General features: G+C 36.4%; 8 protein-coding genes across 14 annotated transcripts; 6 read left to right on the top strand and 2 right to left on the bottom strand.

Moving 5' to 3' along the window:
* Positions 1–7,854: 7,854 nt before the first annotated feature.
* Positions 7,855–32,002, top strand: LOC149075074 (alpha-soluble NSF attachment protein-like). Of its 2 annotated transcripts, none has more exons than XM_089245630.1 (10): positions 7,855–8,086; positions 10,439–10,518; positions 12,010–12,126; positions 14,636–14,682; positions 17,421–17,498; positions 21,503–21,558; positions 23,072–23,156; positions 25,555–25,659; positions 28,411–28,479; positions 31,585–32,002. In XM_089245630.1, exons 1-10 carry the CDS (start codon positions 7,995–7,997, stop codon positions 31,732–31,734), a joined length of 879 nt encoding a protein of 292 aa, XP_089101756.1. In that variant the 5' UTR covers positions 7,855–7,994; the 3' UTR covers positions 31,735–32,002. The 2 variants fall into 2 exon arrangements, with proteins under 2 accessions (XP_089101756.1, XP_089101757.1); XM_089245631.1 differs by having other exon boundaries at positions 7,873–8,106.
* A 6,800-nt stretch (positions 32,003–38,802) lies between these two features.
* LOC149075073 (golgin subfamily A member 5-like) lies at positions 38,803–66,631 on the bottom strand. Of its 2 annotated transcripts, XM_089245628.1 has the most exons (14): positions 66,546–66,631; positions 63,766–64,290; positions 61,883–62,044; positions 61,334–61,553; positions 60,784–60,907; positions 58,718–58,814; positions 54,068–54,174; positions 52,942–53,259; positions 51,567–51,665; positions 48,190–48,339; positions 46,093–46,168; positions 43,876–43,972; positions 42,445–42,508; positions 38,803–39,146 (listed from the first exon to the last, which is right to left on the bottom strand). In XM_089245628.1, the coding sequence occupies exons 2-14, from the start codon at positions 64,262–64,264 to the stop codon at positions 39,063–39,065; spliced, it is 2,097 nt and encodes a 698-aa protein (XP_089101754.1). In that variant the 5' UTR covers positions 64,265–64,290; positions 66,546–66,631; the 3' UTR covers positions 38,803–39,062. The 2 variants fall into 2 exon arrangements, with proteins under 2 accessions (XP_089101754.1, XP_089101755.1); XM_089245629.1 differs by lacking the exon at positions 61,883–62,044 and having other exon boundaries at positions 38,804–39,146; positions 66,546–66,622.
* Positions 66,632–76,408: 9,777 nt separating this feature from the next.
* On the top strand, positions 76,409–136,613 carry emb (exportin-1 emb). 4 transcript variants are annotated; one of them, XM_089245625.1, is made up of 29 exons: positions 76,409–76,558; positions 84,695–84,779; positions 85,772–85,896; positions 90,088–90,262; positions 92,306–92,412; positions 92,535–92,650; positions 96,670–96,784; positions 99,107–99,226; positions 99,656–99,710; positions 100,355–100,428; positions 101,437–101,595; positions 101,701–101,904; positions 104,989–105,127; positions 105,267–105,370; positions 106,267–106,344; positions 110,782–110,938; positions 113,102–113,181; positions 115,201–115,284; positions 115,381–115,515; positions 117,234–117,338; positions 117,477–117,662; positions 117,766–117,891; positions 118,061–118,132; positions 118,498–118,573; positions 121,187–121,279; positions 121,412–121,546; positions 121,650–121,818; positions 129,495–129,591; positions 135,965–136,613. In XM_089245625.1, exons 2-29 carry the CDS (start codon positions 84,722–84,724, stop codon positions 136,109–136,111), a joined length of 3,291 nt encoding a protein of 1,096 aa, XP_089101751.1. In that variant the 5' UTR covers positions 76,409–76,558; positions 84,695–84,721; the 3' UTR covers positions 136,112–136,613. The 4 variants fall into 4 exon arrangements, with proteins under 4 accessions (XP_089101751.1, XP_089101753.1, XP_089101750.1 ...); XM_089245627.1 differs by having other exon boundaries at positions 76,435–76,558; positions 85,775–85,896; XM_089245624.1 differs by having other exon boundaries at positions 76,471–76,880.
* An 11,867-nt stretch (positions 136,614–148,480) lies between these two features.
* On the bottom strand, positions 148,481–156,067 carry cni (protein cornichon). The gene is made up of 5 exons (XM_089245622.1): positions 155,973–156,067; positions 154,462–154,530; positions 151,300–151,412; positions 149,029–149,172; positions 148,481–148,847 (listed from the first exon to the last, which is right to left on the bottom strand). Exons 1-5 carry the CDS (start codon positions 156,051–156,053, stop codon positions 148,817–148,819), a joined length of 438 nt encoding a protein of 145 aa, XP_089101748.1. The 5' UTR covers positions 156,054–156,067; the 3' UTR covers positions 148,481–148,816.
* Positions 156,068–163,547: 7,480 nt separating this feature from the next.
* On the top strand, positions 163,548–172,661 carry LOC149075070 (putative methyltransferase DDB_G0268948). The gene is made up of 8 exons (XM_089246008.1): positions 163,548–163,616; positions 163,975–164,076; positions 165,596–165,724; positions 167,881–168,044; positions 168,305–168,521; positions 169,859–169,956; positions 170,091–170,231; positions 172,452–172,661. Exons 1-8 carry the CDS (start codon positions 163,548–163,550, stop codon positions 172,549–172,551), a joined length of 1,020 nt encoding a protein of 339 aa, XP_089102134.1. The 3' UTR covers positions 172,552–172,661.
* Positions 172,662–179,176: 6,515 nt separating this feature from the next.
* Positions 179,177–189,788, top strand: LOC149075069 (putative methyltransferase DDB_G0268948). Its single transcript, XM_089245621.1, has 7 exons — positions 179,177–179,346; positions 181,057–181,178; positions 181,936–182,099; positions 182,898–183,114; positions 184,408–184,505; positions 184,640–184,777; positions 189,580–189,788. The coding sequence occupies exons 2-7, from the start codon at positions 181,068–181,070 to the stop codon at positions 189,677–189,679; spliced, it is 828 nt and encodes a 275-aa protein (XP_089101747.1). The 5' UTR covers positions 179,177–179,346; positions 181,057–181,067; the 3' UTR covers positions 189,680–189,788.
* A 2,350-nt stretch (positions 189,789–192,138) lies between these two features.
* LOC149075068 (putative methyltransferase DDB_G0268948) lies at positions 192,139–207,458 on the top strand. 2 transcript variants are annotated; one of them, XM_089245619.1, is made up of 7 exons: positions 192,139–192,270; positions 194,798–194,922; positions 197,863–198,026; positions 198,415–198,631; positions 199,226–199,323; positions 201,677–201,817; positions 207,263–207,458. In XM_089245619.1, exons 2-7 carry the CDS (start codon positions 194,812–194,814, stop codon positions 207,360–207,362), a joined length of 831 nt encoding a protein of 276 aa, XP_089101745.1. In that variant the 5' UTR covers positions 192,139–192,270; positions 194,798–194,811; the 3' UTR covers positions 207,363–207,458. The 2 variants fall into 2 exon arrangements, with proteins under 2 accessions (XP_089101745.1, XP_089101746.1); XM_089245620.1 differs by lacking the exon at positions 192,139–192,270 and adding an exon at positions 192,435–192,545.
* A 5,802-nt stretch (positions 207,459–213,260) lies between these two features.
* On the top strand, positions 213,261–234,517 carry LOC149075067 (uncharacterized). Its single transcript, XM_089245745.1, has 7 exons — positions 213,261–213,445; positions 217,069–217,213; positions 226,213–226,422; positions 227,888–228,154; positions 229,425–229,541; positions 231,271–231,678; positions 233,939–234,517. Exons 1-7 carry the CDS (start codon positions 213,398–213,400, stop codon positions 234,034–234,036), a joined length of 1,293 nt encoding a protein of 430 aa, XP_089101871.1. The 5' UTR covers positions 213,261–213,397; the 3' UTR covers positions 234,037–234,517.
* The last annotated feature ends 9,276 nt before the right edge of the window (positions 234,518–243,793 follow it).

Below are 243,793 nucleotides of genomic sequence, written 5' to 3'. Positions count from 1 at the left end.
AAAACTTTAATGAAAAATTATGTATGTATATATTTTTTAAACACGCGGGTTTTCGTTGCAAAGTCGAACCTTATCAATGCCATGGTTTGCATTGATGTATTTTAATAGTATTTGTTGTATTATAGGTTATTTATAGTATTGACCAAGGCCCCCAACTTGGGGGGGGGGGGACCAAACGAGTCTGGTGCCGCAAATTTCAACCTATAACCTCTGCTTGGACATTACAAAGGACGCCAGAATGCGTGCTTGCCCTCGGCTGACCAAGCATCTAGTTGCGGCCGTGTTTGTGATTGCGCTAAAAGCAATAAATAATAGATTTTAACGTCGTTTAACAACCGGAAAACGATGTTTGTAAACCATATAGGCAGCAGGGTCAGAGCCGTGGGTGCTCCAGCACCAATATAAGTTTGTAAAGTGGGTCTGAGCACCCCCCCCCCACCAGAATTCATTGAGAAATTAAAGTGTTCTACATCAAATTCAAGACGATCACCCACAGGTTAGAAACACTTCTAACATCTTTGTGCATGTAGAGCATTTATAATTAAAGTTGTGATGTTTTAGGACGTCTACACAGCCTTAACTACCCATCAAAAAATTATGATAAACTTTAGGGAACGTGCCTCGATGCCCCCCCCCCCCAAGTACCGAAAATCTCCACATGAGAGTTACCGTGCACTTAAGAGTTTTACCAGCAAACGGGGGCAACTACCCCGGGCGGAAGTTTTAGGTGGGGACAAAGAACACCGTTACACCGTATGTACGGCGTTGCCAGCAAAGCACATTCTGGGTAGTTCTGGAGAACTCAACGTCATATTCTTTTTATTGAAGAAACAGGAATGGCAATGGTTCTGCTGGAGATGTGTTTAGATATCTTGCCATTTTGCTTGAGTAATTTGGTCACATGCTTGCAAACATTAGCAAACGGGCCGCAACTACAAACGAAAATTTAATCTTTCGCCCGGGGCCAGTATGCGTTTTGGCGCCCCCTCCTACATTATTTTGAACTGGAAAAATCGTAAACTTGGGACTCTTCCTGGTCCAGTGCCCGGGGCATCAAAACATCCTGTCCTTCTGCAGTTGCGGCCGTGGAAATAAAGTTTGCATTAAAGAAAACCCCTGTAGTGGTGAATATCAAAACTGATCTATTTCCTTTTTAAATGTCTTCCATTCTCTTTTAAGTGTCCCATCCCTTCATTAAGCGTTTCCCAATTTTTTTTTTGTGCATTTCTTGTAGTGTAGTTAACGCTTTACACAGTCCGGAACACACTAACTTTGTAAAGTTGCCTTGCACTCTTCAAGGACGTCATAACGCATGGGCCTGATATATGAGCAGAGGTGTATTTACGGGAGGGAGGTAATAACTGGGCTATAGCCCAGGTTGGTAAGTCATAGATAACAATTCCCTGTCCCCCGCCCCCCCCCCTCCAAAATATAAAAAGTGTATTTTGTTTTTTTATTATTTTTATGTCATAAAAAATCGAAGTGATAAATTGCAATTTCACAACACTAATTTTATTATTCAACCTTTTCAGGAGTGCGTTCCACTTCATGCGTTTGGAAACGTGTTACTGGCCGCTTGAGTTTCCTGGAAATGTGCCGCGAGTCACTCGAGTGGCCTGAAAGTGTGCGGTGGGCCACTTGAGTCACCTGTAAATGTGGCGCGGGCCACTTAAGTGAAGGTGTGCAGCGAATCGCTTGATTGATCTAGAAATACATCACGGGCAATTTAAGTGATCTGGAAATGTGACAAGAGCCAATATGGAAATTGGCTTGGGGGTCACTTAGGTGGTCTGGATATATGTCGTTGGCAGCTTAAATGATCTAGAAACGTGCCGCGAGCTGCCGAAGTAATCTGGAAATGTGCCGAGGGCCACTTAAGTGATTTGATAATGATTGAATTCGTGGGCTACTTGATAGCCTACAACGGTCCGAAGACGACTATCCCCTCGTGAACAGTTCGTGCGCTGGATGCTTGACGTCATCACAAATTCTAATTCTCAATTTCCAGCCACTATTTTATTTACTCATGAGGCCAGCTTTACGCGAGAAGGCATTGTCAACACACATAATACACACATGATGGCGATGGATAATCCCCATGCCAGTGTTCTGTGGAAATCTCAACAGAGTTTTAGTGTCAACGTGTGGACAGGAATCCTCGGTGATTATCTCTTGGGGCCGTACTTGCTGAATGGAGCAACGTACCTTGTTTTTTTTGCAACACGTCCTGCCGGAATTGTTGCAAATTTTCCCGCCGCAGTGCAGCGAGGCATATGGTTCATGCATGATAGTGCCCTCTGCACATTTTTCCCGCGAGGTGCGTAATCACCTCGATGTCACATATCCAAGGAGGTGATAGATAGATAGAACCCAAGGGCGTAGCGGGAGGGGGTCTGGTCCCCCCCCCCGAAATGTGAGAAAATTACCGAAAAAAGGGAAAAAGATGGCCAAATCCATTGTTCTGTCACTTTGCCCCCCCCCCTCCCGAACGAAATTTCTGGCTACGTGAAGAAGCCCCTGATAGAACCGATCACAAGGAGGTGGATTGGACTCGCGGGACCCGTTGTTTGGCCTCCACGTTCGCCAGATCTCAATCCGTATGACTTTTTCCTATGGGGGTCACCTTAAATCACTCGTTTATGCGACGCCTGTCTGCGACCAACACTTTCGGAACTGCTGCTCTAAGGTGATGCCATTCTTTGTTAATTTTTTCTCCTGGCATTATGCTGTCCCCTTTTTGAGCATTGTTAACCAAATAACAGAAATTTGTTTTTCCAGAATCTGCAACTGAAGTTTCAAATCTAAAAGGTAGGTCATAGGGTCGAGAGCAATGTTTTTACGTGTGATATTAAGTCAAGAAAACTATTTTATTCTTTTTCATTGTAAAAAATTTCTAGTACTGTCTGACTGTGTTTAGATAGCTTACGACCTTCATCACAAAAAGAGAGGATTCATTCCTTAGTAAGGAAAAACGGGGGAATAAGGAAAAAAAACCTCTTCCAGGATTCTTTGTAGAGCAGGGGTCTTCAACCCAAGACCCGTGGCCAAATGTGGTGCTTCGAGCTTTTTCCTGTAGCCCACTGATCATTTTTAGAAAATAACTGTTTTACATAGAAAAATAAATAAATGAGAAAAAAAAACCATTTAGAAAGCTCTGCACTACTGCTGTATTTACAACTGTGAGATACTTTCGATTCAATACACTGTGAGATTCAATAGTAATGATTTGATACATTAAAATGGCCGTCATAACAAATTCGGGGGACCCTGAGCCAAAATAGTTTTTGAGACCTATGATTTCATATATTTCAATGACAAAATTCGGCATTCAAACAAATTCATTCATGAAAAAATAGTTACAGAATTCTGAAAGAAACAATTACTACAAGAACTACTGATAGAAATGATTTCAGAATTGTTAAGAGTAATTTCAAAATAGTTGAAAGCAATAATTCATGAAAAAATTAAGAATTTTTGAAAGAAATGATTTCATAGATAATGAAATGGAAAAAATAATTTCAGAATTATTTGCACTAATTTCAAATTTAATAAAAGAAATAATTTGTTAAAATAATTAATAAAGGAAGTTATCTGTGTGTGTGAATATGAATAAAAATTCAAATTTAATAAAATTTGAAATTCAGAGTAAGTGAGTTCAATGAATTTATAGAATCCTTTTTTTGACAGTTTGACTTGAGGGTCCATGGGCTTTGTGAAATTTTTAATTTAGCCCCCCCCCCCCCAATGTCTAAGGTTGAAGACCCCTGTATTGGAGGATGTTTTTTTCTTCTTTTCCCCCTACGGAAGAATGAACATGATCTTTTCGTGATGAAGGTCACGAGTACTCTTGGCTTAACAAATCTCAAGCACATGGTGGTTTATTTCTCAGGCACATCGCTCAAAAAAACTATCCCAACATGTGATGAAGTAATCAATACTCATCGGATAACACAAGGCGACTAGTGCCTACTTGAATGAAAAAATAGACCAGTTTCTATTCCAGTTACTAACTAAATCTGTGTGAATGGCCATTAACGTTTGCATACATTTTACATCACAAAATTTTATGTTTTCATTACACTACTTTTAACATGGGGTAGGTAGGAAATCATTATATAGGACCAAGGAAACAGATATTTTATGGATATTATGCTGAGGTGAACTTGGAAAGAAAAGTCATCTGGTCTCTGCAGGGACTCGAACCCACGCCCTATTGCAAACCGGGCAAGCATCATGCTATCATCTAACACGATTCTGCCTTATTTCATGCACTGCAGCATGAAGCACTGAAGTAGAGGCTGAAGTTAAGAGAGGCTACTAATGCCTCTACTTCAGTGCCTCACACTACAGTGTGTGAAATAAGGAAGGCAGAGTTGTCTCCAGTAGTGCAGATGGTAGCATGCTTGCAATATGGTCTAAGTTTAAATCCTGGCAGAGACCAGATGGGGCTTTTGTTTCTGAGTTCACCTCAGCATAATATCAGGAAAATATCTGTTCCTTGATACATTGGGCCAAGGAAAAAAAACCTCCGTCCACTATGTAGTGCAGTTTTTCTTTGAGCAAAAACCCATGCTTAGCTGGTGTCTAAGTATTTTTCTAGCACCACTATATATAGTTCTTTCCCCACACATGAATGAATAAAGCTTGAGAAAGACATTGGCATGAAAGCAGTTATTCATTTCACCTTTATTCAGTTCATTTATCATGTGCCTTTGTGTGTATACAGTTAAACATAGATTTTTACATGTTACGGAGATTACGAGTTTTACTTCCCCCATAAATTAGATAACACAGCTGTGATACATGATTATCATCAATATAAACGAATGCAAATGTATATACAGTCTTATAGCTGGATAATCAAAAACTAACAAAAACAGCTGTAAAAAGGGCTTTTTTTTTACACCAATACATTATGGAAACAAACCCTTTCCGAATATTATGCCGAAGTGAGTGGAAAGAAAAGTCACCTGGTCTACACCGGGAATTGAACCCAAAAAATTCTCATTTCCTTGGCGGTTTTCTTCCCAATCAGCCATTTTCTTTTTTTGTGTCGGCTATTATATTATTCCTTCTACTTCTGGGTCTTAATTTTTGCTATTAGTTGTGGTTTGAAGGTGACATCACCTTTGGAAGTTATATCTTGCAATCATGTTTTTATTTGAACCCAAAGAGCTTTTTTTTTTTTTTTTGCCCTGACCAACTGTATTTAAAAGATAGTTTGGGTTTATACAGTAAAACCTTGATATAACGACATTCTGTGGACCAAGGAAAAATTCCATTTTAGAAGGATTATCGAGAGGCAGCAGCTTGACATCGGGGCATAGACATTTCGAAACAAGAACTGAAGAAATATTGTGTAGAGGGATTCATCATTATATCAAGTACCATTGTAACGAAATTTCATAGTATTTATATTTCAGAGAATATTTATTTATATATCAGGAAGGGGGGGGGGGGTGGTTATTTGTGAGTCCTGGTTTTCAATCCTGTATCTGGTATAGGATGTTATATTTTCAACCTCGATTCCCTATTTAATCTGAGAATGTTATTGTTTTTTTTATCATTATTTCTTTGTTTCAATGGCCACAGTATGTCCCTTTTTTGACAAATTTTTTTTTCAGCAAGAAAGACATTTAAAAGCATTACTCATGTTTCGTTCTTGGCAACTTCTCTTTCGGACGTTTTTCTTGCCAAAGCAAAAAATTGCCAACACATCGTCAAAAGCGATTATATTATACCTGTTCCCTGGGTTTTCTTGCAAACTGTGCAAGTGCCCTACCATTTATATAAATGGTTGTATGTATATGATGGTGCACTTAACCAGTTTGCAAGAGGACCTGGCTTCGATTCCCGGCATAGACCAGATAACTTTCTTTTCCTTTTCCGAGTTCACCTCTGCATAAGATCCAAAAAAAGATTTATTTTTCCAAAAGAAAAGTTTTTTTTTACAAGGTATAGATATGGCTCACATCCAATGCACAACATTCAAGTTTTCTTGAGAAAGAGACTACTTTTCAACTATGGGGTTCACGGACTTGTTTTCCATCTTGGCATATAACGCAGATGTTTGCGACATCACTTCTTTTTTTACTTGCGGAGACTGTTTCAAGAGATGCTCCATACTCGCTAACCTCATTTGATCGTAAATCTTCAAGAACTTGAGACCACTCCTCACGGTGCCGCTGGTGTGAAGTGATTTCAGCACCACTTTGACCCTGTTGATTTTCTTCACGAAAGGCAGAGCCGAAGCCAAGTAGTTATAGGCTATACGTCGGGCCCGAACAAGGAATATTCTAGTCGCTGGATTGAACGATAGCACCGATAACCCGACCTGCACGCAGCCTAGGCCATAGTCACCGTGGATCGTCGCTATAGCTTCGGCTATCGACGCTCGTATATTCATGGCATTCATCGGCAAGGTAAGCTTATTTTTATACTGATCCGTCAATATCTCCACTAATATGTAACGATGTTTAACTCGAACCATTTTTCAGTCACTGAGATGGAGGATAAACAAACCGATGTCCAACGGAAAGTTGTTTATTTGTTTATATCTTATCATGTGGAGATGCAGTTTGACTTGAGACTCAATTATTCAGGGTTTCCAGCTACAGAGGCTATTCCCTGTAGAGAGGAGTGCATTGGTAAATGTTTACATGTGAAAAAGACGTGCAGTACCTGGATAGATGAGAGTCCAAAAATTTATAGCAGGAAAAATATAAACACTGAGCTATAAGGAAATTTATTATAAACTCATTTATAACTGAGCTATAAGGGTATTATATTTCTTCTCGATGATGTATTCAGTAATTTGAGAACTTCATCGATGGTTCAAACAGAAAAATAGAAATCGTGCTGCTCTCTGTAATTAAAAAAGCAAACGAAAAATCATTGACTAGTACTATTTTCTAACCCTAGATAGCAGCATATTCTGAATATAGGAAATTTTTATTCTGTCAATAAAGATGGTAGCCCACTTTTGATTCACAGCCAAGTCCGAATGCAATGTTCCTGATATTGCAGATACCAGGGTACTATCTTAGAGGAGAAATAAGGATTAGAGGAGCTTATATTTCTTCTCAATGGCTACTATCGCTGTAATAAACTTTGTCTAAAAAGAGCCAGTTGAAGAAAAAATGCACCATCGGTTGACCACATAACTGATTCCGACCAACCTGTATAATTCCATAGTGTGAAAAGATGTTTCTTTAATGAAGAATTTACTGCCATCTAGTTTTCAAGGGTGACACCAAATGGGGGTTTTGTTTTTGCTTTTTTCATAAATATCAGATAGTTTTGTCATGTAGGAAAGAATAACAGTTAATAAAATATTGTAATAAATAATATAAAATATAAAATAATAGTAAATAAAAGTTATTCTTTCCTCCATGGATAGTACTACTATCATAGTAGCAGCTGTTACGTAATCGGTTTTATTTTTCCGATGACGTTTTCCAGAGGGTCGGGGTAAAGAGGTTTCACAACGATGATGTCGATGCGTGGTCGATTGGTGAAATCAACGAAAATCGCCAATCAGAAAATGAAACATTTCCGTGAATTTTGATGAATATTCATATTTTTATTCAAAAATAGTGCTAATCATCAAAATCGTTTTGTCTAGATTGTCCCGGGGAATATACAGATTATATGGTCACATTACTTGTCGGTGATTTCTTTTAAAATCTATGACGTCATACACGAATCACAAAATTAAAAATAAAACGAATTCACATTAAATTCAAAATAAATTTCTTAAATTGTTACATTTCATTTATCTTTTTCAAATCTTGAGTTCAAATAAAATCAATAAAGAAATTTGTGTATTTATATCCCTCCCCCCCCCGTACATCGGAAGTGCAAAACTACAACTACAATTTCGTCACTAACATTCATTTGCAGCTGTTGATTTTCTATTTCGGGTGTTTCATTTTGTTGAAAGATATAATTTATTAATTTATAATAATTAATCAACTTAATTTATTGTTGTAATTATGGTTGACCACGAAAAGAAAGGCAAGGAACTCATGGGCGAAGCTGAGAAAAGGGTCAAATCTGCTCAAGGATTTTTCAGCAGTTTGTTTGGGTAATGATGTGTTGTTGGAGGTGGTTATTATTATTTATTGCGCAAAAATCAACATAATCAAATAAACATAAAATTTGTTTATTTACTTTAATTGGCTTTTTGAAAATACTTGTTCAATACTTTGATTCTTTTTGAATAGAATTAGACTCTCAATTTTTATTTTTCACAAAACACAATATTTAACTAATCAAGAGGAACTTGCTCACATACAAGTTGTATTCCTGACATAATTGCCAATACATTAAAACCCATCTTAACGGACACCCCTCTTTTACGGCCAAATATTAATTTTCCTGTGTGAGTAATGTATGCATTTCTCAAAATAACCTGATTAACGGTCACCCTTCTTTTACAGACAATTTTTTTTTGTCCTGCCGGTGTCTGTAAAAGAGGGTTTTACTGCAATAAAAAAAAACTTTATCAAGTGCAAGCTAAAGCTCTTATGATGAAGACTGACAAGATAAACGTGACCTCTAATGAGCTGTAATTGTGATATCTGGGGGGGGGGTGGTGGTGGTTTGCAGAGGTTACATATGCTGCAGAAGACTTGCAGTGAGGTCATGCACTCCGCAAAGAGCAGGCAGGCCTATAACACGATACTGACAAAACGTGAAATTTCAAGCATTTCCAACCAGATGGCAGCATGAACACGAAACAGGCGCAACTCACTATATAAATACGTCAGGACCAAGCATACACTTGGAACACATTCCGGCACGTGCCGATTCATTCAAAATTCCGTAGAGGAATGTGTACGAGGTGCATGTTTGGGTAAGTAGTAGAAGTGAGGTCATGGGCCTTGCTGAAAAGACACGTGAGACTAGACATTTATTTGATGTACAGCAGATTTGTTTGTCATGTCGCTGGCTTGCCATATCTTTTGAAAAATAATTATCTATTATAATTCGTGTGATGCGATTTCACTTTTATTTCGTATAGATGGCACTGAAAAATCAAACACTACATATGTACTCAGACTTAAGTACACACACAGTTACACTTCCGGCACAACTCACTAGGTAGTAAATCGCCTGTAGATATTGATAGACCTGAGTTGTGCTCGGTTTGAAAGAAAGAGAAAGCACATAGCGCGTGACCCTTCATTTCCCCCCCCCCCCGAATATAAGTAAAAATGAAGGAGGCTCAAAAAAAATAGAGGCTCTGCAGTGGCCACGTCTGAGGATGATGTGATGCCTAATATCAGCTTTGCATACAAGTGAAAAGCAAAGAAAAATGAATAGATATATACATCCGAAAAAATCAAAGATGAAATAAAAGAGGGGGGAAATTCTAAGGTTATGACAAAGATTTTGAACCATCAACTTTCGTACTGCCAGTTTTATACTCTATCAACTGGGTTAACAGTGGATTCTCTAGCCGGAGTCCTGATTTAAATTATCAAATCTTGTACATCCACTTGTCACTAATCCACATGCACTCTCAGAATGGACAGAGGAGTGGCATTACTTTCGGTTTTGCTGTACACCAAATAAATGTATGGCTCTGTATACATATCCAGCATTCTATGAAATTAAATTAAGCTGTGGTAGAACAGCTATATTATATATAATCTCTTTTGGCGTTTTTTCTTCTTCCTTGGCGAGAAAAACATCTGAAAGCAGGACGAAAACTCGCCATAAGTGAAACTGAGTCATGCTTTTGGATGTCTTTATTGCCAAAGAAAGAAATTGCTGACAAGAATGATAAAACAAAAACAAACAAAACACTATAAAGGATTGAAATTAAAAATAAAACATTTTACATTAAATAAGGGGGTTGAGATTGGAAATGAAGCAACACATAAATTGAACAATAACATGATTTTGGAATGAACACTCCAATAAAAAATAAAAAAATTATATCTCGTTTAATAATATAATCCTCCTGATGTATAAATAAAAATTCTCTGTAATAAAAAATAGAAACCTGAACTCTGTTTTAAATAATATAAACATCAGGGCATGAAAGTCTCTAGGTTTGGTTTATAAAAATATGATTTTTGCGGGACTAAAATTCCATATATTATGGCTAGTATATTCAAAGTAGTAAAATAAAAACTGAAATACTGAAGATACAACCTGAGAGACAATGATATCCAAATTCCGAAATGAAATAATCCAACGAGAAAAAATTAAAGATAACATAGTCCATAGTGGAAAACAGTATGTACTGTACAAGGAAGGAACAAAACCCTACAATGGTTTTATATCATTCAAACATATTTAATTCAGCAAAGCTTTGCAAAGTGGTCTTGAAGTCACTATTGTATTATGTGTCAAGTGTTGAATGCAATTGTATGGCTGTTTTGTTAGTATTTACATCTTTTATTTAAGATATGTTAAATATTTTCAGAAATAGTTCCCGCTTAGAAGATGCTTGTGAATGTTACCGGAGAGCCGCCAATTCTTTCAAAATGGGAAAAAGTTGGAGTGGTAAGATTGTTTTTTTTTGGCCAGATCTTAGCATTCGAATTTGTCAAATTGTCCAAAATCTTGTTTGTTTGTGTAAGTTGATTGTAACAAAAAATAATCTTAATTACAAATTGTTAAATCAAATTATATTTTAAAAATTATAAAAAAAATCATTGTTTGAAATTATTTTTAATTAACTACCTTGCTTATTATATCTGTTTTATTTAATGTCACGTTCAACAGTTAAAAATAATTACTTGATTTGTTTCTTATGGTTAATTTATGGTTGCGATGTCACTTGGAACAGATTGACATCAGCTCTTCCAGGTCCCTATAACTTGGGCAGGTCGGGGTGCTTTAGCTCAGGTCGGTAAGATACTTGCCTTCAGTACCAAAGGATATTTAGAGGTGTGGCGAGTTCTATACCCAATTTGTCCATGTCAAAAACTTTCCTGACCTGGAGGTACAACAGAAATTTCTAGAAAAAGATTTCTACCTCAGAAAGTCTCACACTGAGGGATTAGTGCACCAACCTCTCTGTAAGTATAAAAAATAAGCATAAATGTCAAATGCTGATTTTCGGGATCTGCAATAAATTGTAGGTCCCAGTCTAGTTAGCTTTCTTGTGTGTAGAAAATAACTGTAGGCGACTAAAATGATCAATGACCAGGCAGGTCCCAAAAGAACCTGTAAAAGTAAACTGAGTAAAATTATGCCTTGGGTCATAAGCAGATACAGGCTTTTGAAATAAGTTGGGAGGGGGGGGGGTGCTATCTTGATATCACACAATCTTCAAGTAAAGAAGACTCTGGTTACGCAAATTTCCTTGAACCAATATTAACTCTTTAACGCTCATCTCTTCTCAAAGTGAACTCGTCCAAGTTCTAACTGCTTTATTTCTTTTCACCCTCCTGTGGAACTTTGACTTGTCTTTCCAGTTCCCATCTCTGCTGAGAGCTTTCTTTTTCTGCTGTTCACAAAAGCCTCAAAAACGGTATTTATCAACCTGTGGTCTGCTTACCAGACGTGATCCATAAAGATAAGGTAGATGGTACGCAGACTTGAAAATTAAATTCTGACTAAATGAAAATTTTTCAGTTGCATGTAACCATAGGCGGAGATTGACTTGGAAGTCTGGAGGGGGGGCCACGATGATGATGATGATGTCAGCTCATATATACATATATACATTAGATCAGTCGACTCCACCTTTTATCAGTCGACCCCCCCCCCGTATCTCCGCAATTTAACAAATATTAATGATATTCACATAGGCTCGAGTGATAAATTCAGCCTATGTGCTGTGAATTAGAGATCTATCAAATTACTTTGGAAATTTCAGTTGTCCTTGGGTTCAAAAGGGTTAAGAAATGGTGTTACAAAACCTACTCCCTATCTGAGCTATCTTTGGGTGTCAAAAACAGGACAGGAGTAAATTATTATTCAGTTTTAACATTGCACTGCATTTTTCCAGATCGTTCTCTCAAATACTATATTTTTTTCTCGCTTAAGCTGCTGGAAATGCATATTGTGAAGCTGCAAAATTACATATAAAGACGGGAAGTAATCATGATGCTGCGTCTGCTTATGTAGATGCTGGTAACTGTTACAAGAAAACTGATCATCATGGTAAGTTTGGCTCAATAAATTCATCCTAACTTATCAGTGAATTTAATTTTACAGAATTTTTACTTGTGAATAAAATTATTATTGTCGATTGTATGTAGAGATTTTTTTGTATTTTTTATTATACAGAGATTGTACCTTTATTATACAGAGATGTCGCTGTACTCTAATTTACCTGGGTCCCAGGTTATTTGGAAAATATGGGTCCTTTTTGAGTGAAAGTGGGTCCCTCACGAAAAAATTATCTTGAAAAAAAAGTATGCCCCCCCCCCTAATTCAATTCACTTGTATCTCTGTGAATTTTTTCCAGTATGCCCCAGGTCTTTGATCACCTGCTTATATCTCTTTGTTGAGACAGGGTGACAGGCCATATTCTGGGTAGGAGAAGGAGGTATCTCTACCACTAAACCACACATGTACCTCATCCATATTCCTCTGTGGAACTTCTAATGAATTGGAACATTTGGAATGTGCGTGTCTGTGTTGTGAACCTAATGCAAAGCTTGTTTCTGTGTAATGCTTGTTATAGTGCTGCCGTCTACCACATATTTTTGGAACTATGAGTGAAGTGCAATGTTTGAAGATTTTACTGTTGTAGGCCTGTTGCTCTCTGCGGCGAGACTTTTTAATGGAGAGATTGGCTTGCATTCGCATGAGAAAGACGTGTCTCTGTGAATCAAATAAATAATTCATTTCTAAAAACATGTTCTATCCAAAGGTTCATTTACTTTCATTGTCTACTAGTAGGAAAAACTTGCAAAGAAGCTCATTAGCACTGAGAAATAACGTATGGAATTCCACACATGTAATAAATCTAAAACAAATATAAAGATGATCCCGCTTATAACGTTCCCATTTAGAACATTTTAGTACGACTTATTTTCACAGTCCCAACTCTAAGTAATTCTCATTACGGTTTCCCATTTAAAGTGTCTTCCTGCTTATAACATTTTTATGAGTTTTTTTTAAACCCATGCTCTCCCAAGAAGATCAAAAGTTAAAAATATTTTTGTATTAAATTAAAATATGGAAAAAAAATACATTATACTATATGTTAATTTAAAATTCTTTTTGAGTGCTAGTGACCCACAATTTCTGTGGAAGAAATCCTTATGCCCCTCCAAAAGCTGATTCTGCGCACACACCCATGATTTTCGCTAAGCAAAATGGTGACTACCACATAGCAGCTAGATGACGAAACTGTGAGCATTCAAGGTAGAGTTTTGCAGATTGTTTTTTTTTTATGAACGATCTCAGAAAATGTTTTAAAAATTGAACAGGCGTTCCAAATCATTTAAGATTTTTTCAAAAAATGAGCATTCACAATCTTGTAGGAACAACACAAATTTACGGCATATAGACGCTGTCTTTGAATGGCAGCAGATAGCCGCAAAAGTATCATAATTTCCGATATGTAACCGGAGGGAAGAAAATCTGCAGGGGACTAAAACTCTGCAATTTGAAAATTCTGTGCAGGGCCCTCTCATTCAGGGAAGCAACTAGGTATCTATCTTATTCTTTAACAACCCGTGTGTGTATCGATACAATACAGTATACAAAGTAGTAAAGCCACTTTTTCAACGTTGCGCAATGATGGCACACGGTAAAAAGAAGGGAAAAAAACAAGGGGAGAGAAAGTTGGGTAGGTTTTCCTCTCTATTTTTTTCTGGAAGCTAGGAAAGAATGCATCCTCAGGAACGTGTGAACCAAATTTTTATGCTTCCTTTTCCAAAATTCAGGGTATTTGGTTCATCTCTGATTATATGTGTAAACTTCATGTGGTGTTTGTTACCTGCAAGAACACGAATCATGCGCAACTCTGACAACATAAATATGTTTGATTCACACAATATAATATCACACATTCACACATTCCAGCATGTACCATTTTGTTGGAAATTCTGCAAAAGAATGTGTAACAAGATGCATGTACAGTTAAGTAGTAGCAGTGTTCATTTATTACAGTGGGTATTTGACATGCTTTTCCAAATTCATACAAGTTTGTTACCCAAAAGATAACTAGATGATCCTATTCTTATTGGTGATTTAAGCAGCAGCCTTTTTTTTTAAAGTAGTCGGCTGGAAGTTTGTTTTCTGTGGTTCTCAACTTTGAGGTACTTATGCAAGTCGGTCTTCCCATTAAAAAGTCTCACCACAGAAAGCAACAAGCCTACGATGGTACAAATATCCAGTCACGCACTTCACTTCTGGAATATAGATGATAGCTCTGAAAAATCAGACACAGCACAATGTGCACACTGAGACAGTTAGTTACACACATTCACACTTCCGGCGCAACTCACATGGTAGTTAATTGCCCATGGTGATATACTAGAGTTGTGCCAGGTTTGAAAGAAAATATGTTTTTGTTAACAATTTTTTATTAAAAAATAAAATTTTTTGTAAAAGTGTCATGTTTGTTGACACCTGGACGTCTGGATAACTTTCTGTAATGTGCTATTATTGAATGCAATGAATAATGAAGATTTTTGTTGTGTTTCCCTTTCTGCAGAGGCTATCAATTGTTTCATGAAGGCTGTAGAAATATATACTGATATGGTAAGCAATGTTATGTTTTTCTATTAAATTTGCAAATTTATTTAATTTTTTAGATATGTATCAGATGCGTTCCATAAGAAATGAGTGTAAAATCATAAAAAAATCAAATATAGGTACAGAAAAAAATGATTTGTCCTCATAATATATTCCATTGGATCAGGGGGTAACTAACAGCTGGCCCATGCAGCCCCCAACAAAGTAAAAGTACCTTGTCATAAATTAAATTTGTGATCAATATTTGAGCTAGCAGTCCCGACAGCAGATTTCCTGATTTTACAAACTGCTTTCAAATGACAAAAGTAATTTGAATAATTAATTAATTAAAATAATGTGCGGCTTATACACTGAAGTGGCACCATTGGTATGGTCCATGACATGATGCTGTAGCTGACCATCATGTTGGCCCATGAACAGAAAGAAGTTGGCTACCCCTGCCTCAGATGGTATGCAATAGCCTCATCGTTCAATCCACTTTTGAAAGCAACTAGAGAAAGAAGGCTTTTTCTGGAAGCTGCCCCAGTGATCTCTGCACAGGTGAAATAGTATCAGCACCTTCATTGAATTTTCTGCCTCAGAGTTTCTCCTTCAACGTCAAAAACAGCTAGAAATCGCATGGTGCGAGATCTAGACTGTAAGAATGTTGTGGCATGCAGGCCGCTGTTATTGTGATGTAGCACTGAGATTTCATATCAGTTCACAATGCCTTCTCGTTATGTGTTGCTGTAAGCTGTTCAGAACTGAAACATATGTGAATGTAATATTGAAATCATTCCACATTCCCCCCCCCCTTACCGTCTGAATCTCGTCCTATGCGATTTCTGGCTGTTTTATATTTATAACATTTCTGATGTTGAAGGAGAAACTCCAGGGCAGGGAATTTAATAGAGATGCTGGTATTTTATTTCAATTGTGCAAAGTTCCCCCCGAGGCAGCTTCCGGAAAAAGCCTTCTCCACTTGCTTTGAGTAGATTGCATAATGGGACCATTGCATATTACCTAAGCCAAGGTGGCCAACCCGCACCGCAAGTAGCGCGCCATGATATCAGAAGTAACATGCAAACGCTTTTCAAAAATTGAAGAAATTCTCTTCAACTTTTAAACAATCCTTTTCTTATGAATGATGGTCTCCTAGGCTGCCAAACCTATATTGAGTGATAACATAATTATTATTATGTTAATACAATTACATTGTATATTCACGAATTCTTGGGGTGTCAAGTCCTCTTAAAAAATTTATTAGGGAGGACAAGCACCCAGAGTCCTTCAGGTTCTGGTGTCTATGCCCAACATGGTGTAGGTGAGAAGAACTTCTACCGATATAAGTACATGCACAATCTGTATTATGATAATTAATGACTCAAAGATAAAACGATTTAGAAATCAAAAGAGTGACAAACTAACAGTTTTACGAAAATAAGAGGACAGCCGGACAATGTTTTACAGCAGCGACTCTCAACCTTCTCTGACTCGCGGAGCCCTTTTCAGCGAATAATGTCTATGGCGGAGCCCTGTTAACTCGAGGAGCCCTTTTTAGTACATTATTTACATGACGGTACCCTTTAGGTCTCTTTTTTTTCGTTTGTTTATCAAATTTATTGATTTATTTTATTATTCTCAAGTGGCCGCGGAGCCCCTGGGAAGTGCACACGGACCACTGCTGTTTTACAGGAACAGGGAGAATACTCATGTCCTGTGAAAGCGGATAACAATCTTGATTGTGTCATGGCTTGGGAAAAGGTTGACTGCCCCTAATCTAGAGGAAGATTTTTTTGGAAAAATAATAAATTATTTTTTGTTATATTTCTTGATTTTTTATGATTTTACTTTCAATTCTTATGGAACCTACCTTGTATATTTGACAGCTAATTATACAGGTTGTCTCAAGACTCTATATACAAACTTTGAAGGAAGGTGGGAAACATATGAACCATATTCGAAAGGGAAGTATTGGGCTGACAAAATTTCATTGATCAAAATATGGAGAATAAGGGTCCTAAGTGTGAAACTTTGTTAAAAAAATGTGTGATTATAATATTTAATTATTATAATTATAATTATAATATTTAGTTATAATTATAATATTTAGTTATAATTATAATATTTAGTTATAATTATAATATTTAGTTATAATTATAATATTTAATAATTAAATAATTATCAATGATTGTTAAATTTAAAGGCACGTATAAATTAGCGTGCAGATCATGCACTGAAAGCATTCACAATTGATTGTTCAGTAATTTGTATGGTGATGTGAAAGCTTCTTTAGCTGTTTCAACTGGACCCACCTGGAATCTTTTTTTTTTTCAATGGACACAAAGAAAGGAAAAGAACACAAAGAAAGTTTGTGTACCCACAAACAGATTAGAACTACTGCAGGTAGTCGTACGTTGCAAGATCGGCGTGCTAATGTATAGGCCTATGCGCCTTAATGGCTTAAAAAAAGTGCAAGTAGAATGCTACTGCAAATACCGGTGTAATATGTGAATGTCCCTCAAGTATTATTTAATCACACTTGGAAGTAATTCTGGGAAAATGATGGTTGAACTGTGTACCAGTGCTCCAGGTCAGTCGGTATCTAGAACTTCCTCATAAAACCTGCTGTGTTCTCTAGAGAACATGTATCATTCCACAAACGCTGAGATGGGTGACATTGATTCTACAGAATTATTAAAAGAATCTTTGTTAAATTTTGCATGTCTATATATATTTTTAGAACATCTTTTCTTTTTTTAAAGGGTCGTTTTACAATTGCTGCCAAACACTTGATAAGTACGGCCGAAATATATGAAAATGATTTAGCTGATATAGAGAAGGTATTGTGCACACATTTTAATCCTAATCCTTTTTTATTTTTTACCATGAAATCAAGTTTAAAATACATTTTCCGTGTCCTTTTTTAGTATTTATATATATAATGTATAGTTTAACACAGGCAAACAGCAAGGAAAACTATGAATACTGAAATGTTTGGCACACTATGGGTGTCATCTTCAAAAAATATGCAGTGGGACTTTTGTTTATGACGAGTGATTTTTCAGACGAGCACACAATTTTTAAATAAATTTTGGCCCAATATACGAGGGATGTCTTTCACGATGAGATAGATAGTTCTCTCAAGTACACATAAACAAGACTCCTAGATGACCACTAGTCTACATGAGGCTTTGCATATTTGGGCTTGTCTGTTAAGATTCATGTGATCGCAACTAAAAAGCAGACGGTTCGTTTTTTATCACTGCTGACAAGGCTGTCTTAATGAGTTAAGAGGCCAAGCTCTTTTCTGGGCTCCTTTTCTTTTTATTATTTTAATGAAAGACCAATTTGAAATATATATTATATGCATATGTGTATTAACCCTTCAGCCGCAGGTGGTTTTTTATTTTTTGTATAAAATTTCGGGATATTTTTATTGTCTATCTATATGCAACACGATGACAGCATATTTCACAGAATTTTATTGAATAAGTGAAAGGCAATATTTATACTTCCCAATAGAGAGTTAATTGTCTTAAATAGACTGACATGAAAAATTTGTCTAGAAAATATGGCTATTTTTTTTTATACATTTTTGTGGGGGGTTTTTTTTTTTGTTATCAATTATATTGTTGCTTTTAATTCATTGTTTTTTATTTGTAACATTAATTTTGTCTCCAATTTATTCATCCTTTGCTCTATAACTTAATTTTTGCTGTGCTAAAACTGCTCAGAATCCTATATTTTGCTGCTCCGAAAATTGCTCTAAAATGGACTTCATCTCTTCCCACTCTTGTTATTGGGGGTTTCCATTTCCAAAGCAAAATGTGCCAAAAACTGTAACGTAGATCTCAGAACAATGTCAGGAAGAATTTAATGAAAAGAACCCTTTGTGTAGAAAGTACTATTTTGGAAATTTTTACCACAGAAAATTTTCAGTTAGCCGAGGGCTCGTTGCAGAGCAATGTAAAATATTCTGATTTGGGGTTTCCATTATTTCCTTTGAGGAAGTTTGATTCGATATACAAGTATTTTGGATTGCGAGCATGTTTGTAGAATGAATTATGCTCGTAAACCGAAATTCCACTGTACATAATCATTTGTGGATTTCATTCCACTGTACATAATTTGACTGGTAACTCACTTTGGTTATTCACAGTTTTTCTTGCTGTGTGCCTTTATTGCTGGTTCTTCATTGTTTGGTTTGTTTATTGGTTCTTCATGTAAGCATCAGGTAAAGAATTCCAATTTCTCCATATATGATGATGGATTACACTTTAGCACGAGACATGCTTTTTTTCAGACTGATTTTAAATTAAGATTCCCAATAAAGAGAAATCAAATTCTTTCTTTCCATTAGTATTTTAATTTCCTGTAAATATCCTTAGCTTGATGTTCAGTCCTACCCACTATAGCAAATCTTAGTTTTGCAAACTAGGTATTTAGCCGCTGTGGTGGTCGAGTGGTTATAGTGACGAACTCGCGATGCGAGGATCCGGGTTCGAACCCCACAGTGGTGGTCGGCTGAAGTTGGTTTTCTGAGGATCCCAACTTTAAGGCGCAAATGCGAGCCGATCTCCCCGTTAAAAAGTCTTGCCACAGAGAGCAACAGTCCTACAACGATAAATCATTCAATCATAACACTTCACTCATAGTTATAAAAACTAGTGGCAGATGGCAGTACTACACATAACAAGCATTACAGAGAAACAGCAAAGCTTCATTTCAGGTTTCACTATACATACACGCACATTCCCGCATGTACCGATTCGTTGGGGGGGGTTCCGCGGTTGGGGGGTTCATGTGTGGTGTAGTAGTAGTAGGTAGGGCCTCCAAAAAATGGCTCAGGGATCCATGATGTTCTTAAGTCAGCCACCTCGTTGGGCAATTTGCCTGTTGTGGCGTTGTATTTGTATTTGTTCCCATCCCACAAGATATTCTTCCATTTGATTAGAATATAGCAAACCAAATTTGCTGTGGAAGGGTTTTGCAGTAACTATATATGGAATGATACAATTATTCAATCATTACACTTCAATCATAGGTGGAAAAAACTGGTGGCAGATGGCAGCACTACACAAAACAAGCATTACACAGAAACTAGCTTTGTCAGGTTTCACTAAACGTACACGCACATTCCAACATGTACCAATTCGTTAGATATTCCACAGAGGAATATGGAAAAGGTACATGTATGGTTTAGTAGTGGTAATTATATGAGTCATTCTCACAAAATTAGACAAAATTTAAAAAAATTATCAAAAATAAATGTCAATGAAAATATTCTTAGGAACACTTCTTTACCCTAATAAATTAAATATAGTCATCAATGAAGTTTGTTAAAAATTCAAGGTGAAAAAATTTTAATTTAACCATTTTAAGAAATAGGCAAATCCGATTAGGCATTTTGCCTCTTTCAGTACTTAATTTGATATTAATGCTGGAGAATCGGAACATATTTCCATCTACTTTGGTAGCTCACTATCAACTTGGACAAGCACAGATACTTTTGAACAGGTTTTTTTTTTTGTCAATTGCAATTTTCATTTCCGTTTTTATTTGTTTCTCGCTCTTTTTTTCCGTCAGTGCTATAGAGACAACAGATTTCTAATTTGTCTTTGTTTTGCTAGAGCACGAGTTGCATTCGAAGTATTGCATAGCAAGTCTTTAGGTTAAACATTACTGCAGCTTGATGTTGCAACCAACGAATTGGGATTTTTTCCCCCTTCCCCCTCTTTTAACTTATGATCAAACCTTTTTTCTGGTTACTTAATGGCAGGCGAAAGACATTTTTAAATGTTTTGCAGCACTGATTAAAAACTAAGCATGTGCTTTTTCACAAATAATAGATTTCTCTGAACTGAAACATGTGGTAAAGGGAAAATAATTTTCAGTTGTATATTTCTCACAAAAAAATAACCAGGAGAAGGGCATTTAATAAAAACATTCACCTTTTTTTTCCTGAATAAACCTAATTTGTGAATTAATTAACAATTCTAATTGATTTAAAATGAGATTCAAGTGATGGCTCTATTCTTGTTAACCTTCTCAACACAAAATTTGATAGGTGGCAACTGGTGCTGTAGGACTAGAACCAATGTTTTCCAAATGTCAGGAATGGGGGAAATTTTCATTTGGCTATAAACGATATTTTCATTATATAGATTAAAAAAATATTTTAAATTATAAAACAGATGAAATATGAAAGCATACTGGTTCTAAAAATATATATAGCCGATGCTCGCTGTAACTACCCCCCACATTATAGCAACTATTCCTTACAACGACCGGTAGGATAAGTCCCAAATGTTTTCATAGAAAACTATCATATAAGTTTTACTTTTGATAGAATGACCCTCTGAATATAGCGTTAATTTTCGACAAGACAAAGGTGGTCTTTATATCGAGCATCTACTGTATTATTGAAAAAAAAGAATATACTTTTGTTTTAGGATAGAAAGTTATCATTTTAAAATTTGAAAAATGGGCTTGGGACAGCCAGGAGTAATACAGTTCCTTAACAAATAGAAATTTGTTCAAGCAAATTTTAGAAATCTGTTGGTTAAGAAATTAAAAACAGAGTGGCAACTTTTTTCAGAAACTGAAATATAAATGACGAATGGACTGAAATATAAAAGAAATGGACGAAAAGAAAGAGTTCTGTGCCAAATATATTTTATGTAAACTGCTGAGGACACAATTTAGGCCAATTTCATGAGAATCAACCATGTATATAAAATTGGCTTGTTTCAAAAAGTGGCATTGCATGTTCATGATGTATGATATTTTTCTTATGCCCTAGAATCATACAATGACTTTCAGGAAAATATTTTGACCATTTTAGGCAATATCCTGTTATGAGCAAGCAGCTGATTTCTACAGAGGAGAGGAGTCAACAAGGTAAGCATTTCATTTTAGGTAAAGCCATTTGATTTGTTCAATGAGAAATTCTGAATATACCTTATGGCTTTAAAATAAAAAAAAAGGATTTTTGGTTTATCGTACTGTGAGTAAAGAGATTGTTCCAAATGTGTAATAAAAACAAAAAATTTAAAGGATCAAATAAATCATTTTATTGTCAAAAATTGCAGAAAACTATACAGCTGCTGTGCAGTCATGTGGTTGATTGACTGACTTGTATCACAAGGACTTGGGTTCGAATCCCAACGTCTGTGAATGCAAGCCGATTTCCCCAGTAAAAAGTTTTGCCACAGAGAGTAATAGACCTACAACAGTACAAATATTCAATCATTACACTCCACTTATAATTTGAAGCCTAAAAACTATATGAGGAATGTGTACGAGGTGTGTGTATAGTTAAGTAGTAACAGTAAAAATTCCTGCACAACTGCCCTTGAAAGGAATCAAACCCACGTCCTCTCGCATTAGCCTGCTAAAGCTTTCCTAATAATAGCGGAGAGTGACATCATCTTCAGATAGATACACAGTCAAGACTATTAGGTATGCATGCACACTTTTGGTACAACTCATTTGGTTATTGACTCAATTTCCTATGGCCATATACAGAACTTTGAAAGAAAAGAAAAAAGTAAACTATGCAAGGGAGCGAACAGACATTCAACACAATACTTACATAACATGAAAATTTAAGCAGGGCCATCTTGAAAACAGCATGGGCCTCCAAGCAAAGTGATTTTTCTGAGAACCCTTACCTAACTTGAAATTTCCTACCTACCAATTTACACACTCATTCTCAAATATTTTAACCATATCTCATTTTCATGAGGCCCTATCTGTATTGCAGGTTTCCCCAGGAATGTTTTAAGATGCCTATGAATTCAGGCACTTGTCATTTCCACTTCAAAATATGGAAGACAGGCAACAGCACTGGAATAACGCTAAACAAGCATAACAACTCTAGCATAAATATGTTAGAGCCACACATATTTCCACACATATGTTCTTCTGTATATGAATTTGTTAGAAATATTTATATGAGGTGCATGTGCGGTTATGTATTAGTAATAAACTATAGAAAACATACATTCTCATTATAACATGTATTTGAATGTGATCAATGTTAAAAATAGAGATAAGGGGCTGTTCAAGTATTACGTAAGCAAATTTTTAGCTATTTTTGACCCCCCTCCTCTCCCTTGTCAGCAAAAGTCAGCAAAACGCTGACTCCCCCCCCCCCCCTCTTGTCAGCAAAATTTTGCCATCAGCTCTGCCCCTCTGAATCCTAACTCATATTTTCATAAAGGGTGGTCGATGACGTAAGCATTATCCAAACCCCCCCTCCCCCCTTGTCATAAAAAGTCAGCAAATCAGAACCCCCCCCCCCCCATCGATGATGACGTAATATTTGAATGACCCGTAAGTCGTATAAAATCAGTAATTTTTTGTGATAATTGATAAAAATGATTGATTTCTGTATTTTTTTTTTCCTTAGTTCAGCTAATAAATGTTCCCTTAGCGTTGCAAAATATTGTGCTCAACTCGAGAAGTATGAAAAAGCTATAGATATTTATGAACAGGTATGTTGATATGTAAATAAAAAGTAATTTTTCAGACACGCCTTTTTTTTTTACCCTTAAAGTGGTCTTTAAAATTTCACTGATCAGCATTACAACTGCCATGGGGAATCTAAATTCTCTGTAAAATATTGCACCTGTTTTCAAGAAGACTTTTTTTGGATCTTGTGCAGCTGATAATTCCCCCCCCCCCCCCCCCAACACAGAGAATAATAATAAAAGGAGAGAAATACTCTTTTTCTATTATTTATACTGTACGCACATTCCTATATTATCTCAAAGTAAAAGGAAAATAGTCTCGTCTTCTGTTATCAAACTTTGAATAGAAGCAGACTCCGGCCACTGGCAGTTGATCTAACACAGTGATTCCCAACGTGGGCATAAATGCCCCCTGGGGGCGGTAGAAGCTACGGGTATAACATAGAATCCTATGGGTTGGATTACGTGGGGGGGGGGCAATGGGAGAAAACTTTCGGAAGGAGGGGTCGATGGGACAAAAAAGGTTGGGAAACTGATCTAACAGGTTGAGGGAGATGGAAAGTTTTCCATCTCCTCCATAAAACATGCTTACATGTTTTATGGAGGAGATGTTTTCTTAAGACTATGTGCGCTAGTCATTGCCAAAATGAAAGAGTTTTTAAGATGCAAGATATTTCAGAATCACTGGTGTAGGGTTAATAGCAAAACTTTCTTCAGCCAAAAATTTTATTAAACATTATCATGCAGGAACAGATCAGAAATGGATATGTTACCTCACACAGATGGTACTCAAAATTGTAGAAGTATGCCATAGATTGCTGATGTGTTCTCGCAGTTGATGTGCCTCTGGTAAGCCACAGAATCTAGCGTGCTCTGAGCTGCATATCAATTTCATTTTAAAATTTCCCCCTGATTCATATTATAACTGCCACAGTAGAAATCATTAAACCTTCTGTAAAAGACCACCCCTATTTTAAAAAAGAATATTTTTTTCAATCTTGTGCAAAAGTGAGAGTGCATTCTCCCCACCTCCAACTCCGAGAATAATATTAAAAAACAACAGAGGAAGGGAATCTTTTTATATTATTTATACCGTACACATAATCCTGTACTGTTCTTTAGGGAAAGAAAGAAACCGTCAGTCTCTCTTCTGTTATCAAGCATTGAATAAAAGTTGACTCTGCCTACTGGCAGTTGGTCTGACAGGTTGGTGGGGGGGGATAGAAAACATGGTCTTAGGTGAAGCATTATTACGAATGCGTTTGGGTTCAGTATTGCTGAAATAAGAGAGTTTTAAGGTGAAATATTTCAGAATTCCAGAAATATGAAATACAAGACATTGATATGTTTTCATTGCCACCATAAAGTTTAATAAAAATTTTATGAAACAGCTATGGGGGTTGATATAGTTGTAATTTTATGATTTAAAAACCTTTGTAGAGGCAAAATTTTTCATTAAAATGCAACTCCATAGAGACCAAGTAGTGCCTTGTGTGTTTTCAACATTGCTTGATGTTAGTGCATCATAGCACGCCTAAACATTAAGATTCATTAATGATTATTATTGTTCAGTAAGTGTACATTTTGATTCTCCATGGTGATTATTAGAGCCCGGATTATATGCACTAAAAAAGTGGCAAAATATGCTCTAAAAATATGCAAATATGCACTGAAAAATGCAAAAATATGCACTTAAAATACAAAAATAAGCACTTAAAATACAAAAATAAGCACTTAAAATACAAAAATAAGCACTTAAAATGTCAAAACGTGCACTTAAAATGCCAAAATGTGCACTTAAAATGCCAAAATATACACTGAAAATGCCAAAATATACACTGAAAATCCCAAAATATGCATTAAATACTCCAGAATATGCACTAGAAATCTTGAAAAAGTCAAAAATTCCGAAGTATGTACAAAAAATGAGAAAATGTGCATTAAAAAAATTACCATGCAAAAAAAAGCAGATGCGTTTTTAAAATGCATCTTTTCTACTTTTAGTTCGTTGTAGTTGCTCAATAACGAAAACACCAGTAACAAAAAATTTCGACACTATTTCTAAAAAAAAGTTAACACGACATATCTCTAGAAATAGCCTTACAATAAAACGGGTAATATTCGTAAAATACTTTATAAATATGTATTCATTCACTAAATTTCCCCTGCGGGAAAAAAATCGATATTGTAAAAATATTTATTTGAAAAATATGTTATTTATATGAACGATATTTATTTGAAAAATTATAAAAAAAAATTGAGTGAGTCAAATAAACCTTCAAAATATGCATTTATACTGAAAATTCTTTGATTTTATGCATTTATATGCATTAATGCTGAAAAAGGTCAAAATATGCAAAAGCATATGCACATATGCATTTGCATATAATCCGGGCTCTAGTGATTATGATTTATGTTGCAGATAGCGGCATCATCTCTTGATAATTCCTTACTGAAATACAGCGCCAAGGAATATTTCTTCAGAGCTGGACTTTGTCATCTCTGTGTGGATTTACTGAATGCACAGGTAATTTTCTTCATAAATAAATTTGATATATAAAAATCAACTTTGGAGTTGATTTTTTTAATCTCTCCACAGAAAGAAAGAGCTTTGTTACAGTTAGATAATTTTACTCAATTATTTTAAATACTTTACGTGATTGTTAATCACACTTTTTTTTTAATATTGTGAGAGATTTTCATAAACATTTTAAATACTCATTAATCATGCATTTCTTGGCAACTTACTAAATTTTATTTTATTGCTGTTCTTCGTAATTGAATGATGAGTTTAAACATATTGAAATAGCGGGATTGTGCTTATATATTTAATCTTTAGCATGGGTATTATTATTGGTATGTATCAGGGCTGGACAAATCTCCAAAAATTCATATGCCTGGTCATGCATGTGACTTTAAATAATACAAGCCCGAATTAATCTTAAATTTCACATGCCCACACACACACAATAAATATTACTAAATATTATTTTCAGATTTAATTTTTTCATTGTATAAATTATTTCTCAATGTTAAAAAAGGAGAGCAAAAATAAAGGAATTTATGTAATAGTTATTGGCATAAATCCTCTTTAAAAAATCAAAATGAATAGGCTAAATTTTTAATAAAAATCATCTGAATCTGCCTTATCACTACCGTGACTGTTGATATGATGAAAAGCAGCACAGAGTTTCCCAATCTTATTTGCCTTACCCCCCCTCCCATTAATACATCCCATTAGATACAGCCTCAAATTCATCAATTTTTTGGACAATGGATGCTGATCCTCATAAAATTAATGCGGTCACTAAATGAAAATTTTAGATCAATCTAATATAATTTTTCACAATGTTGGTTCCTGGAAAGAAGTCAGTATGTTAGTTACTGTTTACATAGCTGCCAAGTCTCCCGAATTTTTCGGGAATCTCCCGAAATGTTCTTAAATCTCCCGAATTTTTACGAAAATCACAAAAATCCCTAATTGTCCCTAAAAATTCCCTACTTCATTAAAAAAATCCCCGCTTATGAAAACAATCCCTAAGGAATTTCTTGTGGGGCATGAAGCCTCTTTTTTTCCCCTTTCGAAATGACGTCACACGTCGTAAATGGGGAAATTCCCTTTTTAAGGAAGTTTTACAAACCCTCTGATGGTAACAAGAAAGTTGTTTGTCTTATCGTGCAGGGAAATGGCTTAGCAGCCAATAGTCCTGGATAATAATTGAAGATTATTGTGACGCGTATATGGTCAAAATTTCTTTTGTTGAAGTTACGTACGTGCGATATAACAAAGCATGAATAATGATAAGCAAAAACATATTTAATCAATTTTAAAGATACTTATTCCGATGAATTTCCTTTCATCAAACGTTCCAGAAGAGGGCTGACTTTTCGTTTTTGTACAAGTTGTGTTACGGATATAAACATCGGTCATGGAAAGACTGCCATCATCAGTCGTGAAGTGAAAAAAAAAACATCAAGCAAGTGTCACAAAAAGTCAGTGTTCTTCAAAAATTGATGGTGTTTTCCTTCATCTTCCGATGATTTTGGGGTGGCCAATTTACATATTAGGGCTGGACTTGGGCAGTTACAAGGGATGCAGCAGCACCTGGCTGCAAAATTTTAGGGACTAGAAATAAAATAAAATGCACTGACTAATCCATCACAGCTGCCGAACAAGGGCAAAGCTGGAAACTAAATGATTAGTTAGCAACTCCAGAATAACAATTATTTAAAAAGTATCTAAATAACGCACCCATTTTACATGTGTCATTAATTTCACAGAGCCCCTTCCAGTAAGCTTTCTAGACATGATATGTGTATGCCATAAAACCCCATATTTGACTTATTATGCACCCATAGTTATCGTAATGAGTCGTAAAATGACTGATCCCTCAGAAACGTAAAAATTAGTCTTTTAAAGCTTTTATGTCGAATGTCACTCACAAAGAAGTGACGTTTTAGAAACAATTGCATCACTGCCTACATAGGCACATACAAAATTTTCTTGGGGGGGGGGGGGGTTCAAATTTGTTTCCCTCTGTAAGGTTTTTTTTTACATTATTTTCTACAAAATGACACTGTAATCTCAGCTGGGGGGCCTTATAACCCAAACCCCTCCCTTTGCATACACCAACGACTGACTATAGTCGAAACATAAGATATGTGTTTTAATTTTTTTTCATTTTTTTATGTATCGCATCAAGCATTTGGTTGGAAAAAATACATGCCTAGTAAATATTTTTACATGTCTCTGGCAATAGGTTTGTCCAGTGCTGGTATGCATAGAGAACATTCAGGGTACAAAACAACAATAACTTATTTTTATGTAAATACAGTGAAACCTGCACAAAACGGAATGTCAAAAGACTGAAATAGTATCCTGTTTTAGACTGATTCACATTTTATAGAAGGTGCACATCAAAGCAAAATAGTCATTGAACAGAGTATCTTTTGATTCCATTCAAGACAGGTTTTTGTCTCATACAGTTGTTCGTCTTAGACAGGTTTCACTGTATAATACTATCACTTGGCAAGTTTTGGGTTGTATAAATGAAATATTTCAACATAAAACTACATAGAAACCAATTTTGACCGAAGCCAACCATTGTATAAATATATAAGTTGTGTAACTGAGAGACATATAAACAAGGTTCCTTTGTAGTAGTATTTATTACAGCATAACTGAAGTATTTATTTGAATGAAAGTTTAATTTGCATGATATTGATGATTTATCAGAAAACTGGTACCCTACAACTTAGTTTTCTCTCCCCTTCTTAGCAAGCAGTTGCTCGTTATGAAGAAATGTCACCATCTTTTTCAGACTCTAGAGAATGTCGACTTCTGAAGGCAAGTAATTTTACTTTTTTTTGTCTTAACTCTTCTGTTAATTGCTAATAATTGAAATAAATTCATTGAATTTATTTCTTTAGACATTAGTAAACAATCTTAATTTTCAAAAATCTGTGTAGCTTAAAAAATTGTTTTTATCTAACATGCTCATTTTAAAAAAAAAAAAAAATTTATTTTGCACGTAAGTCGCATGCAAAGCATTCTGTAATAAGTCATTTACTGCTCCTAATTTTCCAAGATCTGTGTATGAAAAATGCCGCAGATAACCAAAACCTTGGTTATCAAAGCTCAATGAAACAATATAATTTTGTGTATATTGAAAAGGGTATCTTGCAATGTAAAGAGGATACGTATAATATAAATCTTTTGCTATATCTGTCAAATTTCCAGAATTTCTGCTGCAGAAAAGTTCTTGTATTTCCCAAATTATTTCAGCCATGATTGAAAAAAATACCTAATTTTGAAGAAAAATGTTCCCCCCCCCCCAAAAAAAAAAAATTTAATGTGCATAAATGTAGCCATTGTGGCAAATCACTAAGAAATGTACGTATTAATTTAGCGAGGAACAGACAAAATTCTGCAGCACCAGTTTACCTAATTGAGGGATGACTCTGACTATATGCCTATAGGCATGAAGTTATTGGAAATATTGGGCCTATTTTTCAAAAATGAACTTCTTATATTATATGCTGGTTAATATTCTGTACAGGGGTCCATGGCATTCTTTTTTTTTTTTTACAGTGTCCATCAGACACTCAGACACAGAAGGTGAACCCCGATCTTAAAGTAGCCCTGGGAGTGAGTGGAAAAAATTATTTTCTCCACCTATGGAAACTGTTGAAAAGGATACATGAGACATTTCTTTTTTCCTCTAGTAGTAATAACTGCTTTGAAAAGAAATTTACTTGTTTGTTCTTCGTGATGTAAGGTTGCCATATTTTGGCGACCTCTAAAGTGCAAGAATCCCCATAATAAGATTACAACCCGGGGTACCATTGGGAAAAATGTTAGATGTTTGTCTTGATGTGTACTGTCACTGCTCTAATTTTGGTAGCAGAGTTTTGGAGCACCCTATAGCATGGGGTGCACAACTTTTTCAGTCCGCAGGCCATATATATATATATCAAAACCCGTTATAGTGAACCATCTGCTTTACCCAATCATCTGCACTAAATGCAATGAACCCAAGGTTCATTATATCCGAATTGGTTGAAACATTGATATTTCTTAGCATTTGATGGTGGTTTTGTTGGAAGCATTCACTGCGATAACACAATGTACTAATAAATTATTCACTTAAATAGAGAGAGATAATTATTATGTAATCAAATATTAATAATTCTCTCTCTATTTTGAAGTAGTAATACTTTTAGTTTTACTTCCCATGGAAAAAAATTGTTATTTTTGATTGGATACATTTCGATTTCAAGTAAAGTTCATCAATTTTCTTATTGATGGTTAGGAAAGAGTCCAAAGTTTTTCTCCACATTTTCAATGGAAAATAAAGGGAATTTGAATATGAAGACAGCAACAGGACATAGAAAGGAGTGGGACGTCAGATGCTTCTAGGTCTGTTCCACTATTTTTCAAGGAGTGGTTTGAAAAGAGTGGGCCTTGTATTGGACCAGTGGACTTCTAGAAATGGTGGATAGAGTCACTATAAGCTGACTTTAATTTTCTCTGCAGTTCACTATAAGTGTTTAAAATAACATTAGTTGGATAGGTGTTCAGTTGGGACCACTCAGACAGTTCACTACAACCGAGAGTTCACTGTAGCAAGGTTCGACTGTATATTCATTTCCAGTCTGACCTTATTTCCCGGAAAAAATATGAGAAATTGGGATCCCAAGTATGAGAAATCAATTTTCAACAAAAATGTTGCTAGAACATTACTCATTACTAAAATCTTAAACTACCAATGGTGAGAAATGAAGTACTATTGTAAATTAAAGTGGATTGAAATGAATGTAATAAAAACCTTTTAACATGCAAACATGCGAGATGAATATTCATGTTTGCAGTCATAATTATTATAATGTAAATTATAAGCAGGAAAAATAATTTTAATCCTTGATTTCAGTAAATAAGAATTTGAGTAAGCTTTTTTAAAAATGTAGGGGAGAAAAAACGTGATATTTTTACAAAAAAAAAAAATCAGGATGGCAAAAATTATGGAAAAGTTCAGGAATGCCCCAAGAAATGCTGGTTATATAGTTCCCCCATCCATCTTACATATTTGTTAAACATGTACTTTTTTGTGAATTGCATTTCAACCAATTGCAACTTGCAGTGGCCCTCTATTTCGATCCATTGCCGATTTTTGGGCCTTAGCTGTGGTTCTCCATTTTTGCCTTCAACAATTTTATAAAGGAAATGTGGTCAGCCTTTCAATACTGATACTTTTCTACTGGAAAACTTTTTGCCAGTCTCTTATGCCAGAACACCTTAGCGTTTGGCCTGCAGACCGGAGGTTGTGCACCCCTGCTCTATGATATGAATATTGTCATTCATACATAGAAGATATAACACTGAGGCGTTTCAGTGTGTTTCTGGGTACTAGCCTGAATAATTACAAATACAAAAGCCACAACAGGCAAAATGCTCAACAAGGTGGCGGAAGAAAAGATGCCCATAAAAAATATGGATTTCAAATATATCTAAGCTACATCAAAAATACAGTAACCCAGTAAAAGCAATAAGAAACCAATAATTATGAAATATAATACACTGCCCATAAAAAATGATCTTCGGGGGTAAGCTATTAAATTCGTTCACAGCCCTATTAGAGCAAAATTCTCTGACACTACAACCCGAAGTTGTCCCTTACTAAATGATACTGGTGTCCCCTTGTCAAAGCAGTTGATTGAAGGAGTATTAATAGCTCATGGTCCATCCCGTTGACAATTTTAAACCCTTCAATCATATCCCCCGACACCTGCACCCTTCCATGTAAACATATTTAAAAAATATATATCAAGTCTCTCTTCATAGGTTAAGTCCTGTGTGCTGTCAAGAACGTTCACGGCTCTTCTCTGTGCCCTCCTTAGAGTGGGGTTAATTAGAGTTTAGATTGACCAATGTGAATTATTTTCTTTTCTGAAGGCTTTGATTGAGAAGTTGGAGGAACAAGATATTGACGGCTTCACAGACGCTGTAACAGAGTATGACACAATATCTCGTCTGGACCAGTGGTACACCACCATTCTACTTCGTATTAAAAAGACTTGCCAAGACATGCCTGATTTGCGTTAGATTTTTAAACTGATTTGTCCTCTGCTGTGGATTCTGTGAGAGAAGGAAAAAAAAAGAATCTTTATATTTTTTTCATATCTGGCTTTATGTTTGTATATACTTGTATATCCATATTTTTTGCCCCCAGTATTTGTATAAAATATATATATTTCTGTAAATAACATCCTACCCGGATGCTGAAAATAAGATGTATTTTGTCATTTTTATATGATAGGCCAAAAGATGAGGAAAGTTTGTCTTTTTCCCCCATTAAATACTTTGTAAGACATTTTGGTAAATATAAGTTGTTTTTTTTTCCAATCTGAATATTTTATTAAACATACTTAATTTGTGCAAATTTTCACAAAATGATCTTCATGGATTTTGTTTCAACATTGTTTTATTATGCAAACAAGAAGCCATACCATAATTCGGACTACTTTACATGTACATGGATTACTTTGCATTTATGCTGGAAAAAGGATTCAATGCTACGCAGCAGCTATTATTCTAATGAATATTTTTCCAAACAGTTTTGATTCTGCCTGACAGGAGACGTTGATGGTCAATTTATGTTGAGTTACTGATGCATCCACTATTTTGGATATATAGGCGAATGTGAGTAATTGAAATTTTAGGCAGAATCCTTGAGTTTCCTATTCAATTTAATGTTAAAATTACCTGTTAAATTTGATCTGTTTTCCTCATATTTTGGATAATTCGAAGTTTGTTCAAATATATCATTTGCAAAATCTATATTTTCTCAGAATTTGTAATTTCTTTCAAACTGAGCACAACTCAGATCTATCGCCATGGGCAATTTACTAACTAGTGAGTTGTGCCAGAAGTGTAAGTGTGCATATCTATTGTTGTGTGTGAATTTTTCAGTGCTTCCATCTATATTTCAGAAGTGAAGTGTGATGATTGAAGCAGAATTTTTACTGCTGGTAGGCTGCCTGTTGCTCTCTGTGGTGAGACTTTTTTAATGGAGAGATCTGCCACATTTGCGCCAGAATTTATAGCTAAATTTTGGTCACCCTTTTAAACTGTTGTTTAACTTATCTTTTCCTGATTATGAAGTACACACAGCCAGCATTAAAATAATTACAATTAACAAAATTTAAACTTGTGGCAATAAGCAATGTTTTCATTACCAGTTCCACACACTAGTCTTTTCATGAGCAGCTGGAGTTTTGCTGCTGCTTCTCATTAGTGACCGCTAAGAGCAGATGACCCTACTCATGAAATACAAAAGTTTGTGTATGTGAATGATAACCTCTACAGTCTATACAGAATGTTTAAAAGCTATAGTGCTAAAACCCCAGTCACTGGTTTCGTAAAATGTGTTAAGTCTTTCTTTCATTATTGTTCATTTATTTTGGAACATTAGTGTGGCTTAGTAACATTTTTCACCATGTCCAAATTAGGTTCATGCGTTTGTTCAAACTTTAACAAAGGAAAAATTATGGATTAAAATGGAAAATAATTACTTACGGATGCAAATAGTGGTGAATAAGTAGAGAATAAATTCACATTTAATATTTTGATGAGTACAAAACAGACTCGGGAAGCAACAGATTTCTTTATTCCAATAATTACAGAAGCTATACAGACATGTTTAAAAAAATGGCTGTTTGAGCTCAAAAATCATGTTTTTCATTCTCTTAATCAACTTTTTTTGCCATGAGATTTTGTGCCATGTTTAAGAACATCCAAAAGAAAACAAACTAAAATTACAAATTTAAAAATTAAATAGTTTTTGTGATTGTTTTACGTTTCACACAGATGCTGTTGCAACAACTAGGAAACTGTCATAGTAAGTGATATAGATCACTCACTACGACACAGTAATCTATACGTTTTTAGAATTTACAGTTGACGCTCATTATAACAATTCCCATGTTCTGGCAATCATTCTATTACAATGGCCAGTAGGATAAGTCCCGAATGTTTTCATATAGAACGCTATCATATACGTTTTACTTTTTATATAATGACCCTCCCAAAATAACATAAATTTTTGATGGGATGAAAGGAGTCATTATATCGAGCGTAGACTTTATTAAGAGTTTTTCACTATTTCTGAAAGCATAGTCTCTTATATGAATGAATTGGATAATTTAAACTTTTTTGCTTTCTCCTTGAGCTTTGAATTAAATAAGTTTGACTGTAGTTTACTAAACATATTTGTGCAATTTCAGCTGAAACTTGTCAAGCACGTCTAGCAAATTTTGTCAAGTTAAATTTTCACTGACAAAATTGCAAATGCAGCAGTAATTCAAATACCAAATTGTTGATGCCAATTGTGTAGATTTACAGAAGTAGTGTTGCTGATAGTATCATCCCACGGTATTAGAAAATTGCTAATGTGGTTCCAATATTTAAAAAGAGAAGTAGAGAAGCCATGTTCAATTATTATTCAGTGAGTTTAAGCACCCTCTTGAAAATTTTGGAAATTATTATCAAAAGGCAGCTGCTGAAGTAGAGGGATGAGAATGTATGGGCAAAAAACCAATCTTCTTTCTACGATCTTGTGATTAAGTTTGGGCAAAAGCAAAATTGTCGATGTGTATTTTGATTTCCTGAAGGCATTTAATAGGGCCTAACATGGTAAACTCTTGAGGCGTTCACATGAGATTGGCATTGGAGGTAATTTGTTGAACTGGACAGAATTGTGGTTGCAATATAGATCACAGTGGGTTATGATCGAGGAATTTTCTGATTGAACATGCGTTGCAAGAGGAGTCCCTTAACCACTATAAGGAAGAACTTGCTAGGTTTGCTAGGGCACGAGAACTCGCGAGTGACATTTTCTCTTTCATTTTTAACTTGAAGTGCACTGATTATCAAGATGTTTTTGCTGGCCCTTCTACTAGCTATACAAGATTGAAAACTCTGACCTTCAGTTTTGAGCGGGAAGCAAAATATTTTGCGGCGTAAGAAAATCTCATGCGATGAGTTCTCCTAGGTTTAGAAAGAGGATGGAATTAACTGCACTTTAGTTTGGATAATCTGCACTTTAAAACAGTTATTTTCCCTTAGTATTCATTTTATAGTGGAATATAGTAAATCCAATGGAGTTTTTGTAACAATTAATTATATATCTATTACTAGTCATTGATTAGTTGTGACAACAAAAGCAAAGTCATTAACTAATGAAAATTTACTATACTGAGTCCAATTTTGATTTTTGTGATTAATTATTGTTAATATTGTTAATAGTTAATTAGTTGACATGAAAGTGAAATTATTAATTGTTAATTAACTAATTAACAACAAAACTAAATCTAACAGAGTATTGTAACAATTGTTATTACTAATCGTTAGAGCCCGGAAGTTCAGGCATTAAAAATGGTCAAAATATGTAGGCGAAAATGCACTAGAAATGCCTGAAATAGGCACTAAAAAAATTTAGTGCCTACATAATTTATGGAAGAAAGAAAATATAACTAAAAATTAGGAGTTAAGGGTCCAAAAACTAGCTGAAAAATTGGTTGCACTTAATCTGTCTTTTTTTTTAATTACAGTTTATAAACTGCATTATTATCCAAGTTAAATTGATTTCAAGCCCAAAATAAAATGTTCATGGACTCTCATGATTGTATTAATTCCAGGGCCACCATTAGTAGATGCGGAGCTCCTTCGAGTTCTGAATTATTCTCACCTGTTTTATTATTTAGAATAATCATTATCATTTCCATAGTTGTAACATATAGCAACTTTGCTCTTTCTTGTAAGAAAATTTATTTATTTTTAAATGTTGCCACATATGCAAGACTCCAAGTTCGGGCGGCTCTATGGTCGCATCTGGTGCATACCCCTTAGGGCAACTCTGGTCAATTTAATCGAATACTAAATTTGAATGTAACATAAATAGAGCCATTTGGTTGGCAACAGTGCATTTATGGTGTAAATAATAAAATCCAAAACATTATGGGGTCCCAGAGCCTTTCCACGCTTTGTGTGAGCCATGATGTCAGCTATACATATACAATGCGGTTTAATGCCTGAGCTTGATATGTTATATAAATCATGTGGAGAAGCAAATTTCTAATTTTTCTCTGCTTTTCTAACATGGGCTGCGTTCATCTGAAACAAAATCATTCGCGTCTAACACCATCGGGTCAAAGCAAAGTTGGCAACACTAAGTTCCCCATCTCTCAGATCACTCATTCGAGTTTAAATAGGGGCTACAAAAGAGGGGGGGGGACGACTTTCTGATAATAATCAATACTACTACTTCACCAAAACCAACTCTGGCCATATCGCTATATTGTAATTTACTGCCATTAGTGAGATGGGTTGGAAGTGAAGGTGCTGTCTATCGGTGGTCGCCTCGAGTTCTTTTAGGTAAAATACCTTATCTATATCCTCCCTTGGGTTCGAACCCGGGACCCTGACAACAACCTTCACGGTGGTAGACGAGCATCTTACCACCATGCCACTCAGGCACAATAATAATCAATACTGGAAAATTTTAAAAAGAACAATTATTTTGTTTTCATTGTTCAAAATATCCAAGTTTTGCAGATTATGGACTCTAAAATTCACTAATACATTTCAAAACTATGTTAAAATAGACATTTATGGCTGGAAAAGTTCAAAAAAGGCATTTTTACAAAAAAGAAGTGAAAATAGGCAAAAAAAAAAAAAGGCATTTATGGCATTTTGCCTGAACTTCCAGGTTCTGCTAATCTTGAATCAGCTATGACACAATAAAAAAAAAAATTGCTGATTAATCGACTAAATTAGCGATAATTATCAATTACATTTAATCCAACAGATTTTTCGTAACAGTTATAATTTTTCTATTCGTCAGTTATTTGTGATATAAGAACGAAATCGTTATTTGATTAATTAACAATGTCCAGGGGTGAGAAATCCTGTGAATCAGTATAAAGATAATCACTAGTGGGAGCTATGGTTGGGGGACAACCCTCTAAACCCCCTGTGATCAGTGGTGCAATAATGGTAGTGCGTGACTTAAAGAACGACACAAAAGAATTGATATTAAAATGTGATAATATTCAATCAATTATTAATGAATTATGATTATTAATTAATGTCAGAAACTAATATGTTCATGTTGGTTAATCAATTTATTAAAAGTGGGCTTTTACTGTTTGGAGTAAATTTTAGTGTTTAATTCATTCATTAGTTAATTATTAAATAATAACTAGCGACTCTTAATTATGTTGTAGTTAAACACATGAATTTTGAAGGGATGGAATGAACTGCACTTTAGTTTGGATGATATCCACTATAATGGATATTTCACACTTTAAATATAAGTGCAAAGAATCTGTAGTATTTCAAAGTATGAGAATGATTATAGTGCAAAGTATTCAAATTCAACACCCCTTGGCCTCATACTTTTTTCACTTTTTATTGATAAATTCAGAGTATCTATGGGACTTTTAGCAAATTTGCTAAAATTACCATGAAGAATAACAGATACCATGAACCTAGTCTGAAATCCAAGCGATAGGGAGTTGCTCCAGATGAACTTGAATATGATCGCAGTATGAGCAAATAAATGGAGCACAAGTTTCAGCATTGACAAGCACATGGTCACCCATTTTAGTTTGAACAATCCCTGTTTCATTTACGAGTTAAATGGTAAAATTATTCTAGATGCAACAGGACCACCGATTTATGAATTCCCATCGACGAGTGGCTTAAGTTTTCTAAACATTCCTCCGCGCGTTTGTGGTAAAAAATTTGAATAGAATGCTCGGTTTCATTCTTAAAAAGGTGACTTCTAGTCATGCTATTTCCTTTTTTTCAGGGTTGTAGTTTTCCCTGGTTTTGAAGACCATACCTACAGAGAGCCACACACACTTGTTGGTACACAGATTGAGCTACGAAGAGAGATGAATTTCTGAATATGTTTACATTGGAAGAACACTGGTCTCGAATGCAATTAAACTTAACTTGTTAAATGGAATAGATAGGATGAATCGGGGTTTATTGACATCCTGTCAATTAAGTGTTTTGACAAGAAAATGTCAGTATCATTTACCAAGGGACCAGGTTGTGGTGTCTCAGGGAATTTTTTTCTAAAATGATTGTTAATAAACAGAATAGCTTAGCCCTAGGAATTGTGAATTTTACCACAATTGATGTTTAAAAAAACGATGTCTACAATAGGATGAGTCAAGAAGCTATTAATATTTAGATAAGATAACCATAATTTTTTATGAGCAGTGTATTTTATCACAATCATTTTTTCTATTTTTTATACTTTAGTGTGTATTAGTTTTTGTGATAATCGCTCTCATTTTGGATTGCTGTATTTTAATTATATTCAACATCCATATTTTTTTATGGGCATTTCTTTTTCAGCCACCTACCTCGTTAGGCATTTTGCCTGTTGTGGCCTTTGTTATAGGTCCACTCATACACAAATGCAAAGTCTCCTGTCAGGCAGAATCGAAACTATTTGGAAATATTCATTAGAATATCCCCTAGGTAATGGAATATCAGTAATTATCTCAAAGAATCGTCAAAGGCATTAATTTACGAGTGCAGAAAAAAAAATCTTGATTTCAAAAATTAAAGTAATGCTCATAAAAATGGGACGACTAAAATTCAAGAATATCCAGTAAAACACTGGTTATATGGTCACCTTATAAACACAAGTTTCTGGCCCACTAACTCAAAAGTTTATGCACCCCCCTAACCTATGCAATACGCCCAAAAAATCCTGTTTCCCCCTTTATTTGTATGACATGTTTTCTTCAATGTAAAATGTTTCACAAACTACAGATCTTTCAAGTCTACGAATCGGCCTCTATGTGAATGGGGGAGAGGTGCTGGTTCACATTCGTACCTTGAAGTTGAAAAATTGCAGATGCTGTTTCACTGCAAGACTTGTTAATACTCAGGTGTTTACAAGATGGCCATTTATCTCTCTCAAGTGATGATGGGACTTGAATTTCAAACACCAGTAGTAAAATACTAGAATATATTAATGTATATCTCCCATACTAGAAACAAGTATAGTAGTTGGAGGAATTTCAATAAAATATCAACTTAAAAAATGTTTTAAGTAAAAGTAATAAAAAAACTGCTTAAAGGAAGAAAAATAAAATTCAATAAAATTTAATAGCTATATATATATATATTTTACAAAATAACTATGAATAATAATTTGAACAATAGCAGTGTGTGTATTATCTCATATCAGATACAAGATAAGATGAGACCATTTTGATTCAATTAAATTCCAGTCAAGCTTCATATTTGATTCTTTATCATGTTTCGGGAATGTATTTCCATTGAATTAACTGAAAATAAGGGATGTAACATGATTTACATATGTATATATATAGATCATACAGTTAATTTTATTGATCGACTTTATATGATGGGCTGTGGATTTCAGGTTCATACGTCAGAAGCACCACCATCACCCAGATATGCAGAATCAGCTGTGGAAGATATATAACGAAAGAATATGAAATACACGTTTCATTATATATGTTTTTGTTTTAAGAAATCATTTTATGTAGATATCTTAGTCATCTGAATTTTATATACAGAGTGATTATAAAAAAAACTATCCCGACATATGGGCCCCTAACTATCATACCATTCACAGAAACTGAATGAAATTTTGGCATAAGGTATTTTGAGGTATGCGCTCAAGAATGATATGGAAAACAACAGTGTCACTCTAACAGTTATGGTTACAGTGAGAAAATTTCGAAAATATCAAATGGCAACACCAAGTTTTTTGTATTGGAATGTGATCTTCATACTGAAAAACACTAAATAGCGTTGGAATGGCACCTGTAGCACGAAAATCCCCAGAGCTAGGCAAGGAAAAAGGACTTTGCTGTGCACCAGAGCATTAATGTTCGTTTCATTCGTCACACCGTTTCTTCGGCTGAGATCCCAGCCTGATTAGTCCTCCACAAGGTCATGTGGAAAATTTGTGAAACACAATAAAATGCTTTATTTTATGCTGCTTCTCTGTCCTTATTGGTTGTCCTCACTTTTAGCCTATCTACCGCCGGTGATTTTCATGCTACAGTTGCCGTTCGAACGCTATTTAAGGTTTTTCACAATGGAGATCACATTCCAATACAAAAAACTTGGTGTTGCCATTTGATATTTTCGAAATTTTCTCACTGTAACCGTAACTGTTAGTGACACTGTTGTTTTCCATATCATTCTTGAGCGCATACCTCAAAATACCTTATGCCAAAATTTCATTCAGTTTCTGTGAATGGTATGATAGTTAGGGGCCCATATGTCGGGATAGTTTTTTTTTATGATCACCCCGTATTTCATAATTATTGTACACTGAAGTGTGCCAGAAAAAATGATATAGACAAGCATTTGCAAATAAAGAAATGTAACTCAGAGACTATATAAAACAGGTAATTATATAGGGGAAGCTGTTAGAATGGTGGGTTATAACCATTTAAGTGACTTTGACCATGGCTTAGTAGCCTTGAGATGAGTCGCATCATTTCCAAAGTACAGATGAAATTTGGATTTTTGTGCACAACCATCGCAAAAATGTACTGTGAATATAAAGCATCTGAAAAACATCAATTTCAGACAAAGATGCGGGTGGAAAAGGACCCCAAGGAACAGGACGACCGACAAGAGTCGTTTCTTGAGATAACCGTGCAACACTGCCTCAAATCACTACAGATTTCACTGTTGGGTCAGCATTTACAATTGTCCCTCCTTGATTGATATTGGCTTTTGGAGCCAAAGGCCCACTCAAGTACCTTTGATGGTTGCTAGGAACAAAACTATTTGCCTCACCTGGGCTCGTCAGCACTGCCATGCACTGTTGACAACTAGAAACACATTGGCTAGTCTGATGAGTCCTATCGGGCTGGTAGATGCGTACGGGTATAGAGAAAACTTCATAAAACCATGGACCCTGCATGTCAACCGGAAACTTTTAAAGCTGATAGAGGCTGTCATGGTATGGGATGTATGTAGTTGGCAAGATAGGAAACCTCGGATAAGCCTACAGACGACTGAAAAGTAACAATACATAAACATCCTTTCCAACATCTTCCTGTATGCATTATGACGGGCTTGGACAATTCCAACAGGACAATGTGCACCACACAAGTTTAGACTTGTTACGAACACTCTTCTGACTCCAGCATCTTCCGTTAGGTCACCTAAATCCCCAGACATGAACATTGAGTGTATATGGGATAACTTTCGATGTGCTGTATAAAATCATCTCACACTGTTATGGAATTATGGTGTGAATTATCTTCATTCAAGATACTGTCACACATGAATGGAGTCCTTGCCATGTTGTGTTACACCAGTTTTGAGTGCTCAAGGGGAACCCTTGCACAAGGTGGGTGTACAAGTTTTTCCAGCATTTCGGTGTATTTTTAAGGCTTGCCATAATGCATTGAAGGAGGAGACTGTACATTAAATGAAACGTGAAATGAAAAGCCTATTTAATGATACCTAAAATATATCATTATAGATGGAATATATTAACAAGTACACCAAGACTAGAGAGTAATATCATTATACATGTGATTATCATTATAAAGTAAGGGGTGTATACAATCTCCTGCCTGGGGGCCAGATTATCACCTTCGTACGGGTTGCCAAGTTGATCTGTAACGTCATTAAGACTACCTAGCAAGTTTACCACATTTTGAACCACAGCATCCGATTTTGTTTATTTTGGCATAGAATCTTGGTTCGCTCACAAATACCGCATGGTGATTGGATATAAGGTATAGAAATCGCCAATTCTGAGCCGATCATTTCTTTTCTGCACAACGATGATACTGGCATGAGCAGGGAATTTTTTACCCCTGAATATTCTGTGGGAAAATGGGTTACTTGCTGACGTCACGAGCAGCGTGCAGAGACCTATCTCTAGGAGATGCTGCCCATTAAAGGGTTCAATCCAGCCAGCTAAAAGTTTTGTAAAAGGAAAATATCAATGCACACAACACATATATCTAACATAACCATATTTCTTAAAAAAAGATACTACTACTAGCATTGTTGAAAATATGGGAAGAAGTACAACATTTTAATAGAAAATTTGGGACTGCCGAAAATACAGGAATGTCCTTTAGAATAAAGGTCACTACATATAGTAAAACCACCCCCTCTTTTTCAGACACCTCCGGGACAAAAATTCTAAAATAGGGATGACCATTAAGAGAGGTTTACTGTATATACAGTGGAAGCTGTTGATGACAGACTCTTAGGACAAAAAGTTTTGTCCGATAATGGGGAATGTTTGTTAATAGATAATAAAATGAAATCAGGTGGCAGCAAATATTAGAAAGCCTATTTAAGAGTACTGGGGCTTACTGTTATCCTATCGGGAAGGGGGTTTCATATTTTCATATGTGGCAATGATTCCAGGACTGCCAAAAAAAGGGCTCTAGATCTTATAGCCATTACAGAATCTTGAGCAACCAATGGCAATGCATCATTCTTACACACATCAGGATGCAATATTTTTTAAGAAATAGATCTGATAGGGAAGGAAGGGGGAGGTGTCTTGATTTATATGAAATCATGTTTGCAGGCTCGAGAGTAACATACAGAGCAGGAGCTTGAAAACAAAAACTGTCATTTTGTTATAAAGGATATTGTTATATATGATTTCTACTGCATATAGGAATACTATAAAAAGCTAATATGCCTATATATACATATAATCTTTATGCACATTTGATCCAACTTTGAAGACATAAGCACCAAACTCACCATGTATATGAATACAAATAATCTTGCAACAGGATATCTACGGAAGAATACTCCCAAGCGAATGCTACATGGGTGAAAGAAAACATAAATTTTAGTTTTTACATGAAACATAAGCTGTGAACAAAAACAACCCACACGAAATAGAACTAGAACAAAAATATTGACTTCTCTGAAAAGTTTGAGCTGATTTGGTAGCTTTATAAATCAATATACAGCAGTAGATGAGTTTCAGAACAGTGTTCAACCTCAGATACATGAAACATTTCACGCAATTCATATGGCCACTAGTCCACAGCATACCAACTCTGGTCATATTGCTAAACAGCAATTTACTACCTACAGTTGGGTTGTAGAAATGAAGCACCATCTATTGCAGAACCGTCCTTAGGAGTGTGCGACAGGTGTGATCGCACCAAGACCGTGTTTTTGGGGAAGCTCCGCACTTACAGTCATAATTTCTTTCATCCATTCTCAAAACCTGCCTGTTCATCTGGAGAGAAATGATTCCAGAATTCTACATCTAGAAAAAAATATAATTCTGGAATTTTTTCTGCATTTTCATCTAGAAAGAAATAACTTGGGAATTATTGCTTTTAAAAATTGTGAATTATCCATCAGAATTTTTATGGGGGCTGAAGTTATTTCTTTCATTCACTCTGAATTCTCATAGGTGCTATGATTATTCCTTTCATTTATGTGTGTGTGTGTGCTGGAACTATTTCATTTATACTGAAATTATTTCCTTCATTTATTTTATGTTAGAATTATTTCTTCCATTTATTCTGAATTTTCATGGGTGCTAGAGAGAGAATTATTTCTGTCAATTATTTCCTCTTATTTTCGATGTATGAATTTGAATGCCCCTCTTCCACAGAATGCCTAAAATCAGGACTAAAGGGAGACAAAATTATTGACGCTTCTAGTCTCACATTAATTTTCACACTGAGTCCCACATTTGCTAAGGATGGTCGCCTCAGGTTTGATAGAGAAAAATAACTTATTATCTATACTCTTCAAGATTTAACCTGCAGACCTGATGGTAGCCTTCGTGGTGGTGGTAGATGAGCATCTTATCACTGCACCACTAAGGCACAATTCATTTAGCCTCTACATAATTTTAGATTTGATAGAAATGTTATGATAAATGTGGTAAATCATAGATTATCTATATTCTAACCACTAATCATCTTGGTAAATTTTCCTAAATTTCATAACTTTTACCAGTGAACCTGGAAACTTCTAGATCTGCGACTATTTGTGTGTCTGTATCACATTTGACATCCTCTCTGTGCAAGTACTTGATGTCGAATGTGATGCAGGTACACATGGGACATTCTGTTTATGTGTGATGTGAATATGATATTGTTTAAACTAGACAAATAAATTTTAACATGCTTCCCACCAATTAAAAAAGAAGCAATGAGAACTTACCTCAAGGCATCGATGCTTCCATAAACTCGCTTTACATTCCTTGTTAAGTTGCTATCAAATGGATTTTCTAGGAAAAGAGTGGCCTTTTGTTTCCGATCTGAATGGAGAAATATGAAATTAATATAAATTTCATAACTTTAAAGTGTAAAAGGAATTACGATATAGACATTTCTATTCCAACCCCTCACAATGCAGAATAATAATTTTAAAAATGCTGGATTTTATTCAGTTTTAAGGAAAAATATCTCATCTCAGAACAATGTGTAGGGGAGAAAAAACGGTACAATATTGGAGATTTTGCAGCCGGGGGGGGGGGGGAAGGGAGATAAGAAATATATGAGAAAAGCAAAATTTTTCCATTTTTATATGACCCATTAGACCAAACAGAACATATAATCATATTTACTTCTGGATTTTTTTTTTTGGATACAGTATCAATCTGTTATTGCTATCAGAAACCCCAGTCAATGTAATCACATTAAGCACCATGTAATGTGCAGTAGAGTCCTGATGCCGCTGTGTCAGTCATGTGGGCATCGTGCTAGACTCTCGTCCTGAGGATCCAGTTCGAATCCCATTGACAGCACAGGATGGCAGCTGCAATTGGTTTTCTGCAGCTTTGAGATGCAAATGCACACAAGCGAGTCTCCCATTTGTAAAAGTCTCTCCACAGAGAGCAGGCAGACCTACTACACGTTACTGACATAACATGAAAATTCAAACATTTCCATCTTTACTTCAGAAAATGGACGACTGATGGCAGCACAAAGGGGTCATTCAAGTATTACGTCAGCATGGGGGGGGGGAAGGTTTGGATTTGCTGACTTTTGATGACGAGGGAGGTTTGAAGGTTGCTTATGTCATCAACCACCCCTTTTTGAAAATATGAAAAATATTCTAAGCTGCTGACGGGGGGAGGGGGGGGGGTCAAAAATGGCTGAAAATCTGCTTACGTAATACTTGAATGGCCTCAAATTAATTGGAAAATTGAACTTACTGGGCTCGGATTTTCGGGACTCTATTGTATATGTTTAAGTCAGTGGCCAGCATTTGAGGTCCCTCTGATTTGCAGAGATGGGACTTCATAATCTGGCTATAACATATCGTCCCCCTCATGCCAGAAACACAAATATGCAACGTCCTTGAAAAAAAAAGAACCTTGGCAATGACCTTTGAATTTTTACTCTATCCATATTACCCTATGGAAGTTGTTTTGTAACATGTGTTTCTCGATGGGGATACACATTTACGTTTCAACCAAAACTTAAAGGTATCAAACCAGCAAAGTAAAATCCCATAGCAAAATAAGGTATTCAACCAGCTGATAAAAAAAGGGAAAATTTGCACATTCATGCTTCTGGCATGCGGGGGATGATATAAATATTATTTTCCTCATATATAAATTGAATCTTAGGTTCTTTAAAAATTCATAGTATATTGTGCATGATCTTATCATAAAACAGTTATATTTTGATTTAATTTAAATGGTTTTAAAATAGTGAAAATGAAGAAATACAGAATATAACCTAATCCAGCAGTTCTGTGCTTCACAGAGCCCCAAGGGCTCCACATGCACTTCCCAGGGGTTCCGCAGCCGCTCAAGAAAAATATAAAAACAGTAAGTTTGACGAACAAATTAAAAATTGGCATACAGAGCTCCGCCATAGAAATTGTGTGGTAGAAAGGACTTCACAGTTTAAAAAGTTGAGAACCGCTGACCTAATCAGATATTAATGAGCATCACACATGATCTGTTTGTCTCAAATAAATATAAATACAAATAGAAGGCTAGAAAAGACAACATGTCCAATGAGGCGGCTGAGAAAAAGATGCCCATAACAAATATGGATGTCATATGTTTCTAAAATACAGCATCCCAATTAAGAATGCAATTATAGAAACTAAACGTTTTTATAATTGCACATGTGAGTCACAACAGCAGCTAATGATATCTGTGTAATTATAATACTTATTTTTAAACGCTTTTCATATGCCATTATTTGGCCCTGTCTTTTTTTTATGAAATCTTTTCTGGTATGAGCAGGTGTCATTTGGGGGGGGGGGTGATGCCACCGGCTTTAGAAATTACACTAGAAGTGACAATGTATATACATGTATATACATTCTTTGCTCCCCCTCCCTGGAAAAAGTTGAAATAACGGCACTGGATATGAGGGTAGAAAGATCATGTTCATCACAAAAAAATGGTTGCATTACCTGATTCTGTGCTGTTCACACCGATCACAGCATGGTGATGCTGCATGCCATAAACCTGGGCTTCTTTGAGTTGTTGCTAAAATAAAAGTAGTTGTAGAAAATGTGACATTAACACATTTTTTTTAATTATTATTTTAAAAAAAGTGCATTATCCAAACAGACAGATTGTACTTGAATATTCACTCTCATAACTTGAATTACTTTGTGCTACCTTTGCCAGGAAAGTAAGATAATGCAAACAAGAACTTGTGTCAATGCTAAGAGTTTTTGGATTGAAATGTTACTCTACTTTCATAAAGTTGCCCAGAGCCATCTGAACAGCATCATAGCACCCCCCCCCCCCCCGGGTAAAACAAATTTTTCGGAGATCTGCCCTCACTATAAATACTTGCATGCATACTTACTCACTACAAAACTTTAACCAGACAAAATTGTCATAAATGCTTCCCAGCATTCGAGGCTACTGAGCCATGCAACCATAAGCCTGGAATGAAATTATTTTTCCGAACCACACCCCCCCCCCCACCTACCACAATTGAAAATAACTGCTTATTCATGAAAATTGTCATGAGGTCCAGTGTCATGCGTTAAAGTTAAAAGTGATGGGGACAAGGCACCAAAATCACTTGTGTGCGCTTAGAGCCTTCATATGGGTTAATCCAGCCACGAGTATAAAGCAACATTATAATTCACCTTAATAATAATAATGAACTGCTATTTCAAAAGGTTTGGTGTAGTGCTGTGGGTCGTAACAGGTTCTTCAAAATGAAAACTTCCGAATAAGAAATTTATTTTTCGCAACATAAAAAATATTAAAACTAAAAGATGCATCAATGCAGCTGAACAGCTACTTATCATTTTACATATATCAAATAGTATAATTTTTACCAAATATTACACGTAAAATAATCAATAGATCAAGTTAATATTTTTAGTGTGGGGGAGATTCAAAAAGAATCTACCAATTTTAACATATTTTTAAAAATTAAAAACAGAACGATGAGTATACAAATACACAAATACAACGCCACAACAGGCAAATTGCCCAATGAGGTGGCTGACTTAAGAACATCATGGATCCCCGAGCCATTTTTTGGAGGCCCTACCTACTACTACTACACCACACATGCACTCCACCCCCCCCCCCCCGCGGAACCCCCCCCCCCAATGAATCGGTACATGCGGGAATGTGCGTGTACGTGTAGTGAAACCTGACGTGAAGTTTTTGTTGTTTCTCTGTAATGCTTGTTATGTGTAGTGCTGCCATCTGCCACTAGTTTTTCTAACTATGAGTGAAGTGTTATGATTGAATGATTTATCGTTGTAGGACTGCTGCTCTCTGTGGCGAGACTTTTTAACGGGGAGATCGGCTCGCATTTGCGCCTTGAAGTTGGGAACCACAGAAAACCAACTTCAGCCGACCACCACTGTGGGGTTCGAATCCGGATCCTCGCATCGCGAGTCCGTCACTATAACCACTCGACCACCACAGCATGTGAATGTACAGGGGAAGTCTTTACATTTTTTATATTATGAACAATTAACAATGCTAGCATGTCATCAGTCATTGTAAATATTGGGAGGGTTTAAAAATATTGGGAAGAAGGAGGGCAGGGATTAAATAATTATTGTGCTGAATACACCAGGTTCTCGCTATAATAGAAAATGCTCCTGTATTGAAAAATAATTTTGTATCATAAAGCAAAGGTTGGCTGTGCCACAACCATGAAAATGTCACAAATATGAAAAATTGTATTACAAATCAACTAAAATTATTCTTTCTACAAAAGGGACCCAAAAATATTCTTGCACTGGGCCCTGTGTTTGGTGGTGCTGACACTAAGTTTGGTTATCCACTCTGCACCATTATGACATGCAAGATAGACATTTCGTTTTAACTTGCGGCTCTGCTGATGACACCCTTTACAGGATTCAAAGGTAAAAGCTGAAAAACATGTGGGTAGTTTGAAATCTCATAATAAAACAGTTCTGCCACATAAATGTTGGAAAATAATTTGATTTTATTTGTGACCAATTACAGATATTAATTTTTAATGGATTTTTTTCCTATTCAAAGATGAAAAAGAATATTTTTACCTCAACTCTTTCAAGCTGCAGAATGAGCGAGTTTTTTTCGGTGCTCAAAGCTTCAACTATTGTCTGCTTCTGGATGAGGTTTTCTGTAAGAGCATGAAGACGAGATTCCAGTTCATCTTGACTGACTGTGCTCAAAGACTTGGCCATCAACTATGTGAAATGAGCAAATTAATTTTTAATTTCTGCATCATTTATACAAAATCTACAATCCATCAAAAGAGTTGTTTTAAATAAACAGTCAATAGATCCTTTTTTTTTGTCTGCCATGTTAGTAAGAATATATGTGAGTGTGATCAGGCCTATATTTGTGAAAAGATCAACCAACCCACCACAGTCCTAGGACAATTGAGAGGAAAAAATAGTCAAACTCTGATTTAACGAATTGAAAGAAAGTGATATTATTTGTTAAAAATCATAAAATTGAGGTCAAATTGATCAGGAGCATAAACACTATTTGAAACTGCGAGTTTTAAAAGCTACTTACTTTGAGGTTGCTATTGCAATGTACCTCTGACAATTGAAAAAAAAAACCTTGAGAATAAACTTGGAATGTATGAAAAATTGCTCAATAGAAGTTTTTTGGTATGTCCCACATTTTTATCAAATTCTGTCCAAATTGTCATTGTTTTCTGTTAATTGAAAAATGTTTTCCTCTTCAGATGACCCATTATTCTTTGCTTATCAAGACAAAGCAAAACTTACTAATATAGTTTAAAGTATGTATAAAAAACACACCCTCAATGATTTACCCCCCTCTCCCACAATGTTTAAGAAAGTGCAAGGCTGCCTTTACCAGATGATGTGGGGCCAGAGGCATCCCAATAATTTCAGGTCTGTTAGTCCCGACCCCCGATTTTATATATTCAGTGAGAGAGAGAAATCTACATACGAAAATTAATACATCATTACAAAATTTTTAGGAAAATGCTGAAAAATAACCGTGCAAAAATATAGACGAAAAAAATAAAAATTGAAGGAAATTTTAAATTAATGAAATAAATAATTCCAAAACCAATTAAGACTAGGACTTGGTGAAAGAAATTGTCTGAGAACTAATGATTGAAACCAAATTAAGAAGAATAATTGATAGAGGTAATTCGAGCTCCCATGAAAATTCGGAATAAATAAAAGAAATAATTCCAGAATTGATGAAAATCTTCAGAATAAATGAAAGAAATAATTTCAGAACTGATGAAAATTCCAAATGAAGGAAACAATTCCAAAATTAGTGGAAATTCAGAATGAAATAAAAATGACAGAATTTTAGAATTATTTCTTTCTATATAAAAATTGAGAATTTTTGTGAAAGAAATTATCATTAGCATAATTGCAGGGCCAGGTGTGACGAAACTTGTTGCACACCCCTAAGGGGGACTGAGGAATCGTGTTTGCTTATGATCACAAGTTTTTAGGATAAAAAATACAAAATTGCAGAAGAAACTTGATTTGCAACAACCATGTTAAGGTACTCTTATAAGACAGATACTTGATTTTACCAAGAAATAGTAAAAAATAAAATACACGTAAAAAAACAAGTAAAGACACTTGATCTTACCAAGAATTAGACACAATTAAAAAAATAAAATACAAGTATAACTCCCAATATATTGTGATCAGGGCCATAAAACTAGAAACAAAAATTTACTCGGTCACCCAGGATATGTATGCATTTTTGTGAGCCTCCATGTATTTTTGAAATTCATTCTACAAACAAAGAATAAACTTGCTACCATTTCTGGTTCAGCAGGGGTAAGGCATCTTTGTACTGTATATTCTAGCACGCAACCCCTGAAAGGGGGTAAAACAGTAGTATATTGCCCAATAGCAAAGACCAGAGCAGTGCTCCTTCTTGGTTTAGTTTGGAATAGGCCTAGCGAGTCATCTATTTGGTTCCATGCATTACTATGTGATTCTGAGTCATCTAGGTATACTCTACCCCCCCCCCAGAAGATTTTAAACATGGTACTGAGAAACCATATACAGGGTGCATAGTAAAATACCTGTACATCCATTTTTCCTACCTTTGACTGCCTCCAAAGAGTGTAAGTCCCATGAAGCAGTGAATTCATCTTGCCCAGTGGGAAATAGTTTATTTACAATTCTGGTTGAGGTTAAAAATCAGGGTTACAACCAAGGAAGGACGAGAGGGTTGGTCATTACCTCTTAGATACAACAGTTACAGTGGAACCTTCCCTATTAGCCACTCCCTGTTAATGCACACCTCCCGTTAACTTCGATTCAGAAACGGCCTATCAGAAAAGTGTACGTATTGGCCAAACTGTGATGTCACTGAAAAGAGTTACAAATCGTTTTTAATAAATATAATTTATATAAATTATATATATTATGTATATCATGTTTATATTATTTTGTCTATATTATTATATAAATTATAATGCAGTAAATGTGACAAGATGGGGGGGGGGGTATGTCCGTCTGGAGCAGCCACAGCTCTGACCATAGTGATTATCTTTATATTGATTCAAGTCAAGCAAGGCATAAATCATATCGCATCATGACTGCAATACCACTTATTTCTTGTGTGAATCAAAAGAAAGACAATCACTATCCCTATGGTCACGGCCCTATGGAGCTTGCCCCCCTTCCAATAGCCCGTCTTGCCACATTCACATTTGGGGGATGATCCCCCTTCCCCAAGCGTTTCCAACTTAAGCTCTCTGTTGTGAAGGCCCTATAAGATGCAGTGAAACCTTGATACAAAACTCTGCGGACCAAGAAAAATATCACTGTAGAGGGACATATTCTATTGAATATTATAGTAGCGAGAGATTTCACTGTATACAAAAAAACTGGCTATTATGTAGAGATGCTTTGTAAGAAAGAAAAGTTCATCTTTGTCTCTAAAGGGTCTTGAATCCACTGCCTCTCATATGCTGGAAAAATGCACTCCAAGGAATGAATATTCTATCTGCTTCTATAGCACAGGGGTAGTGCACTCATCCAGCATACAAGTGGGCATGAATGTAGAGGGAAAAATTAACTTTTCTTCATAAAAATCAGCATCTCTACCTGATCCCTAGTTTTCTGTATATCTTGATCTAGTGTACCATCTTCGAAAGTGAGCTTGAGGATGCGATGACTCTGCGGTTACATTCGCTCAAATGTAACCAATCAACAGGTTGCATTTTTTTAAGTTTTATAAAATAAAACTTTTGTAGTGTAATATTGGCCTAAAGACAAGCTGATAGTCAAATCTTTTGATTACAGGTATCTCTCGCTTTGTGCGATTTTGGAGAAATGAACTGCGAATTTCCTCAAGTTTAAGTTTTTATAACAAACAAGTATTCCTAACATCAATATCACAAAAAAATTGTAAAAATTTCGAAGGAAAAAGATTTAAAATTTAGAGTTCGTACCTGTTTTCGCAGCTTTTCAATTTCCATATCCCGATCTTCAATTCTGTTGTTCAAGCTAGTTTTCGTACGAACAATTTCTTCTTGCAAAAATTTGATCTCCTACAAAATTCAAAATCAAACAAATATAGAAAGTGTGAAGTTACAAAGAATTATTTCCGTTGGTATGAAATGAATTTTAACTCGAGTGGTGATAGCAATAAAATCAAATCATCATTAACAAAGTAATTATGTATTAAAAATCCAAACATTTGCAGATTCACAAACTCTCTCTTGATGAAAATTTCATACAAGTCTAAATAAAGTTATGAATTTCAAAACTTGTTTTTAATGCTTTAAATCTATAACTTTGCTTCAGACTCGAAATGAGGGGGGAAATATAGCGAACACCAGCAAATAATTTTTTTAATGATCGATGTCAATTTTTTTAACACTCATGGTGTCAAAGTCAAGCAGCTGCCATTTTCAAGGTGCAATATAAAAGAGCTTCTGTACCAATGGTGTAATTAATCATATGACATTATTAACCCTCAGCATGCTGGCATCATCCAGGGATGATCAGTATATTAGTGTGCTCAATCATCCTCAGATGATCTGGATTTTTTTTAAATGATGTACAGATAGTGATAGCACATATATATTCTATTTTTTTTATTTTTTTTTATTTCTCTACATTCTAACAGAGTTGCTTGCCTTTTATAGGATGCATGTATATTATTGAGTAGGGGTAAAGTGCCTGCCTGCCACCCAGCACTATTTTGTCTGTGATTGTAGGTTTGAGCCCAGATACTCTGTTAGTATCACACCATTTTTTCACTTGTATTACACAGTGAAACCTATAAAAAACATCAAGAGACTGAAATAATATTCAATTTCAGACAGGTTTCCGTTTTATAAGGTGCACATAGAAGCATAAATGAATGAAGGGACTATTTTTTGATTCCGTCGAGGATAGGTTTCTTTCTCATACTGTGTCTGTCTTAGATAGGTTTCACTGCAATATATGAGAGTTTGCTTGCCATCCATCTTTCACAAAAAAACAACTGAAAAAAATGATTTTTTTTTCATGCAATCATTTTGAGAGCAGCTTTTCTCCAACTATTCCGCTAGCATGAGGGTTAACAAGAGACGGCAATAATTGACACCAAAAATGAAAATAAAGTATTGAATTAAACAACTTGCTACTTGACAGGCGCTCACTCATTTTCTGTTGGGTACAGAAGAGCTTTTCTTTACCCTCGAGGTGTCAAAACAGCTGCCAGTGAAAAATATTTGCTAGGGTGATATTGTTTTTCCTCCCCTTCATCTCGGATGTTAGAAAGTGGAGGATTTAATTTTTTAATTGCAGAAATGGAAGTTTTCAAACAGAATATCATACTTCTTTAAACTGATTGTTCAGGTGCTGAACTTCTTCCTTAAGCATTCGTTCCTGATGAAGTTGTTCTTCGAGATTTCTACAGTGTTCACGAGCAGCATCTGTATCATTCTGGGCCATCTTTTCCAGTTCATGAATTTCATTGCGGTGCATTTCGATGGAATCCATAGCTTTTCTGAGCTCTTCGCGAAGCAAATCTCTCTCTTGCTTGATACCTTCTGTTTCAGCACTTAGGACAGCATAACTTGGTTCGGAGCTTGAAATGCTGTCAGAAGCCGAGTAATGCCCTTCTTTCAAGCTAGTTATGAGTTTCTCCTTTGTCTGAAAACAAAGAATTAATTTTCTAGATAAATGTGCCAGGTTAAATGTGAATATAGAGAAAAATATAAAAGATTGACATTCATATTTATTGGGTTCAAGGCTATTAAAACACCCATATTCAATTATTGGATTGAGATTAAAATGAAATATTTTTACTTCCTCATAATACACATGAATATTCAAAAGGTTATTTAAATAAGAAAAAATTGACTGTAAATGTGATTCCAGCTAAATATGTTGAAAATATACCATCAATTAGCAAAAAATCTAACAATAATAGAATCAAAAAACCTAATTATAATTTGTACTAATTGCTGTATTTTGTACTAATAACATAATTTATTTGTCCCCTGTCAATTACGATAATACTATACCAATTAGAATTTACAATTAAATTACATATTTAATACCAATCTAATTAGTTACAAAAATTTAAATAGACACATATAAATACAGTTGACACTTGCTACAATGACCTCTCCATCGTTCCTAGTGCAGAGGTAAGAAGGCCTGTCTTCCGCAGTGAAGGTTACCGTCAGGGTCTACAGACTCAAAGGAAAACAAGTTCTTTACTCACTGAGCCTGAAGCAACAACCATTTTCTACCCAACTTCATCGATATGAAGTTGCAGTATGGTGATATGACCGTAGTTGGTGTGTGGTAAAGTAGTAGTCATTGTAACGGAACACTCACTATAACGCATGGTCATCATTGCAAACTTTGACCGCACATACATTTCAACAAAATCTAGGTTTCAAATAGCAGTCAAACATTATTCACTTGATAGTAAGAAAACAAAGCCAGTCACCTGAAGTATTCTTTGAGCTCGCTGTTTATAGTCAGCGTACTCTTGCTGAAGGCTCTCCAGATTACGATTGACCGAGTTCAAATGAAATGATGATTCCCTATTACGATCTGAAACAAAGATTTAAAAAAATATTATGATATTTTTTATTTACAGAAACATCAATAAATGTATGTCATATCTTATACAAATCATCTTTCGCCCTAATTTGATTGATGAATGGCTCAATTTTCCTAATCATGTGGCAGAGCCTGCATTGAATAGGTTGTGTTTACTCGGAAAATAACCAACGAATAAGGCAACTGCAAAGAAAATATAAAACCCCCAATGCATTTCGACATGCTATGAGTGTCGGCTTCAGAGGGTAAAAAATATCACACTGACCAAGGATCCCACTTGGATTGATTACAAAATCGTAGCTCTTGGTTGCTCAGTGGGGGAAAAAATTTCTATCAAGTCAAACGTCGTGACCAGAATAAAGCCGAGCGCCTGCGTGTAAGTCTTCTGTAACGTCAGACCTGATTGGTAGTAAACAACAATAAATCAACACCATCCATTGCAGCACCATGGCTTAAGTTCAGGGGCTGCTCTAGCTCACCTGCCACCCATGCAGGGCCCTAACTGGGGGGGGGGGGCAACCGACCCGGGTGGCAAAATTTATGGGGTGGCAGTTTTAGGTGGGAACAAAGAACACCGCTGTAAAATTATAATTTTAAAGGTGTAGGGGCGGCAAAATAATGTTTGCCCTGGGTGGCAAAAATCCCAGTTACGGCCCTGCACCCGGGAGCAACACCTCAAGTGCCACCCCTAAAAGCATCCTTGGTGGAACACTCAAAGGACTTTAGCAAAGGGGGACTCTGGGATAAACCTAATTTTCTACCCGTCCGAAGCTGCACACAATATTTAACTGAAAACGTATTTGACCATATGTCCTGCTTTTTTAGTCCAGAATTATTTTACTGTTCTTAATTATGCTAGATAATTTCTCCACATTCAGCTCCTGTTGATGAACCATCATATTTTTCTTCCTTTTAGGATGAATTTTTTAATTATTCTAATTTTTTTAAGTACCCTTGAACCTTATTAGCGCCAAAATATACAGGCCCACGACTATGCTGGGGTAACCGGGGCCCATAAACGAATGGGGGGCATTACAAAAAAACTTTACACTTATTTTATGTAATCTTTTCAAGGGACAAGAAGATGCCTACCCCAGAGCCCGAGAGGGCGTGCTATGGCCCTGCCAAAATACTTACTCCAAGCTTCTTAAGGCAGAAATTAGGAGTGTGTGTGGGGGTTTCAGGTGCTTCACACCCCGGACAAGTGAGAACCTAAATTCTTTATTTGACCATCCAGAAAAATCACTGTGTGGGGCTGTAGTCCGGGATGATTCTCATCATTGTTTTTTTTCACACTATAAATTTACTATAAAAAACCCCGTGAAAAATCTGGCCTGGGGATGGGGGTGTGTCCCAAAGATCTCAGCCTGGGGAGCCCTGCTGCAAGATGTGGGGGCCTTGACCAAATCAAAATGCTGACTTTTTGGTCGCAAGTGATAGAGTCCATTCCATTCTTGTTTCTGGTATTACAGCCCCAGGTCCTGTCTGTTCCTCCAAGTTTTCTCAACATTTCCGTTGTCAAAGTATGGCTCAATAGAGAGACATTGCATGGTGTCTTTTAATTTTCATTATTCCAGATTTTTAAAAAATTGTGTATCTGAACAAAAGCTTAGGCTGCCGCTACCTCTTACAACCTGCCGCCCAGGTGCACCACTCCCTTTGCACCCTCGCTTAAGCTGCCCCCGCTCAAGTTCATTACAAGCAGGAGTTGTAAAAAAATTCAAATAGACCAATCGCAAGCTTCATTTCACAAGCAGCCAATCAGGGGTGTTACAGAAGACTTACACGCAGGTGCTCAGTTTCATTCTGGTCAGGACGTTTGACTTAGACAAAGGTATATTTTTCTTTCCAATGAACAACAGCGAATTAAGATTTTGTAATCAATGCAAGTGGGATCCTCAGTCAGCTTGATATTTTTTATCCTCTGAAAACGACATGCATAGTATGTCAAAATGCATTAGGAGTGTTGCCTTATTCATTGGTGATTTTCTGAGTATTGTTAGGCAAAGTTTACCTTTGGACTGAACAAATCCCAGGTGCCAAATCACCATGGCATAGGCGGAGATAGACTTAAAAGTCTGGGGGGGGGGCAGATGATGTCAATTCAGATATATGCATATGCATTATATAGATGGGTTGCCCCCCCCCCCCATATCTCCATCCATGCATCATGGCAACTAAGAAATTAGTACTGACACCTAAAACTTTATATGTGTGGTTACTAAATTGAAATCTGAGGACAATACAAAATTTTTGGAATTTATATCAATAATGAAGACTGTAAATATGCCCTAGAAAAGTCGAAAGAATTACTATTTTCACCTGATTTTTTTGTGGAAAAAAATTTTTGGCGCCTAAAAAATTGTTCTGGTGACTAGATCTTTTTGTAATTTGTCAAGCCCTGACCTACTTTTCCAGGTTCTATTTAATTATCTTTTTTTTTTTTTTACAAATAAAAATTAATTAGTCAGATTTTTTCATTTTTTAAGGGTATTAATGTCAAAATGTTAGTTTTGAAACAGATACTAAAAATACATGCTTGCCATATGAGAGCAGAAAATACTCAACAGTGAATTTATCTCAACTATCCATTCAGACAGAAAAAATTAACTACAGTTGACACTCAAAAATCTGGCAACCAGAGGAGTGCTGGATTTTCCAAAATGCTGAATGTTGAATACTTATATACACTGTGTACGTCTAATAGAAAATGAGTAGCTACAATCCTAACAGTAAATGAAATGTTAATGTTCACCAACATTAAAACCTGTGCAGAATTTTAAGTTCACCTGAGGAAAGAAAACAGTGATGCACCAACATAGTAAATTTAAAAATATGCTCTGAAATTCATGCCAGAAATCTGAAGGAACCTGGCAAGATTTTGAATGACAATTGTATAGGCTATTCAAAAATGAAGGTCATGGTATTGTAAAAAACTATATTCGATTAAATTAAGAAAGCACAGTGACTTCAGGTTTTTCAGTCATGTAAATAAGATTTTTCCAACAGTTTATGGACATTGCAGTTTTCACAGAAACAAAATATTTGCAATCTTTGTGTGATAGTGAATAATGACAGAAATGAATGAAATGAGTACAGAAATGAATGAAATGAGTACAGAAATGAATTTTCTCAGCCAATTAATAACTCAGCTTAGCAACCAAATTTCCTAATGCGTAAAGACAAAATTCAAGCAGATCAACCCGATCTGAAATAAACATCATGGGAACAATGTTATAATGTCAAAGAGGGGAGTTGCTATTACTTCATGAATCCTAAAAACTTTTTAACACATGTTTCGGTGTTCTGTAAAAAATGTCATGTTTCTGACCAGTAGACAGCTATTGCCACAAAGCTGGGCTTTAAGAGATCTCGGCATCAGGGTAATTCCAGCGACAGACTCCTGTTGCTCAACTGTTTTCACAGGTTTATGATTAACATTTTTACAGGAATGGGAAACACATGGGAAGAAGCTTTTAGGGGCTACTAAAAAAATAATTTTGACGGATGACATTTTGTACGAACGACGACAAAATTAATCTTTAACTTTGTGAACAGTTTGATGACTGGTTCCAATCAGTCACCAGCATCAAACACCATTTTTCAATTTCAGTGACTTGAAGAAGGGAAGAAATATTAAATTTGAATAATGATAATATCTGTATAATGATACTCTGCCGACGAGAAATAAATATTTTTGTAGAGGGAATTATTATATCAAGAGACAGCACAGCAGTTTAGCACTAGAAAATATATACTTTTATAAACAAGACTTGAAAAAATATCGTTGTAGAGAGATTTATATATAGTATCATTATAGCAAGGTTTCACTGCAGTTCCAAATATGTTGACAATATAAATAATCAAAATTATAAATTCCAACCAATCATCAAGCTTTCATACTATTAAAAAAATTCATTTTATGATTCCATTATAATTCATTTCATAATTAGTATTTTCCATTAAAATTCATGAATAAAAAGGGGAATAACAATGATGATTATATGGTTTGCGATTGATCAAGTTGTATTCTTATGAGGCTTAGTGGAAGTTGGGGGGATTATTGATATGGAAAAAGATCTAAAAAAACCTATATGTAGGGTTGCATAGAAAAATCCTTTTATCCTGGAATAACTCGCGAACCGTTGATCCTAGAAGCATACTTCCAATTGTTAAGTATCAAAAAAATTGCAATAAATCAGTGATTTTCAAACTCAAATATCCAAGTAAATATGCTTAAAAAGATGGAATATTTTTTTGTTGGGCTCATGAGACAGGGAAACAACTTTCTCTGATTGGGTTTTTTTTAGAACAGGGTGACCATATAAAAAGTGAATTTTTTTTATTTTATAACTATACAACCCCTTGCAATATGAATGACATATCTGAGGCCTACACATTATTTGGATATTTTTTTCCCTAATTGAAAGTATGCTTCTAGGATCAACGGTTCTTGATTTATTTTCCAGGATAATTTCAATTATCCTTGATTTACTTTCCTATGCACCCTGTATGTTACTATAAATATACAAACCACTCAGTTCATTTATCTTCTTTTGCATATTTGTGATACTTTCAGCAAGTTGTCTTTTCTCGTCTTCTGATTTACTGATTTGTACCAGATGTTCGTTCTGTAATTGCAAATAATACAAATTTTAGAATTTGTGAAACATTACCATGCACCAAAAGGATTAAAATAAACACTTAATTTTTTGTATTTTAATAAAGCATCAAATACACAGATTTTCACAAATACTGAACTTCATTAGAGATTACACATTTTCCCTTTCTTTCAGTATCTGCAAACTGTAGCCACACATAGGGATACTGATGGGGGCTATTAACACGAAGACCCACATACAACTTTGTTATTTTTATATCCATACGCAGCTTACTACAATTTTATATTCAATATAGGACTTAGATGATAAAAATGTGAATCAAGGATGAATATACGTTTCCACAAGTCTTTGTCCTTTTTGGAAGTTCAGACATTTTCTCAAATTTTTATAAAAGTACTATAATATATCAACCCTGCAAATGATTTGTAACTTTTACAAAATACTATACAAGCTTTGTGCAATACTTGTGTGCATTTTCGTGAGAATAGCATGTATATTCAGGAAGATATAAATGTTTTCTTGGCACTACACATGAGAAATCTTGTGCAGTAATTTAGAATGTGATGATTTATTATTAAATGAGATATGAGAACTTTTAGTAAATAATTCTTCATCTTGCATGCACAGAAAATGTCAATTTAATTTTTTTTATAATTTGGTTGCCAGATATGTAATGCAACTTATATAAAATTCCAGTTGAATGTCAAAAGTTCAGAAAGATATGTGCGATATCGTGAGCTGTAATTTAAGTTACTGGCTGAGAGTACCTGGATGGTAAGAGATTTTCCACGAATTGGTATTTTATTTTGTTATTTGATTATTTCAGAAATAAGCCTACAGCTTTATGCAAATGAGCAAAGACATTTGTTTGTTGCTACATAAGAGAAATATTTGAACATAACACACATGTAGGATGTTAAAATGAAGAAGCTGAACAAAATAATCAAATGACAGCAGTGACATAAATTACAGCTCATGATATCGCTCATATCTTTCTGAAATTTCACAACATTCAACTGGAATTTTTATATAAGTAGCATTATATATCTGGCAATTAAATTATGAAAAAATTAAATTGATATTTTCTGTGCATGAACAATTAAAAATCATTTACTAAAAATGCTCATATCTCATTGAATAATTAATTGCGACATTCTAAATTCCTACACAGGGTATCTCATGTGTAATGCCAATTTCTCTGTAAATTTCATAAAAACTGGTTGGCAACTCTGCATGTCATAAGCAAAAAACATGTGATGAAAATGCAATTTTTATGGAAAACATTTTTACACCTTCATGAATAACTACAACGTGATCCTTACGTATTCCCAAGACATCTGTAAAATCTGCCCAGGGAATTTATTAGTGTTAGTAGACATTCATGGCCGAACCGGGATTTGAACCCAGACCTGCGCAGTCAGAAGCTATTCCTGTCATATTATATGCATGTATATGTCACCATTAGGTGGCATATACATGCTATTCCCATGAAAATGCACACAAGTATTGCAGTATTGCACAAAGCTAGCACAATATTTTGCAAAAGTTACACATCATTTGTAGCTTTTTTATCATATGGGGTTGATCAAAAACCTTTTTTCTTATTCTATTTTTTTTGTTGTTCCCCTAAATGCATCATGACTAAATTTTCACTGAAAATTGTGAGTACAAGCTTAAAGTTCACGTGACCAAAATTTCAAAACAATTTGTTCAGTATTTTTCTAGAAACTTGAGAAAATGTCTAAACTCCAAAGAGGACACAGACTTTTTGAAACAGTGTATATAGAGATTCTTTTAATAGATGAAAAAAGTAATTCGCCTCTGGTAGGACCTGAATAATATCTTTCTTGATTAACCTGTTTATATAATCACATTGGTATAGAATGTAACTAGAACTACTGTTGATTGCTAAATGAAAACTTGATGTAACAGGTAAAGAGGTAACATGCTTTTACATACAAACGCATGAGATTCTGACCTGAGCAAGTCGATATTCTTCCTCAGTTTTGTTCAGTTTTGCTTCAGTGTCAGCTAAAAGGCTTCTAAATTTTTCTATTGCCATGGAATGACTAGAAATTCCATCATTAAAATCTTTCAAAAGCCTGCAATAATACAGAAAATAGTCCATACAAACTATAATTAGGGTTACTCACAATAAGATATATAAATATGAAAGTCACTATATGAATGTTTTCCCATTATGTTCTATGCAATTTAAATGTTTTAAAACAATCGGTAAATACTTCAGCATAAAGTTAAGAGTATCAGAGTCGGCATAAAATCGGCATAAAGTTATTACAAATATTAGAAGTGGGGGCTCAAACCCAATATTCTCCTTTTGACACCTAGTAGGTGTCATGGAGATGGCAGTAAAAATTGAAGAGGGAGGCTCAGGCCCATGGGTCCAATACAATACATCAATGCAGTTTATTCAAACTTTTAATTTTCCCCCACTTCTTTTAGACAACTGAAATAATTTTAATATCCTTACCCAATTCATTAGCTGAACGCATGAAATGACGACTTACCTTATATTTTCTGTCCTCAGTTCTTCCAATATGGCTGTTTTATTTATTATTTCCTGATCTGCCTCTTCAAGGCGTACCTTAAGAACTGCAAGCTGTGAATCTTTGGCATCCAAAGCTGCAAAAAGATCTGCTTCCTTTTCTGTAAGGTCTCGGATATCTCTATCCTCCTGGGAGAAAGAATGACTCCGATACTCAGTCTCATTCATGCTGGTCTTTATTCCTATTCAAAGAATAGAATGATCTGACTGACAAACTACTTGCCAATGAAAAAAAAAGAAAAGAAATCGGAATAAAACACATTTTCAAAATTCCTGGCCACTTTTTTCTCTCCTGTTTAACTGCATATGAGAACATGATCAAACCAGATTCAATTTTTTTTTTCCTACCAAGCTAATCAGTGAATCAAACTCTATTCATATAATCATGCATTATTTTTCCAAAGCGAGTGAGCATTATCTGACATTCTGCAGCTAGAGGTTTCATTCCTGAAAACTAATCTGAAATTTCCTAATAAGCAATAATATTACAATCCATTTTTTTATAATTTACTTGGGCCGATTGGTATCTTCGTAATATTTTCTTGTTTCTGAAAATCTCCCTCTGTTTGCCTGCTGCTGTTACTTTGGGTCTGAACCCCATCTTCAGTGATTTCATCTGAATTCCCATAACTTTCTGACTGTTCTTGCACCACAACCTCTCGATTAGGATCCCCTTTAATAAATAAATACATTAAAAAAACATTATAAGAACTGCTTACAGTTTAATCGAAATAAACAAACAAAACATAATTGTATGAATAATTTTCAGTAATAACCAAAAACTCTTACTATTTCCTCATGAATGAGTGCCAAGATGGGTTTGAATTACAGTATTTCCCCACATTAACTGGCACACCAGAAAACAGCGATGAAGAACAGTGTGTGTGGAATGCCTGCATTTTCTGGCATGCTAGAAAATTCGAGTCACAGATTCTGGAAAAATTCCTAAATATCTGGACACAAGAACCAAACGAGAATCAACTGAATTGACTGATTTGAAGCTTGCGTGCTCTCTGCATTTTGGAATCCTATGTGTTTTGCAAACTACCAACCTTTGCCCCCCCCCCTACCAAAATGTTTAGTGCCCATGTTTTGACTCAGTGGCGGCCTATCAGCAGCATGCCATGGTAACGGGAGTGCCACAGAGAAATTTTTAAAAAAGTAAAGAAATTCTATTCCATTTTTCAATAAAAGAAATCCTTTCAGACTTTTAAACAATCCTTTTCTTACGAATGCTTTTCTTTTGGGTTGCCAAACCTATATATACAGTGAAACCTTGGCTAGCAAATGCCTCGACTAATCGATTTTTTTGTGATTTTTCTGCCTCGACTAACAAATGCAGATTCAGTGAAGAAACATACTTGTTGATATGGATATACATGCTAACATAAAAAAGCTGTGCAGTGAGCTGAATTTTCATTCCAATCATCATCAGAATTACTGTCACTTGAGCCCGATTAACCTCATTATCATCACGGGCGTAATATTACACCCAAACACCAATGGAATAAATTCACATAAGTTCTCTGTGAGTGTTCTTTCCTCTCTCTCTCTCTCTTCACTATCACAAAGCTTTATAGTAACCCTATCTCTACGGAAGTTGCAATTTATTTCCCTCCTTTATCCATATACTAATGGTTAATGGTTTTTTTTTCACATATATATAATGTATCTTTCTACTATACATGTATGGGTGAAAAGAGGACACTTAAAAAAAACTCTTATCTACGTTATCTATTTTATTTTTCCTTTCATACATATATTTTTTTCTTTCCTTTTTTTTTCTTTTCTGACGTGCGGTTAGGTTAGCACAAGTTTACCAGATTTATCGCTGATTAGTCAAATAGAGACAATCCTAATTTTACAAGTACAAGAAGTGTTTAACACATGTCCATCTAGGAACCTTTAATATCGGATATCTTATACGTCCCCCTTGGAATCTTATAAGTTTTAATACAGTCAAATCTTGTTAAGTCAAACTCACTTGATACAAATTTAAAAAATATTACATATTGTAGAACATGTCCAATCGTTGTTTTGTCAGTTCATAAAAAGTTCAGTTACTGTGAAATACTTTCCAATATCATCCCAATCAGGCCCAATTGTATATAGTGTAAATTGCATACAAGTCATAGGCGTGGAGATGAGATTTGACCCCCCCCCCACCCCCAGCGTCAAAAGTGGAGTAGACAGATTTAATGTATATTTATTACAGATCAATGTATATATATGAATTGACATCCTCATCATCATACACCCCCCCCCCTCCAGACTTCCAAGTCTATCTCCGCCTATGATACAACTGATATTTATATATTTATAATTAGAAATATGAGTAAAAACAATGTTAACTTTGATTATGAATTTTTTCCCAATAAAAAAAAATTAACAAACCTGCTAAAGAGCTTTCAGAATGACTATCATCACTACTATTAGAAGTTTGATTAGTACCAATAGTGGAAAGTGAAGGCTGTATGCGTTCATTGCTCTCAGTGGATGAAGGAGAATCACTCATGGCTGGATTTCTCTTCTTTGAGCTTTTCTTCCTAAGCTCTGGTAACACTGGTTCGCTGCTATTCAGATATTCTAGCAGTTTTTCATCATCACTCACTGGTCCTTTCTTTGAACTTGTATAACTAGTGTTTTTCCAAGCTGTTCTCTCAGTGCTGGTCTGTCTTGAAGAAGGCACGTGTGAGAATGAAGTAGACAAACCATAGCCTTTGGAATTTCTAAGAGCTCTGGTATCTGTGGAGTAAGTTGGTGCTTGATTGAAACTAACCGTATGGGAAGGAGAACTGCTCGACTGCTTGTTTTGCAACACAACAGCCGTTGTTTTGTCAACTTTATTCAAGAGATCTTCAGCTTTTCCGGCTATTTCACTCAGCCATGACATAATGAAGACCAAGTTGCAATGAAGACCTACACGTGCAAAATTACCAGATGTATATCGTTATTATATACCAAATAAATATTATTTCATTAACTTTCATTTGAGAATTTCGATCAGGAAATGATTTTTTTAATGTAAGACCAGCATCATGTCATTTTTATTTTCAAGAACCGATAAAAAGTTTTGGGTACTCTTTTGTTGTAACCATACCACTTGGCGCCTTTTTTGTCTTGGTGAATTTTCTTTGAATTTATGCCTCCTGTTTAGTGTAAAATATATTTAACACACAATAAAGAAATATATACACTATAAAGATACTATATTTTCTTTAATGTAATGTCCATAATTTTTTTTTAAACAAGACATGGAATGAAACAAGCCAAAATGCATCAATTTGGTGTCAAAAATGTGATATGGTTATAACGAAAGAGGATCAAAATGAAATGGTACTCTTCTGCTATAACCATAAGAAGACTTGATGCTTTTTGAATATTTGTCTTTTGTTTAATGCTTTATATTTCTTTTGTGCAATATCCATAATTTTTTTTAAACAAGGCATGTGGAATGAAACAAGCCAAAATGTGTCAATTCCATGCCAAAAATGATATGGTTACAATGGAAGAGTTCCCACTTTGAACACCAAATTGGCACATTTTGGCTTGTTTCTTTCCACACACCTTGTTTAAAAAAAATAGGCACTTTACACTAAATAAAATATATTTTCTTTGGTGTCTCATATTTCTTTAGTGTATGTATTTAAATATTTAGCACTACAAAGGAGGCATAAATTCAAAGAAAATTCACCAAGACAAAAAAAGGCGCCAAGTAGTATGGTTATAACAGAAGAGTACATTGTTATTTAACATGCAATAAATATTAACTACCTTTTTCTGAATTTGTTTCTGCTTCATGTTCTTTCTTTTAAAAGAGGAGGGGGGGGGGGGTTGCTGAACAGAAATTTTGTCAAATGATTACTTTTTAATATATATACCTTTGGTAAACAATGGCTAAGTAAGACAGCAGGGAAACGATGGGTGTGTGAGATGGCTAGTAAACGATGGCTGAGTAAGGCAGCTGCAAAACAATGGCTATGTAAGATAATAAGTAAACAATAGCTGAGAAAGCCCCTTAGAAAATGCAAAGCCATCTTGAGAGCATCATGCCCCCCCCCCGAGAAATTTATATTTCTGAGGCCCACCCTATCTGACTAGAAATAACTGCCTACAAATTTGATCTAAAAATTCTTATCCAGATCTCAGTATTTTGAGGTCCCCCCTCTGCACTAGAGTTCTCCGGGCAAAAACCCGGGTGGGCCCATGTGTCAAGACGGCACAGAGGAAATGATGTGTATGTAAGACAGCTAGTAAATGATGGCTGGGAAAGGCTGTTCAAGGTCGCTAGTAAACGATAATTAACTAAGGTCGCTGTCCAATGATAGCTGAGTAAAGAAACTGTCAAATGATGGTTACGGCAAAAAAAAGCCACTGGTGAATTAAGGCATTGGGCAAAGTAATCATGGCTTAATATTGATCAGAGTGAGAGAGCCACAGGGGTCAAAAGTTCAAGAAGCCTTGCCCTAAAGGGCGAGTCTGGGTGCATGGGTCTGGGAAACGATGGGTGTGTGAGATGGCTAGTAAACGATGGCTGAGTAAGGCAGCTGCAAAACAATGGCTATGTAAGATAATAAGTAAACAATAGCTGAGAAAGCCCCTTAGAAAATGCAAAGCCATCTTGAGAGCATCATGGCCCCCCCGGGAAATTTATATTTCTGAGGCCCACCCTATCTGACTAGAAATAACTGCCTACAAATTTGATCTAAAAATTCTTATCCAGATCTCAGTATTTTGAGGTCCCCCCTGCAGATTAACCCCTTTTATTTCCACGTAACATCTCAGATATTAGCCACACATCTTTTTATACCATTCATAAACTTCACTCTAGTTCTTCTATAATAGTTACCCAATACATAGTCACTCACTCACTCTTTCATGGTTAACTTCAAATTGTTGCTTACACTCGCTAATCAATTTTAAGCATAGACGAGCACAACTAAATAAGTTCTTACACAGAGATAATATCGCGCAGAATTTTTTCATTTATTTGCGCGATTAGCTGACAAAATTATTTCTCATCCTTGATCGCAAACATGGATGTTTTACGTTTTCGTATTGACACGAAGTCAATATAATAGTAATCATTATTTTTATTATTCAAATAAATGGATTTATTTCTAAAACTCATTCTTAATCACCATTAGAAAAAACATAAATAAAACCACCCTTACTAGTTTTTAGGCAAGCATTACGTTGCTTATCCTTGAACAGTTGGTTACACTCGCTGCATAAACACAGACTTCTAAATGTTTACTATATTCATCACTATGTCAAAGCCGTTCCGATTAAACCTTCCTTTTTTTTAATGGTGAAATTAAAAAAAATAAGGGCGGAATATATATAAATTTCTGTAATTATTATTTTATGTATCATTAAAATTGAATATCATCTTTGCATTATTCTACAATAACTATATGGGATTAAATTTCATTAAATTGTCATTTATCCAATCAAATTGATCGTTACATACACACCGACCAATCACAATGACTGTTGTGTTTGATGCGCCTTATGATAGATACCCCACTTCAAAGTGTTTTAACTCCAGCGGATCTTTCATTTAAACGGAGCACAACTCCGGTCTGTTGCCATGAACAATTCACCACCGAGTCTGAATGAGTTGCGCTGGAAGTGTGAGTATGTGTTACCAACTGTCTGAGTGCATATCTAGTCATCCTGTGTGTGTGTGTTTTTCAAATTGTGAGCAAATTGAACTTTCGTACCGTTGTAGGCCTGTTTCTCTCTGTGGTAAGGCTTTTTAACGGGAAGACCAGCTCTCATTTTCGCCTCGACGTTGAGAGCCACAGAAAAAAAAAAAAACTTCAGCTGACCATGACTGTGCCGACGGTGTGGTTCGAACAAGGGTCCACGCGATGAGAGTCCGTCATTGTGGTCACACCGGCAGGTCTGGGTTCAAATCCGAGCTGGGATCGATGTGTCCAGCCATATGTAATCAGCTCTAAACTGAAGATTCTTGTGCTCTTCCTAACTATAAAGCATCATCACCACAACCAAACGTAGACGCTGGGCCAGTATCGTCCGTAAGAACACCGGCTTTCGAAGATAACGTGTTGTCGTTGGTTGAATCGGATTCAACGACCAGCAGTCTAGCGATCCCACGAGAAATAAGTAAGTTAACCAGACCAGACCAGCATCAGAATTTTTCCCCCATTCCCAGCTCCAAAGGGCTGATAGTGGGAATAAAGACGGGCCAAGATAGGCCTATGAAGAGTTGAAAAATGTGTAAGTCAGTTAGTGAGTGCATGTAGGTTGAAAAGAAAGAAAAATTTTTTTGTCAATTTCGAGGGTTCTGGTCATGGCTGAAATGAATTAAGCCCAGTAATTTTTCTCCGAAAAAATGCCACCACAAGTCTTCAGGTGTCAGAAGTGAGCTGAAAATAAAGTCAGTTATAGCACAAAAATGGTAGGTGGATCATCATGTAAATTCTATGCAAGTTCCGAGAGGTCCATACATTAACTGCTCGACTGAGCCATTTTCAAAGATTCCCATCTCAAAAGTAACCCATTGTCGTTCAGGTGAAGATTTTTTTTTTTTTTTTTTTTTTTTTTTTTGATATTTTTCAAAGTTTTGATATAAATAAGTTTGCAAAGAGTATAAATAGGTGCCAATAAAAAAAAAAAATAAATAAAAAAAAATAAAAGAATATATAATAGAATATATAGGTGCCAAGATTAACAATATGAGGACCAGATGAATATATAGGGTCCAAAGATTAAATAGGTGCCAAAATACACAAAAAATCAAATAAGAGGAGTGACTTTATATATACACTTTATACAGATGATAATCAGTACCTTAGATTTTCCCATCGAAGATGGAAAATCTGTTTGGGTCTTCTATAAATTTGCCTCCGTGCATTTGATCGAGGCGGAAGAACTTCATCATAATCAACAATATCTTTTATATGTTGAAATTCAGAGTTACTCATTAGCTCAAATTGATTTTTATTGAGTTGTTTTATGTAAGAAAAAATTTTTGGAAGTGACAGGTCTTGGTGAATGTTGTAATTACGAATGAAATAAGGAGCTCTAACAAATCTCCTTAAAATTTTGTTCTGCATTCTTTGCAAGATTCTTATATTGGTTATAGACGCCGGAGCCCACGCCGGGGAAGCATAAAGTAATGTAGGTCTAAGAATCGACTTAAAAAGCAAAATTTTGTTTTTGAGAGATAATTTAGCCTGGGGAAAAGTGATTTTGTTTAATGCTCCCAAAATTTTATTAGCTTTATTACAGGCATATTTGACATGTGGTGTGAAAGTCATTGTCCTGTTAAAGATACAGCCAAGATATTTAACACTCCTTACAGGCCGTAGTGGTCGATCGTCAATGTACAAACGGCGAAGCGGTGGAATTTTTGTACGTTTGGCAAACCAAACAAATTTGCATTTGTCCTGATTGAGAACAATATCATTCTCTTCGCACCAGTCAGTTATTTCATCCACTGTTTCCTGAAGGTTGTTTGCAGCCCTACTGGCCGTTCTTGCATTACACAGGACAACTGCATCATCAGCAAACAACGCCAGGATCCCAACGTCAGGTGCTGGAAAGGTGTTGATGTAAATAAGAAACAGCTGTGGCCCAAGGACACTTCCCTGCGGGACCGAAGCTCTAATATTTTTTTTTGAGGATAATACATCACCATTCCTCACCTGGAAGGTTCTTCTAGTGAGATAATAGTAGAAAAAAATAATAAAGTGAGCAGGAATACCAGAGTCTATCATTTTAGCAAGAAGTGTAGGGTGGTCACACTTATCAAAAGCCTTACTTATATCGAAGAAGGCAGCAGCAACATATTCATAATGGTTGATTGATTCTGTTATAAAGTCGGTGACACGGATTAATTGGGTAACACAAGAGTGTTCCCGCCTGAATCCATGCTGCTCAGGACGGATGATGTTATTGGTTGTCAGTACATTTTCAAATCTATGAGCAATAATTCTTTCAAAGACCTTACTTCCATTAGAAAGTAAACTAATGGGTCTGTAAGAGCCTGGTAGCATGGGATCCAGGCCGTTTTTGTGAATTGCACGAATGATTGAATGTTTCCAAGGGCTTGGAAAATAATTAAGGTTGATAGCTGCATTAAAAATATTAGAGAGAGTAAGAAGCATGTTGTGCGGGAGGTTCTTAAGTGCTAGATTACCAATACCATCGTAGCCCGCAGCTTTTTTTATGTTGAGCTTGTTAATGACGTCGATAACCTCCGTTATGTCAGTGGGTTCAATGTGCTGGGTGTGGTTATGTATATGATAATGTATATATTGCGCTACTCTTCTCCTAAGTGCAACCTGTGTATCATATGACTGAATCTGATTGGGTGTGAATTGTCTTTCAAAGGAAGTGGCAAGTGTATTGGCTATCTCACTGTCAGAAACAATGATACCACTAGGGCTTTGCAACTTATTTATTATGTTAAAACTCTTCGGTTTGCAAAGTTTCCACGCTTATAAGTAAGTTGAAGTCACGTAAAGCCGGGTTTTCCTAGGAGCAGGTTTCCTGTGCCGCGCGCAACGTGATTCGCCCAGCGTGACACGCCGTCCACTCCAGTAAAAAAAAGCAGCATGAGTGTTTTCCTACAGAGCGCAATACGCCTGACGACAGCGCTTCACGTCGTGCGTGATTGGCCGACTGCTTCTGGAGGAGTCAAATACGTCGTGCGCCGCGGTTTTGCCGATATTCTCTTCACTCTTGTGTGTTTTCTTTTCCTTCCCTTCAAACCGGAACATGTAGACGACAGAGTAGCTGATGCCAAAGTCATATACTTTATATAGCCGCCCTGATCTGATGCGCCTCGCTAGGAAAACACAAACGCGTAGCGTGATTATGTAACACGTCTCTGTCGGCGCGAAATAGTCTGATTCGGTTCACGCTGCGCAACAAACCTATTCCTAGGAAAACCCGGCTTAACTGTCTTAAACGTTTTGCACGATGAGTTTTTGCATCAGTATCAGTACACATGGGTGCAAGCACTTTCATCAGAAGATTATCCGCGAAGGAAAGAATTCTGTCAATGGCTGCTTCAACAGCATTCCAATACAAATATACAAATACAAATACAAATACAACGCCACAACAGGCAAATTGCCCAACGAGGTGGCTGACTTAAGAACATCATGGATCCCCGAGCCCCTACCTACTACTGCTACACCACACATGCATCCCCCCCCCGCGGAACCCCCCAATGAATCGATACATGCGGGAATGTGCGTGTACGTGTAGTGCAACCTGACGTAAAGTTTCTTTCTGTGTAATGCTTGTTATGTGTAGTGCTGTCATCTGCCCCCAGTTTTACAAACTATGAGTGAAGTGTTATGGTTGAATGATTTACCGTTGTAGGACTGTTACTCTCTGTGGCGAGATTTTTTAACGGGGAGATCGGCTCGCATTTGCGCCTTGACATCACTTTCCTAAATAGGAATTCTACGGACTGACGAAGCAACATTTACTCGTGAAGGTGTCTTTAACAGCCATATCTGGGATTTTTCATATCCCTATGCAACACGTCCAAAAATGCTCATCAGGTTCGTTGGGGAATTAATGTTTGGTGCGGCATTATAAACAGCAATCTTCTGGGACCATATCTGCTTCCACAACGTCTGATTGCTGAAAACTACCTCGTTTTCTTGAGAGATTGCCTCCCACACTTCCTTGACGACCTTCCCTTTGCTGTCTTGTGAAATCTTCGGCTGCAGCATGATGGGGCACCGGCCCATTACACATCGAATGTCCGCGAGTGGTTGAATCAAGAATACCGAAATCGGTGGATTGGCCGCGGTGGCCTAATACAGTGGCCTGCTAGATCCCCTGACCTAAACCCTTTAGATTTTTTTATGGGGCCATCTTAAAGTGCATGTGTATAGGCATACCCTTGACTCGCAAGAAGACCTCGTAGCCGCCTTGCATGTGGCAGTGACACCGTTCATGCTGGAGCGGGTTCAGCTCTCCATCCCACGCCGTGCTTCTTCATGTATCTCAATGGACGGAGCACATTTTGAGCACTTACTAACGTAAGATGCAATCTTCCTTTTAGCCGCTGTGGTGGTTGAGTGATCATAGTGACGGACTCGCATCACGAGGTCCCTGGTTCAAACCCCACCGTCGCCACAGTGGTGGTCGGCTGTAGTTAGTTTTCTGTGGTTCTCAACTTCGAAGTGCGAATGCGAGCCGATCTCCCGTTAAAAAGTCTCGCAAAATATAGCAACAGACCTAAAACGGTACTAATAATAAATCATTACACTTCACTCACAATTTGAAGTATAGATGACAGCATTGAAACGTCAGACACAACGCTAGATACTCAATCAGACTGTCAGGCACACACACACTCACATTCCTGGCAGAACTCACTCGGTAGTAAATTGGCCATAGCGATAGATCGAAGTTTTGTTCGGTTTGAGAGAAAGAAACTTCCTCTTACCAAACTGACCTTAAAAAATTTTGAGTGATAAAGTTATTCTCCAAAGTTGTTTTTTCGAATAATACTGGCTCTAATAACTACCATAAAACTAAACGTTTGGGAATTAAACGATGTGATTAAAATACCAAAATTTTAGGCCTGAAAATAAAACATTTTCATGTTTCCAAGGGAATTTTAATGGTTTTAGGGTATATTAGGGCGGCTGATTTCAAAACTACAGATGGTTTCGGTACAGTATCAATATTTCAATGTAGTCTGCAGCCACTAATTTCTACGTAGAAATTTTTCTTTCCAATTTTTATTCCCTTTCCTATTTTATTCACCATATTAACACACTTATGTCATTACCAGACATCAGTGATCTTTATGTATTGATATTAAGTTTAATGGGCGCGATAGCCCAGGCCGATAAGATACTCGCCTAAAAGTACCAAAGGATGTTTAGAGGTGTTACGAGTTCGATACCCGGTTCGTTCTCGCCAGAAACTTTCCTGACGCAGGGGTACAACAGAAACGGTGACATAACCACAGAAAAAGATTGCTACCGCAGGGAGTCCCATATCGAGGGGTTAGCGCACCAACGTCTCGGTGAGTATAAAAAAAGGCTGCCGTTCGGAATCGGCAATAAATTTCCCGGTCTAATTAGCCCTCGTATGCAGATATTGACCGTGGTGCGACAAAAATGATCAAATGATGATTGAGTTTATAAATGATTCACACAAACGCACACATAGTACAATTCCAATGTGATTTGCATGCTGGCTTATGGCCTGAGCGGATCGAGAGCTTGGGAGAGGGGGATTTAAAAATAAGATTTTTTATAAATACAAATACAATACAATATGATATAAAAAATAAAAATAAATAAAATGAGCTAGTCACTGTGAATAGGGTGACCATACCTCCTTCATTTTGTTTCGTATTTTCCGGAATAGTCTCGTTATTTCTGTTTTTTTCTCCGTCCCGAACTTAGCATGACGCCACATGGAGAGAAAAAGTGCCAATCGTGAAGGAAGAAGGCCCAACTTGACTTCTAATGGGATTGAATATTTCAGTTCATTTTTAAGAAGTGACAACCCGCTGCTGGCGGAGAAATGCACTTTGGTTCGGTGTTTGGCATTTAACTGACCGTTAGAAAAATGACACGTCACAAAATTTTAAAAGCTTATAACTCAACATTCGTCCGATCGAAAAACGGAAAACACTTTTCTATATTAGTTTTTCACAAGGAATCACGTGTGTAATTATTGGGCGGTTAATAGTTACCATCCTGTGTATATATGTACACAAAACATAAAATAGAATTTACATTTTTTTAAATTAATAAAAAATTAAAATAAAGGAATCATGAAAGCTAAATGAAAAGTAATTCATTTAATTTGAAAAACAACATCAACTGAAAACAAAATAAATTTAATTTGATTTTTTGGATTGAAAAGTGTTTCACACACACACACACAAGTTCTTTCTACTAATGCACAACTTTTAAGTTTGCGCCTATAAAGCAGGAACAAAAAATGGTTTCCGGGGGGATTTCGCTCCCCCACTGACCAAAACCTCAACAAGCCCATAAGTTTATTGGATGCATTTTTCGAGTTTTTGGTAAAGATCTTTTATCAAACTTTTAGTGTGTAAGGGAAATATTTCACCGTTGAGAGAGAGAGAGAAAGTATTATTCATTTTAGGGGTCATTAAAGTATTACTGAGCATCGAGGGGAGGGGTGGGGGTTTCGGATTTGCTGACTTTTGATGAAAAGGGGGGAAGGGGCGTTTGAAGGTTGCTTACGTCATCAACCACCCTTTTTGAAGATATGAATTATTCTAAGCTGCTGACGAAATTTTGCTGACAAAGGGGGCGGGGGGAAGGGGGGGCCAGTGTTTTGCTGACTTTTGCTGACGGGGGGGGGGGGAGATCAAAAATGGCTAAAAATCTTCTTACGTAATACTTGAATGGCCCCTTAGGGCATGTTTTTTCAGGCATTTTTAAATGCATGTTTTTGTTCTTCTAAATGCACATTTTTTAGTTTTGCTGCATACGCATATTTTTCTTTCTCTTAAGTCATATTTTTCATTTTTAGGTCATATTTCTGCATTTTTTTATAATAACGGTTTTTTATATTTCACTATTTACGCATATTTTCCCTTTTTAGGGAACTACAGCATTTTTTTTCATTTTACGTATATTTTTTAAAAATTCCTATATTTTCTGATGCTCTAGTTACCATGCAGTTTTTAAGCTGTCCTTGTTGGTAATGAAAATATTGTATACGTTTGTATTGTATACCCTTTAGTTCATTGCACAATTGTACAATTATTATTATATATGGTAACTGGTTATTCAAATAACAATATTTGAGAAGTTTGAAAAGATTAAGATATTAATTTAGTTTTTTTTTCTGGTAATTAATCTGATTTTACAATTAACACATTTTCTAATTAATGTAAATTAATTAACTTCATTTAATTAAAATAATTAGTGATTATGATATTGGGAACCTCATGTATCATGTAACAAAAAATTTTTAAGAAAAATAATTTTTATATTTTTAAAAGTTATTTCTGTTTATGGTCATGGAAAAGAAAATTTCAAGTCGAAAATCAAGATACAATTTACAAAAATTTCGTATTTGTAAAGTCATAAAAAATTAAATTTCTTTGTAAACAAATTTTAAGAAATGCTATGACATTCATTGAACCATTTAATTTCCTAAAATGTTAATTTCAAAGAAAAATTTGAATAAAAAAATAATATAATTGAAATTTTTTTTAACAAAGAGTTGCGCAAATGAAACGTCAATCAAAAGTAGGTCAATATATGACATTTTTTATTTTGTGCATATTTCGGCATTTTTGAATGCAAATTTTCTGCATTTTTAAATGCATATTTTTACAAATTTTATGAATTTTTTCATTTTTTGGCACTTTTGAATGCATTTTTTTTTTCATTTTTGCGATGTTTTCATTTCTAGTGCCACACATACTAGGACATTATGAGATGGATTTGTTTTCATTTTTCACAAACGTTTTTGATTTCATGGATCTTATTTCGGCATTTTTAAGAGTAGATTTATATTTACAGCGCATATTTCGGCGTTTTTAGTGTATATTTTAGTTTTTAATACATATTTTGTTTTTTTTTAGCGCATATAATACGGGTTCTATGGAAAATAATCTCACTATTTTTCACGGTTTTAGTAGGCGTTCTTTTATGGGAAACATACAGGGTGTCCCAAAAATTTGTATATAGTTTAGAAATTCATAAAAATTGAAAGAATTGATTTATATACTTGAGATGCGGTTTGCATAGAAGTTATTTTCACGAAAGGGGATAGCTTTTTTTTAAAAAAAAAAAATCAACTTTTTGTCGATAGAGGGCGTTACACAAATGTCAAACACTGAAGATATGCAAATCAGTCCTATAAAATGCAGAGTGCGGGATTAACAGCTTATTTCTGAATTTTTCTATTACTGCTGCTTACATAAGTTTTTCATGGGGAAAGTGACATTGGTGGTTAAAGAGCCATTGAAGTATTGTCAGCAGATTTTCAGCCATTTCTGACTTCCTCCCCTCTTCTCCTGATTAAAGTCAGTCGAGGCCCCAGGCGCGAAAGAAAATATTGGAAAATAAAAGATCTGCGGAACATTTAGAGATCATTAAAGTTGCTATATAGAGGACTCATCAATATATTGACATAGGGAGAAGGTTAGTTCTTGTGCCAACAAACTAGGGAAAGATTTTTCTAGTTTTCTACATCGAATAAAATGACATTAATAATATTTCGTATTTTTATAAATGGGGTGGTTGATGACGTAAGCATCATTAAAAACCCCTCGTCGTCAACAATCAGCAAAGCCGAACTCCCTCCCTATCGATGCTGACGTAATACTTGAATGGCCCCTATTAAGACGCCTTAATTAAGGAGTTCTAGCCCCTATAGCACACTTTTAAGGAAGTTATTTTGCCTGAGCTATTGATTACCGGCTGAAGTTTTACGAACGTTTGGCACAGAAGAAATCCCACACCAAAAAAAAAATCCTCTCGGTGAGAATAATTTTGTTTGGTGTGGTCCCTTTTAGTGCACACGAGCTCCAAGGAAAGATTGCGAGATTCGTCGGCTTTGTAATCTAGTGCGTTCACTCGGAAAGTGAAAGAACTTAGGTTCGATTCCCCGCAAAGGCAGTTGAATCTTCTCTTTTTTTCTAATTTTTTTGCAAACCCCATTCAAATGTAAAAATTCCTTCAATTTTTATGAGTTTTTCAACTATTTACGAATTTATGGGACACCCTGTATTTATGGGACACACTGCAAGATTTGCAGTAGCTCTTCATTTCCCGCCATCAGCAATTTTTCAATAAGTATAGTAATAATTGGCACCTTTGTTCATTTGTGCCATAGTTTTTGGCAACAATTGGCAATTTCCGGTATTTTCCAGTATCTGAAATCCTAAATTCCCGTATTTTTCTCGAAAAAATATGGTCAGTTCATATCGGAGTCGAATTTCACCTCCAGAAACTTTTAAGTTTCCAGCGATTGGGAGCGCATCCTGGAATCAGCCAATAAAGTTCCTCGATACATAAATGAAATCTGCGTTATAAATTTTTTTTTGTTTTACTGTGTGTGTGTGTTTTGCTCGGTGGAGCGCTGCGTATGTTTATAAACCTTTTCACTTGTGTTTGTGTGGAAGAACGCTTTCTCACAGCGTGGTTTTTTTTTTTTTTTTTGCAATTCAAATCGAATGAATGTGAGTCGAAAGAATTTTTTTTTTTTTTTCGGTATTCAATGGTTCAATTTTCATCTAAAAAAAACCTAATTTGTTTCCCGAATAACCCTTCGATAGTCTTCGCATTAGCGGGGAATCCTTTGAATAAACCGTCTGCCAAAAAGTGAATCGAACCAGTTCAAACCGGTTAAAGGAAGGCGAAATCATTAGAATTTTAGTGTTTGGCTGCGAGTAGTGTTTGTGGAGTGTTTCTCGTGTTATTTATTGTTTACCGAATTTTATTTGAGGATTTATCTGCTGGGGTCGATCGAACTTACCGTTTAAGAACGTTTCTTGTGCGATAGTAAGTGGATTTTTCTTTCGCTAGAACTTGGTGTTTACGAAACTTCTTTTGTCCTCGTTGGACCTCGTGCGTGTTTTTGTGTTTGTATGTAAACGAAAGCTTGCTGTGTGCGTGTGTGGGCGATAATTCTCAATTATGTATTCAAATAATTTTGATTAATTAGTGTCTTTAGCTGTCATTTAGCGTATTATGTGCATGCCGAATCGATTTTCGATTTATAATTTATTTGTTTTTTTAAAAGAAAAAAAAAAAAAGTTACGTTACTCGATGAACTTGCTTGGAAGTTTACTCAAAACTGGTGACAATAACATTTACGAAATTGTTGAAGTTCTAGCTTAATGTAAATAGCTTCCCGTTTTTTTCTGTGATCGGCGCATTTAACCCGGGAAGACTCCGTCGCTATGAATACGCCAGTGGTTCTCAAACTTTCGTCCTCCGCGGCTCCCTTGCACTAATTTGTATGATCCCTCATATATAGTATGACAAAGAATATTGAATAGGTAAACATTAATATGGACAGCTTACTGTGGCGCTCCTGACAATGGTTGGCGGCGCCCACTCTTAGAACCACTGATCTACAGGAATCTTCAGTAGTTTTTTTTAACCGTCTCTGGCATTATTTAATTCCCTTTTTCATAATCAGGCACAAGGCTGCAGTGTGCCTTCTCAGGCCTCCGGAACAGACTTTTTGGTTTGGTCGCTCTTGAACGGGTTATTATTATGCAAAACAAATAACATTTGTGGGGAGGGGGGTCCCATTTTTTGCTTGGGGGCCCAGGGCAGTGTCCTGCATGCACCAGACTAGTTACTACACCAGATGTCTTGAAATGAATTTATAATGCATATATCCGGAGACCTATACCTCATTAGTTAGAGGGCTTTTATTGAACATCTGAAGAGAAGAGCCGCACAAAAATAAGATCTGGTTGAAATTTTTCTAGAATTTATTGGGTAGGGCCTCAAAAACACCACTTGGCTCGGGAGGCCTATGATGCTCTTAAGACGATGCTGCTTATATGTAGTCGTGTTTGAGGTAGAGGTGAATGCAGTTAATCCAGATTTGCTGGCTACTTTTTTTTTCGGCGTCAAGGCCGTGACTGACTACAGAGAGCGTAGAAAACATAACAAAAGCGAAAACCACAACAATGTTACAAATAAATATTCTAAGAATGAAAAAAAATAAAACCTGGATTCTATTCGAAATAAATCGATATGGGCATAAGTATCTCTGGGTATCCAGACTATTTTAGGAATTCCCTCTTAAATAAACTACAGTTCTTCTAGTCGTAAAAATAAATTTGAGACGACAACGACACATTTAGACAACGGAAAATGAAACGCTATTTCAAATACTGTTAAGCAAAAGGAGACTATTTGAATAGCCTGTATTGCTAGCGCCACCTGGAATGGAAAATCTTAAAAAATCACATTAACTTGGCGACTTTACATCACCCTTGGCGATCTGAATTATACTGCTTTGTCGGTCTGGATTATACTGCATCTGTACCAATGCAATCCAGGAAAAGGGGGACGTGTGGGCTGTACCTAAAATGCAAAAGGATGCCAATTTTGTGGGCCCATGTACGAAACGCTCTGCTGGTAGCCGCAAATTACCGTATATACTCGTGTATACGCCGAGTTTTTTTTTGTGGAAAAATTTTTTCCCAAAGGGGGGGGGGGGATCAGTTTTTGATGAGAAAATATCGACCCCAGCAATCAGTAGTCATTTTTGTAGCAGTGTTCGAGAAACCGGCATTATTGGTATGGGATATGTTCAAACCCCACAGAACTGATAATGTCAAAGCCCAGGCAAAGAAATCGAAAACATCATTGGTTGGTGGTGGCTAATATTGATTGTACAGCCCTTAGATGTGAGCATCAACAAGTCTCTTAAAGACTATTTGAGGAATTTGTGGATCGAATGGATGACTTCCGATGATAAAGAAACTATAAAAAAGTGGTGTCTTGAAAAAACTTGACATTGGTCTCTTGTGCCATGTTTCCACCGAAATTATCATCCGATCCTTCAAAAAGTGTTGCGTTAACAATGCGATGGACGGAACTGAAGATGACATCCTCTTTGAAACTGACAAGGGCGATGATGCCTCACCCCTATGATGATCTGATGGATTACAATGAGCTTGCGGACATAGAAGAAATACATTAAAAACTTTGAATCATTTTCTATTGTAAATTTCCGTAAACTATTCATTTTGAATGAAAATATAAGATTTTTTTTTCTCTGAAATGCACTGATTTTTTTGGGGTTGGCTTATACACGGGTTTTCAATTTATTGCTGTTTTGGTGGTCCTGAAGTGGGGGGTCGGCTTATACACGAGTATATACGGTATGTAACTGGGATTTCATATTTTAATCTGGCCTAAGGTAATAATGATAGCATAGTAGAACCTCACTATAACCCCCCCCCCAAATCAGAATACAGTCTGTCCCCCCCGTATTCGTGGGAGTTAGGTTCCGGGGGTTCACAGTGAATACGGAAATCCACGAATAACCTAAATCATAGGTTTTTTTCTATATATCTCGTTTACTGAACATCATGAGCATGGTGATGCAGAGGTAGAAGGGAATGTAAAAGAGGGTTCAACAATTGTTGGCGATGTTTTCTGGAAGAATATTGTGATTTCTCAAGGAAACAGTTATTTTCTGGATATTATGCTGAGGTGAGCTCGGAAAGAAAAGTCATCATGTCTCCGCCGGGACTCGAACCCAGGCCCTCTTGCATACCGGGCAAGTCCGGCCCCTCCTCGGGCAAGAGGGCCCGGGTTCGAGTCCCGGCGGAGACGTGATGACTTTTCTTTCCGAGCTCACCTCAGCATAACATAGCTGCCAAGTCTCCCGAATTTTTCGGGAATCTCCCGAATTTTATCTTCATCGCTCGATCTCCCGAAAAGTTCTTAAATCTCCCGAATTTTTACGAAAATCACAAAAATCCCTACTTGTCCCTAAAAATTCCCTACTTCATTAAAAAAAATCCCCGCTTATGAAAACAATCCCTAAGGAATTTCTTGTGGGGCATGAATCCTCTTTTTTTTCCTTTTCGAAATGACGTCACACGTCGTAAATGGGGAAATTCCCTTTTTAAGGAAGTTTTACAAACCCTCTGATGGTAACAAGAAAGTTGTTTGTCTTATCGTGCAGGGAAATGGCTTAGCAGCCAATATTCCTGGATAATAATTGAAGATTATGGTGATGCACATGTGGTCAAAATTTCTTTTGTTGAAGTTACGTACGTGCGATATAACAAAGCATGAATACTGATAAGCAAAAACATATTTAATCAATTTTAAAGATACTTATTCCGATGAATTTCCTTTCATCAAACGTTCCAGAAGAGGGTCGATTTTTCGTTTTTGTACAAGTTGTGTTACGGACATAAACATCGGTCATGGAAAGACTGCCATCATCAGTCGTGAAGTGAAAAAAACACATCAAGCAAGTGTCACAAAAAGTCAGTGTTCTTCAAAAATTGACGGTGTTTTCCTTCATCTTCCGATGATTTTGGGGTCATTCGCTCAGAATGTTTGTTCACAGCGTTTCTGATTGAACAGAATATTTATTTTTACATCATTGAAGTTTTGGCCTCCAATTTCACTTGTTTTTTGCGTAGGAATTTTATTCCCAAGGGTTTAACTTCCATGTGTGTAAAATCCCTATTTTAATTTGACTTCAGTTTTTGAGTAGGGATTTTATTCCCTACGCTTTAACTTTTATGTTTGGAAAATCCCTATTTTATTTGAAAAAATCCCTATTGTATTTATTAGGGAGTGGTTTTAGCATAAAATACGGGTGTGCGCGAAAATCTCCCGAATTCTCATTTTCAAAAGTTGGCAGCTATGGCATAATATCCGGAAAATAACTGTTTCCTTGATATCTCTGGCTGAGAAAAAAGCCATCTAAATCTCTCTAAACTGTCCCACCCGGGGGCCATTTCCTGAAGTTAAGAGAGGCTACTAATGCCTCTACTTCAGCGCCTCACGACACAGTGCGTGAAATTAGGAAGGCAGATTCATGTGTCTCCAGTGGTGTAGATGGTAGCATGCTTGCCCGGTATGCAAGAGGGCCTGGGTTCGAGTCCCGGCGGAGACGTGATGACTTTTCTTTCCGAGCTCACCTCAGCATAATATCCGGAAAATAACTGTTTCCTTGATATCTCTGGCTGAGAAAAAAGCCATCTAAATTGTGATTTCTGTTTGCCGTTTCTTCATATCATCAAGTATGTTGGAGTATGGTGACAAGACTTCCTCGACCAATTTTTCTACATGTGAAGAATGTACTATAGAGGGATCTATGCCATGAAAATAGGCTAAACTATTGCTGATTTGAGCTTGCGAAGTCCTTCTGTTATGTTACTTGTGGTGAACTTGGCTTCTACTTCTTATCTTCATCTGGTACCGCTTCAGTTTCAGGACCAGTCAGCTGCATTAATTCCTCCTCGGTAAAAATAACTTTGAATAGCATGTATTCTCTTAGGTACTTCCTGAGTTATGCAACGAAACACAGTTTAAACCAATCCAGGAAAAGTGTTTTCATAGTCCTAGTCTTTTTATTGTTTGTCCAAAATACTGGGAGCTTTGGCTTATCTTTTCCTTCAATGCTCACGGATTCGCAGATTTGAAAATGCACCCATATGCATTTGCGCAAAACAACATAATAAGTCTATCTGTACTTGCTTTAAAACCAGGGAGATCCCTTTTCTTCTTTGGCGATAAATGTTCTTTGCGACATTTTCATTGTGTGATCCGAATCGTTTCTTAAACCTATGAAACAACCTTTACTTGCATAAAATTCTGATGAAATAGACGTTTCATCAGCCCTTTCCTTAGAGAAGAGTAAAATTTTTCACTTTTCTGTTGTAATACTAAAGTCCATTGGAATACATTTTTTTTGTAGCAGTCTTATACTCACAAAAAAACATTATTTTCTGTACGAGAAACACATGGATCCCATAGGCGCTGTAATGTTTTGACTGCCATGGATGCAGCTATAGCTACACTGAAAGAATTTCAGATTCATTTTTCTTGATATATCTCACCGTAGAGTCGTTAATTCCTTAATGGCGGACCACAGCAGGTATTAACTTATTTTCGCCAAGCATAGTCAATATATCCAATTTTTCTTGTGAAGTTTTCACTTTTATTTACCTTTCAAAGCATTATCAGTAACACTAGAAGAAAGAGCCATCTTAAACAAACACAACTCAAATTTTGTATACAAAACACGTGAATGACGATTGCTGAGTGTTGTCGAAATTTTTTTTTCAACAAAGTAGAAAAAACCGGGAATATGGGGGGGGGGACTGTATGTCGAAATCTGTGACTTGTCGCATAACAATTTTAAATTTTGAGAAAGTGTAGAAATGTAATTATATAATCTGCTTTAGAGACTATAATGAACAAATAGGGGCTAAAGGTGGTTTGCTTTAATGAAAGTCCAGTTGAAAACAAATCATTCTTTATAGGGCAGGGCTCTCAAACCTTTACCACCCACAGCTCCCTCTTTCCCTGACGAAAGCTTATCTGCGGCTCCCCAGAGCAGTTAAACAAATAATCTCTTTCAAAAACCTTTGTTGAGGCTCCCGCTTTGTGGCACCCCTGACGAAAATTGGCAGTGCACAGTTTAAGAACTCCTGTTATAGGGTGTAATGCAACAAGTTGTGCATCAGAGCTTGACAAATCCCAGATTGCCATGGTGATTAAAAAATTAGTGTTGGTGCCTAAAAATGATCTATATGTGGTTACTAAATTGGAATCTGAGAGCAATACAAAGTTTTTGGAATTTATATTGGCATATCTATCAATACCGAAGATAGTTACTATGTATTGGAAAAGGCGAAAGAAGCATAATCTTTCTCCATGGAAATAAAGGTTTGCACCGAGATATTTTTGCGATTTGTCAAGCCCTGTGTACATCAGTAAATATGCAGTAGTTATCTATAGAAAGTGTTTATTATACATAAGAAAATTAGTCTTCAGCAAAGGTTGAATTGAATAAGATATGTTTTAACACTGTATTATGTATTTATTTAGTTTTTTCTGGCACAACACTCGAGTCATGTTGCTCATCCATGTTTATGTTACGATATAAAAGTGAAGCCTTTATAATGGCTGGTTATGCCAAATCATGGAGAGTATTGTTGGCCCTTCGGCATCATGTTAAGTGGAATGGCTCCCGTAAATAAAGTGTGATGATGAAGGACGTGCGTTTCCTTGTGTGATTAGCGTATTTCATTTAACTGATGTATCCAGTCCACCCACCCCCGTTGTTTCGCAACAGTGTACACAGAATATCATGATCTATGTTTAATCACTTGCTTGGAAATTTAAAACTCATCAGTTAAAAATAAGCACCCTTAATTTTTTAAACTGTCTGTTATAATGAGGCTCTTTCGTGATCTTTGAGGCAGCAATACACCTTGGTGGGGGGGGGGGCATGTGTGCTGTGCTTAATATACAAAAAAAAAATAGTGTGTGTAGTAATTAATAACATGCTCCTTTTAATAGCAACAAGTCCTTTATTGGCTAGATGAAACTTAATGTTGTAATCTTTAATTTTAATCCATCAGTTGAACCATGATGCCTATGCAAATATTATTAAAACTTTTAATCACAAAAATGGAAATGTCAGATTATATAAACAAAATGATTCTAAGTTACAATTTTTAGATAAGGTTTCAATCTTCCTTGTTTAACCGACTTTCTCCAAGCGACGAACCAACTGCTTGCCCCAGTTGGACTGGTTAACCTTCACGAAATTCCGGATCTGAGAAACTGACCTTTCACGAAATACAAATTAACGAGACCATAAATTTGACATTTTTTCCCTTTGGCGATAAATTAACTAGATTGTTTCGCTTCCCTCAAAATTATTTACTTTTCACGGAACAGGACCTTACAAAAAAGTCTGGACTGATCTCTGCCGCTGTGGTGGTCGAGTGGTTATAGTGACGGACTCGTGATGCGAGGATCCGGATTCGAACCCCACAGTGGTGGTCGGCTGAAGTTGGTTTTCTGTGGTTCCCAACTTCAAGGCGCAAATGCGAGCCGATCTCCCCGTTAAAAAGTCTCGCCACAGAGAGCAACAGTCCTACAACGATAAATCATTCAATCATAACACTTCACTCATAGTTAGAAAAACTGGTGGCAGATGGCAGCACTACACATAACAAGCATTACAGAGAAACAAAAAACTTCACGTCAGGTTTCATTACACGTACACTCACATTCCCGCATGTACCGATTCGTTGGGGGTTCCGCGGGGGTTGTGTGTGTGGGCAGGGTGCATGTGTGGTGTAGCAGTAGTAGGTAGGGCCTCCAAAAAATGGCTCGGGGATCCATGATGTTCTTAAGTCAGCCACCTCGTTGGGCAATTTGCCTGTTGTGGCGTTGTATTTGTATTTATTTGGAGTATCTTATAACTACTGATGTTGTCAAAGACCTTGCACTAGTATAAACTAAATTGAAATCAAAAATTCATGTGTCAATAGTCAATCTTCTCCCTTTTTCAAAATTTTCAGTAAGCAACCAAACCTTGCTTAAGTTACAACCTTTGTGGTTATCAATTCTTTTTGCTGAGTAAAACACTCCACACAAGGCTTGATTGGTTTTTTTTCTTTGTTACCGGTGGATAATCCTGATAACTGACCATCACCTTTTTTTCTCCAATTCTGGAGTATTGACACAACCTCTTAAAAACCTTGATTTTTGACCAAGTTTTTTGTGTGCGTGTCGAAATCGTGAATTAAATAAGGTCTGTCTGAATAATTTTCAAAAATTTGTTTCTTTTATTTCTATAGTTGTCTGCATTCACTTGAGAGCACTATATGACAACCTTGCAAGTAGATGGGATGAAGCAGCCAACATATGACAATGGCACTGCTGGTGAGATTTTCTTTTTTGACACAAAATTGTTGTCTCATTTAAATTCATTTTTAAATTGTCCAATTTGATGAATGACTCAGTGTGTTTGTCGTTCATGTTTTACTTTCTGTTTTACACATCAATTTGGATCAATCAGCTTTCATTCGAATGTATTTTTAGCAGTGAATTTGTTTAGCCGCTGTGCTGTCTGGTGGGCATCGCACTGAGCCTGGAAAAAACCTGGCTTTTAAAATATTTACTTGGTGCCTAGATTTTTGTTCGATTTGTCAAGTTCTGTTTACTAATCAGGAAAAAAAAGTATATTATTTGCATATGAAATGTGATAGGACCCAAGAAAAATTGTTTAGGGTGCGAGAAATGGGAAATCGAGGATCCACTGCATTTTCTTCAGATAATATCTCTATTTTGAGTTTGTTGTCTATAGGCCATTGAATGGTTAAAATGCTGTAGCTGAATTGTAATTGGCGAATAAGTTGTATTGTGACCATACAAGTATATCAGATCTAAATTCAGTTCCCTCTTGTGTGTAACTGTATATAACTGTTTTCTCTAAATATGTCTTAGTTTTTAATGCAGAATTTCTTGCCAACTTTTGTGGCAAATATAAAACCTGTGCATAATTTTGACGTAATGAATTACTGTCATGCATTTGAAGTTAGATTCTAAAATTACAAGTTGCTGTATGCGATTGCTGACATGATACTAATGTTAGAAAATTTGTGAAAAAGATGTTCATATATTGTTTTTCAATAAGAAGAGCATTTTAAATTTGAGGATTCATTATGTGATTGTATGGCAAAATGTTATTCATTTTATTGAAAAGTTAAAAATTAGAAAGTTTTATTCTAAAAATTCTGTTTATGAAACAAAGCTTTTTGAAGGATGAGCTTTATAAGACATGTTTTATTATATTTTGAAATATCAAATTGCAAAAACAGTATCTATTGTACGAAGACTAATTTTAATGTTTCTGCTTGTGTCTTTTCTTCAAGTAGTCAATGGAAATGTGGAAACGATGGCAGAGCAGGCAGCAAGGCTTCTAGATTTCAATCAGAAGCTTGATATCAATCTTTTGGACAATGTTGTCAATTGTATGTACACTGGTGAAGGAGCTCAGGTAATTAATATCTTTTGTATATTAGTAAAAGCTTCTTTAGAAAACCACAAGAAAAAAAATATTTTGCTAAATTCCCGTCTTTTGACTAAAAATGGTATTGTTTAGTGAAATCAGATTTTTATTTCAATAAAATTTGTATTGTTAGTGTGGTTTGATGTCTCTGGTTAAATAAATTTCTACATTCATGAAAGTGTCATTACTTGACCTACCTTTTGAGAAGGGCAGAGATAATCGTTTAAAAGAAAAAAAATTGATTCATGTAAGGTTCTCTTCAAGCATGAATGAAATGAGAGGCAATCAAAAATTACTGCCACTTTGTAGGGAATAACTTTTCTTTCCCTTTATTCATAAGTTGTATTCATACAAATATTGTGTATACGTCTGTGCTTATTATAAATATGCCCATGTGTTTTGTTTTTTGATATTCTCATTTGATTCTCATGAGCATTAGAGTAACTCATCCTTGACACAATTTGTTTGTCCAGTATATTTTTACTAATACGGTATTTGCAAATTGTACTGTTATTATAAAAAAAAATCAACATTAAAGAGTTATTAATAGAGCCTGGAAGTCCAGGCAAAATGCCACAATTGCCTTCTTTGCTTATTTTCAAACTTTTAGAAAAAATGTTTTTTTTTAGATTTTTTTTTTGTCATAAATGCCTGTTTTCTCATTGTTTTATATTTATTTGTGAATTTTAGAGGCCATTTTCTATAGAATTCATTTTATAGATTTATTTCTATAGATATTTTCCGCATGGAAAACTTAAATTTTTTTTTCTAAAATCTTCAACCCTTAGTATTAATTCTCATCTAAAAGTCTTCCTTCCCCAGCCCTATTTAGACACAAATTGGCATAAGTGCCTGAGAGATAGGGACGTTGGTGTTAGACATAGAATTGACAAAGATTTTTCATCTCTGCTTCATGCAGCTTTTCAGTATTTTTAGCAATTGAAAACCACATCAAACTTGCATCAGAAATGTGAAATGTGAGTTCTAGACTAAATCAACCCATGTACTACATAAGAAAAGCTGAGAATAAACTAGAAGTTTGTTTACAATGTTGCTCAGCATTGTAGTTGAATAGCAGACCAGTGACTGTCCTAATTGTGCATTGGTTCTTTCTCTCTAATCGAACACAACGCAGGTCTATTGCCATGGGCAATTTACTACAGAGTGTGTTGTGTCGGAAGTATAAGTGTGTGTGCCTAACAGTCTCAGTGCGTATCTAGTGTTTTCTGATTTTTCAGTGGTGCCATCTATATTTCAGCTTATTGGCTGACATTATAGCTACAACAGGATGGGATGGGAGCTGACAGGGCTCTAGCCCTAAAGCCCACTTTATTTTGAGTTATTTTTTTACACATAGATAATAAACTGCAAACAGTCGTGGCAAAAATCATGTTCAGAAGAGATCTTTTTTAAAATTGAAGCAGACTAACCAAATACAAAGCTTAATACATACTTAAAAATTTTGAAAAAAACCAAAAAACCGGGTATTTTTGGTTTTAACCAGGTTTGTTTGTTTTAAATAGTATTAACATTAAAAACAATAAAATATCTGAAAAATCATTCAAACTTCCAATAATTAACTAAAATAAAATGTTTATTAATGTAATTAACACTATTCCCATGCTAATTAATCAATAAATATTTATTACATTTTAGCAAAAATCAACTTTTGCAATTTAATTATTTTTTGCTTAACTCATTGGATTACTGTGTGTTTGAAAATTCTTTTAATGTTATTATTAATCATATAATATATAAAGGTTTTTCTCCAGTTACTTTCAGTATACTTAATTAGGAAGCTATTTTGCAAAAAGTAATAAAAATTAGGTGAATATAATGTATTTAATGAAGCATAAATAATGCAGATTAATTAGCAATGATTTACGGTATACAGGGTGATTATAACTAAGGTTCTGATTTCAAAACACTGTAAAAAAAGAATGATTGTCAGAATGACTTGAAAATTGACATGAATATTCCTGAAAAAATTCAATTTTATTTGATAAAGGGGAAAAAATACTTAAAAATGTAAAATTAATGACATCATCCAACTTGTGGGAAATTTGCCCGCAGAACGGAAAGGATAGACAGTCATGGCAGAATGATACCTTAATTATAACATTTCACGATTTCATAATTCATGGAAACATCACAAAAAATGAAGTAATTGAACAAATAACTACAACTTACTTAAGAAATGTTAAATATGTTGTCCACCGCATGTTCTGGCTATGAGGTTGAAAGCACAAAAATTCTTGTTCAACAACAGAATCTGAGTATGCCATGGTCATAATGTGGATGTGCTTGCAATTCAGATTTATTAAACACTTAATCTGACCACTGTTTATAACATTTTGAGAAATCCCCACAGCCAGAAGTTGCAAGGGTTAAGGTGCATCCTGTCAAAATGGGTCTTCAGCAGCTGGTATTGCAATGTGCATCTTGATAGAAGTTCTATCCACACACTGATGCTGTGGAAGTGCCGAAATGATGTGGTTGCACAAAATAGATTATACTGCTAGCCAAGTACAGCATCGTCTACTTGCACATTTTGTACTTTTTTCTTTTGCGAAAGAAACTTCCATTGCTTCAGGAGTATCCATGCAAATTTTCAAGTCATTCTGATCAGTACTTATTGTATAGTTTTGGAATCAAAACTTAAATTATAATCACCCTGTATATAACTGATTATTTTTCATAAATCTGTTACTACTATCCAGTAGAACCTTTGATTAACTGGGCTTAACCATGAAAGTATAAAAAAAAACAACTATTGAGTATTAAGAATGGGAGATATACAGTAGATGTGCTACTTCTTATGGGAAAGAAAATGCATGTGAAGGTAATGTAACTACTAGTACACTAGTCTTTGTCCTTTAAGGACAGCTGGTGTCTTTATTGGATTATAAGACCACCTGCCCTTAGCATGATGGTGTCACTACTGTTGCTGCTTCTTTGTGAAGGGAAAAAGAAACCCTGTGAGATAATACACCACTACATTTAGATGTGTGATGCAATCCTTATTCATGAATTTGCTAAAGATAGAGCATCAGAATGTAGCCAAAGGTTAGAAATGTTGTAAGAATGAGAAATTTAGGCTTTTATGTATAACTTTAAATGACTAAGATACTTCATATGAAAAAAATATATATATTTTGGCCACTTTTATGAGACTTTTTGAAAAAAACCACTTATAAAATCTTATGTCATTTAAAGATATACCATCAGAATGTACCCCAAGGATATAAAATGTGGTAAAAATGAAACATTTTGGCTAATAATGAACCAATATGATATTTTCAAGGAAAAAAATGATATTTAGGCAACTTTTATTTGATTTTTTGAAAAAAACCGAAATGGTTTTTTTAAAAAAACCACTTGGTTTAAACCAAACAACCCTGGTTTTTATTATGAAAATTTTATTTTAAATAATTCTATTTAAAAACATTATGATTTTGATGTAATTATTCTTTGATTTCAGCTAGCACTATTTTTTGCATCAGCTAATTACATATCAAGTATTCAGTTTGAATCAAACACCGACCTAACTTTGTGGGACCACAAAAATCTTTTTTTGGCATGATAATATCAAATTTACTTGATTAATGATGCAGTTTTTATAATCTGTTATTGAAACGGTAGATATAGTGAGTGCAGCCAGTTTTGGCCTGTTTCAGTTGCAGTTTTGTGCAGTTGTTTTGGCCAGTTTCAGACCCTTAATGCGTAGCTTTCAGTTACTTTTCCTTTTTACCATTAATTATTAATTCTTTTTTTTAGTGTCTATTTTAGGTATTTTCAGTGCCTTTTTGCCTGTCTATTTTGATCATTTTTAGTGCCTAAACATCCTGTCTCTAGTTATTAGCATTCAAAAAGTAGCAGTTTAAATTGAAAGAAATTGGTTAAAACAGCATTTTAATATGAAATTTGGTGAGAAATTTCTTTTTGATACTTTTTAATTTTTGAGCACCTTGTGAGGGGGGGTTGAGCTATTTTCTCAAATTGCTAAAATTTCATCTATAATAAAGTTGATACATTTCTCTTTGATGAAAATTTTGTCAAAAAAAAGTAAAATAAATGGACCTGCGAAATAATTTTGAAGAGACAGAAAAGAAGCATTATCACTATTTCACTGAGCATTGCTGTACATCCGAATTATAAGATTTTTCCTGCTTATTTCAGCAAAAAGTGGCTCAAGATGTTCTTACAACATTGAAAGAAAATCCTGATGCATGGACAAGGGTTGATACAATTCTTGAATTCTCAAAGAATCAACAGACCAAATATTACGGGCTTCAGATTCTGGAAAATGTCATAAAAACTAGATGGAAAGTTCTCCCGAGAAATCAATGTGAAGGTGATTATCTATTACTTTTCTTGAATTAGACGCAAGTTTGTATATATATATAGTCGAGCCTGCTTATAATGAAATTCTGTATTACAGAGGTTGTAATAAATAATCTTAAAAATATTGGTTATAATGAATTCCCATATGTATAGTTTTTTGCAATGGAATTTTTTTATGGGATTAATTTCCATTCAATCAGAAATTCTCTTTTGCAAACAAAATCAGATAGTGAAGTACTGTTCTGAGAAACCTTACAGTTGTGTCTTGGCAGTGCTATCTATAGCTAGATGGTGATCTCTAGCTACAAATAGTGCTGGTCCTGTTAATTTCCAGACCCACTCGGATAAAGATGGGTCTGCACAACCACAGTTTTTGTAAACTTCAGGACCATTAAAATGTCTGTAACAGTTCAACAGACCATTTGCAGCATGGCTCTTAAAGTTTATATCACTCGTGCCTCCCTTGCTTTAGTCAACGTTTATGAGTGGCTCCCCATAGTAGTTCAATAAAGAATAACTTCAAAGCACTGAACAGCATCTAATATTTTATTCAAAACCTATGTGAATATTAATATTTATGGCACACATGAATAATTTGTATTTAAATTATAATTAAACTAACTATATAATACTTAGAGCTGCCTGGGTTTTCTTCATATACTGGGAGTATTGGAGTGACAAACCATTGTAATGTAATAAATGTCTGAAATGCATTGTTTGGGAACCGTGATAACCAAAGTAAAAATTCCAAAAGTCATTGTACGGGCTCACAAACCATTGATGCCTGGCAGTTTTTTGTTCATTTGCCCAGCTCTGATGAACTTTTAAAATAGCCTATCATTCAAGTCGGGTCCTGTTTGGTATATTATATGCATGTGTGCTAATGTTTCTGATTTACCCGGAAGCCTTCTGGTTTTTAGCCCTATTAAAATCTTCTGATTGGAAACCAAATTCTTCTGATTTTTTGTAAATTTGTAGAAAAGTTTCTGAAAATTATCAAATTGTTTGTTTTATAACAATGAAAAATCCCTAAAGATGATCTCTAGGTTTTTTGCAATCATAGGTTGACCGACCATATTTCCTTGACGAAAATTTGGGGAATTTCAAAAACTGGAAATCGGTGGTCATTGCCAAATATGGTACTAAAAGTGAGCAAACTTGCCAATTACTGTATTGCTGGAATGGTGGGAAATTAAGCACTACTGCAAACCAAAGTGGAGTAAAATGAATTCCTCAAAAAAAAGTTTAGCATGACATATGTGATATTCATAATCCTTGGTTTTAGAGAAAAATAAAAACTCAAGTTTAAAATATGGGAAAAACAGGAAATCTAAAAATATGCCGGGCCAGCCAGGGAAAATATTGCAATGCTAAGGAAAAATAGGTTATATGGTCATTGGGGATTTTTTGAGGGAATGCATATTTTTTTTTTTTGCACAGAAATGTTTTGTCACATGACAAACAATTTTTTTCTAGTCTGAGAATTGAAACTTATATATGTGTAAAATTTGGTGAAGATCGGTAAAAATTGCAGATTTGTATAGAGAACATTTTATAAATGTAGATATATTCTCAAATCTGTCTGAAGATCACCTCTAGTCAGTGGACCATAAGTTGAGAAACGCTTTTTCAAGTATATTTCCATTATTAAACTTGGGCATTTACCATGTAGTGATTGTAATGAATTTTGGATATTTTTAATGTGACATCCAGCCCCCAAAGCAGAATATGTTAAAATCTGCAGCTTACGAATTTTTAGAAAAGGTGCAAAAATAATGTTCTGGAGATTTTTACTGCAGAACATTTAAAGTCAGCCAAGGGTTCGTTGCAGAACAATGCAAAACATTCTGCTTTGGGGAATCCAGCCTCAACTTTATATATTTTTTACGTTTGAGAGAAGAACTTCGTAAATTTTGTGCTTTTTCAAAATTAAATACAAATCCGAAGTTTTGTACGTGAAAGGGGCGTACTCAAAAGCACACATTGATATCAAACAGGATGCTAGATGTTCATGTTTTGGTATTCTTGAATAAACATTTTTTTTTCCCTTCAGGTATCAAGAAGTACATCGTTGGCTTGATTATAAAAACATCATCTGATGCCGAAAGCTTGGAAAATGAAAAAGTTTATCTCAACAAGCTGAATATGATTTTGGTCCAGGTACATCACTTTTTTTTTAAATGTATCATTCACTGATGCTGGTTATTAGTAGTTTAGTAACGATTGTGTAACATTAGTTTTGTTAGAATAACTCTATTACTCCCTGTTTATCAAATTTGCAGATTCTGAAGAGGGAATGGCCAAAGAACTGGCCGTCATTCATCAGTGACATTGTCGGAGCAAGTAAAACGAATGAGAGCCTTTGTCAGAACAACATGAACATATTAAAGCTACTGAGGTAGGTAACATAGTTGTGTGCGAGAGAGTTCTGTTTTGTTTAATTTAAATATATACTCTTAATAAATCCAGCTGTACACTATTCTGGCTGTTCCAGTAATTCAGCATTTTTAGGTGGGTTTTCTTCAAGCATAGAAGAGAGAAAAACATGTAACTGCATGTCTGTGCACAAAATTTCATATTATTTAATTAGGCTTTTTTAATTAACTTCTAGTAGTCTGGTGATTTCGGTAATTTGGCACACCTTGGTCTGATATGTGCCGTATTAGTGAAAGTCTACTGTATATATCTGGATTCGTAAGAATTTTTTTTCCAAGCTTTTGGATTTAATTTATACAACTTCAACCAGTAGTACAGTCTGAAATAATTAGTAGTATAACTTCCTTATAGAGTGGATCCATTTCAAGTTTTCCCACTCAAGACCTTTTTCCCATTTTAGGAAATCTTTTGCAAAGTTCTGATTTTTTTTCCTGTCCTTCATATAAAAAATTTCTGGTTTAAAGAGTTTCTCTGCTTAACTTGATTATATTGTATGGATGCAGATGACAATGGTTCGATGACAATATTTAAATTACAAATCTTGAATACAAATCTAATACTTGAACCTTTATTTTGAAATTTCCCAATTATTTTAGCTATTTTAGCAGTTTTATCGAGATACTGTTTGGCCTTAACTTAAACTTTGTAATGAATATATTATTCTGGTACTTGCAGTTGACTCTCTCTCTCAACCTCTTTTGAACTCTCCTTTGAAGTCCTTCTCAATAAATTTGATTATACGTATTTACAATTTGACCCTGCTCACATACATTTCAAATTTTTACATGACTTTCACATTCGTATAAAATTTAGCTTCCAAATTATCCTGGCAGAATTCATCCCTATGCATCTTTACTTAAAAACATTTCATTAAAAACTTTTGCCTTGACTCAGACTCCAAATTTTTTAAAAGATTCTTTTCAAACAAATTTCTGTTCAATCCATGTAATTTTTGTAGATGACATAAATGTATTGATTCAGTAGTCTTCTTACTGGAAATTCTAAATTTCAATGCTATTGTTCACAGATATGGAAATTCACATTAAGCCACTGAGGTGGTCATTTTGAAAATGGGCATTTAGGTAATTTTTGTTCACTGTCTGAAAATGCAGCGAGCATTGAGAGCCCCCAAAGATTTGAATTTATAATGGGGCACGCGTGACCTTTTTTTAAAAACATTTTTCTCATGTTTTCAGCGTTATGTCGGACAGAAACGTTTGTTGAAAGCATTTGAAATGATATTGGTTTATAATTAAGAAATATGTACAGTATATCACTTCGGATTTCAAATAGTCTGAAATAAAAAAAAAGAACTCTATACAAAATCCACTTTGCACTTAGATATAGGAACTAATCTAAAATACAAGGAACGAATAAAAATTTTTTAGGTTTTTTTCCCCTTCAAAATTATACTTTTCTTTTACCTTGGAAAGAATTATTATATTAATACAGTGATGCCTCTATTTAAAAATTTTGGCTAACGAAGATATTTTTATGCCATTTCTACTTCAGCTTACAAGCGCATGCTCACATAACACAGAAACATTGTGAGTTGAATTTTGGTTCCAATCACCAGAATTTTATGTCATTCAAGGCCAATTTATTTATGTCTCTTAGAATATTTTTTCCAAATGTTTCTATTCCTCTTTCGGAAAGCTTGTGAGCTGTTTCGTAAGAATTGAAAGACCCCAAAGCAGAATATGTCAAAATCTGCTATGTACATCGCAAGAACAATCTGAATTTTAAGAAAAGTTTAGTGTAGAAACATTATTATGGGAATTTTTACTGTAAGAAATATTTCCAGTCAGTTGAGGGTTCGTTGCAGAACATTGTAAAACATTCTGCTTTGGGGATGAAAGATTAAGCTAAGAGTAAAAATAACCCCACCCCTACAAACTTGACTATTTTTCATTGTACATGCTGTTTTACTGCAAGGCTCCTAGCGACAAGCTTAACAGATATCAACATTGGGTTGCATAATATATGGTGTAAAATACTTCCAGTGTCTAATCTTCTTTTCAATTCTCTTTCATTCCATTGTGAAGTTCATTTTTCATTTCAGCATTCTGTTAGTTTGTCTTTTTTGCAGTGTTTCTTGGTATTTTAAAAATCTATCTTCAAATTTTGAGCTGGAACAAATTATGAGATTTTTTATAGAAATCTGTGGGGAATCACGTTTCAGCAAACAAATATAATTTTGGAATAAATTATCTTTGTTTAGCTAGGTATAATTGAAATACAAGATTTAAACGAAGGTAATGTTATGCTAATTATAATTTTTAAGTAATTCAAAATGTTTTTTAAAATTGAATATTTTTCTTAAGTGTTATTGATTTAAATGATTCTTTAATAACAAGATTAAAATGAAATTAGAAGCATTAAATTTTTGTAACACTTTTCATCTGGATATGAGATTTGAATCACTTGATTTTTAAAAAAAATAGCGATTTGGATCACAAAATTTAAATTTCATTTTTCCTTTGTATTAACTTCAATGACATTGAATTAAAAGTAACCTAGTATGGTATGCATGTTATTGAAATGTGATTAAGTTTGTGATTAAAAGCCAATCCCGACCTAATCCCTAGATACAAGTGCAGAAAGATAACTGTTATATTTTTAGATTTGCTCATGTGTGAAAAAAAAATATATAGGGAGTTAAACTTATATATAACTGCGCAGTTATAGTTCACACTAAGTTTTTGCAATGCATTACAATGTGGGCAGTAGGGTTCCCCTGATAATAATAAAACAAACAAATTCAGCTTTTGTATAAAGTCCTGAATGTGCTAATTACTGATTCAAAATGATAATAGATGTTGTACCATCATTAATACAATTTGACTTGAAATGTTAATACAAAAGGGAAAGTCTAGAGTTTGCTTTTTTTTACCAAATCTGTGAAAGAATAAAAATGTGTAAATTATTAAGCAACATCATGCAAGTCTGAAACACATCATAATAAATGTAGCCATCAATTGCGTAAGAAAAACACATCATAATAAATATAGCCATCAATTGCGTAAGAAACGCATCATAATAAATGTAGCCATCAATTGCGTAAGAAACAATTTGATGAATGTTTTTCATTTTGCTGATGCCAAATCACCCTTTGGTTGTACATCCAGTGAATTGAGAAACTTGCACCATGTGTGATACTGAATCGCCCCCAGGTATTTATTTTGGGGGGGGGGCCCTCATGAATAAAAGCACTTTATAAGAAAAATTTTGATCCATGAGGTTAATTCAGGCTAAATGACTTTTCATGTTATATAAACAGATTTTGGATGTTCATATTTCTTGTAGTTTGTTATTTATTAGTTTATTAATTATAAATTAAATTTGAGAGATTAGATTGAAAATATGCATTCTCAATGATTAACAAAATGTGTTTTAATTAATAAGTCATTCAGTTAATTTTAATAAAAAATTGATTTAAATAAAAAAAAATTGATTTTTTGAATACCCTGCTTTTTATGAGGTCAGTTGAACAATTTTCACTTTCACACAATGTTTTGACCTGGCCTTTTGAATTTTGGCAAACAAAGTTCAGCTTTTTTATACATCTGTGTAAGTGTAGCCATTTAAGGGGTGCGTTTTTGAGGCTTTTGTTAATAACAGGGAAGATGAAAAAAAAAGCTCTCTCTCTCGTCAGAGGCAGGGACTGAAAAAGCAGTCGGAAGTGGAATTGGAATACCTGGTAAAAATTAACTTTTTATCAAAAACTATGAAATATGCAAAATGTGCCTTAAAAATTTGAAAATATGCTCTATCACGTAAAAATAGCAAAATATGCGAAAAAAATGCAAAGACAGAAATCTGAGCCCTAGTCATTAGATTCCAAGTAAGTTGAAAATTTCCAAAATTTATGTAATATTTAATGTTTTGTGTTTTATTTTCCTTAGCTTTACTCCCACTATAATCATCTGCTTTGTGGCATTACCGAACAGATTTTCAAGAGTGTGTTATTTTTTATTGTAGTGAAGAAGTTTTTGACTTCTCGAGTGGCCAAATGACTCAAGCAAAGGCAAAGCATTTAAAAGATTCAATGTGCACAGAATTTTCACAAATATTTCAGCTATGCCAGTTTGTGATGGTTAGTAGGAATATTTTACTTGGTATTATTTTTTAACAGATGTGTATATTTAGTCATTTTTCTGTATATTTTTATAAGAAATTGGTGTAAAATATTGAAAATATGAGATTTTTCTCCCTACTTTAAGTATATTATAAAGATGTTCTGTAATTTGCAGTAAAGATCCAGGGTTCTATTGCGCTCATGTCATTATACAACGAGGTCGTTAGTGACGTCACGCCCTTAACGCAAATTCTCAACGAGCCTCATAACGCAAATCTCGGCGACCATTGTCAAAAACTTGATTTTTCTCAGCAACCCGCGGTATGTCGTTATCTATTTTACGAAAAACTCCCTGGTCCGAGAGTTGCGTTAGCTCCGAAAGGGATGGACCAATCGGATAATTTTTTCCGCTGCTGATAATCATCATCACTATCAACGAGTGCTGCAGCATGTGCGTTATTATTATTTTATTTGTTTGTGTGTGTTTGTTGTCCCTGATTTTCTAAGCTGCATTTTTTTTTAATTCATCCGGATTTTTATTTTCATCAAATATTTGAGAAAAAGGTAGGCTATGCACGCACATGATACTGGCGCGGGGAAATTTTTTAAATTATTACGTTTAAAAAATGATTTTCTATTGAAGTTCAATGATGTTATATGAATTTGCAAAACGATTATCAAAAATATCATCATCATATATATTACCATGTTTTTAACACATTTAATCTACCTTCTTGATATTAAGTCAAAATCAAGAACAAGTACCCTTTTATTTACATCATTAATTAGACAATTGGTTTCCTTGTGTCACACATGAAAATGAAGTGCCACCAAATTTACACTGTTGTTGACATCTTTTTTATACTCCGATCAGAAAATGCACTGAAGGATTAGAAAAAATTTATTTGTTGATTAATAAAATTTACTTTGATTTTTTATAGTGTGTGTGTGTAATGGTGTTTACTGCATTACGCTTCTGTGTACTGCACAGAAAGTAGCAATACTTAATTGATATCACAAAATATCAATGTTATTAAACGAATTAAGAAGGGGAAAATCTGGAGACGTTTAAATATATATTGACGTCGATTTTGAACGAGGTGTAAAAAAAATATTGAGCGTATTTCAAAATGTCTTGAAAACATCGCGATAGAGAGATTTACCAGTTAAATAATATTCTTATATTGAGATGAGTTTAAGATTAGAATAAAGGCATTTCCATGCAAGATTTTAAAAAAAAAAACCGTTTTGTAGAGTGATTTATCTTTGTACAAAGTATAATAATTTATAACGATTTACCACTATGAATAATTTTTTCCAATCAGTATGTGTACAGATAACATTTTAAACGATAATGCTGTCTCTAAATCATGTTACTAAATTAAGTAACATAATTCAGAGAATTATTATTCATTATAATGAACAACTTGATAAATTAATAATGAATGAATGAATAATTTCCAATTCTAACTAGTTTGTCTCTGTTGCTCTCACCTTCATCGAAAAATGTACGTGCGAGCGGCCATGTTTATTTCTGTAATGCAAACATAACGAGTGGTCGCCGGTTCTCGTTAGTTAACGTTTTACGTAGCGATGTCGATAACGAAAATCGCTAGTAACGATGTGAGAAAAATCAACCTTTAGCGATGATGACGTAAATCTATCCCACAATGCACCGCAAACCCCAAACACGTTTGAAACGCAGGCATAACGACATGAGCGTAATAGACCCCCCCCCCCCAGTCTCTGCTGTGAGACTTTCTAGCTAGTTCATTAAATTTATGGCCAGGTAGCTGTATTTATATTGTGACATTACTGCTATAAAGTAATTCTTTAAAGCATGATTTAGCTTGTCTTAATCTAGGTCCTCATTCAGAGTGTGTGTCTTAACCATTGGTAAACATACTATTGCACCTTCCCCTCTCATTTTTATGTGGTTAATATTCACGCATGTTGTTTTTTCCTGTAAATTTTTATAAATTATCTAATACAGTCAATGCCTATTTTTCCGAACCCCATATAGACTTGAACAATTAGTTTGTAAATGGAAAATATATTTAAAGAAATGGGGTATATTATTTGAGAATAGAAGATATTTGTTTACAAAAATGTGTAATTTTTAAACTGGAGGCTTCTAAAATTGAGAGTTGACTATACCTTTTTGTTAGCACAAAAACTATGCCATTCCTTGATGTAATGATTTTTGTTAATTTTGTATCTTGATTTAAATTCAGTTGAACAAACATAATCCAGTTGTATATGTCAGTTTAATACGCGTGATGTTTTCAGAAAAATTTCACATTGAAATTCTTTTGTGATATCTTGCTCTGCAATTTGCAGGAAAACTCACAAAATGCCCTCTTGGTTCATGCTACTCTTGAAACGCTGCTGAGGTTTTTGAATTGGATCCCACTGGGTTACATATTTGAAACGAAGCTGATTAGCACGCTCATTTTCAAGGTTTGTTCTGTAATGTTATTTATTTTGCTGAATGATATCAATATGATAATTATGGAAAGTTTATAGTTATCTTATTGCTGCTTATAAGTTTTACCCTGGTTTGATTTTCTAAATTTGGACTTGATTTGACTTTCCTTTATAAGAAGATATTAAGAGGTATTTGAGAAAATTGATTTATGTTTTTGTGAAAACTAAAGGGTTGTGAATATACATATGTGAAGGTTCTTAGATGTGTGTTTGATACAAAGCAAGTTACTCTTCAATAATAGGTGGTGAGCTAGATGATTACAATTATAGAGGAAAAATTAAAATGTGTTTTTTTGTGTAGATTTTGTCTTAAGTGTGAAAAGCATTTATTTTGGCAGTTGCAATTTTTTTCTCTGTTTCATTGAAAGATTTTTTTAAATGCACATAAATTTTCTTTTCCAGTTTTTGCATGTACCCATGTTCAGAAATGTCACTCTCAAGTGTTTGACAGAAATTGGTATGTGTGAATCTTTATATATATATATATATATACTGGGTGCATAGCAAATGGAAGTATGAAATTTTATTAACGAACCATTAATCCTAGAAGTACACTTCCAATTAGAAAAAGTTTCCAAAGAATGTGTAGTAATCCAATATGTAATTCATGTTTCAGCCCTAATTCAAAAACAGCTCTATATGTGGGAAAACTTTTTTACACACATTTAAAACTGTTTTTTCCCTGCATTTCCTCCGTTTTTTGAATTTGAATATCTCCGTGGATATTGCACTTTGAAACAGATTTTTTTGCATTAGGAGAGACAGGGCAACAACTTTTTATTGGGCTTTTTGGGCACACAGGGACTGTATAAAAAGTTAATTTTTTTATATTTTAATACCTATACAACCCTTTAAAACACGAATGACATATCCGAGTACTACACGTTATTTAGAATTTTAGAATCTTTTTCTAACTGGAAGTATACCTCTAGGATCAACAGTTTGCCAGTAAAATGTCATATCCCTGTTTGCTATGCATTCTGTATGTTTGCAGATAATAGTTTCAGACAATAAAATTATTCAATATAATAAAATAAGAATTCAGATAATAAAGTATTATTCAAACTTCCAGTGAAATTATATATATATTTTTTACCTTAGCTGGTGTGACCTCCACGCATTATGATGAGATGTTCATTGTTCTTTTCACACAAACCATGGCACAACTCGAACAGGTTTGCAAAATTTTTTGAAACTCTTATCAATCTGTTTTATTTGTAAGCCTTATTTTCTTCCAAGTTTTCCAATGCAACCAGTAATGTTCTCATCAATTGGGTAATGAGAGCACATTATGTTACGCGGATTATAAAGTTTTCTTAAATAGTTATAATAAGTGTGTGGGATTAAAGCCTGCCATTCCATTTTGCACACTAGTGACCTCATTTTGATAATATTGATATTTGTGAGCGCTTCCATCGTGATCGTCATTATGGGAAATGATGATGAAATATATTCACGAATAACATGACACAATGAGAACACGAGAAACAACACCAAACAAATTGAAATAAAAAAGTGGAATGGTGCAGAGGTCATTCTCAAAAAAAAAAAAAACCTCAACATTGTTGCAAAACATTTCTGATAATGAGCACAAAAACATGAAATCTGTTCTAATATTTTGGTGGTTCAGCATTTGAAGTAAAAAAAACATGAAATGCAACAGCAATATAAAAAGACAAAATATGGAAGAGAAATGGGAAAAAATAATGAAAAGAAAATATGGAAATGAACATGTAAAAACAGTAGTTTTCAAAGCAAGGATGCTGCAAATAAAGATCTCACATGAAGTTTTATAACTCCTATTATATAAAATGTTTAGTATGTCAAAGCAGTGTGTGAAAATTTAACACAAAGTCTTAGTACCACTAGGCAAGTTGTGATTTCAGTCAAAAACATGGAGGAATTATGAATCCCATGTAATAACATGGAAAGTTGTTGGCACTTAGAATGCTTGATGAACCAGGAAAAAGCTTTCAGAATATCATTTAGATCATTTAGTTTTTTTTGAGAAGTTGTGTGAAAGGGATGTTTTTTTGTTGAATATTTTATCACTTATATTTGAATCAGAGTTAGAAAGAAAATTTAATTGAAATTATTTTCTTTTATCAAAAATTTTAATGTATACAATATCATTGTGCAAATTTTTAAATTAAGAAATCATATTCTTGTATGTATGTTTTTAGATTCTGCCTCCGAGAAACTTATTAAAAGATGCTTATACTATTGGGGGCGATGAAGAACAAAAATTCATCCAAAATCTTAGCTTGTTCTTATGTACCTTCTTGAAAGAGCATGGAAATCTGATAGAGAAGAGATCTGACCTCCACGATCCTTTACTAGCGGTAAGCCTTTTATGAAGCTTAATTCAAAATAGCTATTACCTTGCTGTTGTTATTAATTTATTTGTTACTAATGCAAACTTTTAATCATTGTTCATTCTTTTTTAGGCTTTGCATTATCTCTTGTTGATCTCTGAAGTTGATGAAGTTGAAATATTCAAGATTTGCTTAGAGTATTGGAATGTGCTGTCTTCTGATCTGTACAGAGAAACCCCTGTCCTTAGCACTTCATCTCCAAACTTGATGTTTCCAAGATCTACCAACTCTGTCATGCCTCAGAGGCGGCAGCTTTATACCCATGTTCTGACTAAGGTTTGCTAATTTCCCTATTCTTTGTGAATTTTGACGTTTATAATATGTATACGCACATATGCATGCTACTGATTTTTTAGTTTCACATTTCAATATTTTTCACAAATAATACAGTCGAACCCTGTTATAGCACCAACCCTGATTAGTGCCACAAATTTTCAGAGAACAAATCTTCCACATTGGGATTACCATGCGAAAAATTGATTTTAGACCAACTTGTAATGCCAACTTTTGTACTGTATACAAAATTGGTGTATTATATGAATTCTACGAATTTCCATAAAATTTCTTCCCTCACTTTGCTTTTTTTTTTTTAAGTAGTGGGGGGGGGGGGGGTTTATCCTTTTCATTCCACTGTTATTATCAGTCATCGTAACACTAATTTAGAGCAAATAACTTGAAGAATTAAGAATGGTATGGTCAGGAAGTCTTAGAATTGATTTAGCACATTGATTTCCTGAATGTGTGTTTGCTCATACATTTTCACTTATAACTAAACAACCAATGTATTGACAGAAACAGATTTATTGATAAAGGAAAGTGGACAATGAGCACCAGTTTGTATAAGTTTGCCAACATAGAACTGCTCACAACCCCAGACTCGTGCAAAGCAACTTACTTCTATTATCTCAAATGAGGCAGGGTTATGTCAGAAAAAAGTTAGTAAAAATTTAAAGCAGTGGTCTCCCCGTGCTGGCAAATACCGAATTGCTGAAACAAAATAGGTTTGATAAACTGTTCTGCACATGTTATGACATTTGTTTTAATGACAAATAATAATCCATTACAGACAACACTATTATTGCTAGTATTCCTTTGAATTGCCTTGAATTCACTATTATTGCTAGTATTCCTATTGAAGAAAGCGATAAGGGATAGTAAAAAGCAAGTTGAATCTAGGTTGGCAGATAACATTGGCTCTGACCCAAAATCATTTTTTCGATACGTCAATAATGGATGTAAGGGGACAGTTGGCCCCCTCTCGATAGGAGGCTCAAAAGTAGAGAGCAATGTAGGCATGTGTAGTGCTTTCAATGACTTTTTCGCGTCGGTTTTTAATGGAGATAATGATATTCGATATACGGGTGTTGCATGGGGTAATAAAACGCTCAACGATATTCAAGTGGAAGACGTGGAGGTCCTAAATCTTCTAAGAAATGTATGTGCAAGCAAAGCACCAGGACCAGATGATATCTATCCCAGGGTTCTCAGGGAAGGTGCTAATGAATTGTTGGGGCCAGTCGCACAGATATACAGGAGTAGTGTTGCTGAGGGTATCGTCCCGAGAGATTGGAAACTGGCTAACGTTGTTCCGATATTTAAGAAGGGTAGTAGAGAAGTGGTGTCTAATTATCGTCCAGTGAGTTTGACGAGCTCCCTCTCGAAAATTTTGGAAATTATCATCAAAAGGCAGTTTGTGAAGTGGATAGACGAGAATAATGTATTGTCGGATAATCAGCATGGGTTCAGGAAGGGGAAGTCATGTGTAACTAACCTCCTTTGCTTCTATGATTACGTGACTAAGGCTTTGGGTAAGAGCAAAAATGTCGACGTTGTTTACCTTGATTTCCAGAAGGCATTCGATCGGGTCCAACATGGCAAACTCTTGAAGCGTTTACACGAGATTGGAATAGGGGGCAACTTGCTGAATTGGATAGAATCGTGGTTAAGAGATAGGTCGCAACGAGTTATGGTGAACGGGGAATTCTCTGGTTGGACAGACGTCACAAGTGGAGTTCCTCAGGGAAGTGTCCTTGGCCCCATACTTTTTTCACTTTTTATCGATAAACTCGATCAGGGTATCGATGGAATTACTAGCAAATTCGCAGATGATGTGAAGCTAATGGGGGTAATCGGGAATGAAAGCGATAGGGAGTTGCTCCAGACCAACTTAAACAAGATTGCAGCATGGGCAAATGAATGGAGCATGACGTTTAGCGTAGATAAGTGCATGGTCGCTCATTTTGGTTCGAACAACCCACGGTTCTCTTACGAGTTGAATGGTGTCACTATCCCGGATGCAACTAGAGTCACCGATTTGGGAATTCTCATTGACGAGCGACTTAAGTTTTCTGAACATTGTTCAGCGGTTGTCAAAAAATCGAATAGAATGCTTGGTCTCATTTTCAAAAAGGTCTCTTCGCGTTCTCCTAAAGTCATTCTTCCTCTTTTCCGAGGCTTAGTTCGTCCTGGACTGGAGTATGCTGTAAGGTTTTGGAGACCATACCTACAGAGGGACATAGACTTGGTTGAAGGGGTGCAGAGAAGAGCTACGCGTGTCCTTATTGGCACACAGGGCTTGAGTTATGAAGAAAGACTTCATTTTTTGAATATGTTTACATTGGATGAACGCAGGTGTCGAGGAGATATGATCGAAGTGTTCAAAATTTTCAATGGGATGGATAGGATGGACCATGAACTTTTAGTACACCGCCAATCGACTGCTTTTACAAGGGGACACCAGTATCGATTGGTGAGGGACAATGCAAGGTTATGGTGTCGCAGGGAATTTTTCTCCAATAGGGTTGTTAATAAATGGAATAGCTTACCCCCGGAGGTAGTAAATTGTAACACAATTGACACGTTTAAAAAGAAATACGATAAACATGTTGGGGTAAATCGAGAAGCTATCCATTCTTAGAATAAGACAACCATAAGTATTCTTTATGGGCATTGTATAATATTTTATCATGTGTATATATTGTTTGTAATTTGTGTTAATTGCATTTTTAATTGGGTTGCTGTATTTTTGAAACATATGACAACCATATTTTTATGGGCATCTTTTTATCAGCCACCTCGTTGGGCATTTTGCCTGTTGTGGCGTTGTATTTGTATTTGTATTTAAAACATTTTCTTGCTTCATATTTGCAGAGCAGAGTGGGCTTACTGTTATGCAAAAAAGAGGGGTGTTTTAAAGTTATTTTAAAAATTAATTTTATAAAGTTTTATAATGATGATAATAATTATTAAGCTATTATTGCGCTGGATATATTAGATTAATCTAGTTTTAAACATTTGACTCAATGTTTAGTTATAGTTTTTTAATTTTTAAGATTGTTTTACAAGTACTTTTTTTTGTAGCTTCGTTATGTAATGATTGGTCGAATGGCTAAACCAGAAGAAGTTCTTGTGGTGGAGAATGAGCAGGGAGAAGTAGTACGAGAATTTATGAAAGATACAGATTCGATTCAGCTGTATAAAAACATGCGAGAAACATTAGGTTGGTTATTAGCGTACCTGTGCAATATATGCTATACCTGAAGTTGTTAAGATGAATGTGATTTATGTGGTTTAGCATCTGTTTTATGATTAGTCACTCTGGTTATACACTGATTTTTAACATTTTTTTCTTTTTGTAGTTTATTTGACTCATTTGGATTATGCCGATACTGAAAGAATAATGACAGAGAAGCTCCGCAATCAAGTCAATGGAAGTGAATGGTCCTGGAAGAATCTGAATACGGTTTGTATATATAGATTAATTTTATAAAGTTACTGTATTGGGTTTTAATTAGTTAACCTTCTACATGCTGAATTTAAATTTCTTGTCATTTTCCCTTTGTTTATCATTTTGATCCTCAAGTTTCGAGATAATTTTTTATTTTTTAGAAGTTAATAAGTGGGGGGGGGGGTAACCTATAGAGCAGGGGTTCTTAACTTTTTTTCAGCTGTAACTCAAAATGAACAAGACAAATTTTATGACCCATGGCTCTATTTCAGATGTAAACCTGCTTAATAAACATTAATTATCAGTAAAATGAAAATTTGATGTACGATCCATTTCGGAAGCCCTTGCAACTCAAATTTGTCATGATTGTCAGAGAATTTTGAAATAAACACAACATAAAGGACTCTATTTTCATTTTCGTTCCAAGTCCGCAGTGAAATCACGTTACTGTACATATGTATTGAGAGATTTCTGTTATCCGTTACAGCCCTGGTCCGGATGGTGATGGTTAATTGAAGTTTTACTGTACTTATTTCAAACTTATGAAAATAGAATCTTAATACAATCACATAATGGTAATATTAAAAATTATGCAAAAATTAGTTTGCTTCTCCCCCTCCCCCACCCCACATGATTGACATTGATCCAGCCATGTTTCTCAGTGAAAAAAGGCTTGCTTAATCAATGCTGTACTGTTAACTATATTAATTCCATCATATTTTTTTTAGTCATCATATTTTCCAATCTGACATTCTAAATTACAGTAATTTATTCATATACAGTCACTTTCTACACAATGAATGATCTCCATTCGTTTTGATCTGTTCTGTATCACAAATTAAAATTATCACTGAACTGCTCATGAATTTATTATTGATATATATATATATATCTATATATTTTTTTTTTAGCTTTGTTGGGCGATAGGCTCTATCAGTGGTGCAATGTACGAAGATGATGAAAAACGATTTCTGGTCACTGTGATCAAAGTGAGTATTTTTTAGTATTATATTAGGAAGAAATTTTTTTAGATGGTAGCACTTCTGGTTAAATATTGAATGCATAAGAGTAAGCAGTGAATATTTGAATAGTTTTACTATTCGTCCTAGTTTATTTGTTTCTTTTTTAATTAAAAGAAAAGTTTTATAAAATGTATTATATTTTGGCATTTATTAGTCTCTTGTGTGTAATATATATTTTTAGTATTTGAAGATTCCAATGAACATTTTAGCAATGAAATATTTAATGTAAAATATATGATACATATTTAACCATACCCTTTAAAAAATGGTATTAATTTTTCAGATTATAATTTCCTGAATTAAGAGAAATGTTTTTAGTTTATATTACAGTATAGGACCCTTCCAAATCTGGACAGTTATAATGTGTACACTTAGGTCAAATTTTTTTTTTTTCTATTGGGGGGGGGGGGCTTTTGTATTTTGGCTTTTTCTAATACATTGGCCATTTTATTTTGTTTTTGTTCCACTTATTGTTGGTGTCCACTATAATTTTCAGGCTTCTGGGGAACAATGATGGCAGCTGTGTGTCTCAAATATGATTAGTCGGGAAGTCAGCTTTAATCAAAAGAATTTTCCTTATTTTATAACTCGGTGCTGTACAGTTAACCTTTAATGTTTTAGAACTTGTCCAGCACTCTATTTTTTTCTCTGATTATCCAAGTGAATTTCCAAACATGCTGAAAATATCAAGTGATGTGGCAGGTAAAAGCTTTAAGCAGAAACATTATACAAATACAATGCCACAACAGGCGAAATGCTCAACGAGGGGGGCTGAGAAAAAAATGTCCATAACAAATATGGATGTTGTATATTTCTCAAAAATACAGCAACCCAATTAAAAATGAAATTACAAGCAATATATACACATGATGAAATATTATGCAATCCCCATAAAGAATACTTATGGTTGTCTCATAATTATGAACCATTTATGAGAAAAAATATTGAAGAAAAACATTAGGAAATTAAATGCCAGAAATATTTAAAAAGTAGGGGGGGGGAACATTAAAGAACAAAAATTCAAACTTCAAATGTGTAAGAATTTTGAGATAAAATTTCTAGCTTGATTATTTCAACAAATTTTAAAATTAAAATCAATTTAAAAAGACATAACATTGTTGTCACTTTGTCTGGCCATGCTTTCAGTGGTTTGTCAATTTCATCTTTGTCATCATCTTCTGCTGTCAAAATATCAGGCACAGCACTGAAAATAAATGAGTTCATCACTTTATTCAATTTTCTCGTGTAGGACATTTATATACCTCCCAAACTCTTACCTTTGATGACTTGTCCAACATCGAAAATATTTATTTTTTTCAAGTCTTCTACGATATAGTCATTTACTTTTATTTTATTTATCAAGTTTTTAATTCCAAAGCAATCTTCATCTCTTGAAGACAAATCATTAGTTTCAAACTTTTCTGAACTAGAAGAATGATCATGATAATGATTGCCATTTTATTTTTCCTCTCATTAATGTTCCTGTTGTTTTTAAAAATCAGCTTCTTACATTTACTTTTGCATTTGTTTTGCTGCAGCTGTTCTTTGTATGGAGTGCTTGTTAGCCCCATAGAATCTTGTTACTTTTTAAGGAAAGGGAGCCTGAGGTAGAGGTGAAACAGTTTAAAGCGATTCCACAAAAGTTTCCTGGGTCACTGGTGGCTGAGCCAATCTGGTGATTCCCATTTGTGCCCATTATCCTCTGGAATTCCTTTTTGACTGTGGCGTAGCCACTCTCATCAACGTTAAATACTCGTGAATAGTTTAGTATTTGTTTGTTCACAAATTTTTCTAAAAAGTCAAAAAATCGTGCCACCCTTTCTTCACTGAAACCTCTCATTTGAATTAGAATATAATTATAATGTGTATTAAAATCAGATGATCTCTTTGTTTAGATCCCTAAATTAGACCAGTCGAAATAGGGCAACATTGACTGGTTCAATTTAGGAAACATCACCATTTTGTGTAAATAGCAGCTTATTACAGCCATAAAGATATATTTTAATTGCTTATAACTAAAAATACAATCAAAGGGTTAGGAAATATACAGTAAATCACAAAACAGCATTCTCCTCTGAATCAAGTTTTTTAAGCCTTAAGAAAAGGTGATGGAAAACAGTAACAAATAGCTGTAATAAAGGTAGTGTGCAACCATACCACGACAGAATGCGACTGGAAATATAAAAAATGTGCTATGCACACTTCAGTTGCCTTGCCCTCTGGTATCAAGTAAATGTACTAATCAATTCCTATTTCTGAGAACAATAGGTGGTTCAAATTAGGCTACTTTCCTCTATATGCATATACAGGATGGGACAGTCAAACCACACTTTTTATTGGTATTAAAAAGTATGAAAACTTTTTTTTTTTGCATTTATCCTAAATAAGAGTCCCAATAGAAATTAATATACCGTTAGTCCCCCGTATTCACTGGGGTTACGTTCCGGGAGTGACCGCGAATAACAGAAACCATGAGGTTTTTTTATTGTATATCTTTATTGAACATCATGAGAAAGAGCAGGGTGACACAGAGGTAGAAGGGAAAGTAAAAGAGGGTGCAGCGATTGTTGGAAATGTTTTCTGAAAGAATGTTGTGATTTTTATGTTTGCAGTGTCCTCTTCTTCATATCATCAAGTATGTTGGAGTATGTTGACAAGGCTTCCTCTACTAATTTTTCTACATGTGAAGAACGTAATATACAGTGATCTATGTTATGAAAATAGTCTATTGCTGATTTGAGCTTGTGATTCCCTTCCGCTATGTTACTTGTGATGAACTTCTACTTCTTTATCTCGATCTTCTTCATCTGGTGCTGCTTCAGTTTCAGGACCAGTCAACTGCATTGACTCCTCCTCGGTCAACCCAATTAGCATGTATTCACTATCAAGGTCCGGAACGAAAAACCGTTTAAACCAATCCAGGAAAAGTGTTTTGGTAGTCCATCATTCGTCCAAAATACTGGGAGCTTTGGCTTATCCTTCCCTTTAGTGCTCACGGATTCAAAGATTTTAAAATGATGGTGGGCTTTATCATATACCCATTCGCATTTGGACAAAGTAAGTCTATCTCTACTTGCCTTAAAACCAGGGGTTCACTTTTTTACTCTTGTTAAACTTCTTTGCGGCATTTTATTCCAAAATAGTGTAGTTTCGTCAGCGTTAAACACCTGCTGATGTGCATAACCCTTCTTTTCAAAAATTTTCTACAAAGTCTTTGGAAATTTTCTAGTTGCCTCCTGATCGGCAGAGGCTTGATCGCCAGTGCTTTTTACATTGCGCAATCCAAATTGTTTCTTAAACCTATGAAACAACCTTTACTTGCATAAAATTCTGATGAAATAGACGTTTCACCAACCCTCTCCTTATGGAAGAATAAAATTGTTCCCCTTTTCTGTTATAGTATTACAATCAATTGGAATACATTTTTGTGTCAGTCTTGTACCAAAAAAAACACCATTTTCTGTACGTGAATGAAACACATGGATCCCATAGGCGCTGCAAAGTTTTGACGCCACGAGTGCCGCTACGGCTGAACGAATTTCAGTTTTCCTTTTTTTCCTGATATATCTCACCGTAGATTAGTTTATTCCGTAATAGTGGACCACAGCAGATATTGACTTCTCCAAGCATAGTCAATATATCCAATTTTTCTTGTCAAGGTTTCACTTTTATTTACCTTTTCAAAGCATTATTAGTAGCATTTAAAAGAATGAGCCATCCTAAACAATTACAACTCAAATTTTATAAACAAAACACGTGAACGATGATTGCTGAGTGTTGTCAAAAAATTTTTCCAATAAAGAAAAAAAACCATGAATACGGGGGGGGGGGGGGACAGACTGTACAAGCAAAGAAATTTCACTTTTTGAATATAACTCCAGGGAAATGGCGACCATCATTTTGTACACATTGTCTGAGTCTCATACAGTAATTATCAACTTGAAAACAACGGGTCAAACAGTAAAAAGAGGTAGTAGTGCAAGAACTGTTAGTACCCCCGAAAATGGGGAGGCTGTACTAGTGAAACTTTTTTTTGCTTGTGTACTATTTTCCATTTGTGCTCTTAAAATTTGTTGCATTAAATGTGAAAAAAAAAATGTTTTCTTACGTTTTTTAATACTTATAGAAAGTGTGGTTTGACTGCCCCACACTGTATATTGCTTTATTAATTTTTTTTCAAAGAATATATTAATCAAAAGGCTCAAAAAGGTATATTACTGCTTTGAATATGAAAATTTGGGAAATGAACAAAAGTTGTAGAATCACTTAAGTCCTGATGAATCTGAGTTTGAGAGAGCCTACTGTATTTGCTATGATTTTCCAAGCTTGGTTGATAAAATTTTTATTGCAAATGCTTAACAAAATTTTCATTATCATCTGAAAATTTTTTTTTTTTGGTTTAAGGATCTGCTTGGTCTTTGTGAGCAAAAACGAGGTAAAGATAACAAGGCCATAATAGCATCTAATATCATGTACGTTGTGGGTCAGTATCCTCGTTTTCTGAGGGCACACTGGAAGTTTTTAAAAACAGTTGTTAACAAGCTGTTCGAGTTTATGCATGGTAAGATATTGATCTAATTTTTATTAAGCTTCCTTCACATTTTATTTGTTTCTCCTACATGTATTAGTCACTCCCCTTTAAGTCTTTTTTTTTTTTTCTTTCTAATTTGCTGTTTGTACATATATTTCAATGCAAATTGAATGCACGGGTATTGATGCTGTAGGTTGCATTTACTCGTAATCATTCACATATTTAAAAGAACATTTTGCTTTCACATTACTCAATTCATTCCAATTGATAATACAGTCGTCCCTCTGTATTAGTTTAGATTAGGTTGCAGGGGACGGAGTGAATATCCAAGAATGACACAAACCATTAACTTGTCCTTTGTTAGACATTTTATTCGTATCTGGCTTGTGTGGCAGAAGTAGAAGAGGCATCCAGTGGTTTTCGGCGATGCTTTCTTAAAAGAATATTATTGTAATGTCTGTTAGCCCTTTTCTTCATTTCAGTTAATTTTAAGAGTATGGTAATTTCCTATATGATCCCGCCTCTCGGCAGGAACAATAGCTAAAATTGACTAAAGTCGATAGAACCTTGACAGTGTTCGATTTAAAAGAAATAAAGGGTATGGGGAGTAACAAGGCTTTCTCTTCCAATTTTTCTACATGTGAAAAAATGTATCATAGATGGGTCTATGTCGTGGAAACAATTTATTGCTGATTTAAACTTATAAAGCCTATGTTGCTCATGATAAACTTGTCATCCACTTAATCTTGATCATCATGTCGTATTGCTTCGATTTGAACCCTTCTCTATCCACCTGTTTCGTTAACATGACAATATCTTTCATAACTTTTTTTTTTGGCTTGCTCTGTAAAAATGGACTTGTCCTCGGGCACGCATTGTGGCCAAAAGTTCTTCTAATATGAGATTTTTCCATCTTTTTATAGCTTTTACAGTTCTAGCAATGATGCTAATTTCATTGGTGAAATTCAAATTCATCCATGGTTTTAAGATGTTTCCTGCATTTGCATCTTCGATTGCACAATCATCATTGAGTAATGTGTCTAGTGAGCTATAAATGTTTGCATTATATCTGAACAAGAAGCTGAATGCTAGATGTGGAGTTAGAAGGCATATACAAGACTCAAACACTAGCAAAAACTTCAGGAGTGGTTTTTAATATGTTTAGTTAACACATACAATTTATATTTTGCTCTTATACAAGAATTAGCACTGCAACAGCGTTTTCGCAGAAAACTGGGAAGGAGACCGCAAATATGAAATCCACAAATACAGAGGGAAGACTGCATTTATATTTACACAAGTTAGAGAGACAGCTGTACACATTTTTCCCAAGTGCTCTCTAGAGACTTTGTCATTCTGTAAGAGAGTCTGGCCTTGACGATCTTGATGTTCTTGGTAATCGCCACATCCTCTCTCAGTACAGTGCTTCATCACTGTACAAACCTTAGTGATGATTTTGATGTGCTCCCAGAACTAGTAGTTGTAGGCACTGCTGTGGGAAATGAACCATCAATGTCTAGCGACAATCGTAATGATGATCCGGGTGTATTGGCGACCACCATAAATTTGTCAGTTTTGTTTAAAGTGTTAATGACTTTGAGAGAAAATGAGCATCACCCTAATTTTTTTGTATGCTCTGTGTTTTGTTATAGAAAGTTGTGAAACAAGCAAATATGTGAAAAATTTTTTGTTAATACGTTTTAAAACATACTGTATTTGAACATTTTTTGGAGGAATGAGGGTGTGATTTATGTTTTTGTCAAGACTTCTAATAATTTTTACACATTTACAATACAAAGTGTTGCTCAACCACTGAATTGATTGCTATGTTATTTTAGTATCCCCCATAAACAATCCCAAGCAATTCATCAAAGCTCAGTTAATGAAATTTTTTGTTTCTGGAATATCATTTGTATATTCATGTCTTCGGGTTTTTACTTAATACAGTAAAACTCACATATAAAGACTCTCTTATTAACGATAATCGTCCACATTATATTACTCTCTGCTCTTGGTACACTTTTTATATTGTTAACATATCCCATCTATAAAAATAAATCCTATATAATATGTTTCTCTAGTCCCTTAAGCATTGTTATATAAGAGTTTCATTGTATATCAATGGAGCTTCATGAAGCTTCTCCTTTAATGCTTTATTTAAACACAAAAAATCTAGTTTTTGACCTTTCCTAGAAACTCATGCTGGCGTTCAAGATATGGCTTGTGATACTTTCATCAAAATTGCACAGAAGTGTCGGAGACATTTTGTTCAGGTAATTTTTATTCAGATATTTACATAAACCCTTGAGCATAAGGGAAATTTTACTTTACTGAAAAAATAACCTTAAGGAAATATTTTATTTTAATTCTCAGAATTTTGTGAAGAAGATTTGGAAAAAAATCAAATTTTTGTTGTGCATATGTTTGCATTTTGTTTTGCATGTGTCTGTAGAAAGGCAGATGTCTTCTCAGTATTGTAATTAAAACAAATGCAGTTGCAATAAGCCAACCTGATACAGATTCTCAAAAAATAAATGGGACATAATAAAGTATCATGGTTTGTTAAATTGTATAATATATATAAGAAAGGAACTGGAAGTAATGGCACTTATAAAGCAAGGGGGATAAAACCAGACTTTTCTCTCACTTAAGTCTCTCTCTCTCTTTCCTTGCCTTTGTTTTTAACTATGGGAGTCTTGGTAGATATTTCAGGCGGTCAGTAAGCCTGGAGGAGAAAAAGCTAATTGCTTTCACATTACTATACAGGGTGAATTTGACATGTTGTGCCAAATAAAAAGGATGGGGTGGTAGACGAGTCCAACTGGAACATGAAACACCCTACCAACCTTGTCCTATCCGAAACCGTTTGAGTTATCGGGGATAATCAATTATGAAAAAAATACTTCAAGTCTGAAAAACCAGGATTTGCTATGTTCCTGAAAGACCTAAATGCAAACTAAGCAAATATTTGGAAATAACAGAAAATAATTGATGTGACACCAATTTTATTGAAATGTCTGTATTTATAATGGCGAGCTATAAGCACTAAAAGGTTGAGAAGTTTGAAATCAAATTTTTTGCTGTCCAATTCTGCAAAAACCTGTGCAGTTACAATCGGTCAAATTTACCAAAAATTTGCCCATTGCACCAGCTTTCGAAAGTGCATACAGTAAACCATATCCGTACTTTGGTTCAAGAGAAATTTTGCATTTTGTTCTCAATACATCACTAAAATTAGCGTTTGTGTGTCTAAGTGGATATTCAATGAAAATTTGGAACTAGCAGATACAGATTTTTGTGAGAATTTGATTTTACAGAAAAAAATCCTATAACGTGGCATTACCTCTATCTACAGGATACCTGTATTTAATGGCGAGCTTCAAGCTCTGAGAAATTGGGGTAGTGGAAAATCGAATTGCTGCCAAAACCTACTAAAATTACTTCGACAAACACTGATTTCAGTTATGTATTGCAAACAAAAGACTTCATTTCTCCTGAACTAGATCCTTGATATGGTTTATTGTTATTATTGTATTCTCTTTTGCAAAAATAGTTTTCCCTTAAATAGTTTGGCAGTCTTGCAGAGCTTTAAGATATATATCTGGTGCAATGGACAAGTAAATTTGCCGATTGTAGCTACAAAGGTATTTGTGGAATTGATGATTAAAATTTTTGGCAACAATTTGATTTTGAACGTGTTCAATCTTTCAGTGCTTGTAGCTTGCCATTAAATTCAGATATTTCAATTAAATTGGTGTCACTTCATGTGATTTCTTCTGCTCTTTCCAAATATGGGCTCAGTTTATGTGTAAGTCTTTCAGAAACTTCACAAATTCAAGTTTTTCAGACCTGACACATTTTTTTCCACAATAGATTATCTGCCATAACTCAAAGGGTTCGAGATATAACAAGGTTGGTCTGGTTTTTTGTTTTACTTGGACTCGTCTATCACCCCCTTCCATTTGGCAGAAAGTGTCATGCTCACCCTGTATACAGAGTATTATTCTGCAGAAGGATCTGCAGCCATCCTTTTGTTGGAACGAGATCTGTGGCTTACATGTTACTTTGACACAAAAGGTTCAGAACCTCTGTTATATGTTGTGTATACCTGGAAATTTCAGATTGGAATATTTGGGGGGGGGGGGAAAGAAAAAAAAATTTCATTTTAATCAGAAATAATTATAATATAAATTTTAATTACTTTAGTTGAGGAAAATTCACTACTCTAAATGACATTCACATATCTCGGTTTTATGCCAATGCATGATTTTTTTTCTTTATGTATTTTTCAGATTCAAGTAGGAGAAGTGATGCCTTTCATTGAGGAAATATTAAATAATGTCAATACTATTATCTGTGATTTAGAGCCTCAACAGGTAAAACTTGTTTAATGTGTGTTTTTACCCATCCCCCATCATAAATTGAACTGATTAATTTTTTTTGAGAAAACTGAATTATGTTCTTTTTCTCAGGTTCACACATTTTATGAGGCTGTGGGCTATATGATAGGAGCTCAGAATGATACCGCTGTGCAAGAACTTCTCATTCAGAAATACATGCTCCTTCCAAACCATGTTTGGGATGACATTATACGTCAGGCAACAAAAGTTAGTTCTCTTGCTAACTATATAAATCTAACAAGAATCTTAATTTATATCGAAATAATACTTCATTTAGAAAAATCATTAATTCATAATTTTATGTGTACTTTTGCATACCTTCATAACATTTGATATGAATTTATTAATGTTTTTATATCACTTTCGCTGCTTAATTAACAATAGCTTATCTTTCAATAATTAATTTATTCAAAGAATATTTTTCCTCATAATAAAGTTGACGATTGTTGAAATAATATATTGTTCGAGGCCAGAAGATTAGTTTGTTAAAACATCCAGTTCGTTAATTGGAGGTTCATAAAATCGAGCATAGACTGTACATGCACAATAGGCCTTACACCTAGCTATATGTAAACAAGAACAGATTAATATATATATATTTTTTGCTTTCACTGTTAAACCATGGCAGAATTAATAATTAAATTGGGTTAATGTACAAAGAATTCAGGTTTTGTTTATGTAATTCACTTTTTATCTACTGAATTCAGATTTACATTTATTTTTACATTTTTTCCCTTTTATTTCCCCTTTTGATTCTTCAGACATATCGATCAAAAAATTCATGAAAAAAAAAAAATTCTCTGTATGGTTTCTAGACTTGCCCATGTTCATAGAAACAACATTAAAGTTGAAAACAAAAAAAAATATTTTATTGATTTTATTCTTCCTCAAAAATGGGTGGTTTTAAAAAAAAATTGTGTTGATCAAAATCTTTGTTTTGCAAATTAAGTTTCAAATCTCACATGTTGGGGAAAAAAATCAACTGCTTTCATGAACGAAAAATGTTTTTTTTTTCTGATAAATAAAACTGATTCCCAGTTGGGAACATTGTTGAAGGTCACAAATTCTGACAGGGCTGTTACTAGAATTTTTGTGAGTGGAGACAAATGTTATTTTTCTGCACCCCATTTTAAAATGTTATAATTTTATATTAGTGTTTTTTGTTCTTCCTAAGATTTGCAGTCCCTTAAAGTTTTTCTTCGTAGAGAGCAGGCAGACCTTCAACATGATACTTAAATGACATAAAAATTCAAGCGTTTACCATCTGTATTTCAAAATATTGAAGACAGATCACAGCGCTAGCAATAACATGAAAAGCACAATTCAAACAACTCATACTTTATGGCCCTGCATATACACACTCACATCTCGCATAACATGTTCTGACACATACCGATTTTTAGAAATTCCTCAGAGGAATGTGTACGAGGTGCATGCTCAGTCAGGAGTAGTCCCTTAAAGTTTGCTTCCTGGGGCAGTTGCCCACTCTAGTTTTAACCCTGCTCACAGATCAGTGTTAGATCAGTAGTTCATGGTACACATGATTTTCTAAAAATATGTAGCCAAAAATGTGTGGAAATTTTATTATAAATTTGCTTAATAGTTTCAAAAAATCAGTTAAAAAAATCACAGTGAGAACACATCTGTGATTTGTATGCACTGCACTATTGTGGCCACCACTTACACGAATATCTTAACATGCTGTGTGTGTTTGTATTCTTTTTGTGAATTTTTGTTTTGAATACTTACTTTTATTAAATAGTTTGGCAGTCTTGCAGAGCTTTAAGATATTGATGAAAAGAGAATGTTATATTATTCTGCATGTTAAAAAAATGTGTATTGAATTTGTGTTTTAATCATATGTATAAATATATACATATGATTATCTATAAAATGAATAGGATTATTTATTTATACATTTATAGTCTGTGGATGTCCTTAAAGATCCTGATGCTGTGAAGCAGCTTGGAATCATATTGAAAACAAATGTTAGAGCATGTAAAGCTCTTGGTCATCCTTATGTCATTCAGGTATTTATTTATTGAATCGTGTTTGATTGACATATTTGAAACTAAATTTGTGCCCTCGGGTACAATTATTTATCGATAGTTATGCAATCACTATATAAGCAGCTTGTTTTATTAAATATGTGCCATTGCGCTTTTCAGCTCGGTCACATTTATCTAGACATGTTGAATGTTTACAAGGTGATGAGTGAGAACATAAGTGCAGCAATAGCTGTCAATGGGGAAAGTGTGACAAAGCAGCCTTTGATCAGGGGTATGAGGACAGTCAAAAAAGAAACGCTGAAGCTTATATCTGGTTGGATGAATAGGTCAACAGATCCACAAATGGTTTGTTGAAGATTTTCAAAGTTTATTCATTATCATCCAGTTTTTTCTAAAAAACCAATAAAGTAGTCTCAATTTTCATTCTCACTCATTTACTCATCATTAGGTGTTGGATAACTTCATTCCACCATTGCTTGATGCTGTCCTCTTTGATTACCAGAGATGTACAGTTCCAGCAGCCCGTGAACCTGAAGTTTTGTCCACTATGGCCACAATTGTCAATCGACTTGAAGTAAGTTTCTAATTTTTATTATGGTTCTGTAGTATCTGCATTAAATAGTGATTACAAGTATAGAATCATGTCGACATGAATGATTATTAAAATTTTATATTTGCAGAGGCAGTTTTAATTTATTCTAGTGAAAAAAAAGTCACAAATTCTGTGTACCTTTTTATTATAGAGTCACATCACGCCAGAGATCCCAAAGATATTTGATGCTGTTTTTGAATGTACTTTGGATATGATTAACAAGGTGTGTACCACTTTTTTCCCTTTTCAATAGTGTTATTTGGGGTTTTTTAAATATCTTCCCCTCATACCAGAAACATGAGTGTGCAAATCTCCAAAACGTGAAAAATTGAATGTTTACTCTACCCATGTTACTCTGAGTGTCATTTCTCTAAAATGCTTTATAACGTTTTTTAATGGGGGTTAAACAATAGCAAAACTTAGATATCAAAATAAGGGACCTAACCAACTTTTAAACCCAAAAAGTGAAAATTTACACAATCATGCTTTGTTTTTGGCATGAGGGAGACAATGTATTGGGAAGAAGGAGGTGTGGGATATAGATGCCAAATCCTGTATTTATTATATACATGCTTGTGTATATTTCAGGATTTTGAAGAGTTTCCAGAACACAGGACAAACTTTTTCCTACTATTACAAGCTGCAGTCACACATTGTTTTCCTGGTAAGTTCAAATGTCTTTTTTTAAGGAAGTTTCATAGATCATATCTAAAAATAGAATATTGTATGCTCCTTTATCATAAATTCAGGATAAAGCATGGAAAAATAACAATAAAGCTAGTTTTACATTTATTATTTAATAAAAAAAATTGATTGCATAGAAATTAATTGCTTTCATTATTGTATTTTTGTGCTTACGTTCAGCAAATCTTTGGTTTTACGTTTTAATGTTCCTATATTGGGGATACACAATTTAAAAATTTGATTATGTGGAGTTTTCAATTACAACTAAATAAAATTGGTTCTATTCAAAAGTGTCAAGAATTTGAAGAACATTTTACTTTTGAGTGATAGTATTAATTATTGCATGGCTTAACTTATTTTCTACTCACTGTTGTCAATTTAAACCTTTGGCTGCATGAATAATTGGAATTGGGTCTTCCTGTACGCACAGGATAAGGATTTTTTTTCTGTATTGTGAATCAGCAGCTAGCAATTGAGCAGCCTACTATGCTCATCATCTACAGATAATGGGAGCCGTTTACAAGGGTCCTACAACCTGGAAAGTCAGGGATTGGACAAGAAAGTCAGGAAATTTCTGGACACTGGAATATTTGTTCAAAAAAATTTGTAAAAAAAATTAGTGTTACAGCTATATTTTTTATAGATTTTTTTTTTATCTCCACTCTTGTTTACCTTCATAAAATTTGGACACCAGATTTTTAAATATTTGAGCTTGTTGGGGGAAAAGGGAGGTTTATTGGGGGATCACTGAGAATATATATACATTCAACATATTAACATCAAGTAATATAAATTAAGGAAGTTTTGAACATTATTTTTTTTTACATTTTGAACATATTTTACCAGAAATTCCATAAAAATCAAACATTCACACTTATTTCACAAATTTAGAAATTGTGTTGATATGGGGATACATGCAATGTATAATTAATTCTACTATAAATGTTTTCTTCACTTGTTGGGCCAGATTTTTCATTGTAGTTAATATATAGTAGAGTCCTGATAATCCGAGTTGGATGGGACTGAGGCCACTTCAAATTATCGAAAAACTTGAATTATCCGAAAAACAATAAAAATGCTTTAAATGCTGGAAAAAACCATGAAAATCAGTACTATTGCATACTTTTACTCATACTTTTTATTCATGAATAAGATGAATTTTCATTACTTGAAAAAAGTCAATTTCTTTTTGTTTCAATCCAGTGTTTTTTTTTTTTTGCTGTTAGCAGCAATGTCTAACCATTGTTTAAACTTATAGAACTAGAATATCCGACCATGATCCTCCACTGTGAGTATTTAAAGAGTTTTGTCACACAACTTTTTGCGAATGCTCCCAGTATTGTCAGATGATTTAACAGACATATTCATGTCAAAAATGAAGAATGTGAGAAGGGGACAAGGAGATGAGAGAGTGATTGAGAAGAGTTGAGGATGGGAATGATAGTGAACCATGCTGAGACACTGATAGTTTTCAACTGCTTTTCCATTGATTTTACATAAGCAATTAGGGGAACAATGCCATTGTCTACCATTACGGAGAAAATCGTCGAACTGGCTCCTCTTTCTGGAACCCCCAAAATGGTCTACATCCATTCAAGAAAACCTAATATTTTATTATACCAGTTACCTATTGTAGGGCTTGGAGACTGCCTAGTACCTTTTTAACTGAAATTACAATACGTATGTAATACGTAGTATTCCTGGGGAAAAAAAAAGAAGTCTGGCTCTTGAAGGAAAAGAGAGAAAGGGGATCTCAAGAAGAGGAAATTTGTGACATTGCCACAGATTATCTGGAAATTCTAACTTTTGAAACTACTGTGTCAGTGCAATCATCTTATTTTTACCAGTTTTTTTTTCACCTCGCAAGGTCAGCAAAATATTTCTTCAAAGCAGCCTTAACTGTTGAACTACCATTAGCTGTAGAACAGATCAGTTTTGTTTTTTTTTCTGGACTTCGGGAAATCTATCATTTGTGAGCTATTCTCTCCATTAATGTTTGATTTTGTATTTCTTTCACAGGGTTCTTAGTGTTTCATTGATCCTCAGTTTTATTAATAAGTTTTCTTTGTCCAATCAACTAAAATTTTTTCTATTTCAGAACACTATTTTGAAAAAGAAATCAAATACAATAAAATCAAATAAAAAAAAAAATAATAATAATTTACATGCTGAAAAGTTGCACTCTCAATCCAATCTTGTGCACATCTTGATTAAGGGGAAAAAATACATTGTAATTTTATGCATATCTCAATTTAACTTATTTGCTGTCTAATCAAATGAAAATCCTAATAAAAGGTTTCTTTTTATTTTTAATGTATTATTGTATAACATTCAACTTTTGAGAAGGATGATACTGTATCAATTTGATGTTTTAAAAAATATTTGGTTTTGAATTTTATTTGGTTATTAAAATATTTGATAAAGTCAGGGGAAATCTTTCAGTCAAAAGTTGTAGGAACCCTGAATTTGAGAATTAACAAAATTTGTTTTGAGATAGCATAAAGATTTTTTTTTTTTTTGTACAAGTTTCATAGTTGCTAATTTTTATTTAAATAAAGTAAGAATAAGACGTGTAACGTTATTTCTTTTTTAGCATTACTGAACATACCGGCTCCACAGTTCAAGCTAGTGTTGGATTCCATTATTTGGGCATTCAAGCACATTATGAGGAATGTTGCAGACACGGGTTAGAGCCTCTCATGTTTTGAATTTGAGATAGTAGAATATGCTCTCATATTCAACTCCCTTAAAGGACATTTGGTGTATCTGCATTATGCTTTCTTTCTTTTACTAATGACATTTGAATTTTTCATTGCAGGTTTGTTGATATTGTACCAGTTGCTGCAGAATATTGCACAAGAAGAAGCTGCATCACAGAGTTTTTATCAAACATATTATACTGATATCCTCCAGCATTTATTTTCAGTCGTTACCGATCCTTCTCATACAGCTGGTAATTGAGATTTGCTTTATTTCATAATTTGATCATATTTGTTCCCAGAACATGCAATTTTGTTTTGTTCAGTTGAAAAAAAAATGTTTTACGATTATTGCAGGGTTGACAATGCAAGCAAATATCCTTGCCTATATGTTCAGCATCGTTGAGAATGGGAAGATTAGTGTTCCTCTTAGCCCAATTGAACAGGCTAATGGCCAACCAAACATTGTATACGTACAGGAGTTTGTTGCTCGCTTGTTAAAAACAGCGTTTGTGCACCTTACAGAGTGAGTTTTAATTTTGCAAATCTTGCTGTTAATAATTTTTAGTATATAAGCCAGGGCCTGACAAATCCCAGAGTTTGGTCACCATCGCAACTGAAAAAATTCGCACTTAAATGTGTGTCTGGGTTTTTTTGTGTATGGTAACTGAAATGGAGTCATAAGACAAAAATTTTGAGAAATTACATTGCAGCATGTTTGCATTGTGTGGAAAAAAGTACACAAATCCCAGACAAGTTACAGAATACATTATTTTGGATCGTTTTTGTAGGGGAAAATGCTTGGCTCCTATGAAATTTGCTTGGCACCTAAATTATTTTCTGATTGGTCAAGCCCTGGTCTAAGCCAATATTCGGTCTAGCTTTTTTGTAATATACTCTGACACTATGTTGAAAATTTCAATAGTTTACTGGGCTTGACAAATCCCATGTGCCAAGTCGCCATGGCAACTAGAAAATCTGTAGTGGTGCCTAAAATTTCCTATATGTGCTTGAAAAAAAGAATCCTAAGGATGACAAAATGTTCTGATTTCATAATAGTGTCTTTCCCTACATCTAATGTAGGAAAAAAGCAGGAACGTCTTTTCCTGATCCTAAAAGGATTATCAAGCCTCGAAAAGTAAAAACAAAACTATTATTTAGGACTTTTTCATAGAAAAAAAAAACTGTCTCAAGAAATTTGGCTGGCACCTATATTTTTTTCTAATTTGGCAAGCCCTGGTCATTTGGTGTAAGCAGTCTTGAAATTGCTTTGTTCAACACTTGTATTTTTTGCATTCATAAAATTCATTATTGGTATTGTTGCAGAAAAAAAATAGGCTTATATGCGGTATGTTATAAAATTGAATACAGCATGTGTATAGTGTTTGGTTAATTATATGTGAAGAATTTTGAAAATTTATGAGAGAATATGATATGCAGAACATTTATACATTTTTTCAGACACTTGATTGATTTTACTGATATGATTTGAATTTATGCTATTGATTTCTATCTAAAGTGGTAAACATTTGTATAATTAATGCTGGGGGGTGGGGGAATCCAATTGGTTTCAGGCAGTATGTATAATGAGTAATTTTTTTTTCCATTTGGCATAGCTATAGGAAATTGTGTTCTGGTTAATGTTTTGAAGCCAATCAACTTTGTCAACTAAGGTATCAATACACATCAGTGGTTCCCAAAGTGGGCGTTGCATGAGATTATCCAGAATGAAAATGGTCGAATAAGAAAGTTATTAATATTTTTCTTAATGCAAGTAAAACTATGTCAAACTAGAAATGTCATAACTGAGATGACCAGCTACTTAGCTTACATGCATCTTTTTTTATAACACATTTTTAAAAACACATGATGAGTATTATGTGAATGTATAGGGGAAAGTGTCGACATTTTAGATTATGAAGCTCTGTGGGTGAAGAAGGGAACTTATTGAGATAATATTGGGTGGGTTTAAAAATATTGAGAAGAGGTGAGGGGAGGGAGAAGAGATGAAAAGTATTGTACACCAGGTAATCGCTATGATAGAAAATACTCTGTAATCGAAAAATAATTTTGTGTAATAAAACAAGGGTGACTGTGCCACAACCATGAAAATGTTATGAATATTCGGGAGCCGATAAGGCGGTCGCACGAAATTTCGCTCTTGCGCTTCGATCTGAATAAGTCGTTGTGGTGTGTATTTTAAACGTGTAATCAGTTTTGAAGTTTTATAGGACGGCTTAATTTATATTGTGCTAAATTAATGTTCGGTACTTTCTAATTTGAAAAATTAATATAACTTTTTTGAAGGATGCAGTTGAACGGCGTTTCATCCACATTAGTGGTGTGAAAGATGTGATTGTGTGTGTTTAACAAGTGTAGTGGATATCTAAACACCACACGGGGTGTAACTTAGGATCTCAGTATTACACCGAGAGGAGAAAAAGGGTCAAAAGGCACACCTAGAGGTAGACCAGAGGACCTTAAAAGTGTAAGTCTAAAGTTACTGGAACTATTTGTTTACTTATTATGAGCTTGTGAGCTTATTTACGTTCACTGGTGAACCATGAGCGGACTCGTGAGTTCGGTTGCAGATATAACTCGAGAGTTGGGTTGTCAAAGGAAATTGAAAGATGTCTGATGAGCGCCCTCTGCCATCACTGAGTAGAAACTCTTTCAACGGTAAATTCTATGAGTACTTGGAGGAAATGTGCAGTTTTTTTTCTGCTATGTGTGATAAGAATTCTTCTGAATCTTTTAATAAGGAACGTTTCAATTTCTTATCTTCCGGGTTAACCAAGATGTATGAAGATGCGCATCTAATTGAAAGGGAAAAATCAATCTTTTTTTTCTGCTAATAGTGGTGATAATTTTCTAATTTTCCTCCCGATGCCAGCTCTAATTTTCTTGCTTTATCGAACTTAATCGAAAGCTGTTTTCTTAAAATTGAGAACCGACTGAGCAAAGTTGAACAACTTACTGAAATTATTCCAACGGTTCAAATGGAAGTTGCTAAATTGTCATCCAATACTGAAGTAACTGGTGGATCTTCCTGTGGTCTGTCACTCTCTAAGACTTTATCAATGAAAATGTCACCGCAATCGTTACAAGATACAACCTCTGTACCTGGTTATGCTACTTCCGGTCACGCTCTACGGAATAGACAACAATCTGATGCCTCAACATTTAATCGGAATAATTCAACTCAGCCTAAGGTAGTTTCTGATGTTGATAATACACCTCGAGCTCGCAAGCCAATTTTAAATGGTAAAAGTAAAACTTCGATTCTTAAGGGAGTGGTTAATCGTTCTAAGAAATCAGCTGTGTTTTTGTCCAGATTAAGTCCTGATAGTACAACTGAGGATATTGTTCGATTCTTGAATTCTAATAACCTTAATAATTTCACGTGCACCAAGATGAAAACGAAATATAAATCATACGCCTCCTTCCATATTGAAGCTAATGAAGATGACATTAACATTTTATTAAATGGTGAGCTCTGGCCTGAAGGTTCCATTATTTCTCCCTTTTATGGGAAATTACATACATCTCAAATTGAAAAGTCTGCCAATGTGGACACTAATTCAGACTTGGAACAGAGATTAAACGATAATAATTGACTAGAGAAGATATCTGTTTATTATCAAAATGTGCGAGGCCTTAGAACTAAATTATCATCTTTTAAAAATTCAGTTCTTTCCAGCAACCATGATTTTATATGTCTAACGGAAACTTGGCTTATATCAGATATATGTGATAGTGAAATGTTTGATGATAGATACTGTGTATTTCGCTGTGACTGATCTTGCAGTAATCTAAATTCCTCGAGAGGAGGGGTGTTCTTATCGCAGCAAAAAATAAATTTAAAGTTAGTTTTATTGCTCTTGATTATAACTTGGAGATAACTTGTGTTAAGATATTTTGCAATGGTGGCAGAATCTTATATTTGTGTTGTGTTTATTGTTCACCAACTTGTGGCTTTCAGTATTATTGTGAATTGTATAATATCTTCGATAGATTTTACAATGATGATAAGCGGAATTTAATTATAATTGGGGATTTTAATATTCCTGGAATTAATTGGAGTATTAGTTTTGATGACTTGCATGATGGTCGATCGAGATATGTTTCTAGTCTTTTCAACTTCATGCAACAATATTCCTTAATTCAATGTAATTTTATCACTAACTCGTTTGGAAAAATATTTGATCTGGTTCTGGTATCTATTCCTTATTTTTCTGTGTCGGTCAACCGGGAGGAATTTCCTCTTATAAAAGAAGATACCCACCATCCAGCATTATTGATATCTTTAGATAAACTTTCTGTTGAGCGTCATCCTACCAAACTGGTTAAGGATTTTAATTATGATTTTAAAAAAGCTGACTTTCATTCCTTGTATAATTTTTTTTGTCGCTTTGATTGGAATTTTTTACATTTGTGCACTAATGTCAATGAGGCTGTTCATATGTTTTACTTCTACATTTTTCCAATTTTTGATATGTGTGTACCATTAAGAAAGAATTTAACTCTAAAATATCCTCCATGGTTCGATAAGAATATTATTTACAATATCAAATGTAAGGAGAAATTTCGTAAAAGGTATTTGATGACTAATACTATCTCTGACCTAGTGCAATAAAAATGTTATAGAGCTAAGGTTAAACTCTATATAACACTAGCTCATAAAAAATATATTGATAATATTGAAGCAGCTCTCAGACTCAACCCAAAACAATTCTGGTCTTACTGTAACAATAAAAATAAGAATGCACCTAAGTATATTTATTTCGAAAACAATGTTCTATTAACAGACGCCTTGATTGCTGATGGTTTCGCCAAGTTTTTTGTATCGAATTTCACAACTTCTGGGAATGATCACAATCATTATTCTGCTTCAAACAACAACTTTCCTGTTGTTTCTTCTGATGTTGTCAATATTCCTTATATCTCCGTAAATGACATCAAATGTAGTATAAAAAGATTGAAGGGGAGTGGCTCCAGAAGTATTGATGGTATACCTCCATATTTCGTCAAGGCGTGTTCTGAGCATTTGCTGTATCCATTTTTATTAATTTTTAATATGTCGGTTAAAAATGGGATCTTTCCGGATGAGTGGAAGAAAGCAAGAATCGTTCCAATTCTTAAAAAAGGTGATAGACATAAAATTGAAAATTATAGAGGTGTGGCCATTCTGTCACCTTTCGCTAAAATATATGAGTCTATTTTATATGATAAAATCTATGCTCAAATTAAGACCTGTATCTCCCCAAATCAGCATGGTTTTGTTAGAAATAGATCTACGGTTACCAATCTTCTTTCCCTCAATACCCATATTGTTGAAGCAATAGCTACTAAAATCCAGCTCAATGTAATTTACACAGATTTCGCTAAAGCATTTGATTGTGTTAACCAATGGTTGTGTGATTAATGTACAAATGAAAAAAAAATTGGTTTCTGCGATGATACATATAATTTTTTTGCTTCTTATCTAAAAAACAGATTGATTTTTGTATCTTTTGGCTCGTCTCTTAGTGATAGATTTTGTGCAACATCTGGAGTCCCTCAGGGGTCTGTCCTTGGACCGCTATTGTTTCTTATTTTTATTAATGACCTTGCCGCTGCTATTCATAATTGCTTATTATTTGCTGATGATTTTAAAATATTTGACTTTATTGTAAATTTTGAATCTTGTTCTATTGTTCAAGATAAATTAACCCACATTTACCACTGGTGTATCGAAAATCATCTACACTTGAATATTAACAAATACTTTGTCATGTCTTACACCCATAGGAAAAATCCTATCACATACTCTTATTATATTGGAACTGATATTTTACACAGAAGATATTCTGCTACTGACTTGGGTGCAATTTACACCTCTGATTTTTCCTTTCGTGACCATATTAACGATATTTGTAGCAATTCGTATCGCAAACTCGGTTGCCTTAAAAGAATACCTAAAGATTTCACCAATTTGGATACAATGATTGTTCTTTTCAATTCTATAATACGATCTAAACTTGAATATGCATCTGTTGTTTGGAATCCTCATTACAATAATGCTATTGATGATATTGAAATTATACAAAACTCATTTATGCGATATTTGTATTTTAAGAAATTTAGAGCATATGACATTACAATTTCGACAACTTTTCTCCGACAAATTTTTTCAATTACCAGTCTCCAAAAGAGAAGAAATTTCATTCTTTTGAAATTTTTCTGGAAGTTGGTGAATGGTAATATCGATTGTTCTTTTCTGTTATCAAAAATTGGATTCTTGGTCACACGGTACAACACAAGGTCAAATAAATTATTCTATGTAGCTCACTTTAGGACATTGATTGGTCTGTCTTGTGCTAGTAACAGATTTTGTATTTTGTATAATAGTTTACCTGATGAATTTGATATATTTGCGACACCTATTTGTAAATTCAAAGAGCTTCTTCTCTCCGATTGATCAGCGATTTTTTTAAATATTTAAATGGTGATTTCTTGTATTTGACTGTTAAATATTTAGTTTTTCTTTGTTTATGCATTTTTCATTTTTTTTAATCGTCTCGTGTGTTTTTATTTATTTTTTCATTTTTAATTGATCTGGTGATTTTATACAGACCTTTATTTTACTTATTTGGTATTGACTAGTGTTTGTTTTTATTTTATGTTTCTATATCTGTGTATTGCATTCTATTCTGTTTGATTTTATTATATTTACAATGTTTCGGTCATACCTTGCTGTAATTGGATTGTTTTCTGTAGCGTGGAATTAAATAAATAAAAATAAATAAATAATAATATATCAACTTAGCTAAAATTATTCATCCCATGAAGGAACCTCAAAATATTTTCGCACTAGGCATTTGTAATTGGTGACCCTGAGTTTGGTTACCAAGTTATTCATTCTGCACCATTACAGTGGGCAAGATATGCATTCCGTCCTAACTCGCTACTTTGTTGATGATACCCTTCGCAGGATTCAAAGCTGAAAAATGTGTAGGTAGTTTTAAATTTCATTCAGTTTTGCAAACTAAACAGGAAAATAATTTAATTTCATTCATTATTGATTATGGAAATTAGAGCACATTCATTAACAAAAAATAATTTCCCAGAAACTGGGACATATGGTCATGCTATGTAGGAGGGTCGTCTATAAAATTCTTGTCAAAAGGAGAGGTCACTCTTCAAAACAGTTTAGGAACCATCACTATACATGATCAAACATGAAAGTACTGCTGTTAGAATGCTTGTAGCTTGTTATTTAAAAAAAAACATTATGCATTTACTTTGCATATACAGTGACCTCTCGGCTAATGAAGATAGTTCGTTCCGAAATCACATTTGTTAGCCAAAATGCTATTTTCCCATTGCTTTTTATGGGAAATCATTTCATTAATTTTAGGAACTTCCCAAAACATAAAATTAACTTTAATACACTAAGAATCACTTCAAAAAGGATAAATACTGATTGAAGGCAGAGATCAACAACTTCACAACTGGATAAATGAGAATTTACAAGTTGAAAAATTGAACACACACACACACCTTTTTATTTTACACTGGCCTCGGGTTCATGAGCCATAATGAATAAAAAGTGTGATTTTGATATGCCATGTGATATAGTCAGCTCATTTCTCTCTCACACGCCACACGCATGTAGTTGGAAAAGATAAGTTGCAAGAATGTCCACACAGACTGTTCGATTTGGGAGTAAGAGTTTTACTGTATCCACTGAATCCATTCAAGTATAAAGCTTTTTTAAATGCATTTTCTCTTAGCCTAATCATTCATTTTACATGAAATGGTTTAAAATCTTTATGAAAGATAAAGAACCTGTGTGGGAAGCGATTCCAAGGTAGAAATAAATTTTGATTTGCACGAAAATTTAGCTCACGATGCTGTTGATTAATGTTAGTACAACCATCCATATCCACTAAAATATTCGTTAGGAAGGCAGATAAACATTTAAAAAATCTTCACTTGCTGAAAAATTTGTAAGTTGGCTGAGGTATCACTAATTTAGTTGAATGCCAAGAAGACCAGATGTGATGAACAAATTGTTATTATTTTTCTCTTGAAGCATAGAAATGAAATTTTTATCTATATCATTGTATGTTTCTAAAAAAATTGCAACTTGAGTTTTATTTTTTACTGGATGCATTTTGTTCATTACTGATTTTATTTTCTGCATTTGTATTTCAACAGTGCTCAAATAAAAATTACTGTCCAAGGATTTTTCAATCTAGATCAGGACATACCAGCTTTCAAAGAGCATTTGAGGGACTTTCTTGTACAGATCAGGGTAGGTAGCAGTTTTTTATTTATTAAATTTCATTTTCTACTGTTCACATATCTAGTAAGCTCATGCTTTCTACATTTCTTCTCATTTAAATATGCACGATAATAACATTATATTCGAAGTTATTAAAAATGAACTACAGTAGACTGGGTTAATCTGGCATGTTCTTCAGGATTCCTTCAATACCATTTTTTTAATTACAAAAACATGTACAGTAGACACTGCTTATTAGGATCACTGATAATGCTATCATTCTGGTATTGTTATCACTTTCGCTAAGTATGGAGCAGACATATTGTAATGTGGGAAGGTTTTTGATTATATAATTATCAGGAGTGGTTAATGTTATCAATTCTTTTCATCTAAAGTTTTTTTTTTCTTTTTGCATATTTTGAAGCTAAGGTTGTACCAGACTCATTTTTCCCTTGCAAGTTATCATTATCGATTTGCAAAAGGTCAGGTCAGAGGGCTATTGACAAAAATTTCTGTACTTAGGCCATGATAGAAGCTATGATTCATATGTAGCACTGCTTTTGCAATTTCTTTCCTATAGTAAAGACGTGTATAGTAAAAAAAGTTCTATTTTTCAGTTCATGGTTAGTATCTTTTAACTAACCACATTCACTGTTCTTCAGCCAGACTTGACGTTCCATAAATTCCCTTGTAAAAGTCTGCAGATATTTTAAAAAGCACGGTAGACCCGATAATATAGTCGTGTGCTAGTCCGACCCATCCAGTAATCCAGCATTTTTTCTTTGAGCCGTAGAGGAGGAAAACATGCCTATGACTAAAGTCCTCAGCAGGCTTAGAGGATGTTAATCAGTATCTGTAACATGTCTATCGCAGAAGTTTATATTATTTAAATGGGCTTTTTTTTTCATCTAAGTTCCGGTAATCTGGCATACCCTGATATGTGCCAGATTAGCAAGAGTACTGTATCATAATTTGTAGTATATCAAATTAGACAGTTTTATTTTAACTCTTCATAATTTCTGAAAGATAAAAAATGATTTTAGCTTTTAAAAAAACCCTGTTTTGGAACAGTTGAAAAAAAAAAAGTGCAATTTAGTATTTTGAAACCTGTTATGCGAAAAAGAAAAAGTTCTCCATACATACGGCTCAACCAAACTGTTTAAAAAGGCAACGACTCATTATTGCTCAATGACTCAAAATTAAATTTTTTACTTATGCATGTCATGAGAACAGTGGAAAATACCTCTACATATTACAAAACAGCAATAACTCCCAACTGTATAGTTATACACTCCCCTACTATAATTACCGTATATACTCGTGTATAAGCTGGCTCGTATATAAGCTGACCCCCCAATTTCAGGACCACCAAAATCACAATAAATTGAAAACGGGTGCGGAATCTTCGTTTTTATCCTCATCTGGGCTGTCATTGTCAGTTTAAAAGAGGATATCATCTTCAGTTCCGTCCATCGCATTGTTGATGCAACACTTTTTGAAGGATCGGATGATAATTTTGGTGGAAACAGAATTCCATGCCTCAGCCTAGTGTGCCAATGGATACATATGTCAAGTTTCTTCAAGGCACCACTTTTTTTGTAGTTTCTTTATCTTTGAGAGGCTTGTTAATGCTCACATCTAAGACTGTATAATCAACGTTAGCCACCACCAGCCAATGATTTCGATTTCTTTGCCTCGTCTTTGACATTATCAGTTCTGTGGGGTTTGAACATATCTCATACCAATAATGCCAGTTTCTCGAACACTGTTACAAAAATGGCTACTGATTGCAGGGGTCGATATTTTCTCATAAAAAAACTGACCCGAGTATAAGCCGACCCCCACACTTTGGGAACGAATTTTTCCACAAAAAAACTCGGCTTATACACGAGTATATACGGTAAATCTAAGTTGATTCAGATTCAGTTCCATAGAAAGTGAATTTTTAAAATGCAGATATCTCAAAAATAGAATTTTGAGTTGCATTTTTGAACTGGGCCATGGATGTGGTTGGAATACTTAGTCAGGATTTTTTTCCCCCGATACAGTTATCAATCACTTATTGTTATCAGAAACCCAGAGTGCCAGTCTGATCACATTTAGCATTGTGCACTGTACAACTGTATAAAAAAAACCCAAAATATAAAAATTTTTTATAATGGCCCTGAGGGAAGGAAGCTCAACCTTTTGAAAAGTAACTACTTCATCAAAATGGTGAAAAAAATTTGGAAATGTGTCAGGCACCACTTCAATGATCTGAAAATGTGCCATGGTTTGATAATTGGTTGTGGGTAAGAATAGAATAAAATATTTCACGATTAATGTCTTGTTTAAAGGCCAATGCTCCATGAATGGAACATATTTTTTATTTACAAAAATATCAGATAACCAGTGAATGTTTGTGAATTAATTTTTTTTTATAGTATATATAGAGAAGAGTTCAAAGTATTTTTTGAAATAAATTCGAAGAAATCTTCAGGTTAATAATAAACTTTTTCTGACAAAACTTTGAAATTTGGCATTTTTTTCCCATTTCGATTGAAATTGCCAAAATTTCAATTTTGAAGCAAATTGAAAATTATTTTGTGTGTTTCTACCACTTAATATATCAGTCAAAATATATCAATTAGTTTCGTTATACTTAGAGATGTAAAATTCTCGAGAATATTCTCTGGTAGGATTACTATTATAAATAACTTGAGAATATTCTTTTAAGTTCTTGATGAGAATATTCTTCTGTTATTTATAATATAGTTACATATAATATCCTTGAGAATTTTCTGTGGAAGGAGTACTTTCATAAATTACTGAGGAATATTCTGATAGAAAATAATAAGAATTATTCTGAAGTTATTAATAATAGTCCTTCCAGAGAATATTCTCCAGTTACAGAAATCTTTCCAGAGAGTATTATCAAGAATATATGTAATAACATGTATTATAATAAATAATCTCGATAAATAACTTGAGAATAATTATTATTTTTGATAAGAATATTCTCTAGTAATTTATAATAGTAGTCCTTTGAGAGAATATTCTCTGTTCCCATCAAGAAGATGGGTACATTGAAAGTTTGTAGACCACAATACGTTTGAAAGCAAGAAAATTAAACCAACAAGGCTTAATTGCACAACTTTTAAAGAAATGTGAGTGATACAGAACTTAAGTGCATGTATACATTGAAGAAAACAACAGTTCTGTATCTTAGAATGAAGGTGATTATATAAGAATAGCTTCCTTTATCAATCAACTTTGGTTTAATTTGTTTTGTGTGTTTTGAACTTATTTCTGAAAATTTATCTAATTTTAAAATAATTTTTTAAGGTTTTAATCTAAAGGTTTCTAAAATCTTTATAACTAAACTTTTAAAACCTCGCATCATGACCTGGAGAATATTCCAAGAATATTCTCAAACTAAAAGTCGTCATTGGGAGGAGATTATACCAAAAATTGTTTTGTTGTAAATGTTTCAGGCAACGAAAACTGGTGTTATATTTCACAATATAAACAAAATTAGTAAAAAAAATTTATTTAAAAGAAAAATTAATATTCTCCATTATTCTCCAATTTTTACATCCAGGAGATATTCTCCGAGAATATTCTCACCTCACATCTCTAGTTATATTGTTACACATGAACAAGCTACGTTCATTCAAAAATGCATGTTCCATTTATGGAACACTGACCTTTTAAGAGAGAGATTCTAGAGATATCCAACATGCAGCGTGCTTCTTCGATTTTTCCCATTTGAATCACCAGGTGTTGTCATCATTTGACGTGTGTATAGGTGGCAAATTCTGTGTAATATGCAGAGGAATGTGTTTTCTGGGGGTGATTGTTTATATCAGGTGAATATTTTTTTAGTTCTTGCATTCTTAGATACACATGTTTTTGCAAACCGCAGACTAGTCAGACTGAGATTGGCAATTGTAAATAGTCTTGCTATGTTCAGCTGTGTGTAACCATGTCGAAAAGATATCTTGCATTAGAAGAAGCTGTAGGATATTTAGAAACTTTCAGATTCCAAGTTAGAGGACATAGAGGATATTGTTGAAAATGATCTGATGACAACAGTTCCAAATGATGTATGTGGAATGGTAGATATATTTTGCAACAACGAGGATGAGGTGTTAGAAACTCCTGAAGCATGTTCTTCAAAAGATATGGGGCAGATCTTTTTAAAAAAAATTTCAAGAGAAGGCATGAAGGTTTCGAGCAGTCCAGAACCCAATCAAACCACAGCTGTGGATTCCATTGGAAAAATATTTGCCATATGAACATTATAGACCATACGTGACCATTATAGCATGTTGATAATTCATTCAGGATTGCGAAAAGCAGATTGTATTTTGCATTTGGAATTCCGAAGAGAAGTGACAATGAATTTTTTACGAACGAGGGAGGGGCTAACCATTTATCCAAATCGACGTTGTCAACTGAAAAAAGATGCCAGGTCATCTGATAGCCATTATATTGTGTCTGATGCAAGGACGATGTGTGGTTTGCCAAAAAAAATGCTATGTATATATGTTCTGTACACTATATGTATTGTACAACAACAAAGTTCATTTTTAAAACATTAGGTTTGAGATGCAGCAGGCAACATCAAATGACTGTAATATAGGTTGACTAAGGATACTATCGTAGAGCACCCCCAATAGGTCTTTCCTGTGGAATGGGGTCAGCTCCCTGTAGGAGTGCAGGATTAGTACATATCGTCGCCATTTCTGCATGGAGGGGAACAATATTGTTACTTGCCCATTGTTCTAAACTATAAAATGTTAAGTTGGCTTTTGCTTTTGTTTTTATCCTATAAATGACATCACAGATTTAATGTAAATTGGTGCCATTGCGTTAAATCGCAAAAAAATTCATTTCCAGGGGGATCATTTCATTTATCATTTGAATTCTTGCAAGTATACAAACACAAAGGCTGCAACAGGCAAATTGCCCAACGAGGCAGCTAAAAAAAGATGCCCATATGAAGTATAGATGTTTAATATAACTAAAATGCAGACATTATACACTACTTTTTTCCTGTTATTATAACCATTATTTCACTTCTTTTTTTATTTATTGTTTTTCTTTTTTCCTGTTCCTTTTGCTTTCCGGGCCAGACTACTGGCTGGAGTTTTTTCTGCCACAACCATGCCCTCCAAGCCACGCCACTGAGCTAAAATCCAAATGTTAGAGTCTGGTCGTGTTTGATTTGTTCAATTTTGGGGGGTCGCAAAATTTTTGCCAAACAGCCTGAAAATTCAGCCTTTCAAAATTGGTGAGGTGACTTGTTTATGACATTATACAAATACAACGCCACAACAGGCAAATTGCCCAACGAGGTGGCTGACTTAAGAGCATCATGGATCCCCGAGCCATTTTTTGGAGGCCCTACCTACTACTGCTACACCACACATGCACCCCGCCCACACACCCCCCGCGGAACCCCCAACGAATCAGTACATGCGGGAATGTACGTGTAGTGAAACCTGACGTGAAGTTTTTTGGTTCTCTGTAATGCTTGTTATGTGTAGTGCTGCCATCTGCCACCAGTTTTTCTAACTATGAGTGAAGTGTTATGATTGAATGATTTATCGTTGTAGGACTGTTGCTCTCTGTGGCGAGACTTTTTAACGTGGAGATCAGCTAGCATTTGCGCCTTGAAGTTGGGAACCACGGAAAATCAACTTCAGCCGACCACCACTGTGGGGTTCGAACCCTGATCCTCGCATCGCGAGTCCGTCACTATAACCACGTCTGTATGTTCTGTTTCTGGGCCAATGACAATTTCTTTGTTGGCATCATTGGATTTAAGCAGTAATAGACAGGTAATTTAACCTACTGATTGGCGACTTGGTTCTAATTAATGAACAATTCCTACATCGTTTTTCAATTTTTTTTATTTTTGTGCAGAATTTGGAGCCGTGTAAAAACCTCCCTAATTCTTATTCTCCAAAGTTGACAGCTATGGAATTAGCAATTTTTTAATCCCTTCCTCAAAAAAAGAGGATGTGTGCATGTGCGCAGCCAGTTACGCAGAAGATTCTCCACATCTGCATCATTGTTGAATATAGTTGGTTTTCCCGATGCCTCTTCAAGTGCTCTGAACAAATGATAGTTTGCGGGGAAGGGGTGAGGGGTGTGAATTGAGACTTTTTTCATTAAGAGATCAATGTTGGATTCAGAATTTCTTATGTTTCAATTTGTGTGATTTTTTATACAAAAGTTCTCAATTTCTATATTTCTGAACAAGAAGAATTATTGTTTTAAATTGAAAGGGTATAAATAGTTTTATATTGTGAGTTAATTTTTTTTAAAGGTGGAACAATTTGTTTTTATAAAATTAAAAATTGTGCATCTAAACTGAGCAAAAAAGTTACTTATGGATTTTTTTCCCCCTGCATAGGAATTCGCTGGAATAGATGACAGCGATTTGTTCCTTGAAGAGCGGGAATCTGCATTAAGAACAGCGGAAGAAGAAAAACGAAAAATACAAATGTCAGTACCTGGTATAATCAATCCACACGAACTTCCAGAAGATATGCAGGACTAAAATTGACACAGTCAAAGATGCTCGATTTTTTTTTTCTTCTCCCCGTTGTCGTCCTCATTAAAAAAAACCGTTTCATTGTTGAATGTGTGAGTGCGTGTAAAGAGGCATTTCTTCACATCCTATATCTGATTGATACTTGAAGTTTGCTAAGTTATGTTTTTTTTTAGTTTTCTGTAAGAGGAATTTAAAAGAGAATTTATAGGAATAATTGGGACATTTTGAAAGAATAGATGCGTGTGTATGCAACATTCATAATTTTTTTTCCTTGGCATGTGTGCGTGGTCAGAATGTGGCCATCATCACCCCCTTCATATTTGTAGATAATAAATATATTTTGACTGCTCGTAGTGGTCAGTGGTGCTTGAAGTGTTTAGATGCAGAGAGTGTATGTGTGCATGTAATTTCTGTCTTTAAAGAAAGAAAAAAAGTGTTTTTACCCCAATTGTGGGGTGTTTACAGGTGGTTGTATGTGACTGTACATAAAAAATCAGAATCAAGAAGCAAAAAAAAAAAAAATTTATCATGCTTTCAAGAATTTCTTTACGATGTTCCTTTGCTAATTTTTATTATTATTAGCCTTATTTTCTAGGCTTTTGTATTGTGTAAGTGAATGTGTCTGAGTGTTGTTGTGGGAGGGTAGTTTGTTTTGAAACTTTCCCCCCCATTCTATTTTATTAAGGCCTTATTATTTTAGGCGAGGAAAGTGATAACATGCAATTGATACACTTATATCAATGTCCGGAATAGTTAGTGGATACTGTTTTTTTTTCTTGTCCATAGTTTCATCTCCTAAAGAATAAACAATATTCATTTTGTGACCCAATTTATTGCTTAAAAATCGTGAGTTTTGAAATTGAAGGATAATTTTTTGCCTTTTTATAAGCACCTTTATTCTAAACTTTTAAACATGTTTCAAGCTGTTGAGTTTCGTACATGGGGGTATACATAAGATGAAGGCCAGGGGCGGCTCAAGACAAAATCTCTATCCTTGCGGGACCTATCTTTGACATCTGCCATCTCCATCCCAACAAATCTTAACATAATTTTTATTTTATTTTTAAATTTTTTCACCTTGGATTCCGTGCCCCTTTATTTTCGCAATATTGTTAGCCCAAGGCCTATACAAGAATAGACAGAATACCCCTTCTAGAATAGACAAATAAATTTCCTTAATTTTATTTAATCAATTAATTTTTTCTCTTTCACCTTGAATTTTGTGCCCCCTTCTATATAGACAGAATGAAATATATATTTATATATCCCAGAAAGCATATACAAAATAAATTTATTTTTGGTCAATTTATGTTTTGCTCTTTCACCTTGGATTTGGTATCCCTTCTAGAATGGATAAATAAATTTCCTTAATTTAATTTTGTTAAAATTTTTTTTGCACTGTTTCACTCAGGATTTGCCCCCCCCCCCCCCCTCCCCCAGAGCAGACAAATTTCCCTAATTTTATTTTGATCTCGAATTTGGCACCATCCCTTGAGGGGTACGATAGCCACCCCTTTATATTACAAAGGCATAGAAATAACCTTTTAATAATTAAATAGATCAATACAATGTGCAGTTTGATTGGGTCATTCCCAAATGATAGTATCAATTTTCGACTTGTTTTCCAATATTTCATGTTTACATACAGAATATCACTTCATAGATATGAATTGCAATCAATGTAGGTACCTTTCTGCTCGTTCAATTCAATAAATTTTCACATGATTAGTATGTCTAAGAAAGAAAATATCTTTAATTCCATAATTTTGGTTTTTTGAATAATATGATTATATTAATGCAATATCTTCATTAATTATGGCAGTATAACATCCGAAGAAAGTTCTGAGTGAGTTCTGTTTTGTAAAAAAGAAATAATCGAACCTAATTAGTTACGAACTACATTTTTTTTTAGAAGTTTTAGATTTTATTATATATATTTTTTAAATATATATTTTTCCCATTATCCTGCCGCTTTCAGTTTATTTATGGCTCATATTCGATATTTATATTATGCTTTATTTCAACTGTGTTTATTACAAAAATTGTATAACTTAATGCATAATTTTTTTACTACAACAGATCTGTTTTTAAAAATGGGATAATTGTTAAAGTTGAATATTTTTTCGCAAATCATTTTTGAAAACTTGTGAACGTGTCTGTGTCGAGGTTAAAGATATTTGGAAGACCTAATTCACTAGTTACACATAAATGTTATATATATACACATTTGTAATGATGAATATTTGTGAGCTGAGTTTGCTTGACAGTACTGTATTTAAATTGTATAAAGGGATACAGTCAAACCCCATAATGTTACGCTGCCATTTATTTAGCTGGATTCTGGCTCTATAACAAGTTTGAAATTATTATATCAAATCACACTGCTGAACCCGTGTGATCTCTATACCATAGCTGCCAAATATCCAGAATTTTCCACTAGTCTTTCGAATATCTACTTCATCTCTTGGACTCCCAAAAAAATTCTTGTAATTCTACAAATTTTAATAATGATTGCACCCTACTTTTATGTGAAAAATAAATTATTCACGAATTCATCTGGGAAAAAACTTTGTACCTGTGTTCTCCCCTCCCCAAAATAGCATTGCATGCACAAAGTAAATTGTTACCAGTGCTCCAAATCATGAAGGAAAATTCTACAAATTTTAATAATGATTGCACCCTACTTTTATGTGAAAAATAAATTATTCACGAATTCATCTGGGAAAAAACTTTGTACCTGTGTTCTCCCCTCCCCAAAATAGCATTGCATGCACAAAGTAAATTGTTACCAGTGCTCCAAATCATGAAGGAATGTTTCATTTTTTGAATGAGAAAAGATGAAATGTGCCAAATAGCCAACATCAATTTGTCCTTATTTCAGTTGAATGAACGAGATAGTTCTGGTTGACCATATCTCTAGTTTAGTCTGTATAATTTTTTTTCTTTGATTGTAATTTTTTTTTTGTTGGCTTTTTCTTGGTTTTGATTCAATTGTGGTGATACCCTGCTGAGCGAGTTTATGCTAATTGGGGATAGCGAGTATGATGTCAACTTTTATTTTCAATTAATGAAAATTCCCTATTTTTATATTCCTTTTGAATTAGTCTGCTGTAATATTTTTGCTGAATTAGAATCCCCGCGAAAATATCCCTAATGATCATTTTTCAAAGTTAAAGCTAAGCTGTACATGACAGATTTTATCGCTGAAAATATCTGGCATTGTAACTGGGTTTGTCTGTATTTCAAATATCTTGTAATAAATGTCAACCCTTTGCACTCCTTCATAAAAGCTGTAAATGTACCATCGACTTGTTTTATTGTGGTCGTCAATTACCAATGGATATTTCGACGTTTCTAAAGAGATAAGTTCATGATATCGGCTATTACTTTCAGGGTTATTATCTGAGCATAATAACGCTATTATCTGATCTGCATTATGCAGATTTGAAACCCATAAGTATCAGAATTTTGTTTGTTACCTGCAGACAAGCTAATAATTTTTGATGTAGTTTCATGGCAAAAAAAAAATTCTTGTTCAAGTTACAGGTGCTTTTAAAATTTATACTAACATTGAATGCAGTAATTTGCCGTCTTTTTGTAAATTGTGTACACACGAGAGAGAAAGTGAATCTAAAGAGCATTTGGGTAATAGAAGCCTTGAATATCTATATGCTGTTTTAGTGTAGTAAATAACGATCCTACTGTATATCATAGTGGCTCTGATGGATTGCAAAGCGTTTTCATATAGTACTGGCGATTAAAGAAAAAACCATTTCATTTAAATATCAAAAAGAATGTAATAGATGATCATAGATATTGTGCTTAACTTCTTGTATTCCAAAATTTTGTGAAACGAGAGTAGAACTTCAACAATTTTCAGAAAAGATTAAAAAATAACGGCCGACGCATATAAAAACTAGTAGTTTTTTTTTTGCAAGCTTTTCATTTTATATTTAGCAAGATTTGTATTTTGTTTGTGTAAAAAAAATATTGTGTAGTGAAAATGTAATTTTGAATGGTATGAAAAAATGCGCTGATTTTAAATTATGTACAATCCTGCGAACCTGCCTGTTGCAAGAGCTGTACTTATTATATCGAATGCATGAGTGAACGAGAGTATTTTATTTAATACACTAATTCTCATAAGGGGGACTGAATGTGTGTGAATATGTGGGTCGGTTTGAGTGTTTCATTTTTAACACGATTTCGTCATCATTAAAAAAAAAGTCCACATCAGTCACCTTGGCCCCTGTGGGGTCCGTTCACTAAAAAAAATATTTTTTCCTTCAGAAGGATCAAGAGTCTCAAGTATATACATATATATATATTTTTCAGTGCTTCTATTGCGGCTCCTTTTATTTTTGTTAAATGTCTTTCTTCCTGTAGCTCTCTTTCCGTCTTCTCTAGTCAAGCAAATATCAGCTAAAATATTAGCCTCCCCTTTTTTCCCCTTCTCCAAATTTCTATCTTTTTTCTTTTCAAATTCTTGTTGGCTTTCTCCGTTCTTCTCTTTCAGATTGTGTTTGTTTTCTGCGGTGTATTATCTTTTTTTTATAATTATGTTAACACTGTTGCTTGAAAACTCAGTATTTTTTTTCTTTGAATTCTGTACCAAATATTGGAATAAAAGCACTTTAGAAAAAAAAAGTGTACATTCAAACTTCATTTTATTTGTAACTATTTAGTGAAAATCCTATGCAGTAGAAACTCGATTATCCGGACTAATGGTGGGGGAAGGGGGAGCACGGATAACTGAAAAATCGTGCAACACGCAGAGAGTGAAAAAAAAATCTAAAATAAAATTGCAAAAAGTATTTTTAACAAAAAAATTCTTATTCAGATGTGTTGAATTATTTTGAAGAGAAGAAACGGGGACTGACTTCTTTGAACCCCTGTATACAGGGGTGCAAGAGCTGCGCCGAAACGGTTCTCTTGCTACACGGTGCGCCAAGGCGCCGAATCCCTGCGCATATGCGGCAATTCTTGTTTGTGGTTCGCGGAGGTACCGCTGATGCACTGCACTGTAGTACGTCAAATACCCTTAATTTAGGAAGAAGGCGCATGAAATTGTTCACGGGACGCGTTCTTTCCGAGATACGGGGGGGGGGGGGGGAAAGAGAAACTTCAATTTTTTTTTTCATTTCCCCACCATCTACCACAATCGCGTTATCTCGTGACATTGGAAAGTAGTTATACTACCTTGAAGTATAAAGTCCTGTACTGTTATTGGTATAACCGGCGTTCTATCAAAGTCCCTGAATAAATATGCCAAATTTTCCGATTTCGGAGACCGTTTTTTCTCCTGCTATAGGTTATATGCTGAAAATAACGGTAATTTCGCGGCTGCCAACCTGCGTTCAAAGACGGCATACATCGAAAAGGTGATTGGTTTACTCGTTTAAATTACCGAAATTTTTCAGAGATCGTTGGGAAAAAATAGAATCTAAAAACTCCAGCAAAAATATTCATAGTTTTGTAATCTAGCCACTATGCGGTCGTGTGGTTATCGTCGGCGGTTGCCGATTGTAACAATTTCACATCGCGAAAATCCGGATTTGGCGAACGAGGCCGGCTCGAGGGAAAAAAAATCTCTACCCATGCAGAACCTTTTTTTGGCGCTACTGACCGCATGTTTTTGGTCGACAAACCTTTTTTCACCCTTTCAACTCCATTTGGCACCCCTCCTTGAGCGGCGCCGAATATGTCCGCACGGTGCGCCACTGCATTGGTGGGGGAGAAGCATGCTCACAATAGTCAGAGGAAGGAGTTTGTACTAGGAGCATGCTCATTTTACATAACTTCTGTGAGATACCTAATATATATTAATGTCCTACCTTTCCAAAACATGTTGTTGGAAAGAATGAAATATTTGCACCCTTTCTTGTTTTTCATACTCCATCTCGTGCATTGCTGGGATGGTAGATTACTCCCTCACGTATTACTGAGAGGTTGTTTAACATTGTATCACCAACTGAACTATTGATTATGTGTGATGAATGGGTTGCACTACAATCCAAACAATTACAAGAAGTGAAATCAGTTCAGAGAATAGATAGATAGATATTGGGCAGACATATTCAAACTTTGTAACTTTGAAAGCTGCCCGAAGTTCAAAATTTTGCCAGTTTTGGCGAAGACTTTTTTATCTTCAGCATATGGTAACACAGATAGTGAAAAAGAGTTCATTGTTAACAAATAAATAAAAGTCTGTTCAAACATTGAAAAATCTGTCCATGCAATGCTTTAATGTTTAATGGAATAAGACATACAAAATCTTATGTTCAAGGGAATAAAAAATTGGAAACAAATAGTCAGAGATTGCTGTACTTCTGAAAGCGAATCGTGATTCGTAATCTATTAACATGCTATTAGGTTGAGAAATTCTTTAAGTAAATAAGGTATTTATATTTTTCTCGTTTTTTGCATTTTGCTTTTAAATTTAATAATTCCTTTAAATTCTGTAAGAAGCTATTTTTTTTTTTTCACGGAAACTCTTATTATATTCTGCACGCACTTTTTTTGCTATATCGGGAGGAATAAGATTTTGGTGTTCAAGCAGCAGAAATTCTTGCTGCCTAGGTTCTCAGTATGCATGTTGCTTAATTTGAAAAGAGTAATAATTTTTATTCGTCATTCGTCGTTTTATTAATGACAGAAAAGATAATTCAGAAAAAATTTAAATGGATTTTAATTTGTGAAGGAAATTTATTTAGAATTATTTGTTCCAACCATTTTTGGCAAAACTTTTGGCATTTCACAAAAAAATTATTCCTTATATTGCAGATATAGTTCGTGTTTAGTTCTGCTCCAAAAATGAAATTTGCTGCTCCGAAATGGATGAGGGGCACTTGCACCCCTGTGTATAGGAAAAAGATATGCCTGTTATAGAATGGGAAGTTGTATTTACTGGTCGGGGAGGAAAAAAAATTAATCGTACCACCGGAATTACGTGAACAAATTTTGAAGGAAATGCATGACTCTGCTTTTGCCGAGCATATGGGGGTGGCAAAAACCTTTGCTGGGTGCCGAGCACGTGTGTTTTGGCCGAAAATGCGTCAAGCCGTCAAACAATACATGTTGAACTGCCCCGTCTGCCAAAAATTCAAGTATTCCAACCGTAGAGGCTGGGGAGAAATGCAGTCTACTGTCGTGCACTTTCGTCGGTGTAGATACGATGGGACCCTTTCCTGTTTCCAGTAGTGGCAATGTCCACCTTCTTGTGATTGTAGATTATTACTCGACGTGGGTAGAAATGTATCCTTTGCGAAAAGCTACTGCTTCAGTGATTGCTAAGAAACTGGTGTGCGAATATTGTACTCGTTATGGGTTTCCGAAGGTGTTAAGTCTCGGACAATGGCAGTTGTTTTGTCTCTTCATTATTGCGAGAGCTATTGTAAAGCTATGTCGATTAATCAACGTTATACTACTCCATGCCATCGTCAAAGGAATTTAACGGAGCGGATGAATAAAAATACCAAGCAAATGATACCGTGCTATGTTGAAGACAAACATAATCATTGGGATAAGAATTTATTCTTTTTTGGGTTGGCGCTTCGTACAGCTGTTTCGGAGACACCAGCAAAATTGTTCATGAGAAGGGAATTGGCGATACCCTTCGATTGGGCAATGAAAACACCAATTTGGGAAAAAGCTGAACTGCCTGTGCGGTTGATAGAGAAAGTAAAGCAAAGTGTGAAAACGGCACAACGCTGTCAAAACCTTTACTATGATAAAAGTAGGCATTTGCAGTTTCCGTAAAGGTGACAGGATTCTTGCTCGGACACATTATCAATCTTCGGCCGTTGAAGGCATTACTGCGAAATTGATGCCAAAATGGAGAGGGCCCTTCATAGTGCGTCGCAAGGTAACTCCTGTTTATGAAGTCGAAGATCCGGAGAAAGCTGTCATTATTGGAAGAATAAATGCCTGTGATCTAAAAACTTTTCGTGAAAGATTATCGGAAAATGTTTCTGTTCGGGAACCGGTCTCTGGGGGAAATTAATCGGAAGCCTGAAGAAGTTGTATCGGAAAGTAATGAAGTTGAGTTAATGAATCTGATCCTCCCGATCAAGGTGTACTGAAATCGCCTCAGGCTCAGATTGACTCTTCACCTCGAGGTCTGTTAGAAAGACCCTTGAAAATGGGTTGGAAAAGAGAAATGGTTCCTCAAAAGGATGGGAACAGGACTGATGTTTACTACTATTCTTCAGATGGTCAAAAATTTCATAGTGGCAAAGCAGTCGAACGATATTTAAGGTTCCAAGCATTTAAGGTTCTCTTGCTAAGGAAAACTTTAATTTCAATGGTCAAATAACTGTTCCAGGCAGTGACGTTCGTGAGGTGCATTCGTGACTTATGGATAAGTTACACGTGTTAGGAGGGAGGAAATGTGACGATCTCCAATCCGAGATCGCACATCGATCCTGGATTGTACTAAGACGCCTTCTCCCGGGGAGTGGCGTAATCTTCCTCACGTAGACGTACGTTTTTCGGCTACGTCACTGCACTAGTGCGGAGAGAATTTCTTCCCGATATGCAAATTAGCCTAGGTGGTGCTTGGAGCACTTTAACTTGTATAAGACGTAGCTCCTCCTTACTCGCTGCTTTTTGTGATTTGTTAGCGCGTGAGCACTGCTGGTGTGCTAAGAGTTCTCCACAAAGCTGTATTAAATCTTGAACCGCTTTGGTTCTCCACCTTTGGAAGCGATCTGCCAAATCATTGCTGAGGTCTCTGAAAAATAATTGATTGAACTTCCCCCTTCACTGATGGTCACCCAGAAGTTGCTTATGCCGAGTTGTCAGATACTCCTCTCGATCTGCTACGCTGGACTAACTTACCGTTCTTGAACGCTCTTGCCTCGTCATCATCAGATGGACTAAATCCAATATTGGGAGCCTACGGACTCGTCGTCGGTCGTTCATTGCCACCGACTGGAACCTACGGACTCGTCGCTGATCGTTCTTCTCTGCCGACCGGATTCTATGACCTCGTCCGATCGTTCACCGCCGCCTATCGGACCCTACGGACTCGTTACTACCTGTCAAGAGGACTGAATGTTTGTGGACTTGTCTCGACCCCTTGGAATTCCCCGACTCGTGAAGGTGATTAACTTTTCAGTTCAGTATCCTTTGTTAGAAAACCTAATAAATTATTTGTTCATTGTCAATGTGTGTTTGCCTGGTCACTTGCAGCGACGCATACAAAAACCCTTAATACAATGAAAACATTGCAAAACGATCCGTGGAACATTTAGAGATCCCTTGAGTGACATTTGGCACAGTTTTAGAGCACTTAAGCGGTCCCAGTACTGTTCTACATCACTGAAGTTACCCGCGGAACATTCCCAGATTACTTAAGTGATCCGTGGCATAATTACGGATCACTTGAGTGATGCGTGGCACAATTCCAGAGCACTTAAGCGGCCTGGAAACATTTCTAGAGAATTTGAAGAACCCGTGAAACATTTAGAGATCGTTAAAGTGGCTTATAGGGGGACTTATCAATAGGTAGAATATTAGTTCAGATGCCCAATAACTATCGAAAGGTTTTTCTGTTTTTGGCACACCGAATAAGATGCCATTAAGAATATTTCATATCTTCATAAAGGGGGGTTGATGACGTAAGCTCCATCCAAACCTCCCTCCCCACATCGATGCTGACGTAATACTTGAATGACCCCTAATGTGACCAATTTTGATATATAATGTTGGCATTAGTCGTTTTTGGAAATCAGTCGTGATATTTAGTTTTCCGTGGTTCCTAACTTCAGGGTGCAGATGCGAGCCAATCTCCTCATTAAAAAGTCTCTCCACAGAGAGCAACAGACCTACAACGATAGAATTATTCAATCATTACGCTTCACTCAGTTAGGAAAATTGATGGCATTAAAGGATCACAACAAATACATGCACATTCCAACATGACCAATTCGGTAGAGTTGATTGGTAGTTCATTGAGTTCTTTAATATCGCATGGCACAATATGCCAAAAATGAGGCTGTGCCACTGCAATTATAGCAGTGATATTGTAGTTTTTGGTCTCAAAAATCGGCTTTTTTTTCTTCTTTAATATATCTTTGGTTTGATTGATTGGCCATATATCTTGCTATGCAGTGGACTCTCACTAATCCGGCACATATCAGAACAGGGTGTGCCGGATTACTGAAATCACTGAATTACTGGAAGTCAATGGAAAAAAGCCTATTTAAATAATATGAACTTCTGCACACTTGCAGACGTTTTTTCCTAATGCTAGAAGAAAATCCATCTAAATACTCTGGGTCACTCTGTGGCTGGATTACCGAGTCTACTGTAGTTTCAATTAAATATGGTCACTCTTGGGAAGCAATGATTTACGAGACCAGTAACTGACAATTATGGGGGGAAAAAACTGTCTTTTATTATATTTCCTTAGAACTCATATAGTCTGGCTTTTCAGATATTTGACCCCCAAGATAGCAAAGAAATTCACTCTTCTGATTGCCAAAGCAAAGTTTAAAGCATAAAAAAATTGCTATATTCAGTTTTTTTTACGACGCAAGTCATTGGGAAATGTGGTCTGCTAACCAAGGATGAAAATAGTATTACATACTGTAATCAGCTGTCAGTGTTCTTCAATTGCTGCTCAGCTAGAGTTTTCACCGAATATTGGTAACTGCTAAGTATATATATAATTCCAGATTTAAAAAATAAAATTATGTATCTAAATTTATTATTTTTGTTTTGTGCTGTTCAGATTATTCCTCACATTTATGTACCTTTTTCCATTGGTCAGTTGGCAAATTATTTTCCATGTGTATTTTTTGCCGATCCACAAATTATTCCTCTTTTCAACTTTTGCCAGTAAGGAAATTGTTTTTCCTATATTTTGTCAGTCTGCAAATTATTTATTTTTTGCCCTTTGTGCCAGCAAGAAAATTATTTTATTTTTTTCGGTGGCATATTTTTGTTTTTTTGCTGATCTGCAAATTATCCCCCTTTTTTATGTATCTTGTGATGGTAAAAGAAAGTTTTTCCTGCCGGTCTGAAAATTATTTCCCTACTTGCTTATCCACAAATTATTTTTCCAATTTCCGCTTGTCTGCAAAATTATCTATTTTCACTGTTCCTCAGATATAAAAAGGTTGAAGAACACTGCTAGATATAACAATATTCTCTGGCCTGGTCCCATGAATTCGTAAATGGTTTAAAAATGAATAAAACTTGAAATTGGTATATTTGAAAGCAGTTTGCAGAAAAGTTTTTCACATGAGTTTTCTCAACGTCTTTGTTGTCGAGGTATGGCTCAAAAGCATGATGTCATGTACAGAGGGGCTTAGCAGGCTATAATGTCCACGGCGGCAAATTTGAAAAATGCGTGGTCAAGAATATTTGATAAAATGGGGTGGTCACTAAAATTTGCAAAACTATAAATCCCCTCTGCCCAGAAAGCAAGGGATTAGGTCGATGAGTTTGCAAACCCATGAGTGACCAAAACCAGTGTGCATGCATGTGAGTGAGCTAGAGAGCAATGAACCAGGTCAAGAGTGATGAAAAAATGAAGAGAAACACAGGCACGTACTGAGCAAGCTATAGCCAGGCAAATTTAAGAATTATAAATGATCCAGAAAATTAGTCTAGGATGAGAGAATGGCGGCAAAATTTTTGTAACCCACAATCAGCTAAACCAGTTTCCCAAACGTTTTATTCCACCCCCCCCCCCAATTCTCTAGAAATTGTTTCTCTCATCACCCCCAACTCAAGTAAATCCATAGGATCCTATGTTAAATCTGTAACTGCTATCGCCCCCCCCCCTGGACATTTTCCATCACCCACTTTGGAAAACACTGAGCTAAACTATAAATCCGCCTCCGATCACGTGAAAGTTTTTGTATTCAGAATTTAAAAAAAAAATGTCTGTGTCTATAGGCTGCTGTCTCTTACAACCCGCTGCCAGGGTGCAGTGCACCCTCACTTAAGATGTCCCTGGGCTGAGGTGAAACAACTTCACCAACAGTGCTTTATCCACTAATGTGAACAACACAATGAAAACCTTATGTAAGCACCAGTGACAGGAAAATTTAGAAATGAGCTGTTTATTGTACACCCTGCATTTTATAGGACTCTGATTTGCATATTTCCAGTGATTTACTTTTGCGCAGTGTCCTTTATCAAGAAAAACTTGAGCAAAATTTTTTTCAGTACTAAAAACCCCTTCAGGAGAATAATTTTTTCGCAAATCACAATTAAATATACAGATTCCTACAATTTTTATGAATTTTTAGAACACCCTCAGAGGCCCTCTCGTTTTATGGATTTAGATGAGTTAATTGGCTTGTGACGATACGATGGTTATGAAATATAATACTGTATGGTGTTCATAGATAAGTTTGACCATGAAACATGTACAATACTCTGGTTTAATTACAAATTTGTTACACATAATTGCATGAAATGAGCAAGATGGGGCATTTTCATCGTGTCAATGACATTCCACACATAGCTGCGAGAAAAATCAGAATATGAGTTGTTACAACCATGTTTATGATGCACGTATTTACACCAGTCTCTAAGAGGTGACTGCAATTTTTACTTCACTTGTCAAACAGGGATAGTTTCGAGAACACTCTCTTCACTCGGGGAGGAGATATACCGTTTTTCTTTTATTTAAGTAGTTGGTAGCAAAGACCACAACTTTTGCCACCTCTTTGATTTCCTTTGGTAGCTTCACGCTCACACCGCAGTGATAAGGGAATGAATCATTCTGTAAATATAAGAATACAAAAAAAAAATTCAGATGCATTATACACTTTTATACCGATTATTTTTCATAATTAGATAATGAAATTTTAATGTTTATCATCATGAGGAGGATCAATGTGCTAAAGGTAGCTTCTACAAATGAATAGACTTAAATATATGATTATGAGCGGTACAAAACTTACCCATATAAATAATAGAAGAATGAGATTATGTAGAAACCCAACTTGATCCATCCTTCCTTCATGGCAAGGCTGAGTTGATCAGCATTCATTATTGTGGTTGGGTCATATAGGCCGGCTCCACTCATGACAGGACGATTACGATACCTTTTAAAAGATAAATAGAAAATGAATTTTAGAATCAGTTCTCTTATGTCATGCAATGCAAACATATACATTAGTCTCGAAAGTTTGGGGTCCTGAATAATCTCCAAGGTGCGCTGGAATTTTTTCAAAATTCCCTCTCGAAGTGTTTCATGTATTTATTTCGTTTGATACTTCTAATGAATGTAATTTCAGTTTTAACTCCATGAGGTCTAAAACGGCTGAAGACTGCTATTATAGGGAGTATAGGTATGTTTTGGATTTGTGAAGGATGAGGAAGAAAATGAAAGGTATCATCAGAGGCGGGAACCTGAAAAGCAAGTCAAGTCTCATAGAAGGGCGAGGGAAAAAAAGATGAGTCAAAACTTGGGCAAGTCTATTTTGAGGGAATAAACCCCAGCTGTAAAAGAGTTAAAGGGAGTCTTGATCTCTAGGCTTTGAGGTTTTCGGTGGACTCTACATGCCAGAATTTTCCGCAGGCTCTTCCATAATAAATTTATAGTGAAAAAAAACATAAAAGCATTCATATAGGGCCACAGGGATGTGGGAGACCCTTATAAGAGCGTTTTCCTTATAAAAAAGGCCATCAGTCTTGTCAGATCTAATTTTAACGAACTAAACCATTGGTTCTCAAAGTATGCATTGCGGAGCTTTGGTGTAGTGCAGAGGTCTTTAACCGCACACACACTGCAAGCTACATTTCACATTTTAGCCAAGCCTGCAGGTGACTAAGCTATACTAAACACATCATGAAAGAGCTTGGCGGGCCACAAATATCCTGTGAGCCATGCACTGAAGACCCCTGACGTGGTTGTTGGTGTCTGTTTAGTGCTTAAAAGATTGAGAACCACTGAACTAAGCCATTGAATTAAGAACAAAATAAATGAAAGCGAAGATGTATGCAGAGGGGTGCATAGAGGCTCATGCCCCACCAAGCCGAAAAATATAGAAAGAAAATACCTTTTATGTAGTATTTTAACCTATTTCTGTTAATTTAAATGCTCGTTGAAGGGTGGCAACTCAAAAATTTCTCGGAAAGAAAATTTTTTCGACCTCCCCAAAGGTCAATCCTGCATATGCCCCTGGGTGAGAGTAAAAAGCAAGTATGATTACACAAGTCTAAACCCACCTCCTCCAAAAACGGCAATTTATAAATTTATAAGTTTTTTTAATATAATCACATTTTTCAATAATCCAAGTTGGACTCAGTCTTGTTCGCCTACAATTAACAATTATCAAGATTCTACTGTATGTAATTACTTAAACCGGGGGGGGGGGGGGGAGGGGAGTCTTTGATGCCTGGCCTGCTGAGCTATTTTATGACATGGGTTAAATATTGCTCAGTGGTCCGCAAGTTTCATTAAAATTAAAATTCTTTTGAAATGTGACCAAACCGTGTCTAAGGATGGAGACTCTTGACATAAAAAAAATTAATTGTAAAGCAAAATCAAATGGGCCACACATACAACAAGGTACTGCTCGGTTATTGGGAGGACCATCGCACAATTTCATCAAAGTGGAGTAATTTTGATGGTATCTTGGCACCTTTGCCACTTGGTTATATAACGGTGGTGCCTACGGCGGCATATGGCTTCATACAGATTTTTGGTCTTTATCACATGGATATGATGGAATAATTCGTTATACAGCTGCTGCCACCTGTGCAGGCATCCCTCTACTTTACTATTTCACCACTAGATGAAATTGAACACTTATACATTTTTATTCAATACATTTTTATAATTATTGAGGGTTTTTGATTCTTTGTGAAAGTATTGTTATCCTACACTTGAACAGAAAAAGAAAAAAAAGGATTTTAAAAAAATCAGCAGAGCAGGTCTGTCCCGCCGAAATTTGGGTCAGTTTTCCCGACCCTTCACAAAATTCTGGATCTGACAAAAACAGACCCTTTAAATAATACAAATCAATGAAACCATAAATTTGGTCTTTCATTTCTTTTGTGATTAATTAACTAAATTATTTTGCTTCCCACAAAATTACTTACTTTTTGCAAAAAATTAATAACTCTTTTCAGAAATTTTTTTACAAAAACAGGACACTACAAAAAAAGCTTGGACAGACCCCTACAGAGTGCAATCCAGTATGTGAAGACAGTTTTTTTAAACTCACCTATTTATGTGGTATGCTAACAATGGTATGTTGAGGAGCACGGTCACAAACTCAAATGCCAACAGAAACATGAACGTAAAAAATATATGTATACCATATTCCGGTAACACAAGCTGAAAAAATGAAACAGAATTATTAAACATCTTTAAACACATGAAATTATAAACTGCACCACCATCATTATATCACAAGCACACAAACAATTACATGAACTATCAAACTCATCAGGGGCTTATGAATGTATTGATCACCCATAAAAAAATACTAGGCTACTCAATGGAAAATTGTAAACAGTGAAAATTTTAGGCATCAATAACCAATTTCTTGGTTGCCAGGTGGACGTGGTGCCTGGGATTTGTTAAGGCCTAGCTTAGAAGGTTGTAGCCCAGGACGGCAAACTCAGACAGGCGGCAAATTTGAGGAATGAGTGGTGAAGAAAATTAGTAGAATAGGAAAAGGTCAGCGAAAGAGAGCTTGCAAGCATGAGTGAGACCAAAACGATGACTCAGAGAGCTAGGGACCAGATCAGACCAGACCATCGAATCCTGAAAATATTGTGCAAGCATGTGAGTGACCAAAAGAATGTCCAAGAGAATAAGGGACCAGGTAAGTGAGCAACTACAAGCGTGATCTAGAGAGTGAGAATATAGTTCAGTGAATGACCTAGAGAGTGTGTGAGAATGGGAATGATCAAAAGAATAAGATATACATTGAGGGACGAGGCCAGTGAGCATGTGATTGACCTAAAGAGTGACTTGGAGACAGGCGAATTTATGGGGGGGGGGACCAAGTGGGCTCTGTGAGCTTTGCCCAGGGTTGAAAATTTTTGGAATGGGTGCAGGCCTGTCATTTGCCCCCCCCCCCCCAGCTTTAGAAAATGCACTAGAAATGGTACAGTCGAATCCTGTTTTAACGAATACCATTATAGCGAAAATCTCATTTTAGCGAACACTTTTCTAATCTTTCAAATAAGTTTACTTAAACTTGGAATTCATTTATAACGAAATTTTGCTATAACGAAGTAAATTCTCTGGTCCCTTAGAGTTTGTTATAATGGTATTCAATTCAACTGCGCATATATATACAAATATATATACATTGAGTACACGTTCTTTGCCCCAACCACCCTGGAAAAAGTTCAAATGACGGTCCTGAATGGGTGGTCAAGAAAATTAGACTACTGCTACTAAACCACACATGTGCCTCATCCATATTCCTCTGCAAAACTTCTAATGAATTGGTACAGGTTGGAATGAGCGTGTAGTGAGCTGTCTATGACGCTTTGTTTCTGTGTAATGCTTGTTATGTATAGTGCTTGACCTTTGGAGACCGGACACACTCCGCTTCCCATCTCGGAGAGATATTGAAGCGTTCTCGAAGGATGGGTGTATCTGGAAGGTTTTATTGAAAATAATGAAGCATGCACCCCCCCCAGACAAAAGCAAAAAATAAATTTTATAAAAAACTATCATCAATCTGAAATTATATAATATATTATATGTGTAGCAATCTGCCATCAATTTTTCTAACTATACATGATGTGTAATGATTGGATAATTGCACTGTTGTAGGCCTGTTGCTCTCTATGGCGAGACTTTTTAACGGGGAGATGGCTTGCATTTGCATCTTGAAGTTGGGAACCACAGAAAACTAACTTCACCCGACTACCACTGCGGTGACGGTTCGAACCCGTCAGACCAGACACGATCCGGGATGGGGTTCGAACCCGTAAATGCAAGTCCATCACTATGACCCCTCGACCACCACAATGGCAAAAGAAAATTAGACTAGAAATTTAAACTAGACTATTAAATTAGAATTATTGGTCTGTATATAGTATCGTTATAACAAGTTTTTTACTGTAGTGCGTTATGGAATAGCCCTTTTAAAGTACAGTCGAATCCTGTTTTAACGAATAGCGTTATAGCAAAAAAATCTTGTTATAATGAACACTTTTCTAATCCCCAGATAAGTGTACATAGGAACAATGTGCACAAACCTGTAATTCCTTTATAACACAATTTTGTTATAATGAAGTGATTTCTCCGGTCTCTTGGAGTTCGTTATAACGTGATCGATTGCATTAAAAATTCATTTCAATCAATTAATTTTCTTAAAATAATTCAGACATTTGCATTTGTCACCAAGGATGTCATGTGTCTAGTGAATATATTAATTTGGTATATACAGTAGAGCATCGATTATCTAAATACCGATCCCCAAAGCAGAATGTTTAGCACTGTTCTGCGACGAGCCCTCGGCTGACTGGAAATGTTCTGCGGTAAAAATCCCCATACATGTAATAGTGTTTTTTGCACTTTTTCTTAAAATTCTTCCGAATTGTTCTGCGACGTACCTCGCAGATTTTGGCACATTCTGCTTTGGGGATACCAATGAACCAAAACATTGGTTGACCAAAAGCATTCCAGTCGACAAATTCACTGTCTTGAGATGGCTGTGAAGTGGTTAGAACAATAATGTGATGCTGTCCAATTGCCATCTTCCACAGCGAGAAAAAAAGAATGAGTCTAAACTCTGAAGTGAAATAAAATTTTTGACTTCTTTTCCTAAACTGCATACCTACTTTAACGGCCATTTTGAACTTGTCAAAATAGGCTAGTCAGTTCTCTGTGCATGGCTTCCATATGGGTGGGGCTGACAGGGCTCCAGCCCTGGGGTCCAGGACAATCACTACCATTTTGTTTTTTCATGCTATAAATTCACTATAGAAGGCAGGCCATGAAACCCTTAAAAAGTTTGGTTTGGGGGCCCGCTAGACATTTCAGCCTAAGAGCCCTGCTCAAGGATGTGGGGGGGGGGGGGGCGTGTCTGTGTTATTCGCAAGAGGTGTGATACAAAACATATACAGTTTTGTATTTAATATCACTGTTTCTTTGTTTCATGTTGCTCTTATGACACTTGGTTAAAATGTTTTTTTCCGTGAATGATTGGTACCCAAAAAATCAGTTACTGAAACACCCTCAGTCCCCAATTGTTTCTGGTAATCGATGCTCTACTATATATACTCGAATACATATATAAAAATGTGATTTTGGATATGATATTTTCTCGATGCCAGTGTAATAGTCAAAAATAATTTAATCTCATAAAGTTGATGAACCATTACATACAGTATGTGAAGTTAAAGAATTCTATACTCACTGGATTTAAACTATTGCACTGGTCAATGGGATTTTTATAATCCGACTTCAACTCATCAAAGCATATCACCTGTAATAACAACACATAAATAAATGAGAGTCGCTGACACTAAATTGATTTTACAGTCATTTTGACATCCAGAAAATAGATTATTATAATAAGAATAAAGTTGTAATTCCTGAAATGAAAACGACTGAACAACACAGATGTGAATTTTCTGTCTCGTAGCACTTGATTAGTTTTGCATTCCACATGGCAAAAGAAGAAGCCAGTGACACAAGCCGACGTGAGATAATTGAAATGAAATTACTGGCAATAGATGACGGATTGGAAATATAGAAACGTCAGGGCTTTATTTCCAAATGGAAATTAAGTGGGGACATTCGTCTAAGGCTACACGATTTCAAGGGGGTCATAGACAGTGTCTTGTAAGTGCTAATACAGCATTTATATCATCAACCATCCATTGTAGAGGTATGATTTGAATTTTAATAATGCTCAAAATGGGATGTACCAGTTTATACGGTCTTATTGTTCTCTAACTGAGAACAAGGGGTTACAACTTACAATTAGAAAGTCGTTGCTCAGTCATTCTTGAGGCCAACAGAAAAAATGCCACGTTTCAAAGTGCAATAATCGTTAAGATACCTGAATTCACAAATCGGAGGAAAGTTGGGACTGCAAAAACTAACAGACGCTCCTTTTCCTCCTCTATACTGTTATTTCTCAACTTTTCTCCGAATGTATCAGTGAATATTGCACCTACGAAACATGGAAATTCTTTTGTTGTCATCAGGAGAGACGGGAAAAAGGGAAAACAACTTTTTAATTGGAAGTTAGAGGGCAGGGACCATATTAAAAATTCAGATTTTTTTTATTTATTTTGTGTGACACACTGCATTTCCACTCTCGAAACTGGTAAAGCGTAATTTCTGTACACCTTTTGAATGAAGCCAAGGCAGACATATTTAGCTGTGAATAAATCCAAGGCAGCTTGACTGTGTAAGAGCGTTGGATCATCCCATATTTTACCGGACAGACCCCCCCCCCCCCATCATACAGCTCTTGGGGAGGGGGTGCAACCGCCCCCTCCCACTCTGGAGCCACACTTGCAACTACTTCCACGGCACGATTTCCACATGGGCAAGTGAGGCCTCATAATTTTAGTGGGAGGGGGGCCTCAACCGCATCCCACCCCACGGAGCCTCTTAATCAGGATTTGCCCATGCCCCCCCCCCCACTTCCCATGAGTCAAGCCCCTGATTACTTCGGTGGCCAACTGATTAAAAAAAAATAGAGGGGCCAATCAAGTTGCATCGGCATAAATACATCAAATTATTGGCAATTAAAGCAGCGGTATGTTATCAATACGAGCATTTTGAAATGTTTATTTTTGGGCCGCCTCTTTGACATCAATTAAAATTTAATCACGATGTCAATATTTATTTAGACAACTAAAGACATCGTGACATCAGGATGTCGATCGAGAGGTAAACAATGCATGTACGCACGTGGAAAACGGCGAAGAATATGAGAAACGCCGTCAATATCAGCGCCAGTATATAGCAAAAAGCTGCAAAAGTGAACGCCATGTTTCGGTCAATTCTTGTCTCAAAATAAAAGATAGCTAGTTTTTATTTCGGTAATCACTTCTTTTCGTCCGACGCGAAATATGTAGACGGATATCAATATCCAGTTACAGTACGTGTGCTGCTATCTAGTGCCAGCTCCAAAGACTAGGTCTCCATGTCGTAACTATATTAAACATGGAGGAAAGAATAACTAAATAATATTAAAGAATAACTAAATAATATTAAAGAATAACTAAATAATATTAAAGAATAACTAAATAATATTAAAGAATAACTAAATAATATTAAAGAATAACTAAATAATATTAAAGAATAACTAAATAATATTAAAGAATAACTAAATGAATAATGTTGAGTGTGAAATGTAGAAAAGAATATATTCTTTAAAATTAGGCTGACCATATTTCCTCGAGAGAAATACGGGACATTGAGATTCCAAATACGGGAAAATACGGGACATCGCCAATTATCGCCAAAAATGACGCTAAAACCGAGCAAAGTTGCCAAATATTGTTAAAATTACGGTAAAATCACAATGGCGGGAAATGAAACGTTACTGCAAATTGCAGTGGATTAAAATGAATTTCACGAAAAAAACGTTCACCGAGACAAATGTGGGAGATAAATATTCTCATTTATAGTTATAATTATCATAATATAGTTTATTAGTTGAAAAATAATTTCAATCTTTGACTTCAATAAAGAATAAAAATTCAAGTAAGCGTCGTGTAAAATACGGGAAAAACCGGGACACTTTTGCGAAAAAGTCGGGACGACCAAAAATACAGAAAATACCGGGACTGTCCCGGGAAATACGGGACGTATGGTCACCCTATTTAAAATATATTCTAATAAAGAAATGTATTCTTTCCTCAGATGGAGTTCTATCACAGATGGCAGCACAAGTTCAAGATTGATATGGAAGGAAAAAAACATAGACTAACCATATGTCCCGTATTTTGCAAGACATTCCCGTATCTCCGATATACAGTATATATATTTTTTAAATGTCCAAAAAAAGTCTATTGAATTTTTATTCTTCATTGAAATAAAGGATTGAAATAATTTTCCTAACTCATAAATTATATTATGATAATTCAGTGAGGGGGGGAATCGACCTTTGGTGGGGGCACAAAATGCGTGGGGGGCACAAAAATGTTCTTCCGGAAAAATTTAAAGACGGGTTTTCCTGGGAATAGGTTTTTTGCGCAGCGTGAACCGAATTGAACCATTTCGCGCTCGCAGAAACGTGTTACATAATCACGCTACGCGTTTGTGTTTTCTTAGTGTGGCGCATCAAATCAGGGTGGCTATATTATAGTATTATATGGCCTTGGGATCAGCTACTCTGTAGTCTGCATGCTCCAGTTTGAAAAGAAGGGAAAGGAAACACACAAGAGAGTGAAGAGAACATCGGCAAAACTCGCTGCGCACGACGCATTTGACTCCTTCAGAAGCAGTCCACCAATCACGCCCGACGTAAAGCGCTGTCGTGAGGCGTATTGCGCTCTGTAGGAAAACAGTCATGCTGCTTTTCTTATTGGTGAGTGGACGGCGTGTCGCGCTGGGTGATTCACGTTGCGCGCGGCACAGGAAACCTGCTCCTAGGAAAACCCGGCTTGAAAGTTACCATCTTTTAGAGGGCGCGGTAGCTTAGGTCGATAAGATGATAAGATACTCGCCTCAAGTACCAAAGGATGTTTGGCAGGTGTCGCGAGTTCGATACCCGGTTCGTCCTTGTCAGAAAACTTTCCTGACACAGGGGTACAATAGAAACGGCGACATGACCGCAGAAAAAGATTGCTACCGCAGAGAGTCCTCCATCAAGGGGTTAGCGCACCTCCCTCTGGATGAGTATAAAAACAAGCCTGCCGTTCGGAATCGGCAATAAATTGTAGGTCCCGGTCTAATTAGCCCTCGTGTGCAGAAAATGACCGCGGTGCCACAAAAATGATCAAGCGTTCGCTTGAATTTCATAAAAATACCGAGCTTCACGAGAACCATTGCAAAAGAAACTAAAAATTGGACAACGTTCGCTCAAATTTCTGAAGAAACCGAGCCCCACGAAAACCAATGCAAAGGAAAAAATTCGAGGACGCTCGCTCAAATTTCAAAAGAAACCAATGCAAAGGAGACTGAAAATTCGAGGGGACGTTCTCTTAAATTTCATAAGGGACCGAGCCCCACTGAAACCAATGAAATGCAGCCAATTTAAGGAAAAAAAACCGAACGCTAATAAAACCTTTTCAACTCTCGTTCTACACTGTCATGCTTTCTTAGGCCTCCATTCTCGTTTGCATATACCTAGACGAAATCTTTCGTTCTCGGTTCCATTACCGTTTTCGGGCATAGGCGAAATTTGTGAGCCTGTGAAAAAATCCGCATTCTTTCCGATTCTCCTTAGAAATGGTCTCGCACTCAGTGCCGTCGTAACGCATGGTTCCGGGGGACCTCAGAAGAGAGGCCTCACAAAAATGAGAATTAGTTGAAATTTTTGAGAATTTACCCAGTAGGGTCTCAGAAAAATCACTTGGCCCTGGGCCCCACGATGCTATTAAGACGGCCCTGCTCGCACTTCAGCTTCAGTATGCACTTCGTTAGCTCGTGCCTAGCAAATGCAATTTCAAATCGTAGCCGGTCAATTTGTCGCGATCAACTCGTCGCGCCTCAATTTGTCGCGGTACAAGTTTGTTGCAGTGTCAATTCGTCGCGGTACAAATTTGTCGCAACTCCAATTCGTCGCAGCTCCAATTCGTAGCTGTACAAGTTTGCCGCCGTGTCAATTCGTCGCAGCTCCAATTCGTAGCTGTACAAGTTTGCCGCCGTGTCAATTCGTCGTGACGTCAATTTATATATTACAGCGCAGAATCAATTCGTCGAATCGTCGATTCTTCACTGTACATGTTCCACGCGAGCTTGTATGTATGTCTTACACGTGAAATAAAAACATGAACAAAAGTGTACACGCAGTTAACTGAAAATAATTAATTTTTGTCAGTGCAGAAAGGTCATCGAAATTAAAATTACAATATCAATTACATTTAAAAATTTAACTGCATATAAAAGTTTAATTATATTTGAAAATTCAGTTATAAAAATTTGAAATGTTAAATAATTGATTTTTGCTGTGATAAAATTTCAATATCATGTGGAAAAATTTCGGTTTGTATGATATTCCCCAGATTACAGTGAGCCTATCTTTAACGGTAAATTTCTATCTGCCCCATTACAGTATTACCATTACAGTATCTCCATAAGAACCTGAAATATTTAATTAATTAATAATTCAATTAAATTAATATTTAATTTCACCGTATAAGCGGCACTTACAACCACACAAACAAACCAGCCAAAGATATGCAACTGATTATAAACATAAGATTAATGGTTATATTATACATATCTATGCGACTGACCCATAGTCATCTTTCTTATTGGTGATTACATTGCCTTTGTCGGTGCTTATCCTGTGGGCATTATGAAAACTTTATCGAATCGCCATTCATAAGCACTTTACATTTCCACCCTTGATCTGCGCCCAACTCCCTTCGCTGTGAGAAATAGAAATCCCAACAAAAGCGGGAAGTGCGGCTTATACGGTGAAAATTAAATATTAATTTAATTTAATTTTTAATTAATTAAATATTTCGGGTTCTTATGGAGATACTGTAATGGTAAATGTTGGTGACTCTCGAAGGGGGGGGGGGAACTCTCGAGCCCATGGGGCAGATAGAAATTTACCGTTAAATAAAGGCTCACTGTAATTTGGGGAATATCATGCAAACCGAAATTTTTCCACATAATATTGAAATTTTATCACAGCAAAAATCAATTATTTAACATTTCAAATTTTTATAACCGAATTTTAAAATATAATTAAACTTTTATATGCAGTTAAATTTCTAAATGTAATTGATATTGTAATTTTAATTTCGAGTGTCATGTACATGAAGTTACATACAATGGGCCAATTAAAAGTCTGATTTCATTCTTTTTACTCGAGAGTTGTTACTTTGGAGTTGAAAAAAAAAATAAATCAAAAATCGATTGACATTTGCAGTGGTGTCAGAGACAGAGATGCTGTTGGTGCCCACGGTACTTTATAGAATGGGTATGAGCACCCAGAGAAATGATTCAGAAATCAAAATTTCGTACTTCAAGATCAAGACAAGAACCCACAAGTTCCAAACACTTCCGGCATCCTTGGCCAGTCATAGGTGCCGACATGAAAGAAACATTGAGGAGGTGGGGGGGGGGGCTAAAAATCGCCATTCATTCCGTTTATAAGGGACTCAAACCCGTACTCAGGAGGCGAAATGGTGCATTGAATTGTATATTCATGAGTTATTGGAGTTGATGGGGGGGGGGGGCGGCTCAAATGGCATCAGCCCCCAGTTCTGGTGCCTATGGTCGGAGTGTTTGAATATTATTTCGGTGTGACAATACAAAGCGATTTGAAATGTACACTGCATTGCAAAAAAATAATTTGAAAATAATACTTTTCGCAGCTGTTACACATAAAACTTAGATACATTGTCATAAAAAATTCCTTAAAGATATATTCTCTGCATGGATACATAGAAAGCGGGAAGCGCGGCCTATACGATGGAAACTAAATTTTCAAAATTTATTTGATCCCAATTTATTATTTGGGTGAGCTCCCAACGCCCCTCACTACGAGAAATGGAAAATCCGACAAAAAGTGGGAAATGCGGCTTATACGGTGGAAATTAAAATTTAAAAATTTATTTTATCTCAATTTTTTATTTGGGTGAGCTCTTCATCATCCCTCACTGCGAGAAATGGAAATCCCGACAGAAATGCGGCTTATATGGTAAAAATTAAATTTTAAAAATTTAATGACTTCATTGAATACGTTCCTTCATTTGTTAAAAATTAAAACAGATGGGAAGGGGGAACATTTCCAATAAATGAGAAAAAAGAAATAGTTCCATTTTTTACGCCTAAAGCAACTACCCTATTTATAAGATTACAACAAGCATATGAATTTTAAAGAAATTCAAATTTGTCGCGATGAAATGAGTAATGAGTCTGCGACAAATTTGTACCGTGACGAAATGAGTCTGCGACAAATTTGTAGCACGCACGACGAATTGACGCTGCGACAAATTGAATGCGACGAGTTGTCCTGCGACAAATTGACCTAGACCCATTTCAAATCACTTATAGCCACTTCATGCGTTCTTGCACGCATTTTTAAACACATTCTACCCCATTACTAGTTCCATAAATGTTCGTATACTCATCCATCCATTCCTATTCTTTGTCTCTTCTCCATCATTCTCCCCTCATTAGTAGCCGAAAAGCCACCTACAGATCGATCTTCATTTTTATTTGTATTTCGAAACTTCCATTACGTGAAATTTTGTTCCCATGATCCCCATCACAGCATTTTATAGTACGAAAAACTTAATTTCAATTATATACGATTGACGTTTTCACAAAAATAACCGTGGCAGTGTCCGATACTGTTAATTCTTTTTAGAAACACTAAATATATCGTTCTATCAACTAGACTTCTAGTTATCACAAAATATAGGCCACTGTCATTTGCTCTCCCCATTCTGTGTCTTAAGGAACCATTGGACCAATTACAGCTTAGCTTTTCTTTTTCCCAACATAAATATATCTTAAAATTCGATAAAAAACAAAAATTAGTATTGATCTTATACGAAACCCCACGGGAACTATAATACATCGATATTTTGTAACAGTGGGTCACGATTTATTCTGATTCCCGTGGGGCTTTGTTATATATTCAAATATTAAATGCTGTCTTGAAACTTGTCGGCATTGTCAAGGGGACATGGAAATGTGTAATAGGAATTGCTCTCGTTAGGCCTTCGAAAAAGTTTAAATGAATATACCTTTAAAATTTTGAAGAAATGAAGCCCCACGGTAACCAATAATTTGCGAGTGTCGCACTCTCGTTCTTGTTTACATAATTAAATGGTAGTTTCACGCTCAGACGGACACTTTCGTTTTGATTCTAAGTGTTGTGCTTACACTTCAGTACGCGCATTCCTAGCGCAAGTCTAATAGCGGTTTCTAGTTTACAGCCTACAATCAAAAAACTATATAGTTCCGCGCAATCTCATTGCGCTCGCTTCAGATCTCTGTATTGACACTTCGCTTCCATAACTAGCTTCAAAGTTCCTATCACCATCCATTCTACGTAATCCTCCACCATTCCCCCTTAGTAGCCGAGAAGCCAATTTCATATCGATCTTCATTTTTATACGGACTGTGGTCCTTCACTTGAGTGACATTTTGTTACTATGCTCCGTTTTTTTTTGTGTTGAGGGTATCCTCTTTTCGGGGGGCTTTATGCTATCTCACTTTACGAGATTTCGCCAGACGCGATTGTTTTGCAGAACCAATTAATTAATTGCGTAAAGTGAGGGATATATATATCTGAGGATTTGTTGTTTGATCACGTGGGATAACCTTACATTTGAGGTATTTGGCCTGAGCTGGATTGCATCAGGCCTAGGTTCATTCATCGCGGCATCAATCACATCACAAGTTCATCTTAATCTTTTAGATTTTGTCTTCTGTATTTAAAAGAATTTTGTTTTTATTTTCAAACTTGATTTTTTTTTTAGATCTTGTGAATAAAAAGAAATTACCATAATCATCGGAAGGAGCCCCTGAGCAGAAGTGTCATCATTATAACGCAATAAAGGCCAGTGGACTCAAGTGCGAAGTACTTTATCCAGATTTTAATGTGACTTGTGGGTTTAACTTGTTGCAAAAGCAAGTCATAAGATTTCATGCCTCCGACACGACCATCCTTCGAAGATACAGTGAATACTAGATCAGTGTTTCTCAACCGCCGGGCTACGGCCCAGTACCGGGCCCTAACATTAGTCACACCGGGCCGTGAGTGATTCGCAGTTTCATTTTTCCCATTAATTTCCTCGTTAATTGTGTGTACGACCGGGCATTTCATTTACACAAAAGAGATTTACCTTGCCACGGGTTTCCAAAGGTTGAGAACCACTGGACTAGATAATTCGAGTCTCGAAAGTTCGAGGTTCCGGATAATCCGAGGTGTGCTGGATTTTTTCGGAATTCCCTCTCAAAGGACTTTACATATTTCTTTTGTTTGAGTCTTCGAGTAATTTCCATTTGTGGAGGGGAGGGGAGTTCTTGATCCCTAGACTGGGATATTCAATGAACCCCCATGCCAGAATTTTTCTACAGGCCCTTCTATAAAAAATGTATAACGTAAAAAAAATAACATTCGTATCGGGATCCAGGAGTATGAGGCCCTGTCAGCCTCTCTTATAAAGAGGCCATCGGTCTTGACAGATCTAATCATAACAAACTAAGCCAGTGGTTCTCAAAGTGGCGTTACGGCTCCTAAGGGTGTCGCCAACCTCTATCAGGGGCGTCGCGAGGAGTTGGTGTAAACAGGGGTCTTCAACCACTGACATACAGTGGGCCACATTTTCAGTTTCAGCCAGGCCCATGGGTGACTTAAGTAATAATCCCTACACGTTACCAGAGCTCGGCCATACAACCATACTCCATCACGAGGTATTTATAGCAGCAGAGATTCAGACGCTGTGGTAGTTGAGTGATCATAGTGACGGACTCGCATCGCCGAGAACCGGGTTCGAGCACCACCGTCGCCACAGTGGTAGGTGTCTAAAGTTGGTTTTCTGTGGTTCCCCCACTTCGAGGCGCAAATGCGAACCGATCTCGCCGTTGAAAAATCTCACCACAAAGAGCCACACACGTACACTGCCGGCACAACTCAGAACTCACTAGGTAATAAATTGCACGACAGAAAAAAACCGGGACTGTTCCAGACGGGACGTATGGTCACTTAAGGTACAATCTTATCTTTGTGTGTATTATTGTATAAGTATTGACTGCAAATTGTTATCAATAGATAGCAGCAGAAAAGAGTGGGGAAAACATTGGCTCAAAAGGGAAAATTTCGAGAAAACTTTGCCGGCTGAGGTTATCCTCACTGCGTCTCGCGAAGGAGAATGTGAGTATATCTATGCTGATAAATCTTAAAAGAAATGGGAAAATAATTTTTTCTTATATATTCTGACCACCCGCATGGAGCGGTATTAATATTCTGAATGTTCATCCATATCCTGGAATTTCTTAACTCGGATCTTGCCTTTTTTTAGAAGATCGATTATTTTTTTTGGTTAGTTACTTATTTCGAAACTACTTTCGATTTTCGTAGTGTTGCTGGTTTCTCTTTAGAAACTGTAGGAAATGTCTAAGAGTGGGGTTTCGTTCCCAAATGGTATTGGGGAGGGGGGCGTGTTTCCCGAACACCAAAACATGTTCACAGTGGAGGTAGCATATTTTGTGCTTTTCTTTTAAAACTCCAAACGGAATTTGGAAATGAAATCCTCCCACTTTTCATTGAATCCACTTTTTTTTCCCAATCCCAAAATGATGAAATTATTAGTACAAGATAGTGAAATATGGTCACTCACATCTAAAATTTTATGAAGAGGAAACATCATTCAAGACATCTAATCGGTTCGTCAAGTAAACAAAGTTAATTTACATAATTTTAATGAAAATTTTAATTGAATCTTTATCGTATTGATCGAGTCGATTAACTCAACTAAACTTTTTAACTGTGATTAACAATTGATCGATTACTCAGGTCATTAATCGATTCATATTAATAGATTTAATTAATTAATCGATTTTGTAACCGCCCTTATTATAATGTGTCTATTCAAAGATCAACTGCCACAAAATAACTCTTTAATCACGATAATGTATCCGTTTTGGACTGGTCAGCCACGGGTTTCGACTTGAATCCTATTAGGAATGCATGACGGCCTAATTACAATAAATGTAGTTGCAAATGAAATAAAGTATTTGATTGTTGATGACGTAAAGAGCTCTATCGAGGAAGCATGGTTCAGTTTCGATATTGGAATCCTACAGAATTTAATTAGATCCATGGAGGGTAATGTGTTTGAGTTTATTAGAAAAAATTAAAAGTCTATTAACTATTAAAAGCCTGTAATGTTTTTGTAAATTTGAATTTTCTAAACCTTTTGAGACAGACATTTTTTTGTATTTTTGGTATTATAGTGTTCCAAAGAAAAATGTTCTTTCGTGGAATTTTTTTTTTTCTGTACATGTAGAAATGCTTCAAGTATCACCCATTAAGGTGCTAATTAAAGTCCTTGATTAAAAGTGCTAGTTTTACTCGTGGTGTTTGTCTTGTTATTTCAAGAAAAGTGCATTATCTAAAACTGCATTATAAATACATTTTATGGGCATTGCATCATATTTTATCATTATTATGATTATCAATATATTATTTATAGTTTTTGTAATTGCATCTTTATCATTTTTAATTGGGAGTTGCTGCATTTTAAAAATATATGACATCCATATTTGTTATGGGCATCTATTTCTCAGCCACTTCGTTAGGCATTTTGTCTGTTGTGGCCTTCTATTTATGTTTATAAGCTTTTGAGACGGACTGTAGTACTTGATTTTTTAAATTTTTGTCCCTCTTACAGCCAGTCGTACGTGTGATGATGGAGAATAAGGAGTTTTTACGAAAAGATCATTGCAAAGTTTACAGCGTGTTCAGGAGGGATATTCCATCTAAAGTGGTGGACACTATACTGAACTACCTTAGGCAGAAAGTGAGAATTCTTTTATTAACCTTCAATTCAAAAAACTCTGGTTTTCGATTCGTTAGACTTTTTTATGAATTATCGCAAAAACCAATTTAGGCAAATCTAGATAACTGACGTTTCCGGAGCCACAGTCACAGGGAAAGTAGGCAAGTCTGGCCGTCATAGGTGCTGGACCTAATAGCAGGGGCGGCTCTTTGGTTTTGCGATCCGTACGGCCATACGGTTGTAAATTCAAAACCAATTAAAATTAGGACCAAATGGAAGAAATTATCTGAGAGCTAATAAAAAAGGCGCAATCCATTGAATTGAAAATAAGAGAAATAACTGAGACAGAGATAAATTCCGGCAACCATGAAAATTCAAAACAAATGAGCGAAACACTTCCAGAATTAATGAAAATGAAAGAAATAAATTAATTAATTATATACAGTGCGTTTCTATCTAGATAAAAATGCAGAATTCCAGAATTGATGAAAATTCAGAATTAATGAAATAAATAATTTTCAGAATTAATGAAATAAATAATTTTCAGAATTAATGAAATAAATAATTTTCAGAATTAATGAAATAAATAATTTTCAGAATTAATGAAATAAATAATTTTCAGAATTAATGAAATAAATAATTTTCAGAATTAATGAAATAAATAATTTTCAGAATTAATGAAATAAATAATTTTCAGAATTAATGAAATAAATAATTTTCAGAATTAATGAAATAAATAATTTTCAGAATTAATGAAATAAATAATTTTCAGAATTAATGAAATAAATAATTTTCAGAATTAATGAAATAAATAATTTTCAGAATTAATGAAATAAATAATTTTCAGAATTAATAAAAATTTAGAACAAATGAAAGAAATAATTTCAGAATTGATGAAAACTCAAAATTCCAAAAATGGTGAAACTACAGAATTGATAAAAATGTATATTTCCAGAATTATAATAAAAATTCAGAATAAATGAAAGTAATAATTGCAAAAATGTCGTAAATTGAGAATTTATGAAAGAAATTCATTGTTATCGTAAGTGTGGGGCCCTGTGCAACCGCACCTACCTTAATTTCCCCCTAAGGACGGCTTTGACCAACAGTCAAGGCAGCAACTAGTACTTGATACCAGCACGACTGCCCTGTTCGCTGAAGTCAAACTTCTGCCGTTCTTCGTGCAACACTATAGCTTGCTTCGACACATACTCTAGTAGGCCTATACTGCTCTTGTTGAAAATACAAGTGAATGTTCATCCATTAAATCCAGGGCCGCCCTTACCAGATGCGGGGCCCGTTGGGAAAATACTAGCGGGTCAGATAATTTCGAGGGGGGGGGGGCCTTAGCAATGAATGTTATGAACTCTATGAGAGAAGGCTATCAAATATTTCAGAAAATTATAATCATGAAGATTCAGAATACATGTAATTACAGCACCCATGCAGATTCAGAATACATGCAATTACAGCACCCATGAAGATTCAGAATACATGCAATTACAGCACCCATGAAGATTCAGAATACATGCAATTACAGCACCCATGAAGATTCAGAATACATGCAATTACAGCACCCATGAAGATTCAGAATACATGCAATTACAGCACCCATGAAGATTCAGAATACATGCAAGAAATAATTCCATAAATTGATGAAGATTCAGAATACATGCAAGAAATAATTCCAGAAATTGATGAAGATCCAGAATACATGCAAGAAATAATTCCAGAAATTGATGAAGATTCAGAATACATGCAAGAAATAATTCCAGAAATTGATGAAGATCCAGAATACATGCAAGAAATAATTCCAGAAATTGATGAAGATCCAGAATACATGCAAGAAATAATTCCAGAAATTGATGAAAATTCCGAATTCTAAAAATGACGAAAGTTCCAGAATTATTTCTTTCTAGATGAAAATGCAGAATTCCAGAATTTATTAAAGGAATTATTAATATTACTGTAAGTGCGGGGCCTCCCAAAACGCGGCGCCCGGTGCGACAGCATCTGCCGCGCACCCCGCAAGGGCGGTTCCGATTAAATCCACTCAGAATTTAAGTATGTATCTTCATCACCTCCACGGAATCGGGAGGAATTTCACTGCGAACTTGTTTGAAAAATGTCAGTGATTCGAATAATTTTATTTTTTGTGCTTGTTTTTGTTTTTAAAGATCCCCGATGATCAACGCACCTTTGCAGTTGATGTTGGCTGCGGATCGGGGCAGAGTGCAGTTAGATTTGCTCCCTTTTTCCAAAAAATCATCGGCCTTGACGTGAGTGAAGAACAAATAAAAGAGGCCCAGACAAATAGGAAGCTAAGCAACGTGGAATACAGGCGAGTTTATCTTTTTAATGAAATATTGAAAATTTCTCTCTTTTACAAATGATACTTTCAAAATCTAAAAATAGAAAACATAGTAAGTTCATCTTTGTGCCCTACAGCAAGGGGAAAAAATTGTTTCTCTTTAATAAAAAAAAATTTCGAAACGAATATCTAATGTTTAAGGTTTGCTTTTCACATTATTAAAGGAGTTGGAATTTTTAGTTGCGAAAAGTTGCGATGACACAAGTTTTTATTTTTTTTGTTTGCAACAGGCACCAAGTTGCCGAAACACTTGGCTTTCCAGACAAAAGCGTGCAGTTGATAACAGCCAGTTCTGCACTTCACTGGTTCGATCTTGACACCTTTTTCCCTGAGGCTCGTAGAGTTTTGGTCGACGGCGGTGTTCTGGCAACATTTATCTACTTATGGCTTAAGCCAGTTGTGAGCGACGAAGAGAAAAATAAGCAGATTGTGGAGTTGATAAAAGAGGTTTGTCGTATAGATATTGTTCTCCGGATAAGGTTCTCTCACACAAGTCCTTGAAATGAGTAAAGCAAGAAACAAAATGCAGGATGTCACAGATTTATTTAAAACATTTCTATTTCATACCGTGCACCGCCCAGGCTCTGTTGACAACTGTCTATTTTAGAAATTGCCCCGGCTGGGTACTATTACATACACAAATATAAAACACATTGAAAAAATAAGTTACAAATTTAAGTTTATGGCTTTGCAGCTCTAATGAGCCCTTTGTTGTTTACCGTGGCAAGGCCAGGTCGTGCACCACGTCTGCTCTTCTAGGATTGGTAGCTCGGGTGACTGCTTCGTGTCGCTGTGGCAGCCCAGGTGTTGGGCCACATCTCTCTCGGCTTTGTGGCTCTAGTGAGTCCTCTACGGTGGCCAAGCAAGGTCCTGAACCTCGTCTACTCTTCCCGGCTTGGTGGATCGAGTGAGCCCTTCGTGTCACTGTGGTCATCCTAGGTGATGGGCCACATCTCCCCTCTCGATTTATTTAGAACAGCCATTTACACGTACTCACAAGCAGAGATTTGACTACACACGCTAAACGAGAGCCCCTGAAAGACGGCGTACGCAAGAGTTTGGCCCTTGATGATGAATTACAGGAAGGAGAGCCAAAATGAATACAGATCCCCACCCCCAAGTAACAAAGAAAATTTTCGTTTCTAGTTGCCGCCCTGAGGGTGAGACAAAAAGCAGTTAATTGAGAAAAGGGAACTCGTGTTAATGCTCAGTTTTTTATCGAGATTTTACTGAATTTCTATAAAGTAGGCCCAGAGCTGGTTCAACAGCATCATAGGCCCCCCCCCCCGGGCAAAACAAAGTTTTCTGAGAACCCCACTGTTTACCTGGCTATAGATACCTGCCTACCAATTTGAATGCATACTCTCAAAAAATTTAACCAGATTAAATTGTTATGAGGTCTCTCCGGCGCTTGACGCTTCTGAGAAGTGGATCGTAGGTCTCGAGCGAAATGATTTTTCTGATTCCCCCCCCCCCTCCCCCACTTAAATATCTTAAATATACCTGCTTACCAATTTACATACTTACTTTCGAAAAACATAAACAGATCTAATTGTAATGAGACCTCTCGGGCCATGCATTAAGGTTAAAAGTTGGAGGGAGGGGCACCAAAATCACTCGAGTGCTTAGAGCATAGTTCCCCAAACATTTTGAGGCCGCATAGTCAACTGTCCCCAGGCGGCTGAATAAAAATTCATCGTTGTTATAATTTTTTAATGAATATTTTTTTTTTATCATACAGCAATTTCTAGCCGTTACGTTAATTTCTTCTCGTTCTATTTCAGCTATATTTTAAAGATCTACAGCCGTATTGGTCGGCAAAATCAGCAATAGCCGTCGATCTGTACAGAAATGTAGAATTTCCTTTCGAAGATGTTGAAAGGTATGAAAGCACTGCTTTTCTCACGGGTTATTACGCACTCCGGCGATGCATTATACTCGGCTGCAAACACGCAGTTTTAAAGTTACTCGTTATAGTTTTATAAAGCATGGCTTGTTTTGGTTGTAATGTTGCAGGATGTATGAGATAAATGATGTCTTTGACGGGACCTTATCGGATATCATGGGATACTTGCAGACATTATCCGGTTTCCAAAAGTTCAAAAATGAACGAGGAGATGAAGAAGCTGCGAGGCTACTCCTTAACTTCAAAAACAGGTAAATGCTCCATGTAAGAAGTGGAACGCAACACGACGTTGACACACTCAAAATATTGCATATTCTACAGCCATGAAGTCCATTCTACTCCAAAGTGTCAGTAGACACTTTGGAGTAAAAAACATTTTTTTGAATTTCTAGTAATTTCACGCATTTTTGTGAAAATGGCTCGTATATTCACGAAGATATAAATGCTGTCTTATAAAAATTCCACATTTCACTGCATAGTTTTTGATTATAACATGCAGGGTTTTCAACAAATTTTTACGAAACTCACGAAAATTTGAAAATTTAACATACACGAGACATACTGTAAATAAATTTAAAACCTAACAATTCTGTATTCGATGTGATGAGGCATGAGCATTAGTGAGTAAATGATCTTTAGTTACGCATGTGCAAAGGAAATATAAACTTATCACAAAAATTAGAAATTTTGCCTGGTTTTAATTTATACAAAAATTGCCACGTTTTCAAGACAAATTGATTTGATCCACCATTCGACCAATTTAATTTATTTGTCTTGAAAACGTGGCAATTTTTGTATAGAAACTAGAAACTTTTTCATGATTTGGCTGCCAGATATATAGTGCAGATTATATAAAAATTCCAGTTGAATGCCGTGAAAATTCAAAAATATATAGATGATGAAGTGAGAAGCAATTTCAGTTACTTGCGGAAAGCAGCTGGATGATAAGGAATTTTCCCAAAAGTATTTCGATTATCTTCTGACGTTTGATTATTTCGAGAACAAACTCCCCATCGACCAGTATTGTGCTAATGAATAAAGATAGATATCTGATGCGATGCTATATGAGAGAAGTGCTTGAGCACAACACGGGTGTATGATGTCAAAATGAACAAATTGACGCTGATAATTAAATGACAGAAAACAATCAACATATCGATTTGTGGAAAATCCCTTGTCATCTCGCTACTTTCAGCAAATAACTGAAACTACTGCTTACGGTATCGCCGATATCTTCCTGAATTTTCACGAAATTCAACTGTAATTTTTATATAAGTTGCACTGACAATCCAAATTATAAGAAATTGAAGTTGATATATCCTGCGCATGCGTGATTAAAAATCATTTACTTAAAATGCTCATACCTCATCGAATATTAAATTGTTGCATTTTAAATTTCTTTACAGTGTCTCTCATAAAAAGTGTCAAATTTTCTGTAAGTTTCGTCAAAATTGGTTCAAAACTCTGCACGTTTATAAGCAAAAAACATGAGATGAAAATTGGAATTTTTTAACATTTCACATTTATAACATCGTGAATATACGTGCTATTTTCATGAAAATGCATACAAGTATTGCACAAAGCAAGTAAAATATTTGGTGAATGTTACAAATCATTTGCAGTTTTATGTGGCACAGGGTTGTTCCTAAAAGAGCTCATGACCGAATCTGCGCTGGAAAGTTTGAGTTCAAGCATTATTTTTACATACCCGAGAAACTACAGAACGATTCGTCCATTAGTTTTCTAGAAATTCGAAAAAAAATGTCTAATCTCCAAAGTTTCCACTGACTTATGGCTTTATAGTATATGTTATACATGCTCTGCTCATGGCTCACGGGGCGAATTTGGACCTCTTAGTCATCTTGTGTAACCCGCGATCTCAAACCATTTTATAAAAAGGAACTGAGAGGCACATTTATGAATGACTTAAGTGACCCACGGCACATTTACAGATCACTTAAGTGAATTGCGGTGCTACTCTAGATCACTAAAGTGCCCCACGACACGTTTTCAAACCAATGAAGTGACCCACACTCTGTTAAAGGATGAACACCCTTTGCGTATGAGAATGGAACAGAAAACATCATACAGAGCTGTTTTGAGGCTCATATAGCCCGGTGGTTCTCATCCTTGGTCGAGCGTTCCCCTGCCCCCCCCCCCAGTTCCGGCCCTGGTTTCTGACCTAGAAGAGATTTAAGAAAGATTCACGGCCAAACCGTCTGCTTGACTTTCGTGCAACGCCTTCTGTCAACAAAAAATTGAACTAATTTTTTTTCTGTACCAAAATAATTTTTACTTCATGGGAAAATAACTTTTCCTCAAACCGCATTCAAATATATCAGTCCCTTCAATTTTTCAATGGATTTTTTAAACTGTTTACGAATTTATAGGACACCATGTACATTCGGTGTTTTGAAACATAATCTCACTTTAATTACTTTTTTAAATTCATTACAATTAATTCTCCGAAGGCTCTCAAAATTGCTGGGACTGACACCTGAAACCGAATCATCACCATTGAAACTATGCAGGGATTTCACCCTGGTTCTGTGCAGGAAAGAAAGCAAATAACAAAATTTTGTGGATTTCAAGTCAATGCTGTTGTTGCTGGTCGGCATCTGCTTGTAAAGATTGTAGAGAGAAATTTATTGAAAATATAAATACCACTATTATTTCCTTGATTTCAGTGTAATTTTATTTATGTGAGAAGTTATATCTTGTTTTAGAAATTTCAGTGTGAAAACAGAGGTGAATTTATGATTTTGCCGCCAGTGGGCTACACAAATTTGCAGGGATTGCTAGCGCACTGTTTTGGCGCACAGTTCAGCGCCGCGACAATTCAGCGCAGTGATTGTGTTTTGTAAATAAAAATTCCCTTCCCACTTTTTTCCAGACTTAGGACTGGCATACTTACTGATACATTGCTGATTTGTTAGATGACAAGTACTACTAAGTGTCGTAAAGGAAAGAGCTATGGACACTGGAAAAGAATTTATGAAATAGTTCAAAATTACGGGAATCGAACACCAGTAGAATTTCTACGAAAAATAGCGCATAATTTTCAGCTGCAAGCGTAACTACCTTTTATGACATGATAATACATGTCTCATGATGACGGTATATTTGTGTCAAAAAAAAAAAAAAAATTATAACCACACCTTATTTTCAAGATCAATTCAAAGCATTTTGAAAGTATGACAGGCCTACAGTATGTGTGGAAAAAGTGGGAAAGGAATTTTTATTTACAAACATAATCATTGCGCTGAATTGACGCTGCGCTAAATTGTCTCGCGCTGAACTGTCATGACACCCTAATTTTCTTGGCTAAAAAATTCTACCCGAATTCTTCAACTTGTTCTATAACCAGCTTGGCCTCTCCACCCCACTACTCTTGCAAGTACACCCGTGTCTCTAAAGTCACTCTTTTAGTCATTCTCATGCTTGCACACTATTTTGGTCACTCACGTGCTTTCATACTGTTTTGAACGCTCACATGCTAGCGCATTTGTTTTGGTCACTTACATGCTAGAGCACTGTTTTGGTTACTTACATGCTAGAGCACTGTTTTGGTCACTTACATGCTAGAGCACTGTTTTGGTCACTTACATGCTAGAGCACTGTTTTGGTCACTTACATGCTAGAGCACTGTTTTGGTCACTTACATGCTAGAGCACTGTTTTGGTAACTCACATACTTGCATACTGTTTTGATCACTCACATGCTTGCACGCTATTTTGGTCAATCACAGGCTTGCCCACGCTATTTTGGTCAATCACAGGCTTGCCCACGCTCTAGGTCCCTCCCTGACCTGGTCCCTCACTGTGTAGGTCACTCGTTTGGTCATTCACATTATTGCTTACGCTCTAAGTCACTCACGTGCTAGCAAACTCTCTAGGTGTCACTCTTTTGGTCACTTACTGGCATATTCCCTTGTTGTCCGGGCAAAGGCGGATTTATTGAGGGTTATACAAATTTCGATGTCCTTCTCCCATAGTCTACAAATTCTATTAGCCACTCATTTCTGAAATTTGCCGGTCTTCTGAACTTGCCGCCCTGGGTTCTAGCCTGCTAATCCTCCCTGTAAATACGATAAGAAAATAACTTAGATCAGTTGAAAAATCTCATGCAACAGAAAACGGAAAAAAAATGTTCCCAGTGTTATCAACCTCCTCCACTTTCCAAGAGGGTGTAGCAAGAGATGTCCGCACATAGTTAAGCAAGAGGAAGATAGAGAAAATGACTGGAGGTATTCTGAAATGTAAGGGTATGATGATGATGATGATGATCCCTTCACAGAAGAGGGAAAAGGAAAAAAAAGTAGAAAAGAACCAATCAGAAGAAAGCGAAAATCGGCAGATCGAAGTGAAAACAAACATATTTTTTCAAGTGGAGCACCTTGTTGAGTGGTCTCTTTGTCTTTTTTGTCTCGCTTTTCGAGTATGTGTGGTGTACAGGGTTTGGACAAAATAATATGAACACCTTTGAAAAAAACAACACTCGAGGGAACCTGAGTTATACTCCCACCCTCTAGTGTGGAAGAGTGCCACCTAGCTGGCGAGAATGTGCACCCATCAGTCTAGTCGTAGCAGTGATAGACTTTTTTCATAGCTTTCCAAAAGCTATGTCGTCTCTCGAATGTTTTGTTGGTTGATTTTTGGAAATTTCATTAGCCCCACACAATTGAAGAGATAAAATGTTTATCAATCTCTTCAACTGCGTCAGACTGATGTCTTTTCAGTTCGTTGTTTTCTGATACCTACAAAAATTCTGTCACTCTCTAGTCTGACTTTAAAAAAAAAAATCTTTTTTTTTTTTTTTTTTTTTGTGTTCATGTCCTCCATCCCCATAAAATGAACACCACTTCCATCCAAGAACACCTGAAAGGAGGAGGAATTGGTATCCTAAACGGACTAACAATGAGAGGATGAAATAAACACGATTCACCGTAAACATTGTAACAATCTATACTAAGTTTGGAAAAGTAACTAAACTTTTTGGTCAACTTCTCTGTGCTTTTATAAGAATCATTATATCGCATCAACTGGATTATGAAAAAGACCGAGAGAGAAACGTGGTCAGAGTACCGAACACAGACAGCTGTTCTACTCGAGTAAAAAAGCAACCGTGAGTGTCACGCTTGTTGACTACACTAACAGAATGAAGAGTTGGTATCCTCTCACACTATCGCGGTGTATGATATGTGCGTTTCCGGGCCGTAGTAGCGTCTATGGGAGAGTAGTAGTGAGGTGTGACAGTAGTAGAGAAATTAGGGTTAGAAATTAGGCCCAGAAACGCACAACTAACTTCTACTGAAGGGTTTTGAAGCGGATTGTGCCAGAAAGCACAAGACAACAGCATCCCAGATAACATCTGAGATGAACACACATCTACAGGAAGGTGTATCGACAAAAACTATCCGCCGTGAACTGCATGCAGCAAATATACAAGATAGAGCGACTATTCCAAAATCATTGGTGACACCATGCAATGCCTTGAAACGACGAACATGGTGTCACGAACATAAGAATTGGATACAACAACAACAACAACAATGGGAGAATGTCATCTGGTCAGACGAATCGTCGTACACATTATTCCAGACTAACGGACGTGTTTACGTTTGGGGAACGCCAGCACAAGCCTATGACGTTGATTGTGTCCTTCCTACTGTTAAGCATGGAGGGGGGATCAGTGATATTCACCGATGTCGCGATGTCTCGCCATGGTCTCGACCCACTTGTTGTCCTGGATGGGCGGGTTAATGCAGCGGTTTATGTCAGTATTCTGGCCGACCATCTTCATCCAATGGTGCAATATTTGTTCCCTGATTCTCGACCTGTGTTCCAAGAAGATAATTCGCCCGTTCACACTGCTGGAATTGTCGGAGACTGGAATGATGAACTCCAACACCACTCGGTCCCGTTATTTTAATATAATTGAACCTTTGTGGGGTATTTTGGAGGCCAAAATGTCCACCTCTAAAGACACGTTCTGAATTAGTGGCCTTTTTGTAGTAGGAGTGGCTACGTATCCCTGCGACTGTTGTGCATGACTTGTATTTGCCAATCCCACGACGGATACAAGCTTTGATTAATGAAAAAGAAGAGCCAACAGCCTATTAATAACGATTTTGTCTCATTTCACAGGTGTACATATTATTTTGTACACCTGTATGTAGAGCAAAACAATACAATTATTTCCGTCGCTAATCTCTATTATGCATTCCCGTAAATCTTGGTTTCCTCCTATGTGCGCGGCGTTGGTGAGACTACGGTAAGTTTAATTTCTTTTGACTGGAAAACATTGCTGTTCTTCGTTGATATAGTAGGGGCCACCTGTTGTAAGCAAGTGATGTTGCTAAGAGTGCCTATGCGTGTGCCGTTATTATCAAGCATGGCCTTCCCCCAAGGCTGGGACTGGCAGGGCTCAGCCCTGGGACCCAAGGCAATTTTCATCATTTTTTGCTTTTTCACGCTATAAATTAACTATAGAAAGGAACGTGAAAGTCAGACTAAGGGCAGGCAAAAAATACCAGCATAGGAACCCTGCTCCAAAATGTGGGGGCCATTTTAGGGGTGGCTTAAACGAGGAGGCAAGTGGTGCGGCGCACCCGGGTGGAAGGTTGTAAGGGGGAGACAACTTAGACTTTGGTTAGACAATAAAATCTTTTTAAAAATTTCCAATAGTAAAAGCTCGCATGCCATAACGGTTTTGAACCATTCTTTGACAATGAAGATTTTGAGAAATCTTGACTGAACGGACAGGGCCTGGAACCATAATACTAGAAATAAGAATGTTTCCTGTCTCAAGAGGGGGGGGGGGGGAAGGAGAGAAGTGTGTATTTACCCCCCCCCCCCTCCCTCCCTCATCCGCAGTATTTTTTTCTGGAGCGGTCAAATAAGTTCGAAGGAAAAATTCGGCTTCTCGTTCGGCGCTGGAGAACTAGCTACATTTTCTTTTTAATTCATCCGGATTATTTTTATTTTCATCAAATATTTGAGAAAAATGTAGGCTATTCACTCACATGATACTGGCGCAGGGAAATTTTCTAAATTATTACGTTTAAAAAATGATTTTCTATTGAAGTTCAATGATATTATGAATTTCCAAAACAACTATCAAAAATATCATCATCATATATTACCATGTTTTTAACACATTTATCTACCGTCTTGATATTAAGTCAAAATCAAGAACAAGTAACCTTTTATTTACATCATTAATTAGAGAATTGGTTTCCTTGTTTCACAAATGAAAATGAAGTGCCACCAAATTTACACTGTTGTTGACATCTTTTTTATACTCCGATCAGAAAATGCACTCAATGATTAGAAAAAATTTATTTGTTGATTAATAAAATTTACTTTGATTTTTTATAGTGTACTTTTAGTGCGCAGAGTATAATGTGCGTGTGTAATGGTGTTTACTGCATTACACTTCTGTGTACTGCACAGAAAGTAGCAATACTTAATTCATATATATCACAAAATATCAATGTTATTAAACGAATTAAGAAGGGGAAAATCTGGAGACGTTTAAATATATATTGACGTCGATTTTGAACGAGGTGTAAAAAAAATATTGAGCGTATTTCAAAATGTCTTGAAAACATCGCGGTAGAGAGATTTACCAGTTAAATAATATTCTTATATTGAGATGAGTTTAAGATTAGAATAAAGGCATTTCCATGCAAGATTTGAAAAAAAAAACAAAAACGTTTTGTAGAGTGATTTATTTTTGTACCGAGTATAATAATTTATAACGATTTACCACTATGAATAATTTTTTCCAATCAGTATGTGTACAGATAACATTTTAAACGATAATGCTGTCTCTAAATCATGTTACTAAATTAAGTAACATAATTCAGAGAATTATTATTCATTATAATGAACAACTTGATAAATTAATAATGAATGAATAATAAATCCAATTCTAACTAATTTGTCTCCGTTGCTCTGACCATCGAAAAATGTACGCGCGAGCGGCCATCGGGTCTATTCAACACCACACTAAATATATTTAGAGTGGATGTTTATTTCCGTAACGCGAACATAACGAGTGGTCTCCGGTTCTCGTTAGCGAAAGGTTGCCGTAGCGATGTTGATAACGAAAATCGCTAGTAACGCAGTGAGAAAAATCAACCTTTTACGATGGTGACGTAAATCTATCCCACAATGCACCGCAAACAAGTTTGAAACGTAAGCATAACGACATGAGCGTAATAGACCCCCAGGCCCGGTAAGAAGGGAAAAATCACGAAGGCCCCGGTCTGACCACGACCACCTAGATAACCTAGATAGGTTATATAGGAGGTCGTGGTCTGACTCGACTTCACTCAAGGGACAATTCTTGTCTTTCTTTCTCTTTTTTTTTTTTGGTTTTTTTCACGCTATAAATTCACTATTCAATTAGACGGGCACGGGAAAAGGTCCCAGCCTAGGGGATCTGCTGCCGGTAGTAGGGGCCATAATAATGATGGGTCATCAGTAAGAGCTGTAATGGGGATCAAGTTTTGCGGTGTAATTAAGTGGTAAAATGATTCGGAATCCAAAATACGAGACAGTTTCTTTAAAAAGGGGATGTATGATCATGTTCGTGTCACATAGTGAATAATTCAATGTGGCTTTTAAAGTCAGATTTATATATAAGTTATATATATATATAAATGTATATCCCAGGGTCTGCTAGGCTAAGGCTTTGCCAGTCACTCGTCAGGATAGTCTTTAAAGGGCGGCAGGTAAGCTCAGGGCCGTCTTAAGAGCAGCATGGGCCCTACCAGATAAATTCTAGAAAATTTTTAAGCTTTTTATCTCATTTTTGTGAGGCCCTCTTCCATAGGCGGAAGTAGACTTGGAAGTCTGGGGGGGGGGCACGATGGGGGCTCTCGGGTAGGCCCGTGCGTTAAGACAGCACTGGGTAAGCTTGAGCCGACTCTGGACCATGTTTTCAAGATTATCCCAGCAAACTCAACGGCAAACTTTCGAAAAAAAATTAAAATATTTAGCTTGTGCTGTTTATCTTCAATCGTTCATATGAAACCAAAACCACGAGTTCTTCATATTATGCTTTTCTCCCAGAAGATGGCAGCAGCATCCCCATAAAAGAAAGCTTAGTGGTTGGTGACCGGGTCCGACCACGCCTTTGCTCATATGTCAGAAAAATCTATCAATCAAATATATCCTTTTTTCTCCCCATTGTCTTTTCTTATATCATCCAGGATTGGCTGCTCTGAAAAGAGTTAAAAAAACACAGTTTGTGAGATTACAACTACGGATTGTCATGAAGGGAGTGTAATGTATGTAACTTGGTAATTTGAAATTAAAGCAGGTACTTGACTGCCACGTGTTTCTCGCGAACAAGAGCGTGAGTATAATTAACTCTGTGATTATCATCTGAAAAAGGAAAAATAATAATTGTATTGATAATTTTTTTTTAATTTGTGGTCACGGGCCACATCAGGTAACCCCGAAGGCCACATTTGGTTATGGCTCTTAGAGGAAGGGTCGCAATGAATTTCTCAAAAAGAAATTTCGAGTTAGCCTTCGAATGGCATTGAAATATTTACTAAAATCGATTATAATAACACATAAAAGTATTTTCTTCCGAAATTTTAATTATTTTTATTAAATATTTTTTCATTAAAAAAAAATAATTTTTGATCGTCTGGGGTGGGGGTCACAATCTCCCCTATGTCCTCCCCCCCCCTCCTCGCGTACGTCTCTGACACAGATATTCGTTAAGAGGAGGTGGGGGCGGGCAAGGCTGACACACGAAATTTTGCTGAAAAGTGGGGGTGGGGTTAGAGTTCATCTGACTTCTGTGTGTGTGCTGACAAGGGTGGGGCATGGGCGGAGATACGGGGTTAAGGGGGGCATCGTCAAAGGTTGAGTCGACTGGTCTAAGGGGCCGTTCCAGTATTACGTAAGCAAATTTTTAGCCATTTTTGACCCCCCCCCCCCTTGTCAGTAAAATTTCGTCATCAGCTCTGCCCCTCTGAATCCTAACTTATATTTTCATAAAGGGTGGTTGATGACGTAAGCATTATCCAAACTCCCCCTCCCCCCCTTTTCATCAAAAGTCAGCAAATCGGAAACCCCCTCTCCTCCCCCATCAATGATGACGTAGTACTTGAACGGCCCCTAATGTATATATGAATTGACATCACCATCTTGCCCCTCTCCCAGAAATAATGGCCATGGCCCTTCCCCCAAGACTCCCATGTCTATCTCCGCCTATGGGTGAAGGGTTAAATAAGCTAAAAATCTGCTGACTTCATAGCTGCAAACGCTTTCGATTTTTCAGCCTTATCAAAATCTTCCGATCGGAAATCAAATTCTTCCGATATTTTTATAAGTTCATGGAAAGATCCCCTAAAAGTCCTAATTGTTCTTCGTTTGAATGGAAAATCCCTAAAGAAAATATCCTTTCAGTCCTTGCGATTCTAGGGCTAACCACGTTTCCTCAGGAAAAATATGGGAAATCTCAGGATATATACATCTCTCAAGTACGAAAAACTGATAATTGTTGCCAAATATGATGCCAAGCTAAGTAGGAAATTATTGCTGAAAAATCAGGACTGCGAAAAAATGCTTCCCGAGAAAATAGGAGTCATATTTGGTCACCCTTTGCAACCCCCTCCCCCCACAAAAAAAACCTGGGTTTTTCCTTTTATTTGTGACGTTTCCTTCGATGTCATCACGTGATAAACTACAGATTTTTCAAGTATGCGAATTGGCACTTGTGTGACTTAATACTTAAACGGCCCCTTATTAGAAAAAATTGAAAAGTTAACTATTAAATATTAAAAGCCTGTAATTTTTGTAAATTTGAATTTTCCCAAAACTTTTGAGACACGTATTTTTTTTTCAATTTTCGATATCATAAATATTCAAAATGTTCTTTCGTGCAATTTTTTTTCCATACATGTAGAAATGTTTCGGGGGGTATTATCGATTAAAAGGTACTAATTTTACTCGCCATATTTTTCTAGCGTTTTTTTTAAGGAATTCCTTAAGGTGCATTATAAACTTTAGACGGACTGTAGTACTTGATTTCTTTTTGTCCCTCTTACAGCCGTACGTGTGATGGAGAATAAGGAGTTTTTACGAAAAGATCATTGCAAAGTTTACAGCGTGTTCAGGAGGGATATTCCATCTGAAGTGGTGGACACTATACTGAACTACCTTAGGCAGAAAGTGAGAATTCTTTTATTAACCTTCAATTCAAAAAACTCTGGTTTTCGATTCGTTAGACTTTTTTATGAATTATCGCAAAAACCAGTTTAGCCAAACCTAGACGACTGACGTTTCCGGTGCCGCAGTCACAGGGAAAGTAGACAGGTCTGGGTGGTCATAGGTGCTAGACCTAGTAGCAGGGGTGGCTCTTTAGTTTTGCGACCTGTGCGGCCACTCGGTTGTATTTCCAAAACCGATTAAAATCAGGACTGAATGGAAGAAATTGTCTGAGAACTAATGAAAAGTCGTAATCTATGAATTGTGAAAATAAGAAAAATAACTGACGGAGATAAATTCCGGCACCCGTGAAAATTCGTGATAAATGGAAGAGGTACTTTTAGAACAGAACTGGTGAAAATTCAGAATATATGAAAGAAATAATTCCAGAATTGATGGAAATTTCGAATTCTAAAAAAATGATGAAAGTTCCAGTTATTTCTTTCTGGATGAAAATGCTAAATTCCAGAATTTATTAAAGGAATTATTATTGTTACTGTAAGTACGCAGAGCCTCCCAAAATTCGAGGTCCGGTACGACCGCACCTGTCGCAACGGGGGCGACATTTGATTATCATCACGGGGGCGGCTTGATTATCCGCTCAAAATTTAAATGTGTATCTTTATCATCTCCATGGAATCGGGAGTAGTTTCACTGTGAACCTGTATGACATGTCATTGATTCAAATAATTTTATTTTTTGTGCGTGTTTGTTTTTTAAGATCCCCGATGATCAACGCACCTTTGCAGTTGATGTTGGCTGCGGATCAGGGCAGAGTGCCGTTAGATTCGCTCCTTTTTTCAAAAGAATCGTCGGCCTTGACGTGAGTGAAGAACAAATAAAAGAAGCCCAGAAAAGTAGGAAGCTAAGCAACGTGGAATACAGGCAAGTTAATCTTATTAATTAAATGCAGTAGAATCTCGACTATTTGCCTCCCTACTATCCGGCTTAGTCTCTTGGCTCCATGACGTCACCAAATCATTGAAACTTCCGCCAAATTTCTACTTTCCAGATAAAAGCGTGCAGTTGATAACAGCCAATTGACGAAGTTTGTTGCCAATTTGGCGATATTCACAGAAGAATGCGTTAATTTTAGTTTTTACATAAGATAATGACTATTTACAGGTGAAAAATGACATAATAAATGATAAATAAGAACTATTTAAATAATTTTCGTAACTATATTCTTGGGCTTTTTTCTGTAATAAATTTTAAAATGTACAGTACATAACAAACATTCGCATTATGTATACATTTATGTTTAGAGTACATTACGTTCATGTATAAAGTACTTATCCATATTTTGTGACCAAATATGAGGTCACAAAATATGAATAGGAGTGATTTTTGGTATTGATATGGTGGTTTTTGATGGTATGGTGGAGTAGGAAGTAAGCATTTATAGAACTCCGGCCTATCCGGCTTTTCTGTTATCGCGGTCGTATTAAACCGGATTCTACTGTATTAAAAATTTCTCTTTACAGATAATACTTTCAAAATCTAAAAATAGATAATATTGTTCGTTCGTCCTTCCCCGAAAGTATAATTTTTTTTTTGTTTCTCTTTAATTTTAAAACGAATTTCCAGTGTTCATGTTATGTTTTTCACATTATGAAAGAAGTTGGAGTTTTTAGCTGTGAAAAGTTGCGATGACACAAGTTTTTCTCTTTTTTTTTCCAATAGGCACCAAGTTGCTGAAACACTTGACTTTCCAGATAAAAGCGTGCAGTTGATAACAGCCAGTTCTGCTCTTCACTGGTTCGATCTTGACATCTTTTTTCCTGAGGCTCGTAGAGTTTTGGTCGACGGCGGTGTTCTTGCAACATTCGTCTACTTATGGCTTAAGCCAGTTGTGAGCGACGAAGAGAAAAATAAGCAGATTGTGGAGTTGATAAAAGAGGTTTGTGTTATAGATATTGTTCCGGATAAGGTCTCTCACATAAGTCCTTGAAATGACGTCACAGATTTATTTAGAACCGCTATTTACACACATTCACAAGCAGAGATTTTACTATACACGGTTAAGAGCCCCTGAAACACGACGTACACAAGAGTTTAGCCCGTGATGATGAATTACGGGGAGGAGGCGCCAAAATGAGTACATATTCTCCCCCCCCCCCCCAAGTAACAGTAAATTTTCGTTTCTAGTTGCCGTCCTAAAGGTGACACAAAAGCAGAGAAACTAAGTTAATTGTGAACAAGAACTCGTGTATATGCTCAGATTTTACTGAATTTTTATAAAGTTTTCTGAGACCCCACTGCCTACCTGGCTATAAATACCTGCCTACCGATTTGCATGCTTACTCCCCAAAAATTTAGCCAGATCAAATTGTTAGGAGGCCTCTCCGGCACTTCCCAGCCGTGGCATCATAGGTCTCGAGCGAAACGATTTTTCTGAAACCAAACCTCCTCCCCCCACCACCACCACTAAAAAGTACCTGCTTACCAATTTACAAATATACTCTCGAAAATTGTAAACAGATCAAACTGTCATAAAGGTCCGAGCCATGCATTAAGGTTAAAAGTAGGGGGGGGGGCGCACCAAAATCACTCGAGTGCACAGGGCCTATTTGAGTGAATCCGGCCCTAGAGGGCGAGAGATGCGTCGTACAGGCAACTGTCGCGAGGCGACTGAACTTTGAAAGCTGGGCCGCGACTGGCCAAATGTCGGGAAACAGCTATGTGTATTTGTATATTTTTTATATGTTTATTTATTTGTATGCTTTGTGTATAATCGTTTTCATGGTCCTATCAAGGAGTTTCAGGTTCCAAGAGAACTGGATGAGCCAGAGTATTCGGGAGGGGGAGCACAGTCACACTTCCAACACACCTCAATCGACAGTAAATTGCCTATGGTGATAGACCGGAGTTGTGCTCGGTTTGAATGAATGTATTTATCACTGTTTCCAAGTTATGCCAGTTCATAGTTAGGGAGTCCTTTCTGAAATAACCTGAATGTTTGATGCGTGAGGCTGGTTATTTTCCTCTGAATTCAATCATCAACACTTTTTTTGTATCGTTTGTAAGTTTTACATTTCAATGCATTTTTGTTACGTAATGATTTCCACTTCTTTCATTAGAATACTATCAACATAAAGCAAAATTCATCGTTATTATAATTTTTAATGAATATTTTTTTTAATTAAACAGCACTTTCTAGCCAATACGTTAATTTCTTCTCGTTTCGTTTCAGCTATATTTTAAAGATCTACAGCCGTATCGGTCGCCAAAATCCGCAATAGCCTTCGATCTGTACAGAAATCTCGAATTTCCTTTCGAAGATGTTAAAAGGTATGAAGCATTGCTTTTCTCACAGGTTATTAAAAACTTACTCCGATGCATTATACTCGGCTGCAAAAATGCAGTTTTAAAGTTACTCGCTATAATCTTATAAAAATTGTCTTGTTTTGGTTGTAATATTGCAGGATGTATGAGATAAACGATATCTTTGACGGGACCTTATCGGATATCATGGGATACCTGCAGACATTATCCGCTTTCCAAAAGTTCAAAAATGAACGAGGAGATGAAGCTGCGAGGCTACTCCTTAACTTCAAAAACAGGTAAATGCTCCTTGTAAGATGTGGAATGCCACACGACGTTGACACTTAAAATACTGTATATTCTACAGCTATGAGTCAGTAGACACTTTGGGATTAAGAAATTTTTTTTTAAATTTCTAGTACTTGCATGCATTTTTGTGAAAATAGCACGTATATTCATGAAGATAAAAATTCCAAATTTCACTGCATAGTTTTTGATTATAACATGCAGGGTTTTCAACAAATTTTTACGAAACTCGCAGAAAATTTAACATACACGAGACATACTGTAAAGAAATTAAAAATTCAGTATTTGATGTGATGAGGCATGAACATTAATAAGTAAATGATTTTTAGTTACGCATGTGCAGGGAATATAAACTTTTTTTTTTTTTCGTGAGTTGGTTGCCAGATATATAGTGCAACTTATAAATTAATAATATAATTCCAGTCGAATGCCGTGAAAATTCAAAAATATATCGGTGATACAGTGAGAAATAATTTCAGTTACTTGCTGAAAGTAGCTAGGTAATAAGGGATATTCCCCTAAGTATTTCGATTATCTTCTGACATTTGATTATTTCCAGAATAACTCCCCCCCCCCCCATCTTCCAGTATTGTGCTAATGAGTATAATTAAATGACAGAAAACATATTCGACGTATCGATTTGTGGAAAATCCCTTGTCATCCAGCTACTTTCAGCAAGTAACTGAAACTACTGCTCACTGTATCATAGACATTTTTTTGGATTTTCGTGGCATTCGACTGTAATTTTTATGTTGCACTGACATCTGGCAACCAAATTATAAGAAACTCAAGTTGATATTTCCTGCGCATGCGTGATTAAAAAATCATTTACTTAAAATGCTCTTACCTCATCGAATATTAAATTGTTGCATTTTAAATTTCTTTACAGTCTCTCTCATAAAAAGTCAAATTTTCTGTAAGTTTCGTAAAAATTGGTTCAAAACCCTGCACGTTATAAGCAAAAAGTATGAGATGAAAATCGGAATTTTTTAAGGAAACATTTATACGTATCATCGTGCTATTTTCATGAAAATGCATTCAAGCATTATTTTCACATGCCCCGAAACTACAGAAGATTTTTTGTCTACTAGTTTTCTAAAAATTCGAAAAAATATCAGAACTTCAAACTGTCCACTGATTTATGGCTATATAGTGTATATCATACAAGCTCTACTCGTGGCTCGCGCGTCAAATTTGGTCCTCTTATTCATTTGATGTGATCCACGACCTCAAACCTAATTTTATAAAAATGAGCTAAGTGGCACATTTTTATGGATGACTTAAGTGACCCGCGGGGCATTTACAGATCACTTAAGTGAACTGTGGCGCTGCTCCAGATCACTTAAGTGAACTGTGGCGCTGCTCCAGATCACTTAAGTGAACTGTGGCGCTGCTCCAGATCACTCAAGTGCCCCCGCGACACGTTTTGAAACCAATGAAGTGACCCACACTCAACAAGCTTGAACAACCTTGGTGTACATACAGTTCGTCTCAAAAGTTTAGACCCTATAGATTTTTAACTGCGAAATGGATACCGTTTGAGATTTTGATTTCATTTTTCTTCGCTTGTGATCTAAATGCAAAAACCTACTTTGATCTTCGGTTATCATCGAGGAAAATACGTTTCGGATTTTTTAAACTAAAAAATTTTGAAAACTACTTGTCAAAAGTTTAGAAAATTTTCAAAAATAAATTGCCGAAGTCGTCGCAAATTCTGTACGATGAAATCCTTCGAGTACTTCATTTGAAAGCGCAAAAAAAAAAAAAAGCTGAAAAGCATTGATATTCCGTTGAGCAAGTCGAAATGAAGTGTCTCACGTGTATTGACCCAATGTGTGCCACAAAAGTCAAAAACTGGTTGTGGTCAGGGCCTTCTTAAGGGCATCATGGGCTCCCGCTCCAAATGATTTTTCTGAGGCCCTACCAGGAAAATTTTCCAAAATCTCAACCAGATCCCATTTTTGTGAGGCTCCCGGGCCGTGCCCGGGTGGTCCCGTTCCTTAAGACGGCGCTGGTTGTGGTAGGCAACGCGGTACAAGTTTACGCGAAAACAAAACCGTTGGAACAAATTGGCGGCTTCAACGAAAAAAATGACCTTGCGTAAAATTATGATAGTTCCTGGAGTTGAAATTTCAACAGATATAGTTCATAGACAGATCAGAGAACCTTGTGTTCGATTCTTAAAAGAGGTTAAGAAACTGCCTGTCACAAGGAAGCACCAAAGAGAGGGTGAAGAAGAGAGACTGAAATAGGCACGAAATAATGTTTTCTGCAGACAGATTGGTATCGTATTTAGTGTTGCAAAAAAATGGAACTTACATGTTCCAGACGGAAGTTTTCAACAGGCAGTAAGTTGGTGCTTTAATCGCGAAAACGTGCCGGTTTTAGACTGGCCATCCATGAGTAGTCCTCACTTGAAATCCTATTAAGAATGTAGGGGGCGTACTTACGATGAAAGTGTTTGCAAATGAGATACAGTATTCGACTGTTGATGACTCGAAGAACTCTATCGAGGAAGCATGGGTACATTTTCGATGTTGGAACCCTGCAGAATTTAACTAGATCCACATGGAAGATAATGTATGTTTGAGGTTGTTAGAAAAAAAATTAAAAGTCTATTAGCTATTAAACATCTGTAATATTTGTGAACATGAATTTTCTCTAAACTTTTGAGACAGCAATTTCTTATTTTCGGCACAATAAATATGCTAAAATTGTTCTTTCGTATAATCTTTTTTTTTTTTTCTGTAAATGTAGAAATGCTTCGGGTATTATACATTAAAAAAGGTGCTATATATTGATATTAAACAACATTTTTCATAAGAAATGTAAACTCTATCAAAATGACGGTTTAATTTTTAAAAAACCCCTACCAAATACGAAAAATCGTGCACGCGGGACACGAAAATCTGCGGCTCAACAGCAGCGCCAACGAGTGCGCGCGTACACGCGCTTGAGACCTCGTGTCTCAATTTGCGCTGTCCTTCTGATTTCCGTTTCCGCAAAACAGTGCTGCTCTACGTCGTGTCGCGAACGCTGCACGCGGCTCAATTTGCGCTTGGCGCTTTGCGAGTGTGCGGCAGGTGCGGTTGCACCAGTCCCTGCACTCACAGTAATAGAAGTGAAAAATATACGGGGTGTTTCAAAAGAGAATCAACAGATTTTTTTTAAAGATCATATCTATTCAGCTTTTAATCCGTTTTGATCGAATAATGTATAGGCAGAAAGAGGGAGATCTCAAGTTTCGCGCAGTTGTCAACAGGTAGCGGCGCTCTTCCTTCAGCCGCTTGAAAAAGAAATGCTTGAAAACTGACCTTTTTCCACAGTTAAAAACGGATTCGGATGACTTCATTTTCCAGCTAATATAGGCCACCCCCTTAGTGGTCCGCGGATAAGACCAGTAGAATGTCCATCAAAAATAGTGACATGGAACTGGCAAACAAATCTTAATTCAGCTCAGCTCAGCTCATTTTCCAGCAGGACGGGGTACCACCACACTGGAGCTTGTACGTTCGAGAATTTTTGAACAATCGCATTCCTAAACGATGGTTCGGCCGTACGGGACCTGACGATTCAGTATGCGATTTCTTCCTGTTGATGGTTTATAAAAGACTACGTTTATGTGCCTCCCCTTCCAGCTACATTAGCCGAACTGAAGATACGCATAACATCAGCAATGGATGCAAACATGCTCGCAAAAGTTTGGGACGAATTTGACTAACGCATATAGACATATGCCGTACATCCCAAGGTGAACATATTGAGCACCTTTAATTTGGTCTGTAAAAAAAGTTTATGGTTAGCCATGTAATATAAAGTTAATCTTAAGTGTCTATGTGTGTGTTCAATATTTTTCGTAATATACGCATTTCAAATCGGGTGATTCTTTTTGAAACACCCTGTATATCAATTAAACAAGATGTTTAAGCTTCAACTTACTGATATCGGGAAACTTACAACGCGCGCGTGAGCCATGGTTGTGGTTAGCTTGCTTAACCACTTGTTCTTCACCTTAGCATAATTTTGTTCATTCAAAGTGCAGGGTGTTCCGTAAATCCATTACTAGTTTAGAAATTCATAAAAATTGAAGGAATTGTGGTATGTTCGAATGCGGTTTACGGAAAAATTATTCCCACGGGAGGGGGGGGGGGGAGAAGAGTGTTTAGAAGGAAAAAAATTGGTTAAAATTTTTTGTCGATAGCAAATTCACTGGAAATACGCAAATCAGAGTCCTATCAAATGCAGGGTGTACGATTAACAGCTAATTTCTGAATTTTCCTGTTACTGGCGCTTACATAAAGTCTTCATTGTGATGCTGACATTGGTGGATAAAGCACTATTGGTAAAATCTTTTTACCTCAGCCACGAATCGTCGGCTGAAGCTTTTTGAAAGTTTCTGCAGGGCCGTAACTAGAATTTTTACCCACCTCTCAAAAAATTTTAAAATTCAGTAATTTTACAACGGTGTTCTTTGTTCCCACCTAAAATGGCTACCCCCACCAAAATTTTTTCGTTCTGGCCCGGGTTTGAAAGTTTCATGTTCAAGCCTTTGGTTGGACTTAACGTGCAACGCCTTCTGTCGACAAAAATTTGAACTCGTTTTTTTCTTGTTTATAAACAAGTCCTACTTCATGGGAATAACCTTTTTTCGCAAACCGTATTCAAATATACCAATTCCTTCAATTTTTTAATGAATTTTTAAACTGTTTACGAATTTAGAGGACACCCTGTACATTCAGTGTTTTGAAACTTCCCGGTTAATCTTTTTAAATCCATTGTAATTAATTCTCCGAAGGCTCTCAAAATTGCTGGGACTGACACCTGAAACTGAATCATCGCCATTGAAACTATGCAGGGATTTCACCCTGGTTCTGTGCAGGAAAGAAAGCAAATAACAAAATTTTGTGAATTTCAACTCAATGCTGTTGTTGGTGGTCGGCATCCGCTTGTAAAAAATTGTAGAGAAATTTATTGAAAGTATAAATACCACGGTTATTTTCTTGATCTCAGTGTAATTTATTTATTTGAGAAGTTATATCTTTTCGTTTGGAAATTTCAGTGTGGATGATCCATGGTCCCCAGTCCCCAAGCGTGGGGTCGACAGCATGGTCCTCACATCCTGGAGCAGGGCCCCTAGGATGGGACCTTTGGGGGGGACCCCTTTATAGTGAATTTATGGCGTGAAAAAATAATGAGAATCGTCCCGGGCACCCAGGGCTGGAGCCCTGTCAGACCCCTCCCCCCTTGTGAGGGCCATGGCTGACAGTTCTCCAACCCTTGGGGCCCGGGACAATTGCTATAATTTTTATTTTTTCATGCTATAAATTCATTATAGATACAGATATCGTGTATCCCTGTGAAAAGTCTGGTTTGGGGGGGTCCGCTAAAAATTTCAGCGAAGGGGCCTGCTCAAGGATGTGGTGGGGGGGGGGCGGCGGCTATGGATTGTACCGTTATTTTTCGTCTTCATTTATCCTTTTTTTTGTGGAAATAATAATGTAGGAGAAAATGTGATAATTGTTTATAATTATAATGAAATATCAACTTCATCGCTGGGAATTGCCAACTTTTATCGTATCCTGATGGCGTTCATAATAAAGAGGTGAACTGCCTCGTTTTTACTTACTTTCTCGGTCTATGAGATTTCTTTTATTTTAGTAGCGCCGTGTAAGGGAGAACGGTCAATTGGACTCGTTCAAGGCAACTCGAGCTCCCTTTTAGTTTCCCCGTGTGAGGAGGCCCTTATTACTAGGGTTACCAACCGTCCTCCTTTAAGAGGACATCTCTTTTTTTATGTCATTTCAAGCGTCCTCCTACGTTCCAGAAAATTCGTCTTTTTGTCCTTTTCAGGTTTCCGGAATTATTTTTAATTTTTTCTCGGGAAATTTTTTTTTTCTCAACTTTGAGAGAGATATAGATTTTCTTCATTGGTATATGGGTGTTTTTGCGTTTTTTTCCCGACATGCATTCACTAATAGCCGTCGAAAATTCCTAGAATTTTTTCTGTTTCTGCTTTTTTTTAGAGGTTCTGTTTTAGAGCTGGGGAAAATTGTTGTTGTGTGGCCGAGGGGGTAGTTGTTCGTCGGAACAGTGGTGCCATCTATTGAGATAAGTGACGTCACGAAGGTTGCGTGCATACACGTGCTCGTTTTTCAGTGTCCGGATCTAAGCACTACCTCCTATATACAGGTATATAGGAGGTAGTGATCTAAGGCGACTTGATAGAGCCCTAACGCTATACCCGAACGAACCTATATCCGGATCTAGTAACCCTAATTTATTACCCCGGGAAAAAAAATCAAAAGTTAACACTTTCGAGTCTAAGCTCGAGACTGACTCGGACTTTCAACTCTAGTAGCTATAAAATGGCTGAATATATGTTGTTTTTTTTCTTAATTTTTTAGCACGTATTCCCAAGGATCATCAGCATGATTCGCCCAGGGAATTTGTTAGTGTTAGTACATATCCATGCCCGAACAGGGGCGTCGGAAGTGTTTTGAACCTGTGGGTGCCGGTCTTGAGATTCATGTAGGAAATTTAGATTTTTGAATCAATTCTGTGGGTGCTCGGACCCGTTCTACAAACTTCCGTGGGTGCTCGAGCACCCACAGCACCCCCGGCTCCGACGCCACTGTGCCCGAACCGGGATTCGAACTCAGACCTGCACAGTGAGAGGTTAGCTCCCTAACCACTCGACCGCCAGGCGGCTTTCCAGTGTTTTTAAACATAATCTATAAATCTTCTAGTTGCATTAAAATAAATATATATACTTATAAATGGCAGTAGCCAACGGATGTGGCTTTATGAAATGATGTAGAAGTAAGTATAGTTGAAACACATTTGTCCTCCTTAGGCAAGGTAGCCATGTTTGTTGATGACAAGATAATTTTTTTATAAATTAAAACCATTTTTAGATATTTATACAACATTTGGATAAGGTGCCTTTAAATAATTGCTATACTATGAAAGAAAAGAGTTTCAAATTTCTCTGGTTAAAAAAAACTGTTGAGATGTATATATTCTAAGTATTTTTAAAAAAAATCATGGAAACTGCCAAAAATCCTGTCCACAGGGACAGTCGAAATAGCTGACCCGAAAGTGTTAAAACATCTAGCTCGTGCTGTCATCTTCAATCGTTCATATGAAACCAAAAATCACGATATATGTATGTTGTGCTTTTATCCCAGAAGATGGCAGCAGTGTCCCTACAAGATTAAGCTCAATATATATATATGAAAGCCTTCAGGGTTCTAGTACGACCACGCCTTTGCTCGTACGTCATAAAAATGTATCGAATCAAATATATCCTTTTTCCAATTACTTTTCCTTATATCATTCAGGATTGGCTGGGCTTGAAAGAGGTAAGAAAAAAAACATGCATGAAGTTTGTTTACATCCAAGATTACAAGAGGCGATTGTCATGAAGGGCATTTCTTTTAACTTGAAATTAAAATAGATATTTGACGTGTCTCGCGCGAACAAGAGCGTGAGTATAATTAACGCTTATAATTATCTTTATAATAAAAAATAATTATACAAATAATTTTTTTTTAATTATTGCAACATGTTTTGCGCAATCGAGGTGTTTTATTAATGTTCATACACTGGAAACAAATTGTATAAATACCACCCACACTTAATATGAAAAACCTCTACCCTCTTAGCTTTAACAGGGAAGGAATTAAACAGGGAAGATAAAAATTCTAGTATAAAATTCTCAACCCCCTTTCTCTGTTGCAAAAAGCGATTGTTCTGTCACAGGTACAGTTTTCCACTTTTCTCCCATGGTTTGAATTAACTTCAAAAATAATTTCCTATATAACGGTACCAAGGTTGATCAACCTTTAAGAGAGTGCTGGCCACATCACTGATTCGAAAACAAAACTGCAGGCCACTTAACGTGTCGTGTCTGGGAATGTGTCACAGGCTGCTTTAGTGACCTTGAGGTGTGTGGTGGGTTACTCAAGTGATCTGTAAATATGTTGCAGGCCACTTAAATAAATGTGTTGCAAATCATTTGTGTGAGCTGGAAATGTGCTGCGAGCCACTTGAGTGACCTGTAATTGCATCGCAGGCCGTTTGAGTGAACTGTGTGTCACGGGTGCTCAAATGATCTAGTGATCAAAGTGATCAAGGAATATACTGCAGGCCACTTAAATGATCTGAGGATGTACTGTGGGCTATTTAAGCTGTCTGAAATTGTACCACAGGATCTGTAAATGTGCTGTGCAGAGGCGGATTTAACGGCGGCTTCACTGGATGCATGTCCAGGACCTCAATCCGCTTCTGGTGCTGTAGGCTCCTTAAGTGATCAGTAAATATGCTGCAGGTACCTTAAATGATGTGGAATTGCACTACAGGTCAGTTTAGTGATCAGTAGTTATAGCACTTGGTGATTTTTATAAAATTAAGTTTGAGATTGCAGTCTGTACATCAGGTAACTCTCTGAGGGCCAAATTCAACTCATGGGTAATGGTTTGAGCATGTATGGTATAATGGTATAGGTCCTAGCACATATACTGTAATGTTCCTGTAATCCATAATGATATTTTTTCTCTGTCCCGTAAGTAAGTTGTTTCCTTACAGATCTGGTATGTGCAAATGTTGCTTTCTTTTTACTCTGCAGATATATTTTTTTCAACCTCAGGCAGTTCAGCTCTGTCTTCAAGAATCGTGAATGTTTTATTGTTGAAGTCAGGACCAAACTCCCTGAGGTTGAAAAAAAAAATATCTGCAACAAGAAAAACTCATGATTGTGGATACTGTGTCCAAAAGGGCTACACAATGAAACCTGTGTGATACTGTCTATAACAAAAAAACAAGCTTATAACAATATTTTCTTTGGTCACGGCGAAATATGTATTCAATAGGAAATAGCACAAATGCTCAAACTGGCTACAAAGATAACCTGTCTGCAAAAATATTTTTTCTAGGTCCCTATAGTATTTTTACAGACAGGTTTTGCTGTATAATGATATTCTTCTCAGTACAGCACAAATATTTCCCATAGTGCTAATACATACCATCTATCCGAGGATGATGTCACTCTCCGCTATCCATAAGAAGGTTTTTAACAGCTGGCTGATGCGGAGATATGTTTTGGAAAGAGAAATTTCAACTGCTTTTGTGCTTTTGCGGGGAAATCAAACCCACGTCCTTGCACTTTCTGGGTGAATGCCAATACTACTAAACTACAAAGGCAACGAATATCTCCATCTTTCCTTGGAGATCGTGTGTACTGAATGGGACTGTACATAGACGATCAGACCTAACTCAGCCCAATTGCTGACATTGCTACCAGATGGCAACTTATCTGAGGATGATGTCACTCTCTGCTATCCATACAAAGGTTTTAACCGCAGGTGCAAAGATATGCGAAATGCTGACGGAAAGTGAAAAGATGTGGGTTCAATTCCCCACAAAGGCAGTTGAATTTTCCTCTCTTTCTAAAATATATATCTTCGCATCAGCCAGCTGTTAAAAACCTTCGTACATACCATCTAACTATAATAATAAATCCTATATAGCAATTACACAGTCAACTTTCACTAATCTGTGCTCATATCAAACCAGGATATGCTGGATTATTTATCAAAATTTCCGGATTACTGGAAGTTAGTTGAAAAAAATATCAAAATAGTATAAACTTCGGTGCATATAAATATTGTGACATGTTTTTCCATTCTAGTCTTGTAGGAAGCCTGCCTAAAAATGTCAGATTATGGTAGAGTCAACCATATTTAGTTCTGTAAAATCCTCTTATATAATACACACACTTCCGTCACAACTCAATTGGTAGTAAATTGCCCATGGCGATAACCAGGTTTGAATGAATGCTTGTCCAGTCTTTTGTACTTTGCCACAGAGAGCAACAGACCATACATGTTCTGTTGCAGTGGTACAAATATTCAATCTTTATACTTCACACTCACAATTTGAAATAATAGAGATTTGGCATTATATAAGAGCTTCATTACACTTGATTTTTGTTGTTTTTTCCAATTCCATTATAGCTGTGCCTGCGATAATGGAGAATAAAGAGTTTGTACGAGAAGATCATTGCAAAGTGTACAGCGTTTTCAGGAGGGATATTCCATCTGAAGTGGTAGACACTATACTGAGCTACCTTAGCCAAAAAGTGAGAATTCTCTTTTATTCGGATTTTGTTGTTTTTATCTCTAAAACTCTGTTGATATGTTTTTGTTATGACTGCGATGTATGTGAACTTAAAAGTGTGCATAGGCATAAAGTTATTGGTAATATTTTGGGGGGAGGGGGCCTCAATCCAATATTTCTATATGTGTTATGGAGATAGTGGCAAATGTATATATATATTGGAGGGGTGCTTATACATGTTTATGCAGAGAAATGATGTCACTCTTCCCTGTTCATACAAAGTATGAAATATTGGGTACCAGGCAGAAATGAATTGCTTGTCCAGTCAACAGTGGCAAGGCAGCAATAGCTCAACCAAGCACTGGGGCTCACTTGGAAAAGACTGCCCAAAGACTCATTGGCTACACTTTAAGAACCTTACTCGTGGGAGGGCAAAAGCGGTGCGGTATAGGTAACTGTGTTGTGAGGCAGCACCCTGAAAACCGTGCCAATTAGGAAAGTTTGCGAGGCAGCTAAACTTTAAAGACTGCATCACAACTGGCCAAATGTTGAGATGCAGCTGTGTGTAACATGTGAACATAATGTTATGTTTATTTGTATACTTTGTATGTAATTTTTGCCCAGGGGTATTGGGTTCCAGAAGATCTGGGGACCCAGGGGAAGATACTCTCACTTCCGACAACTCAATCTGTTGTAAATTGCCTATGGCGATAGACCAGGTTTGAATGAATGCTTGTACTTTGTATGTTTATGCCCATGCCACAGAGCAACAGACCATATAAGGGTACAAATATTCTGTCTTTGTACTTGACTCACAATTTGAAATAGAGATTTGAATGCAAAGATATATTAGTTAATTAGTTAACAAAATCCTGAAACTAATTAAGAAAATAACTCGCTGCACTATTTTCATACACAACACTAGGCAGACACAAACTATTGAGTACACACACATACACTTATGGCAATGATTTATGCTAGCAAAACAAGCTGCGTAAATTTCCTACACATGTTATAGACCAAATCTCTTAGAAGAGTTAGTTTGATTAGATTCTAAAAGTAGTCACACTTTTTCTCACTATAATTCCATAAGTAAAAGCTTTATTTTTTCACATCTTAATTTCTTAATAGGTCTCTGTGGCCTCCGACCTGTCATGGCTTTCCTTTCACTTGATTTTCATTAATGCGGGGGGGGGGGGGGGGGCGCGTCTCCTTAGAATATTCCAGGGTTGTAAGAGGATCCCTATGGCACCAGATTCAGAACCACTGCATTAGAAAGTCAAGTATGTATTATGGAACATATGTATCTTGCTATGACAGCTATTTCTTCAAAATGCTTCATTTTGATCATTTTTGTTGCACAGCAGACATTTTCTGCATACAAGGGGTAAATTAGACCAGGAGTTACAATTTGTGGCCAATTCCAAACAGCAGCATTCAACATTTGTTTTTTTGTAAACTCACTGAGAGATCGACGCTCTAACTCCTCGATGTGGGACTTTCTGAGGTAAATAGAACCACAGATATAGTTAGGATACCTTAGATTTGTGATACACATACTGTTATATTGAGTTACCTTCTTTAATCAGAATATTGGTATTTCGGTTTGAAATACCAGTTGGTCAGTCTGCTTCACCGTGGAATGTCACCAACCTGCCATGTTGAAATTTAGAGATAAGAAGCTTCTTTTTTTTCCACGCAAATAATCATCTTGTTCATGTGTGTCTTTGTTCAACTTCCTTATTCAATGGCAGAAAATGAACCTAGCCATCAAATAGGACAAATTTTTTGCTCTTTGAAATTATTAGGGTCTGAAACCTATATATAGTCGGTTGAAGCTTCGAGGTACCATTGGGAGTTGCATCCACTTCAAAAATGTTTCGTCACAGTGAGCGAAACACCAAATATGCATTCAGCTGCAAATACAGAAACTACAACAGGCAACTTGCCCAATGAAATGATGGGAAAAAAAAACCACAATAAACATTGTATAAGAAATTTGTGTGTTCGAAAAGGCGGTATGAGGAGAATATAGCTAATTACCATTGTCACTAGAAATATTGAATGTGGATAATCTGTTAATCAGGTCTACTGTTGAAACCAATACCTCCAACAATGATCAGAAAATCAATTTAAGACACTGTCATTTTACCTGGTTTGGGGCTGCATATCTCCTCTTCATAGGCCTATGAGCCAACACCAGGGGTGGCCAACAGAACAGACCGAACATGATCAGGCTCTGTCGCTTACACGATTTCAACTCATTGCCATGGAGGCGCGGTTGTGCCAGAGAAAATTCTGAAAGACAAGGAAGGAAATCGGGGGACCCCTTTTGTAGGCTACAGTATATATTCTTTAATCGTTATGCATGCAATCGTTGTGACGAAATACATACAATCGCCGGGACAAGATACACTCATTTGAGGTTCAGAAATACAATTCACAATATGTAAATGCAAAATTACAAAAATAAAAATTGGGAGCCCTATCATGGGACCCGAAGGAGGGAAACCTAATTCATGTTGTGGCTCTGCGCAAGTTCCAGGTCCTATCCTTCTGTGTCCGACTGAATCTCTGTGTACACAACTTGCTTTGTTGAGGGATGGCCAACAGCTGGCCCTAACAATTTCAAACTGTGCAATGCATTTCTTTGATTGAATTAGATCAGCAGTTTTTTTGTGTAAAATTTTTATGGTGGAACCCTGCAGGCCTCTTTTTTTATCTATCAAATTTATTGATTTATTTTATTTTCTTCAAGTTGTGACAAAGTCCTGGGAAGTGGACTTGGAACCCTAATAGCTCAGCGAAGCACTAGATCATTGCTTGTGATGGCAATAGCTCGAAATAAATAAATCTCAATTCACTCGACACATTTCATTTGTGCAGTTTACTTGAAATGTTTCCTCTATAGCATGTTGATGATTCAAATAATATTTTTTTGTGTGTGTTTTTTTACTTCCAGGTCCCAGATGATCAACGCACCTTTGCAGTTGATGTTGGCTGCGGATCTGGCCAGAGTACCATTAGATTTGCTCATTTTTTCCAAAACATCATCGGCCTTGACGTGAGTGAAGCACAAATAAAAGAAGCCCAGAGAAATAGAAAGCTAAGCAATGTGGAATACAAGCAAGTTAATATTTTTAATAAAAATCATTAAGAATTTGTGCTTTACACAAATAATGCGTAACCAAAATCTGAAACAGGAAACAAAGTTAAATCTCGATATAACGATACTCTGCAAACCATGGAAAAATATCATTGTGGAAGAATTATGGCTATATCGAAACACTTTAGTTCAAAACATTAGACTGACTATTTCTAAACAAGGCTTGAAAAACATCATTGTACAGGGATTTATCGTTAGCTGCATAGAGTATCAATATAGTGAGGTTTCACTATATGTTCATTTTACCATTAGCACAAAAAACTTTTGTTTATAATTTTCATATTATGAAAGCAGTTAGAATTTTTGTGTGAAAAATCGAGATGACATAAGTTTTTTTTTTTTGAGTAGGCATCAAGTCGCTGAAACCCTTGACTTTCCAGACAAAAGTGTACAGCTGATAACAGCAAGCTCTTGTCTTCACTGGTTTGATCTTGACACTTTTTTCCCCGAAGCTCAGAGAGTTTTGGTTGATGGCGGTGTTCTTGCAACATTTGTCTACTTATGGATTGAACCGATTGTGAGTGATGAAGAAAAAAATAAGCAGATTGTGGAGTTGATAAAAGAGGTTTGTTTAAGAAATAGACCATTTAGTTATATCACAATTTTTATTAACATCAAAAAGTCGTCATTTGTACTAAGATTCCTTCCGAATAAGGATGATTATCATACTAACATGAAGGGATTTTGGGTTGTTTGGTTGTTATGGAAAATCGGTGACTTTACATTTCGCTTGAATTAGTTACAAGTTTCTTTGTGAGGCAGTGGTCAAGGGATGCAGAGTCAAGGACTTCACTTTATCACAGTCTCTTGAATAACCTTGTCACTACTGCTTGTGAAATGCCAAGTTTTATTGCTCATTCAAGGTGTCCAAACAGTACAAAATCATTCCATCATAGTGCAAAGTTATTGTGCCTCAAATTATTAACACTTTATTGTATCCCTTGTGAAGTCATATTTAAAACAATAATGTTTCACGTGCAAATTAATATTAATGCATATTCTCCGTCTCAGTGGGTTTTTGTTATGCAATAATTTTCACTCCATAATTAGAATGAAACAGAAAACTTTCAGCGTTATTATTATTTGTGTGAATATATTTTATGAAACAAACCCCTCTTCAAGCTATTAAGTTAACTTTCTTCTTCCCGTTTCATTCTAGTTATATTTTAAAGATCTACAGCCATACTGGTCGCCAAAATCAGCGATAGCTTTCGATCTATACAGAAATCTAGAATTTCCTTTCGAAGACGTTGAAAGGTATGTGGTATTGTTTTTTTACTGGTTAAGATTTTTTTTACATGGTTTACAAAGGGAATATTTGCTGATGATGGAAATGGGCTATTATTTAGGTCGGGGGTCTTCAACCTTTCAGATATTGCAGGCCAAATTAAATTTCCCAGGAAGACTCCAGGCCAACGAGTCATATTTGGCATTCTCGGTAATTAAACAGGGTTCTTTCTTTTTTTGCTTCAAATTTATTTATTTCATTAAATTTGTATTTTTATTTACTTGCAAACAACTTCCATTAATTATTTATTTTTAATAAATTATTTCTTTTATTAAATCTGAAATTTGAAAATTTTGAAATGATTTTTTCATTAGTCTTAAATTTTCATTAATTATGAAATTATCTTTCAAATTCTCAATTTCTCTCATGAATTTAACTTTTAAAAACTCTGAAAATTACTCTTAACAATTTTATAAAACTATTTTTTCTAAAATTTTAAAATTATTTTTTTCATTAACATGTTTTTTAGTGCTTCTGTAAATTCTGTAATTATTTTTCCTTTTGGATGCCGAATTTCGCCATCAAAATATGTGAAATCATATTCCTCAAAAACTATTTTAGCTCCGGATCCCCAGAATTTATGATCCTTTCAATGTATCAAATGCACATCATTACTATCGAACGTGGAAAGTATCTCACAGTTCTAAATACAGCAGTACAGATTTCAGTGACCAGAGCTCTTTAAAGATATTTTTTCTGAGATTTAATTATTTTTCTCTGTAAAGTAACTATTTTCTAAAAATAGTCGGCAGGCCACAGCAAAAAGCTCTGAGGGCCACGGGTTGAAGACCCCAGATTTAGGTTAGACCCAGATATAATGAACTCCAATCAAACTGAATTCCTCGATCAAAAAACATTTTTTAGAAGTCCCTGTTGTAATACATGTGTTGATACATGTATCTCGACCCCGATATAATGTTTTTCTTCGATGCAATGAATAAAATTATCGATTTTATCTGATTCATTGAATCACAGTTTGACTGTATTTACTGTGCCTCAGAAAAAATGCCCGCTCATCAAATTTTTCTGTGATAAATGACAGAAAAAAACCACTTGCAAATGCTTAAAATTGTTTAATGAATAAAAAGTTGTATGTTGTGCTGTTTTATAACTCACTGGCCTTCCCCCCTGCACCATGCAACTGTCTGTAAGTCACTCTTTTGCCCCACATGTTTTCACACTTTCTTAGTGTCTTTTGGTCGCTCACTGCTTGGTTCCTTACTCTCTGGGCCACTCTTTGGGGGTCATTCATATGTTTCCACATGCTTTAGGTCACTTTTTTGGTTGCTCACTAAACTTTTCTTTTGATCTTTAGATCACTCTTTCATTCACTCACATCCTTGCAAACACTCTAGGTCATTCACTGACCTAGTCCCATAATCTCTAGGTAGAAGCAGATTTATGGTTTTTCAATACTTTCCCATTTTATTAATTTTCTTGACCACTCATTCCTCAAATTTGCCCCCCCCCCAAACTTGCTACCCTGGGCAGCATAATTTTTCATGCACTTCTGGAGGTGTGTGTCATAACTTGATACTAAATTTGAAGTTTGGTGTTTCTGATTGGTGGTATTAAATATAAAATTGTTGATGCCCTTGTGAGTGGTATTTTGATGTCCTGAGTGGTATTTTGATGACAAGAAATGGCGAACAATCTGATTAATTGTTTTTCTGATTAGAAAAGAGGGAGTCTGATGTATTTCAGAGCCGGATCTTGTCCAAAGATGTAAAAATGCCAGTTACAAGACATCAATGGTTTAATATTGAATACGACCAATCGGAAGAAGCTGTGCCTCACAGGCTGATAAAGCATAAGCACACACTGCGATCACTGGTCGTTTAGTTGTTGAGAAGTCTTGCATTTTTCCAGCTAGAAAAACCAAACGATGGCAGTGAAAACGTTTATGAAGTACAGTAAACCCTCTCTTTTATAGACACCAGTGGGTGTCCAGGAAAAAATTCGTCCGTAAAAGAGGTCTGACTGTCAGATTTTAAAGCATCATGGGGCCCCCAGGCCAAGTGTTTTTTCTGAGGCCAAAGCAGGAAAATTCTCTCTCTTGTAGATTTCAACCAGATCTTATTTTTGCGAGGCCCCTGGACCGTGCCTGGGTGAGTGCCTTGAGATGGCATTGCTGACTGTTAATCAAATGTTTGAAATGCATACTTTTATTATATAAGGGGAAATTATTATTTGGCCATAAAAGAGGGATGACTACATCTTAGGGGATGCCATTAAGAGGGGTTTTGTTTTACTTGCAAGTTTGAAGGTTATTCATTGGTTTTATTCTCTTAAACATAGTTTGTTTTGATTTTAATGTTGCAGGAATTATGGCATAAAAGATCTCTTTGACGGGACATTGTCCGATATCCTAGGATTCGTACAAACTCTATCCGGTTTCCAGCAGCTGAAAAACGAGCGAGGAGATGAAGAAGCTGCAAGATTACTTGCAAACTTTAAGAACAGGTAAAAATGTTTTATTGTGTTATTTGAGAACCAAACACAAAAAAGTATTTATTTTCATAATTTCATGGTTCTGACTATGATGCCACATTCACATTTCAATCTTTGTTGATGAGCTTGCTAAATGGATAAATACAGTGGAAACTAGATAATTCAAACTCAGTTAATTCAAATTTATGGACAATTCAAATTTTAGGAATTCCCTCTTAAGTTTTTTATTCAATTTAATGTTGAAATTACCTGTTCAAGTCAAATTTTTTTCTCTGATGTTTTGGATAATTTGAAGTTTGATTCAGATATGTCATACGTGTCTTTTCTGAGAATTTACGATAAATTCCCCCAACTTTACCTTTTTCTTTATTTCATGGTTTTTTCCTTCAACATGATACCTACATAGCATCTCATGTTGAAGGTCTGCCAGCTCTCTGCAGAGAGACTTTTTCAAACGGAAGACCACCTTGCATTTGCACCTCAAAATTGGAAAACTACAAAAACAAAAACCAACTAACCCTTTTTATTGGGCGACACGCTCCCAATAAAAAGGTTGGGATGGTTCAAAATCTCACACCCTTGAAAACCATTCTTTCCAATGCTTCGTTATCCAGGGCTCGGCACGGGTCACTTTTTCCCCTAAAAGTCACTTTTTTAGAAGCTGGTCACTTTTATTACCTATTTTCGGGCCCAGGTCACTTTTTCCACTTTTTTTAGCAAAAAAACCTCGGTCTCGCGCGCTTTTCGGCTGTCAGTGTTTTTCTTTTCTTCAAGGAGGAACTTTACCGGTTCAAGGTCGCTAATTTTCTCCCTCCCTTCATTGAACTACGATCGTACAAGGAACCCCTATATATATATATGAAGGCGTCTTTATCTTCCCGGGAGCATACCGTGTGACGTCAGCATAACTTGATTTCAAGGCGCTTGGAAAAAGAAAGCTCCTTGGTTAAAGAATCGTCATTTTATGGAAAAGCCGGTCGGAAAAAAATAGCGTAAAAGGCGTATTTACAACAAAGAATTTTTTCCCCTCCTCTACTACCATTCTTTCTTATTTCCCCACTCGTTCTTTCATTTTTATCTTATTTTAAAATTGATCCTTTATTTTATTTGTTTCAAAAAGTTTGTCCTAAGGGCCGAATTCCTTTCTTGGAGCATCGAGCAAGTTACATTTGTTGTTTGTTCTATCGTTACTTTTGTTAATTTTTTTTAATATTTGAAATGACGATTTAAAGGCTCATTTACATTGAGCGAGTTTATAAAGAGAGCCCGTGCAGAAACTAACTTACGCGCAGCGGGAGAATACCAAAGCGCGCATATTAAAGATGCGTACTATTAATACGTATTAAGCGTATTATTAGTACGCTTTGGAGAATACTCTTGTAGCTGGCCAACGTTAAAGAAGCTCGCAAGTATTTTGAATTTACTTACAATAAAAAAAAATCATCCGACTGAAAATCGCGATCTAGAAATAAAATTCGTGCTATTTTTCTAACTGGATTTAAATCTCAGCAAGAAACCGTAGCCCCAAATTGGATCGAAAGGAGAACTGTTTATGAAAAGATCACAGAATCCTGCAATTCAACGTTTATGGAAGGATGACGTCACTCTCTGCTACCATACGAAGGTTTTTAACAACTGGCTGTTGCGAAGATATATTTTGGAAAGAGAGAAAATTCAACTGCCCCTGCTGGGAATCGAACCCACGTCCTTTCACTTTCCGGTTGAATTTTCTCTTTCCAAAATATATCTTCGCAACAGCCAGTTGTTAAAAACCTTCGAATTCAACGTTTAGTTTAACCAAATCAGATGAAAATTGGTCATCAGGCTGATGAAAACTCAGTTAACCTGCATGCGAGCCGTACATAAAGGCAGATTTAACGGTGGGCACAGCGACCGCGCCTTTGGCCCCTACTTTATACTTTTTTCCTAATTTAAGGGGCGTAATATTAATTTTTTTTTATGCCCGGGGCCGTCAACAACTGACCTTTATCCGCTTCTGGCCGTAACTTGATTTAGGGCATCTTCACGATGCTGATTGTTGACTTAATATCGACATATTGCGCTCCATTCTCGGCGCGGTGTTGTGTAAAAAAAATCCCCTTTTCAGACCTCGGAAGTTATTACAACGTTTTTGTCTCGAGTCGCTGTTATGACCGCAATAGGAGAGGGCGGGGTCTGGTTCCACGGGTGTTGAACGAGGAAGGGTGCCAGGGTGCCGAGTTTACTCTTTTTTCCGTTGTTAAAAATGGATACCGGCCCCGGGCGATAGTAAATTTTCGTTCGTACTTGCGGCCCGGGTTGCTACATACCGTGATCAAATCCGAAACTGGGGGGGGGGGGCAATGCCTCGAATGGAATTTTTGATGGAATGGTATATTTAAGAAAAGGAAATAAATTCCTTTGAAAAATTATCGAATTTCACAGTCAAGGGGCAGTAAAATTACGTTTCCCCTCCAGGAAAAATATCGTATTACGGCCTTGGTAAATCGGGTGCCCCGGGTGGGGGCGAATTCACTGTTTTTGTTCTTTGGAAATTACGGGAGGAGTCCGAGCTAACGTGGCGACTTTTTTTCGCGCTAAAATAGGTAGCCCTGACAGCAGCATCCATAAACTCTATCAACCGCATTTATAAACCCCGTATGTCGTTGATTCGATTTTTGTGTTCATTTTATCCTAATTTTCCGTATTTCCCGATATATTTCTATCGATTTTCGCATATTAGGTTAATTCATATTATAAATTATATATTTTTTTGTAATTTTTTATGTGCCCTTTGTCAGCCATCTTGAATTGACTACCGCAAATCGGCGATTGGTTGGCGCGGAAAAAAGTCGCCACCGGTGCTTCCAGGGAAGACCGCGGAGTCTTTTTCTGTTAAAAATTACGGGGGGGGGGGGCAAAATTATATTGTTTCTGGGTAAAGTAGTAAATGTTTTTTTTGCAGGGGTGTATGTTGTGTGTAAAAAAAAAAGGAAAATATATATTTACAAATTTTTCTCTCAAAAACCAAACAATTTCAAAACTGAATTGTTTTCTCCCTCACCCAAGGGCAGTATTATTTTGGAGCCCCCTCCGCCTGTAAAAGAATAGACCCACCCACCCTTCCCAGTCCAGTCATAGGTGCAGATGACAATTGATATACATCAGTAGGCTCTGCCATTGACGTTGGGGGGAAGGATGGATTGCCCTCCCTCAACGTATAAGGGGCCGTTCAAGTATTACGTAAGCAAATTTTTAGCCATTTTTGACCCCCTCCCTCCCCCCCCTTGTCAGCAAAATTTCGTCATCAGCTCTGCCCCTCTGAATCTTAACTCATATTTTCATAAAGGGTGGTTGATGACGTAAGCATTATCGAAACACCCCCCCCCCCTTGTCATCAAAAGTCAGCAAGTCAGAAACCCCCCCCCCTCCATCGATGATGACGTAATACTTGAACGGCCCCTAACAATTAAAATAATTTAAATAATTTATTTAATTTAATAATTTAAATAATTTATTTAATTTAATAATTTAAATAATTTATTTAATTTAATAATTTAAATAATTTATTTAATTCAGTAGTTTAAGTAATATTTTAATTTAATAATTTAAAATAATATTGTTAAAAATGTAATTTTAGTTTTTTTTTAAATCAATCATTATAGTAAATTTCTTAAAATTTGTTGGAAGATATTATACAAACCTAATTATGTAAATCAATTTGTACTAGTTAAAAAAAGTGTGAGTACATTTTGTATACTGTCATTCATACCATAACATAATGAAAAATCCACTAGAATGTAGATGGGACAAATTCTCTCATCAAATTTTGTGTTATTTCATTTTTTTTCCTTCTTTGAATGTGAAAATTTTTTCCCGTTTTGAAGTTTTTCCTGCTTAAATTGATTTTAAGCTGGGTTGTGGATAGCAATATGGGGCCATTCAAGTATTACATAAGGAAATTTTTATCCATTTTTGAACACCCCCCCCCCACCCATCAGCAAAACGCTGACCCCCCCCCACTTGTCAGCAAAATTTCGTCATCAGCTCTGCCCCCCCCCCCGAATCCTAACTCATATTTTCATAAAGGGTGGTTGATGACGTAAGCGTTATTCAACCTCCCCCCCTCCCCCCCCCCCCTGTCATCAAAAGTCAGCAAATCGGAAACCCCCCTCCCATCTATGATGATGTAATACTTGAACGGCCCCTTTGGGGGGGGGGGGAAAGGCATTACTACTGTTACTTAGAAAGGATGTAATGTTACTCTCTCACACATAGTTGTTGATAAATTTGATAAGTTATTCAAAACTTTTCTGGTTAGCAGAATGCATTCGAGTTTGATTTATTTCACACTACTATATGTAAAAAAAGCAATTTCGATGAGCTCCATTGAAATACAAAGTTTAGTGAAAACTAAATTAAATTTCAATTCATTCAATTTGGTAATAATCAAAATTCATTGTCCATTTGGTCTCTTTCTAAAATTATTTTGGTCACTATTGGGTCACTTTTTAAACATTTTGGTCACTATTTGGTCACTTTTTTAAATATTTTGGTCACTATTTTCACTAGTTTTGAGGCCATGATCCGTGCTGAGCCCTGCGTTATCTCACCAGAGATGTGAAGTTGGGTGTATCTGGTTCTTCAAGGTCATTTCTGTCTGGCTGCTTCAGCTAACTGCTAACATAAATACCTTAGGCCACGCAAATACACATGACGACATGTTCCTGCACGTAGCAATTTGTTAGAAATTCCGCAGAGGAATGTGAGTATGAGGTGCATGTTCAGTTGAGTAGTACCACTGTATTGATCGAGCGGTCATAGTGATGGACTGGCATCACGGGGACCCAGGTTCAATCCTCACTGTTTGGAAATTGCAGTATGGCGATACATGACCGGAGTTGGTGCGGTAAAGTCGTAAGTTGTTGAGAAATGCTGTGTGTGTCTGCTTCAGCCAACCAGTGCTGTACATGCCAGAAATGGGACCAAATCCATTGATCCACATTTGACAGGCGAAGCTTTTATCACTGTAACTGCAGGACTCCACAGTGCCTGCAGCACCATCTTATGATTAACACCCTAAGCATATTGACTTTAAATTCTTTGATTTTGAATGTTGTGCATCAATAGACAAATTTTTGTTTGTTAAAAAAGAGATTTTCTAGATTTTATGCTGATGAATCGGAAAATCTAGAATTATCCAGGAAATCTCTTTTCTAATGTATTGTGGGCCGAGAAAATAAGTTCCTTCTGAACTTTCGTTCATTTTATTTAGCTGCATAACTCTCATTTCATACAATCTTTATTTAATTACATTTTAACCTACTGTTTGAATCCTCTATCAAAAATTTACTTTAAAGTCAGACTAGACGTTGGTCACTTCAACTACTTGTCTTTCACCTCAAACGTGATTTGGTTCAATTAAAGAACATTTCATTGTTTAGAACTTTTTTAAATTCATTATAATTAATTCTGTAGGCTCTCGAAATTGCTGGGATTAACACCTGAAACTGAATCATCGCCATTGAAACTATGCAGAGATTTCACACTGGTTCTGTGCAGGAAAAGGAGCAAATGACAAAATTTGTGAATTTCAAGTCAATGCTGTTGTAAAAATTGCGCATCTGTTTGTAAAGATAGTGGTGAAATTTATTAAAAATTTTAATACCGGTTATTTTCTTTATCTCTGTGTAATTTTATTTGTATCAAATAATTATAATATTATCAAGTATCGTAATATTTTTATTTATATAATGAAATTCCAGTGTAAACCACCATTAGAAATACAGTCGACGCTCGTTTTAACGACCCCACGTAATACCGACTATTCCATTACAATAACCGGTAAGATACAAGTCTGAAATTTATTCATAGAACGATTGTGATATAAATTTTACTTTCGACACAATAACCCTCCCAATATAACGTCCGTTTTCGACGGGACGAAAGGGGTCGTGATATCGAGCCTCGACTGTACTACTCATAGAGAACTCAAACCATTGTGGTATATTCATGAGTTAAATCTCATACTACTACATTAAAAATGTTCTGGAACTTATTTTATTAAGGCAGAATAAATATAAATAGAACCTGTTTATTTAGTGTTTCCTTTGAAGCAACTACCCTGTGTTTTTCTCAGCCACCTCGTTGGGCATTTTGCCTGTTGTGGCGTTGTATTTGTATAATGCATTTTAGCCATTGTTCATATAAAGATGTAAATTCGGATTGCGAGCCTTTTTTTTGTCACATCCTCCAGATGGGTGACATCGCCGTTGTTGCATTCCCGCTATCAGTGGAAGTTATACATGCGAAGCAAGAGATTTATTATTTCTAGTTTGAATTTTGAAATCACGTCACCTATCTTAGGTTCACGTCGCACATAAAGCCCGGGCAACGCCTGGTACTTCAGCTAGTTTCTTTCATAAATTCTGAATTTTCACCAATTCTGGAATTGTTTCTTCAATAAATTCTAAAGTTTCGTCATTCTTGGAATTCTGAATTTTCATCAGTTCTTTTGGTGTTGTTTCTTTGATTTATATTCTCTGAATTTTCATTAATTCCAAAAAGTATTTCTTAATATTTTCTGAATTTTCACATGGTTGTTGGAATTGTCTCGTCAATTATTTTCCTTATTTGCAATTCATTGACTCTGAATTTTAATATTTGTTCTCAGTCAATTTCTTTAATTATTTCCTAATTTTACTTGGTTTTGGGATTATTTCTCCCGTCAATTTGAAATTTTCTTCAGTTCGAAATTTTCTTTTGTTAATTTTTATTTAATGGTGTCTATATTTTTTGTATGGACATTTCTCAGCATTCCTGCATATTTTGCAATAATGGTTGAATTTTTGGATGCCGATTTCCCTCTTAGCAGAATATATTAAATCGGGGATAAGAGGGAGCCAAAAATCATTATGACGCTTCTGGCCTTGCGTAACAACTGTAACAACATTTTTTAAGCAAAACGTTTGCTCAGATTCACGATTCGAAGCTAGAAAATCGTATTCCAAACCCTGGTCAGCATCGTCACGATACCACAATGACTCCAGTTCCTTTTTTTTTTCGGCACTTAAATTTGTGTTAGAGGACTCAACCGCAAGATGTGGTGACCACATGGGTATCAACTAAATTAAAGAGAAAAAATATTGCTCTCTCAAATTGGATCTGAAATGAAGCTGAAGACTATACAGGGTGATTCCATAATTCCCCTCGCCACGTTTTACTGGCAAATCGTTGATCTAAAGCAGATTCCCAACGTGGTCGTTAACACCCCCTTGGGGGCGATGAAATGTTTCAGGAGGGGCGGTAAAAGCTATGAGTATAACATGGGATCCTATGGGTTAGATTGCGATGGGGGAAAATTTCTGAATTATAACAAAGAAAATTCCACGTCTCTAAGTGTGATATTCGCAGAGATATTAGAATTCAAAAATCCCCCCCGATGAAAGTTGGGAAAAACAGCATTATATAAGAAGAGAAAGAAACGTTGCGTCCGTTAGTTTTTCCCATTTTTTAATTCAAATATCTCAGCAAATATATCACTTGGAAATGCATTTTTTTTTGCCTCAGGAGAGGCAGGGCAACAATTGCGTTTGGGATTTTGAGGACGGTGAATAAAAATTGAATTTTTTTTATTTTGAAATAATTATACAACCCCTTGAAACATGAGTGACATATCTGAGTTCTTCACGTTACTTTGATACTTTTTCTAATTGAAAGTATGTCTCTTAACCTCTTGCGCTGGAAAGACGTGCTATGCCGCACGCTCTATGCGCTATGTGCTCGCTTGTTATCTGCTTCTAAAGTGGCAATGACGTGCTATGCGTGTCTACTGAATTTACTGCTTATAATAAGTAAGTAGGTATTACAGCAGTGATTCCCAACGTGGGTGTTAACGCCCACTTGGGGTGATGGAATGATCCGGGGGGGGGGGGAGCGGTAGAAGCTACGGGTATAGCGTATGATCCTATGGGTTAGATTGCGATGGGAGAAAAAAATTTCTGAAGAAAAGGACGATATGTGTGTGGGGGACAAAAAAGGTTGGGAAACTATTACAGCAACGCGATATTCGAGCGTGCAATCAGTAGCGCTATTGCAGAGAACTGCGTTTGTTGTAAAATTTTATTTGTTTTATTTCGTAAAGACAAACGGCAGGAAATATTCATTTTGAAAATTTCATCAGGAAGTTGCAGAAAAAATCTTACAAAGTATAAATATTCCTGAATATCGAACACGCGGAAAGCCGCCCGAAGATAATACATCACTGCGTCTACAGGCAAAACGGTGGGGAAATTTTACAGGGAAAAATTCCACCTTCAGAAGGTAAACAAAGGCCTCAGTGCAAGTGCAATGTATGTGCGTCGTGCGAAACACAATAAACGCAGTGAAACTGTCTGGGAGTGTCAGAAATGTCTCGTTGTGCATTGCATATTCCTCATTGTTTTGAAGTTTATCATACTGTACAGAATTATTAATAAAATGCTTTATAAAACACATTGTGTAAATCTTATAATTATCTAAATAGTGCGACTATATTCATTTTTTTACACACAATTTCTGCTTAACACTTTAATAAAAATTATTGCAAATAAAAGCTCGCTTTGGACGAGTTAGTCACGAGCTTCTGCGAATTAATTTCCAACGCAAGAAGTTAAGATCAACGGTTGCAGTAAAATGAGGCAAGGGAAATTAAACAATCGCCCTGTATAAGACTATCCGTGTACAGGAAACCTCCACCCCCTTTGGGACCCAATTTTTATCAAAGGGGGGAGTTCCTTATAAACGTTAAAATACAGTGTTTATTTCGATGGTAGTACCGAAACCACGGTTGACAGGTCGTTCCGTTTTTGCGAATGTCAAATCTGATGAATGTTTGTCAGGATGACGACAGGAACGCGTTTTCTTTCATGTGCATAACGCCAGGTGATTCGTCCATTGCATTCATAGGTGCTTCAATCGCTTGGCGTTCGGTTTCGTCGGTTATGGCCTGGATTATTCCTCCCCCACCACAAATGCCTTCTTTTTTATGTAACGGATAGGCCATTGTTGGGTTGCTCATATTAACGTTGATGATCGACGCCATAAATCATAATATGAAGTCACTATAGGAATGGGTAGCTGACACATAACCAGCAATTATTGGCCTGCTATGCATACAATCGAGTTGTAAGAGTAGATGGCCATTGTCAAGCTTCTTGGTCAGCGCTATCACAGATGGATGTCACGTTATTTCACTCGCAGATGAATTCGATTGAACTTGATAACACACAATATTATTTTTTGAAAATATAATTTGTTATTTTTTTGCATGTTCATGATTTTAAGCGTCCTATAATTCACTTAGTAGTTTACTCAAATATTCGATTACTGTATTTACCAGCTGAAAAGACGTAATCAAGTTATTCCAACCGATTTTTAATGTTAAAAAGTGCGTCCCTTCCGTGGTAATTAGTTCGCGAGAGAGAGTTAGTTCTTTAGTTAGAGAGAGAGAGAGTGAGTGTGTGTGTGTGTGTGTTAAACAGACATTGAAACGTTTAACCCTCTTCTAATATGGCCAAATATGGTCTCGTGTATATTTGAATATGCTGTATATAATAAATAAATGGTATAAAAAAACCCATTATTAGAAAATATATCTTAGTACAAGTCCAGAGTGTATTTTTTTTTTGTCTTAGAAAGAGTTGATTCCTCGTTGGCGTCATTTTTTTGAGAGCCGCTGAAATTTTACGTGTTCACAGATTTATAAAACTCGCCAAATTGAAGGAATTGGAAATCAAATTCAAGATAACAACTATTCAACTTTACTGAGTGAGATTTCGTCTATTTATAGATAACAGTAAAATAAAAGCAAACAGTTAGCCCTTAATTTAACATTTTTAGCTAATTAAAAAATCCACAGTAATCAATTAAATTTCTGTGTTTATGTATTGTTTCCATTAAAAACATGCTTACAGAACCGGTTGAAATCTGTTTTTGCAAAAAAATTTAAAATACGCTTGTATGGGGGGATGAACCATAGAGGGCTGATAATCGAACTTGAGTTAGAAATTTAGCTATTCATTCTATTCATATGTAATTGAATTGCTCTGGACCAGTGGTTCTTGACCTTTTTTCCAGTTCCGCATCCCCAGCCAATACGATTTGCTTACCTGCACCCTCTCGATTAATGCGTTTGCAATTTGTTACAAAATTTAGTTTTTTGTAATTAGTTAAATTTTTTGTAATTCGTTAAAGTACATCCATTAATCAATTTTTTCAATTTTTTTTACATAGTATTAAATTTCCTTTCAGATATACTAATTTTAGATATACCTTTTAGATATACTAATACTTGGTTCATACTTAGTTTCGATTTCTTTTTTTTGTAACATTAATTCAAGAACTAAACTAAAAAAAATGAGTATGTTTTTTTTGCATTTTTTGAAATTTTGGAGAAAAAGATTCAATGAATTGTTTTTCACTGATTTATTCCAGCCAAAACAATACATACATACATACATGTTTGTTTGATACTTGATTAGACTCGTTGACTTTTATCTAAGGGCGGGATAACACTAGTTTGACAAAAGGAACTTTTACAAAAATTGAAGAAAAAGCCAATAAGCCTATTGGTTACATTCGCTCGAATGTAAAGTTTGATGAAAAATAATCTTCCAAAAACCCTAAAAAAGCAACAAATAAGCATATTGGTTATATTTGCTCGAATGTAACCTATACGGTTATTGGTTGTATTTTTAAGAAGTTGCATTGGTTGCACTTGCAAGTTTTATAAATTAACTTTTATGAAACTTTTACATGTAATCCAGTTTCAGTCATGTGCTAATGACAGTATTAGGGATAAAACGTGCGCTTGGGCCACATTTGGCCCGCGAGTCATAGGTTGAGAATATATGCTCTATAAGCACCTAATGAACTCAAACGACCGCTCGGAGCGATTATGTACCCATACATACTCGTGTGTTTTTTCTGGAATATTCAAAACAATATATATATATACAACTATATTTGTTTCTGTTGTTTTCTGTGACAGATCTAATTTAGCCAAATGACGAGAGGAAATGGGAGGAGAATGACCGTTATACGGCTAAAAAATATATATACGACCATTTCACAGCCAGACAGCACAAAAAAATATATCTAAATATGCATATTAGAAAATATTTGACCCGTCGGATAGGAAAAAGTCATCCAAAAATTTTTTTTTCCCGTTTGTTATTATTACTATGATGATGAGATTCTTTCTGTCAGTCAATATGCTGGAGAATTTTTCGCGATTTTACTGACAAGGCTGATGAATAGCCCATCCATGCTGTTTATTCTGTGTTGAATAAACGTCTCTCTGTCCCATTCCACCATCCATCAACCCCCCCCCCCCTATGTATTAGCATGCGTATTCTATGTCCGGTATTGTTCCACTTCTGGTCACGGAATGATAGGAACTAAACGTCATATCCTCGTTTATATAGTCTCCAGTCTCTACTACAAAACACTAGTGTTAGTGTACAGCCTCGATCATTCGCGACACTGTTGTGTAGGTACGTGGGTGTTGCATACTTTACTCGAACTCCAACAGGATTTGTGCACCGCCTGGTATTAGTGGTCTTCGGATAGAAGATGCATCGAGAATACGCCACTGGGCTGCTCGTCTCCATCATCTGCAAGGTGAGTCCCTTAATAAGTGTTTCTCAATATCTTTGCCCTAGTGCAGTGGTTCCCAAAGCGTGGGTGGCAATCCCGTGGGGCAGTGATGGGCAAACTGTTTTTGGGAGCTGTAAGACCAGACATGATCCAGGTTCTGTCCCAAGAGGGATGTAAGCCTGTTGCCTGAGAGGTTGGACCACGCTGGAGAGTTTTTGGGAGCTGGCCAAAAACCAAAATGAAAAAAAAAAAACAAAAAAATTTTGCGGGCCGGACGTATCTGACATTGATTCATAATTAGAATTTTTATGCTAAGAAATTCGTGGAATGTGTTATACACTTTGAAACCACTAGGGCCACATGTATTTTGGATTTAGTTCTCTCTAGTTCCTAGGATATTGTCAAACATGTTTCGGTGGGAAGGGCCGTCTTAAGGGCACCATGGGGCCCCAAGTCAAATGATTTTTCTGAGGCCCTACGTGGTGAATTCTCGGAAATTCCAACCACATTTCATTTTTGTAAGGCCCCTTTTCTCTTGAGACTCCCGGACCGTGCCCGGGTGAGGCCCATGCGTTAAGACGGCATTGTGTGGGGGGGGGGGGGGGCGAGTTTTCTTCTAGTGATCATCGTGTGTTGTTGTAGTTTACTCTGTAACTTTTTTTTCGAGTAAAGCTGATAACAGAAGAATGGTTCCTTATTTTTGAAGAGCCAACGTTGATCTTTTGAAAGAAAGGTTAGCGGGAGTTTTCAAAGTCCGGTTGGAATCAGTTGGTGCGTTACGTCAATGGGAAGAATTTAAGGTAAACTATCCTCTGTTTTGCATGACATCATACCCTTTGTTCGAAAAAAGCGCGTTTGTTTGTCGTTCCCCCCTCCCTTCTGGTCACAGAACAAGTGCGTAATCTTTATCTTGAAAAGAAAAGGGCATTTAGAGAGTATAAAAGTGGGAAAAGAGACATCATTTATCGAAAAAAGAAGGTTATTGAGGAGGGTGATTAGGAAAGTAGAAACGAAGTTGAATCTAGGCTAGCAGATAGCATTGGCGCTGACCCACAATCATTTTTCAAGTATATCAGCAATAGAGGACAACTGGGGACAGTTGGCGCCCTCTCGATAGAAGGATCTAGGGTAGACAACAATGCCATATGTGTAATGTTTTCAATTACTTTTCGCGTCGGTTTCTAACAGGAAAGATGATATTGAAAGTGCGGGTGTGTCATGGGGTGATGAAGTCCTCAACCATATTCAAGTTAAAGATGTGGAAGTCCAAAATCTTCTAAAAAATTTATGTGCAAGCAAAGCGCCAGGACCAGATGATATTTATCGTAGGGTGTTTAGAGAATGTGTAAATGAACTGTTGGGGCCAGTTGCATAAATTTACAGGAGTAGTGTTGCTGAGGGTATCGTCCCAAGGGGAAGTTTGCTAATGTGGTTCCGATATTTAGAAAGAGTAGAGAAGCTGTGTTTAATTATCGTCCAGTGAGTTTGATGAACCCCCTCTCGAAAATTTTTGAAATTACTATCAAAAGGCAATTGGTGAAGTGTATAAAAGAGAATAATGTATTGTCGGATAATCAGAATGGGTTTAGAAAGGGGAAGTCACGTGTGTATATATATGTATATATAAAATCAACCTCCTTTGATTCTATGATCACGTGACTAAGGTGAGGGCAAAAATGTCTATGTTGTTTATCTTGATTTTCAGAAGTCATTCGATCGAGTCCAACATGGTAAACTCTTTTAGCGTTTACATGAGATTGGGATTACGGGCAACTTGTTGAATTGGATAGAATAGTGATTGAGGGATAGGTCACAACGGGTTATGGTGAACCTGGAATTCTCAAGGAAGTGTCCTTGGTCACATACTTTTTTCACTTTTTATCGATAAACTCGATCAGCGTATCGATGATATTGTTAGTGAATTCGCTGATGACGTGAAGCTAATGGAGGGTGGTCGGCAATCCAAGAGATAGGGAGATGCTCCAGACGAACTTGAATATGATTGCAGCATGGGCTATTGAAAATGTAGCATGACCTTTAATGTGGATAAATGCATAGTCACTCATTTTGGTTCGAACAATCCACGTTTCACTCACGAGTTGAATAGTGTTACTATCCCGGATGCAACTTGGGTCAACGATTTGGGAATTCTCATTGACCAGCGGCTTAGGTTTTCTGAACATTGTTCAGCTTTGGTCAAAAAAGCGAATAGAATGCCCGGTTTCATTTTCAAAAATGTCTCTTCGCGTTCTCCTAAAGTCATTCTTCCGCTTTTCGGAGGCTTAGTTCGTCCTGGACTGGAGTATGCTGTAAGGTTTTGCAGACCATACCCCTACAGAGAGACATATACTTGGTTGAGGGAATGCAGAGAAGAGCTACGCTTGTCCTTATTGGCACACGGGGATTGAGCTATGAAGAAGGACTTGATCTTTTGAATATGTTTACATTGGACGAACGCAAGTGTCGGGATATATGATAAGTGTTTACAATTTTCAACGGGATGAACAGGATGGACCATGAGTTATTAATACACCGTCAATCAAATACTTAGACAAGGGGACAATTCCAGGTTGTGATGACGCAGGGAGTTCTTCCTCTAATAGGATTGTTAATAAATGGAATAGCTTACCTTCGAGGGTCGTGAATTCTAACACAATTGACACGTTCAAAAAAGAAATACGATAAACATGTTGGGGTAAATCGAGAAACTATCCATTCTTAGAATAAGACAACCATAAGTATTCTTTATGGGCATTGTATAATATTTTATCATGTGTATATATTGTTTGTAATTTGTGTTAATTGCATTTTTAATTGGGTTGCTGTATTTTTGAAACATATGACAACCATATTTTTATGGGCATCTTTTTATCAGCCACCTCGTTGGGCATTTTGCCTGTTGTGGCGTTGTATTTGTATTACGATAGACATTATGAGATAAATCGAGAAGCTATTCATACTTCGATAAGACAACCATAATCTTTTGTATGGGCAATGTATTATATTATCATTTATTTTTTTTTTTTTTGGTGATAAAATGCTTTTATATTGGGTTGCTGTACATTGGTTATTTGACAACCGTATTTTTTATGAGCATAAGCCACCCCGTTGGGCAATTTTTCTGTTGTGACGTTTGCATTTGTACATTTGTTTAAGACTGCCACGTGTTTCCGACAGATGACAGCACTAAAAATTCACACATAACACTATATACTCACTCAGACTGTTAGGTACACACGCTCACACTTCCGGCACAACTCAATCGGTAGTAAATTGCCCGTGGCGATAAACCGGAGTTGTGCTCGGTTTGAAAGAAAAAAAAAGGAAAATGGTTCAAAAATACAAAGTTGTTTCGGAACTTTGGGAGATCCATTAGTTTCATAATTTTGTTGGGAGAGGGATTGTCGCATTACGCTGTTTCGAGAATTCGAAGTTTTTTCAGAACTTTTGGGAGATTCGTTGGTTCCAGAACTTTGTTTAGAGAGTGATTTTGTTTTCAGAACTTTGCTGGGGGAGAGTGATTGTCACACAGCGCGTTCTATAACACAATAATTTCACATTTAATCAATGTGTACCTTCCCCTCTTAAAAGTTTGATTATTATTAAAAGAGACATTATTTTAAATATTTTTTATATCTCTCCTGCAGATGGTGCTCGTGACGCTATTTTACTTCTCATCGGCCGTGGTCGCATCGATGTCCATCAGGTCCGTCAATCAAATGAAGCCTCTGAATATTGTCAAGAGCCATTACCACGACGAATCTCCGGATTCGGTGCAAATGCCTCCTCTGTGTAAGTAGCTTCATGCATTAATCGCATTATTTCTGCCTACGGCATCACCTTGGACCACACAGTGGTTCTCAAGCTTCTAGTATTTCCAAAGTATAGAACTAGAAAGTTTATACCCCCTTTCAATTCTTCACAGATGCATGGTCCCCCACATCCTGCAGCTGGGTCCTTTTTACACGAAAATTTAGCCCTCTGCCATTTTTACTTCAAAGTATGGAAGACAGATGGCTCTTTTTCTGAGAATTTACTGGGGCCCCCATCGGTAGGGAATTCACAGCGTGAAAAAAAGAAGATAAGCATCTACTCGGGCTCCCAGACTGGAGCCCTGTCAGGCCTCCGGCCTCGTGAAGGACTTGTTCAGTTGCACTTCTGTCCTTTCTTTGGTCACAGAGAGAACTTTGGATATGTGATACCGTGAACGCGTCATCTATCGGTGGCCGTCTCAGGATCGATAAAATAAAAAAATTTCTTTGCGAATCTCTGGGATCGACGTTAGCTTTCATGATGGTAGCATCGGTATCCACCCTCGGCTTCTTTGCCCTAGTGATAGTTTCCGTGACTACGCCACTCTCTCATTGCAATAACAGCTGTGCAAATATTTGGGCAGTCCGATTCTAACTAATTGCCATGTAGGTGCACACCGCAGGGCTGTCCGAACAGCGTTATGAGCTCATGGGCAAAGTGATATTCTAGGGCACTCGACCTGGCTTTAAGTACCTGACTACAAATTTATCTATTTACTCTAGAAAATGATAGTACCCGATTTCATTATAATAAGATCGGACATCCCTATATTACTCAAAGCCCCCGGCCAGTACCTGGGTAGGCCCTATGCGTTAGGTCCATCAGCCCTGTCACATCGATATTCTGGGATCGTTAAGATGTCTCTGACAAAACTGGGAAATCGCGATGCACGTTTTGAAAACCACTGTCTTAAGGCCCCCCCCCCCCCACACTTCGGTGAAACTCACTTTCTTTTGCGCCATATATTATACAGGGTGTTCGGTGTTAATGGACCGACAAACTCAGAGGGTTCTTAGTAGACATCAAGAGGAACAGAAATTGCAATGGAACGTGGTGTCGCAAACCACGTTGAGAGGGTGAAAATCACCAAAAACTCGTGCAGGTTTCAACGTCATGCCAGAACGATAAAAAGTACAATAATAACTACAAAAAGATTTATTTGATTAATTATTACAAGAGTTGTTGGAAAAGTGGCAGCCGCTGACGTCATTGCACAGTCCGCAACGACGTAAAAACGATCCTCGGACTCGCTCGAAGATACCAGGCATGCTTCTGATGTCGTCCCCAGCGCATGCGTTTCGCGACGCTGCTTACGTCAGATATGGTGAGCGAACCCACGAACGCATTCGGCGATCAACTGACATCCACTTTTCGTCTCCTCTGGATTCAGAACCTGCATGCGTTTTTGACGATTTTCACCCTCTCAGCGTGGTTTGCGACACCATGTTCCGTTGCAATCTTTGTTCCTCTTGATGCCTACTAACAACACTCTGAGTTTGTCGGTCCATTAACAGAACACCCTGTGTTTAAGGCCCGGTCCTTAATATTTCATTAGTTGTCCTAGGTTCCCTCTATAACCACGTGAAGATTTTGGCCTGCATGAACTGTTCTGAATGGATATATAGTCTGTCGAAAATGTATAGACAACCATTTTTCCTTAAATAGCAAATATATATCGATCCTGTTCCTCACAAACATTTCTATTAAACATTTTTTATATATGAACCCTACGTGGTAGACATTTCAACAGAATTTTTCTCAAGAAATGAATTTACAAAAAATAAAAAACATCCCGTCCCAAAAGTATTACTTGAAAAAACTTGCAAAAGAGCAAGAGATCGCGATATTTGCATATTTTAACGTGGCTGCTATAACGTAATCATTGAAAGAGTATAAGGGCGTGGTAGCCCAGGTCGATAAGATGCTCGCCTAAAGTACCAAAGGATGTTTAGAGGTGTCGCGTGTTCGATACCCTGTTCGTCCTTGTCAGAAAACTTTCCTGACATAGGGGTACAACAAAAAACGGCGACAAGACCGCAGGGAAAAAAAAGATTGCTACCGCAAGGAGTCCCCCATCGAGGGGTTAGCGCACCAACCCCCTCGACAAGTATAAAAAACAATACTGCCGTTCGGAATTGGCAGTAAATTGTAGGTCCCGGTCTAATTAGCCCTCGTGTGCAGAAAATGACCGTGGTGCGACAAAAATGATCAAATGAAAGAGTATAAAATGCTCATTCGAAAAAACTTGCACTGTAAGTAGCTTTCACATTATGCCTCGCGACGTTCGTCACATCGTAAGGGATGTGACTAAAATCCGGCGTCTGAAGGATTTGTCTGACAAAGATATAGCAAAGATAACCAGGGCTCCAGACCCAGGTATACAGGGTGATTCAGAAAAGATAGGAAAAACTTTAAGAGGTGATAGTACACACCAATGCAAACAATTGTCACCAAAGAATGCGTGGTATAACATGAAACGCAAACATTAAAACGACATTCCTGTTGAAATTGATAGGGAGAAAAAGAACACCATGCAAACGTAACCTGGGAAGAAGAACCCGTATGCAAGTGAATAAAAGGCATTTAATCACTTGCATACATTCAACTATAAAATTCGATAATTTTGTAACGGTGTTCTTTGTTCCCACCTAAAACTGTCGCCCCCTAAATTTCGTCACCCGGAGCAGTTGCCCCCTCTGCCCCTCCCCCTCTCTAGTTCCGGCATTGGTGTAGAAGTGAAATCGGAAATTGGGAGACCTAAGGAGACCACAGTTTGGATGGATAGAGACATTTTGCGTTTAGCATGTAGCCAAAAATTGTCTCTGCGTCAGATTTCAAGAAGCTTATCAGTTCCTGTATCAAAGGACACTGTTCATCGCCGTTTGCAGTCCAGCAATAGGCAAGTACAGGTTGGGCAAAAAGTCCGTAGAAACTTTAAAAATTCATAAAAACTGGAAAAATAATCGAAATAAAAAACGGGTTGCAGAGTTAGCATCGCTAGGTCAAGAGAATTTTTTTAAGACAGGAAACAAAATTAACTTAATTAACAGCCGAAAGATCAGAAAGATCCTGACGAGTCAAAGAAAATATACGCAAATAAACGAACGCCTTCTCCAAATCGTTTATTACAGCAGTATGTGTTCCACATGACCACCACCACAGTGTAAAAACACATTGCTGGCGAGTCACAAATCCAGCAACGGCAGAGTGCAGCAGGTCCGGATGTATACATGACACCTCTCAGCGGATCGCATCTTTCAGTTCCGGCTGATTGGATAGGCCGGATCGATACACCCGGAATTTCAAATATCACCAGAAGTCTGCCGGTGTCAAATCTGGAGACCGCGGGGGCCATGGGAACCTGTAATATGCCTGATAATGATTTTGCCTTCCCGAACGTCTATATCAGGAATGCCTTGACCGAAGTAGTAGTGTGACTAGTCGCAGGGACGTCTTAAGAGCATCAGGGGGGGGGCCCCCGGGCCAAGTCATCTTTCTGAGGCCCTATCAGGCAAATTCTCGGAAATTTCAACCAAATCTCATTTTTGTGAGACCCGTTTTCTCTTGAGGCCCCCGGGCCGTGCCCAGGTGCACCCATGCCTTGAGACGGCACTGACTAGTCGCTCCACCTTGCATAAACATGACGGTAGAAAGCGCATCTATTTCACGCAAACAAAACGTTGTTGGATTTGTGACTCACCTGCAATGTGTTATACCCTGTGGTGGTGGGTGGTCATGTGGAGAACATATACTGCTGTAATAAACGATTTGGAGGCATTCTGTTCGTTATTTTCGTATATTTTCCTTGACTCATGTACGTCAGCGCCACCTATCGGCTGTTTTTTTAGTTATTTTTCCCTGTCTTAAAAAAATTCCCGTGCCCTAGCGATACTAACCCTGCAAACCGTTTTTTATTTCTGTTATTTTTCCGGTTTTTATGAATTTTTAAAGTTTCTACAAACTTTTTGCCCACCCTGTATTAGAAAACATGCGCCGAAGATCTCTTCTGAAGATTCAACACCACAAAGATTTATCAATTGATTTGGGCCAGAATGACATGAATCGAAGGAGTGAATGGTTCATTGTTGCCTTCAGGGACAGAAAACAGTTGAATTCTAATTGTAGATGGACCCCGATGACTGTACTTATTACTGGCATGACTTCAGACACGAATCTCGCACTTTCTACAACCGTCAGCAAGGATGAAAATTTTTCATGAAATATCATTCGGATTAAATGGAACGATTGGTATTGGTTCTTGGTGAGGTTGGCAGAAGTCCAAAAGACTATCACAACCTCCCTACTTCCTATCAGGAGCACAATAAGTTGTTATGTAAGATACACAGAAAACTGGATGTTGTGTATGAAGATGCTTATTTTATACAAATACAAATACAACGCCACAAGAGGCAAAATGTCCAACGAGGTGGCTTAGGAAAGAAAAATTCATCTCTGCTCTACCGGGAATCGAACCAGAGTCACTCGTTTGCCGTACGAATGCTCTTGAGAGGTGATTAGATTAGAGCAGTGTTTCTTCACCTTTTTCAGCTCATGGCCCCTATGGATCACACATTTTTTCTCGTGGCCTCCTGTCCTATCCAGGGCCCCCCCCCCTCTCCTACCTTCACCCAAGATTGAGATACTTTCTATTTTTCTTATTATATGAATGGAATTTTAATAAATCAGATTAATCTGTGGAATCCTGGCTAGGCACGGATTCAAATGGTTGAGTATCATCTCTCCCAGGAGTCAAATTATATTTTAAAAAAACGGTCTGTGTAAAATACGGGACGATTCAACGCACCTGCACGATAAATCGACACTCCCAACCAACACATCAACCGTTGCTCTGGCGGCCCTCCATACTTTGCTGGAAATAACAGCTTACATATGAAAATAATATTACCAGATCCCATATAGTGCAGTCCCCTCCCTCCATTATAGACATGAAAACCCGGGTCATGCCCACATAGACCCAAGGGTTAAGATGCCCATGGTTCTATGAACGGATCTGATGGATTCTGAAAGTAGTAATATTTTTCAACCGTGTTTCACTTTTAAAGCTTTTCTCTTCACAGCTCTCTATGACTCTCTTCACCACCTGTCGTGGATCACCTTTCTCCTGATTTTCTCCCGTGGTCCCCTAGAATATCCCGAATATCCCAAAACCACAAGGGGGCCATATGGATCCAGGTTGAGAACCACTGGATTAGAGTGATCACTCTAAGAGGAGATAAAAATTTCCCTTCCTTGGAGCGTATATAATGCCGAACGGGACCGTGCAATGGACAGTCTGGCGCGATCAGTTAATGTATCGTAAACGACGGGCGCCACCTGATGGCTTATCTACTCTATAATGTAAAATCACAAACTCGAAAAGGGCCTGTTTCTAAGCAACTGAAATTAGTGACGATTTTATGTTACGGAAATGGGTGACGGAAATCTGTTACGTTTTTGTGTTACGGAAGTTGGTTACGATTTTGGGTCAAGTTTTCATTTAACTGTAGCATATATCGGGACCCATTTGACCCATAGGGACCATGTTATGTGCATGTACCGAGAGGCTCCCACATCGTACAGCAAGGCCCCTAGTCCGGAATTTGGATGGCGAGCCCCCAAACCAGCTTTTCAGGGGCCCCTCTGTTGTTAATTTATAGTGTGAAAAATCAAAAAATTGATGAGAATCGTTCCGGCCCCTGTCAGCCCTGCTCTTGTGGGGGGGGGGGGGGGGTCATGCCGAGAGATATGTATATGTATAATATACATATAACACCAGTGCTCCAAACACACAGGGTCGGGTACCCGGGGGGGATCGCACGTATACCTTTATGGGGAAGTTAAAAGTTTTCATTTCCAGGGGCCCTTGATAGATCTCATTGTTTTCTTGCTGTTTTAACGTTGAAAAATTTGCGATAGCGGAAGCCCAAGATATATCCAGTCTGGGGGCCCCATAAAATTTTCGAACTCGGTCACGGGTAGTTGCGTGGGTGGGCCTGGACTTTATTCGTTGGTAAAACGAATACAAATGAAAATTTTTCTTGGCACTCGCAGCGGGGGGTGACCGACAAGCTTCCAAGTCGGGGCCCCATGTTTACAGGTTTCATTTTGGGGGCCCTGGATGAATCTCATTCTTTTCTGTTGTAGAATTTGCAACAGCGGATGCCCGAGATAAAGCCAGTCTGGGGCCCCACTAAAAGTATGCGAATTGGTGTCCCGGGTAATTGGTTGAGGCCCTCGATTTTATTCGTTGGTAAAACGAATACAAATGAAAATGTTTCATGGCCCTCGCAGCGGGATATGACTGACAAGCTTCCAAGTCGCCAAGTCGGGGGCCCCCATGTTTACAGGTTTCATTTTGGGGGCCCTGGATGAATTTCATTCTTTTTCGTTGTTTAACATTGTAGAATTTGCAATAGCGGAAGACCGAGGTAAATCCAGTCTGGATTCCCCCACTAAAAATCTGCGTATTGTGTCCCCGCTACTGGATGTGGGGCCCTGGATTTTATTCGTTGTAATATTGATAAAAATGAAAAATTTTCGTGTCCCCTCAGAGGGAGTGCCTTCCAGGTCAGGTTCCCGTGAAAATGTAGACCGGTTCTAATTCGGGGGCCCCTGAATGTATCTCATTGATTTTTGTTGTTTAACATTGTAAAATTTGCAACACATCGGTAGTCCGAGATTAATTCTTTCTGGGGTCCCACTAAAATTCAGCGAATTAAATTTGGGGACCCCCATGGTGAAATTTTCTGGGGGTACTTGATGAATCTCATTTCTTTTTTGTTGCTTTATTATTGTAAAATTCGCTTCTTCAGTAAGCTGGGGTTTTCACACGTCCCTTTCCATAGCACGCTGATGAAGTGGGACGACATAAACAAGATATAATGTGAAGAGAAAAGGGGGAAAAGGGTTGGCCGCCAAAGGCGGGGGCTCTGCCCCCCTAGTGTATATATATATATATATGTTACTGTCAAAACCCCCGAAGTGCGGCCAATTCGCTACGGAGTCAGCCACTTCACGAATTGGCCAAGAGTTTTGGTCGAAGTCCGAATTGCAGAAATGATTCGGAACTTGTCCGACCACTTCGTGAATTGGCCGAAAAGTTTAGCCGAAGTTCGAATCAGAGAAATGATTCGAACGCAATTCGAACAGCTGGCCATTTCGCGAAGTGGCCAGATATCACTGGCCAAAGCTTGATGTGCTGATGTAAGACGGCCTGGTAGGAGCCAAATCCATTTTTTTAATCGCCAACGTCTATGTATATCAGCTGTGTTAGAATAGTTCCATGTGGCGAGAGAAACAAAAAGTGAAAAATTTAAGAGAAAAAAACTATAAAAATAATTATATAAACATATGGAAATTTTGGAAAAAAAATTACTAACTCATCGTGACTGCGGTTTAATGGGTTGCCATAACTAACGTGGGCATAATTATCACAAAAATACGCCAACTTGACGATAATCCCGAATCATGTCTTTTGTTATCAGACTTCGTCCAGTGATCACCGGCCACTTCTCAAACTGGCAGGCCCTCGTCGTGAATTGGCCGATTCGGGCACACAACATCCAGTTTTCTGTAAATTTTACATAGACAAGTGGAGAGTGACATCATGTCATATATGATAAGTTGTTAATTGGTTTCAACACTTCAGTGCCCTCTGTTTCCATATCTACATCCACCAGTGTGAGGTTTACTGCTAATAAGTGGCGTGAGTTGGAATTTTCAACTATGAGCACAGACACTAAATCTAACAGAAAACCTTTCGGGGGGGGGGGAGAGAGTCTATCGTCACTTCGTATTTATTCCAGGGCCGTCTTAAGAGCATCATGGGGCCCCCGGAACAAGTGGTTTTTCTGAGGCCTTGTAAATTCTACAAAATTTCAACCGGATTTCATTTTTGTGAGGCCCCTCTTCTCTTGAGGCTTCCGGGTGGGCCCATGCGTTAAGACGGCGCTGATTTATTCCCAATGTCGTCAGTTTTCAAGTATTACGGCGTTTGTGAAGTAGCGAATTATGCGAAGTTTGTTTTTTCTGGATTCACTTGTTCTTATACGCGACCAGAGTAGGCCAAAGGTCTGATGTCGCTAATAATATTTTCAGTCATGCCCGATCAAATATTTCAAACGATCCGTGGCAATGGGGCGCAACTGTAAATACTAAAATTATGCTGATGTCTATATACATTTGTGAGACAGGCTTTTAATTCATTAATTTCGAGAAAAATTGTGTTCAACTAGAGTGAGATGTTTTTACCGACATGGGGTTCTTATATTAGAAAATTGAGATCGAAATGAGGAACGCGGTTGATTTGAAGAACAGCAAGTTTTGCCTACCAAAATAAATTAAACCTACAGTAGTCCCACAAGGCCGCGCAAATAGTAAGGAAAACAAGAGGTTACGGGAGTGCATGATAGAGACTAGCGACAAAAACAATTGTATTCTTTTGTTCTACAACGCACACACTGGAGGAGTGAGGCAAAAAAGAAAAAGAGGCACCTCAACGAGAGGTGCGCGACTTGAACAATTTGTTTGAATCACTTCGATCTGATGATTTTCGCTATCTGCTGATTGTGATCTGTTTCTCCCTTTTTTTTCCTTCCCTCTTCTGCGGAGGGATCATCATCACACCCTTACATTTCCGAACCCCTCCGGCCATTTTCTCTCTATACTCCTCCTCCTCTTTCACTATGTGCGGGGACATCTCTTCCTCCACTCCTATGTATTTTCTTCTTCCTAGTCGCAGTTCTTGGAACTCGTACCTCTTCACTCTACTATGGACGCAGCCTAAGGCCGTTAATCCACTGGAACCTACCACGAGCGAAAAAATGTCGCGTATATGCACAAGACCACAATAGCGGTCTTGCGCATACACGTGGCTTATTCGACTTATTCCGTGACTTGTTTTCGGTCGTGGTAGCTTCCAGTGGACGACCGGCCTAATAATCTTAAGTGCTATAATGATATTATTTTCTATCGGACAGCCATGTTATCCCAACCGGTCGTGGCGGCTACGTACTACTTCAGCTCGTTGAAGCGAAAAATGAGCGCCGAGGGTCAAGACATCGACGAAGCAGTAGGCCGTTGCGAGGCTGCAGATTCCAGGCTTGGTACCTGCTACGATACCGCGGACTGCATCGAGCTGGGCGGCACTCCTATGGGCAGGTGCCCGCAGGAAGGTGTTTGTTGCATATGTGAGTGGATTTTAGTATTCCGAGGAAAAACTAATTTAATTTTCAATCGTAAATTTTACTCCCAATCAAAAAAAAAAAACTCACCAAGAAGAAAACATTGGATTTGAATTAAACTTGGCATGTGTAAGGCCGATCCGATATTACGCTGTAAAGTTTGATAAAAGATCTTTTATAAAACTTAAAAATGCAACCAATAAGCCTGTTGGTTACATTCGCTTGAATGATCCGATGTACCTGATGTACCTACACAATAAGTCGCTTCTCCGATCGAACGCCTTAGATCCGCCTGCCTCCACTCTATTCGGAGCTGAAGATTCATGAAGCCAAGGCTTCATGAGCAGCTGAAAACTTCTGCCTTCGCTTGTAGCGACCTCGTTGGGCATTTTGCCTGTTGTGGCGTTGTATTTGTATTATTTGTAAGTGTTCATTCGGGGGGGGGGGGGGGGGGAATGGGAACGACCTCCCTCCCAAGAGCCAAATAACGTGGGAAAATTTGTCTGTCCCGTAAAATACCGGGATAAGAAGTTGAGGGCAGAACATGCTCAATATAATGATGCGACCTCGTTCAAAGTCCCCCTTTCTCGAATGCGTCCAGAGCAAGGTGCACACTGGCGCGATTTTGCAAGCGATGCAACATGCAAATCGACGCGGATTGGTTATAAAAAACCAGAAATTCGAGTTTTTAACCAATGAGTTGCATCGCTTGCCGTATCGTACCAGTGTGCACCCTGCTTTCTCCGTTTTGGATGCGCACCTAAACGGAAGCAGGCATCTTCAGCTGCGAATAAAATGGAGGGAAGCATTTTCAGCTGCGAATAAAACGGAGGGAAGCATCTTCAGCTGCGAATAAAACGGAGGGAAGCATCTTCAGCTGCGAATAAAACGGAGGGAAGCATCTTCAGCTTCGAATGTAGCTGAGGCAGGCATCTTCAGCTTCGAATGTAGCTGAGGCAGGCATCTTCAGCTTTGAATGGAGTAGGGACAAACATCTTGAACTGCGAAGGAACCGATAGATATATTCAGCAGTGAATTTGAACAGGGTCAGGTGCGAATCTAGGATGATGTGTCTGGAGAAATGATTGTGCAGGTTCGTTGGATCGTCCCGTATTTTATGGGACTGACAAATTTTCCCATATTATTCAGCTTTTGGAAGGGGTGATCGCCCTCCCTTCTGGATCCGCGCCTGCTTTCTCCAATTAATAATAGTTAGCGAAAACAGCCTAAAATTCGCGAAAAAGCCGTCTCTTTTTTCAAGAACGAAAGAAACACTTTCACGCCCTCTGGTGACAGGACTATTTGCATAATTCTTTTGCAACACTAATCATTTGCATAACTACATGTAATATAATTGCCTGCCAATTTTCGTAGCGATTCGAATATTCTTTCCTGGTGCGTTTTTTTTTTATTTGGTGGTGATTATGTGTTATTCAATCTTAATTATGACTTTAATTTTTCGTGTCATCAGTCGACATCCAATGCGGTGGTGCGACCAGCGAGCTGGTGTCGTATTTCCGAAGTCCGCTGTTCCCTCATCCGTACGAGAACGAAGGCACTTGCAAAGTACGGGTCGTCAAACAGTCGGAGAGCATTTGCCAGATACGGCTGGACTTCCTGACGTTCGACATCATGAGACCGACCGAAGGCAATTGCTCACAGGACATGCTGGTCGTCACGGGGCAGAACGAGAACAACCTCATCCCCAAGATATGTGGACTCAACGACGGACAGCACTGTGAGTTCGATAGTACTCATAATTCACACAATTTACTCCTATAGTTCATTTACGGCACGAAATCGGTGGACATGCACATAGTCAGAGGAGAAAAAAAAATTAGTGGTTTTGCCGCCCTTTTCTCCCACATTCTAGTCTAATTTCCTTGACAATCATTCCTTACATTTGCCACCCTGGGCTGTAAAGCCAGCTTAACCCCCTCCCTGTAGGATATATTGATATACCTCTGTTTCCACGTCACAATTTTGGACATTCACATGATTGCGCACTTTCTTGGTCATGCTTTTGCTCATTCACGTGATTGAACACTTTCTTGCCACTTACTGAACAAGTCCTTCGCTCCATATATAGTCACTCTTTTGGTCACTAACATAATTGCACACTTTCTTAGTGATACTTTTGACCATTCACGTGATTGCACACTTTCTTAGTCATATTTTAGGTCGCTCACTGACAAAGTCCTTCGCTCCATAAGGTCACTAGCACGATTGCACACTTTCTTGGTCATACCTTTGGTCACTCACGTGATTGAACACTTTCTTAGTCATGTTTTTGGCCACTTATTGACCAAGTAATTCGCTCCATAGTCGCTCTTTTGGTCACTAACATAATTGCACACTTTCTTAGTGATACTTTTGGTAACTCACGTGATTGTACACTCTCTTGGTCATACTTTTGGCCTTTCACGCACTTTCTTGATCGTACTTTTAATTACTCACTGACTTAGTCCTTCGTTCCCTATGGTCACTCTTTTCGTCACTCACATGATTGCACACTTTCTTGGTCATACTTTTGGTTACTCACATGATTGCACACTTTCTTGGTTATATTATTGGCCATCACTGACCCATCCCTTCGCTCTAACGTCACTCTTTTGATTATTCACCCATTTTTGCACACTGTTTTGGCCATTCAATTCACGCTTACTCTTTTGGTCACTTACTGACCTGGTCCCTTGCTCTTTCGATCACTAGCTGACCTGGTCCTTCGCTCTGCTAGGTCACTATTTTTATCGTTCACATACTTTCACACGCTCTAGGCCACTCTTTTAGTCGCTCACCGAACTGGTCCCTCGCTCTTTTCTATCGCCTGTGGGCTATTCAAATTTTGCCACCTTCTTTCATTCTACTAATTTTCTTAACCACTCATTCCTTAAATTTGCCGCCACGAGTTATAGCCCGCTAAGCTCCACCCCCGCCCTGTAAATACGCCTCTGCACATATTCGATATGTTATAAGATGATGATAATTATTGTCGATTGTCACGCCAGATTACGTCGACGTCGAGGATTCCGGTGCCATTAGCCTTCACGTGACGATGGTCGGACATTACGGAAGGAGGTTCAACATCAAAATCACGCAAGTCAAATGCAACAGCCGTGAAGCAGGTCAGTGATTCGAAACACACCACAACGATTCCCTTTTATTCCATTTTTTTTATTCATCTCGTAGTTTTATGGAAATGCGATCGAATTATCACGCGAAATTGCGTTTGACCCGATGAATATGCGCCATCAGTGACCGATAATCAGATCCATGTTCCCCTTGGAATCGGAAATTCGTTTGCTGTGGCCTCGAAAATAGTATGGCCGTCGTAACTATTGCGCTCTGAAGAGTGATTGGTTTCAGAATTTTGTTGGGAAAATATTAAGAAAGGGTATGTGGTGGTCTTTTGTGAAGTAGCGTTCGAAAAGTAATTGATTGCTGTAGAACATTGTTAGAAGAGTGGGTGTCACGTGTCACAGCATATTGTTGGAAGAGTGATTGTCACAGTATGTTGCTGGGAAAGTGATTGGTTCTCAGAGCTTTTTTGGAAGAGTGATTGGTTCTCAGAGCTTTTTTGGAAGAGTGATTGGTTCTCAGAGCTTTTTTGGAAGAGTGATTGGTTCTCAGAGCTTTTTTGGAAGAGTGATTGGTTCTCAGAGCTTTTGTGGAAGAGTGATTGTCACAGTGCATTATTGGAAAGTGATTGTCACAGCACGTTGTTTCAAAAATACGAAGTTGTTTGCAATGATTGTTACAGCGCCCTGTTGGAAAAAGTGATTGTCACAGCGCGTTGTTGGGAGAGTGGGTTCAGAACTTTGTTGGGAGTGTGATTGTCACAGCACGTCTTCTCAAGAACACTAAGTTGTTTACAGTGATTGTCGCAGCGCCTTGTTAGAAAAGTGATTGTCACAGCTCATTATTGGAAAAATAATTGTCACAGCGCGTTGTTGGGAGAGTGAATAGGTTCAGAAATTTGTTGGTGCGTGATCAGCACGTCGTTTCAAGAATACGGAGTTTTTTGCAGTGATTGTCGCAGCGCCTTGTTGTAAAAGTGATTGTTACAGCGTGCCGTTGGGAGAGGGATTAGCACAGCGCGTTGTTCAGAGAGAGTGATTGTCACAGTGCATTGTTGGGTGAGTGATTGGATTCAGAACTTTGTTGGGAGCGTGATTGTGTCACAGCACGTTGTTTCAAGAATACGAAGTTGTTTTAGAACTTTGTTTCGAAAGTGATTGCCAAAGCCATAGGAGCACGCAGCATTTTCTCAAAGGAGGTGATGGGGGAGGGGTTAAAAATTACCCCCCCCCCCCAATTTTTTAAGAACATGTTTTAAGAATGGTTGTCACAATAGTTCTCCAATGGTTGTTGGAGAGTGAATGTTTCAGAACTTCATGGCAGTGATTGTCTGAGCACGTTATTTCAAGAATAGTTATCGATAGGGCTGTCTTAAGAACATCATAGGCCCCAGAGCCAAGTGATTTTTTTGAGGCCCTACCAGGAAAATACTTGAAAAATTCAACTAATTCACTACTTTTTCTGAGGTCCCTCATCTTTTGAGGCCCACGGACCATGCCCGTTTAGGCCCATGTGTTAAGAAGGCCCTGGTTATCGGAAAGCTTTGTCGGAAGAGTGCTCGTCGTAGTAATGTTGCAGAACTGTTTTAGAATATGCTGAAATCGTTATTTCAAGTAATTGTCACAGAGCATTTATTTATACAAATTTCGAAAGAAGGGGAAAAAGTCGCGATGAACTATTTTTCAATTTTATTCTCTCCACATGTTGTAAATTTAGTGATTTCATGTTGATATGCGTTCAAATTTATCAAATTTTCCAATATTGTGTCTTCCGCAGCTCCTCCTCACTGCTTGCAATACCTCCGCGGAACCCGCGGCGAAATCAAGAGCTTCAACTACGAAGAGACGAACTTCCTGGGACTCGGTTATCCGAATAATATGGATTACGTGATCTGTATGAAGAAGGAGCCCGGGTTCTGCTCCATCACGTACCATCTGTACTCGGAAGGAAGGACCGTCGCACCTTTCGCAGTCGGTTCTTTGCCTGGCGGTTCGGGCACCTCGTTGACCACGTCGTCGTCATCGTCCTTGACGACCCTGACTGGACCGTCGGTAGCAGCCGAGTGCCATGACGATTACATCTTGTTCACTGGTGTCCGCGTCTGCAGCGGAAGGATCCCCGCTCCCAACGCGTCTGCAAAACCACTTCGGGAGGCCAACATAACGTCTACGTACATACTCACAGGCAAGCACAGTATTATTTTCTTCTTAAATCTAACCTGCATATTTAATCAGATTAATGATTGGTCATGACTTGCACCCCCAACAACCCCTATACTTATTTTCAAGTAAAATAATGGGGTTCATGCACTTCTAGTTCCCATGGACCGAGCACTTCTAGTCCGGAGTATAAGATTCTTCCTCGTAAAGACCATGGGTTCCATAATATTCAGTGACTCATTTACAGGGGTGCAAAGCAGGCTATAGCCCAGGACGGTAAGTTCTGAGGCGGAAAATTTCAGTAATCGATAGTCAACAACACAAAAGTAGAATGGGAGAAAAGGGCGGTAAAACTTCATTATCTCTCTCTCTCTCTCCGCAAGTCACAAAGCCTTAAATCCGCCTCTGATAACATTAACCATACAGAGTACAAATGGATTTTGCCGACTTTGTTGGGAAGTGGAATCCAGAACTTTGTTAAGATAGTGGTTGTCACAGCGCGTTATTTCAAGAATATGATAGTTTGGTGTTCGTCATGTAGGTGCATTGTGTATCGAATTATGAAGAATAATCCAGCCGGTAAAGTGATTCCTTGCTCACATAATATCAAATACAGGGGTATACATACAAACGTTCTTCTCTTCTGAACTGTCTACAGCCTCAACTCAGCTCCTCCTAAAAATGGAAGGCCTCCACAGGGGTTGCCAAATTCGTTCATGAGGGTGGTCCAAGAAGACTACTTAGCATGTTTACCACGTTTTGAACAATAGCATTTTATTTCGCTTATTTTTATTTTGGCGTAGAATCTTTCGGGTTGGCTCATAAATACTGCAAGGTATCGTATGTGAGGCATAGAAATTGCCAACTACACGCCGATCGCTTTTTTTCAGCACAACGATAATACAGTGATACTTCTGCTAACAAACGCCTCTGCTTACTTACGAAGATTTTTTTTTTTTTTTTGCGATTTTTCTGCCTCGGATAACGAATACCGATTCAGCTAACGAACATCTTCATCGATATGCGAATGCACGCGCTAACATAAAATAGCCACCAAACCAGAACATGGCTCCCACTCTGTCCCAAGATAGGGATATAACAACACCTTCTAGAGCCTCTTAGAAGGTATTGGATATAAGCGGTTAACGAAGCCACGCTGGAGGAAAAGAAGGGGGGGGGGAGAAAAAAAAATCTAAAAATAATAATAATGATAAAAAAAAAGAGAATAAAAACAAACATAACAAAAAATAAAATAAACAAAACTGCAGCAATTCTTGCAGATAAACACGCAAAGACACCCGCCACACCAGCGAGGAACCAAGTCAAAAAAAAACACACACACACACACACACACACACACACACAGCAACGGGAATACAGAATTATAAGGACCCACATGGATCAACACAGAATTAAACATACATAGCAGAAATCAGTGGAAATCACGATGACCATCACTGTCCAATAGAGAAAAGACAATGCAGTGGGTACACAACATCACAAGTACCCATATAGATCGCAACAAAATCAAACATATATATATATATTACAGAAATCAGTGGAAATCAAGATGAACATCACTGTTCAATAGAAAAGGCATTGTAACGGATATACATTATAAGGGTCCTTATGGCTCATAGTCAGAATCGGTGCACGAGTCACTGTCGTTATGCAGTTCTTGTTGGGCTCTTGGCACTATTATTTTGTCCTGATTGTCATTGATGAATTTCATCAGGGTACATAGCTTGTCTCGGATTGCTTTGTTACTGAGGATAGATTTTTTCCAAGCTATGATATCTTCTTAAATATAAGCCAAAGGAAAAAAAAATCGTCAATCGTATTTGAAATTGCTAGACAAAAATTGGCAATCACCGTAAAGAAAAGGGCAACTGCAAATCGGATTGAATTAAAATTTATTTCACAAAAAAGTTGCGTATGACAAATATGTGGGATGAACATTTACAGTCAAACTCGGTTATAACGGCCTTCTTTGTAACGACACTTCGGTTATTATAATGTCAAAAATTGACGGACCGGACTGATTTCCATATAAGAGATTAATGTCAACGGACCTTGTTTATAACATCGATGAAAATACCAAGAAATCGGACATAATGCTCATTTTTGACTCTTGTTTTTTATGGGGTTCTCGGGATAAGTTTACGGGATGAGTTACAGCTCACCGCAAGAGAATGTTATCTATATTTGCATATTTTGCCACTTGTTTTTAGTGAATATAATCAGGGGCTCTACTCATGATTAAACATTTCTTCTTCCATTTCCAGATTCGACACCGGGACCGTTCATCGTACGCTTCGTCTCGAACGGATCGAAAAACGCGCGTGGATTCCACTTCAGCTACAGACAAAACCCTTGCAAGTGATTCTTTGTAATACACCAAGAGAAGATTTTGTACCTTGTACATTAGATGAAGCTATTCCAGCTTAAGTTCACAATTAAATATAAGAAAACAGAAGCGAATTGTCCCTAACAGATGCGCTACAAAACGTATAATTTACAACCGAAGCAAGTTCCGGCCATTATTGAAATCCAAATGTAAGGATAATGAGACTTGGCATTGGTTGTGTATCATCATTGCAGTTATCTTAGAGAGACAGACTTAGTCACATATCGCGTTTTAGAAACAATTTTTGGAAAAGTGGCCGCCATCCTAGTGCGACGTCATCGTTCATGCAACGCTAGGGCATCTGCGGCTCTCCAAACAAAAACACCCGTTTGTCTTTGAGATTTCTTCTTCTTGTGGATTCGTGTTTCAAGAATTCGTTGTTGTCGTTGTACATAATTTGTATTTATTTATATGGCATTTATAACTTATGAATTCATCTTTTTTTTTGGTAAATAAATTATCGTCTTTTGTATTGAAAAAAGAAAGTGGAAAAAGCAGTTTCTTTTTCTCCGAGTTCTTACAAAAAGCCACTTCCGACTTACGAACAGAAATATTTGACACGCTTTACGAGAATATCTTGGTAACATTCGGCGAAATTATTTCAACCAGACTTTTCTCATCTTCGTTCAGGAATTATTTGTTTCCAAGAAATATACAGTCGAACTCTGGTATAACGACACCTCGGGTTGTAAACTGGCGATCTGGACTGATCTCCATAGAGAATAATGAACCTTGCATATAACGTTGATGAAAATGCCACGAACTGGGATAAAACGACACATTTTTTATCGTTTTATGGCGTCTTTGATACCTAACGATGGAAAAAAAATTTTAAAGAAAGTTTTTTTTGGAGCTGTGTGATGTGCTCCTAATCAACGTGACCTGTGTACGGAACATTATTGTACTATCCCGTAATATTCCAGCCTTTCTGACTTTTTCCCATTACAAAAATATCCCGTTTTTCTCGATTTTTTGGGACAAAATTTAATTATTAATCTTTACTAGAATCAGAAATGAACGTATTTTGCATTAATTTGAAAATCGTGTAAAAATGAATATGACTATATATCTGAGTGAATTTTTCACTTATCGATTCCAGCCTGAACATAAATATATATTCGTTTGGTATTTGAAAAAATTTGGCAAATTTTTCGAGCCGTTTTTCTCGAATCATGCTCACGACAGTATCAAACCTGATCAAATTATCAAACCTTAAAAGCGCAGCATTTTAATAGCACGCGGTACAAAATTCAAACAAAAAACCGCAAAATATTTTAGATATCAATCATATTTTCTCTCAATCGAAATGGAAAACAAATGCAAACGCTAATCGAAACAAAGGGACTTCCAACGCGAATTTCGTGCCGCACATTTCTGCAAGAGAAAGTTAAAAGATGTGTCAAAACATCGATGTGATTCATTTTTTTTTAAATTGAAAAATTAAATTTTTATCATCATTTCAATTTTTCTGAGTAACACAAGTTAACATGTAATATTTCTTCCATCTCCCACCCCCAAAAATACTCTCCCGTACTCCCGGTTAATAACCACTGGTCTAGACAGAACCTGTTCGTAAGTCGGGGAGTAAGCGTATAAGATTATTTTAAAGATATAGCGATGCCAAAAAGATTTAGAATAGATGTACCCGTTCCCAGAATACCAGAGTTGGTATTTTCGATTACTTTTTCTTAACAGCCCACATATTCACTATGCAAACAGCTGTTACACGTCACATCCATTTGAAATGCCGGTGGTTAATTGGTGCGACCGCCCATGACTGATTTAGCACGCGACAACTGAGTCAACATTGCATTTTCAAGCTAGAAATACAACGTTTCAGCAAGTAGTAGTAGTACGCGTTTATAAATTATAATGGCAAAATCAACGGGCATGTATGATGTAATTTCCGTGAATATTACTCTTTTTTCCGTGAAACTGACGTGTTTGGAAACCTCTGGTGAATGAGAAAATAGCAAATGCAGATACAAATCCAAAGCCATATTTTTAACACTTTCGCGCTGCGGCCTAAATCAATTAATTCTTTAACACAAGGGCGCACAACGTTCTCAGTCCGTGGGCTAGAAACTTAGGTTTATGTTAAAAACCCAGACTGGTGAAACCTAAGTTTTACCAAGACGAGTTGGTAAAATCCCGAAATAGTCTTGTAAAAGGTTTCATTTTGGACTTTTACCAATCCAAGCACGTTTTAAATGAATCAATTAACCATCATGTACTTATTAGTCCCTCCTGCCACTTATATTTTAATCAATATATATAATTATAATTATTTGATAATTACTAAGTAATAATTAACAAATGAATTAATTGACCACCATTATTAGTTCCCGAAGCTAATTAAGAAATGATTAATTTTCTTTAATTAGCTTATTAACTTAATTTAACAGTAAAAGCTAGTTCTCAATGAATAAATGACGCTAATTAATCAATTTTTAGTTATTTAATATACATTCATTAAAAACGATCTTTTGCTGTTCGCAGTAAATTAATTTACTTCGAAAAGTATGACCTATAAGTAACTATAATTATCAACAAAATGAGCGTCAGGAACGAAATTCATCAGTTCATTGAAAACGGGCTTCGATTTGATTGAAAGTCCGAAATGAAAACGATTACAAGCGTATTTTGTTCTTTAACCAATTCGCTTTGGTAAAACCTAGGTCTTATCGGTAAATCCTAGGTTTTGCCAGTCTTCGGACCTTTACCGTAACCAGGGCCGTAACTAGAGGGAGGGGGGCAACCACCCCAGGCGAAAGAATTTAGGGGGCGGAAGTTTTAGGTGGAAACAAAGAACACCATTACAAAATTATCGAATTTTAAAGTTGTGGGGGCCGAGAAGTAAAATAATGTTTTTCCCCCGGCGGCTGAACCACGTTTGCCTCGGGCGGCAAAATTCTTAGTTACGACCCAGCGTCGCACACGGTGTCCCCCAAACTCATGTTTATATAGCATTTAACGAATTGTACCCTACGAAAGGGGGACCCCGATCTCTCTCCTCGTCTTCAGAATTTTTCCGGCACGACCGCGCTCTCCGGGGCGATGAGCTAAAATCGCGTGAGCGACAGTGCCTGGTCGTGCTCGGTCTGTTCTGTGTCCCAAAGGGAATATAAATTTCATTGTCATAGACACGTGTTTCGAAAAGCTGGATTTTTTCCGATTTCAAAATCCATGAAAAAGTCCCTACAGACAGAATATATGACACAGATCATGCAGATATTAATACGACTAGCTCAATGTGATGCCTTTAAGAATAGTGTTGCTCAATCACCGGGCGTGAGATCAATCATACCGAAAAAAAATAGTCTATACCTTTGGATCCCAAAAACCTTTGAAGCGCGACCCCCCTACACAAGCTGGCCATATGTCCCGGAAAACCGGCAAATTCTGACTTTTTTTCCAGTAAATGTGTTGTCCTGAAAGCATTTTTCCGCTGAATGTCTTTTTCGGCTCTAATTAGACGATATATTGTTCTTTTAACGTATTTTTAAGATATTATATAAACATTGACTTTGTTTTTCGATGCTCTGCGTTCCTTATGCAAAGTGGAAGTGTAGCGAGGCGTATTCTTTTCTTCATTTTCGTATACAGGGTCGTTAAGAAAGAATCATCCGATTTCAAAATGATTCTACACTTGAAATCGACCATTAACAAAAAGTGTTCATAAAATGTGATATCATCTATAAGCCTTACATTCATATATATAAATTAGTTATCATTCTGTGTTGTTAATGTTTAAGAAATATACAATTTTGAAATCGGATGATTCTCTCTGAATCACCCTGTATAAGTATTAACTTGATATATTGATTATTGAACACAAGTAGAATTCGATAAAATAACGCTGCACGATACATGGTAATTAGCTCAGCTGAGAAGAGAGTAAAGAAATTTTTAAGTTTCACACGAGAAAGTATGCAAACATGTAAGCTGTTACTTCCAGCTGAGTATGGGGGTCCCAGAACATCACTTCATTCCAGAACCCATGATGTTGCGACAACCCTGCATAGTCTGAATGCCTGCGATCTCTCAACACACGAGGGAAGTTCACTTAACTCTAGCCCAGTGTTTCCCAAATGGTCCCGGGGGGAGGGGGGGAAAGACGATTCTAGGGTCCCATACTTATCTGCAAGTAACAGCTTCATAACAGCTAACACGCTTGCATTTTCGAAAATCATAGCACCAAATCTCCTAATGTAGGTCCCGGGACATTCCAGAATGAGGCCACAGCTCTTCTAGATTCTGAGCGGCCGACGCTCGATATAACGATTCCCCACCCCCCGTCCCAACGTACTGGTCGCTGTAATGGAATGGTCGCTATAATGTGGAGTCGTTATAATGAGCATCGACTGTATATAGTTACTTTTTCCCCAACATACTGTATTTCAAATGAAGCCTTATCTCTTCACAGCCCTCTTCGCCCCCCCTTCCCAGAATATCCCGGAGCTTCAGGTGGGGGGGGGGGGGCATGTGGCCTTAGACTGAGAACCATTGTTTTAATGGACTAGCTGAGTTCAACAATCTTAGAGGAGAAATACTGTATACAGGTAATTATTCGTCTTACAAATCGATACTCACACACAGTAAAATGGAACTTCGAGGATCCACAAAGACTGAATACGGTCTTTGTGGAATTTCTGGTGTTCGATTTCTGATATCATGTATCACATAATTATTTGTTCAACATGTCATTTATACAAGATAAATATCGCCAACCGATAGAAGAGACATATTTTTGAATCGTTTCCGTGTACAATGTGTGAAACATCGATAACGGAATTACTAATAGAATTTTATTGATTTTGATATTTCATTAACAACTTTTGGTTTGATCATAGCATAGACTAAAGATATAATAGACAGCACACGCTATTCATAAAACTTGTCGAACGTGAAGAAAAGATGAGCAGTACTGTCGGGGAAAGAACAGGTTCTGCGCTATTACATTTGGCTCGTTTTCGCAGAACGTAGTGATTTCGTGTTAATGCTAGGATGTTGCTGTAACGAAATTGGACTCGATCGAGTTGATTAAAACTTTCCTTCCTTTTTTCAATGAATCTCATTCATTCTTTTGTAAAATATTTAGGGAATATGGGATTCGAAAAAAAATCAATTCTATAATATAAACAAATATTTTTCAATATTTGTTTATACACTCATGTCCATAAATTAAGGATAATTCAGAATCACACGGAAATCGAAATCTAAAGTAAAAATTTCACCTGTAGAATTATCACACACATCTGCAAGAATGATATACAAATTTCAGGAAGCCACCAGATGATGCCGATAGTACGTCACAATGACGAGAGTGTAAGAGGAGGGTATAAAAGGAATGGTGGCAAAGAAGTAAAATTGTTCACAAGAGTTCTGTAAGGCGCTCAGTGCCATAAGCGAATAGTTATGACACAGAGGACGCATGTGGATGATTTTTTACGTGGTAGAATTATCGGCCGCCTAGAATGTGGGCGTACTCAGATGGAAGTATCCGAGGGACTTGGAATTGCCCAAAGTGTCATCTCTGGGCTTATGCAACGATTCCAAGATAACAGAAATGTCAGTAGACGTTACAGTATAGGTCGCCTCCGAGTTACAACGCCGAATGAAGACCGGTATTTGGCAGTAACTGCCAAAAGAAGCAGACGGAGCACAGCATCCGACCTGTCTCGTCAGCTACACGCAGCCACGGGTACCACAGTTTCAAGGCAAACCGTGTACAGACGTTTGGGAGATATTGGTCTATATGCTCGCAGGCCTGTCAGATGTGTTCCGCTCACGGCAACTCACTGTCGGCAGCGATTAGCCTGGAGTAGAGAACATGCAATGTGGACATCGTCACAGTTGGCTTGTGTGATGTTTTCTGATGAGTCCAGGTTTAGCTTGCAGTCTGATTCCCGTCGGACTTTCATATGGAGAACGCCAGGTACCAGTTACCACCAAGACAACATCATTGAACGACACCGTTACGGTGGTGCAGCATTGCTCGTTTGGGTGGAATCATACTGGGTTCCAGAACAGATCTGCATGTTCAAACCGGAACTATGAAAGCCCAAATTTATCGGGACATCATTCTGGAACAACATGTACGTTTGTTTAGGGGTGCCATGGGCGCAGAATTTGTGTTTATGGATGACAACGCCCGTCCTCACCGAGCAAACATCGTAAACGAATGCCTTGAATCTGAGGATATAACCCGTATGGAATGGCCAGCATTCTCACCCGACTTGAATCCGATAGAGCATGTGTGGGACATGCTTGGCCGACGAGTTGCAGCCCGTCCACCACCTCCTACATGTGTACCGGAACTTCGGAGAGCATTGCTTGCTGAGTGGAGTGATCTTCCCCAAGATCAGATCGATAATTTGATACTCAGCATGCCTAGGCGTTGTACGGACTGTATTTCATCGCATGGGAGACATACAATGTATTAACCATCATAAACCATGTAATAGTAAGTTTTTGTAAAGGAGATATTTTTTACAATTGCTCCAGGGAGCAAAAATCGTAGTTTTTATGAATGGTATTATACATACACCATCGTTTTTGTTCTTTATCTTTTGTTTAATAAATGGGCTTTATGAATAAGTAACGTTTGTTTTGTTTCTGAACCTTTATTTGCCGGAGTTGGTATTATCCTTAATTTATGGACATAAGTGTATTTCAGGAATAAAATGAATTTTTCAAGAAAATTGCAATACCTCATCGTCAGTACTTTTCTAAATTATAAGAAATGAAATTTCGTGTAGAGTATATATGTAATAATTTAGAGTATGTAAATGTATGTGACATGTGTAACCTCTTCGCTCCAGAAGTATACATATGTGAATCTTCATTTTAGGCATTAAGTAGTTTTTAGAATGATTCTTTCTACAAGGTAACATCTGAGGTACACATAGTGGCTTCAGGTCTTAACTCAGATGGTCCTAATAAAGATATTGACTGAAAATTAATTAATCAATTAATTAATTGATTTTCTTGTTTGGGGGTAATTTCACATACCACAAACACAAATTAATCAATAAAAAAATTTATTTTCTGTAATAGTTTTATCTCAGGCGTGAAGAGAGGTAAAAATATCATTTTTAGAGGTAGTTATACATTTTTATGCAAAACTGCCATTGTCTAGAGGGTGAGTTTTCATTACATTCTATTTAAATAAAATATTTGCCATAAATTCTTCATTCTGAAAAGCATATTATCTTCAAGTTGAGCGAAACTCGAATTAGCTCGCCAAATCTTGCGGAGATGTATATTTCAGTTAAAAGTTAATAAAACTCATTACTTCAATCATTTATTACCAAAAATTCTATTAAAACATTTAATAATGGCTCATGACATTTGAATTTTATCAAAACTCGGAACTTTAATTGAATTAAATCCAAAATGGAATCGTTAAAAATTGAGACTACGTCAGAAATCCATTGAATCGTCAATTTAATATTCCAATTTTTAATTTATAAGAAGGGGAATAAGCTAAAAAGTATTCCCTTGTGAAAGGATACTGGTCCCCCTTTCCTAAACCGTTCAGAACATCCGAAAGCTGCGCAAGTGTTGACCATTCTAATCAAAAATAAGACGGCACGTGCAGATCGTCATACGAATAGCCATAAGGAAAGCATTGCCTGCGAGATTCCCTGACCAGCCTTTTGACCGGAGTCACGTGACTCCGATCTTTTCACATTGTAACCCCTCGCGCGCGCTCTCTATATTATTCTAACTCTGTGGCTCATAGGCCGAGATAGACTTGAAAGGCTGGGGGGGGGGGGGCATGATGATGATGTCAATTCATATATATGAATATACATTATATCAGTTGCCTCCCGCCATTGGCACTGGGGGGGGGGGTCATCTCCGCCCATAGGTTTTCTTCTTTATTGTCATCAATAGTCCTATTATCGGACGGACAAAACATAAAAGATGTATCACGCTCAATTTCAACATTGTTAAAGTTTTTCTGCATAAACATGGGTGAAGATAAATATCGAAAAATCGGTATTTCATCTCTTATCTAAAAACATCCGTTCATTGGATGTTTATTCACCGCGATATTAGGGTTACACTGGGATGTCTAATATCGATTTTGTTTTTAGTCAAAAATGTCATTAGAGTGTTGCTTTCTCTACCTTATCGGTACCGATTCCATTTAGAAGAGTTTTCTTGGTTTCAAAATTTTGAAACTAATTTTTAAGATAAGCAGTGCCAAAAGAAAAAGAAAGGCGATGAATAATACCATCACCCCGATCCCACCACGTAAAATCAACGGCTTTTGTTGCTGCTGCGAGAAATTCGGCGCCCACAGAGTAAACTATGGTTGTGTGTTCGATGTCATGAAGATATTCGGCGTGGATGTCTTCCGAACGCGTCGGAAGAGTGGACTCGTCCAGCTGTTGTGCGATCCTTTCTCGATAACTTTCCTGTTCGTTTCCATCTGCGTATTGTTTCTCAACGTTAACGAAATTCTTTCGGTGACGTCAAACACGGACCGAAGGATCTTGTTCATGTTCACCGTGGCGACGTCCTTGTCGACCGTGACTTGGTTCTCGTTCAATCTGAGATGCGGCCATTTGAGGAAAGTGGTCGAAAGTCTGGAAACTCTTCCGATACCTGGTTATTGCGCCAAGAGGAGACATTACCTCAACCTGTGCGTTTGCTTGGCACTGACCGTCTCCCTCACGGCAGTATTTTGTAAATTTCTGGAGGGCCTTCAAGTTGGGAATGACGTCCATCTGCATTATTACTGGTCGTACGCAATCGATAGGGGAGGAAACGCCACCTCACTGACGATTACGCTCTTTGTGGTCGTCGAGCTGTTCTACACCGAGTTGTGTCCCCTTTTCACGGTCATTGCTGGACTGACCCTTACATCAGTTTGCATGCACCTCAGTTCGATTCTAGAAGAGTTTCGAGTCCGAGCCGCCATTGTGAAATCGGCAGATCGGTCGTCCATGATGAGAGTCACTAGAATCTACGGAATGATCGAAAAATGCGTGGAAGATGTGCAGTCTGCATTTTCGGTGCCGTCGGTGTTCTTATTGGCCACGTATTTCTTGGTATCGTTTTACGGCTTGGCGATGATACTCAACAGGGCCAACTTCTGGAATGAATCTCAGAATCAGCTTTACACTGCCATCGCTCTCGTCGAACCGTCATTGGCGATGATCAATCTGACCGTGAGCGCTTCGAACGTGACGTCGTCCATGGAAGAGATCGTGATCGTCTTTAGGAAAAAAAGAGAAGAGATCGTGGAATCTGTCGGCGAGATGGCGATAATACCTAAAAGATGCTTGGTGTTGGTTGAAATGATGAGTCGCAAGAGACCACGTCCTCTTACGGCTTGGGATGTCCTCAGCTTCAAGAAGAGTCTGATTCTGGCTTGGTTCGGATCCCTTTTCACATACGGACTTCTGATCGTTAACCTTTGAAAAAAAATTATTCAGTGATACTTCAGCTAACGAAGATAATCCGTTCTGGAATCTCATTCGTTAGAAGAAACACAATTTCCTGCAGATTTCTATAGAACCGAATTTAATACGTTGGAGTGATCCCAAAACTGATAATTTTATCCGTTTCAGACAACATCCTGACCATTACAAAACAGGCTTCACTAAACAATATATTGAATTAATCGACTTCAACTCTATCAATTTACTGAAAGGATGTTGCAGTGATTAATAAAGTATTGAATTATGCTGTTAAAAAAAAAAAAATTAAAAATTGC

Source organism: Pholcus phalangioides, unplaced genomic scaffold (genome assembly GCF_987345545.1).
Source record: "Pholcus phalangioides strain wild (caught in Gottingen) unplaced genomic scaffold, Ppha-v1.0 ptg000016l_1, whole genome shotgun sequence".
NCBI lineage: Eukaryota > Metazoa > Arthropoda > Arachnida > Araneae > Pholcidae > Pholcus > Pholcus phalangioides.
This window is presented reverse-complemented; position numbering and strand designations above follow the sequence as displayed.

Excerpts from the sequence above, each read along its gene's own strand:
- LOC149075069 (XM_089245621.1), top strand. The coding sequence starts at position 181,068 with ATGGAGAATAAGGAGTTTTTACGAAAAGATCATTGCAAAGTTTACAGC. Across the intron at positions 183,115-184,407 it reads TTGTGGAGTTGATAAAAGAG|CTATATTTTAAAGATCTACA; the intron begins GTTTGTGTTATA and ends GTTTCGTTTCAG. Across the intron at positions 184,778-189,579 it reads CTCCTTAACTTCAAAAACAG|GCTCTCAAAATTGCTGGGAC; the intron begins GTAAATGCTCCT and ends AATTCTCCGAAG.
- LOC149075073 (XM_089245628.1), bottom strand. The coding sequence starts at position 64,264 with ATGTCATGGCTGAGTGAAATAGCCGGAAAAGCTGAAGATCTCTTGAAT. Across the intron at positions 54,175-58,717 it reads GAAGATAAATGAACTGAGTG|ATCGTAATAGGGAATCATCA; the intron begins GTTTGTATATTT and ends TCTTTGTTTCAG. Across the intron at positions 53,260-54,067 it reads GAGCTCAAAGAATACTTCAG|ACAAAGGAGAAACTCATAAC; the intron begins GTGACTGGCTTT and ends CTTTGTTTTCAG.
- cni (XM_089245622.1), bottom strand. The coding sequence starts at position 156,053 with ATGGCGTTCACTTTTGCAGCTTTTTGCTATATACTGGCGCTGATATTG. Across the intron at positions 154,531-155,972 it reads TATTCTTCGCCGTTTTCCAC|GTGATATGCTTTGATGAGTT; the intron begins GTGCGTACATGC and ends TTGTTATTACAG. Across the intron at positions 149,173-151,299 it reads TTAGCATACCACATAAATAG|GTATCGTAATCGTCCTGTCA; the intron begins GTGAGTTTAAAA and ends ATCTTTTAAAAG.
- emb (XM_089245625.1), top strand. The coding sequence starts at position 84,722 with ATGACAACCTTGCAAGTAGATGGGATGAAGCAGCCAACATATGACAAT. Across the intron at positions 100,429-101,436 it reads CCATGGCACAACTCGAACAG|ATTCTGCCTCCGAGAAACTT; the intron begins GTTTGCAAAATT and ends GTATGTTTTTAG. Across the intron at positions 118,133-118,497 it reads CTTTGGATATGATTAACAAG|GATTTTGAAGAGTTTCCAGA; the intron begins GTGTGTACCACT and ends TGTATATTTCAG.
- LOC149075068 (XM_089245619.1), top strand. The coding sequence starts at position 194,812 with ATGGAGAATAAAGAGTTTGTACGAGAAGATCATTGCAAAGTGTACAGC. Across the intron at positions 198,027-198,414 it reads CTAAGCAATGTGGAATACAA|GCATCAAGTCGCTGAAACCC; the intron begins GCAAGTTAATAT and ends TTTTTTGAGTAG. Across the intron at positions 198,632-199,225 it reads TTGTGGAGTTGATAAAAGAG|TTATATTTTAAAGATCTACA; the intron begins GTTTGTTTAAGA and ends GTTTCATTCTAG.
- LOC149075070 (XM_089246008.1), top strand. The coding sequence starts at position 163,548 with ATGGGTGACTTAAGTAATAATCCCTACACGTTACCAGAGCTCGGCCAT. Across the intron at positions 163,617-163,974 it reads CAACCATACTCCATCACGAG|ATAGCAGCAGAAAAGAGTGG; the intron begins GTATTTATAGCA and ends TGTTATCAATAG. Across the intron at positions 168,522-169,858 it reads TTGTGGAGTTGATAAAAGAG|CTATATTTTAAAGATCTACA; the intron begins GTTTGTCGTATA and ends GTTCTATTTCAG.
- LOC149075074 (XM_089245630.1), top strand. The coding sequence starts at position 7,995 with ATGGTTGACCACGAAAAGAAAGGCAAGGAACTCATGGGCGAAGCTGAG. Across the intron at positions 14,683-17,420 it reads TAGAAATATATACTGATATG|GGTCGTTTTACAATTGCTGC; the intron begins GTAAGCAATGTT and ends CTTTTTTTAAAG. Across the intron at positions 28,480-31,584 it reads GAGAATGTCGACTTCTGAAG|GCTTTGATTGAGAAGTTGGA; the intron begins GCAAGTAATTTT and ends TCTTTTCTGAAG.
- LOC149075067 (XM_089245745.1), top strand. The coding sequence starts at position 213,398 with ATGCATCGAGAATACGCCACTGGGCTGCTCGTCTCCATCATCTGCAAG. Across the intron at positions 229,542-231,270 it reads ATGCAACAGCCGTGAAGCAG|CTCCTCCTCACTGCTTGCAA; the intron begins GTCAGTGATTCG and ends TGTCTTCCGCAG. Across the intron at positions 231,679-233,938 it reads GTCTACGTACATACTCACAG|ATTCGACACCGGGACCGTTC; the intron begins GCAAGCACAGTA and ends TTCCATTTCCAG.